Source organism: Notechis scutatus, chromosome 3 (genome assembly GCF_049901735.1).
Source record: "Notechis scutatus isolate UNSWTSFEM ecotype Mainland chromosome 3, rNotScu1.2, whole genome shotgun sequence".
Classification (NCBI taxonomy): Eukaryota; Metazoa; Chordata; class Lepidosauria; order Squamata; family Elapidae; genus Notechis; species Notechis scutatus.
Window position 1 is genome coordinate 162502905 of NC_142011.1, and position 288226 is coordinate 162791130.

The window sequence follows — 288226 nt, forward strand, 5'->3', positions numbered from 1 at the left end:
GCATTTTCTTTCTCTTAGCCTGCCCAGCATTAAAAATCAGAACTATTCAATTAAGCGTTTCACAGTACTAACATCCAACAGCAAAAAAAGGGTCAATGTTCAATATTTTAAGTGGAATTGTTTATTATTTTAGTAAAAAAATAAAGTTTTAAGTCAACTTGAGAAATTTTGCTTTTCTCCCCTGGTAGCGTCATCCTACAGGCCTAAGAGAATAAGGGAAAGATACCTTTTTAATATGTGCAAGCTTCCCAGGATGAAAAAAAAGGCTGTCACTCTTATCTTAAAGAAATCCATAGATCTTCCAAATTGATAAGAGATAGAGCTATAAATTAGGAAGCTTTAGGTGTTGAACAGGCCTATGCTTCTTTGCTAAGTTTGCACAATATATTGTACTTAAGGCACTCAGTTAAAGACCTAGTAACTGCATTTATACAATGTGTGATCATGATTTGTTTTAGTCTGGGCAAGGGCAAGTTGATTATCCATAATGTATACGTATTTGAATATATTATGAAAACCCAGAAAATGGGTTAATTCAGTAACAAGCTAAAACATATTATGCAAAAATAATCCTTAAATTACCTCATGCAATCCTATTGATTTCAATCTTCCATCTGCAGTAGGCACTATAATAATATTGACTTACTTTGCATTCTAGCTTTAAAGATCTCAACTAACAATGCACATGAAATGCTTTCAACTTTGAAACCATTCCACACATGTCAACTATGATTAATTCAAAATCAGTAGTTGGAGCTGCTTTTTTTCAAAAGATAAAAAGTAATTTATTTGAGTCAAGTTCCAGTCCTAGTGACTTTATAAAAAGAAGAGATATCTATAATATCATAGGAGGTGAAACATTGTTAAATTTATTTACACTTGTTGTGGTGAGAGGTATGTTACATACACAAACACACCCCTTATACATCTCTCTCACTCTCCTACTCTCCCCATCTCCCTCTATATATATACTTTTTATTATTATTTTTCTATTCATTTTCTCCAAGTTTAGTTTGTGTTAGTTTTTATTACTATAATCAAAATGTTTGATAAAATTATATTTAAAAATAAAATGCTTTCAAATGTACTCATCTGGCCTGAGAAATCTGGAGCCCCCTTTGTTAAGGAGAAATTTAAAAAATTGAATGGAGGTTATTTTAAACAAGCTATGAAGTGTACTACTTTGCAAAATGCACAAAACAACAACAAAACTGAACATGCTGCTAAAATAGCCAACCCTATGCCATGTAGTTTAGGCATCTTGCTACTTCATTTGTCCTGTGGTCTGTTGAAATAGATAGACAATCAGACAGACAGGGGGGAAGGAGGGGAGAGGGAGAGAGGAATGAGACATAAATATCACATGCATGTATTGTATACAGACAATACATGTATTGTATATTACTGAACATAGCAAGATAAAATTATGAGGTAGTAAATAGATTTTTTTTGCAATGGATTATTTTACATGAAAACATGCAACCCCCCCAAAGATATAGCCTTGCCTATTTGCAAAAAAAGGGCCTTTTACTGTTCTTGGTGTTTACTGATAGAGTTTCCCGTCCAATAGAAAAAAAGTCCCCTCATTATTTACAGTCTGCTGTTAAGCCTATCATGAAATTTGACTGTAAAGGCATTGTTGTTGGCCGGCCTTCCTGCTTCAGCTGGTGCCAGGCACCCTAAGCTACGACTCGCTGATACTGTGAGTAAGCCAATAGATTCCACTTACTCCCTTGGGAGGCTGCTGGCCTTTTCTTCTCCAGGAACATCCCACCTACAATAAAAATTGATAGCTGGAACGAGACATGAAGAGCCATTTAATTACTCCATAATATTTTACTCAGCAAATTCCGAAACTCCGCAAATAATGAATCTTAAGTATTTTCTTACATATAGAATCAGAGCAAAGCTACTCATTAGAGGAGAAATATATAAAATGCATCGAGAAAAATTATGGCAGCCCTTCCCTCTCATTTTTTTTTTCAGAATATGGAATAAAAAGAATAGAAAATTCATGTTCAAAAGAATTTTGTCTAAACCTAGAGAGGTGGAGAGAGACTGTCCCTATCTTGTTTTCAGCTGGTTTGTTTCCCAAGAATATCTAAACTTCATTGTCACATCACTATGTAGATATTTTTTTTTGCCTTTCAACAAATTCAATGCAGTGTAGATATGGAAATAAATGATAATGGCACATCACACATTGTGTTATATTATTCATTACCAATGAAGAGAAAAGGATGTGGGAGCTTTCATTACCAACTATTATTACCGTTTGTATAATTTTGTCATGTGTGTAGAATCCAAAGAAATGTTCAACTAAGTAGTACCTTATTTTTCTCTCTTTCCCTCTCCCACCTCCCTCTCTCCTCCCCCCCCCCATCTCTCTCTTTCACACACACACACACATGAACCACAGAATTTGGACCAACTTTCTTAAACTTGGTATCATCTGGATATTTTTATTGGACCAAATTGAATCAGCAGTGTGTTGGTTTTAATTATTTGCACCCAGAAATACTGTTTCCTGTAAATAGGTAACATTTTAAAACCTATTAATATTATATAGCCTAAAATACCAGTCAGAAAATATTTTTAGAATGCTTTATTTAAACATAAGGCATTTGAGACAATACAATTTTCTATTTACCCCTAGGAACAGCCTATTATGAAATGAAGCAGGCAGTTCAATTAATTGTAGGTAATCTGGGATTGTAATTACTTTTAGGGCAAAAGGGTGTATTCTGAAGAAATGTACATTAGTAACAGGGGCCCTCAATTCTGAAATGGCTTTCATAATGTTCAGTGTAAGCAGAAGAGATGCACAAGTACATAAGGCCTTCTGCCAATGTTAGAAAAACAGGTTGTTTTTTTTGGCAAATAACTGTCTGGTTCTAGTAATGAGCCCATGAAAAACCTATGATAAAGGGTCATGATAGGGGACAGCTGAGTTTTCTTGTATAACTGCTATTGGTATGTCTCTGAAAAGTGTAACACATCAATGGGAATGAATAAAGCTTATGTTTTGAAGACCTATTCCTTACTTTTTTCTTTGTTAATGCTGAAGTGGATTTATGGTGCATAGCCTTCACAATTTGGTGCTAAGCCCTCTGGCACCAGAGAATCTCAACTGTCTCCCTACAAAGCATCCAAATTTTTGAATTTGTGAATAATATAATCCATTATGTTAGGTCCCAGGTTTAAAACTTCTACAATTATATGGGTTTCCATAGGATTTTATTGCCCTGTCAAGGGGCATTTGTAAAGACCATAGCACTGTCCATTATCAACAGAATAGAAGCAAAGATAATTCTAACTGCTGTAAGTCTGTTCATATAAATCCAACTGCACTTCCATAATTGCTTAAGGCCAGTGACTTTCCAGCCTATTAAAATAGAAGGCTCACAATACAGTATATATGTTAGGATTACATTTGTTTGGGATGGTAGATTATGACTGACCAAATTACTTGGCAATATACCAGCGCAAGATGGATGCTACATACAAGAAAATGGGGACAAACTACAAAGCAAGTTTTATGAAGATCACTTGGCCCACTTTATTTTACTCAGACAAGGAAGGTAGGTTATCTCTGGTTATTGAATCTTCCAACATGCATTTATTTGGGTGATAACATGCACACCTAGTTAACAATGAACGGGCAGAATATCCATCTAATATCCTACAAGTTGTCTCATGAACATGAAGACTTGTGGTCTGCTGTTAAATCAAAACTATTCAGGCCCATTTCAAAAGTCAAGATGTTAGATCTGGAGGAGTGGGCGCAATAACGGAGATGAGGCATCTATAGTGACTCAACTCAACTCTTTAATAGTGACTTCAGAACAGAACAACACTAGGAGCAGCAGCAGCCTTTTATAGAGCTGGCTGCTGTCAAGCAACAACCAATGAACTTGAATTAACCGCTCTAAAAGCATCCAATCAGAGACGGCCCGCTGTCAGCCAATCAGGTCAGCCAGAGGCGGCCAATCACGATTCGCTTATCCGCGGGCCAATCAGAAGTGCAGCATTCACGAGCCTGCTGCTGAAGTAAAGCTAGTATGGTTATTGATGAATGAAGTTTGCCTTAGTTACGTAACACAAGATGTTGGCTGTGATTGTGCAAGTAAAACCTTGTTCCTGTTTTGTGCCTCCCCAAAACATTAAAAATGTCCTTTGATTACAATAGCTTGGGCCAGCCAACTGGAATACATCCATGAAACTCTAGTCAAGCATCTAGCAATACCTCATTTTTCTCTAGATTAATATACAATTGTCCAGGATATATAGTGATAAGAAACATAGAATAATAGAGTTGGAAGGGACCTTGGAGATCTTCTAGTCCAACCCACTGGTTGAGCAGGAGATCCTACACCATTTCAGACAAATGGTTGTCCTTGAAAATATCCAGTGTTGGAGCACCCACAACTTCTGGAGGCAAGTTGTTCCACTAGTTGATTGTTGAGTATTCTGTTGGGAAATTTCTCCTTAGTTTTAGGTTGCTTCTCTTCTTGGTTAGTTTCCATCCATTGTTTCTTGTCTTGTCTTTTGTTGCTTTGGAAAGTATGTCAGAAAATATGTCAGAGGCTCCTTTCCCTCTTTTTTAGAAAGGATTATGGAACCATATATAAAAGAGTTTTGCTTTTGGTTTTTTTTTTTAAGTGGAGGGCACTAGCTTGAAAAGTTAATGAAATATTCACACGTATTTTCTCATGTTGTTTGTAGGGTGGAAGGGCAGGAGGTGACAAGATGAAAACAAGAGGCAGTAGGGCCGGTTCTTCTTGGTGATGCTGCAGTTGGTGTGGGGGAATGGAAGCTGGAGGTGTAGCACAAGGCTGAGAAGCTTTGGGACTCATCCAGTTGTAAAGGGATAACTGGGTAGGATAAAGTCCAGAGGAGTAGAGGATGATTTTGATTGGTGTTAGTAATAGGACTAGGGTTAGTGAAGTGGGAGCCGTATAAGACATTTCAGGACAGAGTTCTCCAAACTTCAGAAATTTAAGGCCTGCAGTCCGCGACTCCCAGAAAAGCCTTAATCTCAGCCCATTTAAAAGACAGCATCATCCTTTTTTCACAAGCATGAGATGCTCAGCAGCATTCCACAGCCTGAAGAAATGGTGCTGAGCTTCAGTTTCCAAGTACTGGAGAAGTCCAGCACATCAGGAAGACACCTAGCTGAGGAAAAAGGGCTCGAGGACATTCAACCTTCTTGAGGATGAAAGCTGCCTCTGCAGTCAGTGCCTGTTGACTTTCTCTCCCTGCTACACCAAAAAAAACAAAAAAACAAAAAAAAAAACTGTGGATGAAGCAGAGCCAAGAGTTGGAAATAGAATCTGATGAGTGCCGAGGATGACAATATAGTAAAAGACCTTCAAACACTTAAATCAGCTATTAGTATTTTGAGCAAATCAACAGCAGAATATCAGTGGGCATTTGGTACTATGAATGCTATCTTTCTTCCAGAAACTAAACAGTTTGTCTTTCGGTTTGGGTTTTATCAGTTTGGCTGGCCCTATACTTTGGTTGGAAGATTATGTAAGCAGAAATGTGAAACTTTCATTTATCAAAGCTGTTTGGTTTTTTTTAAAAAAAAGATAAATCTGTAAATATTTCCCTCTTGAAGTATATTTGCAAACCACAGAAGTGGGTAGAAATAATTTATTATAGTAGATAATTAATAGTGATGCAATGTTTGGGTACAGATTTAAATGCAGAAATACACACATACAAACACACACACAGAGAGAGAGAGAGACACACACACACAAATACCAATTTTGTATTCTTAGGATAATTACAATTATTTTTAAAAAAAAGAAAAACGAAAAATAAGCAAGCAGTTAAAAATACTATTAAAACAAACTCAGACTGAAATCTGGCTGAAGTGAAAGCCTTTGCTTTCCCAAAAAGTAGCATTTTTAAAAGTAATGTAGAAGGTTGCTTTCTTCCCATATGCTCTTAGAAAGGAAGGTATTGTTAAATGGATCACTTGAATTTATTTTTGTTGAAAGGCTGAAAAATGCCTTTCTTCTGAGGGTTCAGTTTTCCTGCTGGGAGAACTCCAGTGCAAGGACACAGGCAACTGCTTGGAAGCTGGTTCTTTTTATTTTTCAGGAAGGCGAGAGATAGCAAGAAGTCTGTGTTCCTGGGGCTAGCTCTCTTTGTATGATAAGCACCCTGATTTATATACCTTTTTCTCATTTTGTGTGTGTGCGCTTGTGTTTGTATTTCTTAATGTTTTAAATCCTGTCAGGGGTTGTCTTCATTTCCGCCGGAGGGTAAACTCCATGGGGTGCAGAAGGCAAACTTTGCAGGGTGGTTTGATTGGATTATCAGTTTCGTCCTAATGTTTTCTTATATTTGTTTTGTGGCAATCTCCTGTCTGTCTCCTTTGCAATATATTTTGTGTCTTCTGTCTGTTTGTTTAGCTGATTTGGCATATCTTGTGTTTGTAAGGGTTTTCTTTTCTTGTTTCCTTAGTTTTCTTAATTACTTGGCTTTTGTCTAGGGGGCTTCTTTCAATACCTTTTATTAAATCTCTTTTCCTATGCAAGTTTGTTTTATGGCTGGCCCTTTGGGCTTTTCCTGCTTGGGTGTCACCACTGTCCTCATGAAGTTCCCTTTCCACATTTTAATGCCTTGATATGTTCATTTTACATATAAGCTTATTTACATTTGATAATTTACTATCCTTTAGATAAAATTATGAGAAAAACATGTTATGAATACTGGCTTTTAGTAAGTTGACTATCAGTATTTTAAGATATTTTATAGATGGATGTTATTTCTTTAAACCAGGGGTGTCCAACCTTTCACCTTCCCTGGGCCACATTAGAAGATGAAAATTTGGTTTGGGCCGCACATAATTAAATTAAATAATTAATAAAATAATTAAATTAAATTAAATTAAATTAAATTAAATTAAATTAAATTAAATTAAATTAAATTAATAAAATAATAAAAAAATAAAATTATTATTTATTATTTATTAAAAATTATTTATTTTTATTTTATAATTTTCCGGCCAAATTTTGCGGGGTGGGGGGAGGGGGAAGAAACCTCGCCCGCCTCGCGCCTACCTCTCCTCCTGCAAATGCAGCGGCGGGGGCAGAAGCAGCAGCAGTGGCAGCGGCGGCAGAAGCAGCGGCGGCGGGGGGGCAGAAGCAGCGGCGGCGGCGGGGGCAGAAGCAGCAGCGGCGGTGGCGGCAACAGCAGGAGGTGGCGGGCGGGACTTTTGGGCTGCGGCTGCCAGCCTTTCTCGCCTTGCCCCGCTCGTGCCTACCTCTCCTCCTGCAAATGCAGCAGCAGTGGCGGCGGGGGCAGAAGCAGCGGCGGCGGCGGCAGCGGGGGGGCAGAAGCAGCAGCGGCGGCGGCGGCAACAGCAGGAGGTGGCAGGGCGGGACTTTTGGGCTGCGGCTGCCCGCCTTTTCTGTTGCTTGCCTCGCCCGCCTCGCACCTGCCTCTCCTCCTCCTCCTCCTCGCTGGATCTTTCATGAAGGTTGGGGTGGGCGTTGGGCCGCATTACGAGGCGACCTGGACAAGCCTGCTTTAAACTTTAGAGGCAGCTGGTTGTATTGTTAATATCTCTGTACTTAAAGAAAGAGGTCACCTTTCTTATATTTATTAAATGTATTTTTCTTCATGTGTTCATGTGTTCTATCAATCCCCTTTCCTTTTATATTAGCTTGTATTTTAATGTAGGATGTTGAAAATAAAAACATTACAAGATACATTCATATTACAATGATGCTTCTCAGATGATTGTATTTAAACCAACACTATTATTTTTGACAATCCTGACTACCATATCTTTGGTGCAGACTTTCTGATGATTATTAGATGGCAGCAAAAAGAAAAAGAAAGGTAACACTTTGCTTTCCTTTGGTGTTATTGAGGTTCCACAATCTAGCCATGGACCTCACTCCTGAAAAAAACAAACAATTCTATACTTTAGCTGATGGCCACACATAACCAATCTTCACTGAATAATTCCACAATTTTGCATGCATCTATTTACCTGGGAGAAATCCTGGCTGAATACACAGTGAGAGGCATTTTTATGAAAAGCTGATTCGGTTTTGCATATTGAATAGATATGGATTTTTCCTGTCATACAACTGAATCTACAAGTTAGAGGATGAAAAAACACAGGTGACAATGCAGCACAACTTTTATTGTATTTGTATACATTGTGTTGCCCCAACTCTTCACACTGAAGGAAGTTCTACACAAACAGAGGAAGTGCAGTTGTTTCAGAAAAGGAATTAGCAACTGAATTGCTCCACTATGGGCACTGATGCCTGCTTTAGATAAAACCTGGGAAAAGGCTCTTTATTGTTGCTTGCCTGGGATTTAACTTGTATGTCTGAACTATGCACATATTTCACTGCCTTAGGTGGAGCACCATGAGTCCCTTGCCATGGGGTACTAATGTTTATAGTAACAGGTTAGATTTACTTTATGCCAAAACATTCTTATTTCTCAAGTGACTTAAACAATCTGAACTCCTTCTCCCTCTCCATTGTTATTTTGTCTACCGGATTGGAGGAAGAAGGAAGTGGTAAATTACTAAAGAAAATAGCACTTGTCTTGACAGGACATGTTGCTTTGAACTTGTGTGATACTGACTAATCAATCAGATGAACTGATAAGGATGAATATTTTATTCCACTGGGGCTGAGGATTTGAACTCAGGGATTTTAGCATAAAGAACAAAAAGCAAAAGATGTTTTTAACACACTGAAGTCCAAAGAATATCAGAGAAAAGTACTTTTGACTACAAATTACAAAGCGATGGCTATTTCACTTCAAACATTGTTTTCAAAATAGAATAACTTTACCCTTCAGTGATCTGCAGCAGATTGAAGCATGTGCTACAATGCCAAGAGATAGCATTTGCCAATTCTTACAGGACTGAAAAGTGGATCTTAGACAAGGAAATTCGATATTTCAAGTATGGCAATGTCCAAACCAGCTTCCAAATGTAGCTTAATTTTATTGCAAAATGTGGCTCACCCATTTTATTTTTACACAATAACTAATTCCTTACATATTTCAAAAAAACTAGTCAAAATAATTCTGAAGATATAAAGTTGCCTCACTAAAATTATGTTTTATATGTCATTGTCTGGGTGTCTATAATCTGTTTATTTCATTATTGTGGCTTTTGGTTGGAGTCGGGTGTATTCCTTAATTCTACATACATACATACATACATACATACATACATACATACATACATACATAAAAAGATTCACTGAGATTCCTAGATCAGTGTAGATATTTTTCAACTTCTTAGTCTACTGTTGAAAAAATTTTAATGTTTTTTCTTCTGGTTAACACAGTTAAGTGTTTTATTGTATTGACTTATTAACTAGAGTGTGGATTAGTTGGGGGGGGTGCACGGCCGCCATATACTTTTGTAGCTGAACATTGGGGCATAAACCTTTTAAATAGATAATGCTAGAACAGAGAACAACCTAAAAAGTTACTCTAGTTCAGTAAACCTGTTCTTATTCTATTATACACAGAATGGTTTGGTGGTACATATGACTGGAATCAAGATGTTCATCTTGTTGGAAAGTGCATATTCCAAGCAAACAATTCCTGTATTTCAGCTATTACATTTAATATGGTTGTATAATCTATTTGGCAATGAGCTGGAATATATTTGTTTGCTTGCTTCAACAATATCTGCTCATACTTTAGTTAAACCTGATACAGATTCAGCGCAGACAACTCTGCACCCCTCTTTTCAGTATTATATCAGGTGCTTTGGCTGAGCTAGATACAAGCCATAGATGCCATGCTCTATGCTTCATTGCTTCTATAAAATCATAACCTTTTGTTTTGTAGGGTCTACCATATGTCTGTTTTCTGTTACTTTGGGCTATTTTGATTTAGATTGAAGAATTTGTAAGATTTTGATATTTGTTGCTCTCATGATTGGCAATCCAAGCCAAAGACGTTTAGGCACATAGGTCTTGAGATCAGCACCCATATATGGTGTTATTAAAGGCTCATATCCTGAGCATATCCTGGCTTACTTTGGAGCTAACTTTACTACGTAATTTCTTCCAGTTTGCCTGTGGGCTCTACTTGGGTTACAATAAGATTAGACTTCCAGTGTTATACAGACATTCACATAATATAATTTAACCTACAGTATATTTTATATAGCCAGGGGGAAATTTTCATTTTATTTCATATTATTTAATGGCTAATTTTTATACTAGCTTGTATTTTTAGTCTTTATCTGGACTTATCTAGTCCCTCCCTTCTTTTTTTTCTCTTAACTTAATGGCAGCTATCTAGGTAGGGTTGGTGGGGTGATTGCTACATCGTGAACATACTAACAGAAAGACATGAGGGGATAATTCAGATATGCTCTTATAAATACATTTTTATGAGCATATGCTGATGGGAAAATGCAATTTGTATAGGATATAAGTTGTTGTTAGATTTGTGGAGAGGGAGGACATTGGGGAACTTTTTTTATTTCTAAAATATGTTCCATCTATCACTTGGCTTGTAGTATAGTTTTTGTACATTTCCCAACTTAAAATGGTGAAAAACATGCTGTCAGTTTTCAGCAATCATGGTCAAAGAGAGCTCCAGGAAGTCCACAGTTCAACCTTGAGCTACAAATATTCTCTTTTCAAACAGACTATCAGAATCATACTATTTAATTAAGAGATGAGTTAAGAATGAAATGTATGCATAATAGAATAGCACTATGCTATTTCTATGCAGGTAGTGGAATTTAATACATGTCAGTGGGAATTGTTCCCTGAACGTTTGCACTGAAATGCTGCAAATTATATCAAATAGTCTTTTGATCATCTCAATATTCAGCTAACATAGTGGAGAAGCAATAGACTGGTATATGCATGCATGCAAATATCAGAGAGACAAGTGGTGAACTCAACCTTGACGCCTTATGTGTATTTAATTAATGGGTCCAGATTAATGACTAAAGAGGCTTTCCAGTATGCCTCCTAAGCCATTAGCTTAATTTCCTAAACCAAGGATAAGTAATGATTTTATTTATTTATTGAATTTGTCTTACTGCTGATTTCTGAGGTTTATAACAAAACATAAACCAAAATTAAAATCAGGCTTATTAAAAATTAATACAATGATGGCAAAATGATGGCAACCTGCATTATACTAAGACATATACCAATTGAAAAGAGATTCAGAGAGATTAGATTCTCACTTCTTTCTTTCTTTCTTTCTTTCTTTCTTTCTTTCTTTCTTTCTTTCTTTCTTTCTTTCTTTCTTTCTTTCTTTCTTTCTTTCTTTTTCTTTCTATATTCCTTCCTTCTTTCTTTTCTTTTTTCTTTCCTTAGAAATCATTCATAAATAAAAAGACTCAACTGGGGGTATAATTTAACACAACAGCAAGTTAAAGATCAGTGTAGAAGTTCATTAATCCCATACCTTGAAATCAATAACACTACCATTTTAAGGTAATTGTAACAAAGCCAGAAGAGGGTGCTAGAAGCTTTACTCTGTATTGTACATACACATACAACAGAGTTTGAGAAATTGCCATTTTCAATTGGGGGTTTCATTATAAGGACTATTACTACAGTATGATAATAAGTGATGGATTTTTAATTAATAAGAGCACGCAGAAACGAAGATAAATATTTGAGATAGATTAAAAGAATGGATAGCTCATCAACAAAAATGTATTCTATAAGAATAGTGGTGTTAATTTATTCCCATAAATTCTCTGGTATTCATTACACATGCTGAACTGGGTTTCTAGACATTTTGCAAGAGGAAATGAGTAAAATCCATTTTTCTGGAATTTTTCATCATATCTGGAACCTTTTACCTTTGAGTTAGCAATGAGCAATTTGCTTGCAGCTGAAAGAATCATAGCAGCAATCTGATTCAGTAATTCTTTGTGCAAGAGAATTGAAGAGACTTGGTTAGAAATTATTATGATTCAAGGCTTGTGATTTTACCAGGGGAAAAACCGGCAACTTAAAACTAGCATGGCAGTTTAAATTATTTAACAGCACAGCAGTTTAAATGGATTCCAAAAAATGTGCAAATCTTTTTCCAGTCTTGTACAATTCACAAAGAGAGCATAGTTTTAAAATGCATCTTGTTCATTTGTTTGTTTTGTTAATTTTATAGCAAAATCTTTAGTGTCTTGTATAATTTAGCTTTTAACACAAGCTACAACACAGCCTTTTATGACTAGTCAGGTATTATCTCACTAACTGCAATGGGACTTACTCTCTGGCAGCCTGAAAGACTTTAGCTAACTGATATTAAAAACACTGTTATAAGTGCTAAACAAAACAAACTATAATTTACTTATTTATATAAGTCAGTGAAAAATTATCTTCAACTTGTACAGAGATCTTTGCATAATACATATTCTGATATAGTTCCTGTTGATTAATTGGGACTCCTTATACATATCATTCCTTTATTCTTCAGTTTGTATAATTGCTCCAGCAAGTAGGTGGCAAGTTCATGCAAGTTTTCCATTGCTGGCTATGGAATACAGTAACTCTATAGCAGTTATCAGGAACTGACGGTACATCTGATGACAACATCAGCCGTTACCTTAAAAATACAAGTTGATGCCTATTGATCAACAGAAAGACGCATGAATAAATAGGAGCATTCAGAGACTCAGCCTCTCCTCCCCCTCCCTCCCCCGCCAAACACACAGAATTTGCATGGATAATACTTTCATGCTTCACTTGGTCCCATTCAGCAAGGGAAGTCTGTGCTTGTTCAGACAAGAACAGAGATTGTATATATTCTACAGTGACATAATTGTAAGGAAATACTGCTCTCCGTCTCACAGTTATGTAAGTACAAACATCTTCCACAAAAGAAATAGATAAAAACATACCCCAAACAATAATTCTTCATCATAGAGAATTGACAAGGTTTAATGTAACAACATACTCCTACAGATATAATTTATCAGTCATCTAATACATTAAATTAAGGAGCCAAACAGCTTTAATGTAATTAAGCTTCACAGTTTTTACTGAATTTATTTTTGAAAAACCTGTCTACGGATGGAAATATTGCTCAGGATGGCTCCGATAATGTAGAAAAGGTCTAGCTATGTTTTCACTCGATTCCAAGTTGATACAAATGAGCAGAAATTATGGTCTGCTGAAATGTGTCCAATAGATGCCTGTTTTTTAAGTATAGCGTGTAATTAAAAATACAGTTTTTCTTTCAGAATAATAATGGCTGTCATAGGCTACATGTTTCCATAAATCATCCTGAGATTCAGCTAGAAATATTTTGATTGACGGAGAGCAGTGTAGCATGTTTATTTCAATAACCTTTAAGAGCTTGAAATAATTGCTATCACTTTGCTGGTTCACTATGCCAATGTACTTTAGTTCACTTTCTACATAGGTCATAAATGATATCATTACTACACAAACAATGGATACTGAAAGTACAGCCAGATTTTCTCACTTTAACTGTCACACCTTCCACTTGCCAGCTTTGAGGCAAAACTTTCCTACAACGGCCTTGTGATTTCAATGAAGTGTCATTTGTTATCAACATTTACAGGTACGGATGCGTTCTTAAAGAAAAGGAATACAAGCTAAAATATCATTTGCTGTCCCAAAGGTACTTTTTTCCAAATGGAAACTGGACTTTCTTGGGTTTTTTTCTTTGAAAATATTTTGCTTCTCACCCATAAACTTCTTCCATTCAAACTGAAGAAGCTTCTTGGATGAGAAGTGAAACATTTTCAAAGAAACCCTCTCCCCAAGAAAGACCAGTTGCCTTTCGGAAAAAGCACTTTGGGGACAACCATGACATGGATGATTGAAATTTTCCATATGCGTATCGTTTGCTGCTCAACTCCCAGATGCAAAATGTGTTGGAATATTCTACAGTAATTGTCTTGCATAGATTAAATCTTATTAAAACAAAGCTTACTGTTGTTAAACAACAATATCATCACATTTAAGCAGGCCTAGGTCTCCCTCACTGAAACAGCTGCCAAAGTTTTTTTGGAACAGATCTTCCACTTGTTCCACTGCTGATTTGGGAATGCTATATGTATAACAAGGATGACACCGTGGATGCTGCCAGCTGGAGGAAAAAAAGTTCTCTTCCCCAGAGGCAGATACAAGAGGAGAATTAAAAAATCAAAATGGCAGCTGCAACAAGATCAAAAGCTCTGTATCTTTGTATGCATCAGACATGGAGAAAAGTGAAGATTCAATTTTTTTTTACCTCCCTCTGTTCCTTCTGCTCAAAAAGAAGAGTGGAGCAAAGAGAAGAACAGCTGTGGTATCAGTCAGAGAAGAAACTGCAGCAGGAAACCTAGATATTGACCTTGGGCCAGTCATTCTCTCTCAACCCTAAGAACAGAAGGGCCAAACACCTCTGAAAAACCTCGCCAAGAAAATTTCAGAGACTACTCCAACTTTCATCAGGAGTCAAAAACTAACTTGAAGACACAAAACCTGAGTGGGGGTCTTAGCCACTCTCATCTTCCCTTCTCTCTTGTGAGCCTGATTAATGTCTTAGAAAAGATGCATAGATATACCTATACTAAAACTATATGTAATATAAATTTCAAAAATAAGACAAAGATGACCTCTATCACTAAAAAAAAAAAGAATCCTCCTTCTCCTGCCTAACAAACTAACTTCTTTTATTTGCCACTGAGAACAGAGTATGAACCCAGTTCAATTTATTAAAAATCCATTGAAGAATTGAAAAACAATCATAAAACCTCGAACATTAGGTGAGGATCAACCAGCAGTCTTGTGGCCAGATGTGAAACTCCATATTTTGCCCAAGTACTAGTAGCAGAATAACTTGTGCAATAAATAAATTTGCATTTTATGTGTATAAATGAATGTTACATTCTTTTTACAAAACCATTTACAGTAGTTATAATTAACATTTTCAAATATAAGTCTCCATCCTGATGTTAAAGAATGCAGTACAAATTCTACCAGCACAGACTTGTCACTTATTCTATTAAAACAAAAAAGGGAGCTGAAATTCATTTCAAGTCTTTACATGCTTGCAATGGAAAGTTTGCTGGCAGCTGTTGTCATCATTAACCTTTTGGCTATATTTTTTTCCCCTAAAGTATCTAGCGTCTCATTAATGCTTAACACTTCTTAAATTGGGAGGAGATGTTGGGTGATCTGCCAACCTGAGGCAATAAAGTGCTCTTTTTCCTGCTGTAAATTGTGTTTTATGATTTATGGTAAGCATATATGGAATATTGCCCAACCCAGACTGGATTGGGAAACACTAATGGGCCTTAGCATCTTTCTTTCTTTCTTTCTTTCTTTCTTTCTTTCTTTCTTTCTTTCTTTCTTTCTTTCTTTCTTTCTGTCTGTCTGTCTGTCTGTCTGTCTGTCTGTCTGTCTGTCTTTCTTTCTGTCTTTCTGTCTTTCTTTTCTTTCTCTATTTATCCTAACATTGTATTAATACTAATTGTGAGTGTGAAAGTGGACACAAAGTACAATATTCTCTCTGTTCAGTCTGAAGATCAGCCATATTATGAAATCGAAGAGCCATAGAGTTAAAGTACTGGGCCAGTACTGGGAAAATTTAAGTCTACCTGGAAATGCCCTGGCTGCCTTTGGGTCAGCCATTTTCTCTCAGTCCAACCTACATTACTTCACAAGGTTATGTAGTAAGGACAGAGGATGGTTTCAAAGAAACATCTAAAAAGGACTTGTAACGAGAGATGGTGCAGCTTTCAAATATCTGGACTATCAAACTTTACTGCAAATTGATCCCACTGGTGTTTCGCTGTTGTATTATTTACAAAAATGTCTATGATATAGTATATACCTGTTTAACTGTCAGGGGTTTGGAAGGAAGAAAAAGGAACATACCGTGTTTCTCCAACAATACACCCCCCCCCAATAAGAAGACCCAGCATGTTTTCTAGGCATAAAATGAAATTAAGCTCCTCCCCCCAAATTTAGGCCTATTTTAAAACATGTGAAATTGGGGGGGGAAGGCGGGGGGGAACTTGCACCCCACAGGCAGCTACGCCTCACCATCAGCCGCTCCTAACAGCTGAACATGGCGGAGTGCGGAGGGCTCCCTACACCAAGCGCCTTTGCTGCAGACCCGGGTCAGCAGGCAGGCGGCATCAGCGTGGATGTCCATCGGCAGTGTTTCAGTCACTTCTCAGGCCTCCGTAGCTTCCACAGTTCCCACCGGTGCTGGTGCCTCTTTCGCCAGTGCTGTCTCCAACAACAGCGTCTGAGTCGCTCCCGCTTTTCCCCCATCCCCGTAACAACAGGAAAAAAAGATTTTGAGGTACCTGGGAGCGCTGTGCGCTGCATTTTGATTTAATCCTGAGCGGCTGGGTGGGCATGAGAACAGCCGAGCGAGCGTCTCTGCTGCTGCTACCCGTGGTGCTCCAACCTCAGGCTCTGCAAGTTTCCCAAAGTCCCGGTGCACAGCCCGTTCCTGCATTCCAAGCATGCCCAGGCCGAGCTGCAGCTGTCCCTCTCTCGCCAGCACCGTCTCCAACAACAGCAGCAACGGCGGCGGGAATTGTGGAAGCGTTTCAGCCGCTTTTCGGGTGGGGGAGCTGCCTCTGTAACTTCTACAGTTCCCGCCGCTGCTGCCGCTGTTATTGGAGATGGCGCTGGTGAGAGAGGGACAGCTGCAGCTCAGCCTGGGCGCTTGGAGTGGCTGGTGGCGAGGTGTAGCTGCCTGCGGGGTGGCCTAGGCGAGGGTGTGCAGGGGGGGAAAAAGAAATTAATTCACCCCCGAAAAGACATCCTAGCCATTTTTTCGGGGGTCAAAAAAAAAAAAAAAAGACCCGGCCTTATTATATGAAAAACACGGTAGTAAAGTGTATACTGCACACTAAATCAAACAAAGAACTGACTTTGCAAAATAAAATGTTTCTAAACATTAATCCATACCAACCTTCTTTTTCATAGTATACTCTGCCCTTAGAATTCAACCTGATGATGTAATATTTGTGCATATTGTTGTAAAGATTGCTACACAGAAACAATTTTTATTCTGATTTTTTATTCTTGCATGTGTACTAAAAGAACACAATGAAGTGTACATTTTCTTTCTTTCTTTCTTTTTTTAAAACAATAATTATGACCTCTATGCCATTTGCTTATGTTCCCAAGGATTGTGATTTTTTCCCCACATAAGGAAAAGTTTGCCAGGCAAGTGGTGTGTAGGGGTTTTATAGATCCCCCCTGCACACCTGTGTGTATGATGGTTTGAACTGGATTCATACACGTTTACATTATCTTAGAGGGAAAAAACAAATGAGATATTGTATGCCACGTGTTTAACTTCTCATGTAGTATATACCAAATGAACTGTTAATGTGAATTTTGTTTGTGAATTATGTGAAAAATACTACTTGCTATATTCTGAATACCATGAAATTTTCCCAACTTGATAGCACACAAATAAAAAAAAAATATGTGCACTATATTGAGGAATTTAGCCAACTTCACAATGCAGCATATTTAGCATGCTGTGCAATAGCACATAGTACTTGCTTTGATTGATAAAACAATTTTTACATTTCAAAATTTCAATCTCAGTAATAAAGCAATGACCAAAGGGCTAGGAGAGAAGCAAAGAGCCAAACCCTTTTATGTCACATACCAGATGAAATGACAACAGAACTCGGGCCATTTGTTTGTTCATATTAAGTCTTCTGATTAAGACTTCCTTCTTTCTAGCGCTGATACCACATCAAGCACTTTTCTCTTTCAGCACACAGTGAGTCAACAGAATGGTCAAATTGTTTCAATGCTGGCTAACTAGCTGCCTATCCAGTTTCTTAACATCTTTGGAATTCCATTGTTTGCAGAGTCCTGATAACAATATTATGTATCCATGTCTCAGAAGCTATGAGACAGAGAAAGGGGAAGGAAGAATGAGGAGAAAACCCTACCTCTTAAATCCATTTAGTTATTGCATAGTTAGTTAATTAAATGCATTTTGTTAAAGCTTGTTAAAATGTGAGAGATACATATCAAATATAAATACCAGCAGATCTAAGAGGGTTTCAAGAGCTGTAATGCAAAGTAGGACCTAAACGTCTACTCCTTATGTTGATAGTAAGGAAAGTTTGTACCTCCTCATTACAGTGTAATATTAATTTGTGCCTTCAATAAATTAAATCCTGGAAACTGCCTGGACCAGTCCTTCAGATTTTCAATAGATTTTTTTGGAAGTAGCTTTCCATTGCCTACCTCATAAGTAGAGTAAGTAAATGACTTGCCCAAAGTCAGCCAACTAGTTTTGTATCTAAGGCAGTACTTGAATTCATGGTATCCTAGTTTCTAGCCTGGTCCCTTAACCACTATACCAAATTGGCTCTTCTTCAGTTGGATGACAGGCAGAAAGTCAGAATGTAATATTATAAATATAAGGAAGTCAAGATGAAATGCAGGTTAATTCAGCCATTATACCAACTTTGATTTTTAGTGGGGTTGTACTCAGCCCAAGAGAGCAGATTTAGAACCTGGTAATCCTCTTGGGCTCTCAGCTCATATTCAAGGGCCAAACAGAAGTTATCACCAACAGGGACTAGGCCATCATTCATGCTACACTAAGCTGCTCTTAAAGACCACCACCCAGAAATGTCAGCTACTCCAGAATTAGTGGTATATCCATCATGATACTACTGAATTACCGCATTGCTGTGGTAGCTGTACTGTTTATCAATGTTTCTGAGTGCAATTCAAGATGCTGATCACTACAATTAAAGCTGTTTATGGTCTGCAACACAAATACAAGATGGACAGCTATATAAAGGTTTTAAATAAATAAATATCTAAATATCTATCTGCTCCTCCCAAATAGTTTCTGCTTATTGAGCCCAGATAGCCTAGGAATGTCTGTGGAGGGTTTCTAGAGTTCCTAACCAAGGAGGTGTGATGGCAGGAGGCCTCAGGGTCAGCATTCCCTATGGGAGCAACTTTCCTATGGAATAACCTGTCTCTGAGGCAAGGATGATCCTCTGGAAATAGCCTCTGGAAACTAATAAAAACAAAGATCTTCTAAAGGGGCTTCAGGAATTATTGATGGAGCACTGATGCAAACATTAAGGTATTCTCAAAATTGGGGAGAGAAAAAGGTGCCATTCAAAATAATGGCAGCTTAGACACGGCAATCTCTTAATCTCTTAAGCAAGGCCTTGGTCAATCACATAAGGAATCTCTGAAAAGAAATTCAGACAACTCCTTGATACAGTGGAGTTTATTTTTCATACTTATTTAATCTTCTAAACAGCAAAACTGGGTAGTGAGGAAGTCTGTGTAAATATTGGGTTTGTGGTCATGCACTGCTGTTAGGACTTAATATCTATATTCATATATTCATGTATTACTGCAAATTATAATCTATGACTATTATTATTGTGATTTATTACTGGTTACTACTGTAATTTCATTATGCCTGTAATACTGTCTCTGAGTTGAAAGAAATTGCATGAAAGCAACCAATGTGTTTTTAATTAGACTAAAGCTGCTCTCTTCCAAATCAAGGCCTAATATAATTCATTGGCAATGGCAACTCTAAAAATATGTAGTTAATTTGTTCTTCCATTGCCATGAGTGGAAAGAGCAGAAAATGAACATCATTATTAATTATGTTAATCTGTTTTCATCCCTCCCCACTTTTTTTTAAAGAATCTGACTACAAATTCAGTAAATTCACTAGAGGTTTGTTTTAAGACTTTGGAATTTATCAATAAAGAATATATATTATTAATAAAGAATTCCTTTATTATTTCCTTGAAAGTTATGTTAGGAAGCCCTTCTGAATGTTTCCTTAATTACAGCAGCTACAAACATAAGCTAGTTGATCCTAATTGTTTTAATCTTTTTGAAATAAAGTAGAATTGTCACATTTGAATTACAAAGTATGTTTTAAAATGACCCAAAATAGTCACCATGTCTTCAAGGATAATAACCTTCCCCGGTCTGTCACCTTCTGAAAGTGCTGGAACTAGAATTTCCAGAACTCCCCATTCTAATGACCAAAGTCCATTCCAGTCTATTGAATGCTAGTTGGAGAAAGCTGCTAATAGTGCCCAGATCAACAAAGGTATATAATGGAAAATACATGCTTTGCCTGAAAAAAGTACCAGGTTCAATCTCAGACATGCAAAGACAGAGCTCACAACATTATTTGGAAAGCCCCCACTTAGAGTACGGTACTTGATGGATTCATGATCTGACTCAGAGTAAGGCTGCTTCCTTGTGTTTCAAAAACATATATGAACTTGAAGTATAATGGAACAATTGATTGATGAGGATTGAGGAAAGGATCTGTCTTGTCTTTACTCTGGGTAATGATAAAATATCCCCTCCCACACTTGGCAACTTAGTCACAGAAATAGGAAAATAATTTGATTAAATTATCAAGTCAGCATCAACTCTTATGACCACATAGATAGACCTTCTCTTGGATGATATATCCCCTACTTGGTCCTTCACATCTCCAACAGTGTACCTGTTACCATTATAATTGAATCCATCCATCTTACTACTGATCATCCTCTTATTCTTTCGCTTCCACCTTTCCCCTAGATCTTTGTATAATGTGTTTAAAGTACAATAATTTGACCTATTTATGCCTCAAGTGAGAACTCTGTGGGACATGGTTCATTCAATACAAAACAAACCAACAAATAAGATCCAACAGAACCAAACATTTATAACTGGGACGCAAGTACTCAGGCTTCATTTAGGCCCAAACCAATAAATATGCCCAAATAATATATAAGAGCTCATTGTCTAGCTGAAAACATAATTTGCCTTTCATGGCTTTGTCAGCCAATAATTAGAATTAATAATTAAAATTAAACCTTGACCTTATTTGTGTTCGGGCCGGCAAAAGCAAACTAACTGGAAAAATAATTGCAATTCTTCATAATTTTAGGGCACAATCCACTATAAAACTGAACCCAATACAAGCTCCTTTGTCCCGAGAGTCCTAAAGCTTATTGAAATTACTCTTTTCAATCTGTCTCTGATAAAATGCAGAAAACCCCATACATGATTCTAATATAATATGCAAACTTTCTAATTAGTTAATATCCCATTGGATGGAAAACTGTTGACTAACAGGACAGCACAAATTATGCCAGTGTATTTTTCTGATAGTTCAATGACCAGACAAATTAAAAGCCCAAAATAGTCTTGAGTGGGACAGTTTCATGCAACTGCAGTTTCTATAGCTGTTTATGCAAGTCATTGTGGTTCTTTAGGTCAGCTTTAAAGGGGCAATATTTTATCTATCCCATTGTGGTTTTGGTGGAACAAGATAGTATGATGAGGCTGTTGTTATTAAGCACAGATTAGTCATAATGGCATGATTGTGGAATTGTGGCATTTTAACACTTGTTTTCCTTGGACATCCACTAACAAATTTTGGTGCTATTAGCTACAAGGTTAGAACTACACTAACCTTCCACCCAGTGGTGGAATTCAAAATTTTTTACTACCTGTTCTGTGTGTGTGGCATGGCTTGGTAGGCATAGCAGGGAAAGGATAATGTAAAATCCTCATTCCCTCCCCACCCAACTAACCTGCTTTCCAGCTCCATTCTCCTGTGCAGGGCAACAAAAGAAGACCCAACCAATTAGCTGGGACTCGGGAGGCAGAGAATAGATGGGGGAGGGGCCAGTCAGAGGTGGTATTTGCCAGTTCTCCGAACTACTCAAAATTTCCGCTACCAGTTCTCCAGAACTGGTCAGAATCTGCTGAATACCACCTCTGCTTCCACCATTCCTTTGCAATCCTAGCTAGAGACAGAATTCTCTGTCACAATTTTGGTATTCCCTTCTCCTTCTCCTTCACCTTCATCTAAAGACAATAATTTCTTCTTCCTCAAAAATGCAATCCACAAAGTGCTAGTGGAGGAGTATGAGGAAAAGATCTGAATCAATTGCACTTCTGAAAACCCAGGGTCGGATTAAGATACAGCAAAAGTATCTGTTCAGTTACAAAAAAAAAAACCATCTTTGAGAATATGTAAAGTTTTCACTCATGTTAGAAGAAATTACAGTATATGTACAATGTATACCATCATTTAGCAACTGAGTGCCAGCTGTAAATGATGTTGCATCTTCAGTATCCATAAATAACTCTGCAATGTGCCCATATTACCCCTAATTGTACCACATTTTGTGGGGGCTTACAGTTTGGCATTTAAATTAATGGTACCCAGCACACTTTTGTACAGATTGGAAGAAGAGATAGTTGCAGCTCATGGCCAAACAGACTCTCGCACCCATCTCCTGCAGCTATCTTGGCTCAGGAATGAGATTAGGCAACTCCTTATGATTAACCATAAAGACCACAAAACTGGCACCTACAGGTAACCTAAGGATATGTACAGAAATTAAGTTCTGCTGCCATGATGATCTCTATGTTGCCACAACATGAGCCGATGCTGTGCAATTTGGTGTAGCTAATACCAATCCATTAGGATCCATAAGTGGTTTCAGTGTCAGCATATTGCCCCCAACAATCTGGGTCCTTATTTTACCAACCTTGGAAAGACAGAAGGGTGAATCAACCTTGACCCGGCTGGCAGTGAACCAAGTCAGCCTGCAATACTGTGTATAAGTGCCCACAAGTAGAGTTATATAGGCATATCTATGAACTTATCTATGTGGAAAGATGCCAGATTGGCTAGCCAAATTGCTCTCTCAGTGAGAAAACAAACCAAAGTGTCAGGGGAGATGTGCTTAGGAGAGATGTGTTCCAAAGAAAACAGGGTGAGTGGAAAGGAACCACACATTTATTATAGCTTGGATTATGCTATTTTGCCACTATTGATTGTGCCAGAACATTTGTGGAGATAATGGTACACATTCCATATAAGTGTGGCACTTAATAAAGATTAAAACATGGAAGAAAATAGGGTGAGGGGAGTAGAGGAGGAGGTACTACTCCAAAATACAGTTTTCAGCCACGCACATCAGCTGCCACCAAGCAGTGGCAGAAGTTCTTCCTCTGCACAGTTTGAGGCTAGGGTGCAGAATATTCAAAGTACTTCAACAATGCATATTGTGCTATTAATCTTTGCTTACACAAAAACACATAATGAGGAAATGGAAAGGTATCCAGAAAGACCAGTAGGGAACATGGACCAAACAGCAGAAACCTTGTGTCTTCAACACATGCATAGAAGTCAAATAGATAAGAAACTACATGTCTGTGCATGCTTCCCAATTTTCTATTTCGTATGTATCATAGAATGCCAACATCTAAATTCCTGCCCAATGTCTTTATGCATATACACTATAGAAACTTGTAAACAATCCCACTCTACATATATATAGTCTGGTGCTGGTGAACAAGTAATAGGACAAAAGAGGTTACACTCAACCACAAAGGATTGCTGCTGGCATGACCCTGCTATCATGCATGGGACAAACTATCAGAAGGTACCATGGGAATGTTCCACTTCCATCTGCCATTCTGGACAGGCCAGCTTATATGGTGTCACCATGTCTGAATGCATTCTTGATTGACCCATAATGCATTCATGCATGTGGGAGCTGCAGTGCAGCTCACTCAGAGCCAGTATTTCTGTTCAACCTCTCTTTATGGCAACTTCAGTTATGGCTCCGCAGTTATGGCTCCACTTCCTCATTCCTTCCTTACAGAGTTCGCCATTTGGTCTCTGGCATCCAGACCAGCAATGTTGAGACCAAAGAATAGTATTCCATATTGAGCCTACCATTTAATTATGAAGCATTTGGAGAGGGGCCAGAAGAATCTTTTGCTTAACCTAGCTACTGGACTGCCTAAAGGATTTTTGAAATGTGCCAAACAACAAAGAACTCCATGTGTGGCCTGGATGAAGCATTTTAGGGCCTGGTAGAATTTATACATCATGTCCTCTTCAACTGTGGAAAAATAGTTCAGATGGTGAAGTGCAAGTCTGCGTGAATGATCAAGCTTAGCTTTGGAGCTAAGGAGCAACATCCAGATAAATGATTCTTTGGTAGCCCTAAGTAGAATTCAATCAAGATTCTGTGTCAAGTGTGTGTAACTCATTGCTCAGTAAGGTATCCAAAGATCAGAAAGCTACTACAGTACAATGACCCCACGTAGTCTGTGAACATGGAGAAAACTGCTATCTAATATAGCTCTAATCATGGTCATTAGCTAAGATTCCTGGGACTTCATTCGTTCCTGGGAGATTCTTCAGAGGCCAAACTAAAAGAAGAGAAAAGCATCCCTTGGAACAAGTCAACGTGATCTTGTGCTTCCAGAGGGAAAGAGCGGCCCTACTTCATTAAAGATGACAAGTACTGCAATGCCATTGGGGGCTGTATTGCATTGCTGAAAAATAAAAATGAGGAGTAGAAATCTGCTAGTGGTCAGTATAGGAGGCATCTATAAAGGCAGCTGAATTGCAACATGGGCATCCCATTGCATAAATGTAACTGGCGAGAATAGGTGAACTCTTGTTGTGTTGGTTAGGCCTGGGAAAAGCAACTCAAAGTGAATGAGAACATACTGTTTTTCCTTAAAAACTAGTCAAATTAATTAAATATATAGTCAAACATCAAATGTTAAGCACGTACTTTGGAACTATGGGCAAGGGGACAGTATGAAACTGTAGAAAGATCTTGGATGAGAAAGATTAGGAGAAACCGGTCTTCTGTGCCTCTGTCTCAATGCTTCTCTGCTCCAGGGCATGCTAGTCTTCAATTCTATGCTTCCACACCTGTGCATAACTCCCACTGTACTGAGAGGTCAAAGAAAGGCAATATGAGAAGTTACATCATCAAGGCTGCCAGTACTAACTTCATCTGAAAGTCCATATAGGTTTCTTTCTATGGTTTATTACAATACCTACAAATAATATTCCAATACCTACAAATAATACAGACCAAAATGTGACTGAAGTATCTTTTTTCACTTTGAGTGTCCATTTTGCTGATAAAAATTTAACAATAATTAAAACTCCAAAACTGGGATAACAATTTTAGTCATTACCATTCTCAATCGTGCAGCATGTTTACTGTTTTGAAGGATGAACATCCATCCTGAAGTCATCCAAAAGCTGGCAGGAGGCTTCCAGAGTCATGCTGTTTTGATAAATGAGGGATATAGGGGCAAGACACTTGGGCTAGAAAACGTCCTGGTCCTCCTTGTCTTCCTGTCATTTCACTACGCATAGTCACCTCTGCACATGGTTCTCATATGTTTACCATCTTCTTCTCATTCTCTTTGAAAGGTGATGTTATCACAATGAAAGATGTTTTTCAGTTGGAGAGAACTATTAGTGCACCTGTTTTATTCTTGCATTATCTGCATATAGTATGAACTGCAAATGCTGGGATACATCAATAATCTTTTTAGATTGGGGGACTTCCGGTTGCAAGGCTTCGGCGGCGGCAGGAATCCGCGATCCTGCGGGTCCTGCTGCGCTCGCTGCTCAAGTACCCCCGATCCAATTGGATTTGGGGGTTGTTGCTACCCCGGAGAGGTAGCGGAAGATAGAGGAGACCCGGGCAGGGGTCTGGGGACATCGCAACCCCTTTCCCCAGCCGGCTAGACTCCTTTTTCCTGAGGCGGTGGAGCGGCTGTCAATAATGGCAGCCACAAAGAGATCTTCAACCGGACAAGATTTGTGCAGGAGGAAGAATTAGAAAGAGAACGTTTTTTGGCTGAACCGGGACATTAAGATACATTTAAGCATCCTGGAAATCTGACTCTTTGATTGATACATTTGTTTCCAAAAGAGGTTGTCAAAGTGGCGGGCGAAAGTGTTGAAAGGGAAAGTTCACTCCCCTTCCTTAGGGAGATAGCAAACGGACATTGAAAAACCTGCTTCTTTACAGAAGGTAAAAATAAGCTCTTTGTTATAAGTGGGAAGGGAGAGGACTAAAAAATCTTTAAGAATTTGTTGGAGGAGATGCCTTGAAGGTTAAAAGACCAGAAATTAACTGTAATAAGGCTTTAAAATATATTTTGGGATTTTGCCCCAGGAGGAGAAAGTGCAAAGAGAAGAAGAGGAAATATTTTGTGTCTGTTTGGATTGCTTGATAACTTTGGAACATTTGGAAATTACTTTAAGATTAAAAACATTTGGGTTGTTCTTAAAAAAAAAAGCAGAAGAAGAAAAAGCTTTACAATGGCACTATCTGTGGATGAATTAAAAATGGAATATGAAAAATTAAAGGAAGGAGAACAAGAAGGAAAGGATTCTTTGGGAGCTGTCTTCCACTTTTTAGAAATGGCGATTTCTACTTATCAGCAACTACATGGGGAAGAAGGAGAAGAAGAAGAAGAAGAAGAGGAAGAAGCCATCTTTAATGGACAAAAAAGTTCAACTAAGAAAGAAAATAGGAAGAGGGGAAGGAAAATTGAGAATTTAAGATTTAACAAAACAACCAAAAAAGAGAAAAATAAGGTGAAAAAAAGGTACAATGTTAGAAAGCAACAGAAAAGAGAAATACAACAGAGAGGGGAAGTTAAAAAGACGGAGGTTAGGAGGGGGGGGGCAAAAAGGCCAGACAGGAGAAGAAAGGGAGGGAAAAAGGGGGGAAAAGCCACAAAGGCTTGAAACAAGCTGCAAAAAAGCAGATCTTTTTCAGAGATAAAGGGTAAAGTATAATTAAAGAAAGATTCTGCAAGAGTACATAAGATAGTACTGTAGTATTTGCATTTGAAATAGTGTATTGGAATATTATAAGATTTAATAAAATATTAAAATATTAAAATGTTTAATAATGATAGATTTCAATATTCAATAAAATATTAAAGAGAATGTGTAAAATGATTAATGTTTAGCTATAGTTTAATTTGTTATTGTCTTAATGTTATTATAAATTTACTATTTCATTTTCTTATTTTAAAATAATGTATTAAGCAGAATTAGAATTAGAATGGAAATTATATATTTAACTATATTATAAATTTATTATTCTTTTATTTTAAAATGCAACATGTAGAATGTACTAAGCAGAATCAGAATGGACATTATGTATTATTTTAAGTGTCAATTTAGGGGAAAGATAGAAAGGCGTCACACTTTAAAAGTGACTACAGGGGAAATTTTCTGTTAAAGAGAAGAGATAAATAGATAATTGGAAAAGAACAGACAAAAGATACAAGTATAATGATTTTAAAATAAGATGAAATAAACAAAATATAATTAAGAGAGTGAAAAGAAGGGAGAAGTTATATAGAAAATATAGAATGGTAAATAAGATAAGAATGGTATATAAGGTGAGCATGAATTTGATTTAGGTCTGTAAAAAAAAGATGTAACCCGGGGCTAAGCCACTTTCCAAAAAGAAGTTTTATGTTTTATGTTTTGTGTTTTGGTTAGCTATGTTTGATTGAGAATTAATAAAACCTTGGAGGAATAAAATTAAAGGGAGAAACAATGAGAAATTTGGAAAAGATATGTACAAATGATAATTTGGAATTATGTTGTTTAAAAGAAAGTCCTATTTGTTTGTCAAAATCTACAAGTAGCCTTCAGAAAGGAGGTTTTATGTTTCTATGTCTTATGTTTTGTTGGTCTTTTAAAAATTAATAAAATTTGTTTTTTTAAAAAATAATCTTTTTAGATTGGATACATTTAAATATTTTTTAAAAGGTTTTGCAGTTGTAAATTGAAAATAATAATGAAGATGTACTCCTCATAAACCAGGGGGTGGTGATTCTTATGGGGCTTACTTACTTTAAGCTAGTCATAAAGATTTGTATCTTGAGTTATTCATAACATGGGTTATGAATGTCCAACAACTGATTTAAATTTAAATATTATATAAAGATTTTGCTATTGTTTTTTTCAGCCACTTTGGAAATCCTGAAGTATTTGGAAATCCTGAAAGTATTTATATGTGAAAGATAACTTTAAACTCTAAAATAAAACTAAATATCCAACAGATAACTATGATTCTTCTGCTGTGGTTGCAAAGTGACATAAACATGAATGGGAGTTCAGCATTCATTTGTATATAAAATTAGGCCAACATATAGAGTGTCTTCCTTGAACATGGGGAGGCTATAAATAAAAATAAGTAGGCAAATAATGTATATCAAGCAAATTATATTTTCCTCCTCAATGGCTGAACTCTTGACTTTCAGAATTCAGTAAAGCACTAAAAGGACCTACACAGAACCAATACTATGTTGACAAAATACTCTACTTACATACATCTATTTTTTTTAGCCAGTCATGTTTCAATATATTGTATAAGTAATTTTATATCGTCTCAAGTACATTTTCTGTAGACAAGGCAATGTTATTGACAGGAAAGAAAGTTGAATACTATTCTGGCACCAATCGACGGACTGACTGACTGACTGACTGACAAAAAACACTTGGTCATCCACAAATCATAAACCTGGGCAGTTTACAATGATAAAAATAGTAAAAAAAATATTAAAATTGATACAAAAGAAACCTCTCCACACACATCTACAAAGCTCATATTATAAATCCAGTCTATCCTTGGACACCGGAGGCTGGGGATCATGTTGGGGCAGGATTTGCTTGTTTCTGATCTTGTTAACACCCATTCACTAGTGTGAAATAGGTAGGTGCATAAATGATGTATATAAACAAATACATTTCCTTATGGGGCTTCAGCCACATTATTCTAGTGCTTATGATAAAAGCCAGGTCTTCTTTCTGACACTACTGCATTTGTCCTTGACTTGGGAAGATGTTTCAGAATGAGTTGTTCCTGTGATTGGATCATGTTCCTATGCTCAATGGATCAATCATCTGGAAGGTCTCCATGAAAGAAGCATTAAACATTTTGGGATCTAAGAAAAATTACACTGCCACTATGAACTCACTAGGTCAGCAAGAAAATAATATTTGATTAAAGATTAGATTATTTACAATGTGTATTTAAGGAGATTTTTTGTACGGCTATAAAGCATAATTAATGGAAATATCTATAATAGTAGACTGGAAATTAGGGACAAATGTCTATCCACAGATAATGATGTTTCAAACAGGTTTCATGTCATAGTTTTACATGTAGTTTTTCTGCTTTTCTGGCATAAATGTTCTGTAACAGTTGACACTTAATAAAAAAGCAATTCAGGGACATGTGTGAGGGAATTCATTTTTGACTATTTTTCAGCATGTAATTTCCAATTAGCAAAAAAAATGTAACCTAGTAGACGATTTTGGGCTTTGTGTTCAATATGTAAAAATGCTTTAAACATTCCTCAACATAAATAATCCTTTCTGGTTTGTTTCAAACTATTCATCAGTTACTCCATCTAGATGCATCAAAATGCAGTCTGAAACAATAGGATAATGGTGCATTTGATATGGTTACGGATGCAACACTCCCTCCTTTGGTAAATTATTTTGCTGGAGGCTACATTTTATGTTGGGAGTTGGTGGAGGCGTGACTAATTCACCACTTATGAAGCTTCAGAGTTGAGTTGAGCTGCAGCATGTTGAACTGCCCTTTGATGCCGACTGGTTGAACAGGTTTCTGTTCTACCAAGGAACTGGTTTGACAGGACTGTTATGCCAACAAATTCTGGTATGATTCCATGTTCCAGAGAATGCAAAAACCTGCCCAGCCAGTTAAATGAAAGACATATTAGGTTATCCATTGCACATTGTATATATCTTAGGTGCAACAGAACTCCACTCTGCATTCTGTAGCATGGTCCACTGTGACTTTCTCATCCTATATAAGCTTGATGTTTATCAGCTTAGGGAAGCTTAATATATGTCATTGATGATCAAGAACAGAATCAGACCAACCTGTTTCAGTTTTTAAAAGGTAAGTTTTGAAAGTATCAATTTAATACTATATTACTTCTGAAATTTAATTCTGGATGCTGTACAAATAGGCCACTTATTCTTTGTGTGTTCTTTGGTGAACATATTTTTTCTATATCAGTTTATAGTTATGGCTTACATCAGTTTGTAACTTCATTGAGTGGTTTTTCATCAGACTTCATAACATTTACATTTCAGGCAAAGATGATTATAGAAGCATCTCTAAAATTGGGAAATAGTTTTAAAGATGGATAGCTGAATTGTAGCCTGATCATTGCCTATGTATGCAGTGATCCACTGTTTAAATGTATTTGTTGTGCTGCAATGTAACTCTTTGCAAATTTATTCTGTTCAATTGGTCTTATGCCAAACTGAATAGGCATTACATTGTAGTCATATCTTCTTTCTGTAGGATAGATGGTAACTAAATCAATTTTAAGACAGAAAATTAAAAAAGGAAATGTTACGCATATAAGAGTTGTTTTTCATTGCAACATCAGTTCTTCATGTTTTTAATTAATTTTAATTAATTAATGTATCAGATTATTCTGACAGAAATCCTGACAAATCTTGATTCAGCACAACTTTACAAATTGTCCACTAGAAGGGCAGTTTGTCTTTTGCTAATATAAATAGGGGCTGTATACTGACATTGTGCTCTACAGTAATTTAGGGTATGGATACAGGTAGTGTCATGTAAGAATTAGACATCTTTGAAAACAAAGGCTGTAGAATCTGGTGACTGATTAACTTGCTGAAGCTAAGTAGTATATTGGCTGAGCTGAACAGAAAGGAATGAAGACAGGTTTTGTCATGTCTGTTAGGACAAAATAACTTTTGTTTAACATAAATGTGACTTTTATATTCCTCTTTCAACTGGATTTAAAACAAAAAGAATTATACTTTGGTACTTTCTCTTCCTAAGTGAAGTTGTTGTAATGTGAATTTTAGAAGAAACAATTAAGAATCTTTTTAATTACCAGGTAAGTAAAAAATATCAGTGTCTATTGGGAAATGTTTAATGCTTAACTGTTCAGAATATTCTATGGGATCTTTTCAATAAAAAAAATAAGTATAGCTTTGGTCTCTGCAAATATCCAAGTTGATAAACAGCTATTTTTAATTATTCTTTGAGACAATACCAAATAGCTTTTATTGATTTAGAAGGGAATTGCATAATCATTTTTAAAATATACTAGGCAACATTAGTTAATTTTGAAATATTTTAGACAATGTGGCCTCATCAACTTAAAAGCTATTATTATTCAAAACAGTTTAATTGTTGAGTATAGCAGCTTAACCCTATGCATGTTGACATAGAAATTACTTCTACTGAATACAGTGGCACTCCTTCCAAATACAAATGGATAAGATTGCAACCTTATATGTTAATCCAACTAGAGATTTATCTTATTAAATTTGAACCACATTTATTTTGGGTAAAAGCCAAAGTGAATTAAGTAAGACCTGCTTCTTAGTCTTAATAATGCACAATAGTGCTGCACTACAATGAAAAATTGCAAATAACTGCATGGATTTTAATTGGTCATACTCATGAGTAATTTTAACTGGATTTCATTCTACAAATTTAATGGCATTTTACTACTAAAATAAACAAAAGAAGAAAACTATTGATTTGGGATTAGTTTCCATTTATGAAACAAAAAATTTTCTTCACTTTTCATCCTCCCTGCTCCCCAACTGATTCCTGTCCCAGATCTGCTCTAGAATGATGGAATGAGGTGATTTGGGGATATGTAATGCTGGATAAAGATTAAGAATCTATCTTGTTGATAAAATAGTATCAATCCACATAAAATCCTTTAGCAGTGGAATGGAAGAATATATTCATGGGTTCGAAAAATGTATGATCTTGAATTCGTCAGCTCATTTTCTTCTGCCTCTGAAAAAGGCAACAAAATACCCTGAACAAATTCTCTTACATTGCTCCACAGTGCTGGCTACATGAACTGGTAAAATATTTTTCTGCTCCTGATCTGTACTATAGTATAGATTCCTCTAGTATCTACAGTTCATAGTGCAATTCTGTATATATATTCTGAGAAATAAATCTCATGCACTTCAAAAAAAGCTCACTCACAAGTGAATATAAGGTTTTTCTGTTTGACTGCTATACTTTCCTATACATATATAGAAGGAAGGAATGGTGAGGGCCCCTAGTTGACTGTCAAAGCCAATGCTCATTGCAGTCAGACCAAGAAGGCATTATTTTTTGATTTTTTTCTAACCTTCCTCCTACTTACTACAGTACAAAATAATCAACCCAAATCAACCCAAAACATTTGGTATAGCTGTAGGTCCACGTTTGGGTATGTAAGGAAAAAGAACAGGATTGGGATTTTTGCCAAACCTCAATGCCAGTACATCAATGGATACTTGTGCCAGCTGTATAAATGTCTGTAGATTTCCTTGTCAAATGTGCAGGATTTCCAATTTATACTACAGGCCTCTCAGTCAGCCTTGGGGCAAGCATACAACTACTCCATCTTTCACGCTCCAATATTAAAAAAATAAATATTTGAGTTTTAGATTCAATATTTCTTAGTTATAAAGATGTTTTAAGGCAATCTCTTTGATAAAGCAAAGGGCACTTTGGTAGATTTTGGATAATGATAAATGGCAACAAATTCTGAATCACTGATTTTTTATTTTTTACAACCATATTTTAACACTGATTTTATGCACAGACGGTTTAGAAATTTTAAAATTTAAACACTGACCTTGTATATGATAGGACAAAACATAAATCAAATGAATGGTTGGGATTTTCTGCCTCATCTATCAAAATGCCATCTCAGTATTTGTTCCAATTTGTTACACAGTACAAACATTCAGTAACCAACCTGAGGCAAATTAATTCTGTATTTTGGGCATTATGGAAAACTGTACTGTAACATATGGTATAGGTGTTGTAGCTCAAAAAAGCGAAGTAAGATGTCTAATCTTTCCAAATGGACATCTTACTTTGCTTTTTCGAACTATACCACCTATACCAGCGGTCGCCAACTGGTGAGCCACGGCCCACTGGTGGGCTGTGAGAAAATTTTGGTGGGCCACAGAGAAATCTCACCCCAAGAGCACCCTCCCAAAGCAATTAATCCAGGCTGCGCAGAAACCAGGCATGATATTCCTCTCTGAAAAAAAAATCGGGGCCGGCCAAAAGAGACCCCCCACCGCGCGCCAAAAATTGCTGCCCAGCTCCCTTTTCCTGCCGCTCAGCCGCCTCTGCTCGCACCGCCCGCCCGGGCTCCGCTCGCACCGCCCGCCACTCGCACCGCCCGCCTGGGCTCCGCTCGCACCGCCCGCCGCTCGCACCGCCCGGGCTCCGCTCGCACCGCCCGCCGCTCGCACCGCCCGCCCGGGCTCCGCTCGCCACCGCCTGCCCGCCTGGGCTCCGCTCGCACTGCCCGCCGCTCGCACCGCCCGCCCGGGCTCCGCTCACACCGCCCGCCCGCCCGGGCTCCGCTCGCACCGCCTGCCCGCCCGCCCGGGCTCCGCTCACCGCCCGCCCACCCGGGCTCCGCCGCTGCGCACTGCCCGCCCGGACTCCGCTCGCGGCGATTCCCAAAAAAATCGGAATTCCGATTTTAATCGGAAGAATATCATGTCTGAGAAACACAAGTGCTGCGCCGCTCACATGTTCCATGGGAACCCTCCCCACCCACTCACTCCTTACCCTGTAAACTTGCCTGCTAAATTGCTATTTTTCCTTCTTCCGACCATCATCTGTTCTCTGTGCCGGGAGATTTAGATTAGCTAGGAAGCAGAAAATGGTTGGATTTCTTGCTTTCTAGTCTTTAGATCTTCGGCTCTGCTTTTAAGTATAGCCAAACCTCCCTTAGGACTGAAGGTTTGCTTCCAAGCAAATTCAGTGCAGACTCACGGCAAGCAAATTTGAGAGACTGAGCTAGCCGATGGCAGATAGAATGATTGATCATTGAATGATTCTGTGAGCAACTCAATCTCCCTTCTTTGCCTGATTTTGGGTAAAAGTTGCTCTTTTTTTATAAAAAATTCAGTATTTACATACATGGTGTGTTGCGAGTTAATTTTGTGTTTACTTGCAAGCAAATTTTATGTGACAGACTGAGCTAAACGATGGCAGATATATAGATCTCTGAATGAATCTGTGACCCCTGACTTATACCAATTTGAGTTTTGCCAGAAGAGATATTTTCATATGGGCTTATATTAGTATGCAGTATTTTTCACAATGCCTCAAATATTCTGATACAGAATTTGCTGAACTAAAAGGATATAAGAACATGGTAAGACTCTAAATTCTAAAAGTTAGAACTATGGAAATTAGATTTTTTGACACTTTGTGTGTTAATAACAGGATCCATGTTCAAAAAACCATGACTAATATTTTCCTTGAGGCTTTTCACAAAAAGATATATACTGAATAAACATTTCAGTCATTATACACTTTGTTTTTTTTTGTTCTGATTTCCTAAAGGTTTTCTGCAGTAATCCATGGATTATGCTAATATTTTGCACTAGGATCATTTTCAAATTATTTGAAATTCTTGCCATTTCTTAGAAATCTGTTTGTGTTCTTCAATGAGAATACATTAATGACAAGGTGTCTCTTGAAAGAGAACGTCCAGTCCCTTGTTCTGATAGGAAAGTTAGAATTGTTTTTAATTATTAGCAGTTCAAAAATTACATTCACTAGCAATTCAATATTTACATGATGAGTAGATTCATGTATAGTATAGAAATAATATATCTGAGCTTATTTCATCACATAATCTGAACAGGGTGATAAAAAACTCTTTTTATACCTAGAGTATCTCTGATCTGTCTAATCTAGTACTGCTACTCTAATTGGCAATGTCAATGCAACATCCTGAAGGAACTTCTCATATCCCCAACCCTTTTCTTTTTAACTGGAAATGTCAAAGTTTAATTGAGGCCTTCTGCATGAAGGAAGCATGGACTCTATCACTTAACTGTGAATTCCTTACTAGTTAAACAAATTGGACAATAATACACTGGATTTCTGGAATGCCCTACATCTTTATGACACAAAACAAACAGTAGCTAGCAGTAAGACTAACACAAAATAATTGTCTGAAAAAAATCCAAGGAATGCAGTATTTTCCTGAAATACATATATACAGTGAAATTTCACACAGAAGGCTTTATCACAAGTCTAAATGACTAATGTTTACTTGATTACATCAGTTTTAAAAAACTTTAAAAGAGAAGAGGCCTCAAGGAGCATTCCTAAAGCATAACCTGATTCAAATAGCAATTACATAATACTTACAGGTATAACAATATTTTCTGTTAATACTGTTCAGCAAACCTATTAAGCACTGTAAAGTACACAACTAAAGGCACTAGAAAATGTTCTCATACATGTTGAACATTTCATACAAATAATACATGTTGTATCTGATCATTTGGAAAATGAAGGTTTGAACCCACACTTCTTGGGTTTAGCTATTATGGAAACAGAGACAGAGTATCCATTACAGAAGGCATCTGAATTCCTTTGTAAGAATGACAATTTAGAATGTACATTTGCAGGAAGCAAAAGTCAAGTTAAAAGCTACAAACACATTAGATTTATACTCTGACAGCAGTATAATGTATGTTTTGTATGTCATCTCTTAAACTTATTTCCCTGAGGGAGATCTCTTTTTTAAACATATAAATGATTAATTCCCAAGAGAACAGTGTATTTACAAAAAATAGAGCTGGCTGAACAATCTTGCAACTTAAATGAAATGTTTGTATATACTTGATGCACTATTAAATAAAAACTTTCACTAGGAAACAATTTGTGTAACTTTCTCTTGTGGAAAATTATTCATACAGCCCATTCTTACATCTTATTCTGATAACAATTAGTAAAATAATTACATGAAAATCATCCTAAATCTTTTTAGTATGGTTACTAGTATAAGTGTCATATGATGGATGACACATTTATTAAAAAAATAGATTAGATTTTAGTCCCAATGTATTCATAAATTTACTGAGTGATTTTCATTAGGAAGTAGAGATCTACTTTTATTCAGTTATGGCAATAAAGAAACAACAGGAATACTTCTGGAAATAGTAATGTGTTAAGTTTTGTTTTTTTTAATCCCTACTAAATAGGTCTCCTTGGTAGTAACAAAAAAGTATTGTAATAAAAATAAATGTAAATAAGAAGGCAACATCTAAGTCAGATAAGTCTATTACTATCATCAATGTTTTAAGTATTTTAAAATGTCTTTGAGTTCCTGTCCCTATTTAACCAGCATAACAGTGCTAATTCTTTTCTGTTTTATTGTCTGGTTATGGATTTTATTCCTTCTAGACAAATGACACATGCTGCAGTATATTTCAGTATTGACTTTGAATCCATTAAGAAGTATTCTTTTCATGAGAACTCACTGAGCTAGGTGTAATGTCATCTCATTAACTGTGAACATCAAACAGTTCACAGCATGTTTCATACTTCCCTATTTTGTTTCTACAATAAAAACTTAATGCAACAGATCTCTAACTACAGATAAGCAGATGGCCATTTAAATAGATTCAGATAACTCATTTTGTTTGTATATTCATTTCTGACAAAAAGTAGATGTAACTCTATGGGGGAATATACATGATATCCCTGAATTTGCAGTAATAATATAAATTAATACATTTCTTGAAATCTAAATTTGGGAAAGGATTATTTACTTTTCTACAGTCAAATCTTTAGTGTAACTATTAAGTTTATTCTATGAAAATCGAATCTAAACATGGTACAGTTAGGCCTTGACTTACGACCACAATGGAGCCCCAAATTTCTGTTGCCAAACAAGACATTTGTTAAATGACTTTTGTCACATTTTACGAGTTTTCTTGCCAGTTAAGTGAATCTGGCATTCCCATTGATTTTGCTTGTCCAAAGGTTGCAAAAGAGGATCACATGACTTTGGGACTACAGCAATGGCCATAAGTATGAACCAGTTGCCAACCTTCTGAATTTTGATTGTATGATCCTGGGGATGTTGCAAAAATTGTAAGTGTGAAAAATAATCATAAACCACTTTTTTCAGTGCCATTGTAATGCCGAACGGTCACTAAATGAACTGTTGTAAATTGAGAGCTATCTATAATTGCAATCTGTTGCACATATTTTTAAATAAAACCCTGCAATGAAAGTCAATTTACATATGCAACAAATGTTTACATTTGCAACGCTTTTCAATTTCATTACAGAAATAAAACATTTTTTAAAAATATAGCTTAGAGCAGGGGTGTCAAACACGCGGCTCATAGGCTGGATGCGTCACGCACTGGCCACGCCCACCCCCAGCTTAGCGAAGGGGGGGGGAAGTTGCGATACGTCATATGATGAAAATGTGTCGTGGCAAGTTTGACACTCCTGGCTTAGAGGGACAGAAGCAAAAGACTTGAGGAGAGGTGTGACCAACCAAATTTCACTGACAGTATGGTTTACATATTGTGTATGTAGACCAGAGAAATTATATTGTTTTACATTGTGAGCAAATTGATAAGGTAAACTGTCTTATCAACTTTTTAGGTATCAGAATTCTAGATTTGGGGGCAGTGAATAAAGCCAAATACTGTACTGAAACATAAGATTCGGGATCGGAAAATGAAAGTACTTCTTTAAACGGTATATACTGTGCATAGTAACTTACTACCACTTATAGTTACCAGTTTAAGATGGCTGTAAAATTCATGGGGCATACAGCTACCAATAGCTATTATCTATGGTATCTAGTTAGTAATACAAGTAGTCCTCAACTTACAACCATTCGTTTAAGTCCCCAAAGTTACAGCCCTGAAAAAAGTTATTTACAACCTTGCACTTATAACTGTTAAAGCATCCCAGAGTCATGTGATCAAATTCTGGGTGCTTGGCAACCAGCATAGTTGCAACATCCTGAGATTATAGGATTGTCATTTACTTAACAATTGCATGTTCACTTAACATCTGCAGTGATCTGCTTAACAACCATGGCAAAAAAGTCATAAAATCAGGTACAACTCACTTAACAACTTTTCTCATCTAAATTGTAGTACTAAGTTGAGGACCTGTAATTTTATTGACCAGAAACTGTAGAACATTAGCAGAAGAGGCCCGTTTTGCTCATGTCTCACCAAAAACTTACAGAGAATCTGACCATTCTAGTAAATAAAATTTAAACTAGATAAATCTTTGGTCCAATCCAGCAGTTTATATTGATGGAATAACTAATATATTATATGTAAAAATATCTGAGCATGATAAACTACTGATAAATTATAATTAAAATTAAGAGGCAAGAATAAATATCCCATGTTTCCTTTTTTGCACTGTACCCGCCAAAGTAATGAAGGTAGTGGGTAAATTCTTACAAATTTTCAAAATTTTCTCTAGATTTCAGGTTGATGGATGGAAGAACTCTTGTAGTACAATGAAGGTGTTCTTTATCCTATTCCCAGATGCACTTTGGACATGCCTTAAGGTCTCCTCCACTTGAGACTTTTCAAATAGGCTTATGTTCAGCACTTAGCACATTATTATACTCAAGCCTGAAAACAGCTTATTCTCTTATAGCCTATAGCAAGGAAAACTCATTTTTAGGCAAATTAGAACAGTTCAGTTTTTAAGAACTGACAATTTGATCTTTCTGTTTAATTTCAAGGCTATTAATGCAGCCTAAGCCTTTGAATATATTAGTTACTTGGAACTGATGTGCCGAAGGGCAGAATTAAAGAACAATAGCATCAAAAAGTATGTTTGGAGAGCAGTTAAGCCCAATATTGTACAGTATTCCTTTAGCATGTTTTGTAGCCAGTATTTTTTTGCCAGTAAAACCTACATTCCTCCCCTATTTTATCTCCTCTCTTTCCTTGATAGTTTTCCCTTCTCCTCTATGTTTCTGCACAAAGCAACCACTGCAGAGATTTATTTATTTTGTGGACGATTGATACTACTGGTTTACTAGCCTAGGCCTGATGATGATGATATCCATTTAGTCTTGTCGGACCTTTAGCAATTCTATGGGCCAAGTCTCTCCACACCTTCTGATCTTCCACGACTTCTTTGAGTTAAACAGTCATTTCAGGCCTTTTTCTTTTTTTGGTAAGACAGAAATAACTATCTGATTCTAAAAGCAAGGCCGAATTTGAAGATCTGATGCTGTATTAAAACGCACTAATTCTGCAAACAAAAGGCCTCTAGCGGGCGTTCAGAGCTCAGAGGCTCCCATTTGCTCCTCAGGCTGAAACGGCAGGGACGGGATCGCTTAGGCGAGATGTGCTCCAAAATTTCTCTCCGCAGCCATTCGTGGGCGAGGGGTGGACAGAGAACTCTGCACGCGCCCCGTGACTCGCTCTCCTTTCTTCTTCGCCTCTTCCTCCCGCGGCTCCAATTGAAGGCTGGATTTCTTCCTGACAATGTTGAAAAGAGGGGCGGCGGGGGGGGGGAGAAATCCTCTCCTTTTTCAAGCCGCCAAAACACCCTCCGGCCAGCAGGGGCAGCTCGGCTCTTCCGGAAGCCCCGCGACTCAAACGTTGGTTCTCCCGCCGCAGGCGGCGGGCCAAGAACAAGCAACACCGGGGATTGGAAAAAAAGAAGCATCTTTCTTCGCTCGTCCTCCCGGTCCTGCCGTTGGATGAAAAGAACTAGTGCCGCCAGGTAACCGCGCGCCAGCAGCGCTCTTAGCTGTCTAAAAAACCGCGCGCCTTTTTGGGCAGCCACGAGCGGCCGCTGCCTTCGTCCTTCAGGAAACGGACTCTTTCCTGGCCCCCTTCGCCATTGTTCGCGGTCGCAGGGAGCCCTCCGCACAGGGTTTTTCCCGTCTGAGGCAAAACGCTCCCCCCTCCCCAGCTCCGCTCAGCGCCCACGCACCTCCCTTGCTAAACATCAAAGGGCTCCGCTTCGCCTCTTTCGGGCCGCCCAAACGCAGGTTTTTCCTTTCCGTAGGAAACAGGGTAGTCTAATGTCACCGTTTTCCCTTGGGCCTTTTTGAAAAAGCCGCCCTTTTCAAACTCCGGAGAAAGTCTGCCCTGTCAGGAGGCGTGTCCGCTGTGTCGGGCCGTCTGGCGAAGTCTTTTAACCGCTGCGTGGCGGGCATGAATTGAAGCGAGGCCGCTACGCTTAGAGTTCCCCCTGGAGGCGAAATTACCTCCGTCGGATGTTTATGGAAGGCATCAAATCTTGTGGTGGTAAATGGTCAAAGGAAGATACTACTGGAACAGTCACTTGAGCGTTGGTTGGAGATTCGGCTAAAACGATTCAAGAGTTAACCCTTGCGTGCTTAGCTCGGGTACTGCATTATCAGGACGGACACACCTTTGAGAACAAAGACTGCCTCAGTGGTCAAAGTGAAGACTTTCCCATGTGCTCCCTGGCATGCTGACATTTCTTTCTTTTTGTAATAGGTAACAGTCTGATCTTCCAACCAGCTACTTGCTGGTGAGAAGAGAAGGCAAGGTAATACAGATTGCAGTTTTAGAGCAAAGAACTGCATGTAACCAACAGGTTGCAAGTTGCCCAATCCAATCTTAAGGCATTCAGATCTAGGAAATAATGAGAATTAACCAGTACAAGTATATAAGCATTGGAAAAGCACTGTATATTTTACAGTTGCCTTGAAATTCTACTCTTAATTTATGCTATGCCTCCTGGACATTAGTCACCAGCATACTTTTCTGCATTTAATGTCTCTGTGAGTTCATTATTTTCAGTCTCCTTCACTATTGTGCCTAGCTTTGTATACCACTTAATGTTTTCATCAACAGGTAATCTTTGTTTATCAATCACAATTGGAACTGGCAACTTGGTTGTTAAATAAAACAGTCACTAAGTGAAATCATGACTACGCTTATGATCTTACTTCAGCTTTCCTTTCCTTTACAGACTGCAAAGGTTGTAAATGTGAAGACTGATCACCGTTATAATAGTGATCTGTCTCTAAGCTAGACAATCATTAAACAAGGATGATCTGTAATGCATTTGGAAAGATGTAATCTATAGTTAGAATAATTAATTTCATTACAGCATAATAATTTATAAAATCTCAATTCTCTTATGTTTCTTCTTGCAGCAGCCAATTTTGGCTTTTGTTTATTTTCTCAGGAAAAACTTGTCTTTTGAGGAGAATAAAAAGTCAGCTTCCTGATGGCCTCTGTTATTTTTTTTAAATGATTAATCAAGATCTAAACATAATGATATAGATTGACTACAATAACTGTCATTTAATAACTATATTGTAAATATTGTATCTGTCATTGTAGGAATTCAGTTGTCTGGGGAAAAAACTGCTCCCTAACTGTAATGTGAACTTGAAGAACAACCAATCAAGAATTCAGAAAAAATTGAAAAACTATAAACAGTTAAAATGAGTGCTTCTGGAGGAAATTGTGGAAGTCCCAACTCTACAGAACCTGCAGCTGACTGTTTCAAGGAACTGTGGTCCAAACTGAAAGAATGTCATGATAAAGAAGTCAAAGGTAAGGTTGCTCTGTGTATTTAGTCATTGGCAAATTAATATTGATAGCTCTGGGCTATTTCTAAATGAGCAACAACTGTAAAATAATGTAATTCCTAAACTTGTTTGTTGATTTTAAGAATCCTTACTGAGTTCATGTGATGGGGATTCATATTTTAATATTATACTTAGTTTTTCATTGACTTTTTTGCCCTGTATATTCTATAATATTTGGTGAGATCATATCACAATGGCAGTCAATGTCAATAGGTATGTATTATCATTTCAAGTGAAAGTGTGTTGGTCTTGTTCTAATAACCTTGATTTTTTTTCATATTTTAGTCACAGATATGAAAAACTGATTATAATAGCTCTTAGTGTATTTAGCCTTATATCAATTTACTTTGCTTGAGTTTACCACAAGCTATAAAGCAGATTGAATGCTTTGTAAAGCAATGAAGTACTTTCAACTTTAATCATTTGAATGCAAGTATACAGTACCTAGATTAAGCAAATGGTACACAACATAAATACAGTTGAGTTCCATATACTTTTTCTTTCTTTTTAATCACATTTAGAAAGTAATAATGATGGCTATGAAAATTCCAGTGATAGAGAATTTGATGGATCCAACATCCACAGTATAATCCTGTAATATCTTTTAAATCAGAAGCAAATCCCATTATATTCAGTAGTCAGGCTTACAAAGCCAGAGATGTGCAATGATGATAGAAATTTTAACTAGGATATTCCTGTATGCTTAGAGAACTCCCCAAGTTCCATCTAAGTAGATCAACAAAAGATACTATCAGATTCCAAGAATCAAAGAGAAAAATTGTCCTATTTTATCTAGCTTATTACCATAGAAAAGTACCATGAGATATTAAGAACTTGTTACAGCAATCCACTAGTGAAACTGATATCAATAGCTAAGAAGATTAGGATCAAGGAGACAGAGTAATATCTAAAAGTCTGTCTCATGAAATAATTAAAGCAATCTTAAGATATATGACATAACAACAATTAAAATTTAATTGGTTATAGGTGTCTGCTGAAATATCTGGTTGACATTTGAAGCAATGATTACAAAATTGCTGGTGTGAAATAAAACTATTGTCTTATTTTCAAAACTTTTAATAGCAGGTTTAAAAGAGCCTTATAAAACTTATTGGAATATTGATTACTTCTATAGACCATTAAGTAAATACATTTTTTAGTTTATTCCACAGCTGAGTTTAATAATTCGTGGGATGCTATCAGCAGACTGCATGTTGAGGTATCACCAGTACTGTATAAGATTTGGCTGCCTAAGGAGTATCTCCATGTCATGGAGCCACATAATAGAAAACTAAGTATTAAATTTTAAACATTGGGAAAAAATTAGAATAAACTTTCAAAATAGTTAGGAGCTATAACCGAAAACGTATGTGTACTAAGAAAAAGGTCTCACTTTGGAAGTCTAATGAAGGTTGTAAGTGTGTCAGTGCAAACAGATAAAGTGGCTATTTTTCATGTTCTGTGTTCTATGTAATGCATGACAAATTTAGAATATGATTTTATCAAAAGAACATGCCCAAAGGAATGTTTTTTCAAAAGATGGTGATTGTACAGTAGAACCATATGGTGATATATAAGGCAAACACAGACTTGTTTGGGCTATGTTTCTGAAGTCTGTAAATAAGAATTAAAACTGACTCATGATTTTTAATTTTAGATGTCAGCAAAATATGCTTTGTAAAATAGAAGTCTAATCAGTGAGTTTTGTTTTTTAGTTATGGTTGTTGTATAGAAGCTCCAAAATACCATATTTTATGTCTTTTCTAATTGTTTGATTTTTTAAAAACATGGCTGAGATAAATGTGATCAAGTAGACATTACAATATGCTTAATATTAACTGCTTTGGCTTAAAATACATATTTCTTGGTAAAAATTATATTTTTTCTCTTAGTTTTGATTTGAAACAAGTGAGCCTGATCAAAACAGAATCATTCAGAAAACAAATAAGTACTAATATAGTGAAAGGATTTAAAGCAGGGTCAGGGAACTTTTTACCTTTTACCCCCAAAATTTTTATAAACGCCGACGTTACCCCTTGATTTGAAAGGAAGGAAATCATACACTATTTGAATTCAAAATGTTATTGGATGTATTTAAAATTACTTTGAAAGCTTCAACCGGGGGAGAGTCGAGTTTGGTGGTTTGCTTGCAGGCGTTTCATTATCTGACTAGGTAACATCTGATGTTGTTACCTAGTCGGGTAATAAACGCTCTGCCAGCAAACCACCTAAGTTCAGGAACGCCAATGCCTCCTCATTGCAACCCTGAGCGACAGATAGTCCCTGCAGGACGGCTGAGAAGCCTCGCCTCTCGGCCCTGCCTTCATCAGCCCCATCCCTCAGGTGTCTCCCTCCCTCCCTCAGCCTCATCCCTCAGGTGTCTCCCTCCCTCCCTCAGCCCCATCCCTCAGGTGTCTCCCTCCTCCCTCAGCCCCATCCCTCAGGTGTCTCCCTCCCTCCCTCAGCCCCATCCCTCAGGTGTCTCCCTCCCTCCCTCAGCCCCATCCCTCAGGTGTCTGCCTCGTTCCTCTCTCAGTCGCTCTCTCACTCCTCACCAGCCCAGGAAGAAACTGCTTCAAAGAAGCCGGCAGGGTGGCTTTTCCTGTCGGCGCAGCTTCCCCCAAAGCCCCGCCCCGCCCGCCCGCCGCCAGCGGTTCAATCCAGTGCTCCGTTCTGCCTGCCTGCCTTCGTTTCTGGTAGTTTCGGAGCAGCTTGGCTGAGAAAAAGAGGCGAATAGTTATTATTCTCAGCCGAAGCTGCTCCGAAACTACCAGAAGCGAAGGCAGGCAGGCAGGCAGAATTGATTGGATTGATTGGTGGCGGGTGGGGGTAAACAGGCGCTTCGGAGGAGCTGCGCCGACAGGAAAACCCCCGGCTTCTTTGAAGCAGTTTCTTTCTGGGCTGGTGGAGGAGCGAGAGAGCGACTGAGAGAGAACGAGGCGGGAGGAAGCAAGCTGCTGAGCCAGAGAGCAGGACAGGCTTCCGTTGCTTCCTCCCTCCCCTTCTCTCATTTGTGTCCTTGATTCCCGATCCCAGCAGCATTCACCGGGCGAACAGAATGTCGGAAATAAAATGCCTGGGGGTAATGAGAATGGTCGCGCCAGCGACCGTCCTCATTACCCCAGGATTTTCAGTTTTACCCCATTTGGGGTAATTTACCCCTGTTCCCCGACCACTGATTTAAAGGGACATATTTGATGGGCAAGAAAGCTCCTGTTATTGCTCGAATATCTGACCTTTTTTCATCTCATTTTTGGAGATCAGAATTAAGCACCTAGATGGGAAAATCTTAGGGGAAAGACTTATATAGAAGAACCAATAGGAAAGGATAAGCAACTACTGTACCTTTTTCCCCATCAACCTTAGCAAATCTTTGCACATTATTTACAATCACATAAATCTCTTGAAATGAGTGTAGCTGACTAAACTAAATGCAAGTAGTCCTTGCATACTGTTCGTTCATTGACTGTTCAAAGTTATGACACTGAAAAAGGAGATACACAATTGATCCTCAAAGTTGCAGCTGTTGCAGTGTCCCAGGGGCCGCATAGTTGTGATTTGGACTCTTGGCAACTGGTATGTATGTATGGCGGTTGTGGTGTTGCATGGCCACATGTTTGCCACTTGTGACCTTCATAGTTGGTTTCCAACAATCAAAGTCAATGGGAAAACCAGTAGGAATGTTTAAGTTTCAGTCATTTTAATTTGTTTTCAGCTTGTTGATTATAAAGTGAATATCAAAATTCCAATTAAATCTTTGAAAATTCTTCCAGAAAGATTTCTGGTTTAGATGAAATTGGATCACTTTATTTACAGCATATAAGCACTGTTTATTTAGTGACACTTCAGATTGCTAATATCACATTTCTAAATACTTTCTGGAACAATAACTTGTTTTTATAGGATCTTCATTGTATTACAGATTCATTATTCCTGATAGGTGTTTATAAGGAATAAAATGGAATAATTTTTAATATTTTTTTAATCCAGATACCTAATTGTTATCTGGCCGATTGGCTGATTTGACATGTATGTTTTTTATACTAATATGTTCTTCTGAAGTAGTTTTCAGTCACTTTCCAGTTTATGATTATAATATTCATCTTTAACATGACTGTTGTTTTTTAATTAGAAAAATGAATTTAGAAATATTTACAAATTGTAATTATTTATTGCATTCAGTGATAGCTTATGTTACTAAGCTACTGTATCGAGTCACTTCATATAATCAGGGATAAAATTCTATTTCATTATGATTTCTTGCTATTGCTGAGAACTGAAACAGCTTTGACTATCAAGAATCCATGCCTATACTATTTTCACAAAGAATAATGTCGTGGTCACAACTAAGAGGTAAAAGAAGATGGCGGTTCTAATCTTGCTTCTTTTCTTTCTTATATAGATGTACAATAATTGGTTATAATAATTACAGATTTTTACAAATTATTGTTGAAATTAGCTTAATGGGCTAAGTGTGAGGAAAATCAGTTTTCAGTTGAATAAAGCTGTTTAGTTAGTAGACCTGAAATCTTATACATTTTTACTTAAGGTTATATGTGCATTTTCCTCTCCTTTCTGAAATGAATAAATATACTTATATTCTTTATCTTTTTTAAATGCAAAAAGTCTCTAGCATTGAAGTTCCAATTAGTTAGATTTGACTCATGGAGATTATGTGGACAAATTCTTGCTATGATGATCCGTCTCTGATAATAGTCTAGCTATTTCAAAATCATTCCAAGAATTTATTCAAACTTATCCATCTACCTTCTATGTTGCACTCCTCTTCTATTTTCCGTAACTTTAGCAAGCATAATAATTCTTTATAGTCTATTTTTTCTTTTTCCTATGCCAAGTGGAGATCAGTTTCTGCTTGCTTATCAACACTTCTAAAGAACAGTCAGCTATTATTGTTCCAGGATTTCGTCTGGAGGTCCAAGACATTTTTGTAACCATTTCCAAATCTATAACATAGTACAAAGATAAATTCTTTCCAGACTGCACAGCTATAGATTATCACTAGAAAGACCAATATTTTTAACTATTCTGATCTTTGTTGTCATTATTTAAATTGGCAGTTGCCTTTCTTGATGGGGCAAGGCTCCTCTTAACTTTGCCAGCACACTTTCCCTCTTTGCTACTTTTCAGTCAAGAAACAAATAATGTTGTCAATTCTTTATCATCAGCTGTTAGTTTATTAAGCATACAGGTTGACATTACCCTTGTTTTAGTAGAAAAAACAACCAAGGTAGAAGTTACAGCTAGGTATGATTTTTAACTGTGCCTTCTGTATGGAAAAGAGAGCCTCTGGTATATGTATGTTATGAGAGCCAACTGAATCTATTAGGTAGCACTATCTCTGAAGTCCTATATACTGTGGTTGATTTCATCCTATAGAGGAGTACAGAGTGTATGCCTTCCATGGTGTAAGAGCTTCAATGTCTGACAATTTATTCTGGGACTAAATGTCAGCTATTGACATTTATCATATCATGACATATCATTTGATATATCATTCTTAGCTTGAGTTTGTGATTCTATCCTATAATATTCAGTGACAAATCTTTTACAGGTATCATAACTATCTGGAAAGTTGTAGACTTCTAGAAAAATAATTAGTCTGTAGCTAAAGTTGGAAGAGTATCTTTTCAAATGTTTGTTTTATTTTCTAGTTTACCTTTTAAAAAATAGTTTATTTTATTTTGCTATTATCTGCTCTGATAATTGAATAACTGACATGAAAATCAAACCATAACTAAATAAGTATTTAAATAACATTTTCTTATACTTGCAGAGAGTACATGGGCAATTTTGTTGGCAATTCCAGTTTCTATACCTCTGAATGAAAGATCTTTATCCGATTAGAAAAATTTTAACAAAGAATTAATTGTATCCTATCTTCTTTTCTTAGGATTATTGTCAAAGATCTCTAAACTGAAAGCAGAAAGGTGTCTGTAAGTATCTTGAGTAAAAAAATTTCTTGATTGGATGGTAATAGTTGAGTTGGCCACTTTATTTGTGGCCAATTACTATATATACTATATATATCAGATTGAGATATGTAAATTTTACAAGAAACACCTTTATAACTATTACCTCCTTAATTCCTGAAAGTTGTTGTTCGTATTGTTATACTTTTATCTTGCCTTTTTGATGCATAACTCAAAGCGGCAAACATGCTTAATATTCCTATTTTCCCTACAACAACAGCCCTTAAAGTGGTTGAGTTGAAAGACTGCCAGGCCCAAAATCATCTATCCAACTTTCATGCATAGGGGAGACCTAGAATTCCCAGTCTCCTGGTTTCTAGGCGAGTATCGTAATTACTATACCAATTTAAGTTCGAAATTAAACCCTATTTAATGGGCAGATAGTCCTTAATATACAACAGTTCATTTAATGAGTGTTAGTTACAACACTGAAAAAGTGACTTATGATTGTTTTTCACATTTATGACCATTGCAGCATCCCCATGGTCACGTGATCAGAATTTACATACTTGGGAACTGGTTCATATTTACAATTATTGCTGTGTCCCAAAGTCAAGTGATCACCTTTTGGGATCTTCTGATAAGCAAAGTCAATGGGGAAGTCAGAATCACTTAACAACCAGGTTACTAACTTATCAATTGCAGTAATTCACTTAAAAGCTGAGGCCAAAATGTTGTAAAATGGGGGGAAATCATTCTGTTATTTAATAACAGAAGTTTTGGGCTCAATTGTGGGTGTAAATTGAGGATTACCTGTATGTGGAAATTATTGGGGGTGAAATTTTTATACTGGGAACAATCATTTTTAAAACAATGAGAATATTTCAAGTAAATGTACCTAGGATGCTGCTAATTGTACATAAAAAGATAGCTGAGAGCAGCTTACAAAGCTTATGTATAACCTGCAAAAAAGATGCAGCCGTTTTATTGATCTAAAAAAAGGCATTTCATACTAATGTGAAAAACTGGAGTATGACCTTACTGCATCAGCTGTTGCTATTAGCTTTTAATGTCACTTAAATGTTTTCTTTCTTTTTTGTTGTCATTTTTGCTAGTAAAATTCTTTTTTGCATATGTTTATATTAGATATTGTTTAAGGCTTTGAGAGCTGCCCCAAGATATACAGCACATACAATTTTTTTCTTGTTAGGAACAAACCTGCTCTGTTTCCATAACTGAGAAAATATATCTTAATGCTTAAATATATACTTCTACCACTGTATTTTGATTTCAACCTGTGGTGTGGGGAAAGGCTCTTGAGAGTCCTTTGGACTGCAAGGAGATCAAATCAGTTAATCTTAAAGGAAATAAATCCTGACTGTTCCTTGGAAGGACAGATACTGAAGCTGAAACTTAAATACTTTGGCCACAAAATGGGAAGAGAGGACTCATTGGGAAAAAACGGATGTAGGCAAAAGGAGAAAGGGATGGCAGAGGATGAGATAATTAGATAGTGTCATCAAGACATGGGGATGAGTTTGGGCAAGCTCAGGGAGACACTGGTGGGGGGGGGGGGCTGGTGTGCTATGGCCCATGGTGTCATGGAGAATTGGATATGACTTAGCAACAGCAAATCATTGTGCTTGGTTTGTCCCAGACCGCGTTGTTTCTCTGTTTCTAATGTGTTTCCCCTATTCTATATTACATCTTATCTTATTTTTTTCTAAGCAGCTTATATGCATAGAACACTGGTTCATTAAGGCTAGAAATCTGTTCATGCTTCCCTTGATAGACACACATAATAGAAAAAAAGTATTTTTGCTGTCGTTTTATTCTTCCCTACGGTATTATATAAGAATTTACATTTTTCTTTCATGTGTTATGGATGAAACTTGTTATTTATTACCATTTAAAGCCATCAATTCTGTAAAGCACAGAATTTGTATTCAGTCCAAATGTTAGTACTCATAGCTATTTGTTAACTTTGAAGTAACAGGATTTCTTCTTAATGAAAATACACCTAATCCCACACAATCTTGGTTTAAAAACTAATTTTCCTTTATATACAGGGATGCAACAAGGCTTGATGAGTTCTATACAAAAAACCAGCAGCTTAGAGAACAGCAAAAATCATTGCATGATACTATTACAGTTTTGGAAGATCGGTAAGTAAGAATTCCTTTTTGCTTACAGCATTTGGCAACTTTTTTCTTTAGTACAAGATTACTGAATTTAAAGAAATAGTCTTAAATTATTACTGAATTTATTCAGTAGATAATCAACATTTACCTAGTAGTGTTTCTTTAATTATCTTTATATCTTAATGTTTAACAAAGTAGTAATCACAACTCAGAATTTACAGGAAACAAACAATGGGAGGGATTTCATGCAGTATTTATCGGCATATAATACTTTCCTGAAAAGATTGGATTCTTCATATTTTTTCTCACTTCTTAGTAGGATAATTCTTTTATTCTTTGTAATTTATTCCTTTGTTTTTCTTATGAAGCAAAGTTACCCTTATAGCAAAATATTCTGTCCACATTTGAAAGAAATTTTTAATACAAGTATTTCTTGCTTGTCTTTTCTATCTGTATTTCTGCAGAAATTCAGGAAAAGGCAAGGGGAATAAATGTATACTTCCACCATATATTAAGATTGTAGTGAACCCTCCCGAATCTCTGTTCCTAATATTTATCCCATCTGGTGTCAAACGTCACATCTGTTATGAGTTTCTGTAAGAAGTACAGAACTCAGTACTAGATAGCTGAATTAATCATAACGATGTATCCAGAAAATTTGAGTTTTAGTCTTAATACATTTATGCATATTTTTGTCAGGGGTGTGTAAATAAATTACACTGGATGGAGAATAGGAATGTATTGGGGTGAGGGGGAATAATCCTGTTCTGCCATGTTAGATAGATTTAAAATTGATTGAACAGCAAGAATTCTGACACTGAAACCACATTTTTGCTTCTGACTGCATATGCTTATTAGATATAATTTTAAAAATTAATATCAAACAATAGTTTAAAATTAATGTTCAAGCTGTACTCCTAAAAGTGCATACTAAATTCCATTAGGTGTAACAGGGTTTTTAAACAAAATGCAGAAGATTATTCTACATTTGTTGCTGTAATTGAATGCAGTAAGTCCAAATATACATGAAATGCTACAGACTTCTTTCCTGAGTCCTGTGCTTTACAGCCTTAAATGACCTTGATGAAGGGGTTAAAAGGATAGTGATGATGATGCAGAACTTGGACAACTGGCTAAAGTAAATAAAGAGAAGTTTCAGAAATATACATTTTTATAGTGGTCTGAAATGAACCATACAGTAGTGTGAAATTAAATCTAACATAGGAAGGGGAAGGATGAATGGCATAAGATGGGAGAGATCTGGTTTAGCGGTAGCATGTGTGAAAAAATCAGAGTGCTCTAACAGATCATATACTTAATATAAACTGCTCAAAAAAATAAAGGGAACACAAAAATAAGACATCCTAGATCTGAATGAATGAAATATTCTTATTAAATACTTTGTTCATTACATAGTTGAATGTGCTGGCAACAAAATGGCACAAAAATTATCAATGGAAATCAAATTTAGCAACCTATGGAGGTCTGGATGTGGAGGTACACTCAAAATTAAAGTGGAAAAAAACACTACAGGCTGATCCAACTTTGATGTAATGTCCTTAAAACAAGTCAAAATGAGGCTCAGTAGTGTGTGTGGCCTCCACGTGCCTGTATGACCTCCCTACAATGCCTGGGCATGCTCCTGATGAGGTGGCAGATGGTCTCATGAGGGATCTCCTCCCACACCTGGACTAAAGCATCCCCCAAGTCCTGGACAGTCTGTGGATGGAGCAAGACATGATGTCCCAGATGTGCTCAATTAGATTCAGGTCTGGGGAACGGGCGGGCCAGTCCATAGCATCATTGCCTTCGTCTTGCAGGAACTGCTGACACACTCCAGCCACATGAGGTCTAGCATTGTCTTGCATTAGGAGGAACCCAGGGCCAACTGCACCAGCATATGGTCTCACAAGGGGTCTGAGGATCTCATCTCGGTACCTCATGGCAGTCAGGCTACCTCTGGCGAGCACATGGAGGGCTGTGCGGCCCCCTAAAGAAATGCCACCCTACACCATTACTGACCCACTGCCAAACTGGTCATGCTGGAGGATGTTGCAGGCAGCAGAACATTCTCCACGGCGTCTCCAGACCCTGTCACGTCTGTCACATGTGCTCAGTGTGAACCTGCTTTCATCTGTGAAGAGCACAGGGCGCCAGTGGCGAATTTGCCAGTTTTGGTGTTCTCTGGCAAATGCCAAACGTCCTGCACGTTGTTGGGCTGTAAGCACAACCCCCACCTGTGGACGTCAGGCCCTCATACCACCCTCATGGAGTCTGTTTCTGACCGTTTGAGCAGCCACATGCACATTTGTGGCCCGCTGGAGGTCATTTTGCAGGGCTCTGGCAGTGCTCCTCCTGTCCCTCCTTGCACAAAGGCAGAGGTAGCGGTCCTGATGCTGGGTTGTTGCCCTCCTACGGCCTCCTCCACGTCTCCTGATGTACTGGCCTGTCTCCTGGTAGCGCCTCCATGCTCTGGACACGACGCTGACAGACAGCAAACCTTCTTGCCACAGCTCACATTGATGTGCCATCCTGGATGAGCTGCACTACCTGAGCCACTTGTGTGGGTTGTAGACTCCGTCTCATGCTACCACTAGAGTGAAAGCACTGCCAGCATTCAAAAGTGACCAAACCATCAGCCAGAAAGCATAGGAACTGAGAAGTGGTCTGTGGTCACCACCTGCAGAACCACTCCTTTATTGGGGATGTCTTGCTAACTGCCTATGCTTTCCACCTGTTGTCTATTCCATTTGCACAACAGCATGTGAAATTGATTGTCAATCAATGTTGCTACCTAAGTGGACAGTTTGATTTCACAGAAGTGTGATTGACTTGGAGTTACATTGTGTTGTTTAAGTGTTCCCTTTATTTTTTTGAGCAGTGTAAATCAACACCAATGGAGCTGCTGGAAAGGTAAATGATATGTTGAGATGTATTAACAGGAATATAGAGTTCAGATCACAGGAAGTAATTTTCCCACTATACTGTGCCTTGTTTAGGCTCCACTTGGAATATTATGTTCAATTCAGGACATCACAATTTAAAAATGACTTTTACAAACTGGTGCAAGTTCAGGAGAAGGTCACTGAGATGGCAAGGAAATTGAAAACCATGACCTGTGATGAACAGTTAGGGGGAACTGTGTATGTTTAACCTGAAGGAAAAATGACTAAAGCAAGATATGTGATAGCAGTTTTCAGAAATCTAAAAGGTTGTCATATAAAGGAAGAATTTGATTTGGTCTTTGTCTTCTTTCTCAAGCAGAGCTTGATATGGCACATAAATAGATTCAAGTTAAATATTAGTAAGAACTTCCTGATAGCTAATGCCTGAAGTGGTACAATCATTTTTGATGGAGGTCTTCAAACACAGAATGGATAGATACCTGTCAAAAATGCTTTAGCACATCACATACCAGAGGTTCTCTCACATCCCTATCAACTATGACTCTATAACACTGTTGTTTTTTAATATTTTCTGGTATGTTTTAAATTTTTCCACACACACACACACATACTTTTTTGTTATGGCTTTCGTGAGCCAATATAGTGACCATATTTAGGTAATCATGCTACATTAATAAGTTGAAATACAGATTTTTTTTGCTTTTTTATTTTGCCCTTTTCTTCAGGGTACAAGGAAACAAACCAGAAATCTATAGTAACAAGCTTCTGATTGTTAGAATACTAGCCCATGTTTTGAAACAGTAGTCAGAAACTTCCTGATTTGATCATTGGCAGCACATGCACGACACATAGTAAAGTTAAACTTAGTGTATCATTTGAATCTGCTGCAGGTTTAAGGTGGTGGTTAACGCAGACAGAGAAGTTAAATAACAAAAAGCTCCTAATGTCTAAGCATAAAGTCAATGATAGTAGAACAGGGGTCAGGAACTTTTTTACCTTTTACCCCCAAAAATTTATAAACACCGACGTTACCCCTTGATTTGAAAGGAAGGAAATCATACACTATTTGTATGTAAACCAGTGGTCCCCAACCTTTTTGTGCCAGGGACCAGTTTCACTCAAAACACTTTTTCAAGGGCGGGGGGAGAGGGGAGAGAAAGAGTCGAGTTTGGTGGTTTGCTTGCAGGCGTTTCATTATCTGACTAGGTAACATCTGATGTTGTTACCTAGTCGGGTAATAAAACGTCTGCCAGCAAACCACCAAGGTCAAGGAGCGCCAATGCCTCCTCATTGCAAACCTGAGCGACAGATAGTCCCTGCAGGACGGCTGAGAAGCCTCGCCTCTCGGCCCTGCCTTCATCAGCCCCATCCCTCAGGTGTCTCCCTCCCTCCCTCAGCCTCATCCCTCAGGTGTCTCCCTCCCTCCCTCAGCCCCATCCCTCAGGTGTCTCCCTCCCTCCCTCAGCCCCATCCCTCAGGTGTCTCCCTCCCTCCCTCAGCCCCATCCCTCAGGTGTCTCCCTCCCTCCCTCAGCCCCATCCCTCAGGTGTCTGCCTCGTTCCTCTCTCAGTCGCTCTCTCACTCCTCACCAGCCCAGGAAGAAACTGCTTCAAAGAAGCCGGCAGGGTGGCTTTTCCTGTCGGCGCAGCTTCCCCAAAGCGCCCGTTCACCCCCACCCCGCCGCCCACGGTTCAATCCTCCGTTCTGCCTGCCTGCCTTCATTTCTGGTGGTTTCGGAGCGCAGCTTCTCCGAAGCGCCCGTTCACCCCCGCTTCTTTGAAGCAGTTTCTTCCTAGGCTGGTGGAGGAGCGAGAGAAGCGACTGAGAGAGAACAGGCGGAGAAACGAAGCTGCTGAGCCAGAGAGCAGGACAGGCTTCCGTTGCTTCCTCCCTCCCCTTCTCTCATTTGTGTCCTTGATTCCCGATCCCAGCAGCATTCACCGGCGAACAGAATGTCGGAAATAAAATGCCTGGGGGTAATGAGAACGGTCACGCCAGCGCGACCGTCCTCATTACCCCAGGATTTTCAGTTTTACCCCATTTGGGGTAATTTACCCCTGTTCCCCCGACCACTGTAGTAGAAGGAACAACTGAATTGCTTCTGCCATAGCAACAAGGCCACTCTCCTGAGCACTCTATTTGTATTAGTATGTAAAGATTAATTCCCTGATTGAGCCATTCTGGTGAGTAAGGACTGACTTACCAGCTATCATGAATAGAGAAAAAGACAAAGAGTGATTTGCTTGTTTTTATGCTTGACTCCAAAATAATAGGCCTGCATGTGAATGTACTTTCTACTTGCATAAAAGAAGCAGAGCAACTTTGTGCACTGGAAAATGGCTTCCTTTTTAAATTTTACTGTTAGAATAATGGCTTCTTGCTCTATTATTGGATCAGAAATTTCCATTATTGTAAACTTGCCAGTAGTTCCTTTAAAATACTGCTTATCGCAATCTTTGTTGTACTCTGTTTTGACAAGACTAAAAACAGATCCTTTTAGAACAGTAGCCCCCAACCTTTTGGGCACTAAGGACCAGTTCTTCAGGAAAAAAAAATGTTTTCCATGGATTGGGAGGGCCATGATTTTGCATCCTACCCAGATCCCATGCATGTGCAGATAAAAGCTTTAATCTGTCGCACGGTCTGGTTCCAAATGGACCCAATATCACATGGGTCATTTCACTGTTAGGTTTCTAGATGTCTAATTTTTGATTAAAATTTGTAAAGTCTTGAGACCATAAAATATAATTTAATGTTGTTGCTTTGCTTTCTATACTTAAGGTATTTGTCTTGCTGCAGAATAACATTAGAACTGCTGAAGATAACATTTATATTGAAGGTTATGTCTAAATATGCCATACTGGATCAGATATTGGCTGAGTTGTGAGGACTTTTTTTCAAATAATATCCAGCTATGAATTCTCTGGAAAATATTCAAGAACTGTAAAATAAGAACATATGTGAGAAGAAATGATTTTTCTCTCACCAAATAGTATTTTCTTCACTCAGTGATCAGAAATTGGAATTAGCCCAGAAACATGCTTCAATATTTATAAGTATTTCAGTTACTACTACAAAGCAATTATTGAATGATTACTTGCCAGCAAATCCTGCAGTGTTCAATAAGTCTTAATATCTTGTAAGTATGCTTATGATTTCAGTTTTAATATTTGTACATCCTATTAGCTAAATCTTTATAACTTATCATAAGCCCATCTTTAGAGTGCTCGGACTTATCTAGTACTTTCAAAATTTATATTGAACCAAAAACAGATGGAGAAAATACACCTTCTAATTACATAGGTTAAGGGCAGGATTATGTGATCGTTGTGCAGTAACTGAAGAGCATATGAAGAAGAAACAACAGGAATTTGAAAATATCCGGCAACAGAACCTTAAGTTCATCACTGAACTGAGTGAGTTTTAGCAACCTTTTGTTTTTTTAGTGCTATTGTTTTTGTATTTGGGGATTTGCGTTGCTATTGTCTCTCAATCAGAGGTAACCCCACGGTAGAATTTCTGCATAAAACCATTTATCCAGTTGTAAGATCAATTTAATTTATACCAGTAGAAGAGAATATTTATAGCTCAGGTTTGAACTGTGGGATCTTTGTGCTCTGAGCTTGGTGGTTTTTTTTGCAGACATTTCCGTAGCCAACTAGGGAAACTAGCATTGATGATATTACTGTTGAGTAATGAAACATCTTTTGGAAAAGAACCAAGCTCAGAGAGCACTGAGGACTTCACAATTAACCTGATATACTTCAAAAGAGATATGTGAGGGATTGCACTATTAATGCCATAATTTTTGAGAATTCATGAAATATACTTTAATAAATTTACAAAGTTATTAATATAGTAAGACAAATAACATAGAAAGTTATTTGTTTGAGACAAAATATAAAAAGGTTTTAGTTGATGTTGAATTGAATTACCAAGAACATTTTATTTAGACTTGATCCAGTGGATAGATTTGCTCACATTTCAAATTTGTATTAAGATATAATTTTGTTTTGAATTCTGAACCTGTGTCATGTGAATGCACAACAGTTCCAGTTCTTAACAATTAAGGAATATTCTGATGTGATGAAAAGGTAAAATAAGAAAAAAAATATTGCTAGGCCTTATGATGAATATCATTGATTTACAAATTATAGTATGAAATATTCCATGTACATTAATATGTTAAATCAATTTAGTGTTATCTTAATGATTATATATAGATTTGTGAAAATGATAGAGGAAGATAAAACAGCAAAAAATTATAATGCTTTCATTTTATTTCAGTAAATGAAAGAAACAACTTACAGGATGAAAATAAAAAGATTTCCCAAAAGCTTCAGAAAATGCAGGAAAAAAATGAGTAAGTTTATTTATAACTATAAAAGACAACATTCTCTCAGAAGAAATGAAAGACAACTTGTATATTATACCAAGAAAAATGCATGGATGTAAATTATTACTAGTCAACTTTAGTATGGGCAATTATAAACTGTGTGTCCATGTGCGCTGGAAAATAGACATGTTAATGCCATAACCAAAATGCCATAACTTTATTAATAGGGGCAAGTACTCCCACTCAATACAGCATGAGACATTCATTTTTCTAAATAAAAAAGTTATAATTTGTAAAATAATAAGTACTTCATTTTAAAACCCCCCCCACAAAACCCTTATCTCTGAATGGGGACATGGTGGAGATGGTCATAGCAAAACCAAATGTATTTAGTAGATAATAAGGTTATCTGCAATCCTAAATAAAGTTGGGAAATGGATTCTTAACATTTCTAGTTTTTAACACTTGCATGATTTACAGACTTTAAAATTATCATTTATATGCAAACTTCTGCCATTCTGTTTTTAACTAGTATTTTCTTCCAAGTGTTATCAGTTGCCGTAGTGCTTTTTCCAGATTGTTATTTTGAAGGCTGCAAAGGATGAAACGTTTCTGTTTTCTATGCTTATTGCTGTTGTTTTCTGAAGCCCCTTTCCTGATCATTTCCAGCTAGTACAGACTTTTAAATCTTTCTGATTATTATTTTTTTAATTCATAGTGCTTTCTCATCCTTCTTTCTCAGTAATTTCTCCAGACATAGGAGCTCTCTTCTTCCTTAATTTCAATCCTGTTTTAGTACTCTCCTTCCCCCAATGCAGGTAAGAGCAAAAAAAAAAGAGATATGGAAATAACCATTCAGTGGTTATTTGATAACAGACTTTCATTGATTCAATCTCCAGGAAAATGAGAGAATGAGGGAGGTTGATGTATTTAGCCTTTATTCATATTGTTCTTCTATGGTTTTCTTTAGGGAGCAAGAGAAATATATGGAAGATTTTGTTCCAGGTTCACCAGTTCAGTCACTGTCACTTTCAATGGTTAATCGAATGCGGCGAAAACGAGAAAATAGGCATATCCGGTACACAGAACAAAAGTGCACAGATTTGGAAAAGAAAGAAAGAATCTATGGTATATTTTTTAATAATTAATTCATCCCCTAAAGTAGTTGGGAATAGTTGTCATTTCAAAGATAACAGAACAAAAAATGTTATGCTCCTTTTTTGCCTGTTAAACCAGATCAATTTTTAAACCTCATTTTCAATACTAGCAAACAAAAATATTCAGAATGTAGACATTTGAATATAAGTAATTCAGATAAGCAATATTCAAATGATCCATTTGGTAGTTTAAGCATCTGTTTCATTGAAATAATATAACTATCTTCAAAAACAGTGTGCTACATAAAATAAGTTCTTAATTTTAGCTGCTTTCCTTCTTTAAGCATTACATCACCACCTTGTGGACAGTAGAAGGATTTTAATTTTATGATATCCAAGTTTAAATCAGAATAAAAGAAAATATGGATGATATTATTTAAAAACTTTTACTCATACACATACAAACACAGACAGAGATGGACAGAGAGAGTTATTTAAAACTGATTTTAATTTGAAGTATAGTTATTTAATGAAAAAGCATGTTTTAAATATTTACTTGATTTACTCAAGGAGCAGGTAGCAGTTGTGGCTAGGAGGGCCTTTTCTCAATTTCATGTTGTGTGCCAGTTACAGCCCTTCCTGGATCAGGAGGCCCTTCTCTCATTCACTCATGTCTTGGTCAACTCTCATATGGACTATTGCAATGTGCTTTAAATGGGGCTACTCTTGAAGAGTATCCAGACTGCATATGTAACAGCTCTGCTGTGTGAGCTACTTTGGGTACATGTATTCTTCTGGATTCAATTCAAGATGTTGGTTATCACTTTAAGCCCTTTATGGCATGGGACCAGGTTACCTGAGGAACCATCTTGTCCCAATTGCATTGACCATCCCACCCAGGCAGGCAAGAAAGATATATTATGGGCCCTGTCAGTTAAAAAAATTTGATTGGTGGATTCAAGGAAAAGAATCTTCTCTGCCATTGCCATTGCCTTATGGAATATCGTGTCCCCAGAGGTGAAGTTGGTCTCCACTTTTTTATGCCTTCCAAAAGAGAGTGAAGACCTGGCTCTGCCATCTGGCATTGGGTTCAAGGAGTGGCACAGAACCCCGGGGTTAGCTGGTACTCCACTTTTTTTTAATCTTATTCACTTTTTAGCTTATGTTTTAAACTTCACTCATTTTAATTTTCACTCTGTTTTAATTATGTTTTTAATTATATTTGGACATGGATAGTAAGATGGGCAGTGTGTGAATTTGATAAATAATTTGATAAATATTTGATAAATAATGCAAAAGCTTTTAAGCTAAGTTATTATTCATATAGCTAAAGATAAAAATACAAATTGAAAGTAATGAAAGCAATTCTCTTACTATGTATATAGTTGTAATACAAAGTGAAATTTTTGGAATGTGTTTATTTTTAAACAGTATTAAATTTTTCTTAAATAGCTAAAATATAGTTATGCATTTATCTGAAAATCATTACTTGGACATACATTCATTATTAGAGCTTTTATGTACAATAGTCACCTCTTTGCGTTTTAAAGTACATGGAATTATTTTGGATATTTTAGTTTCCATTCAAATGTGCTTGTTTATAATTTTGTTTTTTAAATATATAATGGGTTTGAAACAGTGGTGGGATTCAAATTTTTTTTACTACCGGTTCTGTGGGTATGGCTTGGTAGGCGTGGCAGGGGAAGGATACTGTAAAATCTCCAGTCAGAGGTGGTATTTGTTGGTCCTCCAAAATACTCAAACTTTCTGCTACCGGTTCTCCAGAACTGGTCAGGACCTGCTGAATACAACCTCTGGTTTGAAATAGTTTAACTTCAGGTTTTTGTTTTTTTTTAAAAAAGCAATAATGGTAAAACCTATGAAAAAGTAAGCCTATCCTATGGTCTAAGTTTTTTTATAACCTTCTGTTCCTGAAAGGATCTGATTAACCATTGACAAAAGCAGAATATTTTATCTAGTTTATTACCATATTTTTCGCTCCATAAGACACACTCCCCCACCCCCAAAAGTGGGTGGAAATGTCTGTGCTGGTCCTTTGGTGAATAGCAGCTGGGCCGCCACAGTGGTGTCCTTTTATAGTGCTGAATCCCACTTCTTCTTTCTGTCATTGCCCGCCTCTTCTGTCTCTTTTCAGCAGTGCAGGGGTCAATAGGCAGAGCTGGCAATGAGTCTGTGGTCCTCTCAGTCTCCGTCTGATATTTTTCTTCTTATTTTCCTCCTCTAAACCTAGGTGAGTCTTATGGTCAGGTGTGTCTTATCGGGTGAAAAATATGGTATATATTCTAAATTTCATTATATATCACTGTACATACCTGCCTAATTTAGACTAACAAGCAAGCTGTTCTTTGGTCAATATCTTTTGTTCAATACCCAGGTCCTCAATCCTTAAATGTTGTCCAATTTTTAGGCTTCAATACTACAGGTACTTCTAAATAAATGCATTTTTCTCTAGTATTCTGGACAGAAAGTGACATTTTTTACAATATAATTTAATGTCTAATCAAAATATGGAAACCAATTAAAATATACAGCTATCTGCATAACTCTGATATCTAAAAGCCAATCAAGACAAAGAGGACCACTTTAATGGAAATCCACAGGTGTTCAAATTGTTGCATAGAATTAATTAATTAATACAAAAGTATTTTGTGGGGATTTTGACTAGGTTGGCTGGTAGTTATGTTCTATTTAAGCATAATGTGAATTGTTTAAAGTATATATTGAATTTGTACTTTATTGAAATTTGAATCAATAAATCCAGTTCTTACTCAGCTATTTTGCTGATTTATTTACATACAAAAACTACTCAAATTCTCTCAGAGAAAATAGATTTGTACATCCAGATCTACTCAGCTTTTATTTGTCAGTTTATTATGTCAACATTAACATTATATATATAGAAGAAAGGCAAGACAGTTAACTAGAAATCAAAACCATTTGAAATCTAAGCATATCAGATATTTTTTTAAGGTTTTCTATAAATAAATATTTAAATATAAATTCTGTATTTTTTTTCTAGAACATGGAAATATTCAATTGTCACCTACTCAAGAGCCTGCTTGTTCTGAAGAAATATTGGTAGCAGATACATGTGATCCACAGTTGTCCCCAGTTTCAAGTAAATATCACCAATTTTAGCATTACTTAATATTTAATAACAATAACAACACTATTATTTAATAACAAAGAATCTTTTAAAGAGATCTCCTATATTATTTTTTTGGTTAGAAAAGAAGCAGATGTTCAAACAGTTAATTCCATAATATTTTTGAAGAAACAGATGGAACTGTAAAGCAATTATATTATATCTTTATGTAAGTTAATTATTCTTAGCTTAGCTTTTTATTTGCTGCAAGCTTGTGTAACTTGGGCATTCAGCTACATAATATTGGAAGCCTTTATTTGCTGGTATAACTTTTAAGATTTTTATCAACAAATTAAAATTAAGTAGATGATTCAAAGCAAATGGGTTAGAAATACATTAATATACTAGGTATATTTAATTATTTATTGAGCCATATGGCTTTGCAAAAATAACTACCGTATTTGCCGGCGTATAAGACGACCCGGCGTATAAGACGACCCCCACCACCACCGGAAACGCCTCCAGAAATCCCGGGGCTGCAGCGGCAGGGCAGAGTGCCAGGGGCCGTGGGAAGAGCAGTAAGGCTGCAGCCTCGGGCGGAGCGAGGCGAGCGGGATGAAGCGGAAGCGACGCAGGGGATCCAGGAAGCCAGAGGCGCCTTCGCTGCGTCCAACAAGCATCCGAAAGCCGGCAGTGGATATACCGGCGTATAAGACGACCCCCCCACTTGGAGGCATGTTTTTCGGGGCAAAAAAGTCATCTTATACGCCGGCAAATACGGTAAAGTGTACAGTAGCCCTGACCAAACTGATGCTTCAGCTGTTGCTGGAATACAATTATTATAATTTGCAGCCAGAAAAAGTATGTTATCGAGAATTTATGACACGTTATTATATCTGCGGGGAATACTAAGTTACAAAATATTGCGACAAAAAATTAATATGCACGTTTTAATATTGATAAATCCAGCCAAAACTATTTTAGTGTAATTAATTTTTGATTAAGAAACGTAAGTTAAAACTTAAAATTTCAGTTTCTATGTATATTGTAAGAAAAAGGTTTATGTTTTTAATAAGTTTTTAAACATTGGAATAGTATTTAGTGGGTTAAGGGTTTTTTTTGACACAGAAAATTTGATATAGATATGTTATAAGGATATACATCTTTGGTTAAGTTGGACGTTTGTAACAGAAATTGTGAATGTAATCTTGATGACGAGGACAAATTAGAGCTACTTAGGCAAGTTTTTCATATGTGCCATGAATTATTTAAAAATAATTTTCTTCAAGATATCCCACCAAGCTTCAAGAAGCAATAAAGAACCTCAGCAAGTTAGTTCATCAGCAAAGCAACATGAAGGGATCAAAAGCCTGAATATTTTCTCCCTGCGTCCTTTTAATCTGTATTTTTCTATTAATTACTGCTTGCATATTTATTTAAGTTCTTTGTTTTTAGCACTTTAGGAGCCAGCTTGGCTGAAAAACAGGAGGTAGCTTTAATAAATACTGATTTCTTTGGTCAGTCACTTAAGGTCAGCTTGGTAATTTTTGCTTAGCAACAAGAGTGATGGCATTGTTATAAAGCTTTTTTATGCTTTTCAGATTCTTCACTTTTCAAGTAGCATTGAAAAACATAATTTGGCAAGGATTCCAATAACAATTATTTTAATGTTTGCTTTTTAATATCTATATAATAAAGGAACTATTTCTGCAATACATAGACACACACATAAATACACAGATGCATATGATGCTGTTCCCTTTCATAGTAAGTAATGTTATTCAAAGGCAGAAAGGAAATAAAAAGAAAGTAAAGCTGTGAGGTAAAAGGAAAGTAAATACAGCTAAATCTAGTTCACTATAACATTGTTTACCTCTTTGTTTCTTTTTACTTTGTTCCTTCAATGTCCATTTTCCCAGGTTACACTTGATACTACTAAGAAATAGTCTATCCCATATTCAGAATTTCTCATAATCTTTCACTAATTTTCCCAGCATTTCATCAAAAACATTCAAATCAATCTTGCTTTTAGATTTAAATCCCTTCCTTTGCCATATGTGCTCATAAATAAGCTTATATGACATATTCGAAATAGCACTTTCTACACAGGTATATCCCAACAATCCCAATTCTCATTCATTCCTGATCTCTGAAAGGTTGAATCATTTTTCTGTACCCTCTTGCTCATTCCTATCATTTCTTTATGGTTCCTAACATAATTTTCTTACTGGATGACATATAATAAGAATTTTGCACAGTTTTCTCAAAAGTCACCCCTGCAGCGTTTATTGTCACCATTCAAACCAATTATCATCAGTCTACAAATTAGTACTTTCATACTCATCCATAATAATTATTATAGCATTCTGTACCATTCTGTTTTAGTATTTTTTCATTCCTAATTAATCTACATATGTCTATACATATGTACTTCCATTCATGTAGTAATATATTCAATTCCATTTCATAGAATAAAACCACTTTGATTCAGAACTTTCATATTTCATATTTCTCATTTTTCTTTTAGTTTCACCAACATTCAACATACTATTTAAAAAAATATTTTTACTTATAAATATATAACCTAAATATAGACTACAAGAAAATTGGAAAAAAAATTGTTGACAGCATTGATAAGACTATTAAATAGCCATACAGTGCAGTACTGCAGGCTATTTCTGCTGACTGTTGGCTGCCTGCAATTTGGTAATTCAAATCTCACCAGGCTCAGGGTTGACTCAGCCTTTCATTCTTCCAAGGTGGGGAAAATGAAGACTCAGATTGTTGGGTGCAATATGCTGACTGTAAACCGCTTAGAGAGGCTGTAAAGCACTATGAAGCGGTATATAAGTCTAAGTGCTATTGCTATACAGGATTTTCAATATTGATATGATATAGATTTTCAGTATCGAGACTATACTACTGTATAGTAGATGATGAAAATAGAGCAAAAATCTTGACCTAATGTACCACAAAAAATAGCAGCTTCCGGTTTATGACAACTAGTTTTGTATGTCAAATGAAAGCAAAGCAGGTTAGAGGCTAAAAGAATAAGTTGAATTTAACACTTGGTATGTCCATTAAAATATGATAATTGCTCTCTACAAGAACTAGTGAAATTAAGATATGCTTATTGCGAAATGCTGACCTCATAATACAGACTACAAGATAACGAGAGAATTTAGCAATGCTCCCTACATGGATTCAAAATCCTAAGTAACCAAAAAGTGATCGTTTCTGAACAAGACTGATTAGCAAAAAAGAATATTTCAGTGTCCAATAGCTTGTAAATGACTTGGTACAAGATTGTACCAATCTAACCAGTAGAATTTTTTCTTCTTCTTTAGATAGGAGATGCAAAACCTAAGTCTTAATTCAGTATACAAAAGATTGAAAAGACCATTACCAAAAATGGAGAAATATTTATCTTGTATTTTTTTTGCTGATTTCCTTTTCCATTGGTACAGGCAAAGAAGTGAAAGAAGAATGTCCCAATTCAGTGCATTTTAATTTGAAGGCAGTTGTTACAGAAACACTTGAATGTGATGAACATGTAAGTACTATTTTTAAGATCTGTCATAAAGTCTATTTGAGAGATTAATTTTCATAGACAAGAGTTTAGTTCCTTTCTTTATTCCATCTAATGACTTACAAAACATACCACTGGTTGTTAAGCCTAATACATAAAGCAATCAGGCATTTGTAATTTATAATGGATGCTTCTGATCTTTTTCCAAAAAGCTAAATAAGATAGATTCTAAAAATTGCAGTCTATCTTACATTTTCGTTATGCCAAATGAAATGATTACATCATTCCTGAATCTGCATAAATTTTTCAAAGAAAATTACAGGAATGTTTGGCCTCAATTTGCTGGAAAGCAAATTACTAGAAATAAGCATGAAGGAATAGATAGAAATCTTTTTGCACTGCTAAATGCATTTCTTTGCTGAATAGATATAACTATTCATTGTTTCACACTGGTTCTTTAGTTATAGTTTTGGAACATAATTCATTTTTTAACAAACATTAACATAGTATAAAAAGTCGTGTGCTCTCACAACTAGGTTTGAGAAGGCTTACTCAATATTTTTTAATACAGGTAGTATTAAACATTATTGGTGGTTCATTCACACAGACTGGTTGCTTCCTACCTCATCATAATTATTTTTGTATAATTATATTGGTCTCTTGGGGACACGGTGGCTCAGTGGCTAAGATGCTGAGCTTGTTGATTGGAAAGGTCAGCAGTTCAGCGGTTCAAATCCGTAGCACCATGTAACGGAGTAAGCTCCCATTACTTGTCCCAGCTTCTGCCAACCTAGCAGTTCGAAAGCATGTAAAGATGCAAGTAGAAAAATAAGAACCATTATGTTGGGAAGGCAACAGCGTTCTGTGCGCCTTCAACATTTAGTCAGGCTGGCCACATGACCACGAAGATGTCTTTGGACAGCACTGGCTCTGGCTTTGTAACCGAGATGAGCACTGCCCCCTAGAGCCAGAAACAACTAGCACATATATGCGAGGGGAATCTTTACCTTTACCTTATATTGGTCCCTTAACTGTTCCCACATTGTACTAAGCCATAATATGGCTCATGTATTTGTGATTTAATTTGACATAAAAACCCATTCTAGAAAATAATAAGGGTTATAATAAGGGTTTATAAGTCAATGAGAATATATTTAGTTTTTCATGTTTTTCTATAGTACTTGGTATTTTAATCTCTCATCATTTTTGTCTACCTTTTTCTAGTCACAAGTATTTTTTTTCTACATTATTTTCAAAATATATGACTAACTGACCCAGCCCTTCAAATGTATTTTAACTCTATGCAGGACAATTCAGTGAGGCAGGCTAGTATTCAAAAGTACTATTCAACAAAAGTTACATTTATGTACTAATTCCTTAGTAATACAAAAATATATTTGCATTTGAAAATTATGATATAAGTATATATTTAAAAACCAAGCAAACAGATAATCCTCAATTTATAACCATTCATTTAGTTATTATTCAAAGTTACAATGGCACTGGAAAAAAAGTGACTTGTGACCATTTTTCATACTTACGACTGTTGCAAGCATCCACATGGCCACGTGATCAAAATTTGGACACTGGCATGTATTTATGGGGGGTTGTAGTGTTCTGGGCTCATGATCATCTTTTGTGACCTTCTGACAAATAAAGCCCATGGGGAAGCCAGTTTCACTTAAAAAAGAGTTCTCTACTCCTCTACTCGTTGTAGAATACCTTATGCCACCAGACTTGAAATTCTAGACCTAGAAAACCTTGAATTACGCTGTCTTCGGTCTGATCTAAATATGGTATATAAAATCATACATTGCAATGTCCTACCTGTCAATGAATACTTCAGCTTCAACCATAACAATACAAAGCACACAATAGATACAAACTCAAAGTTAACCGCACCAAACTTGATTGCAGGAAATACGACTTCAGCAACAGAGTGGTCAATGTCTGGAATACTCTACCTGACTCTGTGGTTTCTTCCCCAAACCCCAAAAACTTTAACCTTAGACTGTCTACTATTGACCTCACCCTTTTCCTAAGAGGTCTGTAGGGGGCATGTATAAGCGCACCAACATGCATACCGTCCCTGTCCTATTGTTTCTTTTATTTTTCTTACATGTACCCATTTCATGTATTCATAACTATGTATATACAGTACTTATACCTATTATCTTGTAAGCGATTGACAAATCTAAATAAAGAAAGAAAGAAAGAAAGAAAATAACTGTCTGTCTTAACAACTGCAGTGATTCACTTAACAACTATGGCAAGACAGATCATAAAATGGGGCAAAAATCACTTAACAACTGTCTTGTTTAGCAATGGAAATTTGGGTCATAAGTTAAGGACTACAAAATACTTGCTTGGGAAGCCAAGGAACAGTTAAGTGTCATATACAGTTCACTCACCTTTTCAGTATTCAAGATTCTATATTACTTTATGTTCCCTTTTCCATCCCACAAATCTCACTGAGAATTTAAATGTTTAGTAAGAACTCTGTACATGTAGATCTGATAATTCTGTGCTTTGTACACTGGTCCCAACCAGTTGGTTGGTTTGGTCTTAAGAGTGTCAATTAATAATAATATTATTTGTTCACTAAGTGAATAAATATAATTGGGATGCATTAGAAAATGATAATGTGCAATATTAGAATTATTTCTGAACTCATATATTTTTATTCCATAGGAACCTTGCAGCAAACCACTTGGAGTTACAAGAAAACAATTGGCTCAAGGGTGCTATAAAAATAATAGTGACAATTTAGAGTGAGTCTTCCTTTTTAAAAAAAGAATGAATTATTAATACTTTAGGATTATATTTGGATATATTCTTATAAATACTTTATTCTATTACATGTGATGTGGATAACTACTAAGAAGATATTGTTCTCAAAGATAATACCTGGTTTTAAAAATTCCTTTCCTATAGAAGATTGCCTGCTACCTACTTATATGTTTTCATAATGTTATGTCTTTAACAGCTTTTTCATGATTCCCTAAGTACCTGAGTCTGCTGCTCAACTCGTGAACTTATTGTATTATTAATTTTAATCCTTTTAATTCTTACTCATAAATGCTCATATATTTCAAAGATTTTAACTTTTAAATTTTTTTGTGGGAACATGGTATAAATAATATATATATCAAAATCACTAAAAGTACTTGCAGGCAGAATCCTGTTTTGCAATTTCTTTTAATCTTATTTATAAAATTTAATTCTGTTCAGATTTTCCGACCCATCTGACGATCCTTCTACACCTACAACATGGGATTCCAACATACCTTCTCCTGTTTTCGGGGCTTCTACCAATATTAAAAGTAGCTTAGTTTTTTCCCCATCTGTTTTAGCAGCCGAGAAAAAATCAAATCTGAAAAACAGATCCATCAACAATTCTTCTCTTTCAAGATCTGAAAAAGTGAGATCAAAATCTGAAGACATTCCTTTTATGAGCCTTGGGACTGAAATAGAAACAGTTCTCAATCAAGCCCCAATTGATAGACAAGTGGCTTTGAAACAGAATTCAGAGGAACCCATAACATGTGTGACCAATACACATCTGGATAAAAGTGACATCATCAAAGGTGGCTTTCCATCACAGAAACTGTTAGGGAACAGATGTTCTAAAAGGAAAAAAAATGATGACAAGAGCAACCATGTAATCCGCTGTGAAAAAGAAAATGCTTTTCCGTCCTATGCAGATGTTTTTCCTATTGCCAGAGATAACACGATTGATAAACCTTTGGATCTGTCCGATCGCTTCTCTGATTTTCCCTGTGAAAAAATAATTGCGGAGAGTTCCAAAATAAAAATGAGGCAGGCAACTCTCCATGGTGTTTTTCAACCTCTAGTGAAAGATTCTTCATCTAAAATCACCAATAGTAATTCTGTAATGAACAAAGATTCACAAGATGATCCCTGCGTACAAGAAGCAATCCTAAAATCTCTTACCAAAATGTCCCCAGTGAAAGAGCATGATATAAAAGAGGAAATTGCTATTTTTTCTAATCCACCTTTGCAAAATGATGACATTATAAAAGTAAGTATGTGATTGAGGCATTTATTTTATAATGCACCATTATCTTAACTCTGAGTTTTTTTGAGAAATTGAATTCATTTCTTCCTATAGAGATTTTGCAAGGTACACAGGAGAGTACTTTTGTTTCTGCATATAGGTTTGATGAACAGAAGATAAATGCTACTGAAAATATGCATAGGCAGATAATAATTCTATGCTAAAAATTACAATGTTCTCAATTGTTTTGGTAGGAGGTTGCTGGTGATCAGGAACCAATATGCAAGAGAATAAGATCGGGACATGGAATAGGTGAACCAGCATCAGTACTTCAGCCAAATCCTTGCAGGATGACAAAAATCACACAATTTGAGCAAGGTATCTTTTTATTAATAACTTTATAAATGAATAGGACTGTCACAGGCTTTGAATCTAACTCCTTTGCTTGTTTCTTTTTTCTTCTGTTCAATTCTGTTCTGATTCTCTGAGACTGCCTGGACAAGTCCCTGCAATTTTCTTGGCAAGGTTTTTCAGAAATGGTTTACCATTGCTCCTTCCTAGGGCTAAGAGAAAGTCACCGGCCCAAGATCACCCACCTGGCTTCATGTCCAAGGCGGGACTAGATCTCCCAGTTTTTAGCCCGATTCCTTAACCACCATACCAAACTGGCTCTCTAGCATTACTCTCTCTGGTATTGTAATGTAATATAATACAATACATACCTCTGGTATTATTGTTGGTAACATCATAACCAAAACATGCTTCCAGCTACAGATATTTTCATGCTATTTTTGTTTCTGGGATCTTCTCTTAATTTACTACTTGCATATTCTCTTGTATAGCTTTTTATGTTTATGACACCTGAAGTCTGTAATTATACAGACTATGATTTGTATTTTATATCGGATTACTGTAGGTATGGAATTTTGTCACTAGAACAGTCATTACACTTAAAACTTCTGTTTTCCTTTCCAGATAAAATATTTTTGGAAAATGTGCAGTGGAGTATAGATCCAGGAGCTGACCTTTCTCAGTACAAAATGGATGTTACTCTGATTGACACAAAAGTAAGGAATTTTACAGTTTTGCATATTGAACTCGCTTGAATAAATTAGACTTTTGATCTATTAAGAATGAAATAAAACAAAACAATTTTTTCTTGAAAGACTAAATAAAAAATGATATACATTTAATTATTGATAATGCAAAGCTTTATAGCTAATCCCTAAACATAACTTTACATTGAAACAGTGCTCTTTATACAATACACATAGAAACCGTTTGTTATTAAAATCTCTAATGGTCTAATTTAATGACCATTCAAAGTTACAATGGACCTCCCAAAAGGGACTTACGACCCAGTTCAAAGTTCCAATAGCCCCCTATGTAGCCATCAGACTGCACTTTGGGCTCTCAGCAACTGGCCCTCATGTATTTGTTTGTTAAATTTCTTGCCACCCATCTCACTAATACAGTGACTCTGGGCGGCTTACAATATAACAGCAAAGTTAAAAAGTGCTAAAAACAATTAAATATAGAATAAAAGATTAAAAGTTAAGAACCAAGTTTATCGGCAGCCTGGAGATGAGAATCTTATCGATCCCGTCAGCCCCTCTCAGGCCAAGTGGCAGAGCTAAGATTTTAGACTCTTCTGGGAGGCCAAGAGTGTGGGGGCAGATCTCACCTCTGATGAGAGAATACCAGAAAAGGCTCTCTTCCCTGGACTCCATCAGTCAAAAATTTTTGGCCAATGGGATCTGCAGTACGCTCTATCTGCTGAAAAAGTTGGGCAGATTAGTCCCATCAGTGTAAGACAGTTCCTCAGGTACTCTGGATCCATGCAATAAAGGGCTTTAAAGATGATTGCCAAAAGCTGGAATTGGACCCAGAAGCAACATGGTAGCCAATGAAGCTTACGTAGTGGTATCACCTGCGCCACTTAAGAGGCCTCCAGAACTGTCCATGCTACTGCATTCTGTGGTTTCCAAATGCTCTTCAAGGCTAGCCCCATGTAGAGGGGGTTGCAGTAATTCAACTGGGAGATGACCACGAGGAACTGTGCGCAGGGTCTCACGATCCAGGAAAGGACACAACTGGCACATGAAGTTACATGTTTGCGGCATTCTGTGGTCCTGTGACCTGATTTAGGTTGTTTTTTGCTAGACAAATGCTTAATGACCATCACAAAAAAAAGTTGTGAGGTTAGGTTAGTCACATGATGAGCCACTTAACTACCAGCATGACTTACAGTTTTAATTCTGGGTTCGATTACAATCATAAGCCAAGGACTACTTGATGATTATCTACCGAGAAAATGATATTCCAACTTCTCATTCAAAATGAGAATAAGAATTCTTTAATATATCTTTTCTGTTCTCACCAAAAATGTTATCATCTTTTTTACTTCCTCATTTACCACTTTGGGCATTATAATCCATTAAAAATGTGAAAAGTTTTGTAGATATATCTTTGGAAACATTGATAGTTTAGAAACTTTCCTTATGAATTTTCATTTATAATCTGCTTGTGATATTTATATAAAAAGATTGAATATAGGAACTCCTTGTTTTAGGGAATTGTATGAAGAATATCTTCATTCTGACATACCAATAGTAATGCCATCCTTAACTTTAAAAAAAATGAAAGTAATACTGTATCCACCAGGTTTTTGGCAGCAAACTTTTGCATATCTGTCTTACCGCTATAGATCACCAATATATATGCAATCTTAATCAGACTCTTGGAGGATTACATTCATGTTAAAAGTACTTTGGCTTTTTAAATGAGAAGAGATACTTCAGAATGTTGTTCAATCAATTGCAGATGGGTACAAACTGAATTGTACATATATATATACACAGTATATATAAACTGAATTGTACATATATATACACAGTATAATTATGTGTATAATTATTTAAGACATAAGCCTAAAGTAGAGAAATTCAAATTTTTACTTAAACTTTATTTGTACAATGAAATTGCCTGAAGTATTTAGTAGTGCAATATTACATTGTTTTTCTGTTTTTTGAATCACCATGAAAATATAATTCCATTCCTGTATCAATTCTAAACAAAATTTACATAATTCTTTCCATTTATAGAAGTGCTCAATGAAGTTTATCTGTTAGAAATTCCAAATCATGCTTATACTTGTTTAAAATATGAAAAACTATATGAATTTCCATGCTTTGGAAAACACAAATGTGACCTGAATATGCAGCTGCTTTGTATGATGCACCTCCAAAAGATTTGGGATGATTAGCGGCTGTTTTTGCAAAATTTTTGACCCCCCCCAGGTCCCTCCCAATTTTTCCTCCCCCCCCCCCCCCCCCCTGTTCTAGAATCTAAAAAGATGATGAATATAATATTTGTTTTTTAAAATGTTGATTTAGATTTATTGAAAATTTATAAAAAATTATAATTGAATTTTAGGAGTGATATTTTAATTTTGTCTATCATACTGGTAGTTATCTTTAATTTTGTTAATTAAAAGGAAGGAATTCAAACTAGAATTGGATCAGAGACCCTGGACATTGACCATACATATATCAGCGATAGTATTCTATTAAGAATGAAAAAACAGAGACAGAAAGAAGTAAATAATCCAGGTAACTTTATTTTTGTTTATATTTTTTATTATTCAAACAGAAGCATTAAGAAGATAAATCATCTTAATGTACCTCTACTTATGTGGATTTATGACACCACTCCATAGATGCATCAAAATAGCATTTTCATAAGGATTGCAGTTAATAGGGAATGATGGTAGTGCACTGTGAAAGGATAAACTAATTGCCCCAAACAAGCTATATTGCTCCTTCTTCTATTTCATTGGAGAGTATCCCATTAAACAGATAAGAAACCAAGAGCAAGTTTAGGTGTGAAGAAGTTGAGCCAGTAAGACTAGCGAAACAAGAAAAGTCCAAAGTAAGCAACTCAGCACCAATCCTAGGAAGAAATGGCAACCTTTGGAGCCACCTTTCAGTGGGCAAGAGTAACTGAGACAGAGCCAAAGGATTGGTGGGGAGTGTGGGGCGGAACCTGACCAAAGAATCTGCAAAGAAGCAACAGAAGCAAACTCACTGCATGCAACAAACCCAGGTGGAGTTCTATAAACTAGTTGTAAGAGCATAAGTGCTGAGTTAGGAGAGATGAGTAACCATGTAACACAAGTATATGGAGTAAAAAGAGTTTTCAAGTAGAGAAGGAATGTGTCTGGCTACAAGTGCTGAAGACATGGGGAAAGCTTGAAGACTGAAGGCAACTCTCTTATATCCAAAATACAAGGAAAAGAAAGTGAGAGCTTCTTCAGAAGGGATTCTTTTGCTGTCTTTAATAACCATATAGATTCAGAGCCTAATCTGTTGAAAAAGTAAAACCAGAAATTGTGCTGGGAAGTTGACAATGTAATGTCTTTGAATAAGGGCATACAGGGTACTCAGGGGTGTTAACCGATTGTTAACATTCTAAGTAGTTCGGAGAACCGGTTGTTAGAAGAAATTACTGGCCTAATCCTGTAAGGAAGGCAGGAAGGAAACATTCTGGTGTTGCTTATAGAAACTGCCTTTCCGTTAATCCTTATTACATTCTTGGCAGGACTAGACTTCCTGTCTCAGGAACTTCCTCAAGTTTTTCCCCCTCCTTTGCTTGTGTGGAGTGACCATTCAAAGTTACAATGGCACTGAAAAAAGTGACTTATATGTTCCGGCTTCTGGTTTGAGCTTCTTCGGCGACAGACCGAAACCTTGTCTCTGCGAGGCTTTGATCCATGCTCGCCGCTGGAGCGCACCGAGCCGGCTGGTTTCAGGGCTAAGCCACCCCATAGAGGTGGTGAAGAAGGGGGAGACTGCCTGCAGGGTTGAGGAGAGCCGCATCTTTCCTCCTCAGCTGGCCATTACTCCCTTTCCCGAAGGCGGTTGTAGCGGTGGTCAGAAATGGCCACCTCAAAGAAGAACTCGACCGGAAAAGAATGTGCAGGAGGAAGATAAGAAGAGAAAATTTTGGTTGACCGGGTCAAACAGCAAAAGCAACAAATAAGGTACCCTGGAATTTAAATTTAATAACATTGTTCCCAAAGAAGATTTTGAAGCTGCGAAGGAGAGAGAGAAGGGAAAGGATTAGTTTTTTTTCTTCTCTTCCTTATACTGACAGCTAAGAGACTTAAGCAAGAAATTGAAAAAAAATCCACTTTGACATTAATAGGCATCTAAGCTGAAAATAAAAGTCAAAGGAATAATAAAGATTTCTGGATATTTAAAAGTTTTTAAAAGCAGGAAAGGAGAAAAAAAGAATAAAAGGGCAGGATCTGGAAAAATGGAGGAGACTGCCTGGAACTAAGGAATGGAACTGTAACTAAAAGGAACTTACAGTGAAATTTCAACAAGATTCCTCAAAGATACATCTTAATTGAAACTTGGTAACAAAATAATAGAACCCCAGGAAGAGAAAGTGGAAAAAAGAAGCAGATAGAAACAGCCTTGGATTATTTGGATTACTTGGTGATTTTTGGTTTTTGCATCTGGATGACTAAAATTAACTGGGTGGTTGTTTAAAGGTCTTTAAAATGGTATCACTCTTAGAAGAACTGAAAATGGAACTTCAAAAATGGAATTTCAATTCTTAGAATTTCAATTCTTAGAAATGGAGATCTGGAACTATGAGAAACAACAAGAAACGCTTGCAGAACAAGAAGATTGGGACAAAGAAGGGACTTCCGGTTTGTCAGCTTCGCGAGCGGCAGGGATTTGCGAAGCTGCGCGATCCCTGCCGCGCTCGCTTTGGGGCTCCGACCCAGACGGGTGCGGAGCTAGGCTGCCCTGCAGGGGCAGCTGAAGGTAGGGGATCCGGAGAGGGGTTTGGGGTGTTGCAGACCCCTCCCCGGCCGGTAGAACCCCTTTTCCCAGGACAGTGCAGCGGCGGTCCCTAATGGCCGCCACAAAGAAGCTGGCAGCCGGGTAAGAATGCGCAGGAGGAAGTGGAGAAAGTGCTTGTGAGGAGAAAGTTTTTCTTGGCTCCTAGGACTCTAAGACATATTTAATAAAATTCCTGAAAAGTATGACTTTCTGAATAATACCTGCCAGAAGAGGAAAAAAGCGGCAGTTTGATGGTGCTGAAAGGATAGCTTTCCCTCTTTTCCTACGGAATAAATAACTGGATATTAAGAAACCTATTTTTTTTTAGGTGAAAATTGGTTTTAAGCGATGAGTGGGAAGAGAGAGGATTAAAAAGAAAATATTTGTATGCTAAGACTTTGTTGGAGGAGATGCCTTAAGGATTTGAAGACTAGAATATACTGCAATAAGATTTTAAACAGATTTGGACTTTCTTTCTCTTTGATTGATATTACCCCAGAAGGAGAAAGTGAGAACTCTGCCTTGGTTTGGACTGACTGATAACTTTGGGACTGCTTTATTTTTTTTATTTTTTTTTGAATATTCTGGTTGTTGTAAGAAGAAAGAAGGGGAAAAGAAAAGAAAAGATTTATAATGGCTTTTTCTGTTGAGGAACTAAGAAAAGAATATGAACAAGCAAAAAAAAATGGTAAAGATGGTGTGGAAGAAGCTTTCCTTTTTTTAGAAATGGCGCTTATTAACTATCAACAAACATTACAACAGATGAAGATAGCAGAGGAACAAGAAAGAAAGGAAGGAGCCATTTTTAATGAATCTCAGAATTTGATCAAGAAAGAAGGAAGAGAGAAAAGAAGAGAACTAAAGGACTTAAGATCTAAAAAAACATTTAAGAAGGGAAAATAAGGTGCAAAATCAATATGATGATAGTAAACAAAAGGGAAAAGGAATACGACAGAGAAGGGAAGCCAGTAAGGCAGAGGCTAGAAGAAGGGGGGGTAGAAAGGTTTGTTGGGAGAAGAAAGAAAGGGAAAAGGTGGAGAAAAGCTACAACGTTTTGAAATTAAATGAAAAAAAGGAATTTTTTATGGATAATGGATAAAGTATAATTTTTTTAAAAAAAAGATTTTGCAAGGTACATAAGATGAGATGGTAGTATTGTAATGGTTTAAGAGTTGATAAGAGATTAAAATGTTAAAATGTTTAATAATGATTGGCTTTAAAATTTAATAATAGGGGAGGTTTAGAATACTGTTTTAATTAAAGAGTTTAATAAGATTATGGTATTGATGTTATTATAAAATTTTTATTATAGTATTTGTTTTTAATATTTGGATTTATTGTCTAATTATGTATTTAATTATTTTGGATGTACTAGTTAGATAGAATGTACCAAGCAAAATCGGATTGGGTATTGGATGTTATCTTAAAGGTTAATTTGATTAACTTAGGGGGGAGATAGAAAGGCATCATACTCTGATTAATGATTTCAGGAGAAACTTATTTTTTTCTTTTTTATAAGGAATGAGACAAAGGGATGATAAAAAATGGACAAAAGATACAAATATAATGATTCAAACTAAGATGATTAATTAAGATAGAATTAAGAAGAGTGAAATATGTGGAGAAGTTAATATAGAAGGCTTAGAATGGTAAATAAAATAAGTAATGATATGTAAGATGAGCATGAATATAATTGAAGTCCATGAAGAGAGAGATACCTGGGTCCAAGTTACTTTCCAAAAAGATTTTTTTTATGTTTTGTGTGTTGTGTGTATATGTTTTTTTTTGGGGGGAGAATTAGTAAAAACTTGCAGAAATATAGAATGAGAATAATGGTAACTAAGTCAGAAAGAAATAGATGAAATAATAATAATGATATTGAATAAGAGTAAAGAGAAGTAAAGAGAAATTGAATAAGAGGTTTTTGTATGTTATATGGAAATGGTTTAAAACAGAATCATAATTTATCTGACTTGTTAAATTTACAATGAAAAAAGGTTTAAACATGTAATGAATAATGATAATTTGTGTGTTTTAAAAATTAATAAAACTTGTTTAAAAAAAAAAGAAGAAGATTGGGACAAAGAAGAAGCCATCTTTAATGATCAAATAATTTTAAGTGGGTGGAAAAAAGAAAAGGGGGGAAAGAGAGTGAAAGGTTTAAGACTAGAAAAAACAACCAAAAAGAAGAAGAATAATTTGAAAGATAAGTATAATATTAGAAAGCAACAGAAGAGGGGATTACAGATGAGAGAGTTAGAAGTAGAGAGACGAGGGGGTAAAAGGGGAGGGAGAAGAAGAGGGGGAAGAAGGCAAGGAAAAGAAGTTGTAAAAGACAGAAACAAGAAATGGAGAAACAGGGAAAAGATAAAAGGATTGTAACCATAAGCTTGTTTAGAGATAATGGGTGAAAATTTAATTGCAAAAGGGATTCTGCAAAGGTACATAAGATAGCATTGTTATATTATAAACAGAAATAATTTTAGAAAATATGATTAAAATGATGGATAAAATATTTACTGTAATGTAGTTGAATGTTTGGTAATAAATAAATGAATTAAAATGATTGAGAGAATTAAATGGGAACATTTTTAATTATTAGTAATGATTTATAAAAATATAAGTGAGAAATATGGGAAAAAAAAGAATTAACTATGGAAAGTTTATAAGTGTTCCCAAGGAAGTATATTTAATTGAAAAGAAATGTTAAAGATGTTAAGATTTTAATGAATATTAATGATAGAATTGAATTGGAATGGAATGTGTGCTTTATTTACATATATATATATATATATATATATAATTTTTTCTTTTTATGAATATAGTGTGTATTTTAAGAATGTACCAAGCAGAATTCGATTGGAAGTTATGTATTATATTGAATGCTATAATCTTAAAGCTATACATTGAAGCTTAAATAAGAGTTTGAATGGATAAAATTAAAGGATATAAAGGTGTCATACAGGTAACTACAGGAAAAAAATTGCTTAATAAGAAAAGATAATGTGAAATTGTAACAGGACAAAAGTATAAATATAATGATTTGAATTGAGATAATTAAAACAAAGTTGAGAAAATTAGAAGAGGGGAAAATCTATGTAGAAAATATAAAACGGTAATAAGATATGGAATAGAATATAAAAATGAGCATGAAATTGAGTTTGGTGTCTGTATGAAGAAGTGATAACCTGGAACCATGCTATTTTCAAAAAAGATGTTTTATTTGTATTTTGTTTTTGTGAAAACCCAAATAAAACTTTCCAAAAAAAAAGTGACTTATGACCATTTTTCACACTTAAAACAGTTGTAGCATCCCCACAGTCATGAGAGGCCAGGCGAGGCAATGCATGCCTCGATGTGAGTGATATTGAGTTGGCCACGTCCAGCCAATAACATGACCACTAAGCCACATCCACAAAACTGGTTGTTAAAAAATTTGAATCCCACTTCTGAGGGTACTCCTTGTTTACCAACCACTCATTCAGTGACTGTTTAAAGCTGTGATGACACTAAAAAAAGTGATACTTATGACTGGTCCTTAAAGTTCTGGCTATTGTACCACTCTTGTGTTCACATGATCTCAATTCAGGTACTTGGCTTGTACTTAAAATGGTTGCATCACCTTATCATTATTTACACCCTTCCCTGCCAGCTTCCCACAGTCAATGGGAAAACCAGCAGGAAAAGTTACCAGTTACTCTGGTAAGAGCTCCCAGCCTCCCTGTACTCACACTGCATCTTCCATTACCTGGACATTCTGCGCTTGCCTAGCACTGCAGCACCCATCTCACCCAGTTTGTGTGCGGCCTACACAGTGCTCCTTCCTTAGGACCCCCACCAGTTCCTGCTTACTGACTCACACAATTTAGGTTACAACAGCAATCAGGACTGCCAGGATTGTCATCACTAAGCAATGTAAGTCACAAGATATTGAATCTTATGATTGCATTGCTTAGCAATAGCAGTCCCAATTGCTATCATAACATACAGGATTACCTGTAAATTCTCTCATGCACTATCAGTACATACGTTAATTTGGATTTTGAAAAAAGGCATTAGCTTTGACAAACTGAGTACCTGTGTATGAGATAGTAATCTGCCCACATTTTCTTTTGCATCTAGTCTGGTGACATTAAATGCATTAAAATATTTTATTTATTCACTGATTTATTTATCACATTTTAAAACTTCCCATCTCCCCCTCAGAGAGACATTTTATATGTTTAATAAAGTAATAGAATTAAATCAATAGTTAAAGCCATCTCTTTAAAACAATGCTAGGAGTCTCTTAGAACTACTATATAACTTTCACCCAACTTTTTAAAGAGGAAAAATCAGATGAGAATGTGTTTATGCCCTACTAAAAAACTATTATCTTTAAATATATTGGGCCTAGATAGTCATGTTTATTGCTAATACTTATTGTTACTTGTATTTGTAGAAGGAGAAAAAAGAGAAAAGGATACCTTAACAGAAATATTTGATCAGACAACTTATGAAGAATATGAATCTTATTTAGAAGATGACAATCTTCCAGAATGTGACCATAAGAATTCTTCTGAGGAAGAAGGAAAAGAAAAAAGCACCATACAAAGTATTTTACTTGTTATTAGAATTAGAATTCACTGTCTGTAGCTGAAGACAAATAATTGCTTTATTTTGAATGCACATAAAAACATTGCTTTAAAAATTTAACTTTGATACTCAGAGAAAATGTATTCGTTGTTACAAATGGTTATAAATCTAGTTTTCTGTAGTCATATTACTTCAGTTACATTTATAATTATATTCTTTCCAATATTGTTTATGGCTTAATCTATATGTTTTCAGGGGAAGGAGACAAGCAAAGTAAAATGAAGCAGAAGAATTTTGTGGAAACATATTTTAAAAGTGGTGAAAGGTATTTATGGAATCAAGTTTCCTCAGGATATAAATATTAGTTACTTTTTTCTGACAGATGATAATATGGCAAAATCAATATAATCAGTTTTGAAAATATTCCTAAAAAGAAATCAAATATAAAATATTTTGAAGGATTATTTTGTAACTTCACACAAATAAAATATCTAAGAAATATTTTTAATTTTGGAATTTCTCTTCCCCAAAGAATATATTCAGTAGTCTGCCCATTTTTGGCTAATATAGGGAAGTCATTCTGATATCAGTAGAATTTTAGTTATTGTAATGATTTATTTTCCTTTTTCCTTTCCATTATTTTTGCTATAGCAAAACAAACAAATAAATATAAAACTGGAAATATATTCAGAAACACTATAACTGCTAGACTGTTGTCATGATTCTGTATTGTGTATATTTATATTTAGGGACAAAATCAAATTTTGACAGCTTGTGCATCTTTTTAGCAACATAAAGTTTATATCCCTGTCTTTCTCTGCTTACACTGCAGAACAAATCTCTTTTTTTATAAATTTTATTAATGAACAACAAACAGAAAAACATTTAAAAACAATGAACGTGGTTTAAACAAAAAATACAAATTTACATATGTACATAAATATTAATCATCGTTAATACAATTACTCCTTTCTTTTTTTAAACCAGTGGTAAAACTTCTCCCAAATTTTGTAATAATCAGATTCAGTCTTATCTTTTAATTCTTGAGTTACTCTATCCATTTAGGCACATGAGCAAATTTTTCTAATTATTTCCATCTCTTCTGGCATATCACTTCTTTTCCATCTTTGGGCAAAAGCTAGTCTCACGGCAGTGGTGACATGAACTATTAGGTATATTATCTCTTTGTTATATTTCCCCACGTTTGTTCCCAATAAAAAAATTTCAGGTCTAAACTCTATTTTAATTTTACACATCTCTTCTAACCAGTTTCTAATTTTCAGCCAATATATTTGGACTTTTTCACATTTCCACCATACATGATAGTATGTTCCAATTTCTTTGTTGCATTTCCAGCATTTAGGAAATAATTTCGGGTACATTTTTGCTAATTTTGATGGTGGGATATGCCATTGGTAAAATATTTTATGTAAACTTTATATGATGCCGCCAAGGTAATTTTCCTGTTCCTGTCCCATAAAATTTGCCAGTCATCCAAATTTATACAATACCCGAAATCTTTCATCCAGGCCAACATCGTTTCTTTGACCTTTTCATCTTCCAATTTACATTCCAATAATACTTTGTAAATTTTTTAAATCAATTTTTCATCCACTCCTAATAATATTTTATCTAATTCTGTTTTACATTTACTAATACCCCATTCTTTCATATCCTTACTATATCTCGACTGTAATTGTAAATAAGCCCATCATTCTATCTCAAATCCTTCAGCTCCTGTCTTGTTTTTAACTCCCCCTTCTCATCTAATATGTAATGACCTGTCCTCATTGCAGTAAATGTGGGTACATTAACACTTCTAATGTAGATAGCCAAGTTGGTATTTCAACATAGAATTGACATTTAGTTTTATTCCATGTGTTTAGTAAGGTCTGCCTAATTTTATGCCTTTGAAAATAACCATGAATTTGGTGTTTGTCCACTGCAGAACAAATCTTGTATTGGATTTTCCTCATATTGAAGTTGTGCGGAAAAAAGAAGAAAGAAGAAAATTAACTGGCCACACTTGTAAAGAATGTGAAATAGTAAGTATACAGTGGGTCTTATGACCACAACTGAGCCCCAAATTTCCATTGCTGAACAAGATAGTTGTTAAGTGAGTTTTGCTTCATTTTACAAATTTTCTTGTCACAGTTAAGTGAATCACCGCAGTTGTAAAATTACTAATATACTTGTTAAGTGAATCTTTGACTTTGCTTGTCTGAAGGTTGCAAAAGGTGATCACATGGCCCCGGAATACTACAACCATCATAAATACATGCCAGTACTGTATCAGTTCTTAGTCATATATTTTGAAAATAATGTAGATAAAACTGACTTGTGACTAGAAGAAGGTAGCCAAAAATTATGAGGGATTAAAACACCATGTCCTATGGAGAAACTCAGAATAACCTGAAGCATGTATTCCAGTAAAGAGAAATCTTGGAAGAGTAAAACTGATTACTGACCCATATTAGATCTTGCAAAACCAAGTATATTCACATTGATTTATAATCCATCAATTCCCCCCAGAATGGGTTTGCATGTCAAATCAAAAATAAATGAGCCACATTATGAGTTGTATAACATGGGAACAGTTAAGGGACCAATATGATAACTATCCCCCCAAAATTATGTGTAAGGTAGGGATCAGCCAGTGTGGATAAACCAACAACCGTGTTCAAATGGAGGTTTTGCTAATTTTTAGAAACATATTACTGAATTTACCATGGAAAATTCTTGTGAGTGTTGTTAATCACAGAAGATTCCTCAACTTTTTCTTTTGATTTCTAGCACCACTGCTATAGTTCCCTTGTTTTCACTTCAAAGTCCCCCTTATGGTCCTTGAGGACTTTCAGAATTGGGCTTATTAAGAGCAAATATTCATCTAATAATTATACCATTTCATTATTGGGAGAGCATTATATATGATAAAATGTATATATTGCTATTCTCGTTTGAGTATATTTGCTTCTATGACTGCCTTAAATAATAAAAGGTAAATTACTTCCATATGAGAGTACCTGAAATTCATTTATTATTATTTTGTACAATTTGTTTTGAGGTTATATATCAGTGCTATATTACACCATGTCTTTCAAAAATTCAGTAATGATTCAATTTTAAATGTTTATTTTATCCATCTTAAAAAATCCACATCAATATTTTTCTGAAATAGAATTTTTAAAATAAGAAACTTATTTTATTTAGCAAACAAGATTGTTGCTAGTGTTTTCTGTTTAATGCGCAACATTATAGCCTATGATGAAGCTTAATTCTGTTCTCTAAAATATGCAGAATCTGCATTCTTGGGTGAGGAAAGGAACAGGACATAAAAGCTTTGAAGGGAGGAGGGGGTTGCCAAGGTTTGTGTGAGAACAGTTTTAATTTCCTGTCCCTGCACAGGCAAGGTTTATCTGTCCAGGAACTTGGTTCTTGTTACATTTTGGCAAGTGATTGTTAGTGCTTAACTGTTATATTGAAAACAGGAACTTTTCCCACCAGTTCATATATGTTAAAAAATATATAAAGCATTTATTTAAAAAAAAAGTTAATAATTTCACAAATGTATGTTGTTATGTTAGCATGTCAGGATACCAAAGTGATAGTGTGAGAGGCAGAAGACTTCTAAATCAAAATAAACAAGACTGGAGATGTTATGCTTAATTGACTTTTGTCTGGATTAGCACTTCTTTTTTGAGTGTTGTTTTCAAAGTTTTAGAAAGAGTTTAGAAAGAAGAAAAGATATGCTACAATATACCATTAAGAATATAAGTATTGCACAGGAAGGTTTCCATTGCTTGGGGATTGCTAATTTGGAAAATATGGTAACTCAAAAGTGCAGGATTCATTTTGTACCTATAATACAGTACAAAACAGAGATTCAGAAATATGCTTATAGGTGTTAAATATTGTTGGGTATCCATGTTTTTAGTGCTAAAATATTCTCCTTCATTTGTTGCTTATTTCTAATTATTGTATCTTAGTATTATGCAGGTTTGCCAGAAGAAGAGAGAAAAAAAAAACTAGCTACCTGTTCTAGACATCGATCTCGTTATATTCCTCCTGAAACACCAGAAAATTTCTGGGAAGTTGGATTCCCTTCCACACAAATGTGTGTTGAAAGAGGTAATTATACAAAACAATACTATAAAAAAATGAAGAATAAGTTTTGTTTTCAGAAGTAATGCAGGAATCTGAATAGAATCAACAAAGGGTGGTTGCTTCTGTTTCTGCTTCTTTCACAGAAAATGGAAGTCACGGAAATGGGTTAACTGAACATCTAGGTAGAAAGCAGAATTTTTCCTATTCCAAAATAACGCCTCCCTTTTAATCTTTAGGGCCTTTAGGGAGGACCAGTGGCATATCCATCAGTTCCATTTTAAGGACCCATTAACAAGTTTCACAAAAAGACAACAGAAGTATAGATAAAAGCGGCATTCAGTGAAATGCAATTCCCCAAACAGTATCCCTGCTAAGTAACATGGCGATCAGACACTACAAACCAAATACCAAACCAAAGAGACTGGGAGAAAGCAGTAAAATTGGGGTGAATAATTTATGAATACAAAGACTTTTCTCAGAATATTTTGGCAAACAGAGAAGCCAACAGCTCCAAGACAGATCAGGAGACCACATGGAATTTTCAGCTGTATGATAAATGAGGCTCCAGGTAGCATCAATTGCAGTGACTGGCAGCCTACAATTAGCTATGCATGGCAGACCAGGAAGCTTCTTGGCATCTTCCTCTCACATCTGAATAAAACAGTGGGCAGCAGCAATTGTGACAACCAGGAAAAGACTTTTGTGTGGCATCCATTGGGTCGACTCTTACACAGGCTAAACACCAGGTAGGCCTTTGGCAGTCATTCTCTGAAGACCAACAAATCATAAGGTTGGAAAGATAGCAGAGCAGTACTCATTTACTCCAGACTAGCATGAGCAGACATATCTCCCTCAGTTTCATTAAAAGAATGCAGCAAGAGAACCAAAGAATTACTGATATACAGTAGCAGTATATCGGAAGAGGGATGTGTGAACTCCAAGAGAGGAGCAAGGGAAATGCATATCTGCATATTTAAGCTCATGTCTTAAAGGTTGCTCAGGTTTTTTTTTGGAAGAACCTGTGAAAGAATAAGCCATCATAAAATCCAGATGATTTAAAGATGTCTAAATACCACAGAAGCAGATTTGTTGCAAATTCAAGTATTTTAAGAGTGGGGGGTCACCATACATAATTATTACATCAGATTTTCCCAGCCCAGGGTTTTCACACATAGTATCTTACTTCAGGCAGCTCCCATCAGCCCTGCACAAAGAATGGATAGAGCAAACATTGAAGCAAACCAAAAAGGAGTAGGGCCTTGGGAAGCAGGGTCACAGCTGTTCCTACCACCATTGTCTGACTTTTGGTAATAGAGACATAGGACCTCCCAGAAGTTGTGACAGGGCCCAAATATCTAAGTGAAGGCATTAAAAAAATAGCCAGAGAACAGAGCTCATTGTAGACTTGTCTGTGGATGTTTTACAAACAGATCCATGACTTGCAGCATGATGGCACAATAAGGGTATGCTCAAGCACTGCGAGGTGATTCACCAATTGAGGAGGGTCCTGTGGTGCCCTTCCCCTTCCTGGGGAATCTATTATGATTAAAAAGAAAGCTTTGCTTACACTGAGGGGATACAGAAGAAAACTGTCATCTTCCCCTCCTTCTGGAGACTACACCCCATCTTTTTCAGGCAAGAAATAGTCAAGGAAGAACCACTGGAAGTCTGGCCATTTCACCACAAATTTAACTCCAATCAGCAATGATAATTCTGTTCTAATTTTACAATGATGATCACTGGCTACCTTTTGAAAATATGTAATCTGAAGGAAGTATTTCCTGCCTGAACATCAGTTCAATTAGAGGCAGGGAGAATAGGGAATCTGATGGACAGAAAGAATATTTTTCTATTTGCCCAAAGGCATTTTGACTGACTCACTCTGTATAATCATGGTGTCTAAGGAGGTCAGTGTATTTTGGTTTTGCCCATTGTTGGTTTTGAATAGGACTTGGTGGACAGGAAATACTACCGGTACATTTTCATTTGTTTCATAGTTTATATATGACATAGCTTATTTGAAACAATTGTAATACATAATAATTGCTACAACAAATGATATTATGCCTACTGATTGCAGTGAATTTTATCCTTAACCTTTTACAGCGTGTTAATAGGATATCACTAATCTTCATTACAGTAATAATAACAATTTTTTATCATTTAGTTTTTTAATATTCACATTCTTTTGGCAATTCTTAATTTAAACCTATTGGTCAAACCAGCATTAGATCCCTACTATAGAGGCACAGCTGAATCAGAAAGTTGATAATTTATTTATAGCAACCTAGTAAATCCTTGTATAGCAATTTCCCCATTTAAAATTCAGTTTTCAATACACCATTTTATTAAATTTCTTAGAAAGTCTACAGAAAATGTGGCACAGAATTTCTATTTGCACATAGAAAGTTATTACATCTCAAAATATGAATCGTCTCAACTAATTAAGAAGCTTATAAATTGATAAATAGCACAACATTCTACTCACTTCATAGCTATGAATAGTGTTTTGCAATAAAAGTTCTGAATGAAAGTCAAAACTCATTTACCCTATTTAGATTAAACTTTTAAAATAAACTAATACAATTTTTATCTGAGAAATTCTTTTAATTAACTTTTATAATCTTAAAGACAATATATTTTTATTTTGTATGTATGAGACTAAAACTTTGACTTAATTTACACATTTATTTTTTGTTTTTCAATATAAAACTATACTATGTAATTGGGTTTTTAATAAATATTTTTATGATTATTCCTTATTGAAATTGGCAGAAATTCATGTCACTACAATTTAATCATGTTTTTTTTTTTTTACCAAAACCATAGTGTAAACGTTTGTTGTCTTTTTTTTTTTTTAGGCTATATAAAAGAAGAGTTTGCTCCCTGTCCACGTCCCAAAAGAAGGCAGCCTTATAACGTGATGTTTTCTCCAAAAGGCAAAGAACAAAAAACATAAGTGGGAAATAATTTTTAAAAGTAGCAATTTTTGTTTCAATTCATATTTATAACTAGTTGAAAGATAAAGAGACCTTCGAATTATCTTGCTGTATTTGAAAACGATAGACTTTAAATGCAACTATTTAATGTAAAGAATATATATATTTGTAGATACATTTTTGTATCTTGACTGATTTTGCACCTTGTGTGTATTTCTGATCTTTGGGAGGTCTACATTTAGTTCCCTGCAATTAAGCTTGGTATAAGTTAGTATAATTTCTTTGGGCCAAGCAAAGTTGCAACTGCTTATTTCAAGTCTAGAATACTTCGATGAACTTTAGATGGAACCTTGTAGGGTGCTTCTATTTTGCACTTGATAATTTAAATAAAGTGTAACCATTTGTTTTTGGTTTTTTGCAATAATTTTTTGAAAAGGTATAATAAAGTGTGCTTTCTTAATTATGACTTTTTACATAAGTTTCATTTATCAAATCTTTTATTCTATGCATGCCTGTCTGGAATCTGTTATAGCTTATAGAGCTTTTTGGCAAGAACCCTTACGTGTGTGTATGACTGCATGGTGCTCCCAGAATCCTTGCAGTTTCTTTTGATTACTACAGCAATTGCATGTTTGTTCTTGAAACTTTTTTGTTTCTACAGAATTTTTCTTTTTTCAAACATATTCTACTTTATCATAATTTATTTACTTTGTATCAGCTGTGCTACATGTAAGGAAATTTAGGATGCAAATCACCTTGAAGATTCAATTTTGCAAATGCTAATTTGTAATGGCAACCCCCCCCCCAAGTCTTGGCCACAATCTTTACCTATTTTGCCTTAGCAAAGAGTACAGACAAGTTTCTTGTTGGCACAGCCAAGCTTTTCTCATCTCTATCCAGAATCCCTAACCTGTTTCTTGGATTCATAGGATCCTCTCAGCTTCAAGCTCATTCAGCATCTTCATCTGCTAAGAATCTCCATTACTCTGCCATTTTACCATCAGCACTGATAAACTACAATCTAAAACAAATGCCCCACTTGATCTGTATCAGATCAATGTTCTGTTTAATTCGCCATTCTGAGCTTCTACATATTTACTTCTGCCAATATTTGCAGTGTTGAATTCACAAATTAGACCATATATTCCTTTGAACCTCCTTCAGAATTTGTCTATCTTTATGAGAGGGCACATCTTCACATCTGAAGAACTTGGTCTGTTTAGAAACCATAGCAGATGTTAAGTCTATTGACTAGAAGGCAAGATATTTCACATATACCCTTTCAAAAATCTCCTAGTCTTCCCATCTCCAGCTTTGGATAGTGGTTTAGTGATTTTTGGTACCATCACCTGCACACAAGAAGATTTTCATAAGTTGTCTTTTGGGCAATTAAAAAGTGAAAATACAAAGGTTGAAATGCATATAATGTCAATTCCTGGCATAGAGATGTGTGACTGAAGAATTGAGCCCTTCCTTCCAATCTCAGACATTAAGATTTTTAATTAAACAAAATATAAAATATCTCCCTTTTAATTTAAAGCATTAAAATTCCAAATTTCAACCCCAAAGGAAATAAACACATAACAACTCAGTAGTCAGCCACTTCCAAATCAGTCAAAAACTCCAAAAGAAATAGAAAACTCTGGTTATACCAAAATATGGTACAATATTGAAAATCATATAAAGTGTGTAAATAGAAATAATTCTCTATGTCTAGTCTGATACATAGATCAGGACTGATAAAACTCAATTCTCTAACTGTACAAAGCAATAAAAAGAACCAGTCTGAGTATAGCACAAAACATAAATCAAGAAGGAAGCCCAACATGTTCATCAAAGGGGGAGGCTAGGGATATTACATATCTGGGCAGACAAAGAGAGGCATAACATATCCACAAACTGGAACTGTTAGTGGTCTGAAAGAAACTTCACAATTCCAAAAAATCCCAGTCCAGACTGCATATACCGGTAGTCTTTTGTTATATCAACAAGAAAGATAACATCTACATTCCCGTTATACCTCTCAATGCAAATTTGCCATTTTGTTTAGTAAATTTCTATTTAACTATTTCTTCCTTTTATGTTCACGTTTTACCTTTTCACAGGTATAAAATCCTCCATTAGATCTATGTCCCAAAATCAGTTTCCTTATTTCATTTAATGCCTTTCCTCCCGCAATACTTCAATCCTGACTGGAAAGTTGTTCGATTCCTTCAATGTTTGGAAAGCACCTGCTTTCGATCTATATCAGTGTTGCATTATTATTAATACAAATTGATGAAAGAGTTGCATGACAAGATTGCATTAAAATAATATAATACAAACTGATTTAAAACTGAATCTAACATTCTGATGGCATAACAGACTAACAGAAGGTTTAACAGATAATCAGAGTTGGAAGGGACCTTGTAGGTCATCTAGTCCAACCCCCTGCCCAAGCGGGAGACCCTACACCATTTCTGACAAATGGCAGTCCAATCTCTTCTTGAAAGTCTTAAGTGATGGTGCTCCCACAACTTCCAAGGGCAAGCTTTTCCATTGGTTGATTGTTCTGTCAGAAAGTTTCTCATTTCCAGGTTAAAACATCAGTGGATGCTTCCTCTTATTTTTTTTTCTTCCTATTCCACATTTAGCCTGCAAGTCCTTCACTGATTGAGCAATTAGTGGTTCATTAAGCACAGAATACAGATACCATGTGCTCACACCTTGGTATTTAGGGTCACAGTATTTCTATTACTCCTCACTTAAAGAGGAGGAGGAGTCAATTTCACCCTCTGTCCTCATCCAATCTGCCTACTAAATCATTTACAATAGCGTACTGGTAACCTGGACTAAAAAATTGACACCAAGAATTACATAAGAAGCACAGGTGTTTCAGCATTGAAAAGTAAGGTACAAATTAAAGTCTACCTTGATTTTCTTTCCAATATACATAGGGAATCAATTTAAATGTGTATTCTGCATATAAAAATGTCATTTCTTCTCATTCACCATCTTGCTTCTAATGCATACTTAATAGTTTACGGCAGGATAGTTGTATGACAGCTATTAAACTTTCACTATGAACTGGGAAAGGTATTCTTATTCACAATTTTCTTATTGCCACTGTTCAGTCCAGCAATCCTAATAAAGGAATAGGCAAAAGCACCAGGATGAAAAGAAACATTTAAAAGCTAAACAAACAATAAATCAATTTTAGTTTGAATAAAAATTTGATTTCCTGCATATCATCATCATCATCATACATGCATGCTTCCCAACTCTCAATGACTTTGCAGAGGCCACAACAATCTAAGAAATTACAATAAAATCAATAAAAGATAATGAAAAAAGATGGCAAACATGACAGACCAGATGGAACGAAGAGAGGGATTTCTCTCTTGCTAAAAATCTGGGTCTTTGTGGATCTTCTAAGCAGCAGCAGAGGGGGCTACTCAGATTTTAGGAAAAAGCTAGTTCCAGAAGGCAGGTGTTGCTACAGAAAAGATATATTTCTGAAGTGCCAATAAATGATATCAAAGGGTCAATCCTGCAGGATCAAATTGGCCAGACAGATGATGCTATTGGAGACTGGTAGTGTCTAAATTTGTGCAGCTTGGTTATAGTCGTGAAGAGCACATTCTTGGGCAACTTGAAAGAACAGATTAGGAATATACTATCATGGAGAAAATCTTTCTATATGGTTGCTAGGAGTAGAAAACAACCTGATAGCACATAATTAGCCTTAGTTTATAGCAGCTAAAACAGAAGCTGAGCTCTCACAACATTAGCTAAAGGTGGTTTATTTATACACTACTAAAACTCATGTCTGTTACTTTTAAATGGGTGAAACATAGTGCAACAATTTTGGAATCAAAGTACCTCAAATGGGCTAATTTATAGAATGCATCCAAAGTCTGGAAGTCATAACTTCCATGGAATTGAAATTTGGCAAATTTTATAAATCATTTTATGACATAAAAATTATAATAAAACATCTTAGGACACAATACAAAATGTCATAAAACATGAGCTGTTTTCAAAGTAGATGCATCTCTGAATCTCTCCCTCCGACTCTTTCCAATGATGACGGTACAGTCGAAGTTCTTCCATTGTTGAAGAAACTGAGGAATCCGCTAAGGAAATATCTTTGAAACAATGACCCAATGGATCACAGGTTGCCTAGTTTGCTAATATAAATAATCACAGGGTATGACTCACTACAAATAGTATTTCCTGGCTGCTTATATGCTATGAAAACCAGTGTAGTATAGAGGTCAAGGTGTTGGGAGTAAGGAGATTCACAACTCCAGATCATTAGTTATGAAACTCACTGGATAAATCAATCTCTAAGCCCAAACTATCTTATGGGATAATAATGAAATAAAATTGGGTTTTATCTCTTCTGAAGGAAAGAAGGGATATATTTTTTTAAAATAAACTGGTTACAAAAATGGTTTAGTATGATGTCTGCTTCAGGGCAAGTTGCAGAATCAAGAAACTGAAATCCAATACTGATACCTGTAATGTTCTGGGCTGTCAGAATATGTCTTGCTAATTGTAGATCAATTCTGCCTTAAGTATAAATTAGAATAAAGTAAACAATTTAAAAGAAGTGTGGATGTGACAGGCCAGAGCCAGTTTTGTAGGATTCTATGGGTGGTTTAGCAACTAGTTAACTAGCTGACTGAGCTTATAATCTTTCCTCAAAACCAAATTCCAATACGAATATTTCTTGTTCAGCAGCTATTCAAAGTTATGACATTGCTGAACAAGAAGGCTTAATATCAGTCCTTGTTGTTGTGGAAGTGGTTCATAGGACACACTCCCTGCAGTCATGTGATCTGTTCCTTGGCAACCAGCTTGCAATTATGTTAGAGGATCACATGGTCACATGATCACTATTTCTGATGTTTAGTGTCACCTTTCTGAGAAGCAAAATGAATAGGAAGTCACAAATGGCAATCACGTCATAAATATGCCAAACTTTTGAATTTTGTTTCCATTGTAACATCGAACTGTTGTAAGTCAAGGACTACCTGTATAAATGGCTAAAATGGTGGCATACTTAAGTTTTATGTTTATGTTTACTAACAGAACTTGATAATTTAATTTCTTTTGTAAGAATATGGAGTTTGATGTTAATGTTTAGCTGATGTAGAAGAAAATTGACAATAATTTTAATAACTGTCTTGTAGGGTAAGCTTTCTATAATCATTTTCATTTTGCCTAATGTAATAGAAAAATCTGTGTTCCAAAGAACAATAAGGCATTCATTCAGTAGTATGTTCTATACAGAGTACTTTTGTCCAAGGTTTCATCAGTTATTTATGTAAGATTTGGATGATGCAACAGGGAGTGTGTATATGAGTGCAGTTCTTGAAAGGCAGACTGCAATCTTGAAGAACAACTATCTTACATGAGCTGTCATGATGACATTTCTAGTTTTGTCATGAAGATTTTTGATATATTTCATACATAATAAGTTGATACATTTCATGCATAAAATAGAAAAACTTTCTAATGATAAGATCTTATAACAGTGGAAGAGCAGCTTGGTTGATAATTGTCCTGCTCCTGGTTCCAATTAAACTCAAACAGCTGCTATAGGAAATAGTAGTTTACTCAAGGCCCAAAAATAACAGCAGATAAGGAATACAGAATCTTTGAAAGAAGATTCTTTAACGGCAGCACACAGAGAATCCAAATCCAGTCCAGAGATCCAAGATCAAGGTCAGAATTTCATGAGCAGAATTTACATACAAGTATCACCCAAAAGCTAAAGGTTAGATAGTTGCTTCCAAGGGATCATGAATCAGGGCTGCCTCTAAACAAGAGATGCATTTGGTGCTTGTCAAGGAACTTCATAGAAATGTCTGTTCCATTTCCTTCTGCTTGCTGGTTGTGGGGGCTGATAGACCTTATATTGTCACCCTCATCTGACTTCTCCAGCTACTCAAATAGTGTCTTTATTTGATTTGTCTCATATGATTGAATTTGTATCTCCTGAGGTCGACATTCCACAAGTCCTGTTGGAACAGCTTCTTCACATTCAGTCACTGTCTGTTTCCTAGGTCATGACAATATAAATGGGGCTGCTATATGAGATTTCATTCCACCAGTCCTTAATTGCATTGGCGCCTAGAGCTAAAGGCAAAATTCAAAACTTAAGTCTCAAAGACTTAAAATCTCCCATAAACATCACTGTTAATCTTTTGGATTAATTTCATCAGCTTAGCCCTACACAGGATTCTTTTCATGGAGTCATCTCATAGTAGAGTTACTGCTATCCCTTCTGTGTCTGTCCATTCGGGTTCCTCGCCCCCACCCCATTTGTGGAATTATCTTCCTGAATAAGAATGGCTGCTTCTGATTCCATTTATACTCATGCAATAGATTATGGTTATTCATCCAGATACATTCTAGATAAAATAACCCCAGCTGTTTTAATGGGCTTTACATTTAAAGATTTGTTTACAGTTGCAATGTATGGCTGTGAAAGCTGGACCATAAGAAAGGCTAAGCGCCTAAGAATTGAGGCCTCTGAACTATGGTGCTGGAGAAGACTCCTGCGAATCTCTTGGACTGCAAGGTGATCAAACCGGTCAGTCCTAGAGAAGATCAACTCTGACTGCTCTTTAGAAGGCCAGAACCTGAAGATGAAACTCAAATACTTTGGCCACCTAATGAGAAGGAAGGACTGTCTCACTGGAGAAGAGCCTAATGCTGGGAAAGATTGAGGGCCAAAGAAGAAGGGGATGACAGAGAATGAGGTGGCTGGATAGAGTCATTGAAGCAGCTGGCGTGAGCTTAAATGGACTCCGGAAGATGGTAGAGGACAGGAAGGCCTGGAGAACGTTGTCCATGGGGTTGCGATGGGTTGGACACAACTCTGCAACTAACAACAACCCATTTAAAGAAATAATGAGAGTATTTAAATATTTCCTTATGGTTATTGTTAACCCCATCAGTGAAGTTTATAAAGGTAATTCAAAGGCTTCTTTGCAGCTTTGCAAATGAAAAATCATGTACTTACGAGCTAGTACCATTTACGCGATGAAATAATTTTCTCCTACTCATTTTTTGATACAAAACTGTCTTACCCTGAAATAGAAGAGCTGTATTTAGATCAAGACCATTTACTGATTGTTAGCATCTCTCCACCTTTTCCACAAAGCTTTTTCTGGAGAAAAAAAGACTGAATGTGATCAACTATGGAATTTTAATGATCAGACAGGCATCTAAAGCAGGGGTCTCCAATCTTGGCAGACTTCAACTCCCAGAACTCCACCAGGCTTAAAGTTGCCAAGGTTAGAGACCCAATCTAAAGAGTGCTTTCTTTTTCAGAGTCAATAGGTTCTATGTATATCTTCTTTCTTAACAAGTTTAGTATTATATTTACCCAGACTTCCTTGCATATTAAGATTTTAGAGCAGCTCAGTTATTAGCTTCATTATTAACCCGAAGCATTATTTTGAATTTCTTAGACAGATATGACACGTAAATGAATAATTTTAAATATGCCAGTTGAGCTACAGATGCATATTATTTTGCTCCTAAGACCACACTATGGAGATGTTATTTCTGATTAAAAAGATTATCAATTTTCAGAATACAAATATGTATTATAATCATGAATATTAAGTATATGCATTTTTATCCAAAAGATATTGTGAAATCATCAAAAACATTAGAAGTGTGGCAAAGCAACAGCAAAGGCTTAACTATTAAGTTCACAAATCATTTCAGGTAGCTATTATTGCTGTTCAGACTCAGCTAGAAACAGTTATAGCTGTGGACTGTTGTGATGGCAACAGAAGCATTTTGGAGAAGTGAGAAACTAATGGACACAAAGCCTGTGGTTATGATGACATGTGGATGAGAAGAATGTACAAAGTCTTGTTAGCAATCAGTAGCTTTATAATAGCTTGTTATCTGAGAGTAAGAATCCATGATCAGCACAAGGCAAAATCAGTAATTTCTCATGAACTGAATCAGTTTTACTGTTTGATTTTATACTGCAGAAATGTTTTTAGAAGACTGGAGGTCAAAGTACAGATAGTTTTTTATGTATGCTAAACACCAAACGCTCACCCTAGATATCTTGAATGTGCAATAGCACAGTATGCATTTTTGTTTAGAACTTAATTCATTACCTAAAAAGCTATCTGCTGGAGTGTGGAGGAGGCAGAAGAGAAGCAAGTGGGAATTTGTAAAGCACACAATAAGCTACCACACATGTGCAGTTTGCCTAGAACTGCCAACATCCTCCCTCAGTCTGAAAGAAATTGAAACATGATTGGTGAGGATGTAAGACAAGTGAAATAAATATTTTATATCGTGAGTTGGTTCTTTTATAACGGACTTAGCATTACATCACCACATATTCTCTTAACCATGCAATAATTTGCCATGTATACCAAAGGCCCGTAATGATAAAGGCATCAAATGATATCTCTATGATCATCTTTTCAAGAGGAATCCACAAGCCCTACAAGAAAATATATGAAGCAGTCTTAGTGAGTCAGATGGCTGGTCTCATTTCCTACCTGCAAAACATGATTTTCTTATTTGCTAAATCAGTATAACGATTGGAAAACAAAAGGGTCAATGTTGGATTTTTCTAACTGCATATAGTACATTATACATCTCATTGATACAACTGGGAGGAAATGCTTGCAAAATAATTTGCTCATTTTCTATTTGAAAATTGTGTTCACTTTTCCTATTTATAAAATGCAAATACAAGGTGTCTTATTACTCTATGGCAGTTGCATTTCTGGAAATTATTTTGAAGTGTGCTATACTTAAGACTAATTTGTTCTACACATTTAATATAAATGGAGGGAAATCAAACTCACAAGTATTCAGAAGTGTTCCATCCTTTTGATCCAAGCCACTTTCCCTGCCTGGGTGCCCTTCATCTGGATTGGGCTTGAAGTTCCCATAATTTCCAGGAACTAATTGCAATCAGAGTTTAAGTGCAACACAACTGAAGGGCTCACAGAGAAACCAGAGTGCATCTGGAGTCTTTAATGGACATATTTTATTCTGAAGATATCCCTCACGAATAACAAGGAAAATAATTTCAAAACCGGGGGTGGGGTGGGGGGAGAACTTCAGTCAGCCTGGTTTCATGGTGAAATCGGGAGTGGAAGACAAGTTTAACTGGCTCAGACGGGAAAAATTAAAACGCGTTATGTTCACAACAACCTGGAAGGTCACAGTTGTTAAAAACCGACCAAGAACCAGAATGGGATCCACCAATTTTTAGATCCCATCAACTTATAGGAGCTGGCCCAATTTATGTAAACGCCTCACGACCATGTGCTGTGCAACACAAGCGGAACTCCACTCTCCTCGCTTCCCCTCCCACTAAGCAGATGCGGGGAGGGGTGGGAGTAAAAGGAAGAAAAAACACTGGGCGAGCTTCCTTAAACCTAGTTTCCTCCTCTTCTTCCTCCTCCTCCTCCTCTCCCTCCCCCACCATTTCTCCTTCCTCCTCCCTCTTTATCCTCCTCCTCCTCCTGGCCCGAGCTTTTGTTTTTCTTCCCAGCTATTTCCCACACGTGATTGCCGTGTTTTTGCGCCGAGCGCACCTATAAATGCTAATAACTTTGGCCAAGGAAAGAAGGCAGGAGCCAGAGGAGGGGAGGAAAGGAAGGGGAGAGGTGGGGGTGCATAACTCGGGCGCTCTATCCATGCAGGCAGCCGGGAGGGAGGGGGAAGACATGCCATGCAAGCCAAAAAAACCCTGCTTCGAGCGGCTGGCGCTCCCTCGCAACGCCCCAGCTTGCTGCTAACCCTCCGCTCGCCGCCGGGGAGGTCGCGCCTGCCGCTCGAAGTCTCATTCTTGGCCGCTCCGAGGGAGGGACAGAGGGTGGACGGGCGGGCGAGCGAGCGCCACAGACAATGGCGGCGGCAGCGGCGGCGGCTCCTCCTGCCGCCGCCGCCGCCGCCACCACCACCTCCACCAGCAGCAGAAGCAGCAGCCCCGGTGGTGCCAGCAGCGGCGACGGCAGCACATTCCACCAGCAGCTGGAGCCTTGTTTAAGGAAGCCGCCGCGCATGGACCCGCGGCGGAGGCAGGCTGCTCTCTCCTTCCTAACGAATATCTCACTGGACGGGCGGCCGGTGTTGCAGGGCGAGGAGGGCGGCGAGGAGAGCGACGTCGGCGCGGCAGCCGCTGCAAAGACTGCTTCTGCTGCAGCCTGCGGTATCAGAAGCAGCACCAACACCAACACCAACACCACCACTCGGATTCGTCGGGGCAACCTGACCGCTTTCCAGCCGCCCGCCCCGCAGCAGTTCGGAGCTTATGCTAGCGCCTGTGGTGGCAGCGGCAGCGACAGCAACGTCAAGCTCATGAGCCCCCTGGGAGCGGCTGGCCAGCCGCAGCAGGGCGAAGACGACGAGCCGGACGAGGACGAAGATGCCTTTGCTAGCGTGCAGGTGCCCATCGCCGCCGCCGCCCTCCCGGCCTCCTCTGGAACTCCGTGTGCAAGGGGTCGCCTCAACTCTTTCACTCAGGGAATCCTGCCGGTCTCCCTCGCCAGAACCGCCCCACAGAACTATTCCTGTCTCGAGCAAGGCCCGGTGGGCGCCAGCGCTTTTGAGCTGCAGAGGTCTAGGTAAGTGGCATCCAGAAGGGCCTCGAATGCGTGTGGGTGTCTACTTTTCTTCAAGGTGGGGTGTGTGTGTGGGAAACACACCAAAGAAAACAAACCAGGTTTAAATCTAACCTTGAAGCTCTTTTGGTAATGTCTGAGATATGGAGACTTGAGTTTTGTGTCAATCTGCACATGCTCAAGGGTATACCTCTCTTTAAGAATATTTAAGGTGTTCCAGGGTTGATTACAGTTAAGCGCTATAGCCAGTTCTCAATTTTGACCGGTTATGTATTTATTACTGCAATTTATATGCCACTTAATTCCAAAAAGGCTTTGAACAACCGCCATGAGAATTGACAGGGTTTGAGGCGTCTCCAAATTGTTTCCACTTACTCTCCATGTGGGTGTACGGGTAGAGGAGTCAAATTTAACACGGTGAGAAGAAAATATGTTCTTCCTGGTCAGAGAAATTTCTGTACTTTGAGGCTTTAACATTTAGCAAAAGGGATTTGAACTGAACAATGAAAATGTGGTGAAAGGGGGTCATATGCAAATATCATGTAAGGGGATTAGGTGTTATGCACTTTTGCACTTATTTGATTTTTCCACCAGTACATATCTGTAAGTAAAATCAGAAGTCTAATGCAATATCCTTGTCCACAGGTGACTTGTTGCACCTGTCGGCTCAGAAGCTAAAATGAGTAGGGGTTGGTTAGTAGGTGGATGAGAGATTTAAGAAATCTCAAAAGGTAAAAAACAAACTAAGGAGAGTTAGAACACCTTAGAAGAATGCAGTGGCAACCCCTTCTGTACTGTAACCAAGAGGATTGCAGTCTCTGTTCATAACTAAGATGCGTATGATGAATTTCAGTAGTGTTTTGAAGACAACTCACCAAATCTTGGCACTAGTCTTGAAATCAGGACTTATGTCATTTTCTTATTGTGAAAGTTTGGGGCAATAATTTCTAAACCTGCTTTTTAGGGTAATGGAGAGGTCGCTTTTTCCCAATTGCATTTCAGCCTCTGAAATTACTACTCAGTACAGGTAATCCTCCACATATAACAGCTGAACCCAAAATTTCTGTTGCTAAGCAAGGCAATTAAGTGTGTTGTGCCCCATTTTATGACCTTTTTGCCACAGTTGTTTAGCGAATCACTGCAGTTAAGTGAATCGTGCAGTCGTTAAGCAAATCTGCGTTTCTCCCTTTGGTTTTGCTTGTTGGAAGCCAGTTGGGAAAGTTACAAATGGCGATCACATGACCCACGCCCCCCCCCCAACAGTGCAACTGTCATAAATACCTGAATTTTGATCAGTTGACCATGAAGTCATAAGTGAAAAATGCTCATAACACTTTTTTTTTCCAGTGCTGCTGTAACATCAGGGGTCATAGGTCACTAAACAAAAGTTTGCAAGTCAAAAACTACCTGCAACATTTAGAATAGCACTTAAATGTTATCAATGCTGATTACATATAGTAATCAAACCATCCAATAAAATGTAAAGCTATTGCTGCACCTTGATCAGTTCATCCTTTTCTGTTCTAGTTGTTAAGTTTAATGACAAATAGCAAAGGGAAGAAATCGGGCTGCTCAACTTTTATTGATGCAAAGAAGTAGCTAGGAAAATTTCATTTACCCTTTTCTCTTTGAATGCTACTTGTAAACTGCCATAGTGGGTTTAGCATATTACATGGGGGGGGGGGGGTGTCAGTAATTTTCATTTTTAATGGCATCATCATTTCATGAAATCATATAGCAAAATTAATGAGAAGCAAATCTCCATTACCTTTCTGAAGTTCAAACTGGTAGACTGCCAGTTAAAATAACAGTCATATCTAAATCTTGCGTGTTTTGGGGGAGTGTTGATCCTAGTATCTGAAATCTTAATCCCTTCATTTATTCTCTGCTGTTATCATGCATTATTTATGAGCAGATGCATCACTTGCACTCTGTTGTTTTTTAGCATTGATCTTTATTTAATGGGGAGCTGCTACAGCCTATTTGTTTAAAGCAGTATTTCTCAACCATGATGGCTGGGGAATTCTGGGAGTTGAAGTCCACATTTCTGCCATGGTTGAGAAACTTGATTTAAACAGTAAACATTCTATTTAAATTGGAAGTAGGCAGGGATGGCCCTGATTGTCTTGATTAAGGACCATTTGGGAATTCTAAGCCTGTTAGCTGGACAAGGGAATCAAGAAAAAAAACTTCAGAAGATTGAGTAAACTTGGAAGTGGAAATGGAACAATGTGAAGAAACTTACACAAATGCCATGTCCAAGAGCTGAATTTATTCAAAGCATCTTTATCTTAACCTGTTTTAAAACATTAAAGAGAGTCTTCTAAGCGGTGAATAAATAAGAGCAACAACCTGTAAATCTTTCCCCCTAACTGCTTTAAACTTGATTTAGATCAGGGGTGTCCAACCTTGGCAACTTTAAGACTTGTGGACTTCAACTCCCAGAATTCCTCAGCCAGCTTTGCTGGCTGAGGAATTCTGGGAGTTGAAGTCCACAAGTCTTAAAGTTGCCAAGGTTGGACACCCCTGATTTAGATCTTAACAAAAATAATTGGCAGAAGACAAGCATTTGGTTGCTGCAGTTGAAACCTCAGGTTTGTATCTGCCCCAGGATATTAAGTAGTCTTGTTGATCTGCTTAGGATAAAAAGAGTGCATGACAGAATCAAGATATATGTTTATAAAGGTAAATGTGTATGTATTTGCTACAATGTGTGATTGCTTGGATAAGAATTTATACATTTATATTAGGTTTCTCTCATTTTTTTCGTCCCTGTTTGCCAGTGTTAACTTCTGATGGCTGCCCAGACAAGTAACTGCAATTTTCTTGGCAACATTTTTAGGAATTGGTTTGCCATTGCTACTATTTCCTTGCCACTACACCAAACTGACTCTTTCTCCCATGGAAAAACATAATTTATTGATGGGAAAATATATCCATGTAAATAATACTACTTCTAAAGGAAAAACATGGGTTTAAAAAACAGGATTAGACATTATTGCCCCAAACTTTCATGGTTGTGACCAGATTCTAGGGGCTAGGCAGTTATTATAATATATCAGTGGTAGGCTATGGGCTGCACAGCATGAAAAAAGTTTAATGAATGTATTGGTTAATGTGAAATAATTGTTATCACAATAATTTTCATCTTTCTTTCAAGAATATAGCATTTACAACAAAACCCCTCTAAGATGAAAGAGAAAGCATGGGATAGTCTTCACCCACCAAAATCATGTTAATAATAGCACATAAGTTTAATTTCCCTAGTCCAAATTTAACATTTATTTGTTATATCCTACTGTTTCCATATTACCAATTCTACCTTGTTTTTGTTTTTCTTTATTTGAAGCATGTCTTTTGGAGCTTAAAGGCTTTAATTATCTCATCCTTTTTCAAACAAAATAGAGTTAAATTCATGCTCATACCAAATTAAAATAAGATTGAATAATTTTTGCTTCATTGTGTTTTGGAACCGAGCCATTGTTTTGGAAAACAAGGTGTATATACTAATCCATAATATGGTTTATTTGTTGGGTATAACATGTTTCGTCAAAACAAGCATTGCATTTTCTTAATCTGGATTTAGCATGTTGTGTAAAGACAGCTAATAAGTCCTTCCAGATTTATTTTGTATATTTATAATAAGGCCCTGGCAGTCATTTGGCATTTAAAAGCCTTGATAATGATTTTATTTATTACTTAAAAGATTTATATTCTCTCCTTGTATGAAATAATCCTCTGGGTTTACCCAGAGATAAACCTTGTACCATTTACCTTGTACCTTTACCATTATACAATGGATGCAATTCACTATTATATGCTGTTTTTTTTCTGCTTCGAATATTTAATTTGAGTCTAGTTTAAGTGTGCTGTTAACTTATGCAGAGTGATATTATGTGACAAGCCAATGTATACTATACCACTAGTTGCTTGCCAAAGATAAAACATTTCCACTGATGGGAAATTGTGATCCAAAATAAGTGAAAAGCACCAGATGAGAGGAAGCAGAATCATGGTGACTTCTCACTATAAAGCTCATCCATCCATTCATCCTTTACTAGCTTTGCAGAAATCGCAGTATATGTGTCTTTTGAATGTTTAATTAGTTGAATCCTACTTCCTCTAGTTATTTTAACTGTATCATTATGATTCTAATTAATTTTATGGAAATATACCATAGAAATAAGCAATTTTTGCCCTTTGAACTACATGATCAACTGAATTAAATGTCAGATGTTTTCCCTTCTGTAAAATATACTACATCAATTAAATGTGAAATAGTATTCAAATTATTAATCCGATGACAGACAGAATATAAAACTCATATATAAATGAGATGTTCTCCATCTCAGTTCTCCTGGGAATTTTCCATGATGCTATGAAATGGTGTTACATATTTTTCAACAAATACCAAACCATATTTTAAAACTATTATTATATTTTCTTTGCTAGTCTAGTTATTATAAGGGGGAATTCATGAGCTTCATGTCCACATTATATCATTGCCATTATATTCATTTTTCTGGTAGTATCTGTTTTACATCCAAATAAGTAGTAGTGTATGTTTTTACAAATTATCTGCTAAATACTAGTTGCAGTAACATAAAATGTACAATTTGACTTGTGAAATCTGGAGGACAACATGTTCTTTTTTAGTGTCTTTATATGCATCATTTTCACTCTGCTTTTCAAAGTAAAGAAACTGAAATGAGCCTTAAGAATAAGAAACTTAAATGCAGTATCTGTGGAAGTTATCTTCTTTGCATCTAATCTTTATTTATTTTCCATGCAGTGTGATGTCATTTTGTGCTGCTTTATTTATGAGCTATCTCATTTTGGTAATAATATACTTGCTGCATTTACTATGATATAATTTCTGACCAAATATGGTTAGAATTCAGCTTCAAAGCATTTTTCCAAAATGAAAAAAAGGATACAATTTAATTATTACTTCACATGAATCTTCCACATTTCTGATTACATATAGAAGAAATTAATTGAATATAGAACAGCTTCTCCACCTGGAAAAAGTCTTCTGGTATAACCAGTTATACCAGTAGAAAGTAGAAATGATGTATTTGTTTATTTTGGCTACTGCATGTTTTCATGTGATATACTTTTAAACTATGGAATAGTTTGTAGATTATAAATTATAGATTGCATAATTTATGTTTGTATGGTATACACATACACCGTACATACCGGTACGTACATACAGACTTATAGATTAGGAACTACTGTTGACTTGAGTGTCTTGTAGTTTCGTTTGTTCAACCAAATTCCAATACATGCAGGGCACAATTCCCTAAAACTAAATGATGTGCCCAGTGGTGGGATTCAAATTATTTTATGTGTGCCTCCTCCATTTTTTGCCTTCCTGGGCCTCAGCATGGGGAATCCTGGCACAGCTGATTGTATGAACAGCTGATTGTTGGGGTGGGGAAGAGAAATATCTTAAGGGGCGAGCGTCGGGTGGGCGGGGTGACCGAGCATTGGTCGGGCAGGGCAAGTGGGCCAGCAGTGACTGGGTGACCGGGTCGGGGGGCATGGCCAGCCAGAACTTAATACCGGTTCGGCAACCCCAAATCCTTGCTACCGGTTTGCTTGAACCGGTGCGAACCGGCTGAATACCACCACTGATGTGGCCTGATTTATTATTTGGTAACTTGATGTAATTATTTTTTGAAGTCTTATCAATGAAGCTGTACTGTATTTGAAGAAACTTAAAAGTAAGTACAACTTTGTCTCTGATTATTAATGTGATTATTAATGTGATTTCAGAAACTTGTTTCGTATCTGCTGCATTTGCTATATTGATCAGATTTGATCAAGGATTTGTGTAGATCACTAATTGTAGATATTGCATAAGGCACCATCTTAGAAGAGACATTGATGTATGAGAGAGATTGGAGAATCCTGTTTTTTGCGGGATCCGCAGTTTTGCATTCTCTATGCTGCATCGAGAGCCAAGGATGGGTTGACTCCTTCCTATGACGTCATTTAGCTGAGTCTGTACTAAGATATAAAAGCCAGCCCCCAGGAGAGACCCCAGCTTTTGACTCAGCTCCCTTCAGTCAGCTGTGTCTCTGAGAGCATTCTGTTAGATCTGCCAGCGATCTTCAGTACTTTTTCCTCGCTTCAAGCAGCTCCCAGGGCAGCTGCTCTTCCAGGACAACAGAACTATTCAACAGAAGGGAGTGCAACTACAGCATGTTTCAGGTGATACTCATGGGCCCCAGCCAAGCCCTCCCAGGGGAGGAGAAGTTATCTATGAGCCTTTCCATCCTCCATCCTGGTCTCCTGAGGCTCTTGCAGTACAATCAGATCCTCAGGATCTAAGCAGATCTGGGCCTTATTTTCAACAGGCTTCTGGGCCCTTCCCTCCAGGCCTCGAACCTCTCCTCAGTCTAGGCCTGAAGCCACCTTCACTCCCACAGCAGCGGGCCTTCGGCCTTCTGACTCTACCTTTGAGCATAGACCAGGAGATATCCAAGATGTTGTCTCATTGGCCATTAGGCAGGGATTGGCTGAAGGCTTCAAGCAAATTCTTCAACCTCTGGAAAGGGTTCAGGCCCTTCTCCCTTCTCAATCTATAAGTTCCTTGCCTCATCACCCTGATTTACACAGGCCCCAGGACCTCGGGGTCCATTCTTCTCTACCAGAATGGGAGGAGGTTGATGAGGAAGGAAGGGCTCCACCATCTGAACACAGTTACTCTTCTCATTCAGAGTGTGAAGAGGGCGAGATTTTTGACCAAAATGTTTCAGAGGAAGAGGATTGACGCCCAGAGCAGACATCCTCTGCATTGGTCTTCAAACCTACTCTCTTCAGGCCATTACTCAGCAAGGCCTTGGTCACTGCCAAGCTGTCGCCAGAGGAAGTGGCTCCCGAGTCACAAGGAAATCCCTCTAGCCAAGGGGATTCGCTTTTCTCCAAGCCTGTAGTGCATGCAGAGGTTTTGCCTTCTCCCATTTTGTTCCTGGACATGGTCAAGGAACAGTGCGCTTCTCCTTCGGCAGGTTCTCGCCCATCTTCTCTGGATAAGCGTTTCTACAATGTCAGCGCAGCTCTGGACAATGCCCTGGCAGTGCCTTCTGTTGACATTCCAGTTCTGGTCTCGTTCTCATCTTCTGGCACTCCCACGGAGCCAGAAGATATCCTGAAACCGGATGATAAACGCTCCGAACAGACCCTCAAGGGCAATCACCAGGCCGCTGCTTGGGCTGTTCGGGCTTCAACAGCAGCATCCTTCTTCACCAGGGCATCCATACGGTGGCTGCGCCAACTCCAGAATAGATTGCCTGCTTCTGATCTTCGGTCTCACCAAGACCTTAATAAGATTATCGCAGCGGCAGAATTCACTACAGATGCCACTCACAATTCTGCCAAATTTGCATCCAAGGCCATGGCATCTTCTGTAGCAGCAAGAAGACTTTTATGGCTCCAAAATTGGCAGGCGGAGTCACGCCAAAAATGGAAGCTGGCTTCACTTCCATTTGCAGGCGATAAGGTCTTTGGTGATGCTCTGGAACCTTATCTCATCGAAACCAGAGATAAACGTAAAATTCTCTCTTCCTCTGGGAAGAAAGCCGACTATCGCCCTGCTCCTTATCGCCCTCCTGCCTTCTGAGCGGAGACCTCATCTCGCTTCCCCCGCTCTCACAGGCCATACTCCCAATGCCAAGACCAACAGGCAGAAGCATCTGGCAGGCAACAACCTTCTCCTGGTAAACCGCCCTTTCAGGGGGGAGGGGGTGGTTCCTTCCGCCGCTCTAAGAAATCACTCATTCTCTCCACCCATCGGAGGTTGCCTAGCCTTCTTTGCCTCCAAATGGGAGGAGTCAATGACAGATGCCTGGGTGCTCAGCACTATTAGGTCAGGATTACAATTGGACTTCCTAACGCCACCCCCCCAAATTTTTTTTGATCTGTCCTGTCTTGGGACATTTCAAGACAAGCCCTCATGAATCAGGCCATTCAGCACCTTCTTGAAATCAGGGCTATTCAACCTGTTCCCCCCTCTCAATGGGGATGTGGGCTTTACTCTCGCCTTTTCATCGTTCCCAAAGCCTCGGGGGTGGCGAGCCATCCTTGATCTAAAATTTCTCAACCAATTTGTAAAATACAGGCGATTTAAAATGCAGACTCTGCATTCTATTTTAGAGAGCATTCAGGAGGGCAACCTCCTCTCTTCCATTGATCTCACTGAGGCTTACCTCCACACCCCAATTTGGCCTCATCATCACCAGTTTCTCTGTTTCTGTTATCAGAATACCCATTACCAGTATTGAGCACTTCCCTTTGGCCTCTCATCGGCTCCAAGGGTCTTCACAAAGGTTCTGGCAGCATTGATGGCATCTCTATGTTCTATTCCAGTGAGGATCCAATGCTACTTGGACGACATTTTGATTCTGTCCTCTTCCATCCGTGCGGCCCATCGGGATCTGCAAATTACCCTGTCATACCTCCAGAGCCACAGATTTTCCATCAACACCAAAAGGAGCCAGCTCTCTCCCACAACCAAATTGCAACACTTGGGAGCAGTCATCGATACCACGTCGTGCCAGGTTTTCCTGTCCCCAGCTCGTGGCAAGAGCCTTGCAGAGATCAGCCAGATCCAGCAACATCAAATTGTCCCCCTGTCACTGCTGTCCAAACTTCTGGGGAAGATGGTCTCCTGTATTGGCATCGTCCCATGGGCTCGGCTCCACTCCTGACCCTTCCAATGGTTCCTGCTTCCCTACCAACGAGCAGGAACCAGCCACTCATCCATCAAGGTCCCACTCCCACCACAAATCCAGAGATCTCTCAATTGGTGGCATTCCCCATCAATCTGGAGGGGACTCCTGTTCAGGGACCCAGACAGGCTAGCGATAACCACCAATGCCAGCCTCCTGGGTTGGGGTTCCCATATGCAGGGCCAGATAGCTCAGGGCGTTTGGTCCAGATCAGAGCAGAACCTTCCCATAAATTGGCTGGAGCTCAGAGCCATTTTCCTGGCTCTCAAGCATTTCAGGCAATCAGTGACCGGCTCTCATGTTCTAGTCCTTACAGACAACATGGCCACAAAGGTTCATATCAACTGGCAAGGGGGGACGAGGTCCAAAGCCCTCATGAGAGAGGCTCTACGGTTGGGGTTATGGGCAGAGAAACACCTGTTGTCGATCTCGGTGGACCACATCTCTGGGGTCGACAACTCCCAGGCCAACTGGCTCAGCAGGAGCCTAGTCGACCAGGCAGAATGGTCCATTCCTCTGTCTCTATTCAGGGATCTTTCCCTCAGATTCGGAACACCGGAGGTGGATCTCTTCTCCACTCCTCAAAACGCCCAAGTCACCAGATTCTTCACCAGGTTTCCTTGCCAGGGAGTGGAGGGAGTGGAGGGGACCAATGCTCTTCGGTGCAGATAGCCCAAGGGTCTCCTCTACACCTTTCCCCCGCTTCCCATCATTCTGGCAGTAATTCGGAAGATGTTGGAGGAACGAGCGGATCTCCTCCTCCTGGCACCCTATTGGCCAAGGAGGCCCTGGTTTGTGGACCTGGTCAACCTATCGGTGGCTTCTCCTTGGAGGATCCCAGCCCATCTAATTTCCCTTCACCAGGGGGCCCTGCCCCACCCAGAGCCCCAGTGGTTCAAGCTGTGTGGCACTTGAGTGGCAGCGGCTAGAGGAGGCTGATCTTCCAGAAAGGGTCATCCTCACTATCCTGGCGTCTCGCAAACCTTCTACAAGGCACATCTATGATGCCACCTGGAAGGCTTTTTCCCGATGGTGCCTCAGGGAGGGTCTTTCTCCTGCTTCAGCCCAGTTGGCAGAAGTTCTTAGCTTCCTTCAGCATGGGCTGGAGAAAGGCTTGGCCCCCAACACCTTATGCAGGCAGGTTGCAGCCCTCTCCTTGGTCCTTTCATGGGGTTCGCTTCCTTCCTTATCCCATCACCCTTCAGTCAGGAGGTTTTTGAAAGGGGCTTCCAACGTGCACCCTCCGGTGGTTCACAGGTATCCTTCCTGGGACCTTCATATGGTCCTTAATGCCCTTACAAAGCCTCCCTTTGAACCCCTTAGAACAGTGTCTTTCCATTTCCTTACTCTGAAGGTAGTGTTCCTTGTTGCCATCACTTCTGTCAGGAGGGTTTCCGAGCTTGCTGCTCTTTCCATCAGACAGGACCTTTGTTGCTTTCACAATGATAGGGTTGTTCTTCGTCTGGACCCTCCTTTATTCCGAAGGTTAACACCTGGTTTCACAGGTCCCAGGACATTGTTTTGCCTGACTTCTGTCCTCTCCCACACCATGACTTAGAGAGGCAGTGGCACACGCTAGATGTAAGAAGGGCTCTTAGAATATACATTAAGCACACTTCCTCCTTCAGGAAGTTGGAAGCCATGTTTGTTTCCTTTTTCCCTTCTCACTTGGGGCACAAGGCCTCTTCTCCTATTAGCAGGTGGGTCAGGTCTTGCATTGAGCAGGCCTACAAAGCTATGGCCCTTCCGGTTCCCCGAGGTCTGACAGCGCACTCTACCAGAAGCGCGGCCACTTCTGCTGCCTGGGCGACCCAAGCATCCTTGGAGGAGATTTGTCGTGCGGCCACGTGGACATCCCCGTCTCCTTTCATCCGACACTACCATCTGGATACCTTTGCCTCGGCAACTGCAGCCTTCGGCAGACGGGTGCTTCAACAAGTGGTTCCACAGTCGATGTGATGAGCCGGATGAGGACCCGCCCGTGGACATGCAAGCTTTGGTATGTCCCATCCTGGGCTCTCGATGCAGCATGGAGGAGAATGGGCATTGGTAGAAGTTCCCGTGAATGCCCTTTCTATCTATGCTGCGAGAGAGCACAGCCCCTCCCTTGATTCGTCCGGAGATGGTAAGACATATTTCAGAGACACCTTTCAGTCTGTCAAGTATCTTCACCAAAGCTGGGGTCTCTCCAGGGGGCTGGCTTTTATATCTTAGTACAGACTCAGCTAAATGGCGTCATAGGAAGGGGTCAATCCATCCTGGGCTCTCTTGCAGCATAGATAGAAAGGGCGTTCATGGTAACTTCTACCAACGCCCATTTCACTGCTACTTTGGTCTGCAACATCAGCATGGCATACACCTATGGCTTGCATATCTTCATTGGAGAATATCTCTTCTAAAATTGCATTAAGAAAATGTTATTGACTATGTAATCAATAAGAATCAACACCAACGTGATGGCACATAGTCGGATCAAAATAGCAAGGGGGATAGCAGCTGCTTATTTGTTAGTAACGGAAAAATCCTTCAAAAATAAGATAGAGGGAAATGGAAGACGTTGCAAGAACTTGAACTCTCACTGCATGATTTTGTTGCAAATTTGGCTTTAAAATTGATCAATATAATTATAAACACACTTGCAGAACTATTTGTATTTTGTTATTCAAATATTAGTGAATCTGTTATGCATTTCTTAATCTTGAGAACTTTAAGATTTATGGACTTCAACTGTGAAAATAAACTTTTATGTGCATGTGCATGTCAATGTGTGCTGACTCACTTTGAGCTGAACTGATTTCTTTCATCAAGCAGTTTCATTAAAACACATCTACCTGCAATTACACAGAATTTATGCACTCGTTCACATTTACGGTGGGCAAAAGGTAACATCTGAATGGGTAAATCTATTTAAACCAGTGTTGCTCATTTCTGTGATCTTCTAAACTTCCTACAATTTTTTTTATTTTCAATTGAAAGAATAACCACTTGGTGATAGATCTATGCCCTCTATTATGAGTAAGGTTTATTGAATAGTCATAAGACCTTATCCCTCTATTATGAATGAAATAATATAGTCACTTTCTGCATTACAGTATGCATAACTTGTTTTTACAAACCTTCCTGAAGCTGCTATAAAACTGTAATTAGAATTCCTTGGCTTTTCTGTTTATGTTAACAGTTTATGTAATTATGTAGTCGATATATTTAACAAAAGTTACCATTTGTGTGGTTTGTGTAGGGATTTTATATCCCCTGCTTTTTCCTGCCCCCCATTCCTAATATTTTATAAAACTGTTACATGTTAAGATCCTAATAAAGGTTTAAAGGTCTCCCTATCCATTTGTTACTAACTCAAGGGGGTACTGCTCATCTCCAATTCTCAGGTGTGTTGTCTGACAGATGCTTCTGTCATCATGTGGCCAGCATAAAAGTATGGAACGTAGTAACAGAACATAGTAATTATCCTGTCACAGCAGTACCCAATTATTTACTTGTATTTGCATGCTTTCAAACTGCTGGGTTTGAAGAAGCTGGGGTGGGGAATGAGAGCTGATGCTAACATATGAATTCATATCAGATCTTGGTGGACAGAAATGGTGGTGGATGGTAATTTGTGTCATAGGACAAAGATTTTCAATTGCTTGACAGTAGCAATAATAGAGCCAAATACGAGCTGGTTCTAGGTAAAAGTTTGAGTAAATAGAAGTAGAATTTTGCATGGAAAAAAGTGGGTTCAAGTTTTGAGAATTCTATTTGTTGTTCCATCCTGAGAAGTGTTCCATTTTGTTTCAACAAAATGGTGGAGGAAGGAGTATTGAAAGGCTTACTTTCTCAGCATTCTATGATTGCTTGATTAGATGGGCAAATTGTGGTTGTGTCTTCAACCCATTGAAAAAGGCAAGGTCAAGAAACTGGCACAGCAAGAATTCCAGGAATATTCCTTATTATTATAGGGTAAACTAAGAGAATCCATAGCCTATGAGGATTTCTTTCTGCCCCATCTTACACTGAATGAAACTAGGGCATGGTTATTTTCAATTTATTTTTCATGCTTTCTCAGGACTGAGTATTCTGAAAGTTCCTCTTAGCAATTCATAGTTTCCTTCCTCATTCCCAAGGCCAAGTCTACATTCCTTCACGCATACCCTTCTTCAGAATTATCTCCCCTCCCAAATGCAAATACCAGCCAAGGAAATGGGCACAGAATCCCTTCTCCCTTTCTCCTGCAGGACAGTAGGAAAGAGGAAGGAATAATGGGTATGTTCTCCACCTTGAACTATTTAGAAAAATTATTAAATGTGGGATATAAATAGATAATAAATAAAATGACAGAAAAAACTAGAGAGATATGGAAGGTACACCCTCCCTTCCTGTTATAAAGCAACCATCAATGGAGGGTCTACTCTGGCATGAAGCAAAGAGTCTTCTTCCTCCTAGGGGTCATTGTCTTTCTATAGCAGTGGCAATTCATAGGGACAAGGCATATTGTGAGATTCAGATGGAATTGTTGGACACCGTATAGTACCTTTGCCTCTTCCCACAACTTCTCATGTTTCATGGGAGCCTGTCCAGTGAATTCTAGATCAGGGGGTCTCCAACCTTGGCCGCTTTAAGAAGTCCCTCAGCCAGCAAAGCTGGCTGAGGAACTCTGGGAGTTGAAGTCCACAAGTCTTAAAGCAGACAAGGTTGGAGACCCCTGTTCTAGAAGGTCCCCTCCTATGTGTAGAACCCAGCATTCATTCTATCTAGTACATCTCCTATCCATTCAGCAAAACAAGAGGGGGGGGGAGAACAGGTGCAGAATGCAAGGGACACGGCTGTTTCTCTTGAACAAAAAGTAACTGGTAAAATATCAGATGAATCATCATTGAAACAGCAGATTTCAGACATAAGGCCTGTGGATTAATTTGATGGATAATAGGAAAAGTGTCAATAAATTTTGAAGTCAGCTTCCTAGAACAGGTTGGTCAGGTACGTTGACTAAATTATTGAGTGTAAAGAAGTCCCTTCCCCAAGAATAAATTGTGAGGGAGAAGTTACCTGGAAGCTTCAGTGCTTTTGAATCTTTCATGGGAACATTGGCTGGCACTGGGGAAAGAAAGTTAAGGAAACATGAAGTCCCAACCCAATGTTTGTGGTAATACCTTCCGGGTGCAGGATGGAATCTAATTGACCAGACTTCTAGGCACAGGCAGTAACTAGATATAATGTGATTAAGATTCAATTTTATTTTGTTGTCTCAAAATCAAGTCTTATTGTTTTCTCCAAATCAGATTTTCTCTAGCACCTACCTACGGTAATTACTATCTTAGATGCACCTAGCCATTTTTCGTTCCTTTTTTAAAGTTTAATCCTTTTTTAAAAAACGTAATGCCATTGGGTATTTTCTTGCCACTATTTTTTAAATAAACTTTAAATACAATTTTAAAAGATATTTTAAGAAGAGACTGGACAACCATTTGTCTGAAATGGTTTAGACTAGTGTCCTGCTTGGGCAGGGGGTTGGTCTAGAAACCTTCCAAGATCCCTTCCAACTCTTATTCTATTACTCTTGGTGCCAGTTAATTTCTGGGGCGGTTATAATCTGAAAATAAGCCTCTGCAAATTGACTACCAGCGCTCACACACACATACGTATATTTGCTGATGTACACTCACACACACATAATCTTCTTTTGGCCTTTCTAAACCTCTGGTTAAAAGATGTTGACAGGAAATATTAGCAAAGAGAATAATGGTTGCAACATCTCAGACCTGTTGTGTGGAATAGATTCAGTTGGAACAATAGACAAGAGTAATCTCTTTTCCATCTTAATGGGTGTTGGCATCAAAATGTCAAATATAAATAAACAAGGGACAGAACTTGTGGCATAACAATGCATGTTTTGGCATTTTGATGAAATGTTGGCTTGGTACGCATACCTTGATGTTATCTCTTATATTACTAGCATATTGTTTTAGGACAAATTATCTTCATTATAATTAAATGAAATAAAAAGTCATTTTATTGTATACCAGAATATATATGGCTTATGTACTAGTGATAAGTATATAAACACTATACTCACTTTTTAAAGAAACTGATTATATTTTGAAAAGCAATTAATGTTCATAGTCTTTCTTTCACACATAATCTTTTTTATCATCTTCCATCATGTTGCATCTTGTTTTTAATATTGTAGCCTAAGTGGAGACACATGATTTATTTGAAATTCTTTTCTCTTTCTATTGATATTTCTGGTCAACTTACTTACAGTTCTGCATCATTTCTTGGACAGGTTTTATAGAATTACTGAAATATATTTTTGGAAGGCCTAAACAATGTAGCTTATTCAGGAACTTGGCTGGGTATTGGCAAAAAAAAAAAAAAAACACAGAAAAAATAAAAGCAGCTCCACTCTGCTGCTTCAGTTTGACCTTTGTATAGTTTTTAAATAATTGCTGAACAATCAACACTTCCCTAAAATAGGCATAGTTTAATTAGGAGTTTGAAGTTACTGTTAGCATCATCTAAAGATGTTTGATTTGTTTGATTAAGCACTCTACAAATCATTAAGTGAAACTAGATATTTATATAGGTGCCCAGATAAAATAAGCAATCTGACAATACTATTCAGTTGCCAGTGTTCAGTTGTGTTTGCTTTTTAAGGACAAGTATGTATAGCACAATTTTTAATACTGTTAAAATTGCAAGTAAAATATTAAATAATTTATTTTACCAAAGGAAATATACTTCTTTCAAATAATTGAGGTCTCATTGGGTTCTACAGAACTGAATGGTCATGATCTCAGTCATGATATGTCAAATGTCCAGATGAAAGAGACTGTTCTTTATAGGCATGTCCTTGTAAATAGTGATGTTTTTGTCCATTCTTTGCTGCAGTGCTTTCATGTCTATCTTGTAAAAATTATTCAAATGATGTTTTTGTAACACATTTTAACGATCTCTTGCCTTTTTGTGTACTACAGAAAACAAGTAATTCTTTATTTCATTCTTCTGCTTAAGGCTGTAGCATGGAATATGTAGTGAGGGGAACACAGGTCAGATGATCTAGATCCCAATGCAATATAAAAGGCAAATGGTTACATCTGAAATTAATTACATGAAAGCTATCACTTGTGGACTAGTTGTGAGTTGTCAACCCACACTCAGAGAAAGTCAGAATTTATAGCTTTAACATATGTAGGCTCAAAGGATGGCGACAAAGACAATATACAGACTTAATGATCTGTGTCAATAGGTTGCAGGAATTTGGGGTGTTCAGGCTGGTGAAAAGAAGACTGAAAGGAGGCATGATATCGATGTTCAAGTACATGAAAGTGTATCAAATGGCAACTATTTTGCATTGCTAAAGAAAATCATAATACGCACAGTAAAAATACTTGTAGTTCAGGCTTTAGATTTTGGCAGTGGTTTGCTCTCCGAGCTTGTTTCCATTTAGTTCCCAAATGTTTCGTTATTAGACTAGGTAACATCATCAGTGAGAATTCTGTTACCTAATCTGGTAATAAAACATTTGGGAATTAATGAAAACAAACTTGGAGAGCAAACCACTACCAAAATAACATGTACAGGTTAGAGCTATCTACATCTTGTTTAAACACAAGGGAAAACTTTCCAATAATAAAATCAGTACTACAGTGGAATTGGCCAATTACGGAGTGATGAGTTCTACAGAGCTCTATTAAGACAGCCACCTCTCAAAGATAGTTTAATTGTTTTCCCTGCACATTGCAGAAGATTGACCTAGATCAGGGGTGTCAAACTCAATTTCATCAGGGCTGTGGTTGACCTTGGGGGGCCGGGCCAGTGTGGTCGACTGGATGAGTGTGACAAACTGAGTGGGCTTGGCCAGCTTGACAACACTCACTGGGTGTAGCTAACTGGGTGGCCGTGACCAGCTTGATGACACTCCCCAAATTGCTGACGTATTTCCCCTTCACATTGGGTAGACCAGGCCGAAGTGATGTGGGGCAGCCCCTTACATTTTCCAGGACAGCTCCATAGACGGATCCAACCACATTGCAGTTTGTGTTCAATACCCCTGACCTAGATAAATTTCACAGTTCTATAATTCTGTAATGTTGGATGCAATTGAATCTTACGTTACATGTTGATTTATTTACTTATTTACATCAATTTTGGGGAGGAAGTAGTGAATATTGGGGAAAATTGATATATTAGAAAAAAGTGAAAGGAGAATGTAAGTAGAAGAGTTGCAAAAATCTAAAGTACAAGTCCTATATAGAAACAACATTGGAAAACGTATTAATGCATAGAGGTATGAAAAATGGCTATAAGGAAATAGGGTGTGGTAATTACAAAGAACAGAAGTAAAAAATTATCTTACCAAATGCCAAAGAAGACTGCCAGGTAGATTAATGAAATAAAAGAGAATAAAGAAAATAAAAAGATGTAAGAATTTAAAAGAAAGAATTGTAAGGAAGCTATTGTATAATGAATATTGAGAGGAAGCATTGTTTCAAAAAATGAAACAAGAAAACAAAGAACATTTAAGAATGCTGGAAGAATTTTTTTAGATTATTGTGTGAATGAAAATAATACATTAAAAACTTGAATTGAAAGAATTACTATATATATTAATGTGTGAGAATATTGTTGGAAAGAGAGCCATGCACACTGAGCATATTGAGAAATAATAAGATTCAAAATGTAAATGGTATATAGCTTGAGAAATATTGTAATATGGATTTATTGACAGTACAAGCAATAATTGAATATTAGATACATTTCACATACAACCAGTTAATAGGATGGTTATCCAAGTTTATACTCAACCAGTGAAGCAGAAGAGGAAGTTGATGGGTTTTATAGTCATATTCAATCTGAAATCATCAGAACCTGCAAGCAGGTTCTGCTGCTTGTGATTGGATACTGAAATGCCAATGTTGGAAAGAGTAAGGACAAAAATATGGTTGAATTGTATGACATAGGAAATAGAAATGAAGCATGATCTCAATTATAAAGGAGGCTCCAACCTTAAATTGGTATGCTAAAGGATACTAATGGACAGATAGTAACCAATTAAAAAATCAAACATGGAAGGAGTATACCCAAACTCTATACAGTAGGAATGTTAGTGTGCAAGATATTTTAGAAGATGTTCCATCATCACAAGAAACTCTAGTAATAGAACATGAATTTAGATCACCTCTTTGGTCATTACTAAGCCAAGTGGCTGCAGGAATTGATATAATATCTACAAATATATAGCATATGGAACAGAAGAATTAGTAAAGAAGTATATCGAAACTATGCCAGCAAATCTGGAGAACAACAAAGTGGCCATAGATTGAAAAAAGCATTCAGTCTCAGAATTGTGCAGGTAATGATTTCTTGTTTCTTCTGTAACATTTTATGGAAACCAGAGTTGGATATGAAAGAAACAAGATAGAAAGTGTAATGATGCTATAGGACTTTGATTTAGGAGAAGGCTCCTGAGATTACCATGGATACTCAAGAAAACAAACAAATGAAACATTTTATTAATTTATTATTTGATCATTTTCTTCTATTAGTTTTATTTTTTATACATGATGTTTTCTATTCCTTTAAGTTGCCTTGAGTCGCCATGTGCAAATAGGAGGCAATATAAAATTTCTAAATAAATAAATTGAACTAATCCACAGTTTTATTTGCTCTCACTGGTACAGATAACTATGCTCAAATTAGCATATTTTGGACTCATTACAAAGATCAAGCTTTACTGAAAATCTGTAATGTTGGGAAAGGTAGAAGGAAAGAGAAGAAGAGGATGACTAGCAGCAAAGTATATTCTTAATTACAGAATATTAATTGGAAGACTTGGAGGAGCAGGTTGGTGACAGATCTCCTTGAAGAAAGATATATGTGATTGCTAGGAATTGACACCCATTTGATGCCATAAAATTGAACTAATGGAATTGTTGTACAGCTTGGTTATTGTTTGTGAAGACTGCAGTTCTACCTGGCAGTTTGTGTGGTGCCATTATTGTTCCCCTATATACAAGGAACATAATAAGAAAGAATGTTAAAATGACACAGAAGTGATGTTTGGAAGAATTCTGATCGAAAGGGTACAAGAAGTTAAAATAAGCAGAAATATCAAGCTTAGGCAGGATGGGTACAAACCAAATTTTTATCTTCTGGAAATATTTAAGAAATGTATGAAAGGGAGGGAGAAAGTTAGCTATGTATTTGTGATTTTGAGATAATTAGTGGCTAGGCTTGGATTATGGGATGTTTTGCTTGAGTAGGGAGTTGAAAGTTGATTGCTGAATGAGATAAGAATTGTATATCATGGAAAGAAAGCATGTGTGAGAGAATAAATAGAAAACTTAGCAAACAACTTTGAGCAAAGATTAAGCCAAAGTTGTATGAATGAGAGAAAATATTTTGTACAGGAATATTGTATTATGTAAAATATTGGGTAAATTTCCTACATTTTAATCATTTTCAAGAACCAGGGTATCCTAGATTGCCTTTCAATAACATTCTCACTTTTCACTAAATTTTTATTAAAAGAAGAGCAGTTAATTTCCAGTTCTGGATGTCTCTCAAAAATACTTCTATAAAGAGCAAATTGGAAATAGCAGCCATATAAAAACTTGAATAATTTATGCAAAAAAATCTGACTGTTGGCATAACATCATCTGCAGTTTATGACATAGCTGAGACTGGCATATTTTATACTTGGTACTTGGGAATAAGCTGCATGTTATGTCTTTGTTGCTTTTCAAATTTAGAATCATTGGAAATTGCAAGGAAGAAACTGGGATTAGATACAGTTTAAATTAAAACACATTTTTTTTAAAAAATGTAAAATTTAATAAGACTTAAAGAAGAGCAAGATTAGCAATGGCTAATTCACTAAAGTTCACTCTTATTTTACTGGGACCATAGGCAAACAAAAGTAACAGGATCTCTGTTAGAGCATACTTTTTAAAAATAATTTATTGATTCCTGAGCATTAGTAAGGAACACTATGCTATTTTTTTCTAACAGCCAGCCTGCTTACATTTTTATAAGATCTGTAACATTCCTGGATATATCTGATTGTAGGACCATTCTAGAATGGTTTATCTCTAAATAATGTCATCTTAGATTTAAAAACATACTATAATTTTATATTAAAATAGGTTGAAATATAACTCTTTTAAAATAGAAGAATTAGGAGTACCAGTTTGAATAAAATATTGTTTTATTAGTACTTTACATCTTTAACAGCATGTCTGCCACTTTATCCTGAGCTGTTGCCATTCCAAACTCTCTCAATTTGCCGAAGTTTCAAAAATTTAATTTCTTTCTTTCTTTTTCTCTTGAGAGACGTCGGCTAATTTCCCAGAGATCTTCATTGGAGACTTTGGAAGACATTGAGGAAAACGCTCCCTTAAGGAGGTGAGTTTTTTTCTGATTTATATTGTATATGTTGTTCTGTCATTCACATATTAAGTAATAGGAATTCAGAGGCAGTTTGTATTCACTGAAGCTAACAGTGATCTGTGCAGTAACTCGAGTGTGAGAACAAAATCCTTCAATGTATGATGTTTTACAAAATCCATTCTGGTCTACTAGGCATATTTTTGTATTCTCAAGCAAGATGATTAAATGGAAAAGCTCAAGGCGGGCATATCTGGGTTCTTAATTGTATGATAAAAGGAATGAGGGCACTAACTATCATTAGTCATGAACTTTAGAGATGTAGTTCATATTCTTTTTCTTCAAAGGAACCTTAGATAAGCTAAATAGTTAATAGCTAATAGTCAGAACAAGCAGTTAATCTTGTTCTGACTATTAGCAAAAAAAAAAAAATCGCAAATATAAACGAGATGTGCTCAGAACCAGTACCAAAGAATGCAAAGGTTGTCACTGGAAACAAAAAGAAAATTAAAAAATGACAGTAGATAAATCTTGTTGGGGTGTATGTTTTGGAGAGGAGGTAAACCAGCTTTCTATCATCACTAACTCCACTTCAGGGAAAGTGAGGGGAAAATGTAAAGTTTTTGGAGAAGATTAAGAGAAAATTAAACTAGGTTTTATTACACAAGAATGGTGCAAAATATTTATGACTTACCAGTATTTCCCACCTCTTGCTTGTGGGAACTGGACTGACTCATGTATTTTCAATCTCATAATCACAAGAGACTCCTAGATCTCTGGAAAAAAGGGATTTTGTGCTCATACAGCCACAGAATCACAAATTGACCACCCATGTTAAAGCAAGAAACGCTACTGTTTGAAGAAGCTGATTTTAGGACAATTGCTTGCTGCAATAAATTTTATCTACTTTGCTGGGATATTATTTGCCCTTTAGCCTTGCAAATGCATGGGTTAACCATATTTAGAAATTGGTGGACTAGAGATATTTAGCCCCATTATATATTTCAGTTTTAGATTGGAAAACAAAAGTTTCAGAATACTTTGCTGTCTCTTTTGGTTTTAATCATCATATTTCATGAGTAGACTTAACCAACTCATTGCTTGTTCATAATTCTAGATAATTTATTAACAACAGTATACTGTATTTGCCGGCGTATAAGATGACTTTTTTGCCCTAAAAAACATGCCTCCAACTGGGGGGTCGTCTTATACGCCGGGTCAATCACGTGGCCAGTCAGGGCTCCTCCCTGCAACCGGAGCCCTGAGGAGACACTTGGCTTCAGGCGCTCCCGTCTTCCCTTTGCTTTGAAGGTAAAGCGAATTATTTTACAAAGCCTCCCCTGCCCGAGAGGGCAGCCCAACCAACGTGGGAAGCTAATTTCCGGGGCCTCTTCCGTTCCTCCCGACCTCCCTACACTGCGCCCTCTGACGCGCCGGTCCTTCAGCCCAGCGACCTTTTCCACCTCAAAGAAAGGCCAGGCGGGGCCGCTCCAGCGAAACAGCCACCACCCTTAGCCCGGCGCGGGAGAACGGGCGAGGTTAGCGCCCGCCAGCCCGTCCTTCCTGCCTTTGGAGGCACCTGCACGGAGCGCCTCCGCGGCTCGGTTTCCCCTACGGCGGGTCCTCCTTTCGTGCGGAGGGCTGCGGGAAGCGCTCCGAGAGGATCTCTCCTCTCTCTCCCGCAAGGTCAACATCTGCGCTGCAGAGGAGAGGGCTGCAGCCGGTTCCTCCTGCTTGCTGAGTGGTGGGAAGCCGCGGCCCGCCCGTGCGAGATTTGGCAGCGAGGCAGGAGGAGGCACGCACACACCGCAGCTCACTTTCCCAGCTCTGCCCAACCCTTATGGCTCTGGCGCGGCCCTGGCAGGATGAGCGGAGGGTCCAGCGGGAGGCGCCGCTGCCCACCAGGGCCGCGCCAGAGCCATAAGGGTTGGGCAGAGCTGGGAAAGTGAGCCGCGGGTGTGTGCGTGCCTCCTCCTGCCCCTCGGCAAAATCTCGCACGGGCGGGCCGCGCTTCCCCACCACTCAGCAAGCAGGAGGAACCGGCTGCAGCCCTCTCCTCTGCAGCGCAGATGTTGACCTTGCGGGGAGAGAGAGGAGAGATCCTCTCGGGCGAGCGCCTTCCCCGCAGCCCTCCGCACGAAAGGAGGACCCGCCGGTAGGGGAAACCGAGCCGCGGAGGCGCTCGGCAGGTGCCTCCAAAGGCAGGAAGGACAGGCTGGCGGGCGCTAACCTCGCCTGCTTCTCCCGCCGGGCTAAGGGTGGTGGCTGTTTCTGCGGCGGCTCCCGCCTGGCCTTTCTTTGAGGTGGAAAAGGTCACTGGGCTGAAGGGACCGGCGCGTCAGAGGCGCGCAGTGTAGGGAGGTCGGGAGGAACGGAAGAGGCCCCGGGAAATTAGCTTCCCCACGTTGGTTGGGCTGCCCTCTCGGGCAGGGGAGGCTTTGTAAAATAGTTCGCTTTACCTTCGAAAGCAAAGGGAAGACGGCGGCAGCAAGGGAGAAGGGAAAGCAACGGTGGAAGGTCTCCCGATATGAAGTGCCCCACCAACGCAGGCAGCACCATATCTGGGCATGCAACAAAAGTACTTCCTAAGAGGCCGGCCTCCGTTCACACCGCCTCCAAGTGGGGGGTCGTCTTATACGGCAAATATATAACAAACTCTATATTTTGAGTGGAAATGTTGGGGGTCGCCTTATACGCCCAGTCGTCTATACGCCAGCAAATACGGTAGTTCTATTACGGTTGAAACCCTATGCTTTACTTCCCTCCAGGGTAAAAATAAATCATTTATTTTTCCTCTTTGCTGTTCTTTATCTAAGAATCCTTAGATGATTTTGTTTTTTTATCACATGGCAGCTAAATCAGTTTAGAAGTTTTTAGTGGACACTTTGTCAAATGCTTTTTAAATGCTCCAAAATATTTATTTATTGATTTATTCAATTAATCCATATGGCCCCCACCCTGAAGGTAATCCAGAAGTCCTTGAAGACTTGGTTAGTTTCTCAAACTTGGGGCTAAGGTATATGTTGAGCCCTGGTTGTTTATTTTTTTCATTACTGCATATTGTATGTTTTCTGGGTATACGTGATTCTTTTTTGGGCTCAGTTTTTTGTTACTTTCTAATTTTTAAATTTAAGACGTCGCAAATGATCCAGAGTCAGGTGGCTTCTATGTTTAATTAACTAAGTAAATTAAAGATATAGTTGCCCAATTTGTATATTGCAACTACAGTGGTTTACATAGGATTAAGGAATACCTCTCAAAAAATATCCCTAAAACCTTGTAAGAGAGAACCTAACATTTGCAGATACCATGTCAATTAGGTTTTCCTTCTAATTAACCCTCTAATTAAGATGTTTTGGCTTCCCTTTTCAAGTTTTTATAAGTCCACATTTTTATAACATGCTTTCCAGGTTCTTTCAAGGGTTTAAGGGGAAAAAGTCTATCCTATTTATTAAAAAAAATGTGTCAAGGACTTCGTAATTAAATACTTATATATTCTCTCCTTACTCCATCTTCAATTTGAAGCCAGCTTTACTAAATCACACTTTGTTCTAATTATCAAAATATAAACCAAGAACATGTGAAGTACTAAGCAGTACTTCTTAACAGGTCTTTTTTGCTCATTTAATCATGTTTTATGTTTCAAAAGCAGTTTTCAGGCTATTTTCTTTTAAAGCACCTATAATTTGTATAGCAAGATAAAAGTGCTGCTTTGCCTCATCTCTTTCTTATGCTAACTTCAGAAGAATAAAAAAACACAAGGAAACGATTTCTACAAAGCCCTCACAGAGGAAGATTGTTCCTATCTGTTACACTCCTGTCAGTTTTTGTTTATTTAGTATAGTATGTCAAATGCTTTGTAACTGAGCAGCATCATGGGAGCATTGTACTATTTTCAGTGAGGTATATTTAACACAGTCTGGAGTAAAGACAGGATTTTGAAACCTATAAAAGGAATTTCAAGTCTTCATTCATAGGGAGTTAATTAAGGCAGTTTCTTTGAATTACTTTGAACGCTTCTTTCTGAGTATTTTTTTTCTCCCAGACTAAGTTACTGTTTATGCAATAAGCTTATTATAAACTGTAAGAGTTTAAACCTGATCATTTGTGCCTTGAGTGGTAAATTCTGGGGTGATTTTATGATCCATTCTATGTTCTATGTCCATTTGTTTGTTTTGTTGGCTGTCCGTAATAGTCTCCAGAGTTTTCTCCAATATCAAAGTTCAAAAGCATCAACGCTCTTCCTATCTTGCTTCTTCAAAGTTCAATTTTCACTTCCACAGAGTATCAAAGAGAAACTTATTACTTGCATAATATTAATCTTTGCAGATATAGACATGCCAGGGCCTCTAAAGATATTTTCCAAACTTTCACTGTTGTTTACCAAAAGTATAGTGTGATTGATTGATTGACGGGTGGATTGAATGATTATGTGCCATCAAAATATTGGCTATTGTCAGCAACCACATAGATTTTCTTTATGACAATCTATCTCTAACATGATGTTTTAACAGTACACCCATCATCACAGGGAGTGAGTCTCTCCATCTTGCTGTTGGTCATCCTATTCTCTTCCTTTCCACCTTTCCCAGCATTATAACCTTTTTTAGAGAACTAGGTCTTTGCATAACGTGTCTAAACTAGAATAATCTGATTGTGATCATTTGGGCTCAAGTCGGAACTGTGGCTTGATTTATTTGATGATCCATTTGTTTACTCTCTGGACTATCCATGACAAAAGCTTCTCCAATACCAAAATTCAAAATGTCAATACTCTTACTATCCTGCAAGTTGTTTCCATAGAATATCACGGGAAATACCATGGCTTACATAATTTTTATCTTTGTAGATAAAGAGATATCCTGGCATCTGAATATCTTTTCCAAGGGCTTCATGGAAAAAAGAATTTGAGGGAAATAGAATTGCATGAAATATAGAAAACAGTTCTTGAAGTGCAATTTGGATTTTTCCCTGGCCAATAATTTTAAAACTATTTTAAATGACTTGTCCATATCACTTGAAAGCAAAAAGCAAAAAATATTAACCCACCCAGAAACTAAGATAATTTATACAATCAAATTTTATTAGCGAAGAAGAGAAATATTTCTAATCTTTTTCCAATGTATTTGTACATATAGAATTTGTGATCTATATCACGAATCTCTTTATTTGTGCAGCAGTTGAGCCAAACACTGGTAAACTATGGCAGGAGCTAATAGAGTTCTGCTTTATGCAGAAAGGGGTTCTTGGGAATATTGCTGTTCCTGGCTGTCTCTGTATGGATATGCATGCACAGTCATTTTACTTTTGTTGGGGAGGGAAAAGAAAACAAGCAAAGTATGCACACACAAACATGTGAAGATGACCCAAAATCTCATTGTTCTAGAATCTAGATGTACATCATAATCAAGAATTGATTTCATTGTCTGAAGATCCCTTAACTAAAAAGCTCTTTTTGACATAAGCTGCCATCTGTGGTAGAGAATATGGATTGTATCTTATTATTTAAAAAGAAATCTATCTTGGGGTTAAAGCTTGTGATTCAGTATGCAGCAGAAGTTTTATTTGATGGTCCAAAACCAAGGTCTAAACTGCTGATTACTGGCTGAAGTAATTTAAAAAGACAGACAAGTGCTAATGCATTAGCTGGGTAGTATCAGGAGCCAGATTGGGGGATGGTTTCTCTGAAGTGAAGAAAAATTGGGGAAATCCTTGAGTTTAATGCCTCTTCTATTTTTTTTTTAGTATTCCTTTGGGGGAGGCTTTAATTATGCAACCTGGCATAGTAACTCTTGCTTTCATTGTTTCAAATTAAAAACAAAAAGAATCACCAGTTTAAAAATTTGAAATGACCACTTCTCTTAGTTACATGTATTTTTCAAAAATACAAAACTGTTATTATGTAACTCCCCACATCATTTTTATGGGCTTAAGTTTATCAATTCATTATTGTTTAAACTGAACTGAAAAGGTCTGCTTTTTCGGTATCCTAAAGAAAAAACACAAATGACAAAATGTACCACTTTCTTAATAGTAAAATATTATTTTATATAGCATGTAACTGCACATTCGTAAGAATAAAATTATCAGTATAATTATTCAAATAAGTGTATAATTGCCAAAAGAAATAGTGTTTAATATTTCATATCATTTATTTAAGGCAATCTTTCCAGTGGGGTTTTGTTCACAGTGGGGTGTCTTTTAATTGGAACCCATTGCAGTTGCCAAGCGCAATAGGAAGATGTTACAAGGAAAGCAAATTAGAATTATGGAAATAAGCATAATTAGCAGTATAAAGTCTCGAGAAGGGATATGCAGTTTATATGTAGTTTTTATATGTATCTTGTGATTGGTTGTGGTTCAAATACATGAATACAGGACTAATATCCATAACAGTGCTAAATTACATATTAAAATGCAGTAGTATTTCTCTTAAACTTTTCTGAAAAACAGAAAAATAGCAGAAATAGTTTCGTTTCTCTAAATAGACAAAAATAAGAGATGCTAACTTAGTTTCTTACAGTTCAGCGGTTTGTAGCTCCATTTGTATAAAAATAAAAATGTGTAAAAATCAACATGAATAATGTTTATTATTGTTTAAATAAAACATATTTAGAAAAACATATTTTATAAAATATAAAAAATTAAGTATTGCATACATTTCAATTATTTATCAAATTTATATAGATACTTATCTTACAAAATGTTACTCTGAGCAGAGTCCTCCCATAAGTCTTATAACTTTTCCCATACCTGCTATTCTCGCTTCCTCAGTTCTTCACCACAGAAAACCCAGAGCATTTTGAGTTAAAGTATTGCCATTCTAAATGTTGACAGGAAAATAACTAATTTTACTTGTCCATTGGATCTTATAAACACTTGTCTCTAATTATTTTAGGTCTGTAATTTCCTGTTCTTAAGATAGGAATATTTATTTTCTATAAAAGACATTTCCTTTTTGTCCTACAAAAATAAACTAATCCATCCAGAAATTAACAATCCTACTTCCAAGAATATTGTTTTTACTAAGCCAATATATATAAATACCAAGAACAGCTTTGGATGGGTGGGTTATTCATTAGTAAGCAACATATTATGTAACTTTTTCTTTAAAAGAAACCAATTTTTGCAGTTGTCTTGGTGTTTAAAATGAATATTATAATTAGTATTCTTTATATCATCATACCTCCTTAAGTATCAAATCTATTCCGTTTCTGAGATCTTGTTGGCAAATGGAAAATAAAAAAGGGAGGCAGAAACAATATTTGGAAGATCTGATGCATCTAGTTATTTATATGAGACAGAATTTCACTCACTCCCAAATATTTGGAAACACGGAAATTATAACACACACTTTAAGATGTATAATCAGAAAACTCTTGTGAGAGAAAAAAATGTTGCGTTCTTTTGTAATCAACTTTCCTAAAGACAGCTACACCATAATCCAAGAAGTTTTATGTTTCGTTTTTAAATACATTGTTTTATTTTTTAAACATACATTTCTCTTTATTTCTACACTTTGTTATTGCTATAAATTCCTTAAATTTAATAGGGAAGAGGTCACTTGAATAATTACCTTCTTGTTTTTATTCTGAGAGATTAAGCTATACAGAAAGAATTTAATTCTTTCAACATCATTATTTTTTAGATGCCGGACTTTGTCAGGCTCACCCAGACCAAAGAACTTTAAGAAGATTCATTTCATCAAGAATATGCGGCAGAATGATACGAGAAGTGGCAGGTATTTTTCAGGAAAAAATGTCATATAATTGGGATAACAAATGAATAGAGGAAATGAGAACAAATTATTTGGGGGGGCATATATAGAACTTGGCTTCTAAATTCAAAACTGTACATTTTCATATGGAAGAACTCTGCAAATCATCAAGCATATTGATGGAGAATTATTTATATATGCTGATCAGCAAGCTGAGCTACATGTTTTAAAAATTGTTGCTGTGCTGTTCCTATGACTTAGAAAGCATGCTTTATCTGTTGTGAAATATGCCTTCTGGAATAACATTGCCTTAGAGATTTTGGCTGCCACGACCCTGCTAATCTTTAAATAATCTTTTGAAACATGGCTTTTTCCCCAAACACCCAGATAGGTTGATTTTGTGCTCATTGTATGTATAATCTACCTTGCTTATTGTACATTATTCGCTTTGTTATATGTAACTCTTATTTAAAGTTAGCTCAATTGTTCTTTAGTTATTGCATTGGTTTTAATAGTGCATTGCCCAGAATCCATGCTGAATGGGTCGACTTAAAGAAATTGAAATTATAAACAATATACATTTTATCTGCCTGTCTATCCAGATGTATTGAAACACAAAATATAACATTTCCAACCATCATAGCCACTCCTGTGTTGGTTGGGAATTTGAGGAACTCTAACCCAATACAACTGCAGAATACTAACCTGAGAGGTAATGGTTTAAAATCTTCTGTATTCCATCCATTGAACAAATGAGCTGGAAAGTTTTATTTGCGGCAAATATCTACAACAGATACTTAGGTCTCTTCATTCAGTTTCACCAACTATAAATGCTAGTTAATTTTTATCAATATAATTTATTTACTGACGGTTGTAGCTGGGCTAATCTCTTCTGTACATGAGCAAGCTTGATTCATAGTAATATGAAGATTAAATCTTTGCATGAAATCAAGCTTACTATTTTGGTAGCCCTAGGCATCTAGCTTATAAGAGATATTTACGGGAGTGAAAGATGATAGGCATCATTATTCTCATAACACTTTGTTAAGATTGTGTGCTCTACAACATAATAAAAAACAGAAGTAATAAAATCCTATATTGTTACAGTTGAACCAGGAAATATAGCAATGGGATTCTTCAACGCCATAGGGAATAGTCAGCAGTTGTCTTGAAGCTTAGTGTTAGATTTCAGTGACTGTGCAATATCAGCTTATTGGAATTGAAGACCATAATCTTTTAAGTATGGAAATGAAATGAGCCTGAATGCATTGTGCCTGGAGTAATTGTGTAAAGAATGTGTGTCTCTTGTTTTGTGCTTAATGTTGTGAAATTGGTAGGATAAATGACCACCTAACTTATTTGATAGTGTACAAATGGATGCTGGGCATGCAAGAGAGAAAGATCTTTACTCCAGTGCTAAAATATCTGAATATTTCTTTTTAGCCACTAACAATCAGCAGTGACTTCCAAATCCTTAGAAATAAGAAATTGTGTTTATGGAATCTGCCTCCTTATTTTATTTGTTGTATTGGCAGTTTGAAAACAGCAGGATAAACTTCTGTACATGACTAATAACTGAAGGTCTGTAGAAGCATTATTTCACGATGAGATTATAGCATTTGTTATATAATAACAAGCCAGGCTGGTTTCTACAAAGAAAGATTCTTTTCCTATCTAGTCCAGCATGGTTGGTTTTAATTGTCAGGGTTTCTTCTTTCCCTATTACTTGGTCTTTTTGATCTCTACCACATTCACAGTGGTGTTTCTACTGTATGTGTCCCTTTAAAGAGCTTTAGATGAAGATTCTTTAAAACCCTTTCCTGTGGTCAACTGCTTCTAATAAGTAAGGCTAGTGGATTTGGATTTCTTTTGTTAACTTCAGTTAGATATTGAACTTTATTATGAGTAAGCATAGTACCATTAAAAAAACTAGAAACAGTAGGTAGCAGAGAGATTCTTACTTTTTACTGTCATCTAATCACTGAACAGGTTTTTGCAGTCCAGATGCAATTATCATAGTCATGAATACCTTAATTAAAAACTATTATGACCAGTCTCTTAATTGCTGTCCTTACATTTTGCTTTATGTTTTTTCCATTCTTCTTGCAATTAAAATATGTAGTTCATGATCAGCAGTACATAGTAATAAATACCAAGTTAACTAAAGGGTGAATGAGAGTTCAGTTTTAATGCTTCATGAAGTTGAAGTCCTATGGATTAAACGAACATTCCTAAAAGATTAGCATCTAACATAGCAGTCATTCTGCGTAGTAATTTACTACAGTGCCACCTGTGTTCTCAATTAGAAACTTTGCACAATTTCATTGCATACTTTGATACTTCATTGCGTAGTTTGAAAAGGCTTTGAATATTAGATGTTGTTGTAAGTTTAATGCCTCTTTTAAATTGCAATGCTTTTATTTTCTGAATGAAAACAAAAATAGTGAAGCCAAATGTTTGATGTTAGATTTGGTTAGCTGTAAAGTGTCTGTACTGTCATCTGCTCAGCAGGATTTACCTATTGTTATATTTATGAACATGGGCAGAAAGAATCATTTATTTCTCAAACATCTCTAGCACAGCATTCTGCTTTTTTTTAAAAAAGATAATCAGCTGTCTCATTAGTAGCTTCCTGTGGATTACTTTGTCAGATATTTAAACATAATGAAAGAGACAAAAATATGGCAAGTGGTTTTGCTGAAAGATTTATGGAGACCTGACCCAGGGCCAGGTCCTTTCTTTCTTATCTTTCTTACCTCCTGCCCAGTCTGTACTTTCATTGTTTCTTAGACATAGCATTTTTAAAGCTCATACTAATAATGTTTTCAGTGTTCTGTTCTGCAGTTGTGCTTGTTTGACATACAGATAATAGACCTCCCTTTCCCCCATTAATGATATGATTAATGCTACACTCTTTTCAAAAGACTGGCTGCCCCTTCCAAAAGGGGTTGATGAGCTGTCCCTTTGTTTTACAAATTCATAATGCCTGGACTTGCATCTGATGTTATTTAAATGAGCAGAAAAAGTTGGATTTTGACATTTGAAAATTCTTTGCCCACAGCAAAATAATAGACAGGCATTGTGATCATGCGGGAGTTAAAGTGTTGTATCAGATCCTGTGAGGGCCAGGTTCATGGTCATCCCCAGCCATAGAAGCCTAGTTGATGATTTGAGCTATCCCTACGGCTAACCTACCTCACAGGGATGTTGCTGTGGGGAAAGGAATGAATGGCATGTAGAGTCCATAGAGCAAAGACAGGAATAGCAAAGTAACATGAAAGAAAAGAATGAGAAGTAGATTTATGAGACCATTCTGCATTGCTGGATATTCTACTCTAGATCATATCCTTTATCTTGTTTGCCTTCTAGAATAGTCCTTATTAGTGGCAGAAGATCCTTCTGTAGCATATTTTCAGTGCTGCCGTATCGGGATTATAGCCATGTTGGGTATGTATACTTTTTCATAGTTTTTTTTCTGAGCATACATTAAGTGTGACTTGCAATATGGATGCCACAGCTGTCATTACAGGAAAAGGATACCCTTAACTTAATTATAATCTCTGCCCAGCTGAAAATTGTTGAAGACCTGCTTGTTCTCCCAGGCCTTGTGGAACTCTGGTTTGGTTTGGTTTGGTTTTATGGGTTTGATTCTTTGTCTTTGGTCTTCTAGTTGTATTTTTTAATTAGTTGGTTTTTAGTTGTAAGACACCAAGAGTCATTTGTGAGTCAGGCAGCCTATAAATTTGAATAAATATATAAAGTTTTTTTTGGTGGAAAAAAAACATCTATAGATATAATTACTTATATCTTATAATTTATAATTATAATCAATACCAGGGAAGATTCTGGAAAAGATAATCAAGCAATGAATCAGCAAATACCTAGAAGCAAACAAAGTAATAACCAAAAGCCAAACATGGGTTTGTTAAAAACAGATCATGCCAGACTAATCTTATTTCATTCTTGGACAAAGTGACAAAATTAGTGGACCAGAGGAATGCTGTCGATATAATTTACTTGGACGTCAGTAAGGCATTTGATAAAGTAGACTATAACCTACTACTTGATAAAAATAGAAAAATGTGGGTTAGACATTATCACCACCAGATGGATGCGTAAATGGCTGACCAACCACACTTCAACATATAGTCTTCAATAGAACTGCATCTACATGGAGGGAAGTATGCAGTGGGGTACTCCAAGGCTCTGTTTTAGATCCAGTACTCTTCAATCTCTTCATCAATGATTTGGACAAGGAGATAGATGGGGAACTCAACAAATTTGCAGAGGACAACAAGCTAGTAGGAATAGCCAACACTTTAGAAGATAGGCTTAAGATACAGAAGGATCTTGACAGACTTGAACATTGGGCACTATCTAACAAAATAAAATTCAGTGGTGAAAAAAGTAAGGTTCTACAATTAGGCAAGAAAAACAAAATGCACAGTTACAGTATATGTGGTACCTTGCTCAATAGCAGTAACTGTGAAGAGGATCTTGGAGTGGACAATCATTTAAATATGAGCCAGCAGTGTGCTGCAGCTGCCAAAAAAGCCAACACAATTCTAGGCTGCATAAACAGAGGGATAGAATCAAGATCACGTGAAGTGTTAATACCACTTTATAGTGTCTTGGTAAGGCCACACTTAGAATACTGCGTCCAGTTTTGGTCGCCATGATGTAAAAAAGATGTAAGAGTGCAGAGAAGAGCAACAAAGATAATTAGGGGACTGGAGGCTAAAACATATAAAGAATGGTTGCTGGAAATGGGTATGTCTAGTTTAATGAAAGGAAGGACTTGGAATGACATGATAGGAGTGTTCCAATATCTCAGGGGTTTGCCACAAAGAAGAGGGAGTCAATCTATTCTACAAAGCACTTGAGGGCAGGACAAGAAGCAATGGGTGGAAACTAATCAAGGAGAGAAGCAACTTAGAACTAAAGAAAAATTTCCTGACAGTTAGAACAATTAATCAGTAGAACAACTTGTCTCCAGAAGTTGTAAATGCGCCAACACTGAAAGTTTTTAAGAAGAGATTGGATAACCATTTGTCTAAAGTGGTGTCGGGTTTCCTGCCTAAGTAGGGGGTTGGACTAGAAGATCTCCAAAGTCCCTTCCAACTCTATTCTATGCTACGCTACACTATGCTATTCTATTTTCTATTCTATTCTACACTTAGCAGCATTTGGAATTTGTCTCCTTAGAAAGGGGCCCATTGTAATCAAACAAGAAATAGTGATGTGGTAAGATTAGAAATGAATTGATTTTGTAACAGGTTCTCTTCTTACTCTTCAGTAGAAGAACATTAAGAACAACAATTCAACAGGGGGTTATATTGCAGTGTAAAAGTAAAAGTATTCTCTATATAAAGCATACTTTAATAAACATGTAAATATAAAACATGTGTTTTTCAGGCATTTATTATTTATTCTTCTAAAACTAAATATGTTGTACCACATAGGATGAATAGAGATTAACAAGAAGTTCAGTCATAGCCTCTGTTTCCTAAGGATTTTGAAGGTAAATTAGTTAGCACTGCAATTTGAGAATAATTGCTCTTTTTTATAAAATGAGGTAGATTAAAAATGAGATAATAAGTCTAATCAGTACTGTGTAACGTGAATGGCTATCATGTGAACGTTGATACAGTTGCTGAAAAGTGCAGCTGGTTCTGTGCTGAGTTAGCATATATCATGTATATGCTGTGGAAAAGGGGACATCAACAGTCTCACCCCACTGGGACTGGCCAGCCCCACCCACGCCAGCAGAGGAAGCGTGCTGTGGGCCCCATCACTGAAGGAATTCCAGTTTGCAGGATCGAGGAGAAGGGCCGTCTCTGCCACGGCTCCTGCCCTTTGGAACAACTTACCCTCTGAGGTAAGATCAGCTCCCACCCTTCTGATCTTCCATAAGGGCCTGAACACCTGGCTCTGCTAGATGGTTTGGAGACCCCATGGGGAAACTTCACATTAGAGGTGGTTGATGACTTGAGAGGCAATCCCACCCAACCCCCACACATCTTGCTTCTTCCACATCTTTTAACTATAATTCTATTTTTCATTGTAATTTCCATTTTTATTATTTTATAAATATTTATCCTTTATTATTTTAATGCTTTTACTGCTGTTAGCTGCCCAGAATTGCTTCAAAATGAGATGGGCAGCAAATAAGTTTAATAAATAAAATAAAAAATAAAGCCAAACATTCATCGATAAGTAAAATAGGTGCAGTTAAAGGTACAGGAACTGGGTACTTGTATGATGCATACTAAAAGGGAAGTTATTCTGATGGCAAATCATCTTCCAGTCAAATTGTAAATTATGTTAACTGCTTCTTTGCATTTAATTGCTAATTGTTACAGTGAAAAAGCTATTAACCAGGAAAGAAAGTGGAAGCTAGTAATTATTTGGACTGAAGATTTTAGAGGGCTAATTTAAGATATCTTTGCTTTAGAAGATTGATCATTAGTGATAATAATCTCTCAAAGCAATTACTAGGGTTAGAACAATGATGTTTCTCCATCCTGGAACAGGAAAGGACATAATGATGTACTTATACAGGCAGTCCTCAGCTTAAGACTGGTCATTTAGCAACTGTTGAAATTACCACAGATCTTGTCAGGGCTTCAAACAGTAATAACCCAGATTCAAGCTTCCAACGACCATCTCCCCACTGTCATGTAATCACATTTTAGGCGCTCGGCAACTGATTCACATTTATAGCTGTTTGCAGTATCCTGTGGTCATGTGATTGCAATTTACAACATTGTTTACATTATGTTTATGTGGCCAACTCATCATGGCCAGCTCACCGCAGGACAGCAATGCTTTATTAATTGTTTCATTCAATTACCTTTACTTATGGTAGCCACATTTTTGTTGAAATTGTAACTCTTGTATTTATGGATTGACTTTTTTATTATATTACTATTGACCATGGTTCTCTTGAAATGAATGTAACGTTTGTATTTGTTGAATTGTCCTGTGGCAAGTTGCCCCACAGTGAGTTGGCTGTGGTGAGTTGGCCATGGGGAGTTTGTCATAGTGAATTGTCCCATTCTGTGCAAGGATAGCTTTCGTGTAATGCTATATCCATGTACATGAGAGAAAAAGAGAAGGGGAACACAAAAATACTGGTTTGTTTTTTAACATGGACTGGTTCACTCTCAGTGCTAATCCGTGTTTTTTAAAACAGTGTTTTTTTCACATCACACTGATGTGTTTCTCTTTAACCTAGAACCTTATTGGTTATTGTTATCTTAAAAATAATACTTTGAAATCACACAACCCATGAAAAATATGAGGTTGAATTTAACTTTAATTAGTACAGTGGTACCTCGTACTTGACTGCTTCAAAAACTTTTTGAATTTGGTACCCTATGTATTTTGACATGAAAATGTTATTCCAGTATTTGTTTGGTATTTGACATGCTGAGGTAGAAAAAGGGGGACGGCCATGGAGAATGGACAGGAAGCCAGCCATGCTGGGAAGGTCACTGATGTAGGAAGTCCTTCCTGGCCAAAAGTCACTTGTGTTTTTTTTTGGCACTCGTTTTTATTACTCATTGCCCTTACCGGAACCAATTAACAATGAGTACCAAAGTACCACTGTATATAAGAGAAATAACATATTTATAAACATGAACTTTCTTGCATAAGTAAAGAGATAAATTGAAAGGTTGAACTGAAAAAAATGCACCAGATTTTCCAACCCTGTATCTAGGTGATGAAATAAAACATATATTTGAACTATTTTATTACCTTGCACTTACATTGCATTTTTTAGCCATCACTGCTATTCCTTCTCCAGTTTATTCTTCAAGCCTTCTCTATTACTAGTCATCAAGACAGAAGACCACATCATACAATATCATATAGGAAATATTCCTTTATGATGAATTGCCCTAACATTATCTTAGTAATAATTCTGACTGCTTGTTTGATGTTGTGGTGTTGTTTGTAATTAGATCGCTGATAATCTGAGTTCATATTATGAAAAAGAAGCTTGATGAAAACAAAACAAACTAAAGAATTTCAGGAACTCTAAAAATATTGGCAATGAGAGGACTGTTAGAATGATGAACCAGGCCTTGACTTTTGACTCAGCAATGTTTATTAAAGCATATTTAACAGCGTTCTGATATATTATTCCTGTTGTAAGCATGTTCCATCTAATGCAATAAAAGTTATAAATACAAATTTGTATCACTGTTTCACAATTAAAATTTTAAAAAAGAAAGCAAAATGGACACTCTTTAACATAACTTATATTTTAGTCAGAATGGAAATAAATGTGATGCAGTTGTCGAGTTCAAATGATACAAAATTAAGAGAAACATTAATATCCAGCAATCTAAGCACCAGGTATTCTATTAGAAACAAGATAGTTTATGCATTTTCCACATAATGAATTTTTCTTTAAGAAGTCACATTTCAGAAAATACTGTATGCCTGGGGAATAAATAAATAAATGATAATAAATTCTTAACTTCTTCCAGATAAGTTGTTACTATCTTGTGATTTCCTTCTCTGTTGTATTTACAAATATTTACTTGGTTACCTTTTTGAGCTTTCAGGGCAGCATTTTTGTGTAATAAGTACAGTTATGAGATATTTCACATGGTTTCAAGTATATGGTTGTTTTAATGTTAATGTTATCTAGAATTCCTACAATGAATGCCAAATAATGTTTGTTTATAGCATAAATTATTGTTTCTAAGCTTTTCCTAAATGAAATAAAAGGGGCAGGGGAAATCTGATATAAAGGAAACTATATATTCAACTAAGAGACATGAAAGTAACACTATGGTTTCCTAAAATAAATTTAGGGGACTAAGGACAAAACATGTGGCATTTTAGTTAAGTGAAATGAATGAGATATGAAATAATTTCAGAAGGGGGACTTTTTTATTAGAAAGTGAAAAGAAGTATTTACTGTTCTCTTGCGTGTGGTTTTTCCTCCAGCAATCATTGCCAGCAATGATTTTATCCCACTAATGATAAAATGGATTAGATTGAGATATATTTTTCAAGTATACCGTAAAATCTGATGATAGTAGAACATGTAGAATGTGATTTTCAAGGGAAGCATCTATCCATGGGCATAGCTAAGAACTCCTCTATGTCAGATACCTAGTAAAGCTGTTTTGTAACACAAAACTAAGGTTAAGGAGGTCTTAATTAACCAAACCCCCCTGCCTTAAAACTTAAAAAGAAATTAAGTTATTTTAATCATATCTCATTCAGGGATTGATTTATGATAAGGTGATGTTTGCTTTATCAGTAAGCTGCCTTTACATATACAAAACAGTAAATCATGATATTTAACCTTATTAAATATATTGATATTTTTTTTTTGCTGCCTATCACATAGCAAATGAGTCTTGGCATTTAACTGGATTGGCACAGAACACAAAACAAAATAAAATAATTCACACTATGGTTTAGCCTGATCTGTGAACCCAATCAATATATGCTCCTTTGGCCATAGATACATAGGTGTCATCAGCCAACAATAATATAGTAGAATGACCATGTGCTTTGATGTCACAGCACAAGCTCTGTTCTTTCATACTTGCATCACAATGTTGCATGAATGTAAGGGGTAGAGTTGGCTTTCTAGTTATTTGTTTCCTTGCCCTTTGTAGATGTCCATGCATAGATATCCCCATTTATTCCAATAGAGGGTAATATTCCTTCAACTAAATGGAAAATATTTGTGAGTAGAACTACATCCACACAGTACAGTTGCTAAATTCATAACAACTTTTAGAAGAGTTCATGGTTATAGTATTGATTTGTAACAGGATTTCTTGGGTTTTTTAAAAGGTTTTTTTCATTTTTACTGTAAAAATCATTTTCTATTTTTAAGTATGTAGTAAGACACTTAATACAAATATTGAAAATATGTAGATATTTTACTGAATCTTTGCTTTTTTTGCATCTTAATCTATAACTTGCAATTACAAAATGTAATCTGTTTAATTCACTAATATTACTATACCTTGTTTGCAAAAACCAAGATAATCAAGATATACTAGCAAAGAGCTGCAAGTGGTTTTATCTGTTTGTTTGTTTGTTTGTTTGTAACTTCATGTTGCCATCTGAGGGTAACAGATGTTGTGAGTGGCAAGTTGTGGATTAACAGATTCTGTATTTCTTCCAACCCTTTCCTGACCTTGATTGAAATTTTACATGAAATTGAAGATATGTTATTGCATTCTTTATCTTCCTCATTTTTCTCTTATACAAAACTATAAAAGTAACAAACAGAATCTTTTTTTAATTCAGCATTTCCACGTAATTCTAAAAACGATATGCATCACTGATTTTATTTCACAGAGATATGAAAACCGAAGGTGGAAGACAGTGTCATTCTACAGCAGGTGTTTGCTTGAAAGATATAGTTGGCCTTGAAGGTGTGGAATTAGGAGCTAATGGAAAGGTATGGGTACTCATTCTTCAAAATATAGTCTCTGAAATCATAAACTACAATTACTATCTTTGGGGAAATGAGTGGCTATTACTAAATAACATTAGATTATTCCGTTCATTTATAAGTTTATGCCAAAATCATTCATCTCCTTCCAGAGAGTAAGCTTCACTACATTTAATTGAATTTACCGCTAACTATCAATATACCTTAGTCAAGTTGAATTGTGAAATAGTATTTTTCTATAAATAGCTTCCAGTTCATCATCTGTGATGTGTTGCCTCAACTTGAATATTTTTTTTCTTTTCTTCTTGATTAGACTGTTTCCTATACCCAGTTTCTCTTTCCAACCAATGCCTTGGGGGTACGGAGAAATACGATAGACTCGACCTCATCCTTTTCACAATTTCGTAATGCAAGCCATCGTAGCCTTTCATTGGGAAGAACTAATAGCACCCAAGGGAGCATTGATACAGGTAGCCTATTAATAGCACATGCACACGTGATCTAATTGGCTATTTATGCAACGATGTGACAAAGCTAACATTGGACACATTCTACAAATCTGCTGCATTGTGCTTTTCCTCTGTTATAGTATGAAATCAAATAATAATATCATCGATGAATTTTGCAAGAGCTGTTGATATGGATGGGATGCCTTGCTTTAGCATATGGCCAAAAGCTAAGGCATTTTGTGACTAAGCAAGTTTTCTCACTGTAGATGCTCACTCAATGCGATACGTAGCTATTTGTAGATCAAACCTTTCACTGACATTATTCAATCTCCAGTAAGTTCATTTTCTACAAACATGATGTGAAAAAATATTATAGTTTTGTTAGCCTCTACCTTGATCTAATAATAGAGCTGATATAAAATTTATAGTTTATCTTTTAGGAAGCTGACTTCCTTTTCTGATGTACATCATGTGATTCTTACATTTCTAGTACCTATTTATCCATCAATCTACTTCAGCTCTTTCCTAAATTGTCATTTGAAACTATATCAGCTTTATACCCTGGCTCACCTGATTTAGTTTTAAATATATATTTCAGATACAAAAATGAAGGCAGACAATATTATATAATTTGATTAACCATTTGACTGCTGTTGCTTTAGGTCTCATGCAGTTGCTTCTTTTATTAATATTCTTCATAGGCAGCGACTTGGGTGATTACACTGAATACAACCCTAACCTTCTAGATGATCCTCAGTGGCCATGTGGAAAACACAAGCGGGTGCTGATATTTCCTTCCTATATGGTGAGTATAATACTCAGTAACATGACAGATTGTTACATTTCAGTTATAATAGTCAGTTATACTTCTGATTTTTAATATGGCTTGATTACTATTATGTCATTATTGTACTGAAATTAGAATAGAACTCGTAGAACTGTATGCACAGTGAAAGAAAACAGTGAAATACTTCTTGATTTTTCTTCATGCTTCAGCAACATCAAGGGTGCCTTAATACATTTTTCATGGAATAGCTCCCGTTTTCCTATATTTCTATTACTCTTGAGATACTGCTGTTCTGTTTATCGGCATCTTGTAATATTTCATCAAAGGGACTGTTTCAACTTCCATTTAGATTTGAGAAAATTCTGCTGCTGCCAAGAGTTATAATTCATCCTTCCTTAAAAGAGAATACAATCAATAATGCTGATATTGAGAGCTGGTCCATGTGATATTCCAGCAAATCATACTGTACAATTACAAGTATCAGAATGGTCAAACAAATGGCAACTTGAAATCTCAACAAACAAATGCTCTGTCTTACGTATTGGCAAAAAAACCCAGAAAATAAAATACAGGCTGAATACTCAAGACCTTGTTGATGAACCAAACTCTATCAAGGACCTTGGAGTACTCATCTCTAATGATCTAAGTGCTAGAGCCCACTGCAACTACATAGCCAAAAAGGCATTAAGAGTTGTTAACCTAGCTTTTTCTCTGGTAATATTACACTACTAACTAGAGCATATAAAATATTTGCTAAACCAATACTCGAATACAGCTCATCAGTCTGGAACCCACATTATGTATCTGATATTAGCACAGTTGAGAAAGTCCAGAAATATTTCAGAAGAAGAGTTCTCCACTCCTTGTTGCAGAATACCTTATGCCACCAGACTTGAAATTCTAGACCTAGAAAAGCTAGAACTACGCCGCCTTCGGTCCAATCTAAGTATGGTATATAAAATCATACATTGCAATGACTTACCTGTCAATGAATACTTCAACTTCAACCATAACAATACAAGAGCAAACAATAGATACAAACTCAAAGTTAATCGCACCAAACTTGATTGCAGGAAATACGACTTCAGCAACAGAGTGGTCAATGTCTGGAATACTCTACCTGACTCTGTGGTTTCTTCCCCAAACCCCAAAAACCTTTAACCTTAGACTGTCTACTATTGACCCCACCCCTTTCCTAAGAGGTCTGTAGCCCCCTACATAAGCACACCAACGTGCCTACCATCCCTGTCCTATTGTTTCTTTTATTGTTCTTATATTTATCCATGTATTCATAACTATGTTTTTACTTATACCTATTATCTTGTAAGCAATTGACAAACCAAATAAATAAATAAATAAATAAAATTGTGATAATAAATCATCCCAGTATAGCTACTCTCAAATTCATTATGAGTAGATCTCTTTGTATAAGCAGTTAGTTATAAAACTAACTTAAATTGTTTGGCTTTCTAGTCCTCAGCCATCAGGAGCAGACTTTGAGGGTGTATGTGTGGAAGAAAACTGCAGGGATGAGGAGAAAGAAAAAATATCTTGCACATTGGATTCTGCTCACTGTATAACAAAAAGAAAATCTGCAACATTGAGGAGAATGCAGTTATTTTAATTGCTACATTTTGCAAGGGTGCTGAACTGAGAGTGGCCCTTGTGTCAGCATGGAACAGTTTGTCCTCTGCGTGCTCAAATCTGGTTTGTAATTAAGCAGTCATTTGTTGGCAGGCTTATGTCACTACAGCTTGGCAGCTGCAGTCTTGTAAACTTGTTCCCTCTCATGGATGAAGACAGACACACACACACATACATACATACATGCATGGGATGGGTCAAAGTAGAATATACAAAATGGTCTGGAATAGTGGTGTAAACCAGCTTTTGTACAGTGTATTCAGACATCCCAATCTTGCACTCTTGTTTTTGTTGTTTTTGTTTCAGTCTGAAAGTAGAATTGTGTTGGCAGTCTAGGGACATAATTAATAAAGATAGGACTAAGAAATTGGCAAAAAAACCCACAAAATTTTAAAATGTGAGGCATTTGGATTTATTCAAAGAAATGTGCCTTGATGGCACTGCATAAGTTTATGGATCATGCTTTGGAAGGGAATTTACATAAAGTATTTCCACTAGTCATACTAAGAATATAGTACTCTGGGATGACAGTGATTTAAAAGGGAAAGGACAAATGCAAACTGTGTTTTCCTTGTCCGCTACTTGTTTCTCAAGGAATATGAATCTCTACATGTGTGGTTTGAGGGGCAGGGAAATAGATTGTAGTTGCAGCTAGCTAACCCAACCTATGTCTAGGTTAAAAACAGATTTTTTTGGCAGGGCTATGTATTTGTCAACCTGTGTACTAAGAAATACATCTGTTTACAGTCTGGCAAAAGGTTATATTCCAGGGTAGTCCATTCCACCCATTCCATTACAAAATAACTTTGTCAGATACATGTGGAAAAATATACTGTAATTTATGTTACCTCCTGAAGTTCCATCCTTCCCTCTTTCCAAATCTACTGTTGTAGGATAAGGATGTTGAGGAAGGACAAATGTTGAAGAAGGACATTTCTTCAGGTTTCTGCAGAAGGAAGAAGAAAATAGAAAGTGTATCAATAAATGACTATGTACAGCATTGGATTTCACCTGAAGTAGCTTTACCTGGCATTACACTATGCAATAGCATTTGAGATGATGAGGTACCCAAGAACTCATCCAGGCAAACAGTCCTGAAAGGCTTCTGCTTGGGAGGAAGTGATGTTTTAAAAAATAATACATTGCATTTCAGACTTCATGCAAGGACAGTGTCACTGAACCATCCATTGACCATTTTAGATGTCACATAAGCTTGAAAAAAGAAGTCGCCACTCTAAAGAATCCCAGCTTTTATGTAATGCAGCTTTTAAAGTAGCATCACTTTATTTCAGGTTTACCTAAAAATAAAGGTAGTGTCTGCAGCCAAATTTCTTGCACCATAGCATGTCTGAATGCTTTGATGTGGATTAATGTGGAAAATGAGAAATAGCTGTGCAGATCCAGAAATTTCTGCACATAACTTGCAATATATGATGCTTGTTTATGTTACAATTTGCAAATGTTTCATCTTTTTCCAGCTTGGAAATTATTGAAAAAAATTGTATAGGGAGATACGTCCAGCATTTGCTTTTGCTTCAGGTTGTTTCCAAATTTGATAGTTACTGGAAAACCTCAGGAGTTATTTAGAATTGCTTTCATAGTCAAGAAATTCTCCATGGTGACTTGTCTCAACAGTGAGTTATAGCAGAAATTCAAAAAGACTTAACTTGTGCTGCAGGGGAGCAACCCATATTTAGTTGTCCATTCCACTGAAGGGGATTAGTCTGCTTGCCGTGTCTGGCTGAACAGTTGAATGTCTGCCAGGATAAATAACTACCAGTTCCAATGGACTCGTGCCAGCTGTTCTACATTTAAGTACTAACAACATATTTCATGTCTTCAAAAGTAAATAGTCTGCCACATTCAACACAGTTTAGGGATGAAAAACTGGACAGGTCATTTGGTATTTTCTTGGCCTCTATATTTTAAAGATTAATAAAATTTACAGCTGTATTCCGAGAAGTTTTATACACTTCAGAACTTCATAAAGAATCTCTGGCAACTCTGTTTTACTCTTTTCTCCAATAACATACAGGCAATAATCAAAGATGTAGTAACTTCCATTATTTTTCAGATTGACTGCAGGGGTGCTGCTGCAACTCTCCCCACCTGCCTCTCCCCCCAGAACTGTATCTTTAGACTACCATGCACAGTGGCACTTGGCAGCCACAGCGCTGGGTCAGAAGGACATAGAAGGGGAGGGGGGATTGGTGGGTGGGGAAATTGCAACATTCCTGCAGTCATAAGTGCAAGTTAACTGCCGAACACCTGAATTTTGATTACATGACTGCAAGAGTGCTGCCATAGCCATAACTTCTGTCATGAATTGTAAGTTCCTTTATTCAACATTATAACTTTGAGCCATTATAAACAAATAGCCTGTATTTTTAACCAATTCAACCACTGGCTGTAATATTACCAAAATTACGCGAGTTTCTTAGCACCTTCATTACAAATACAGACCTAATTGATTTACTTAATAATTCAACAGCAAAACAATACAAAGTATATGTACACTGTGAAATTTATAGCTTAAAAAGCCTACATAGGCAGGAATACTTTCTAGCACATAGAATTTAGTTCGTGGAATCTTCTAGCAAGCTAGCTTAAATGTACTCATTAATATTTTGAAAATTAAAAACAAATCTCTCAATTTCATTACTACTCTATCTTATTTGTATTTATGTAGCAGTAGTAGATAAATAAGGTACTTCTGTATGATGGAATAGGACTTGTAACAGAACAGCAATAAATATTATACATAACTTCTAGTATTTAAAACTATAATTACGGTTGAATTGATAGATTTAGAAATGGATTTAGATGAGAGGTTAGCAATCCATGGTTTGTAGTTCATATGCAACATACCAAGCTCCAAATTGTCAACTTCTTAAACTAGGCTATCTAAACATTGTGAGATAGAAAGATTTCCTGCACAACGCAGTAACACTTTTAATGTTATGAGGTTTTATGCACCATGACTACTGTAGCCTGCCATTTGATTGTTCTGATAAATGTTGTAAAACCCGAATTGTGTAGGTTAGATATAAATTGTGTGTGAACTTTTATATTGTTATTTTTATTTAGGAACTCATTGAGTCTTAAATATTATTAAATGAGTTCCTTCTGGGGTAGAAGTTTTCTCTAAACTATCCAAGATCATGCTACCAAAATATACCAGAAAACTCCTTTTCAATGGCACAGTTGTGAGGGTTTTTTTTTTTCCTGAAAATAAAAATTAAAATAGTTTTGTGAAACCTCTGTTAGGTTTAATGTATCTGTTTTATACTAAACTTTCTCTTCTCCCAAGAATCCATGCCACTTTCATAACAACACTGTTAGTGTTTGGGGATTAACCCCTAGCAGAGTATTGCAGCAGTAGTCAAGCCAGGCAGCCAAACAAGAGTGGAAGGGCCCCAGAGTATACACACACTGAACACACTGTTTGTAGTTTAAATAGTTTTTAATCCATTTAGAGTTTAAAGCATTGTCATTCAGTCCAATAGTCATTCACTATATTTCCATCCAGTAAGACTCACTATTACAGTCCAAGTTAAGAGTCCTTGCAATATCTTTATCAGCCGATAAAGATATCTCCTCCTCCTCGATTGCCTCTCTCCAGAGGAACAAACGCTGGATATTCAACAAGACGTTCAAACAGTAGAACAGTAGAATTACGCAGTAAATCAGCAAACAGTAGCAAACAAGAACAGTTCAGTCACAGGCACTCACAGTCAGTAATCACAGTTAGTCACAGTAAGACACAGTTAGTCGCAGTAAGCTTTCCAGCTTCTAATGCTTCCTTATATTGTAACTTCTAACCGCACCCTTAATCGGCTAATTGCCTGCAGCATTGTGCTTAAAGTGATAAGCACTTAAACCATGATATCTAAGTTTTATATATTTATTCACCCAAACCATATTTGGTATCAATGTTATACCTAACATACTCCCCTTTTGGGTGAAATAAATATATAATACCTTACAATCTAACCCCATATTTTTCACAACTCTCCTGGTGCTTACTGGCACCTTGGGCTTTAGTAAAATTATCAGCTAAATTGTCCTCCGACATACAGTACTCTAGCTGAATCATCTTACTTCTTACAGATTGTCTCACGTTTAGGTATCTTAGATCTGTATGCTTGCTCCTTGTTTTTACTCCAATATCTGTGGCCATTTGAATTGCTGCCTGATTATCTTCATGTATAATTATAGGATAATCCACAGTTATACCTATATCAATTAACATTTGTTTATACATTATTAATTCTGTACATAACAGTGATAAACAGGAGAATTCTGCCTCCATAGTAGACAAACTTATATGCTGTTGTCTTATTGACTTCCAGCCTATTAATGTCTTACCCAGCATTATGGCTGTTCCTGAAGTCGACTTTCTAGTGTCTCTTTCTGATGCAAAGCTAGCATCTGCATAAGCACTCAGAATTAAATCACCCTTTGGTTCTAAATACAATGAATAATTCATTGTCTTTTTAAGATATCTTAATATCCTCTTAGCTGCAATCCAGTGTCTTTCACATGGTGCAGAATTGAATCTAGCCAACTGATTCACGCAGTACGAAATATCTGGTCTAGACCAATTACTAATATAACTCAAACTACCAATTAAAGATTGATAAATCACCTTATCAAACTCCGGGCTTTGTTCATCAGTGTTGCTAAACTCCTGACTCATTGGAGTCTTAGCTGGCTTACAAAGCTCCATCTTGTAATCTTTTAGCAATTTGCTTATCTTATCTTCCTGAGATATCTTAAAACCTTTCCGTGTTTTCTTTATATTTAAACCGAGATACTTCTTTATCTCCCTAATTGCTTGATCTTTATTCTCTTTCCTAATGATGCTATTATTTTATTTGCTTCATCATTAGTTTCAGTAATCAATGCAATGTCATCTGTGAATAGTAATAATAATGATACTTTCCCATTTGTCTCCCTCTTAAACAGACATGGATCGGCTAAACCAGCTTTAAATCCTATATTGTCTAGTTCCTTTACAATATACTGGTTCCATTCATAGCCTGATTGTTTTAGACCATAGAGGCTTTTCTTTAACAACCAACAATCATTATTATCCTTATTTTCACTTTTAATACCAACAGGTTTTTTCATATAAATAGTATGTTTTAATGGGGCGTGCAAGTAAGCAGTTTCCACATCTAAATGGTTAACTATATAGTTTTTACTAGCTGCCCACACTAAAGCTGCCCTCAAGGTTGCTGCCTTAAGACTAGGTGCAAACACCTCATCGTAGTCATTGGCATTCTGCCTAAAACCTTGGGCTACTAACCTTGCCTTATGGATTAAATTACCATCTTTATCTGTTTTTACCTTAAAAATCCATTTGCAGCCAATGGATTTCTTACCTACAGGTAATTTGGCATTTTCATACACTTTCATATCTCTTAATGAATTCAGTTCCTTATTCATTGCTGCATACCAACTTTCTTTTTCCTTAGTAGGATACCTTTTAATTTCTTCAACATAATTAGGAACTTGATTAATCTGGCACACTGTGTTAGCCTGGTACCTATCAGGCGGTCTAGATACACGTGTAGTTCTTCTGGGTATTACAGGGCTTACAGGAGGACTTTGTTGAACTACTACCTGTTCATCTTCCTCATCCTGTTCAGCTATTGATTCTGTTTCTTCCTTTATGGGCACTATTTCATCCTGTATTTGTCTCTTTACTTTATTTTTAAAGTTACAGGGATAACTAATGGGATTTCTATAGGATTCAATAATTACATCTTTATTGGCATCCTGTTCTAATTTCTCCCATCCTTCATGTTCTAGAAATTGGGCACTAGCACTACATAACACTTTAGATGTGCCTTTCTCCCAAAATCTATATGCCCTATGGTTTGCCTGATAACCAACGAAGAAAAATCTTTTAGCTCTATGTTGCCCTTTTTTTTCTGAGTTGTGCAGGAATATGCACCCATGCTGGTGCACCAAATGTGTGCAGGTAACTTAGGTCAGGTTTCCTGCCATGCCACCTGGTAAATGGTATTTCACCTGTTGTTGTATTAACAACGTTGTTCAATATGTTATTAGCACACATTGTAGCCTCCCCACAAAGAATCAGGTAACCCAGAATCAGTTAACATTGTTCTAACCATTGCCTGTAGTGTTTGGCCTCTTCTTTCAATAAAAGCGTTATGTTCTGGTCTGTATGGAGCAGACCTCTTATGCTCTATTCCAGCTACCTTAAGTCTGTTCTGGAATTTGTTATTAATAAATTCCGTACCATTATCTGTCACCAGGGTTATCAGTTGTCGTTTAGACTTTCTTTCAGCAAACCTAAGCCAATTGAAAAAATGTTGATATGTTTCAGTTTTGCTTTTCATTAAATAGCAAAACCCATATCTAGAATAATGGTCCATAATGCTCAGTATATATCTAGCACCCCCATACTGGGTTTCTTTGGACCTATGATGTCTGCAAATACCACTTCTAAAGGTTATTTTGTTTTGAAACCATTTAGCCTATTTGCAGGCAATACTTTGCTCTTATCTTCACAGCAAACATTACAACGCAAATATTTATCACAAGGTTTTAACCTTATTCCTTCAGATAACTCAACTGTACGTTTAGCATTTTAAAATTTACATGCCCCAAACGCCTATGCAATAAATGGATACATTCATTATGAGGTTTTATATTATTAAATACAGTTTGTGCCTCCCTTTCTTACTATTGTCTAAGACATATAATGTTCCATTTAAAGCTGCAGTTACCCTTTTGTTATCTTTTTCAATTATGCAATTATTATCTTTAAAAGTAATTACATAACCTAATTTATCTAATATCCTTACTGAAAGCAAATTAAACTTTAGTTGCAGTACATACAACATTTTTATATCCTGGTTTATGCACGGACAATGTGCAAAACCTTCACCTTTCGCTTTAAGATTCCAGCCGTTGGCAAGAGATATATGTTGAGAACTTGTAGACATTTTTATAAATTTTGTCTTATCTCTTGTGATGCAGTGGGATGCGCCACTGTCAACCACCCATAGATCATTCTTCACATCAGAGTTGTTAAACATGGCTAGTTCAAATGCTTTCTTAGGCTTTTTTATATTCTGGCTTTTTCTCTTTTTGCAGAATCTTGCCAAATGTCCTCTGCCTCCACAATTAAAACACTTTTTAATTGTGTATGCCGTCGAAGATAAATTCTCTTCTTCCAGGTGCTGTACTTTGCTTTGCTGGTTTCTTTCAAGCTTTGAAGATAATTTCTCTTCTTTCTTATCTTCTCTCAGCTCGTCACGCTCACGCCTTCTTCTGGCTTCTTCTAGTAGCCTGCCTGTAATCTCGGTTAATGAGAGGCTTTCTTTTGGCAATACCTCTAACGAAGTCACATAGTCATCATAGCTTTGATCTAATGAAGATAATATTATGTAGACTTGTTGCAGTTCATTAAATATAAGCTCTTTTTCTTGCAATTCTTGAAAAATGCTCTTCATACAGTTTAAATGAACTAACATATCTCCATTCCTCTGAAGATGCTGTTCGAAAAGCTTCCGTGTAAGATTTATATGTGCTCCTACACTGTCCCGAACATAAATCTTCCTGAGGTTCTCCCAGCAGTTTGCAGCATTTTCTTCTCCACGAATATGGACAAGCTGCTGATCACAGAGAGTCAGTCCTATGATGCATAAAGCCTGCTCATTTTTCAGTTTAAAGTCTTGTAACTTTTCGTTATCATCATCATCAGCAGGATCCCAGCTACTCACATCTGGTGGGTTTGCTATAATGTCCCACAAACCTTCTCTGCGTAGAAGTAAACTACATTTCATTGACCATGAAACATAGTTTGTTCCATCCAGCCTGGATATCATGGACAGTTGTGACAAATTTACTTGTGCCATTACTCTTCAGATATTTTGACTATTTTAAACTAATTAAAACAGTTTGTTTTTACAGTAATGTGCAACTCACACCAACTCTCTGCTATATCCTGGTTAGTTAGACTATGCTGCTGGGCCCATAACCAATGTTAGTGTTTGGGGATTAACCCCTAGCAGAGTATTGCAGCAGTAGTCAAGCCAGGCAGCCAAACAAGAGTGGAAGGGCCCCAGAGTATACACACACTGAACACACTGTTTGTAGTTTAAATAGTTTTTAATCCATTTAGAGTTTAAAGCATTGTCATTCAGTCCAATAGTCATTCACTATATTTCCATCCAGTAAGACTCACTATTACAGTCCAAGTTAAGAGTCCTTGCAATATCTTTATCAGCCGATAAAGATATCTCCTCCTCCTCCGGTGCCTCTCTCCAGAGGAACAAACGCTGGATATTCAACAAGACGTTCAAACAGTAGAACAGTAGAATTACGCAGTAAATCAGCAAACAGTAGCAAACAAGAACAGTTCAGTCACAGGCACTCACAGTCAGTAATCACAGTTAGTCACAGTAAGACACAGTTAGTCGCAGTAAGCTTTCCAGCTTCTAATGCTTCCTTATATTGTAACTTCTAACCGCACCCTTAATCGGCTAATTGCCTGCAGCATTGTGCTTAAAGTGATAAGCACTTAAACCATGATATCTAAGTTTTATATATTTATTCACCCAAACCATATTTGGTATCAATGTTATACCTAACAAACACAGTATTATTGATTGAATTTGTATCTATTATGTGCTCTTGTATTGTTATGGTTGAAGCTGAAGTATTCATTGACATTCATTGACATACATTCATTGCAATGTATGATTTTATATACCATACTTAGATCAGACCAAAGACGGCGTAATTCAAGGTTTTCTAGGTCTAGAATTTCAAGTCTGGTGGCATAAGGTATTCTACAACAAGTAGAGGAGTGGAGAATTCTTTTTCTGAAATATTTCTGGACTTTCTCAACTGTGCTAATATCAGATACGTAATGTAGGTTCCAGACTGATGAGCTGTATTCGAGTATTGGTCTAGCAAATGTTTTGTATGCTCTAGTTAGTAGTGTGATATTACCAGAGAAAAAGCTACGTAGGATTAGGTTAACAACTCTGAATGCCTTTTTGGCTATATAGTTACAGTGGGCTCTAGCCCTTAGATCATTTGAGATGAGTACTCCAAGGTCTTTGACAAAGTTTGGATCCTCAACAAGGTCTTGACTATTTAGCTTGTATTTTATTTTCTGACTTTTTTTGCCAATATGTAAGACAGAGCATTTATTTGTTGAGATTTGAAGTTGCCATTTGTTTGACCATTCTGATACATAGCCAAGGTCTTTTTGGAGGGTAGTGGTATTGTCTGTGGTGCTGAATAGCTTTACATCATCAGCGAAGAGAATGCAGTTGCTCTTAATATGATCACAGAGGTCATTAATGTAGAGTATGAAGAGAGTTGGTCCTAGAACACTGCCTTGTGGGACACCACTGTTGACAGGTACAGAATTTGATAGGACACTCCCAATTTTGACCATTTGTTCTCTGTTTGACAGGAATGCTTCTATCCAGTTATGCAGTTGTCCAGAGATACCATAAGATTTTAGTTTTAGGAGTAGTTTGTCATGTACCACTGAATCAAAGGCTTTACAGAAGTCTATGTAGACTGCGTCTATTGTTTTGCCCTGATTGAGTTGTGTAGTCCGTATGTTTTTGCAGTGTAAGAGTTGCAGATTACAGGATAGTTTTTTTTTCAGAAACCAAATCGTTTCTTAGAGTGTAGGTTGTTTGTTTCTAAGTGGAGGATAATGGATTGGTTAATAATTGATTCCATGACTTTACAGGTGATGCAGCATAAGGAGATTGGTCTGTAATTTTCAACTAGGCTGGGGTCTCCCTTTTTGAAGATGGGGATGACCGTGGCTTGTGACCATAGGTTAGGCAAGGAGCTGGTCCTGAAAGATTTTTCAAAGATTATGCTTAGAGGTTCTGCAAAATTTTGTTTGGCATGTCTTTCTGAAGAATTGTTTCCATGAATAAAATTCAGAGTAGCCTACATGCAAATCTATTGCTGTCCTTTGCTTTTTGGTCCAGCCAATTGTGAAAATAATTAGTTATGTGTTTATGTGTTTATGTGTGTGTCCATGCATGATGCATCCACATTTAGACTATTTGTGGATATTGATAAAGAAATCTTGAGCTTATGAAAGCCTATGCAATGATATTTATATTGTTTTTAAAATACCACAAACTATTTTATTGTTCTTTGATGAAACAGATAAGCATTAGAAAATAATTACCATGGTAATTTTTGAAAGAGAGAGGCAGAGATTCTCATCCCAAATGGATATTAAATCTTGTTTGTAATACATTACAGACTACAGTCATTGATTATGTGAAGCCATCGGATCTTAAGAAAGATATGAATGAGACCTTCAAGGAGAAGTTTCCTCACATCAAGTTGACACTCAGTAAAATAAGAAGGTACTAACCCCAGGCAACTAACTACCCTTTGGTATATTAAGTATAGGGAGGTAAAACATTAACAGTAGATTTTCTGAAAAATGACCTTTAAGGACACTAAACAATCAGCTGCTTTCTAGTCAGGATGTTGAGTAAATAAGATAGGAAGCACATGGGCCTAAGTATATATTATTGACTTGCAATGTTTTAATAATTAAACATAAATACTGAAAGGAAAGACTTAAGGGAGGCAGCCAACAAAATAAAAAAATTCCTATTGGATAGTTTAGGGACAGTCAAAAAATTGAGATTCATTAACAGGATCAGTTGATGAAACAATTTATACTAGTTACATTTTATTAATAACTGCTTAGGGATTGACAAATATGTCAGATTTAATTTTCTTTATTGTTCATTTTTCATTTTTCTAAATTTAAGTTCATTCTATCCTTGTTCTACGTGAATTCACAGCTTTTGTTTATTTGTTTTCATGTCTGACAAAAATCCATGTTTTCTTGTGCATGTTTATCCTGAATATTTTTGTCAGCAATTTACTCCAAAATATTTTACAGTACTTTCTGTGCTGTACAGTCTTCATTTTGAATAAGTGAGGATGTAAATAATCTTTTCAGTTGACATGTATAGCCAAGATAATTGACAGATGGTCTTCAGTTGTTTATATCATTATACAAAGACTTTCTACTTTGCATATTTGCGTATATACATGTACATATTCTGTACATATACGTCTTATCTATAAACATCCACAAGTGCATTTGTGTATCCCCCATCCCCCCCACACACTGTAAATAAGTTCCTAACAGAGGAAAACTTATAGAAAAATATTTTCCTTATATACACATGTATAAAAATAGATTACCATGGCTACTTACAGCAATGTATGACCCTTTGCCTCTTTTCAAAACACTTTGCTTAGTTCAGATCTCAGGGAGGAGATCTTTTTTAAGGTTAGGGGCAGGGTAAAAGAGGTAAGAGTGGAAGAAAGAGAATTGCAAAAGTTCAAAAAGAGCATTGCAGGAAACATATAATGTAGCAAGTCAGTTTGTTCTAGAGGTTAAGGTAACAGGCTGGACACTATGAATTCTAGTCCTGGTTTAGATATTGGCTTGGGTGACTGTGGGCCAGTACGTCTCTCTCAGCCCCACACACCTCATACAGTTCTTAAGAAAATAGGAGAAGGAAGGAGTATTAGATATGTTCACTGCCTTGAGTTATTTAGAGAAATAATAAAGTCAGGATATAAATAAATCCATTTCTTGGTTTGTTTTCATTGTTTGTTGACATACAGATCCATCTGTTATTTTTCATTTTAAAAAAACTTCTCACATCCTCCCCTGCCTCATCATCATGTTGATGGTGTTCCTCAGAGGAGTGAAGAATGTTGGGGTGGGGTGCTGATTTTCCTAGCAGGGTCACCCAAGATGTGCAGATAATCTCAGCTGCCCAGTTAAAGCAATTAGATACCAACATTGGGCAGCATTGATCTAGGAAGTTGCCAGAGATAGATGATCACTTTAATTGCAATGGCAAGGGTATTATATCATACTGCATAGTGGACGGCAATGGTAAATCATGTCTGTATTTTTATCAAGAAAATCACATGGATAGAAAAAATAATGTCAATCAGTACTAACATAGATTGAAAAAGAAGCATTCATGGAATACAGTTAGGTAAATACTAATGTACAGATATAATTCTTTAAATAAAAGGAAAACAGAGAAGTGCTTGTAAAACTAATAACACCAAAAGAAGTGGATGAGTTCATAGGTTGGATAGATCTCAAAATGGTTACCACTTTTGATTAGCACTACTCAAGTTTAACTGCTGGTTTCAAGTTTTGATTACTTGGTTACAAGAAAGAATAGCCATTCACCATTTAGATGATAATAACAGCTATAGGAAATTAACTATGTATAGTTGAGGAATTACTGGGACAAGCAAATTGATGCTATCCAAGTTCCAGTTAACCAGCTGGAATAGTTTCAATATATCACATACACATACATACCTCTTTTTTTGTAGTCCATTGATTAAGCTCTCTTACTGTTTTTAAATAAATTTAATGTCTTTTGTATGATGCATTATGTATTTGCAGGACTATAGTCCAAAAACACGATCAAGAGAAAAGAAGACAGTTGTAACTTACATTTGCAAATTATTATTTGCAATTGTCCAGACGTTTAGGAGACTCTTTATAATTTTGCAGTTGCACAGGGGAAAGAATAACAAGAGCACTTCATTGCCTTGGCCCTCACATATTTTTCAAAGAGATTTGCAGCATGCAGCCCAAAAGCTAGGTGTGGCCTTCAGCCCGGAGAGACCAGTGAAACCCTATTCTGGAAGGTAGAATAGGAACAGCAAAAATAAATTTCTGCTTGCCAAATAGCCTTTTTAGTAATTCAGCCCCTTGCTATGTTGGTTTCTTTACCTAGAAAGTTGCCTTGTTCAACACTTTGAAAATACCAGGCATATTATTGTGTAAATACCTATGATTTAAAATATGGACATTTCAATGTTCAGAAATTCAGAAGACATGAATAATTACATGTACTGAGAATAATGTGCAACATAATACTACAAATATTTCAGCTATGTATATTTAGGCAAGTTTTCTAAATTACAGACATTGTTATCTTCAGTTTTCTTTGGCAACATAACATACTTCCTTTCCTCTTTCAGCTTGAAGCGAGAAATGCGCAAATTAGTTCAAGAAGAGTGTGGTTTTGAGGAGCCTACTGTGGCTATGGCCTTTGTCTATTTTGAAAAGCTTGCTCTCAAGGGAAAACTCAACAAGCAAAACAGAAAGCTCTGTGCTGGAGCATGCGTCTTACTAGCTGCCAAAATTGGCAGTGACATCAAAAAGCATGAAGTCAGGCATCTTATAGATGTAAGTATCTCTGGCCACTAATTTTTGCCATAAAAAAGTATTGGGAATGTTTCAGATGAAAGAGTTGAATCTTCTTCTGAGAATAGAATAGAATAGAACAGAACAGAACAGAACAGAACAGAATAGAATAGAATACTTTATTGGCCAAGTGTGATTGGACACACAAGGAATTTATCTTGGTGTAAATACTCTCAGTATACATAAAAGAAAAGATACATTTGTTAAGAATCAAGAATCAACACTTAATGATAGTCATAGGGTACAGTCAGCAATCAAATCATACTAGGAAACAGTCAATATAAATCGTAAGGATACAAGCAACAAAGTTACAGTCCTACAATCACAAGTGGGAGGGGATGGGTGATAAAGAGTGATGAGAAGATTAACAGTAATCATAGTGCAGACTTTGTAATAGTTGAACAATGTTGAGGGAATTATTTGTTTAGCAGAGTGATGGCTTTTGGGGGAAAAACTGTTCTTGTGTCTAGTTTTTTCTGGTGTGCAGTGCTCTATAGTGTCGCTTTGAGGGTAGGAGTTGAAACAGTTTACGTCCGGGATGTGAGGGATCTGTCAATATTTTCACAGCCCTCTTTTTGACTCGTGCAGTATATAGGTCCTCAATTGAAGGCAGGTGGGTAGTAATTGTTTTTCCTGCTGTCCTAATTATCCTCTGAAGTCTTCTTCAGAGGTCATTACATCAAGTATGACATTTGTTTGAAAAATAATTAAAATCATTAGGAAATTCTATTTTCATAATAATAATAATTTATTAAATTTTTATGCTGTTCCACAGCAACTCTGGGCGGTTTACAAAATGTTAAACATAGGGAACAATACAAAACCAAAATAAACACATAGCAAAAGAGCAGGGGTGACAGAGCATACAACAAGGAAAAGAAAGAGTCTTCAAATGACCTCACTAAAAGCCTAGCCAAACAGCCATGTCTTCAGGACCCTTTAAAATACCAGTTGGGTAGGAACTGCTATGGAGAAGGGTCCACCAGTTGGGTAGGAACTTTGAGGGTCCTGGAGGTGGCATTGTTGAATTGATGAACCTGGCATGCACCAACTCTGACTTGATCAAACCGGTTGGGCTATTTTAATGAATAAATAAAATTAGGGGAAGTTATTTTAAGTACTTTCCAAATAATTATCCTAAAATACTAAGCTGTAACTGTTGACTATATTACAGAAACTGGAAGAAAAGTTCCGCTTGAATAGGCGAGAACTGATTGCCTTTGAGTTCCCGGTGTTAGTGGCCTTGGAATTTGCTCTTCATCTACCTGAACACGAAGTGATGCCACATTACAGACGTCTGATCCAGAATTCCTAGCACAAGCTACCCTTCCAAGAAGGGGGAGGGGTTTAAAAACTATTGTCTATTTTGCTCAGAAGAGCAGCAAATTACTACTGAAAATGCAAAAAAGGAAAAAAAATGGGATGCAGAAGCCCCAGTGCCCTTTCTTCTCTTTTCAACGCAGCTTTTCAACCAGATAGTAGGAATAAAGCAGTGAATTCCTTAAGACTTCTCAGGCTAGATGAACTGTTTAGCTACTCAGTGCGAATGTTGAATGAGTTCACATATGAGTGAACAGTGGGTGGAACATTCATATGATACATTGTGGACCAAAAGAGAACTTCACTGGGTTGCCCAAATAATTCATACAAGGAGTATTAGCACCTTTCTTTTACACCTTTTGAAAATTATCCTGTCGACCCATTTGGAACTGGATGCATTTCCTGCTAGAGCTGATGTCTACCTAACGAATGGATCCAAAATCAATGATGGGTTGTGATTATATTGTCACTGTGTCAACAATGTGCCAATCTATTTTTATAACTGTTATTGAAAGTGCACTTTTCCTGGTGGGTGGGTAGACTTTTCAGTTGTGTACAAAATATTGGACAGATTTGGAACCCTGTGGCAGCCTTGAATCATTGCAGTGATATTGTTTACTAAAGACCAGAGGACAACCTTTTTCTGTTTGCTTTATGAAAACTACTGGAAGAGAGACACATGGCTACATTGGAATAAGCTCAGATAGTATTTTGCAATTCCTGATTATTTGATTTCCCTAACACCAACTTTTTTTTCAAGTTCATAGTACTTAAAAAAAGCTACATGTACAAGAAATAAATAACTGGTTTATGTTTTCACCTTTGTATGTGATGCCATTCAGAAATTCAAAACAAAGATGCTATTTTATGAAGATCTTGTTTTAAGCCACATGCATATTTCTAATCACTGCACTTTTCCCTCTTGTGTAGATGGTTAGATTTGCACTTAGTAGTGTTGTTATTTTGTACTCTATGTTAGAGTGCATTCCAAGTTACATTGATGATGCTCTATGTTTAAGCAGTGTTTTATAAAACCAAATTGTACTGCTGAGGGCATATTCGGCAGCAGCCTTGGGCCCTCATAGTAGATGCATCCCTAATGTAAGAAATTTTTATTGTTGAACAATTGTTGTTTTCACTAGAAATGACTGTATAAAATCAAATTTAAATTAGGGGCCATTAAAATTGCCATTTTTTCATACTGCTCTGGAATCTTAAAAACTTTATAAACTGCATGTTCATAAAATACAACATGTAAACTGAAAAAAAAGCAGATTGTCCTAGACCAACTGCTGCAATTTCCATGTATTCTGTTTTCTAAATAAATGTATGTATGCATAGATTCTCTCACACACACAGATCTGCAAGATGACAGACAGCTGGATGTGCTTCATAACATGCTATAGAACAAGCATCAGGTAATTAAATTACTATTTTTATATATAGTTTATGCTCATGTCCCACTTTTTCCAGTGCTGATTTACTTGGTACAGATTATGATTGGCACAATAATTGAAATAAAATCAAGTGTTTATTGTTTGTCATGGAATGCAGATTAATTGAACAACTATTTTATTCTCGTTCCTCTTTTTATCAGTCATTAGTATTAGGATTAACAAGTGGAAATGAAAATAGTACAAGAACAAAAATATGTTTTTTTTATTTTTTTAAATTGAAAAAATGAAACCTAAGGCTTCAGGCTTAACAAAAGTAGACTTTTAATGTATTTGCTTTGATTAATGGGACATTACTACAGTATATGAGAGCTACTACCGTGTTTCTCACATAAGGTCGGGCCTTATTTTTTTTTGAGCCCCGAAAAAACGGCTAGGCCGTCTTTTCGGGGGGTGACTTAATTCCCCCCCTTGCATCCTTGCCAACAGCCGCTCCTAACGGGTGATCATGGCGAAGCACAGAGAGCTCCCTACTCCCACCTTTGCTGCAGACACCTTTGGCACCCACCGCTGTTGCTTTCGCTTCTGCCCATTCCGCTGCCACGTTTGGAGCTGCTGCTTCCGTGTTTGGAGTGCCGCCACCATTTGGAGCTCCAAACGCGGAAGTGGCAGCTCCAAACATGACGGTGGGCGATCTTTTTATTTTGGTCCGCGCGAAGTTCAGAGCGAGCAAGAGAGGGAGACTGCGATGCCTCCATCCGAGATGGCAACCTCACTAGTGGATCACAACGTGGCTGGAAGCCCGAATCGGTGGGATACGATGGCAATCTTTTTGGAGCGAGAGGAAAGGGAGAGAAGAGTTGCGAGGCGTAATTTGTAGGAGGAAGTGGGTGTACCCCACGGCAGGGAGCCCAAGGAAGAAGGGCCGGTAGGCAACGGAGAGCGTCCCGTAGCTCCGGAAGCAGCCTAGAGACGTGCCCGGGAAGAGGCGCAGATGCTGCCTTGTAGTCCCCAAACCAACTGCGTGCACCGCCTTTAGTTATGTGCGCTCCGCTCTCTGGGCATCTCCATGTGATCATGACCCTGTCCTTTCCACCTGGCGCCCTTGCTGCTTTCTGGCTCTTTAGCGACCGGCTTCGCATTTGGAACATGTTCGCGTTTGGAGTTGGTTTGGGGACTACAAGGCAGCATCTGCGCCTCTTTCCTGCCCGCCGGGCGCTCCTAACGGCAAGTCTCCCGCCCTTCCCCCTTATTTTGCATATTTTAAGATAGGCCTAAATTTGGGGGGAGGGGCTTAATTTGATTTTATGCCCCAAAAACATGCTGGGCCTTCCTATTGGTGGAGGCCATATTGTTGGAGAAACACGGTATAAGAGTGGGGTCTGAGCAATGCAGAGTAGAGCAAATCATATTATGTGATTCAGAAACTGATTGATTGATGGATCAATCAATTGATGGAACCTACATTTTACATAACCATGTCATTGATGATTACAGTACTGCTTATGATTGCTTACAACTCTAGCATCTTTTTTACAGAAATACTTACCAAAATTGGTCTCATATACCTTTGCATATTTTTCTTAAGAATGTTGCATTTGTCTTGGTAAATTTCATTCTCTCATTTTCATTCCTCTGTTGTTTTGCATTTTCCTTCTGCCTCCAAGGTTATTACCTAGCTCACTCAAAGTTGTGCCACCTACTTATTTGACAAGTCCAATATAGGAAAATTATCCAGTTGGTTTATTTGTATATCCCTTTTCATTATTAAGAATCAGCTATTTTATTTTTGTACAGTGTAACATTTTTTTCTTGTCAATCTCAATTGTCAGAACTTCTTCCTTTTCTATAACATATTTCTGTTATAGTTTACGGTCTACAATCTATCTGTAGGCACTTTCTATTAAAATTAACATTTGAGTTTATTATTCAAAAATATCCTTTAATATCCAATGTTAAAATATTTTGCTTTGTTCTGTAAATTGAGTTTAAATGTTCTTCTCCCTTAATTATAATGTTTAGTTCTCTCTAGTCTCCAATTTTTAAAAGTTTATATTAGTATGGCTTTAAATTCAAATTGAAATTATTTTCTCATGGGAAAGATTCTTTGTAGTTAATTCCAAAATCTTATTTCTCTGAATCTTTATTCCATTTGCACCTTTGTAAATCCAACTTTTTAAATAATGCATTTTTTATTTAGATATTTCTTTCAAGTTTTTATACGTGAAGTTAAGACTTCATTCACTAAGGACTGAAGGACACTTACCCAGTTTTGTGAAACTTATCCAAAGATTCATCATAATTAATAATTAGGAATTAACAAGAAACTTCCGAAAGTGATTAGTAAGAATTCATTCCACTTTTAATATGATATATAAGCTGTACAATTCAATTGAAAAACAAACTGAAATCTTTCTGAGAAAAAAATAACAATAAAAACTAGAATAATGTGGCTGTGTAAGTGTTCATACCCTCTTGTAAGTAAGAATGTGGCTGTGTCCAGCATTAACCAATCACATTCAAACTTATGTTAAGTAATTCACACCTGCCATCAATTAAAGTGACTGATCAAGCCCCTATAAAGTTGAGCTGTGCAGGTAGGATTTTACTGACATTTACTCAGTTGCCTTGTACAGCAAAAGCCATGGTCTGCATAGCGATCTCATTTTTAGAAGATATCAGTCAGGAGAAGGGTACATTTTTTCTCCCAAGGCATTGAATATAATATGGGAGACAATGAAGACAGTTGTCAACATGTGGACAAAATAGCACAACAGTGACATTTCCAAGAATTGGATGTCTCTCCAAAATTGATGAGAAAACCAAGAAAACTAGTCCAAGCAGCAGCCAAGTGGCCTACAGTAACATTAAAGGAACTGCAGGAAATTCTGGCAAGTATAGATTGTGTACTACACATGACAACAATCTCCTGTATTTTTCATATGTCTGGGCAGTTGGGGGTAGGGTGGCAAGATGGAAGCCTTTTCTTATAAAGAAAACATCCAATCCCAGCTACAGTTTGCAAAAACCTACATGCAAAAACCATGTGGGAAAATGTGTTAGGCTCTGATGAGACGAAGGTTGAACTTTATGACCATAATTCCAAAAATAATTTTTGGTACCAAAAAAAAAAAAAATCACCACTGCACATCACCAAAAGCACACCATACCCATAGTGAAGCATGGTGGCAGCATTATGCTTTGGGGCTGCTTTTCCTCATCTGGAACTGAGCCTTTAGTCAAGGTGGAGGGAATTATGAACAGCTCCAAATATTGATCTATTTTGGCACAAAACATTTAGACCTCTGCTAGAATGCTAAAGATGAAGAGGACTTTCACCTTTCAATAGGACAAGGACCCAAAGAATACCTCCAAATCAACAAAAGAATGGCTTCATCAGAAGATGGGGTTTGGACTGGCCCAGCCAGTCCAACTGGACATGAATCCAGTTGAAAATCTGAGGGCTGACCTGAAGAGGGCCTGTGCACTGGTGGAGAAGCTCTGACAGATTTGGAGCACTTTTGCCATGAAGAATGGGTAAAGACAAAATGTACCATGCTTATAGGCTCCTTCCGTAAAAGACTAAATGGAGTCATAAAATCAAGAGGTGCTTCAACAGAGTATTTTTATGCAACCATGTTATTGTAAATTTGTATTGTTATTTTTCCTCCTAGAAGATTTCAGTTTGTTTTTCAATTGAGTGGTACAATCTATATATTAAAGGTGGAAAGAACTCCGAAGTGATTTATCTTGGTCTGATATGTTTATGTTTCAAATATCTGGCATTTAAATGGGTGTATAAACTGTCTATATCCAGTGTATTCTCAGAGATTTTTTAAGGAATAGTAGATCATCAGTTTCGCAGCAGGGTCTTTCAGAATTAGAACTTCAGCCATGTGAATAAGAGCAGTATGTTTCTTGAAGTTGTTGCAGAACACTTAAGTATCTACATCTCATAATATTATGAAAAAATCCAAAGATCACAATTTTCAAAATCCAAATCTTTTTATTATGAGACACCATCTGTTTTTTTAAATATGAAAGATAATACTTGCCAAGAAAAATCTTTCATAATTAATTAAGGCAGTCCTTATCTTGATTAATGATACAGTCCAAGACAAAGCTGTTCCATCATTGGATTAGGAAACTATTCAGCTTCCCAAAATATTCACTTCTCTTCATTAAAAGGCACTCACAACTGTTCAGTTACATTTTGGATATTTTCTAACGTTCATCTATAGAAAGAGATGCTGGTGTATTCTAAATAATAATAATTATGACTGCTAGCTAATTTTTTAAAATCTTTCATTAAATAGCCTTATCATAAGTATTTACATCAATTGATTTTGCACATAATTTAAACCAAAGTCTCAATATAAGAATTTATTTGAGAAAGTGAAGGAAGTAGTTATGTACAATTTCATAAAGCTGACATTCAAAAACAATTGTTTTTACAAAGATGGGGTATTTAGAAAATACATGAATTTTGAAAGTCCAAAACATGCAATGTAACAGAAACTCATTGGCAAGAATACATTCTCTTAATAAAACTTCTTTTTTTAATATAAATTTTATTTGGGTTTTCGCAAAAAGAAACAATACAAATAAATATAAAATAAAGATAATATGAACTTGAAACAGGACAGACAAAAGTACAAATATAATTATTTGAATTGAGATATGAGATAATTAAAAATAAAGTTGAGAAAATCAAAGGAGGGGAAAAACTATGTAGAAAATGTTAAACAGTAATAAGACATGGAATAGAACACAAAGATGAACATGAAATTGAGTTTGCGTCTGTATGAAGAAGTGACAACCCGTGATCATGTTACTCTCAAAAAAAGATGTTTTATTTGTCTTAATAAAACCTCTTAATGATTTCCACTACATTCTCAATTAAAAAAATAAGCATGTTGAATCAATTTTTGCTTTTGAACTAAATAACAGGTTGTATCTCATAGTAATGAAAATGTCTATAATGTTACATTAAGTTACAAATAATTTAGACCATAGCATAATGCAAAGAACATATTCTTTGCCTGCATACATTTCCAGATATTGCAACAGTAGTTTAATTAGTTTCCATTGGTAGATACTTCACTCTAGATCAGCATGGATTATAGTGGAATGGTATAGAACCTTTAAGGCTTTTTAGTATTCTGAGAGAAGGCAAAGTCCAAAAGTGGATGGGAATATACATGGTATGGTTGAGACAACATTGAATTGACTTTAAGGTTAATTAACTTTGGCATGAATGTTATTATTTATTATCCTGTAATAATGATTCTTGACTATGACCACAGTTGGGACTGTAATCTTGGTTGTTGAGCAAAGTCTACATTGGTCACACTCAAGGCTCTGGTGTGACTAGAGTTTTTAGACTGCATCCTAGGGCTAAAGGGAGTAACACACTAGCTTAATATGAAACTGTTTGGTATATTTATATATACATACCAATTGAATAAGCCTCAGGTTTGAGGGAAAGTAGTGGACTGTTTTTCATCTGGGTAAGGGTGCCTATAGGTCTACAGATGTCTGAGTGTAGAGCAGTGTTCGTCAACCATGGCAAATTGAAGAAATGTGGATTTCAGCTTCTAGAATTCCCCAAAATGCATGATGGCTGGGTAATTCTGGCAGTTGAAGTCCATTTCTCTTCAAGCTGCTAAGGCTAAAAAACTGTAGAGAGGTTTTTTTAACATGTTGATGGGGAGAGACTTTAAACCTTTTACATAGAGGACTCCTATATGAATTCATCAGAATACATGCAGAGTTTATCATATCTGTCAAATGTTTGCCTTCTAGGAAGGAACACAACAATACGCTTTTGCTCATTTAGGAGTCACAGTTCTAGATGCTAGTCAGCTCTGTAGCAAAACAACTTTTTTTATTCTGAATGTGAGATTCAGATTCAGAGACCTGCAAAATCGGATTCTTCTGAAATGTTAATGAGCTGAACATTGTGACTTCTGTTGCTCTTTCTAAATTGATAGATTCTAGCAACAAGATTGCATAAAACTATCATAATATTGGCTGAAATATTTCTTTTTTGGAGGGAACTAGACCAGTGGTTGCCAACCAGTGGGCCATGGACCACTGATGGTCCGTGAGAAAATTTTGGTGCTCCACAGAGAAATGTCACCCCAGAGCACCTCCAAAGCAATTAATCCAGGCGGCGTGGGAACACAAGGCTGCGCTGCCCACATGGCCCATGGGAATACAAGGCTTGCGTCGCTTGCATTGTGAACAACACAAGGTAGTGAGGGAAGGGGGAGGGTGGAAACTTGCCCCATGTGCATGGCCTGGCCACTGGGCTGCTTCTTTTGCTTTTGGCTGCACGCAAGAAAAGCAGCAAAAGTCTGTCTTTCTCTCCCCCAAACTCCACCAGAAATGAGTCTTTGGGACCCTGCAAGGCATCCTCTGCTCCAAGAGACTGCGTCGGCGGGACAAGTCTCACAAAGACTCATTTCTGGTGGAGTTTGGGGGAAGAGAAAGAAAGACTTCTGCTGCTTTCCTTGCATGAAGTCAAAAGTCTCTCTCTCCCCCTGAGAACGGAGCTGGAGACGGTATCCTGCGATCCCAAATAAAGAATGATCGGTAGGAAAACAGGGTGTGGAATTTTCCTGCAGACTGTTTGGGGGATTTTCCCAGGCTCTCTGGTCCGCGGGATTTAAAATTATGAGTTTGGTGGTCCTTAAGGTCCAAAATGGCGACCCCTGATCTAGACTGTATTTTTTTGGTGTGATATTGTTTTTGCTTTGAATAAATAAAGCAAATGATTCAGTCCTTTTGAGGATTTGAAAAATGGAAGTGACATAGATAGTCCTTGACTTGCAATTACTATTGAGTCCAAAATTTCTGCTTGCTAAACAGGACAGTTGTTAAGTGAATCTGACTTCCCCATTGACTTTGCAGGTCAGAAGATTGCAAAAGGTGATCACATGACTTCAGGTCAATGACACTGGGAGTCAGTTGCCAAACACCTGAAGTTTGATCAGGTGACCATGGGATGGTATAAAGTCGTAAGTTGAAAAACGGTCATAAGTCACTTTTTTCAGTGCTGTTGTAACTAAATTGTCACTAAATGAACTGTTGCAAGTTGAAGACTGTGTATCTAAATGCACCTTAAGAAGATCCTTACCCAGATGACTAGCATTTTTGCTAAGCAAAAATGTTTAGGAATAAGAGATTCAACTATTTCCTATGGATTTCATTCAAATGAAGCAACACTGCTGACCGAATTTCGAAACTACAATATCACTATATTTCTTTGTAAGTATGCAGAGTAATAACTAATTACAAAATACAAGTAAGTGTTACAACCCTTATGTATAAATGTTTAGATAGTAATAATTAAACATTTGACTGAAAAAACAGACTAATGCTTAAATATAAGATTCACTTTATTTTTCATTCAATGCAACTAGTGTTTCAGATGTGCTTTTTCTAATTTTTACTCTTATTTTCTACAGAGTCCTTGGCACACAGATTCTGGGATGGGTGGGTTTTTATATTTTTGATTCTCAGATGGTTTCATTTTATAGAGAAAGTAGAACTCAATGTGATGTTCTCACTTTAGTGGAGATTGAATCATATCCTTCTTGCTTACCATTCAATTCTATTAGAATCAACATTTGAATATTCACAATGATTTTTATCTCTACCATGCCAAAAAGTACAAAGGACTCGTGTTGGAGAAGACCTTCCAATGAGTTATTTCTTTTCAAGGTATATTGGAAATTTATTTGCTTTTGCAAAGAGGCTGAAAAATGCCAACCCACAATGTACTTATAGCCCTGTATCCATGGGAACAAAAATTAATTTGGCTAATATGCTTACATTTTACCCAGGCCGAGACAAACTGGAGACAGATGGCTGTGTTCATATATAACATACAAAAGTATAATGTGACTTGGAGTATTGTCTGAACCCAACCAATGTAACTCATTAACAGTTTAACTGGATTAGTGTGTGTGAATCAATGATAGAAGGTGTTGTAGGGAAATAAGCACAAATGATTTTGTGTACCTGAGTTGACACAACTAGTGTTGTGTGGTCAGACAAAGAGGGATAAGTTTTCAAGTGTGCTTATCTTATCAGAGTGGCTGATGATTACTTATTTATGAGTGGTCATTTATAATCTGGTTGGATTTTTCTTGCATCCAATGTTTCCCTCACAGCAAGTTTGTAAAGGCATGCTGGCTGGGGAATTCTGGGAGTTGAAATCTCCACATCTTAAAAGTTGCCACGCGTAAAAACACACAGTGTATTGGCTGCATTCTACACCTGTTCAGTAAAACAAAAGTTTAGCACTATTGCATGTGAGGGTCAGATCATATGAGAGAGTCATTGTATCTGTATCACTGCCCCTCTCCCACAGGAAAGTATGGTACTGATGCCAATGGATCCATTTCCCCCCACACACACACACACACTTGCTGTTGACCATGTGGTGTCAGGAAGAGGATAAGGAAGCAGGAAATAGAGTATGTTGCCTACAGTAGGTAATGTGTACTCCAGGCTGATGAGGAACACAAGTACTGTTTATCTGCAAAACATTCAAGATCAGAATAACTCTAATGCAGGGCTTCATGAAAGGGTATTAGGTCATCTATTCCATTCCGTGATAAAATAAGCAATCATAATCTGAACAGAGTGCTACAATTAGAAGACTGCCGTGAGAAAAAAAAGTAGGAAATGTTTGGATAGTACCAGAGAAGTCCCAGTTTAATGATAAACCTTCATTTTAGCATAATAAAAAAGAATCCCATTTTTATGCATTACTATTAATAGAAGGTATGGCTTAAAAACAGAAACAGGTAGAATTAGTCTTACTCTATCCTGTAGTTGATTCTTGGTTTTATTGTGAATAGGACTTGTTTTTTTTGAGAAAGCCATCATGGGATTGCACTTGTAACTTGCTGTTTGCTTACATGTCTTCATTAATCACTAATTCTTAAACAAAAATTGAGCAGCCCCATTGAAGAATCATCTTCCTCACTTGCCAGTGTTCATGTGCCAGTCCTTTCAATGTAGAGAAGCAAGACTTCGGCAAATCCAGCCAGCAAAAGACTGTTAAGAAAAGATAGCAGAAACTTTGTTAGCAAATATTTGCTAGCACAAACATCAGAAACACACAATTAAGACAGCATAACCCAAAGTCAATAAAGTTAATTCTGAAGTTTTTTCACCCATATTCCACCCATATTCCATCTATAAGACTCATCTCCCAATCCTAATGGTTATGTCCTAGGAAAGGTACCAACAATTGGGAAGGATATAGAGTTCCTTCTCCTGAGACTTACTTCCTCTTAGTCTGCCCTTTCTTCCCAGTTAAGTCCCAGAACGCAGAGCCACTGATTAATTCTCAGGGCATTTTGAAATATTAGTTTGGATCAAAGTATAGGGAGCGTTCAGTCAGTGTTTTTCTCTAGGGATGTTCTGAGAATAACGGTGTGTGCGTGCAGTTCACTGTCAAGACTCTTCAAGGATGCAAGCATGAGAAAAATTTTGCCTTCCAAATGCTGTTGAATTACAAATCTCAGCAAATCTTGGCATCAGTTATGCAGGCTAGTGAAGCCAGAAGGTATAGATCTGGATGACTAGAGCTCCCCAATTCACTGGCTTAATATTTACTCTAAATTGTACAGACGTCTATGATTATTCTGTAATACTTAACCCAAAATGTCTCTTTCATCCATTTATTTTAAAACTGTCATAGTTGTATAATCCTCATAATTTAAATGTAGATAGACCTATGATTAATATGTTTAAGAACATTGTTCTCAGTGGCTTGAACCAACATACCTTGTACGTGAGCTACACCAACTTCTTATCCATAGTGCTGTCAATAAGTAACAAATTCCCTCCCTTGTATTGCTTGCAGAACCAGTAATTTTCTTGAGGGGAGGCAATTTGCTCTCAAGAGAATGGAATTGTGTGGATTAATTGAAATAAATATGTAGTTTATCTTTTCATATTTGTATGGGATAACGATTAAAGTACTGAAGGAGGATCAGAATTCAAATCCATTCACATGTGGATACCAATCATTTTCTCTCAGCCCATTCTACCTCACAGGGTTGTTATGAGGAAATATGAGGGGAAGGAATGCTACATAGGCCACGTTGGACTTCTGGTGAAAAGCAGGGCATAAATCTAGCAAATGCATAAGATATAATTAAGGACATCTTATCCTGCCCTTCCTTCCAAGGAACACTAAAGTTGCAGATCCTTTCTTTAGGTTTACAATAACCTTGTGATATGTGTAGGCTGAGTGGAAGGAAAATCAACTAGTAAGCTTTGTTGCCCTGCAGGTAGGGCACAGTAATTCACCAATCTAAGCTTCTCCTATGTCATCTTTTACTTCTATTTTAATTTTAAAGAGCTTTTATATAAATTAGTTATTCACTAACTGGATTTGGAAGGAAACCTCCACAGCAACTTGGGTGGGTCACTCGAATTTCCTATTGGGTTTCTGTAACACTGCCTGTCATCCAGGGATCCTTATCACACCTGCCACAAAGATACTTCTCAAATTCTGACTTCTCATATTCCGGTTCTGTATATGGTATTTCCTGCCCTGTATTAATGTGTCCAACAGCATAAACTGAACAAAGGATACCAGAGGTTCAAGAGGTTCATCTTTTGTTTCCAGAAAAGTCAGCCCATGCATCATTCATCTTTCGCAAGAGCAACAGATGGCTTTAAGGCTATTCTGCCATTTCTTCCACTCAAAATCAGCAAAATGCTGCCTCTGTTCTGTCTCTTCCAACAATTCTACATTACAGCCTTATATTTTAGTTCCTTGACTTGGTTTACAAAAAGAAAAACCCCAAAGCTGCTTTTGCACTATATCAATAAAACAAATCTTTGTACAATGTATAAGCAGAAAGTCCTTTTTATATTGCAAACTAGCAAAACTTCTGGATTTTGAGAGTATTATACTCTCTTAGACTCTTAATTTAATTTCTTTTGAAAATCATACAGACGCCTTTGTTCCTGAAATATGATTTGTAAGTGGCATTGTATAAACAATACCATTCTTACACCATAACATACTAAAGCCATTATTCATTGTAAGCCATAGATGTGACTTTGGAAAAAACATACTCTTGGAGGTGGGGAGGGGCAATGGTGAGATCAAAGCCCATTAGAAACCTCTTGTACCACTTGTATTCCACTTGGGAATAAGCCTTACTAAAGCTCAGCAAGGCATATTTCTTAATAACAAGATTGTGGAAAAGAAAGCTTTCAGCTTCTATTGACTGAGGTAGAAATTAATGACCCGTCACATGAGGCATCTGAACATAAAGTGATTCCTTCTGCATCAACCCATCCAGTCTTAACAGAATACTTTATTTTGCCCCTTATTATCTCTGGAAAAGGGTTCCACTGGGTATTCATGGTGACTAATCAAAGCTTTTTCTCCCTGGATTTAACCAATTTCCTGTATAAGGTAGCACCTGTTATCTCATTGTGCAGAACTGTATTCCAAAAAGTAATTTTCTGTTGGTGAGGAAGTTCTTTTGTCTTGCCTTTGCTGTTATAACTACTAACAGTTATGGTTTATATCAAGAAAGGTTTTTTTCTTTTTTCAATCTTTGTTTGTTTGTTTTGATGTCTCCAATTCAGTCTTGACTCCTGGCAACTACTTGCAGTTTTGTTGGCAAGAGTTTGGAAGTGGTTTGTGTTGCCTCTTTCTTAAGGCTGAGAGCACGTCACTGGTCCAAGGTCACCTAGCTGGCTTTGTGTCTAAAGGTCAAATGCTCATGGTCTCCAAGTTTCTAGTCTGGTATGTTAACCATTAAACCAAACTGGCTCTCTTTTTCCATACCAGATATAATTTATGTGTTTCAATGGCTAAAAAGCCCTATTAAAATTAATGGGAATTATTCCCATGTAAGCGGAAGTACCCAGATATATCAGTTCATCATTTCAGAGAAGACAAACACCACCACTTTAAACCTACAGCCATTCATTGGAAACCCATTGTGACTCTTATCCTCTGAAGTGTCAGGATAGCTGGTGCAGCAGCAGGAGAAAAGGACAAGTAAAGAGAGAAGACTAGGGAGACGTAGCTCCATCTCTGGAATATGAGGTCAGTGGGTTTTCTTTGCTAAACAGCACAGCTTCCTATTTCCTTTGGCAATCCAGTGGAGGTATATGGCTGGTACTCTTGGTAGTTTTCATGAACCTTATTTGAAAGCAGGACCTTTCATAATGTACAGCATCAGTTCAATACTTCTTTCTCTAGTTTTATAAAATGTTCTTTCACTGTAGCTTAACACTGTGGTTTGGAAAAAATGATTAAAGTCGTAAGAAACTAAGGAATATGGCTTAGAAATTCAAGGACATTTGAAATAATCACAATCTTCTGTGTAAAGTACATACCAGCAGGCAGTTGGTACATTCACTGCAATTTCAAATAAGAATGGAGACAGACCAGCTGTGATAACCTAGAAAGACAATAAGATGGAAAACTAGTTGTTGCAATAATCTCCTTTTAATGAACCCCAAGAACTTACAAAGCTAGGGCAGGGGTGTACTGAGGATGTGGTAAAAAAAGTCGAGATAGCCACTATGGTATAATTGAAGATTAAATGTGGCAGATACCCTGCAGAAACTGCTGAGCCAATGGAAGTGGGGACAATATCTTTATTTCAAAAGGTTTTGTACACACACACACACATTAGCACCTTTTTCATTCCTTGGGCTGGATCATGTGAAAATCACATCTAGTCTAGCATTTTTAGGCATTTGGAGGTTCCCTCAGAAGGTGTCTTTGACTTTAAGATAACCTCAGTCATCTTTTTGAGAAGAGAAAAAAATGAGTCAACAGAAATCTTGTACTGAATGCTCCAATGAACTATAGTGCGTTATTTTTACAGGTAGTCTTCATTTGGACAGGTATCTGAGTCATTAAGCAAAGTGGTCTCTAAATGAAACTGCAGTTATGCTTACAACTTGCCTTCAGTTTTCCTTTGCTTTACAGACCTGTATGGATTGTAATTGTGAGGATTGGTAAACTTATTTTTTCATTAGTGTTATAATTCTGAATTGTCACTAAATAAGGTAGTTGCTAAACTAGGACTGCCTGTATTATGATTCCGAGGAGTGTACCATTTCAAAAGATGAGCCTCAAGTTTAAGAAATGTATTCTAATAATCCAGACAACCACAGGAACCAAGAAACTGCTCACCAGATAACCAAGCAGCAATTCCCCCCACCCCCACAAGCCTGGTGATCTTTGACTGCTGTGATCCCATGCTGTCAGCCCTAATGGAAAATTGAACTGCTACACTTCTGTCCTGACTGTAGTGTGTATATGGTACTGCAGCAAAGCTAGCACAGTATTTGTTTTTGCAACATGCTGAGCCAGTGAGAACTCTAGTTTCAACCCATCTCCCAGTTCCTGCAGTTGAGGCAATAGTTAAGCTTCTTTCCTTCCCCCAACTTCAGTTTAGGATTTTTCTCAGGGCCTTCCATTTCAAGGCAACAAAAAAGAGAAAGCAAGAAGCAGTGGCAAGACCTTTTCTAACCAGCTGTCTGTCAAAGGAAGGACAGAAATACATGACAATTTCACTGTTGTCCCTGTAAAGTAATTCCTGTTGTTGTCCTTCCACTCCTGCTGCAACAACAACAAAAACGGCCTGGCTTAAGCCAGGGGTCCCCAACCACCAGTCCCCGGACCGGTACTGGTCCGTGGATCATTTTTTACTGGGCCGCAAAGCTTGGGCGCCGCCATCTTGTTTTGATGGCGCTTCTGGGTTTTCGGTCGCTTCCGGGTTTTCGGTTGGAAAGTGCTTCCGGGTTTTCAGTTGGAAAGCGGCGTTTGGGTGCTCGCGCCTTAGTTTCGTCGAAGAGGGGGGGCGCGGCTTCGAACGAAGAGCCGTCCCGATGGCAGTGGAGTCTTCCGTTACTCAGGTACCGGTCCGTGGAAGAATAAATAATTGTGAAACCGGTCCCTGGTTCAAAAAAGGTTGGGGGCCACTGGCCAGTGTTTCTCTCCCTCAGCAACTTCATGCTGGGGGGGGGGGGATTCTGGGAATTGAAGTCCATGCATCTTAAAGTCAATGGAAGTGAGAGACACTGATTTCAACGAACATTGTAAAAAGTACCAAATTGCAAAAGTTGACAAGATATCTTTTCACATTCACAATACCAGAAGCTTTAAGTAGGAAAGGTGCTTTTGAAACTGGCCGAGTTCCCATCATGGCAACTATCTGGATTTCATTTCCTTTCAACAAAGGCAAAATGTACATAACCAGTGCTGAAAATGTGTGTGCACATGTTATACATTTCTTTGGTTTCCCTTTTGTGGAAGGATTTTTTAAAACAGTCTCCAGGGCACTGATGGAATGCCATTTTTAAAAATTGTCTGCTTGTAAAGCATCTTGATTCCTGTCCCTTAGGAATGTAATTATATTTTTCAGAGTCTCTGGAATTTGGAATACAAGGGTGAAGGGAGGAAGACTGTCATAGCTTTGCAGCCACAATGTATTGGAGATACACAAAAAGGGGTGGGAGGGCATATGGAAAGAATAACATAAAACATAAACAAAAAATAACAAAAAATAGCAAAAAACTCAGGTCAGAAAATAGAACTAAATGGCCAGAATCTTGAATACTTTACACAGCAATACTGCATTGTTTGAATGTGGTTTATTTCAAGCAGAGGGAGTAAAGGCTACCCACCCATTAGCCATTTTAAGATTTGAATAGCTTCCATCACAGTTGATCACTACATATAAAAATTATAAGAATGGAATTTTTCCCCCACCATCCCATTTTCCTTTTGCATTTCTTTTAAAGTATAGGATTGAAAATAGAGACACTCTTGTGTTTTTCAACACTGATTTGTACACTCAATTTAAATCTAATACACTTTAAAATAATGAGTCAACCAAAATTTGAATTAATATTAGCTTTAAAAAAATAATCTCCAGGGATCATAAAATAAATTATAACTCTGTGTGTGTATTTTTATATTTGCTTTCTAATGCCTTTCTTCACATTTAGATTAATCTATAAGCATGAATTTCTGCAAATTTTCTATCAAGAAAAGAAAAACAATACCAATTGCCAGAGGTTCAAAGTATAACAACTAAATGAGTCCTAGACATTGTAGGCTTTAGCATTCTGATATGATGTGATTTTTGTGTCAATAAACTATAATACATTTTCTCAATAATTAACTTTTGACCTAGTCCCCAAAGTCAGATAGCAAGCAACCTACATTCACTGAACTACCACCAAGGATTATTTCCCTATTGAAATAATTTTCTCTATTCCCTTAACTCAATTACAGAGAATCTAATTTCTATTTTCTCTAGTCTTAATGAAGGGACAGAAAAACATCTGTTTGATTTATGAGGAACTTATTTCCAAATGTATTCCAAGTAAGAAAATGTAATGATTTTGACATATGACAATCGAACTTGCAGATGCTGTTTTCCCACAAAAATTGTTTTTTTTTCTGACAGGTTTCATGTTTTTTTGTGAGCAATCATAGCTCTAATTACCTGCCAAATCCAAAGTGTTTCAAGTCCGTAATACAGTACTATCAATTTCACTGTGGAAAACTCCTAAGGGAAGATTCAGAGTGCAGGCTACAAGTAGGAAAAACATGTAAAATCAAGTGTTCTACTGGCCATGTAAAACTGACTATAACAGGCTAAAACTGGACTGGCAGATAAAATTTGGATTGAAGCTAACATTAAATTTAATACTTAAAATGTATTAAAAATAATAAATTAGGAAATTAAAGTAAGGCACTTTGTCAAGGTGAAAGTAGAGGGGGAAAAGAAATCCTCAATTCTCTTTTCTCCAAGTTACAGGTAGCATGAAAGCATGAAAGGATTGATTTCATTTTTTTAAAAACTCTGTATCAAAGCAAGAATTATGCGTGCATGTTGTATGTGTGCACCAGGTGGTATTCAGCAGGTTCTGACCAGTTCTGGAGAACCGGTAGTGGAAATTTTGAGCAGTTCAGAGAACCGGCAAATACCACTTCTGACTGAAGATTTTACAGTACCCTTCCCTTGCCACACGCACCAAGTCACGCCCACAGAACCGGTAGTAAAAAAATTCTAATCCCACCACTGGTGTGCGTACTTTGCAAACAGAAAATAGACTTAAAGATACCTAGTGGCAACAAGCCTCTGACAAGCCCAATTGCAAAAAACCACATGTGACGTAGTTAGGTGTGAATGAGGAAAGAGTCCACATTAAATCACCATACTAGCACTCAAAGCTTTTACGAAATAAAACATTGACAAATTGATATTATTTAGCAATATTGAAATTACTTGAGAAGATAGTGGCACTTGGAGCAGCATAAGAAAACGATCTGCTTAATTCCATTGTAAAAATGAACACTTCTGTTATTTTTATTTATTTTATATTTGTATAGCCACCCAACTGACAATAAACTGACTTTGGGCAGCTTACAGCACTTGATTTAAAACAAAACCCACAATATTTATATTATGCCTCTATTGATGTGCATTAAAGATATTTATGCTTATTTTCCACTTCCATTTTAAATTCCAGTCTGTTATTGAGATATCAAAAGGGGGGGGCAGTGCTCCTAAGCCCGATTTTTTTTAAAAAGAACAAAATAAACAGCTTTGTTGATCCTGTTCTGTTTGTCCCCACAGCTAATTTTTTAAATTCTGTCACTTTTGCAGTATGTCTGCTGTTTCTCAGATGATGTAATGGAAAAGCAAAAAGGAAGAAAAGGAGGGAATGGGGGTTGTGTTATGTTTCATTTTTCCACAAAAAGATTGGCAATGCTAGCTTTGTGTTGGAGAACTCATTTCTTGCCTAGTTGTTTTTAAGGTTTTCCACTGCAAATCAACAGCTGGTCAATTTCTCCTGAGCCTGGGACCGGCTTAAGATCTTGAGCTCTTCCTTCCCAGAACTGGGACCCTTAACGTGGCATTGGCCCACGTTTTCAAGGTGTTACCAGGCCGGTTTGTCATTTTAGATATTACAGGCAGCTGTATGTGGTAAATACAGTTGGGATAAATTAATTTCAACTTTTTTTGCAGCCCAAGTTTCTGTATCATGTACGTTAAGTCAGCTTGCTCAGCATAATTGTTTTATGTTTAATTTTATTTTGTGTTTCTTCCCTCAGTCAGCTATTTTTTTAACCGATCTGACTACTCCAGGCAGAGTCCTGGCAGTATTAATAATTTCTCCAAAGGACCGCTAACACAGATATGACTGTGTTTTCCTTGCTCTGGCCTATATTTATCCCTTTATCTTCCCTGTCCCATAGCTTCTACCAAATACCTATTTCTTCCCACTAGAATTGTACCAAGAAACATGAAATAAGGACAAATTATCAGATAAAATTTGGAACCAAGGACAAACCTGAAAACCAAGCTATCCTGAAAGAAACTCTAAGCTATTGCACTGAATAAGAATGGAAACTGTACTTGTGACATAATACTATCTAATTTCAGTATATTCTAAATCTGAACATTTGTCTACATTCAATCATCTGGCATATGTGTTTGCAAATTATTCCCAGACCAATTCTTGTTATTATTTTCCCCTTTACTGTCCCCATGAATCATTGTTTAGCTTATACCAAATGACTATAAATAGTGTAAGAGAAAGACTAAATAAAAACCTTGGTTTGCCAAGGTGGGCACAGGAAAGTATTATACGGAGAATAATTCTTAATGATTTTACAGATTCTGGAACTCGCTCATATTGTTTTATTAGGAAATAGAAGTAACATTTGAAATGGTAAAATAGAAGATGCATTACAAATGTAATAATGTTATGATTATGGGTAACTTGGCAATGCTCTATACTTTTCAGCATTTTATACAATCTGATATAACCAGAAAGGAAGAAAAGTTCAGTAGCTCCTGGTTGCTTGGTGTTGGAAAGGACAAGATTGCTATTTCACTGTTTATTATATTTTGATTGCATTTGTCTTCTATTGTAGAATTCATGGCATGAAATGAAGGTTCTTAATAGGATTTCCAAACCAGCTTAGTTTCAGCAAGATCATAATGCCTTCAGATCATGTTCTTAATTAGTGTCTGCAATGATTGACATGGATGAGAATGGCCAGTGTGTGAATGAACTGATTAAATTGCTTGCAACTCTAATTTATCCCAAGGTAAATGAGGCAGTATTAAGACTAGGATGAAATATAGCCTATATTGCACTTACCATATTCTTCCTTAGATTGTTTTTCTATAGGTTTGAATTGCAAAAGCTCATTTTGATAGCTTAAATCTCATGAGAGAAATTGTACTTTTTAATGTATCAGCATTAAAAAAGAAATATAATTATATCAAACACAAGCATTATCGAGATTATTTTGAGGAGTCTGCATCAATTTGAGTGCTGAATAATTAGTGCTGGATGCCTCAGTTATCATGTCATCTCTATGGAAACAAGCAAAAAGCCTACATTTATAGCTGCAACAAGTCCCTTGTACCAATGCCGTCTATATTCGACATCTTCTTCAGGTATTAGCATTAGATGAAAATTGAATCAGTTGGCTTTGGGTATGCCTTAGGACCAATGTTCACTATTATATTCAGAGATCACAGTGACCTTTTCAACACCTAGTTAAATGGAATCAGTTGCTGTTGCCTCTATCTTTTTCTGTTATAATCATGGGGAATATTTATATTTGCATAAATCATTTTTGATTGAAGAAAATTTCAGGCAATCCTTGAACAGGTAGTTTTGTGCCCTGTGTATATTATGTTCACAATAAGCTAGCCTGGATCATGAATGAACAAAAATCCCTTCATTCTCCCACCAGAAAAATAAAAGAAACGGCTAGCCTTCTCCTCTACCACCAATTCTTATGTTATCTCTGTTTATATTTGATCACATTTGCTTAGATGTTTGAGGAAAAAAATCTGAGAGGCATATAAAAGTCATAATGAGGCAAGACTACAAAAAAAAAACAATAGCCAAATATCACTGCATATATCAGCTTTGTGATAACACAGCAGTAAATCTACACGCAGAATACCTTTTACTAAGCTTTATGAATGCTGGCTTGGCAGCAAATTTATGTACATTTTTTTTCTCTTGCATTATTAATGATGCCCAGCATTCTGAGTGGTTGTAGGAAGATGCTTTATACATTTGAGCATTTTATACAATAATATTACATGTAACCAGAAAGAAAGAAAAGCCACATGACAAAAAGTTAAGAGTCAATAGAGGATGAAGTTATAGTAGGACTTGCAATACCCTTTAGTTTCACATGGAAATTAAGTCCTGAAATTAAGTATCAATTAAAGGAAGAGTGCACTGAAAAACCCACTACTCCCATTGGCTGCAGAAGTATGACTGTGATTTCCAATGTAATAATACCATTTACATTGTAGATTTCAAATAAAACCCATTTTTTTGGTTTTGGGGAAAATGCTTAAAGAAGCATATGTTCTGTTCTACTAGACCTCAAAGAATTGCTACAATATTTAAAAAATACATAAAGTATATTTAGGGAAGATCTATATATATCGTTTGATGAAATCTGTGAAGGAGATGGAATTACATAGTGAGAAAAGACTGTCTTCTTTTTATTGTTTTATTGCATATTTATTACATTATAGAAAACAAATAATAGCCAAATACAATGGTATGTGAACAACAGGAACTAGTATATTAACACTAATGACTAAATTAAAGAAAATGCTCACTTAAACTTTTGAGTTATAGAATAGTAATCATCTTACCTTTGCTAAGAAATTCCAAGCTAAATACTGTCCTGAGGAGATGCTGCTTTTAAGTTTCATAGTATATAAAGTCAGAAGAAATCCCAGAAGTCCACTGTGGTGGGTAGTAGAAAAATGTGTTAGTTAAGTTTTTGTGTTCAAATAAGATGCTTAAAAGATAACTTAATGTTTTTTAGAGATAAGCAACAACCCTATGTATCTATCACTTTTCCATCACATATGGAAAGCTTTAAATCAGCATTCTCAACATGGTGTCCTCCAGATGTATTGGATATTATTTCTCACAATTGACCATGGCAGGCACATTAGGGAAAGATGCTTTAAAAATAAAGAATCCCATCAAGGAAGGCAGGATGATGGATTTTCTCCAATTCCTTCTCCCTTTGCAGGATCATTCTAATTCTGGAACAGATTGTGGTGGGAGAAATTAAGCTACAAAAAGAAAATCCAATCAGCAAAAAAAAAACCACTCTTCCTTTTTGCTGGCAGGAGCATCCTAGTGGCAGAACATGCTTAAAGATGCTTCGTTTGGTCAGGACAAACCCTGGGCCAGGATTCTGTAGGTAATACAGTAGTCTGCAAATCTTTAAACCATGGTGCAAATCTTATTCAGATATTCAGTTCACTGGGAGATTTTAGAGAGTCACTATTTTTCAGGAGGCAATTTTTGGAATATTAAAATCATGTCCTCTAAACCAGGGGTTCCCAATCCCCGGTCCATGGCCCGATACCAACCTGAAGCCCACTGAGAACTAGGCCGCGCAAGCAGAGGACGAGTGCATGAAGCTGCCTTTGTGCAAGCAGTGTACACGCATGTGAAACTATCCCCTCGTGCCCCCTCCCACCAATCTGTAGAGCTGGAAAGATTGGGGACTGCTGCTCTAAAGCATCTCTCAGGAAAGATTGGGGACTGCTGCTCTAAAGCATCTCTCAGTGGCAAAAGACCAGAATACAAATGTGATGGTATGCTTCTATACTCAAAATAAAGGTAGTCCTTGAATTACAATCACTTGTTCAGTGTGGAATGGGACAACTCACCACAGCCAACTCACCGTGGTCAATTTGCCATAGCCAATTTGCTATAGCCCATTCTCCACAGCCAACTTGCTGCGGAACAACTTGCGATGGCCAACTCATCTTGGGACAACTTCTTGTGGGATAATTCAACAGTTTAATTATTTAAGATAATTACAATATTATTTTAACTTTTGCCCTTCACATTTGACAACCTTTCTTTAATGATTCTATTTGACTATTTCTTTGATATTGATGTAATTCTTGTCCTATAACGAGTTGTTCCATGGCGAGTTGGCCACGACGAGTTGGCCTATGGTTAGTTGGCCGCAGCAAGTTATCATAGATCATTCAAAATTACAATGGCACCAAATGAGTGAGACGTATAACCTGTCTGCAGAGTTGTGGCTGTCAAATTGTCTCAACGGTCGCATGATTGTGATCCAGACACTTGGCGTCCAGTTCGCAATTTCAACAGTGTAGTGAAGCACAGTCATTTCACAATTTCTGATATTCCCTGGCAGCTTCCCTCAAGCAAAGTCAAGGGGAAAGCTGGCAGGAAGTTGGATATTTCTTCCACTGCTTTTTCAACTGCCTGCACTCCGTCAGGCCTGCTTCTGGCATCCCCTGCAGTACCTGCAGCCCAGCTAAACTCAGAGCCTGCCTGTAGTATTCCTCCCCCCCTCCCCAGCAGCGTTTGTGTACCATTGGCCTGCTTCTCTGTGACTCTGGCTTCTTCCCTCTTAATGACCCACCCAGTCCTACAGCTATTCCAGCACCAGGTCTGCAGGATTGCCATCATTAAGTGATGCAGTCACATAGCATTGCACTTTACTACCTACTGCTTAGCAACAGAAATTCTGGTCCCAGTTGCCATCAGGACTAATAAATCTATTTTTAACTCAAGAGGTAGCTGAAGAATGCCTCAAAAATGTCAGAGCTGGAGAGATCAGCTGAGAAATCTCACTAACATTAAAAAAATGGTTCAGTCTAAGTAAGAATACATTTTAGAAGCATGCTTCAACAAAACTGAATGAAGGGACAAAATGATTTAAAAATTAACATTTACACTGCATCCTGTGGGTAACATTACTTTTGAACAGACACATGTTGGGATTTTGGTCTAATTCACTTGAATTAACTTTTCCTGCATTGATGCCTTTCTTGAGTGCTGCACTATTAATAATCCCCAGCAAAATTTTATGCAGCCTTTTGCTGCAAATAATCCTATAATTTATTCACATTATAATGTTTGGCATATTTTGAAGAAAACATTTGATTAAATTTCAGATTAGTATGATGCATCATTGGGGACCAATAATTGAATGCTTTGGACTATACTTGAGCCTAGAAAAAAAGAAGCACCTTTACCAGTCATCAACAATATAATACTTTGTTTCCCACCAATATCATAAGGTCTGGCTTGTAGTCTGAAAAGCTACCTGGCAAGGCAACTGCTGTGAAAGATGTAAAAGTACAGGAGTGGAAATTCCAAGGAACTGAAGAGATCACCTAAGAAATAAAATCGTATTTTTAGTTGTTGTTTTTTTAAATGGCACCAGTATTTGGTTGCTCTGTTGAAAAATGGACAGAACAGAGGAACACATTATAAAACTGGAACTGAATGGCTTGTTCTTGGTTTTAACATGATTTTTATCACTTCAGTAATTTGCCATTGCTTTTACAACATTTCATTCTCTTTCTCATCAGTCTGAAATCAGGTTGTAAAAAAGGAAGAATGCCATTTAAGGAGTATGTTTCTACTTTAAAAATGTTTGTATTTTCCATAGAAATTCATGAGCAAGACTCCCATTTATAATTATGGCCGTTCAGGGAGTAATTTGTTTTCCACTGACTATATTAATTCTTTTTTGCTCCATATAATGCCATAGGAAATACTTGCAAGCACTGACTATTTCCCTCCATCACCTTGAATTGTTGTAAAGAGAAGAAGAAACTGCAAAGATAGGGAAGAAGAAGATAGCAATTGGATTGCATTTTAGGGTTTCATAAAGGAGGGATACATTGCACAAAAGAGGTGTTCTTCAATATCATTGCATGTTAAATGTATTCTATCTCCTAAAAATCAGAGATTTTTATGCTCTTTGAAGAACACAATAGTCCTTGACATACGACCAGAATTGAGCCCAAAATTTCCAAGCAAGACAGTTGTTAAGTGAATTTTGTCTCATTTTATGTCTTTTCTTGCCCCAATTGTTAAGTGAATCACTGAAGTTGTTAAGTTAGTAACTTAGTTGTTAAGTGAATCTAGGTTCCCCATTGACTTTGCTTGTCAGAAGGCCACAAAGGGGATTATATAACCTCAGGACAATGCAACCATCATAAATACATGGAAGTGTCCACATTTGACCATGGGGATGCAGCAATGGTCATAAACGTGTGAAAAACAGTCATAAATCACATTTTTTCAGTTCCATTGTAATTTTGAACAGTCACTGAATAAATGGTTGTAAGTTGAGTACTACTTGTAATCAGATCCTGCAAGATTTACAAATTTCCATTATCTCCCCCTGAATAGCAGACCAGAAAATGTATTAGTCATTAGTTAAGGAATCAGAATAAGTGTAAGAGTTTATGGAAAAAGGCTGATAAGACAATAGAAGTCAACTTATTTTGCACCTGCCCATGTTCTTCATCTGAGAGAATTGGGGTAAATAAAGCCTTGCCCACTTTTTGTTTTTCTTTTTTTTTAATTGCTGAAACAAGATTTCCAACTCTGTGTATTCTTTAAGATGGCCTGCCTTAATATTTGAGGGAATCTGGGACATGCAGATTCAATAGATCTGGAGGGAAGGCCATGCCACAACAACTACCCTAGCTTGTTTTTGGATAACAGAATATCAGAGTTGGAAGGAACCTTGGAGGTCTAGTCCAACGTTGTTGGCTAAGAGCCATAACAAACTAAACTAACCTAACTTTGTAAACTAAAGACTTGTCTGTTTTTCCCATTTAATCATGTTCAATGCTCTGAAATTGCTGGACATGTCCATGAAGTTTCCTTTTTCAGAAGTGATTTGCCATTGCCTCCTTCTTAAGCCTCAGAGAAAATAGCTAGTCCAAGGTTATCCAGCAGGCTAAGGTAACTGGTCCAAGGTTACCCTTCCACCTAAGGAGGAACTAGAACTCGTAGTTTATTTCACAATCTTTGGAGAGGAGATCAGAATGTAAAAAACTAAATTCTGTGTTATAGTATGCTAGAAGTAAAAGTACCTTACTGGCAAATCTGAATTCTCTCCTTTCTAGACCATCAGTAGAAAGAAAGCTATGCTTTGACTTGAAATTAGATGCAATCACGCACAATTTAATTTTTTTCACATGAAGCTGCGCTGCAGTCATTGGCCTCAGCATCAAACTAATGGTGCCCTCTAATGTGCACATGTTCACAATATCTGCTATTCATGTGCAGCTCCCAAGTCATGTAATATCAGAGCATCTCTGGATGTGACTTCAGGCTATTTTTGGATTAGCTAATTCTTTAAAAGGAATAGCGTCCCGAGTGTGTAAAAATGATTTGTGTGTGTGGTTGAACACACACTCAAACTAAATTCTTAAGTAGCATGCTTAACGAAATAATATATCTGAAAAATGCACATATACATATACTAATAATAATTATTGATATTTTTACCTGTTGGGTGGGATGCAAACACCAACATCACCACACTAGAAATAAAAGATGCAATTATAAATTTTAATATCCAGTAGATAACCTGTTATTTATTACAATACACCTCTTTAATCTAAGACTCCTCCAGAGACCTTTCTCAATTCATCTAAAAATATTCTCAAGATGGCTATAGACTCTTTTGACTATCTTCTGATCCATCTGGGTACGAGAATTCTATAAATACAGCAGCGTTCTATATTTGTGAGTCTAAGATTGCAGATGCCCACTGAAAGACATTTGTTACAAATGTAAGCAGCATTCCTGAATGTTGACACAAAAATATCATTTGTTTAGATCCATGTGATTCTCAGTATAGATTCCATGGAATGTGGCATAATTGCTCTGGGGCAACACTTTATATCACATTCAATTCAAAATGCACTACTTTTTTTATAATCAGCTGAAATTTGTATACGAAAATTACTTTGGTGTTTCCATCAAAATCTAACTAAGTAAAAATAGAACTAAATAAGATGAATGAGCAATATAAATATTATAGGTAATAACTTAATGTTCAACCTAATATTCATAGAGTTATGAAGAGATGGTAAACATTCCATATTTTTTCTTAATCAAAATATAATGTACCTGAATGCATAGTTTATGTATTGTTGTTCAGAGATACTGAGGGGGAAAAAAGAGCCAGTTACTTTAATGTCAGAACTCTGCCAAAACAATATTAATAATTCCTTAAATAATTAGATACACAAACATACACCTTATGGTACTTTTATTTGCTCTCAATTATGAGATTTCTTGAATCTGATTTAGGTGGATCCTTTAATCTAACATGTTAGCTTGATTGTATATTGTGTGACATCTAGGGATGTCTTGGAGATTAAAATGTTTCACCAAAGTAGTTAAATACAACACATAGCTAACAAGAAGTGGCAGAAGTTTAATAAAGCTGATCTTCCCATCATTTCTATGATAAGATGAGAGAAATTGCTGGAGTAGTGTTTTTGGTTCCAGAAAACTACAGATCAGGCTTTCCCACACATTTTTCACACTCTGATCTAAAGCAAGCATTTTTGCCTTCATATTAGAAAATAAGATGTTTAATTGGTCTGTGTTAGGAATTGAAATATATAAACCAGGATAGACATTTAATACTATCTCTTTAAGCAAATGATGTAATTGTAATTGGGTGTGGTCCCTCAAACGGCCATAAGATGGAGCCAGAAACTTGGTTTCCACTGTTGCTAGATGTTGCTAGATGTTCTGATGTTCGATGTTGGTTGGTTTGCATTTTTTCCCTATTGACTGTTGCTGATCGTCATTCTTCTTGGATTGCTGTGAGTCTGTTTACTGAACTGTTTATGATACTGGACTTTGTTATTTGGATTATCCCTAGACTGAAAACTGACTGCTTTAACCGTGTATAACTTGGACTGTTTGTTGGACTTTGATTAACCATTTACTGGAAGTAAAACCTATATTTTCCTATTCAGTGTATCTGTATGCTGGTTGTGTGTTATTCAACATCAGTCTCACTACGCTTCCCTGAGAGCACTCATTCTCCTAACGGGGAATACCTCAACAGTCTGTGGAATTCGAAAAAGATTGACGTTGTTTTCAAGGATTGTCTTCAATCAAAAATATAGCCATCTACAAATTATGTATCTATATTTCAATTACATTTTCAGGGAGTAAACCAATTATTTATGGAGTCCTGTCCTATCTCTGTACTTTCTGTTGCCATTGACTTTGGCTCAAGAGATGGACAATTGATCTGGATAAGCAGAATGCATCTGTTGAAAATGTCCTCCTATTATAAGATGTAAAGAGAAGAGCTTGATGGAGGATGTTCTTTGTGCAGACTCCTCTCTTTTGGAAGAAGGTGTCTCCAGAAGCAAAGGTGACTCCCATGCTCATTACCTGAAGGCAAATATACATTTGGTGTTGTTTTTTTTAATGTCTTTGGGTGGGGATTGGTTGTATGGAGTTAATGAAGTTGGTGTGGTTGTTACTGTTTCCCATCAAACTATATATCAAATATTATGTTTTAAACCTGTATACTGCCTGGAGTCCCTCCGAACAGAGGCAATCGATAAATTTTATACATAAATAAATCTACTAATACCTTCTGTGCTCTAAAGTTTTTTTAATTGCCATAATGAATGATAAGAATCTTCTACTGACCAATATTTCCATTAATTACATCTGTTTCTAATAATGCTATTCTTTCAAACAAGGTTTTTCTAGATATGTTGGGACCAAAAGTAATTTCCAGAATTTTAAATTACTGCTGGATAAGTAAGGTAAAGTAAAGGAGTCCCTGCAGATTTTACTCCAATAGTTGTTGCCAATTTTAAGTGGTGGTGTTCATCTCAATTTCAAGGCCATGGAACCAACGCTGTCCAGAGACGTTTCTGCGGTCACATGAAATCTCGAAGCGCAGTTACCTTCCCACCAAAGTGGTGCCTATTTTTCTACTGGATAGGCTGGCTAAGAAATTCTGAGAATTTTAGTTCCAATACATCTTAAGAATATTAAACTATGGAAAGTTAGCCTATACTTGTAGAAGACAACCATCAATTTCTTCCTTCTGCCTCCTTATTTATCCTTATTTGTCTTATATTAATCATTTAATATAAAAAGCTAAAGAACATATTTTTCTCCTTCTCCAGATCAGGTAGCATTATTTTAAATATTCCATATTCAGAAAAAATATAAATCACCTCAGAGAATTTGGTTTCCACAACTTGTAAAAAACTTTGTAGGCCCCTGTGAAAGAAAAAACATAAAGCGCTAATACATTTTCCATTCTCCGGTACAGCTAGTTTTAAAAAGGGAGACACAGAGCTATGGTTAAAAATGTGTTCACCTGTATAAAAATCCAAACTTTCTACAACATCAAAGCTATTTCTGCTTGGGTTGCATTTTGTATTTATAACAATCATTTTTCCTACCTAATACAGATTAAATTTATTTTCCTAATTCCTAATTTTAAATTTTTTTGCCTATGTGCTGTGATCTCCCACTTGATTCTGTTATTTTATTTTTCCATTTTCACAATGCTGTATAATTCAGTGTAAAGTTGGAGCAAACATGGATCTTTGGAGAGGAGAGGAGTTTTCTATTCTACGATTTTCTATTCCAGGAGAAAGTAACGAAGACCATGCTTATGTAAGCCACCAGATACCATATGGAGTAATGACAGAAAAGTGAGATTCATACCAAAGAGGTGCTAGACGTAGGCCAGAAAGTTGAATATTTGCTAATTTATTAAAAACTTACCAACACATAGTAGGTGAATGAGGGCCCAAAAATAGCCATCTATATCAAACTGCAAAATAAAAGATCAAAGTGCCCTTGTTTCAAAATGTGACTGTTACAGTAAGGAATACTTTATTAATAAAAGCATCTTATGCATCACCTCATCACAGCAACAATCTTCTAGTTTTCATACCCAATTATATAGAAAAAGCAAAACCAGCAAACTCATCTTTGGCCAAGTCTACTAATAAGCAAGTCGAATATATTCCTAAAAGTTAATTCTAAAGAAATTTCAAGCATTAAGAAAAAGGTAGTGAAAAAAACCCTCTTGTCACAGAGACCATATTTTTTTAAGAAAGTGCAAAACTGGTTTTGGCATATTTTAATTGCAGCAAGATGTAAAATGGAGAGGTGCCGAGGAATACTATATTAAAACCCATCCAATTTCTGGGGGGTGAGTTATAAAATACATGATTATACACAGTGAATCAGAAATGAAGAATTTAAAATACACAATGAAAATGATGTTCTGCATATGTTTGAAGTCATTGAACTTATTGTAATATGCAATACTCCTAAAGGGCCACAAATATACACACTTTTTGTAGACTTGCTTTGTTCCGTAGCATATCTGAAATGCAGTGGGCTAACATGCATGCTGACTGGAGAATATTCTGGGGTCGAAGCCCACACATTTTAAACTTGCCAAAGTTGAGATACTCTGTTCTAGGTAAAATACTCCTTAGTTCAAAACCACTTAGTGAAGTTCATTCTCTCATTATTTCAGGCATCTGTTACAAGAGAGTTTGTGCTTTTCATACCAAGTTCAGGATTTCTTTGAAAACAACTAACCTGTGGGTCATTGAACAGAAGCCCTCCTGCAGCCACCAGAAGAATCAGCACTCTGCAATTAAAGATTAAAAGGGTACTTAGCCCCAGACTTTTCAAGAAATTATACGTTTCTATTTCAAACTGTGGTTAAAAATAATATATACTTTTTTATGTTAACGTTTATTCTTTCTTCCAACAAGATCAGAAAGTGCATATGTCATTCCTGCCACAGTTTTTTTTTATTCTCATAATCGTTTGAAACAGTATCTGGTCCAAAATCTCCAGAGAACCTCATGGCTGATCAGAGAGTTGAGTGCTAGTTTATGTTGCTTTTTCAAAAGGCAACTGGACTGTTTTTTTCCCTGAGGAAGAGAATCTCCACAAACATGAGTGCTAATGTATTAATTAAATCAGCCTGGCTTCAATCTTATATTTATCATTGTATATTATTGCTGTTGTTGTTGTTATAACACAGAAGCAAAAGTTGGACTTCGAAGAAACAGGACAGGAATTGATGCCTTTAAACACTTTTGAACTTTTAGTGTTGTGCAGGATTCCTGAGAATAGCGTAGATTGCCAAGGAAACAATTTGACCAAATCAACCTAGAGTTCTTACTTGAGGCACAAATAACCAGAATGAAATAATTGTACCTGGGACGCATTATGCCAAAAGGTTCTAATGCTGGGAAAGATGGATAGAAGGAGAAGTGGAAGACAATCAGCAAGGTGGATGGGTTCAATTACAGTGGCAATAAGTGCACAGAGGTGATGACCTCTTATTTTTTTTCATTTAACGTAACATAACCCTAATTTTAAATTGCTTGATAGATTGACCTGTTTTAAAATGGAATGGCTTTTTTCTGCTCCTCTGACTACCATAGTTCTTGTGTTTTATTTCAATGTCACTTCTAATATTTGTTTTAGAATGATTTTATTGTGTACTGTATGTTTTGTTGTCTGGAGAAAAATTATTTGAAAGACAGCTGAAAAATTATATTTGAAAAAAAAAAAAAAAACAGAATGCCCTGATTGGATATTTAAATTCTATCTTGACAAAGAAATCTTCTTTCTCATCCAGACTCCCTGTTTGCCCCATCTCCTTATCCTCCTGCAATTTATTTTTGAATGAGGTAAAACATATATCAACATATACCAGTACAATGGCGGCATGGGGAAAAAAACTGTCCTAGTGTCTAGTTCCGTGATGGCGAACCTATGCCATATGTGCCGGAAGTGGCAGCCAGAGCCATCTCTCTGGGCATGCCAGCTGTTACCTGTTGCTCTTTCGGGTTCTGGCGTGCACGCATATGCGCACACCGGAAAGCTAAGCTTCCGGTTTCCAGTGCTCCTGGACGCATGCAGCGAGGGCTGCTCTTCTGGTTTCCGGTGTGTATGTGTGTGTGTGTGTGCGCGCGCGCGCGCACGCTCCCATTTCGGCACTCAGTGCTGAAAAGGCTAGCCACCACTGGTCTAGTTGTTCTGGTATGCAATGCCCTTTAGCATCATATTGAGTGAAGAAGTTGAAATAGTTTATGTCCAGGATGTGTGGGATCTGAAGATATTTTCACAGCCCTCTTTCTGCCTTGTGCAGTATACTGGTCTTCAGTGAAAGGTAGGCTGATAGCAATTGTTTTTTCTGCAGGCCTAACTATTAACTGAAGTTTGGTTGCAGTGCCAAACCAGACAGTTATAGAGGTGCAAATGACAGACTCAAATCATTCCTTTGTAGAACTGTATCAGCATCTCCTTGGGCAGTCTGAGCTTTCTCAGTTGGCACAGGAAGAACATTCTTTGTTGTGCTTTTTTAATGATATTTTTGTTGTTAGGTGTCCATTTTAAGTTGAGATATTATAAAGCCTAGAAATTTGAAGGTCTCTACTGTTGACACTGTGTTGCCTAGCATTGTAAGAGGTGGTCGTATTGGAGGGTTTCTCCTAAAGTCTACCATTATTTCTACGGTTTTGAGTGTATTTACTTCAAGATTGTTCCGGTCGCACCACAAGGCTAGTTGTTCAACTTGCCGTCTGTATGCAGATTCGTCATTGTCTTGAATGAGACCAATCACTGTTGTATCATCTACAAACTTCAGTACTTTATCAGAGGGATCTTTTGAGATTCAGTCATTGGTATATATAGAGAAAAGAAGTGGAGAGAGTACACAGCCCTGGGGGCTAGGGGCTGTGCTAATTGCACAGGTATCTGATGTGATTTTGCCTAACTTCACCGGGCTTCCTATCTGTTAGAAAGCTTATGATCCACTTACAAGTAAGGTCAGGCACGGCTAGTTGAACCAGTTTAGTTAGAAGAATATCTAGAATGATAGTATTGAATGTCGAGCTGAAGTCTATAAAAAGGACCCTTGCATTGGTCCTTGGAGATTCAAGATGTTGTAGGATGTAGTGCAGAGACATATTATCAGCAATAGAAAATTAAAGAATAGAAAACTTATTACTAAACCACCCTATCAAATCTTGACAGGTGCAAATGCAAATTGAAGCCCAGTTATAATCCTGAAAAAAGAATGTTCTGAAAATATTTTTAAACAATTGTATTTTTGATTATAAACACTATGTACATTGGTCATAGATTTTAACAGGATTGTGGTTTAACTAAGTAAAATACCACATACATTGCAATTTACATAAGGTAGGTCTCAATTAGCGCAGTTAATGAATTTCACAAAAATGATTGCATTTCAAATTTGCACTATTCAAAGTGATATTTCTATCACTTTGCTATGCTGATTGGGGAATTCTGGAAGTTGAAGTCAACATGTTTTAAAGTTGCCAAGTTTGAAAAATACTGTTCTCATGTACTGTTTTCCATTGAATCATCCTTTTCTCCATTTTGCACACATGAAGTTGAGCAGCATCTAAACTCCAACTTCAATTGCTCAGGTGTTTGCCTCAACTGCACACACATTAATCTTGCATTAACTAAATTTTGAGTTGCATTAAACATGATGTAGTATCAATTTACAATGCACACTAAACTGAGTATTGCATTATTCAAACTCATCACAACCTACCATATAATATATGATGAACACTCCTAACTCTTTATTAAATAAAGGATCAACTGTTCAGGTACTGTCTCTGGGAATTCCATACATTTCCATGTTAGACAAACATTGGAAACTTACCTGCAGAGTTTTAGGGAAGAGTTCTGCTGTTAAGAAAAAAAAATACAATATCAAAAAAAACCTCACATTCAAAACGTGATTAATGAAAGAAAACTTTACCATACATTTAAATGTCACCTGTTTTCTGATGGAATTTCAATTATTGTGATTTCAGTAATATAAGTCCAAACTTATTTTACCTCACAATCAGGAATATGTGCTAAGCTATGAGAGCAACTAGTTCAAAGGTTACAACTTGTTCAAAGATTTCAGGCTGTGTTTCCTTAGCATTGACTCCAATATACTGGATTAGGCATCCAGTTGTCTATAGATCGTATATATCTCTTAAACTTAAAATAATCTCTAGTGATCCTATATATCACAATTCCAAATGCTGGTAGCAAACTTTCTATCAACAGCTACCCAAACAAATGAAAGAGAATGTGTTCCCTCCAAAGATTATATACGCATCCAAAATTGTGGTAATAGAATGCTTAGCAGATGCAAAAGTATTGTATTTAATCTGTTTGCATGTATGAATGTCTGAAATATTTAGCCTAAGAAAATGTAGTTAACAAAGGGACTACAGAAACCTGATATACAGGGGTATAAAGGCTATTTAATTAATTTTCCATACCTTTTTCTGCACTGAGACTTCCACTCCATAAAATATAACATCTGCAGCATTGTGTAAGGTAAGAAAGATAGGAATTGGCTGCCAGGAAAGAAAATGGGACCAACAAAGTTAGCATTGCAGACCCTATAAATCAAGCTGCCATCACTTTCTGCCCATCTGATGGCACTAAAATCAGACATTTGATAGAACCTCTCAGAAGCCTGCCTCCATCTCTGAAAGAGATGGTATTATGACTATGTCAGCAGAGGCATTGATAACCTGAGTCACCGAAAAGGAAGGAGGGAATTGTATACGCAGATTTTTCCTGTTAACTCATTTTCTTATTCCAAAAATGGAATGGAAACATGGGAAGTTTGAAATACTGAATGTCTAGACAAATTAACGTATAAGAAAATCTTTTTGGATACGAAGCCTCTTTGAAGTGTTTTTCAATATTTTGACTCTAGCAAATGTTTTCAATAGACAATTTATTTGTTCTAAGTTAACTGAAGATACAAAAGCATGCTCAGGAATGAGTAAATCTAAGAGATCACCGTTACAAAAGTTTTATTTTAATTACCTGGGAACTTGTAAGAACCAGTATTGGGGAAAAAAATGAACAAGGCACACAGATAACAAGCCTGAAAGAATTAGGAAAAGAAAAAAAAAAACCCAGTTCACAGCTCCACTGCTGGGCTTGTTGCCATATTTGTTGCTGAGAGAGAAGGAAGATCCATGGCTAAGCATGAGTTTTTTGAACTAGAGCACAATGAAAGGAAACACTAGAATAATGCTATCCTAGGAAATCTGACATCAGAATTTACTTTTTTTTCCCTTTTCTGCAGCCAAATTAATATATTTACATACACACACCTTTCACCTCTCTTATGCTATTGGCTCTTCATAGGGCCAAGAGAAATGTTTTTCTGCCAACTATGGCTCCAGATTGCCCAGCTCAGCTAACTTTCACCAGATGTTTATTGTCTTTGATTGTCATTTTTAGTCCTTTTAGTCTTTAGGAAAGGAAATTATGTTGGACCGATGAATTTCAGTTCCCATCTCTCCAAATCCAACATCTGATCAATTCATCTCAGCCAGATGAGGATCCATCTCATTACAAACCTCAATTCTTAGACAAAGGAGAAACAAGCAGGCCAACATATGTCCTTAGGCCCTCTTCTGACAGTATTCTGAATAATATCTGTGGTATTTCAACTGTAGAAATTTCCTTTGTGATTCTCCTCGGTCTGAAACTCAGAATCCTTTTATTGGGGGGGGATAATGAAAGGTTAAAGGAATTAAGAAGAGGGCAGGAATTTGGGCCCAGTCCAATGTTTACCTTCATGTTTACATAACTTGGTACACAATTCTATATGAGTGGTTTGTAACTCAGATGTATGTTTTTACTTAAGACCAAACAGCCAGGTTAAAAAAAAGAAGAATTTGACCAATTCAGTAATGGAATTATTTTCAGTTATTATGTGTATTGTGGTAGCAACCTTTTGGGCACTACTTTATGAATGATATGGGACTGAAGGAAGATCTTTATATTAATCCATGCCACACATATTCAAAAGTTGCAATCAAATTGCACAGATTTTCTGCAGAATTGGAAGTTAGAAATGGAATTACTGACTGTGTACTGCTTGTGCAGTAAGCTTTATTATGACCTCTAGAACTATCTATTAAATTTTCAATGTTCGACATGTGTCTTTAACTATGGTAATATTAATTACTTCAACCTTGTATGACATTTGCAGTAAAACATTAATAAAAAGGCATGCCAAATACTATTTGAATATCTTACCAATCTAGATAATGCCCTGGAACCTGAATAAATAATACCCACAAAAAGTGCAGAAGCTGGAAGCCATGATAATACTTCAGACCTGTAACAAATCATAATAATCATCATCCCTCATTTATATTCATATCAGCAGATTCTATTTATGAACAACCTCAGTGGGTATCCTTTTCTTCCTGAATAAAAATAATTTCAACCAAATAAAAATGCAAGCATCACTTTGATTAGATGAGAACAAAATATGTGAAGTTAAAATAAGTCCAAGTAAGTATGGTATCTGAATACTTTTGTAACACATAGATCTGTGTCTGCATTTTTTGATAACCTTATTATAAGTATATATGTGTGTGTATGCACAAAGCGTGACTGTATTCAAATGGCCTTATTAGTATTGATATCATGTTTTGAAAAGTGCCTTAAAATGTATTTTCAAGAACACTGTAAGCAGTGTATTTATAAAAATACTTTACCTTATAGGTAAAGCAGTGTATTTATTTTATTTTAATAAAATAAAAACATTTGATTGATATTTAATTGTTGACCATACTGAAAGTACGTATGATTTAAATCCAAGGGTGATACATTAATCCAATTTACCTCATTTAGCTGATTTCTACCTGATTTATAATTTAAATTATTCATTAACATATGCTGGACTCTCTTGTTACTCTACATCCAGATAAGGCTAACTATAAATTTGAATATTTATCATCCCTTTTAAGGGCATTGGTCCAGATAAATTTCCTTAGGACCAATCTAGCAACAGTAATAACACAGTTGTTAAAGTCCAATTAGATGACTCCTTAAAATCTTCAGAGTCATCTGAGCTGAGAGAAAAATAAAGCACCAGGCTTGAGATCAAGACCTCATAGAGATCACTGACCACAGTATGAAGTTTTAAGAATCCTTGGCCATATAAGAAGCAATGGAAAAGGGCACAAAAGTTGTTCCCATGATGTAACAACTGAATTCTGTACTGGCAAGAGGGTTGGAAAGAATGTCTACAACTACAGGAAATGCTTTAGCATTTTATGGGCCAAACCATACAATGGTGAAAATCAGAGTCTGCTATAATGACTACATACCGTAGAAGCTGCTCTGGGCTGTATATTTTTAACATGTAAGGAAGAAATATGTAACACTGCACAAGCAGAAAGCATCACTGTATCAGTGACTTGGGGATGACATATCAAAACTGCAGTTCCATTTTTAATTTCTCAGAATGAAACTTGCCAAAAGCTGTTCAATGAAAAAGTCAGAAGCATCAATAAAAAAAATCAGTACTAACAAAAAGGAATTCCAGGCTTCCTTTGTTAATGAGCTTAAAAGCCAAGTTCATTTGGAAACTAATTAAGGTTGCCATATAGGTAGGTGCCTGCCTGTTCATTCAGAGGAACAGAACGGAAAGTTTCAAAGAATATACCTATGTAAAAGCAAACTTTCAGTTCTTGGATATTTCAATTCATGCTACACATTGAAAATAAATTATGAAATATTATAAAATGATCATTTTCAGTGTTATTGCAATTAACACAGAAAAAAATAGTAAGGTAAAAGATAATTAAACTGAAAATTAATTTAAAATTCACAATTCTCCCAATTTCACATTGTAGCTTAGAAACAATTATAAAATTGTGGGTTATAAAAGAATAAACAAAATGTATGAAAAGAATGACAGTATTATAGCAGTAGTCTTTTTTTTTTAAAAAAAAATCCCTGAATATATTGAAAGAAACACCCATCCAAATATAATAATTGCAATTCCAATGAATCAAATATAACATGAACAGAAATAAGAAAGTAAAAGAAATCAAAAGTGCCTCATTCAACCATTCCTCATTCATAATACCCCTAAAGGCAAAGCATGTTTTGAAAAAAGCAAATGGCAAAAATGGTTGAAGACAGGAAATAATTCATTGCTTGAGAACTGTCTCAGTCATTATGTTTGACATTTCTATATTCATTCTTCTTGAATTGGATTATCCAGTTGATAATGAGAGGGACAAGACTGTGAAGGCTGTACTGTATGTTAACTATCAGACAGAAATATAGAAGATAGAATGCTTTATAGTATAAATCTTATAATTTACCTCATATTGATTTTAACATTTTTATTAAATTAATCATTGTTAATGTACTCCTCGTATCTGAATTTGAATGACTGCAGTGAATGCCTAGTGGGAAAGTTTCTAAGCTTAAGAATTAAGACGGGTCGGACACCTCCTGCAGGACCCTGCCAACCAAAATAGGCGACGAGGGAGCCTCACACGCACTCCCCGTGGCCCGTTTTCAGCCTCCAGAGCATCCTGCAGCACTCTGCCAGCCAAAAACAGGCTGCAGGGGACCATGTGAGGCCCCCTTGTGACCCATTTTGAACGGCAGAGGAACCACGCGCTGGTCCTTTGATATTTCCAGGCTGGGCCCGCAGACTAGATCTAAGCACCCCACGAGCCGGATCTGACTTGTGGGCCTTGAGTTTGACACCCCTGGTCTAAGTCATTTATGTAACCATTTAATTGGATTACTGTTATACGCTCTACAGAACATGGAGCTGCCTTTGAAGTCTCTTTAGAATGATGTTAGTAAGCCTGTGCTGAGGAGTCATACAGAGTGCATTACAAAGTATATTAGTTAAAGCATCTATCTCATGTGGAAGATTCACACAACATTTTCAAGGCTGTCTTCAACAACTATTGAAAGTCTACCTTTTACTATCTTTTTTGATAGACAGGATTGCTTTAACACAGAGATAGGAAGTAAATTTTGCCAAGTATCTCTGCTTTGCAAGTACTGGAAGTAATAGCCTACAAAGAATTTCATAGTGCTTTTGATAATCTAATGAAAAACTCCTCTTATGTATTATTTGCATGATTGTTTGTCTTTAGGTTTAATCAAAAGTGATGTTGTTGACTTTTATTGTACACAAAGATCCTCTTCCTTTCAGATCTGTAGAACATAGATGGTATTATTGCTAAACTATGGCATAACAGTCAGTATTTTTCGGCTTAAATTACACTGACATCTAGTGGGGTAAACCCATAGTTCCAAATCTAAAAAATTATAATGAAGAAAACTATGAACAAAATGACTGGGATGTTTTGAAACGTAAGGTAATATCACCATCAAAAGGCATTGTGCAGCTATTCCAAATTGCAATATTTTTGCATGGAGTAAAACATGACAAAACCCAGTGAAAAAACACGAAAAAATTGTAAGAGAAGAACAAGTTGTCTAGGCCTCTCATAAACCCCTAAAATAAGATTGTTAGTTATATCAAGTCTGGAAACATCCAATGTTGTTGCTTCTTTTTTAAAACAGATTGCATTAGATTGTATAAGAATAGAAGTTAAACATCTGCTGCATGAAATTATACTACAATTTAGTGTTTTATTTGCATATAAATAACCACCTACACCACCCATACCTATTTTTGTCAGGTACAACAAAAATAATGCTGATAGGAATCAATATGAATCCCTTACTACCTATAGAATGTTTAAAAATCTGAGTAGCTGGCTGAAAATAGTTTCATATTTCTAAGGTATCCAACATAAATGTATTTATTTAACATTAAATTTGATTTTCCTTTCCCTAGGGAACTTCATCAAATAATAACCCAAACTAATAAATATTGTGAAGAGTTTTTCACTGGAGGGCCTGGAATGTTGCTGACATTCACACAGTGTTGATATGTTTGTTAGTGTTTTTAGGTCTAGATCACATCTGACATTCAAAAGCAGATTTTTATGGAGTTAGTGGTAGAAAAACACTCATGGTACATATATCATGCAACATAATTGACCAGAATAGGAACTATGAATGTCATGAATGTAGGAGATAACTGTGTTAAAAGAGTCAAGATGGCAAGGCCGACATAATCAAACCTCTTTTGTTTTTTGTTTTATTGCACATAAAACATCCCAATAACAAAAGCAAGTTAAAAAAATGTCTTTTAAAAAAAAATTCACTTCAGAATTTTTGTAATATTAAGGGAGGTGGAAAGGGAATACAATCAAAGTATACGATAAAATAATATGTCTCTCAATGGATACTAATCTAAATATTGTACTTCAGAGACTATTAACATTGGTTGGTTTATTTATGCTGCACTTTCACCTATACCTTGAACTCCTGCTGATCTCAACCCAGCCGATTTTCCAGGAAACATGTAACAGAATTCCACCAACAAGTGTCTGCCACCTGTATAACACATGTAAAAAAGTATAAGTTTAAAAAAAAAATGTGATATTTATAAGTTGTAACAGAGGCTTCTGGATTCTGTATAATGTATAGAATGCTAACTTTCAGTTTCTAGCACCAGAGGCTTTGTGTTTTTGTTTTATCTCCGAGTGTGTTGATATTGCCATTCATATTCATATTAGTTTTTTTTCCAATTATTTGGAAGCTTAGGAACAAAGTTATCCATCTAATTCAGTAATGTAGGAGCCCTTACGATGTTAGATAGGAGTCTTACCTAGGTCTGCACTGAGGTATTAGTGGTAGAGTATGGACAAGTTGAATGGAAAGCACATGTTCAATAACAAGAACAAACACTTCAATAACCACTCCTTATCAAACAACATATGTTTGTAAATGACACAGAAGACATTTTTATATTTCTACCACATGTGATGAAAGACTGAGTCCTTTCTTCTGGGAGTATGTAGATTAAATTGAACCATGAAGTTGATACACTGGGTAAGTACTAACAAGAAATAAGCAGTATGAACTAAGAGACTTTAGATACACAATGATAAATATATCTCAAGCCATTTTCATCTCATTTTTGTAAAGAGACACATGAGAAAAAGTCTTGTTTTATTCATTTTGTTAAGGTGCTGGATCTATTTAATTCCCTCTATAGTCAAACTGTTTACATCTTAACTATAAACCAAAAGCTCTGTAACATTAAGAATTGATGGCTTGTTTTTCTTCTTCTTCCCAATTCACATGTTTAACCACAAAGTGGACTTGCTTCATTTGAGCTAAAGTATTATGAAAGGAACCATAGGCTTAGTGAATTGTAGTAAATCTAACAAACAGTGGCTTTTTAATGAACCATAATTAAGCACAGAGCTAGCATATCTGGGCTGCTACTGCTAGATAGTAGTAACAAAGTTAAGAGTTTTCTGTATCTCTGCTGCAATCTAGTGTTGTTCAATTTTTTCAGCCCAGATATGAAACCGTAGCTTAGTATGGTATGCAAACCATGTTTGCACATCACATCTACAGACCAGGATAGTCCTGCTTATTGCTGATCAAAAAAAGTGAAAACAAAGCATGTGTCAGTGTTAAGTTGGATGGGGGCTGACAGCATGCACACATTATTCCCATTTGCTGTTATTACAATATCAGGATATCACATAATGATACAATATAATACAGCCTGGAGGGTCAGCAATCAGGCTTACTGATTGAAAATGTAGTCCAGAAGGTTACTAGGTAAGTGTAACATTGTAAGAGCTCTCCAGGTGAGAAAAAATAGCAATTGCAATACATGCAGTACAAAGATTAGCTTCTCTCTGGTCCAATCCCCATTGATTAAATACTTCTTTTCCGTGTATATATGAAATTATGCTTACCCTTGAAAAAGTGTTGGATAGGTGAATTTCAGGACAGATAAGACATACTGGAAAAATAAGAAAACACAGCTTTATATATTATCTATACACATGCATGGAATATACATTTTACAGAAATCATAGCATACTTTTATGACCCAATGGGCATCACAGGAATGTGGATCAGGGCATTCACACAAAAGAGCTGCCACTGTGAGTATAGACAGTCACAACCTCCAGAAGGTTTTATTTGCCCCTTACCACTTTTATTAGTACTTAAGATGTTGTCGTCCCCCCCATAACTTTATTGAAAATTATATTATACAGATAAAACTAATAGTACAACCTACATAGTACATAAATATATTAAAAAGTAAAACATTAAAAAGTGCAGAAAAAAGAAAGGGGAGGAAAGAAGAAAAATAAGAAAAGGAAACCTCCTCCTTCATCTCCAGCAAATATAGTTGACATTAACAACTTATCACTATCTCTTAAAGTAAAAGCAACACCTCTTCATCTCATACATTATTCCAATTACTATAAATCTATCTCTAAAACTTCATCTCTCCACATTATTCAGCAAGAATCCATTAAGGCTTATCAGAAATAACATAACTATTACAAACTGTCTCTATGAAACTTAATTTGAATCCTTCCTTTCATATTTATCTTCATTTTTATTTAAACATGTACCCCAATTTCCTGTCTTCAATTAAACAAAATCTTTAAGACATCATCCAATCTTAGTTTAAAAAAAACACATTAAACCAATCTGGTATTCTTTCTTCTTTCTCCCAAAAGTCTTTAAATTCCTCGAAGAAAATTCTAATATTCTAACAAATTCTCATGCTTTGTCTCTTCTCTCAAAATTCTTGGCATCTTTGTCAAGTCCCTTTTGTAGTTCCAATGCAGCAACTTTTATTTTTTGTAAATCCAATGTACAAAAGTTATCTACATCATTCTTCTGGTTTATTTGTATACTTTTTAAATATTAAATCATCATCCAGCTTCATTTCTAAATCATTTGTTTCCATTTCTTTCTTGTCAGCTATCATTTTCTAATCCATCTACAAGTCAATTTCAGTTTTATTCAGTGAGGTTTGTTCCTCTTCAGTAACATCTTTTAATTCTCCTGTAGAGGTAAATAACTTTAAAACTTTCATTCATCATGTCCATTCAACAAAAAATATATTTTAAGCTCGTGTCCAATCTTCAAAGTCATATCAATTATTTTGAAGTATAAGAACAATTCTTTCTGTTAACTTCAAAGTTTTAAATCAAGCCCATCTAAGCCCTTAAACTATTTAAAACTTTCTAAAGCCAACATTAATCATCCTTTTGCTGTAAATTCCAAAAATGGTTTGTTACATACATTTATATTTTAGTTAAACTTCTTACTTTTAAAGGATTGAAAAAACTCAACCAAAAATTTCAATAACATTTCCCAGTCTGAATGTTCTCAATCTTTAAAAAATATTTAAAAAACAACCAAAAGCTGAAACAAAATTAAATCCATAGTGATTAAGGGCTGAGCCTCAGTCAAATTTAAAGTTCATACAGGCAACATTAATAGCTATAAGCACAATGAAATCTGGCAACCCCCAGCTAATTGCAAGCCAACTACAAAAAGCAATTCCTGCCAACTGCTCACAAAAAAAAAACCCTAGCTGTCTGGAGTACCTATGAGTAATCTTGCAATTTCTCCTTACTCTGGAGAGATTTCAGCAGGGGTGGGATTCTACAGGTTCGGACCTATTCGCTATAGCCAGTTGTTAACATTCTAAGCAGTTCGGAGAACTGGTTGTTAGAAGAAATTACTGGCCTAATCCTGTAAGGAAGGCAGGAAGGAAACATTCTGGTGTTGCTTACAGAAACTGCCTCTTCGTTAACCCTTTTTACATTCTTGGCAGGACTAGACTTCCTGTCTCTGGAACTTCTTTGGAGTTTTTTCCCCTCCTTTGCTGGTACTTTGCTTGTGTGGAGTGACCATTCAAAGTTACAATGGCACTGAAAAAAGTGACTGTTTTTCACACTTACGACTGTTGCAGCATCCCCGCAGTCATGAGAGGCCAGGCGAGGAGATGCGTGCCTCGATGTGAGTGATATTGAGTTGACCACACCCAGCCAATAACATGACCAAGCCATGTCCACCCAGTCACATGACCACCAAGCCACACCCACCAACTAAGCCATGCCCACAGAACCGGTTGTTTAAAAATTTGAATCCCACCCCTGGATTTCAGCAGACCAAATCCCATATTTGAGGACCATTTTCAACCTATTCTACCCTGTTTCTCCAACAATACGGCCTCCCCCAATAGGAAGTCCCAGCATGTTTTATAGGCATGAAATGAAATTAAGCCCCTCCCCCCAAATTAAGGCCTATATTAAAACATGCGAAATGGGGGGGAATGGTGGGGGGGGGGCTTGCCATTAGGAAGTACTTTTGTTGCACACCCGGATATGGTGCTGCCTGCGTTGACCCCGATACGAAGTGCCCCACCAACGCCAAGGTCAACATCCAAGTTGTCGCCGCCCGCCCGCCCGAAGATGCAAGGGAATTAAGTCACCCCCGAAAAGATGACCTAGCCATTTTTTCGGGGCTCAAAAAAAAATAAGACCCGGCCTTATTATATGAGAAACACGGTAGAAGTGAGACCATGATGGCTCACTGGAAACGCCTCTTTTCTTTCTTTTCTGGATTTTTTCATAGACTTCACTGGTCTATGAAAATACTTATCATTTTTATTAAATAAAAAGATGTTTATGTCAGTTTGGTGTAGTGAATTAGAAATTAGATGATCATTAATTCTGATTCACCCTTAATCACAAAAGTCAGCTGGATGGTTTTAAGCTAGTTACTTTTTCCAGCTTACCTCACTGGATTCTTGCTTTGGGGAAAATAGGAAGTGGGACAATTTATGTATGCCACCTAGACTTGTACAAAATAAAGCCAATATTGAAATCTAATGAATAATTTGTGTCTGAATGATATTATACATACTTAATTTCCTGGGTGTATCCTCACTTTTTTTTAAAACTGTATATTTGAAAATGTAACACTGAGAGCATTCATTACATCATAAAGTGACCGTGGACAAGCCACACTTATTGAAGATGTGGCTTCATGCTCAAAATTAGAAGCCAATAATTAGCTAACACAGTATGTACTAAATGAATACATACATTTCTCTCCCTATCATAGAATATATAAATCGACTTTTGTGAAATGAGAAAATGAGTTATCATCAGTTAAGATACTGTAAAAGCATAATTTTAAAGTAAAGGTCATGGAATGCTGATTCAGTATGAAGAAAAATAAAGGAAAAGATTGAATAATTGGTACATTAACTGACCATGTTGTTTCAGAGTATAGTGAACAAAGCCACATTTTGAGGGAAAAATCATCAATTGTATGCATGCTCCCTTCATTACTATACTATAGACTGGTCATATCAAAATTATCTCCCAGGAGATAACAATGTTAAATTACAAGAAAGTGTGCTGTGATTGAATGTTGGGGTGGGGTGTGGACTCTTTACAAGAACCAAGTTAAATAGTGGAACCAATTATCCACAAATTTTGGCTGGCTTGCTCCCCTTCCCTGAAGATGTTCAGACATTATACAGCCATTTGTTGAGGATTCTTCATTTGAATTCCAGAACTGAATTAGGCATGGCCTCAACTCAATGATTATGAGATTGGTATTAGTTTGTGTGTGTGTGTGTATTTAAGAGATAAGCAAAACATCTGATAAAAAATAGTTTCCTCCTTACTTGAAAATCTGTTGCGTAAATAAAGTTGGATGCTTGAACTTGATATGACTTTTGTATAAGAGAAATATGTTGCCCATTTTCAGCAACTTTGGTCTTATACTTATTCCTATTTTTTCCTAAAAGTTGAGATAAAAGGCTATTTTCATTATCATACCTATATTAACTGATCAATACTTTACCCTATTAACTTCACTTTCCAGGTTCACACTGAACACCGAACTATAAATCAACTATATGAACCTCTTAATATACTAGGCTGAAATGTGGTTGGCTGGTTTATAGTTCAGAGTGTCAGACTCAGCCAGAGTTTACTGGTTTTACTGTATTTATTTCCAAGTTTGTAGTTCAACATATCAAACTCAGCTAGAGACAGTTTTTTCTTTTACTAGGGCATTTGACTTATAGACTGCACTCACTATCTGCAATATTAAGTCCCGTTGAAACTTGGAGAACTTCTCTTCCATGCAAATGGTTCATTTTTACGAATTAATCAGCTGAAATCTTCCTTCACAGACTGTCTGTCCCCTGAAGACGGTGGATTTCCCTTTATTCTCTCCCCCAATTCTCATTGTCAGGCAGGATGCCGGATGGGCTGAATGAAGGACCCGCGGTGCTCAAATACAAAGCGCTACTGAGTCAGACTTCACCAAGCAGGTTTTAATCATGGAGAAACACACATCGGGCAAGCCCCGAACTCCTCTGAAACGTTGGCACACCTAAGCGGACCACCCCATACCCAACCAGAGGAAAAGGGATACATAATGATCAGTTTGTAATACTGTCGTTGGTAGCTCCTTTATCCTCACCTTGTTGGTGAAATAAGAACTCAAGTAGAACAAACAGAAAGCAAGACCAGTGGCAGGTCTCGTGAAAGGCATCAGTCAAAGCATGTCGCCAGGCTTGGAGCAGAGAGTTAAAGCATCTCCGTCCTGCTGCATGTGGCAGCCATAACAGGGACACGTCGCTGCTGCCTTTGCTCCAATGGACGCAAAGAAAAGGAGCCGAGAAACAGCCTTCTTAAAGGGGTAGCGCTCCCTCTAAACAGCATTTCTCAACCTCCTAGATCAGACTAGAGCATACTGGCTGAGGAATTCTGGGAGTTGAAGTCCACGTATCTCATAGTTGCCAAAGTTGAGAAATACTGCTCTAGACTCGAGAGCAGTATTTTGTTCTCAGGACCTCTAAAAGCCAGCTGTCTTAAGCCAATCTCTCTCTCTCTCCCCCTCTCCCTCCCTCCCTCCTCCCCCCCAAATTCTCTCTCTCTTTCCCTCTTCCCCCCCAAATGCACCTCACAGGGTTGTTGTTGTGGGGACAATAGGAAGGAGGAGTATTAGATATATGTTAGCCTTGAATTATTATTATTATTATTATTATTATTATTATTATTATTATTATTATTATTATTATTATTAACAATAACAACAATAATAATAAAGGGTTAGGGTCAAATAAATAAAACTGAGGACACCCAATGTTTGTGGGTTATAACTATTGATACATATTGCATTAGAAATTAAAACAGAGAAGTGTAAACATTTATTTATCTATTTGACTGCAGACTCTCTGATAGTGTCCTGGACGCACAGATGGGGTCTTGAAACCCTCAGAACCGCTTCTCCAGAATAAAGAAAGTGTCTGTAATACACCTGCTTTCAGAAGGGACACAATGAATTTAGATCAAAGGAATAGATTGGCAGAGTATAGCTGACATTGGCCAAAAGGCATACTGTCTTAGAAACTTGTCAGCATAATTTTTATCAATATTTTCAAAATGGAAAATGGGATGTAATAGAATTAGAAAAAACAATGGAAATGACAAGAAAAAGTCTAAGGTCCTACATTTTTTAAAGGCTGAAATAGGACACCAACTGAAAATGCCTGTGATTTGTCCTTTCGCTCACACAAAACCAGCCCATCTTTGAGGAACTTTAAGACATCACTTATTTCTACTTGATATCCATTACAAAGAGAGAGACTTTTGGTTTCCCCAAAGCTACGGCTTTATTATGGCCAATATTTTGATCTATTAAAATTTATTTCATCATGTATGCTTATTATATAATGAATTTAATTTTAAAGTTTCTTCACTGTTTTTGCTGCTTATGGAAACCATGCTCGTCTACTCCTTTATATTATTTTGATAATAAGACACATGTGAGCAGTGCATATTCCAAAACATCTTTTCATTTATACTTTTAATTTGACGTGTTACATTTATGATGCAGGAAAAGGTGAACTGCAATGTCTTTGGGGCCCAAAATTAAAGCAGTGTGAAGAATAGTTTGTGATACTGATCAGCACAATCATACACTAAAAGTCTTTGTTTCATTCATGTTTTATTTGATATCAGTAAAAGAGCTTCTCTGAATCTGTGTACGGAAAGCTAAAAGAAGACAAACACTGGACTGTATTTTTCAACAATGGAAAGGAGGCTAATCAAAACAGGTGGGGGGGAAGCACTAATGGTTGTTCAGCTGGCAACTCAAGTTACTGATTGATGCCCAAAGGTGCTTTTTCAAGAGGCAACTGGACTTTCTGATTTTTGCTTTGAAGATGTTTCGCTTCTTGAATGAGAAGCGAAGCATCTTCAAATAAAGCATCCTTATGCTGCGTCACCTGTAAAGTCATGGAATCAATTATTAACCAATCCATCATCCTCCACTTAGAGACAAACAACCTACTCTCCAATAAACAATTTGGTTTCAGAAAAAAACTATCCTGTAATCTGCAACTCTTACACTGCAAAAACATATGGACGACACAACTCGACCAGGGCAAAGCAATAGACGCAATCTACATAGACTTCTGTAAAGCCTTTGATTCAGTGGTACACGACAAACTACTCCTAAAAATAAAATCCTATGGTATCTCTGGACAACTGAATAACTGGATAGAAGCATTCCTGGCAAACAGACAACAAATGGTCAAAATTGGGAGCGTCCTATCAAATCCAGTACCTGTCAATAGTGGTGTCCCCCAAGGCAGTGTTCTAGGACCAACTCTCTTCATACTCTACATAAATGACCTCTGTGATCATATTAAGAGCAATTGCGTTCTTTTCGCTGATGATGTAAAGCTGTTCAATACCACAGACAATACTGCTACCCTACAAAAAGATCTTGACTATGTATCAGAATGGTCAAACAAATGGCAACTTCAAATCTCAACAAATAAATGCTCTGTCTTACATATTGGCAAAAAAATCAGAAAATAAAATACAAGCTGAATAGTCAAGATCTTGTTGATGACCCAAGCTCTGTAAAGCAGGGGTCCCCAACCGCCGGTCCGCGGAACAAGTCTTACCGGGCCGCTGGTTGCTGGGCACTGCCATCTTTTTTTGATAAAAAGTGCTTCCGGTGAGCTTTTCCGGGTAGAAAGCTCACCGAAGCACTTTTTCATCAAAAAGATGGCGGCGCCAGCGCTCGGTGAGCTTTTCCGCGTGCGGAAGCGCTGGCGCCGCCATCTTTTGATGAAAAAGTGCTTCCGGTGAGGTCACCGGAAGCACTTTTTCATCAAAAAGATGGCGGCGCCCAGTTGATGCCGGTACCGGGCCGCGGCACCCAGCTGATGCCGGTACCGGGCCGCGGCATAAAAAAGGTTGGGGATCACTGCTGTAAAGGACCTTGGAATACTCACCTCTAATGATCTAAGTGCTAGAGCCCACTGCAACTACATAGCCAAAAAGGCATTAAGAGTTGTTAACCTAATCCTACGTAGCTTTTTCGCTGGTAATATCACACTACTAACCAGAGCATACAAAACATTTGCTAGACCAATACTCGAATACAGTTCATCAGTCTGGAACCCACATTACGTATCTGATATTAGCACAATTGAGAAAGTCCAGAAATATTTCACAAGAAGAGTTCTCCACTCCTCTACTCGTTGTAGAATACCTTATGCCACCAGACTTGAAATTCTAGAACTAGAAAACCTTTGAATTACGCCGTCTTCGGTCTGATTTAAGCATGGTATATAAAATCATACATTGCAATGTCCTACCTGTCAATGAATACTTCAGCTTCAACCATAACAACACAAGAGCACACAATAGATACAAACTCAAAGTTAACCGCACCAAACTTGATTGCAGGAAATACGACTTCAGCAATAGAGTGGTCAATGTCTGGAATACTCTACCCGACTCTGTAGTTTCTTCCCCAAACCCCAAAAACTTTAACCTTAGACTGTCTACTATTGACCTCACCCCTTTCCTAAGAGGTCTGTAGGGGGCGTGCATAAGCGCACCAACGTGCCTACCGTCCCTGTCCTATTGTTTCTCTTATTCTTCTTTTATTTTTCTTATATGTACCCATTTCATGTATTCACAACTATGTATACACTTATACTTATTATCTTGTAAACAATTGGCAAATAAAATAAAATAAAATAAAATAAATAAATAAATAAATAAATAAATAAAATAAAAATCAGAAAGTCCAGTTTATAATTTTTATTTGAAGATGTTTCCCTTCTCATTCAAGAAACGAAACATGTTCAAAGCAAAACCCAGAAAAGTCCAGTTGCTTCTTGAAAAAGCACCTTTGCGACAACCATGACCTGGATGACTGAAAATCTCCAGTTACTGATTGATACAAACATCCATTCCATGGTTTAGAGAGTAAGTGTAACACAGCTGTATAAACAAAACTGCTTCTGTGGAGTCTTTGATGCTCTGTGTCTATGACAGGGGTCCCCAAACTTGGCAACTTTAAGACTTGTGGACTTCAATTCCCAGAATTCCTCAGCCAGCATAGCTGCCAAGTTTCGAGAACTCTTATCTAATGAGCTTTGGGTGTCTTTCTTCAAAACAAAAAAACCCCAAAACCCGCTTTTGTTTTGAAGCCACTTTTGCAACCCGATGGACGTTTATTCAGTTGCTTCCTGATCTTGCATCTAATCAAGCTCGGAGACGACTCAAGCCGAAGAAGGACGCTATTTTTTAAGAAAACATTTTCCGAAACGTCAAAGCCTCTTGAAACGATTGCAAGCAACAGGGAGGAGCGAGAGAGGAGGGCGGGATCAATGGCGTCAAGAGGGCGGGGTGGGGGTGGGGGGGAGCGACCTTTTTCCAAAAGAGGAAATAGCTCAGCCGCCGGGCAGGAACTTGGCTTTGGAGCCAATGAACAGCCGCCGCCGACGCTTAGGAGGCGGGACAAACTTCGGGGAAGTTCCTGAAGCCGGAAAGAGATTCATTCCATTAGGAGTTGCTTGTGCTCTCCGCTCGGTTCGGCTGGTTTTTTCCTCTCTTGCGTGCCTTTCGGGTTTGCTTCCTTCTCCGCCCAACATGGACCCCGTTGGTGTCGCTGCTGTCATCCCTGCCGCTGAAGCGAGTCCCAGTCCGGCCTGGCCTCAAAGCAAGGTGCGTGATGCGGGACTTCCCCACATCTGGATTTGGTTGAGGGGGGGGACGGGAACGGCTGTTTTGAACGCGTGGAACGCTGGACGCGAACTGTTCCGCCGGGACGAAACGTTGACGTTCGCAGCCTTCGTGCCTGTGGAGGGGCCGCCGCGTTTCTCCACGGAGTGATTTGGCTCCAAGCCTCAGCCAGCCGAAAACCTTGGCTTTGATTCCCGGGGATGGAGGACCTGAGTCTTTAGGCCCCGCTGGCTTCGGGGTTTCCCTCTCCCTTGTTAGTCCCGTAGAGGAGCCATCTTTTTCTGCCCCTTCGCAGTTGATTAATAACCTGGTATTCAACAGGTGCAACTTAGCTTAGTATAAAGCAGGGGTGTCCAACCTTGGCAACTTTAAGACTTGTGGACTTCAACTCCCAGAATTCCTCAGCCAGCTTTGCTGGCTGAGGAATTCTGGGAGTTGAAGTCCACAAGTCTTAAAGTTGCTAAGGTTGACACCCTGGTATAAAGGTTACCTGTCTTTTTCTGTCACATTTAAGGCTCCCAAAGGCAATAAGGGAAAGGTATATCTTTCATCTTTTACTCTTGGTAATAATAAAAGCATTCACGTCTCAGGGAAGACAAATCCTAAGGCTCCCAGTGGCCACCAGGAAATCTGAGTTGGCCTTATAATTCTGCTTAATTCTGAGCTCATTTGGGGCTTTCTTATCCCAGTGTTTGGGGAAGGGAGGGGGGGAGTAGATTGGATCTAGAATGTCACAGTAATATCTAAAGGACTTGGATTATAATTATCCTCAAGCCTTAACTTCACCTTTACTGTCCCATTACAAAAAATGGAATGGAGAAAGAAAAATGGATGCTGCTTTAAATTGGAGGAAAAGTGGATATAAAGAGAAGAACCCTTTGTATTATTTAGAATTTCATCCCACTACTTCAGTACCTTTCTTTTAAATAAAAATGTAATATTTGAGATAATGGGCTGTTGTATTTTTTTCAAAGAAAAATTAGATTTCTGTCTGATCTTATTCTTTCTTATGCATTCAAGTTTTAAAAAGTTTAAAATTAACAAGCAACAAGAAACTCTTTGTCTCATAAATAAACTTTTGGATGTATTTTATAGATTTTTGGCTGCTAATCATGAAACTAACCTGTAATTTAACTTATTTCATGCTGTTTTATATAAAACTTCTGTTTTTACAATTTCTTAGATATATTTCAAATTTATTATTTTTTGCTTACGTCATAAGATACTTTGTATTGCTCATGCATGTCCAGGCATGCAGTCAGCATATTGCATAACATTTCTGGATCTAGTACAACTTGGGCGTGCCTAGGCATGCTGAGGCTGTATGGATGCTGCCTGGAAATGCTATAAAAGCAGCACATGTGCCATTTTGTTATCAATTTCCGTGTATTTTGATGCAATTGTTTGAAGGCATAGCCTTGTCTATGTACATGTAATTTACATAACAAGCCAGTTATAGACTTGTGAGTACACGTTTAAGCCTTAAAAATCATGACTGCAGTTGTTAAGAAAGCATATAACCTGTATTTTGGTTGTGGGATTGATGATCGAGAGAAGGCCTGAGTTCCTCACATTTCTGCAGCATGTCAGAAACATTATGTATTATTCGTCATTAAAAGTTAATTTCATATTTTGCAAAATCCCAATGTTATACATGCATTCTGAAATTATTAAGTTTTTCAAGAAGCAAAACTTTTGAAAAAAAATGTCCATTGTAATTTATATTCTGAAAAGTAGTGGCAAAATAAATGTTTTTCTTAATTGTCAGGTTTCTTTGTATACGTATGAAATATGTGTGATGGAATCTCTGGTGAGATTCTTACAATATAGTTGATCAACAATAAAATGTCTATTTGGGACTATTCCTGGTGGCTGATACGGTTGCTTGTACCTGGCGTTATATCTTCTGTTGATCAATGCAATATTTTGTCTTTGCAGTGCCCATGGGGACTCCTGAAAACACTACAATATCATGTTCTCTTGTTGATGTCATGAGTGAAGAGCTAGCTAAAGAGCTGCAGTTGGAAGAAGAAAGTGCTGCTTTTCCAAAAAGTAGTATCGTAAGTTGAATAGATTTCCATTTCCATATGGTATTTATATGTAATTGGCACAGTATTTGCAATTTTATATGCTCTGTCTTGTAAGTTTTTAAATCATTGAAATGTCTAAATAAATACAGATCATACATCAATACATACAAAAGCGGTAATAACATCGGTTTCTACTATTTTAGAGTTTTTCCCCCCACTTGTAGCAGAAAGCTTGCAGCTTTCCTTGCTACTACCATAATTGATAGCCTTCTGTAGTCTTATAGCTAGTAAGATTACCACAACTTCACATGTCGTAAGCATTTCTCCAAGGAAGAGGATAAGCTGCTTCCATTCTTTGAAGAAGTTTTATTCCAAATGGAAGGAATGTTATCCGATTATTCACTCACAATTGCATTCTACAGTTGTATCACCTTGTGTTTATTGGAAAAGAGGAAATATTTCTTGTGCCATGGGCATTCATTTGTAATATATAGGGAAGATGGCAACCTGAGTTCTTTCATCTAACACAATTGTTTTCTAAAAGGAAGAAGTAGCTCTTTCTGCTCTCTTAACAAAACCCTGTACAGTGTGAACACTATCACTTCATTCTCTTTAAATAGAGAACAATTTCAAGTAGGGAGAAACATGCAGGGAAAGAGATATCTGCTATTACAATTTATAATTTTCATCAAAGGAAACTCAGTTCTTTACCTCTGCATATGAAAGACCTACTAGAAATGGCCTAATTTTTCCATTGAATGAATATAACTTGATTACCTAGCCATGCAATTTATTTAGCCCATCATTTATTTAATCTTCTGGTAGAGTCAAAGACTTCAAAATGGCTCATTATGGAAAAAGATCTTGTAAATGTAATTGTTTCCTGTATTTGGGGGCAGCTTCACTCTAATAGTCTACCGTGCAGTTCTTTGTAGTTCTTTGTAGTAGTCCAAATGTCATTAATATTTCATTCAGTATAGCAGTATTCCTTCTGCATCAGTTGGGTTATATTCATGCTGTTTGAAATTTAAAGTCTTCACTTAGGGTTACAAAAGAAACTATACTATCCTTTGATTTTGTATTAATGGCTGCTATTCAACAATATAGAAATAACAAATCTGAGCTGGTATTGCTTTGTTGTTCTTAATGTTTTATTTTGTCATATTACACCCAGCATTATTGATAGACCCTTCATTAGTGGAGAGAATGTTGATACTTCCAGTGACCTTATGCTGGCACAGATGCTGCAAATGGAATTTGATAGAGAATATGATGCCCAACTTCGGCGTGAAGAAAAAAAGTTCAACGGCGATAGCAAAGGTTACCTCACATTTGTCATAACTCCTTTGTTAGATTAAAGTTTATTTCTCATTTATCTTTGTCTTAATCTTCAAAAACAAAGGTGGTAGAATTTTTTAAAAATGACATAACATTTGTTTTTACTTCATAAGTGTCCATATCTTTTGAGAATTACCGAAAAGTGCATCCTTTTGATGACAGTGACAGTTCAGAAGATGAGGTTGATTGGCAGGATACTGGCCACGATCCCTACAAAGCAGGTAGTTTGTGGAATCAAAACATTTCAAGGAATCTCATGATTAATGAAGATTTTTAGTTTTCGAAAATAAGGTCTTATTGTGTTGTCTACTTGATTGTTTAATAAAAAGTAAGCAGTGAAGCACCTGTGTTTTATTAATACTAGAATATTTGATTAGTATACATTATAAAGGTATAAATATGACCTTAGCAAAATGTGAATTCTTGAACCACAGGATTTGGTCTACATCTATAGTAAAAGGTAGGAAGGAAAACAGGATAATCCCAGTTTGAATAAATTTAATTTATGAGGAGTATTGGATCGATCAAGCTTCTCAAGAGGAGAGAGCAGTTTTTTAAAGATCTGTGAATGTGCTATGTGTTCCTTAGTAAAATTTATTAACTATTCTGTAGTGTGTAGTAACAAAAATAGCTTCCTTGAATGTGTTCTTATTTAAATAATATAAAGCTGAATCAGACTTTCTCAAGGTGAACAACTGTCTAAGCATAGTGTCATTGGGATTTCAGAGCAAGCAAAACCCAGAAAAGTCCAGTTGCTTCTTGAAAAAGCACCTTTGACCAGATGTCATACTGGTGGTCCAACCATGATTTAGAAATAACCTGGATGACTGAGAATCTCCAGTTACTGATTGATACAAACATCCATTCCATGGTTTAGAGAGTAAGTGTAACACAGCTGTATAAACAAAACTGCTTCTGTGGAGTCTTTGATGCTCTGTGTCTATGACAGGGGTCCCCAAACTTGGCAACTTTAAGACTTGTGGACTTCAATTCCCAGAATTCCTCAGCCAGCATAGCTGCCAAGTTTCGAGAACTCTTATCTAATGAGCTTTGGGTGTCTTTCTTCAAAACAAAAAAACCCCAAAACCCGCTTTTGTTTTGAAGCCACTTTTGCAACCCGATGGACGTTTATTCAGTTGCTTCCTGATCTTGCATCTAATCAAGCTCGGAGACGACTCAAGCCGAAGAAGGACGCTATTTTTTAAGAAAACATTTTCCGAAACGTCAAAGCCTCTTGAAACGATTGCAAGCAACAGGGAGGAGCGAGAGAGGAGGGCGGGATCAATGGCGTCAAGAGGGCGGGGTGGGAGGAGGGAAGCGACCTTTTTCCAAAAGAGGAAATAGCTCAGCCGCCGGGCAGGAACTTGGCTTTGGAGCCAATGAACAGCCGCCGCCGACGCTTAGGAGGCGGGACAAACTTCGGGGAAGTTCCTGAAGCCGGAAAGAGATTCATTCCATTAGGAGTCGCTTGTGCTCTCCGCTCGGTTCGGCTGGTTTTTTCCTCTCTTGCGTGCCTTTCGGGTTTGCTTCCTTCTCCGCCCAACATGGACCCCGTTGGTGTCGCTGCTGTCATCCCTGCCGCTGAAGCGAGTCCCAGTCCGGCCTGGCCTCAAAGCAAGGTGCGTGATGCGGGACTTCCCCACATCTGGATTTGGTTGAGGGGGGGACGGGAACGGCTGTTTTGAACGCGTGGAACGCTGGACGCGAACTGTTCCGCCGGGACGAAACGTTGACGTTCGCAGCCTTCGTGCCTGTGGAGGGGCCGCCGCGTTTCTCCACGGAGTTCTTTGGCTCCAAGCCTCAGCCAGCCGAAAACCTTGGCTTTGATTCCCGGAGATGGAGGACCTGAGTCTTTAGGCCCCGCTGGCTTCGGGGTTTCCCTCTCCCTTGTTAGTCCTGTAGAGGAGCCATCTTTTTCTGCCCCTTCGCAGTTGATTAATAACCTGGTATTCAACAGGTGCAACTTAGCTTAGTATAAAGCAGGGTGTCCAACCTTGGCAACTTTAAGACTTAGTGACTTCAACTCCCAGAATTCCTCAGCCAGCAAAGCTGGCTGAGGAATTCTGGGAGTTGAAGTCCACAAGTCTTAAAGTTGCCAAGGTTGGACACCCCTGGTATAAAGGTTACCTGTCTTTTTCTGTCACATTTAAGGCTCCCAAAGGCAATAAGGGAAAGGTATATCTTTCATCTTTTACTCTTGGTAATAATAAAAGCATTCACGTCTCAGGGAAGACAAATCCTAAGGCTCCCAGTGGCCACCAGGAAATCTGAGTTGGCCTTATAATTCTGCTTAATTCTGAGCTCATTTGGGGCTTTCTTATCCCAGTGTTTGGGGAAGGGAGGGGGAGTGGATTGGATCTAGAATGTCACAGTAATATCTAAAGGACTTGGATTATAATTATCCTCAAGCCTTAACTTCACCTTTAGTGTCCCATTACAAAAAATGGAATGGAGAAAGAAAAATGGATGCTGCTTTAAATTGGAGGAAAAGTGGATATAAAGAGAAGAACCCTTTGTATTATTTAGAATCTCATCCCACTACTTCAGTAACTTTCTTTTAAATAAAAATGTAATATTTGAGATAATGGGCTGTTGTATTTTTTTCAGAGAAAAATTAGATTTCTGTCTAATCTTATTCTTTCTTATGCATTCAAGTTTTAAAAAGTTTAAAATTAACAAGCAACAAGAAACTCTTTGGCTTATAAATAAACTTTTGGGTGTATTTTATAGATTTTTGGCTGCTAATCATGAAACTAACCTGTAATTTAACTTATTTCATGCTGTTTTATATAAATCTTCTGTTTTTACAATTTCTTAGATATATTTCAAATTTATTATTTTTTGTTTGTGTCATAAGATACTTTGTGTTGCTCATGCATGTCCAGGCATGCAGTCAGCATATTGCATAACATTTCTGGATCTAGTACAACTTGGGCATGCCTAGGCATGCTGAGGCTGTATGGATGCTGTCTGTATGGATGCTATAAAAGCAGCACATGTGCCATTTTGTTATCAATTTCCATGTATTTTGATGCAATTGTTTGAAGGCTTAGCATTGTCTATGTACATGTAATTTACATAACAAGCCAATTATAGACTTGTGGTGAGTACACGTTTAAGCCTTAAAAACCATGACTGCAGTTGTTAAGAAAGCATATAACCTGTATTTTGGTTGTGGGATTGATGATTGAGAGAAGGCCTGAATTCCTCCCATTTCTGCAGCATGTCAGAAACATTATGTATTATTCGTCATTAAAAGTTAATTTCATATTTTGCAAAATCCCAATGTTATACATGCATTCTGAAATTATTAAAAGTTTTTCAAGAAGCAAAACTTTTGAAAAAAAATGTCCATTGTAATTTATATTCTGAAAAGTAGTGGCAAAATAAATGTTTTTCTTAATTGTCAGGTTTCTTTGTATACGTATGAAATATGTGTGATGGAATCTCTGGTGAGATTCTTACAATATAGTTGATCAACAATAAAATGTCTATTTGGGACTATTCCTGGTGGCTGATACGGTTGCTTGTACCTGGCGTTATATCTTCTGTTGATCAATGCAATATTTTGTCTTTGCAGTGCCCATGGGGGACTCCTGAAAACACTACAATATCATGTTCTCTTGTTGATGTCATGAGTGAAGAGCTAGCTAAAGAGCTGCAGTTGGAAGAAGAAAGTGCTGCTTTTCCAAAAGTAGTATCGTAAGTTGAATAGATTTCCATTTCCATATGGTATTTATATGTAATTGGCACAGTATTTGCAATTTTATATGCTCTGTCTTGTAAGTTTTTTAAATCATTGAAATGTCTAAATAAATACAGATCATACATCAATACATACAAAAGCGGTAATAACATCGGTTTCTACTATTTTAGAGTTTTTCCCCCCACTTGTAGCAGAAAGCTTGCAGCTTTCCTTGCTACTACCATAATTGTAGCCTTCTGTAGTCTTATAGCTAGTAAGATTACCACAACTTCACATGTCGTAAGCATTTCTCCAAGGAAGAGGATAAGCTGCTTCCATTCTTTGAAGAAGTTTTATTCCAAATGGAAGGAATGTTATCCGATTATTCACTCACAATTGCATTCTACAGTTGTATCACCTTGTGTTTATTGGAAAAGAGGAAATATTTCTTGTGCCATGGGCATTCATTTGTAATATATAGGGAAGATGGCAACCTGAGTTCTTTCATCTAACACAATTGTTTTCTAAAAGGAAGAAGTAGCTCTTTCTGCTCTCTTAACAAAACCCCTGTACAGTGTGAACACTATCACTTCATTCTCTTTAAATAGAGAACAATTTCAAGTAGGGAGAAACATGCAGGGAAAGAGATATCTGCTATTACAATTTATAATTTTCATCAAAGGAAACTCAGTTCTTTACCTCTGCATATGAAAGACCTACTAGAAATGGCCTAATTTTTCCATTGAATGAATATAACTTGATTACCTAGCCATGCAATTTATTTAGCCCATCATTTATTTAATCTTCTGGTAGAGTCAAAGACTTCAAAATGGCTCATTATGGAAAAAGATCTTGTAAATGTAATTGTTTCCTGTATTTGGGGGCAGCTTCACTCTAATAGTCTACCGTGCAGTTCTTTGTAGTTCTTTGTAGTAGTCCAAATGTCATTAATATTTCATTCAGTATAGCAGTATTCCTTCTGCATCAGTTGGGTTATATTCATGCTGTTTGAAATTTAAAGTCTTCACTTAGGGTTACAAAAGAAACTATACTATCCTTTGATTTTGTATTAATGGCTGCTATTCAACAATATAGAAATAACAAATCTGAGCTGGTATTGCTTTGTTGTTCTTAATGTTTTATTTTGTCATATTACACCCAGCATTATTGATAGACCCTTCATTAGTGGAGAGAATGTTGATACTTCCAGTGACCTTATGCTGGCACAGATGCTGCAAATGGAATTTGATAGAGAATATGATGCCCAACTTCGGCGTGAAGAAAAAAAGTTCAACGGCGATAGCAAAGGTTACCTCACATTTGTCATAACTCCTTTGTTAGATTAAAGTTTATTTCTCATTTATCTTTGTCTTAATCTTCAAAAAACAAAGGTGGTAGAATTTTTTAAAAATGACATAACATTTGTTTTTACTTCATAAGTGTCCATATCTTTTGAGAATTACCGAAAAGTGCATCCTTTTGATGACAGTGACAGTTCAGAAGATGAGGTTGATTGGCAGGATACTCGTCACGATCCCTACAAAGCAGGTAGTTTGTGGAATCAAAACATTTCAAGGAATCTCATGATTAATGAAGATTTTTAGTTTTCGGAAATAAGGTCTTATTGTGTTGTCTACTTGATTGTTTAATAAAAAGTAAGCAGTGAAGCACCTGTGTTTTATTAATACTAGAATATTTGATTAGTATACATTATAAAGGTATAAATATGACCTTAGCAAAATGTGAATTCTTGAACCACAGGATTTGGTCTACATCTATAGTAAAAGGTAGGAAGGAAAACAGGGATAATCCCAGTTTGAATAAATTTAATTTATGAGGAGTATTGGATCGATCAAGCTTCTCAAGAGGAGAGAGCAGTTTTTTAAAGATCTGTGAATGTGCTATGTGTTCCTTAGTAAAATTTATTAACTATTCTGTAGTGTGTAGTAACAAAAATAGCTTCCTTGAATGTGTTCTTATTTAAATAATATAAAGCTGAATCAGACTTTCTCAAGGTGAACAACTGTCTAAGCATAGTGTCATTGGGATTTCAGAGCATAGAAGAATGTGTAAACTATGACTAAAGAAATGGTAACATACTACTTGCTTTTGGGATACTATACATTTAAATGTAATGTTCTGCTTATTTATAGATAAACCTACAACTACTCCAAAAAAGGGCTTTATAGGAAAAGGAAAAGATATAACCACCAAGCATGATGAAGTTGTATGTGGACGAAAGAACACAGCACGAATGGAAAACGTAAGTTCTCCTAGACCAGGGATGTCATACTGGTGGTCCACGCAGGCCACAACTCCATGAAGGGGAAAAACATCTTGAAACATCACATGACAGCAGTGTGATGCCGTGAGTTTGACACCTATGTCCTAGACCTAACTATTCTGTTAATGTAGCCATTGTGAAGGGAGTAGTCACCTTTTAATCCCCTTATTTAAGAGAGGCTCTTACAGTGATTTAGAAATATCACTAGTATGAATTCCTCCTTCATAATTAACAAAAAAGAAAAGAAACACAAATTTATATATTAGTTCTTAAAATTAGAAATTAGTTGAGATGTTCTGTTAAAATGTTGGCATGGGTAGAGAATGGTTCTGTTTCAGCAACAGGAATGAAATAAGTTCATTTTTACCCTAATGTAGAGTGGATTAATTAGAATATCAACTAACCACCACAAACTATAAAAAAAAATGGAAAATACAATTTAAAACTTAAGATACATAAGACAATAAATAATTAAAACAAAGAAATTTAGAGATTTAAGTTTTGACATCTTTTCTAATTGTGGAAAGAGTAAGGCTCAATTGCACTTACAAAGTCATGAGCAGTGCAGTGAAGGCAGAGCATGTATATGCATAAGTTTTCTGCGTGTGAAAAATGGATGACTATAAACCAGAATACCTCCAAAAGAACTTCTACTCGTCCCCTTCTTAGTGTGTCTATGGGTTCAAAATCAAGTTGTCCCTTAGACTGTAAGGCTAACATTACACTTGTGTCTTTTTCCAAAATTTAAATTTGGTTTTAAATTTAAAATTGAATAAATAAATGGGGAGCATACCTAGAATTATTTAATCTCAGTAATTTCAGTGATTCAGCTCTGAATATATCAGCATGTAGATTCATTTTTATTTAAAATAATGATGAAAGCTAGTTGCTTATCAATTTACATCTTTGTTTGCAGTTTGCACCAGAATTTCAAGTTGGTGATGGAATTGGTATGGATTTAAAATTATCCAATCATGTCTTCAATGCCTTAAAGCGGCATGCATACTCTGAGGAACGCCGGAGTGCCAGGCTCCATGAGAAAAAGGAACATTCTACTGCTGTGCGTCTTGGTGACTTGATCAAATGAAATAGTTTTATATTTCCCTAGTGACTCTATAATCAAATGAAAGAGTTATCAAATGCTTGGTTTGGTAAAGCAGAGGGTTTACAAATAATTAAGTTTATATGAAGGAACTAAGAATTCAATAATAGAATAGTGGCATTGTTATAGAATCATAAATTTGGTGGTCCCCCAGAGGTCATGGAATCCAACCCTTGTTTAGTACGGGAGCTGCTAAAATATTTTAAACAGATGCTATCCAGCCTCTTAGAAAACCTCCAGTGAAGGGGGAATATGTATCTGGCTATTCTTGCGTTTCTTTATCTCCAGAATTCTTAGCCTCAGACCTTAATGCATTACATGCAGGGTGTTTGCCACTCTTGCTTTTTCTCTAGTTTAATGCACTTCCAGTGCGAGTCTTTGTCATGTACCCATGTGAGTAAAGTAATTAATGTGGGTAACACCATCTGTGTTTGAAGAATAACATCATCTACAGGGTCAGTAGTTTACTTCCAGGATCCTATTCTCTTTTATGTCATTACCCAACTGGAAAGATTGAAGAAAACATTAGTTGCACTCACTCTTTGGAATTCCATTCAAAATCATCTTTGGCATCGTTGCTTGTCTCCACATGTTTTATTAAAAGACATTAGTTATCAGACTGTTTATCAATTCTGGATACAAGCATCTGAAAGACATTTCACTTCCCATGAATTCTCCACATTATAGCTTTGGTTCCTGTTAGTAGGGAATTGCCCACTATCAACACAATTTCTATGATCCTGAGACACTGATCAAAATAGTTTTCATTTTTGGCACTCCTGTAAATTAGAACTTTTTGTTATTTGAACCAGTCAACAAATTTAAGAAAACACATATTTGCAAAATAATTGGCCTGGGTTAATAACAAGATACTCAATTTTTTTATTGTGTAGGAAAAAGCTGTAGATCCTAAAACTCGTCTGCTTCTGTACAAGATGGTCAATTCTGGATTGCTCGATACCATCACTGGATGCATAAGTACAGGAAAAGAGTCTGTGGTGTTCCATGCATATGGAGGAAGGTATATTGTGGTATTGATAATCCCTAAGAATATTTTTTTAGAGCAGTGCAGTATTTTAAATAATAAGTGCAATGGAACTGTCTTGCATCTACCTGCTCCCAGTCCTTTGCATAATGATTGATTAAGGTATATTATGCAATGAAATGTTAACATAGATCCATTATTTATATCTTTAAATTTAGGTTCCAAAGGTACTTTTTCAAGAGGTGAAACGTCTTCAAAGAAAACCAGAAAGTCCAGTTGCCTCTTGAAAAAGCACCCTTGGGACAATATATGACCTGGATGACTGAGAATCTCCATAGACTTTAAATTTAAGTTACCTGTAAAAGTAGCATACAATAATGTAGCAGGTATTACATATTTCAAAGCTATGTGATAGTACAATATTGACATATTTGAATAATACAAATATTCCAGTCATCTGTCTTTTAATTTGCAGCTTTTAAAAAATGAGTTTGTATGACGTATGTCTAAACAGTGCTTTGTTTTTTTTCTAAAGTTTGGATGAAGAAATCAAATCAGTTCCTTCAGAATGTGCTATAAAAGTATTTAAAACTACTCTTAATGAATTTAAGAACCGTGAAAAATATATCAAGGATGACTACAGATTTAGAGAACGTTTCAGCAAACTGAATCCACGAAAAATTATCCGCATGTGGGCTGAAAAAGAAATGCACAACCTAACAAGGTACAGAAGTGTGTGTGTGTGCAGGAATTTTTAGTACTTGATTGGTTTTAGTGTTGTGTCAAATGTTAATTCTATAATACTATGACAGTAACTTTTTAATTCTACGAATATATTTTGGGATTCAGAAATAGTTAGCAATTATGAAACCTAACTGATTATAGCCCATCAATCAATAAATATCAAAAGGTTTTTTTAAAAAAATATGAATTGCTTTTACAAACCGTACTAATTCCTGAATAAAATTAATTACCACAGGGTTTTTCAAATAATATCCCCACCCCCCCAAAAATTGAATTTGTTCCACTCAATCTCAGGCATCGCAGGAAGGAGTTTGGCTGCAATTCTGTTTTGCCTGTACAATTCATATCAGGATTGTATAGGTGGAATGGGAGTCCTGTTGAAACTCACTCTTGGATTTGCTCCTCACTTTGTCTGGGCAAGCCAGTTGCAGGTTGCTCAGAGCAGATTTTTCCAGCGCCTGCACAAATTATATTAACTACCGTATTAGCTATTCCATTTCCTCTTGTTTAAACTCTTGGGGAGTTGGAACTCTCAGTTTGAGAAACCCTGAATTATGTTAAAGATAATGGACTTCATAATTAGACACTCATCAACATACTAATGTTGTTTTTCTTCTTAATAGAATGCAGAAGGCAGGCATTCGTTGTCCACAAGTCGTTAGCCTAAAAAAGCATGTCTTAGTCATGTCTTTCATTGGTCAGGATCAAGTCCCAGCTCCTAAACTAAAAGAAGTAAAACTCAGCAGTGAAGATATGAAAAATGCCTACTATCAAGTTCTTCATGTAAGATCATTGTTATATGAAAATAGATCCAGTGTTACAGAAGCAAGCTTGTGCTTGCAGAGTGATATTTTCCTCCTCCTATTTTATACCTCATGCACGTTCAAGCAAATTTGTTTCTGAGAACCTTCTTAACACTATAGGGCAAGGGTGTTAAACTTGATTTCATTGAGGGCCGCATCAGGGTTGTGTTTGACCTCAGGGGGCCGGTTTAACCTCGGGCTGTGTGGCCAGGGTAAACGTGGCCAGCTCGATGTAACTCATCAAGGATCCATTTTCAGCCGCAACAGCCCCCTGCAGCCCTCTGCCAGCGAAAAGGGAGCTTGGGAGGGCTCTCAAGCTCCTTTTTCACTGGCAGAGGCACCGTGGACCGGTCCTTTGCTGCTTCCAGGACGGGCCCGTGGGCCAGATCTAAGCGCCCTGTGGGCCGGATCCAGCCCCCAGGCCTTAAGTTTGACACCCCTACTGTAGGGCATTTGATGGGAAAGGTGGAATCCATTATATCAGTGGTGTCTCTTTGGCTTATTGATGAATATCACATGTTACAATGTCTTGTCTGTTTTGACTGACATATGTTACAATAATGATGAATAATTGGCACCGATGCAGAATTTGAGGTAAAGCAAGTACTCAATGAACTAGGATAATGAAAAGCATTCAAATGGGAAGCATTCCATCTTACAACACTGCAGCAACATTGTCCACTGGAAGGCCTGGAAGAGCTACTTAAAAAGGTTTCATAGGTTGTGTGCTATACATGAACAGACAGACAGCAGGTCTTCTAGGAATGTTGGCAAAAATGGTTTTGCGCAAACCTGCAGAGACAAATTCTTTCCAAGCAACTACATACCAGACTTTCCAGAGGATGTAGCAGACCCTTCCCAAGGCCTTAGTACTTTATGCAGACATTAAGAGGCCTTGGGAAGGGTCTGCAGCTACCTCAACTGGGCATACATTGTCAGCAAAGGGACAAGTGGCAAAGGTCAGCAAGGTGGAGGTGGCGGTGGCAAAAGCAGAGGAATGCAGGGCCTGAGGTATTGTAAAGGGCCATCAGCTGCCTTGACTGAGCACGCTTCATCAGCATGGGTGAAGAATCAGCTGGAGGTGGTAGACGTGAAAATTGGGAAGCAGAGTAGCAGGGGTGGTAGAGTGTAAGGCAGCAAAAAAAGAAGTGATGATGGGTGGGAAATAGGTGGGGAGTACACATTGAGGCCATAAATACAGATGGGCTGCCAAGCATGGGAAGTTTGATTACATGAACCTGGGGGTGCTTCAGTAGTCATAATTTCGAGGATTTGATATCATTGTAAGTAGCATTTGTTTAGCACTGTCGTACCTTTGAATGGTCAGTGAATGAATGGTCATTAAACAAGGACTACATGTACCAAAGCATTTCTTAGAATGCTCTCAACAGTCCTAGGGTAAACTATGAAATTAAAAATAAGTGATAAAGCTCGTAGCATTGAATGGAAAATAAAGCAACCTTTTCCAATATAATGCTTTTCCAATCACAGATCAGAGAATCATGGAATCACTGAACGTTGAAGGCACTGATTTTGAGAATCTGTTTAGAATTACAGATGTTCTAGCTAGTAGGAGCTGGCTTTGGGAGAAAATAATGAGTAGGGTACTTTTAAATATATCTGTCAGAAATACAGAGTTAAACTAATTGCAAGTCAGTCAAGATTGACTGAGTCAATGTCAACTCTTAACAACCACATAGATTTTTCTAAGATAATGTAATTGGGATGAATATTCCGAGCTTTATTATTTAGCTATATTTTTGTTTTTGAAAAATAGTTTTCTTCAAAATTCTTTCATACCCTCATTCCTCTTTAGAATCCTTGCCTTAGCACCTCAATGGAGCCCAAAATTTCCATGGCTAAGCAAGACAGTTTTAAGTGAGTTTTGCCCCATTTTAGGATCCTTTTTGGCACATTTGTTAAGTGAATCACTGCAGTTATTAAATTGGTTTACATGATTGTAAAGTGAACTTTACATGATTGTAAAGTGAATTTGGCTTCCCCATTGACTTGGCTTGTCAGAAGGTTGTAAAGGGTGATCCCATGACTCCTGGACACTGCAACCATCACATGTCATTTGCCAAACTTTTTTGATCACATGACCATGGAGTGCTGCAATGGTCATAAGTGTGAAAAACGGTCAAGTCACTTTTTTCAGTGCCATTTGTAACTGAAAATTGCAATGAATGGTTTTGAGTCAAAAACTATCTGTATCTGTTATGTCAGATCATTTAAGACATATAATGTGTTGCACTGTACTATATTATCCTATCCTGAATTATAACGTATTATATTTGATTTCTATTGCCACCCATCTCAACAAGTAACCCTGGGTGTTATAAATCATAGAATATAAAAACAAATTAAAATAATTAAAACAACATAATATATACATATAGCACTAAGTAGAACTGTAACCAAGGATGTTAATACAGCCAAGAAACAGGATTGTTTCTTGGCTGTATTGAATTGAAGACAGACAGACAGATGGGGGAGGGAGAGTCATATATATATATATATATATATATATATATATATATATATATATGTATATATGTATATATGTATGTATGTATGTATGTATTGAAATTTTTATTTGTGTTATATTCCAAAAATATTACTTGCTGTTTTCTTCCAGATGATGCAACAGTTATATAAGGAGTGTAATTTAGTGCATGCTGATCTGAGTGAGTACAACATGTTGTGGCATAGAGGACAGGTAAGCTAATTTTAAATGGAAGATGATAATTTGAAATGGACCTTTCAATATTTTTCTTAGCATACTCAAGCTGTAATTTTTTTTGCAGGTCTGGTTAATTGATGTTAGTCAATCTGTGGATCCAAGACATCCTCATGGACTTCAATTCCTGTTCAGAGATTGCAGGAATGTTTCACAAGTAAGATTTCTTCCTATCTCAGTCTCCAATAATCAGACCTATAGAATTGCGTTAGAATAGTTAGTTTATGAAACAAGTTTTCTCAGCAAAAATACCGAGTTATATGCAAAAGTTTTGGAACCCCTGGTCAAATTGTACATTTCAGTTAATCCCTTACTGGTACAAATAGACACAACTTTTGTGTACATAAAATTAAGCACAAGATGTTTCTGAAAATTCGAATCCATACTTATTTTGTTGTTCAGTTTACAGATTTCAGCTAAGAAAATAGTGTATATGGCAAATGCAAAAGTTTGGACACACTTTTATTCTAGTCAGAAGTAAAAGCATCCAAACATTTCTTGTAACCAGCTAAACATATTTCTGTCCTTGCTTTTGGAACTTTTCCCACTCTTCTTGACACAATTTTTTTTTAAAAAAAAATATTCTTAGATCTTCCATACACTGCATGTTTGAAGTATCTGCATAGATTATCAATAGTATTCAAGCCTGGATACCATGAAGGCTATTCCAAAACTTTTATTTCTTGTTAATACTTCATGATTGATTTGGAGATACATTTCAAAACATTGTCCTACTGAAATATCCACTCTCTTTTCAGCTTCAAGCCCTTTCTTACTTGCCATAATTATGTTTTGTAAAATACATGTATTTTTTCTCATTGGGGGTCTAAATGTGAAATTGTCGACGTAGAAACAACTTGCATGTTCGGCTTAAGAACTATTATTGCAAATTCATAAATTCACAAACAATTACATACTAGAAAACTTACATATCTGGGTACCTAATAGATCTTTTTTTTTACTTTTATTAAAAGTTCTTTCAGAAAAGTGGTGTACCTGATGTACTCAATGAGCGAGAACTCTTCAATGCTGTTTCAGAATTAAACATTGCAGCTGAAAATGAGGCAGATTTTTTAGCTCAGGTAAGAGTATTTTGCTTGCTTATTTTTAATAAAGGATGACTTTTCATAAACAAGATTTTATTCTAGGAATATTCTAGGAAGCTCTGTGCTTGTTTAAGAAGAATTTAAAACATGATTTGGAATAATTTAGGAGAAGCAGTAACAGTTTGGAAAGTAATTTCAGACTCAAAGTATTGTGCTGTTATCTGCCTTAGCAATACCAAGCTCTTCTGAAGAAAATAAGATGACAGACCCAATGTCAATAATTCTTATGGCAGGTTTTGGCGTGTTTTTTTGAAGGGATGGTTCCTTATAATAACAACATTCACTTTATTGCAATTTAGTACTTGGTGTTTGAGACATTTGAGGCGATAGGGATGAAAAATACCATTTATATAGTCCTTTAGAAAATCAACAGATGTCAGTAGCTTTTTAATTTAGTAACTTGAATCCAAACATGCTTTATTTAGTAACTTGAATCCAAACATATGCTTTATATGTTAAGTTTAGTACTAACCTCTTATTTAGAACAGAAAATCTTTCCGCCATATCAGAAACTGCTTTACAGACATTTCTGCTTCAATAATAATTGCCATGTAGTGGAGAAGACAGAAGGTTGCTTTTTTGAGAAAGCAAAAAGTTCTAATGGTACAAATAAATTAATTATGTGCTGTTTTTTAAATGCCAACAAAATGTACCTAATTCTTCAGGTGAGAGCATTAGCTGAATTATTAGAGTGCTGAAGCAAGAGTTTCCTAAAGCATAAAATCAAAAAAGTTACAAACCTGTTTTCACATCCAATAGATATTGTCTGGTTTTGCAAGAAGAAAGATGGTAACCCATGATCCTAATAACTGTCACTGAAACAGGAAGTTAATTCAGCAGAATTCAGTTTATGTTTGTGTATTGTATGAACTGTGGTAATGTGATAAAGTATAATCTTCATTTGTAATTTGATAACAAACACTGAAAACGCAACTTCAACAAAACAGTTTCAAATCATGTGGGAGTGCTACATAGTTCTTGATCTTTACATATGTCTTCTTTACAGATTGACACTTTGGAGAAGATTAATGAAGATCACGTAGAAAATCATGGGAAAAAAGCATTTTTATTTACACATGGTGATGGAGACCCACCAACACTTTATAAAGAATAGCACTTTGCATTGATCTTAAATATTTTTTTGGTATCTAAAATTTAGAGCAGTGATTAAAAGTCAACCTGCCAAAGGCAATGGGGTACAGTATGCTCAGATGCTGTAAATGGAACATTCAGGGAATGTACACTGGTGCTTTGATGTATTTTAGAAAAGTCCACAATTAGTCCATTGGAACTTCATTGCATACCTTTGTAACGATGAAAATAATTTCATTTTCTGTTAAGTCAGATTTTCAGTAGCAAAGTATGTGTGATATAAGATTTCAAAACAACGTAATACCTTCAGATTTAAACACAAGTATTACACATATGAAGGTAAGAAAGATAGGTGGTCTTTCCCTTGCCTCCCTTGTTTCTTGTTCTTAAATATTGATATATATTTGAGATACTGAAAATATGTTTCAGGTTTTAGATATACCTGACATTACATTATTATCAAAAGTTTATTATTTTTACAAGGACTTAGCATGGAAAAATTCTTAATATTTAACAAGCGAAACCTATATTAAACTAAAAACAGTTTAAAACTTTTCTATAATTTTTATACACAGTATAAAAAAATTGGCCTGCAATTTGACTTCAAATTTTAGCTATAATATCTTCAGAAAGGTGTTATTAGATAATCAGTAACAAATATTTAATCTTTTATTACTTAAAATAGTGCTTCAGGGGAAGATAGTTCAATATGTTTAAACAAATTGAATTATGTATGAAATAAGTGGAAAATACACAGCTGAGTTGTCTCATATAAACTTTGAGCTCATTGTAGATTTTCAGTGTTTTCAAAGGATTCAGAGAACATTTCATTTAACAGTTCATTTAACATAGTTTCTTACATGTGTAATATGGTATGACATAGTTTGTACAACCACTTAAAAATAAACCAGCAGAACCAAGTCTGTTTTATCACATTTCTCAGAATGCTGCCTACTTCGTATTTATATGCACAGAGACTGAGAGAATGAAATTTGGATTCATTTGTCATAAAAATTGTCCCTATTGGCTACATGTATTAGTGACAGAACTCCCAAGGCCTGCATTTGTGTTTTTTAGAGAAATAATTTCTTTCTTGCAGTGTAATTACACTTAACTAGATGAGAATTTTAGAAGGCCAGTATAAAGTGAGACAATTCACTGATACAGGTTTCTTTTTTAAATGTGTCCTCCTTTATGTTGCAACAAGATAAAGTTGATGTATAACATTTGTATAATGTTATGGGAGTGAAAAATAAAAGACATCAGATCTTGTTCCTGAATTAGCATCTTTTCTTGTTTTGTGCAGTTGTGTTTCAAAATCAATATTTTGCACTGTCCCAAAGGTGCTTTTTCAAGAGGCAACTGGACTTTCTGGTTTTTCTTTGAAGATGTTTTGCTTCTCACCCAAGAAGCTTCTTCAGGTCTGACTGGATGGTGGGGAATGGAAGGATTTATACTCCTTGCAGACAGCTGGACATTTGCATTCTTTTAGCAAGTCGTTAAGGTCACCTGAGGTTTATCTGTTACATCAGGGTGACCTGAGTGGTGCAAATGGGTGTGCAACTTTCTTGGAACTGTTGAAAGGACTGTGTTGTAGATTGGAGATTAGATGATGTTGTATTCCTTCCCCTCTGTTGAGAGAGGGCTGTTCATTTTTGACATAGATGGCCTCTTTAACCCCTCTTTCAAACCAGTGGTCCCCTCTTGTCGAAAATATGGACTTTGCTGCCTTCAAAAGAATGGCCTGTCTTTTAAATGCAGATGGACTGCAGAATCTAGTCCTGATGTGTTTATTCTCCTGTGTTGTGCCATGAGACTCACTAAAAGAATGCAAATGACCAGCTGTCTGCAAGGAGCATAAATCCTTCCATTCCCCATCATCCAGTCAGAACTGAAGAAGCTTCTTGGATAAGAAGTGAAACATCTTCAAAGAAAAATAAGAAAATCCACTTGCCTTTTGAAAAAGCACCTTTGGGACAAGCATGACCTGGATGATTGAGAATCTCCATATAGACAATGTTCTGCAGTATTTTCAGTTTCCCTAAAGCTGTTGTTCGTTTTAGCTATTACTAAACAGGAAAGTAGAATAGGCAAAGTAGCACACTTGGCATTGCCCACAAGGTGAAACATTTGTCAGTACAAGTACAGGTAGTCCTGCAATTATGACCATTCATCCAGCAACCATTCAAAGTTATGACTGCTGAAAAACTGGACTTACAACCAATTCCCATACTTAGAAGTCACAACGTCCCTATATTCAAAATTTGAGCACTTTGCAAACGGCCTTCATTTATGATCATTGCAGTGTACTGCAGTCATATTCTGCCTTCCTGCATGAACTGCCGCCTCTTCAATTTCCCCCTATCTCTCCCCCCCCCAAAAAAAATCTCTGCTTTTTTGGCCATCCTGTACCACACAGCCAAGTTGAAGACGCCACTATGTTTTGTTGCCACCACCCAGCAGACCTTCCCTGTCCTCCATCTTGGCATTCTGTTCCTCCTTGGCATCGCCTAGCCTGGATTTGTTGGTGTCAGCCAGCCTCAAGCCCCACATCACAAGGGCTCTGTTGGCACTGGAGTCAGAGGTAACAGCAAGGGGTGGAGTGACTGCCATTGAAGGTAAACAGCAGTGTCTTCAACTAAGCCATGCTGTGCAGAGTAGACAAAAACTGGTGTGGGAATGGGTGGAGGGAATTAAAGTGGAGGAAGTTCACATGGGAGGAGAATATCCGACCTGATGGCACCGAATTAATCATCGGTCAATCAGTGCCAGAGGAACACACTGTACACATATGCACCTGCTTTAAATCTTTTCAAATTTAATTGTTAAATCAGCAATATATTTTATACTCATTTTTAATTATGCCGTAAGCCGCCCAGCTCGCTTGGTATTGAAATGGGTGGAACATAAATTTAATGACAATATAAATAAATATTCAGTGACATGTTAATTCTACACTTGCTCAGAAAGAAAGAGATCTGCCTCAGATCAAGCTTTAGAACAGGGGTCCCCAAACATGGCAACTTTAAGGCTTGTGGACTTCAACTCCCAGCATTCTCCAGCCAGCATGGCTGGGGAATGCTGGGAGTTGAAGTCCACAAGCCTTAAAGTTGCCAAGTTTGGAGACCCCCCTGCTTTAGAACGTTGGGACTTCAAATGCCAATCTCGACAAGCTCCTCCCTCGTAACTTTAAGGGACCGGTACCTCTCTGATCATGCGCAGGAACGGTATTACCAGGAAGCGGTTGTTCTGTACCGAGGAGAGGAAGAGTCGTGCGTCTACATGACCTCACGCACAAACCGCTTTGTGGCGCCGGGAGCGGGGCGGTGAGAGAAAACAGATCGGCCGGACATCGGGGTGGGGCCGTGGAAGGAGGGGTGCGCGACGTCTTCTCTGCCTGCCGATCGTTCTACTGCTGCCATGGCGACGACCACCAGCGAGGACTATTACTTGGCGCTGTGCGCGCGGCCCGTGCAGTTCGAAAAGGCGAGCCCCGTTAACTGCGTTTTCTTCGACGAGGCCAATAAGCAGGTGAGAGGCTCAGGCCGCGGACGGGGGTGGGGGCGGAGTTCTCTCCCTGCTTCCTCACGCCCCGTCCGCGCGACCTGCCTTCATCCTATCTTTTCCCTTCGGTTGGACCCGAACGCTTCTGTATCTTGGGCGCAGTGATGGCAACAGCGCTTAGACTTATATCCCGCTTCACAGATCCTTTACAGCCCCCTCGAAAGCGGTTTACAGAGTCAGCATATGGCCTCCAGCAATCTGGGGCCTCATTTTACCGACCTTGGAAGGTTGAATCAACCTTGAGCCGGTGGGAATCGAACTGCTGGCAGTGGAGCTAGCCTGCAATATTGCCTTCTAACCATTGCGCTCTTCCCGCTTTTCCAGATCCTAAAGCAAACGTTTATATCTCTTTTGTCACAATGCCGCGTCTGGTTCCCACTCTTCCTGTTCTGTTGAAAAGACTTGCAGTTGCACAGTTGGGCGGAAAAAGGTTTAAATGTTTAAACATCTTCTTAGGAAAAGGTGGCAGAAACCTGCAATTTTGCAACAAATGCGCCCCTTTGCATCCCAGAAGCCTCTGATTCCGAGAAAAGACTTTCGATCTACTTACGGGCAGGGTATCAATACTAATGCCTGGGTTGTGTGGAAAATGAGTGATAAAACACAATATTTTCCTCTAATTTGTACTGTATATAACTTACACACAGTTACAGTACTAGTGGGCAGCTCTTGTATGTGTGCATAGTTATATTTTGTAGATAGATGGTGGGAATCGTTCATTATCAGATTGTTCTCTTTTTAAAAAAAACTTGGAAAAGGGTTCTTGCATCTTTTTACAAATAGGTGTTTCATAGAGAGTTTTAACTGGCAAGTTCTTTAACATCTTAGTTTTAATCACAAAGGTAAAATTCTTGGACTCTGTGGGTTTGATTTTCACCACAATCTGACAATTTTGTAGTAATATGAGAACCAAATTCCAGAGGGTTTTTTCCCCTCATTGGCAGTATCTGAATAGACATCTTTTATTCTGAGTGCTTTCACATGATATGTCCTCATGTACTATTTTGCTGCCTTAAACTGGCTTCATGTGATCTCAAAGAACAGCTGAGAATCTTTATAATTGAAATTTGGTTCTGAACTTTTTTTTCTCCAGTTTTGTGTACATTGTTCTGCACTTTAGCTAGTGTAAAACAGTACAGAACACTTTCCAGGAATAAAAGAGTCTGGAGTCAGATGCAGTTCTCAGCTTCATTTAGTAGAAAGTAAATGGCTTGTTCAGGTTTTGGCAAAAGCCATCCTCCACAAGGAATGGGAAAGCGGAGCAGAGTAGAAATAAGGCAACTTTTTCTGATTTCATTACCATTACTTCTGCCATTTTATCAGTGTATGGCCCTTAGGAATTATGTGTGAGTAACACTTTTTAATCTTGGTTTTAAAAGAAAAGTGTGTTATATAGCCTGTTTATTCTGTTAATATTTAGAACATCTTATGGAAAATAAATTCCATTATTTTGAAGATGAAGATCTTTTAAAGTAGTTCTAGCTTGAAACTCAAACTAGATCTCTCTTTATTTAGGTTTTTGCTGTTCGATCTGGTGGAGCTACTGGGGTAGTAGTCAAAGGCTTGGAAGACCGCAATCCCATCTCATTTAGGTAATATAAATGCATCCTCAATGCTGTTTTCTTTTTTTTGGCAGCTAATTGTATTGTGTTGCAAATTTTTGCAGTATGAAATATACTGTTCAAAGGATATTTCTTTTTTGTAAGTTGTCTTTCACTCTGTATTTTCTTTAACTAGTAACTGACAACAATGATTTTAAAATACACTAAACTCAAGAATATGAATGTAATCACTTTTTATTTTGAGTACATGCATTAGTAAAACTTGATACTGTAAAATACATGAAATTAGAAGTATAGTTGGGGAGAATAATACATCAATCTGCAGTGCCCAATTTATTAGATTCCCTATTTATTAAAATTCGTTTGATAAAGACTGTTCTACAGAGCTATTCTGATTAAAATGAAGAGTTCCCATACAATAGCACTTTGACATCCTACTAGGATTTAGTCTACACGAATGATTGGGTATGCAAGCTCTTCGAATCTAAACTTAATATGCATATCCCTATATCATGCTGATTAAATCCAGCATTGTGGGCACCTCTACACCCAGTGAATATTAGGTAAAAGTTGGGCAGTCAAGCATAGCTTTCTTCCAGTGCATAGCTATGCAGGAATGTAGCGTTAACATACAGACTTTTCTTATTATTGAAAAAAATATAATTGTAGAAGATTTCAAGCATAGACAAAGTCTGTGGTTGTTTTCATTTAAATCCTCACAGATCGTAACAACTTATTTTATTAAAACTGGAACAGTTGGGGGTTGTGACCTCTTATCAAGAGTAGTCAAGGACTGAATCCCATGCATAATTCTCACATTTTTTTTTTATCACATTATCTTTTATTAAATTACTTTTTCAGCCGCAGCTTAAATACTGTTAGCTTGCATAAAGGAATTTGATCATAACTATGTTTCTAGGTAATCATAAGAATGGAAGGATTGATTTAATTTTGATGAATTATATACACAAATATTTCTCCTATTTTTCCCCTTATGAAATCTTCAATTTGAATCAGTCTTGAAATACGGTAGTCATCATTCCATAATGTGGAATTGTCCATCTTCTACGTAGAGCTCATGGGAATGTAGAATAGCTGAACCCAGAGAAACATAATCAGATGCTATAGCATATACTGCAACTTGTTGACATCTTTGCAACTCAACATAATATTTTTCCCGCATGTTATCTCTTGTTTTTGGATTTTGAAATAACTAACATAACAATGTTATCTATATATTACTAAAACGCTTGTCGTCATGACTTTAAATTGGGGAAAATGATGCGTCATAGAGCAACAATTTTTGAACCAACTTATAGAGTCCTGAGGACTCTTTGAACCATCGCATGAGTACTGAGGAAATAAAATCATGCGATCTTCATTTTCTATGTTTCATGGCAGTTTCTTAGCCAGTCTCACAATCTCCCTCTCCCTCATCCAGGAGCAGTCACTTATCTTGCCTCCTGGAAAGGGAAGGGAGAAAGAAGGAAGAAAAGAACTAGGAGAAAAGAAAAGAACCACCGTGCAACCTTCCTGGCCCATGCCATCCCTTATACCTTCCTTGACACATTCAGCACTTCTTGTGCTCCTCTATGCATCCTTCCTGAACTGCCCACATGCCTTCCCTACCTCGTGTGGTATCTCTTCAGCATATCCACACATCTTCATGACATTCCCCCCGCCCCGTGCAATTCCTGACTGGCGTGTCACCTCTCATACAACTTTGTGACCCCCATTCATTCTTCTTGACTCATTCCCCCATAGCACACTTGACATGCAGGTAACTCTTACACATCTCCATGACCCCCAAGCACCTTTCACCCACACTGCCTCCCCACACACTCTACCCACTACCCATATAGCACCTCATGCACCTTGAGCATCCTTTCCGATCTGTGCTGCCCCCACTCCCCTGACTCCTCCACGATCTGTGCAGCATCTTTGATGCACACCTATATATTCTTCCCAACCTATACGGTACTTCATGTGCACTCCACATAGCCTTTCTGACCAGCACCCCTATATACTCCCTTGCTCCCTTCCCCACTGGGCCACTTACCTTCCTTTTGGCCTTGAACTTGCAACTTCTTGCTGGTTTCTCTATTGCAAAGTAAATGGGGAAACCATCAGGAATTCTAGGGAGTGAGGGAAGGAAGTGGAAGGGAAAAGGAAAGGTTCTGATGTTCCCTGTCAGTTTACAACCCTAACCCAATCAGGAAGTCAAAAGTCGCTTTTGCTCCCACTGCTCTTTTGCCTACCTGTGGTGATTCTCTTTTCTCTTTAGGAAAAGAAATATCTCTGAAATGATGACCCAACATGGATATTAGGGATCAGCAATCATTCTTCCCCCTGTTCCTTCAAATAATTTAAACCCGGAGTGTCAAACTCGCAGCCCATGGGCCAGATGCAACACACCCTGGCTACAGCCACCCCTGGTTTAGCGAAGGGGGGATAGTCACGATACATTACAGGACAACGTGACGCCACAAGTTTGACGCCCCTGATTTAAACTAATTTCTGCCAGTCCAGGCCAGCATGGCTGCTGTTGAGATATTTTAGAAATTAATTGGTGACATGTCCTATATCTAAACAGAAATGAATTCTATATTTGTAGAATGGAAGACAAAGGAGAAGTGAAGTGCATCAAGTTTTCTTTGGGCAATAAGATATTGGCTGTTCAGAGAACATTAAAGTGTGTGGTAAGAAATATCTTTCTTAAAATGAAAAGAAGTTTAAAAAAATATTCAAGTACAGTATACTACTTATTATTTGCTTATTATTAAATAAATTATAGATATTAGATATTTGGGCTTTGTTTTTGTTTCTTTTCCACCATTATATTTATTCATATTTATAGTACTGTATGTACATAGTATTATAAACTACTCAGATGTGATTGCTTGAGTTGAATATATAAAATAACATAATAATGTTAAGTAGAATTAGAAATAGCTAGAAAGAAGGTAGGTGAGATAAACTTCATTTATATAGGCAATGCTCCGGCTATAGCTAATAGTAATTATAAACTCATTTGGAGCCAATTCAAAAAGGAATACAACATATTAGAAATATGTGGGACTAGTTCTGACCATGTCTCTAGTCCTTATCAAATAATGCTAGATTGTAGGGTCTCCTTTCCAGAGGGAGAATAATACAAATTGCTACAAATGAAATCAGGAACTGGTAATGATTTTTATGAAAACTATTTCAAAAGCTTTCAATTTACCGATTTAGATTTGCATCTTTGAATTATGTTATATTGCAGTGATGGCTCACCTTTTTGTCATTGTGAGCTGAAAGTGCATGCGTGCACATGCTTGCACCCATAATGCAATGCACGCATGACCCCCGCGCTCCCCCTGCCCCCCTGCGCATGCACACGCATCTCTTGCATGCGCCCTGCACATGCGTGGCAGATATCTGAAGATCAGCTGGCTGGCGGGAGGCGCGTACACATGCACAGTGAAACTGAGCTGGGACGAGGGCTTGTGTGCCAGCAGAGATGGTTTTGCATGACACTTCTGGCACGCATGCCATAGGTTCACCATCACGGTTATATTGTATTAAATGTATTTGCTCATCTATTTTAATCATTAACTTTTTACTTATATAAACTTTCATCCTTTCAATTTCTATTCCACTTGTATTATAGTTCAAAGATAGTTGAGGAAAATGAGATGAAATATTCAAGCAGAAATATGTTTATAGATGTCTATGTATTTATATATTCTTTTGAATAAATTAATAAAGTCTGACATTTTGCAGACTTACGGACTCAAACTAAGGAAAATCCATGTGTTAGATATGCCTATCTCTGTACATGTTGAGCCCACAAATATTTGTAGTTGTTTCTGTTTTTCATGTCATTCCAGGATTTCCTGAACTTTATTCCAGACAGCCCACAATTAGAATACACTCAAGAATGCAAGGTATAATACACGTAACAAAATACTAAACTAAAGCAATTCCTCAGCATATTGAAGCATTCATTATTCTAATAGTGAAACATCTACAATACCATTATATTAGTATTCTGAAAAGTTGTAACTGCAAATCATTAAAACACTTCAGATATTAGTTTCCCTTCCTCCCAGTCAGCGTGCTAGCCTGGGATGGCAATTAAAATTGGTTACTTTGCAATTATAAATATGTATAGTGAAAAGAAAAGGCTTGTTCAAGTAGTTAGAGCAATAATAACATTTCTTAGCTGCATGAATTAAAATCCTACCCATTGTTAAACAATTGCTAACAGAGTGCCTTATGTCCTCATAAGCTTAAGACTGGGTAGTTATAATATGCTTTTCTTGGGGATGCTTTGGGAATTATTCTAGAAGCTGCATCTAGTATAAAAAGCTATAGCTAAGCTGTTAAAGAATGTCCAAAATATATCACACTTGTTCTGAAAGTGCTTTTTTGGGTGCTAATATGCTACATAACAATTCAAGCTGCTTATGTTGATATATAAAATCCTCTACAGGATTGTGTTTTTATTTATGTATCCACTTGATAAGATCTCCAAGTACTGTCTTGAAAGTGCATTTTGCTATATGGCAAACTGAGGCAGGGCATTGTTAAAATTCAATGTGCTGCTTTTTAAATATTTAAAAGGAAAACTAGAAATAGGTTTTAAAAGGACATGTGTAAACTGATTTTACTTTACATGACAGTGTATGCCTATTTCAATTAAACACTGTTTTTTATTAAAGACCAAGAATGCCAATATTTTAGGATTCTGTTGGACAGGCTCTGCAGAGATCGTTTTCGTAACAGATCAGGGAATTGAGTTTTATCAGGTAAGTAAAAATACTTTTTAAAAAAAAAATCTGCTAACTTGTTTAATGGTATTGAGTCGACTTAAAGGATTAAATGGTTTTATAGTTTATTGTGGGTAAGATATATTTGTTTTGATCTTGTGAAATCTATTTAATTTTAATTAACTTGTCATAAACGAACTAGAAATAGCTTCAGTTTTTTCAAGGAAGATATTATAGTCTGAAAATGAACCTTTCTAGCTAAGTAATATTTTAGTAATAAAAATCATTGATATTGCAAAAAATTAGACATATAAGATACTTGCTGTATTAGTCAAAATGTCTCTTTACTACTAAAATTCATGTCTGTTTGAGTGTTTCACCTTCAGTTGACCAAAATTGTAAGGTATAGCACAATAATTATTAAATCAAAGTAACTCAAATAGGCTAACTTACAGAACGTTGGGGTCTTGTGAGTGTGAAATTTGGGGAAATTGTTGCTGCTTCAACAATTCCCAGCTGTCACAGTCAGCTGTGGTCATGTGATCCTTATTCCATGACAGCCTCCCATAAGGCCAGAGGGGAAGCCAGCAGGAACTGTAAAGTTTATTGTGACTGCCACCTTCCCACTAGCAAAGCCTTTGGTTCTGGGAAGGTGACAGGGAAAGTTGGGAATCAAGTACCTAGCAGGGAAGGTTGCAAAGGGCTCATTGTGTTAATTTGTCTGTAGTCACTCAGGAAATCACCAACTGCAGGAGTTTTCAAATTCTGAAATTTTTTAAAACAAATTATTTGATTTTTGCAGTTGTAAACTATATAGCCAGTTTGAAAATATTCAGTATGTAGGTTTGATTGTAACCTTTATATCTTCAGGTATTACCAGAGAAACGAACGTTAAAGCTTTTGAAGAGTCAGAACATTAATGTAAACTGGTTTATGTACTGTCCTGAGAGCTCTGTCATTGTGTTGTCAACAACAGTAGTTGGAAACGTTCTCCAGCCATTCTATTTCAAGGTAAAATAATATTACTGCTGTCAATGCAATTTCCCATGGTTACTTTGCATAATTACCCCAGGGTATTTATGTTTAATATGTAAGAAATACATTTGAAATTGCTGTAGTCCAGTGGTGGCTAACTTTTTGGGCTCCTGTGCCAAAAATTGTGTGCGCGCTTGCACGTTCGCACGTGTGCCAGCACCCAGAAGGCAATGTGCCCCCCCACATCCCCTACACGTGTGCACAATTCTCCCCACCCACCCCTTCCGTCCCCCTTACCTGCACTGCAACTGATTTTCGGCCGATTTGAGGCCTTTTTCGGCCTCCCAAAGGCTTGAGGAAGGCTGCTGCAGGCTTCTACAAGCTTTGTAGGCTGAAATCTAGCCCCGTTTTCATCACTTCCTGTTTTTCCGAAACAACCGGATGTGACGAAACGGGGCTAGATTTCGGCCTACAAAGCTTGTAGAAGCCTACAGAAGCCTTCCTCAAGCCTTTGGGAGGCCGAAAAAGGCCTCAAACCGGCCGAAAATCAGCTGTGAGGCGCACACATGCACAGCGAGGTAAGTTTGCCTTCAGCTCACATGCTGCCACAAATGGCTCTGCGTGCCACTTCTGGCACACGTGCCATAGGTTCGCCATCACGGCTGTAGTCCTTTATGTCCAAAATGCATTTTAAGTAAATATAGTAAGTCAGATACCCAGCTGCACATTAGTTTCACAAATTTTGCATTAGGAAACAAAAATTATAGCATTTGATTTTCAGATGGTTAGTTAAACAGCATTTTAGATGGCCTAAAGCACTGCAAACAAACAAAAATGTATATGGATTTTTTTACATTGTATTTTGCTGGGACATATTACAAAATGGTAAGAAATATAATGAAGTGTGAAAGAGTTACATAGAATTAAAGGCAGTACTTTTCATATAGGGTGGAGCTATGTCAAAGCTGTCAAAGTTTGAAATTGAGTTACCTACAGCAACAAAATCCTCCAAACTTAGCCTTTCTGAAAGAGATATTGCTTTGACTACAATGTAAGTATATTATTGTGGTTCTTTGCCACCTAAGATGTTGTATTTTCCTTGTTCTGAGCAAAAGATCATCTTCTTACTGAAGACATAAGCAACATTTTTGATCAGTAGAATAGACTCCATTTGAAGTCACTTTTGAATCAATTGAGTATAGTAGAGAAGAAATGGGCAAATAAGCAAACAAAACTAAAATTCCCAATCGAGCACCTTATTACACGTGGCATTCTTTTTAAAACTGCTTTGAAAAATCATATAAATTATTTGTAATAATAGCTTGTAACTTAACAGAATGATCTCCATATCACTTTGGGAAGATGACATAAATCCAGCTGTAATTTATTCAGAAAAAATAAAATTCTTTTTGATTTTCTTACAAATTCTTTCACAGGCAAGAGAGCCGTTTTGATCTCACAGCAAATTAGAAGTAGGGAATCCTGCATTTTAGTCTTGCCTTATTAGTGGAAACTGGCTTCCATTTTGGGCCAGTAATTCTCTTTCAAGTCTAAGAAGAAGGCAAGGGCAAACATCAAGAGAGATACATGCAATCTACATTGACCACAGAAAGGAAGATGGTCTCTAAAGTGAGAAACGAGCCAACTTTTTTTCTGAGGGAGTATTTAGGGTAGATCGCTGTAACTATATGAGAAAAAGACACACACACACACCCCGGGGTGGTTTACTGTTTCACAATACATTCACAAGAAATGCCTTTAGTTTCTTACGCTATTTATTACTCTGTTGCATTCTGCCAAAATAGCTTGTCTAGCATGATAGGATTATATAAATGTTATCTGCTCAGAAGTTAAACATGTATTATGTTTCTTTAGATATGGGCAACTTTATGTTCTTTACTTGAGACACCACTCAAGGACTTCAAACAGTACTGGAGCTGAGGTAGTTCTTTATCATTTGCCAAGGTAAATTTGTTGATTCTTATCCTTTTCAGCTTTCATAACAACTATTAAAAAGTGACTACTAAGGTTGCTGATTCACATTCTTTTTCTTTCCCAATTAATGCTACCACAGGGAAGGCTCCTGTAAGAAATTGCATATATTGAAGTTATATAGAACTGGGAAGTTTGCACTGAACGTTGTGGATAGTTTAGTGGTAGTTCATCACCAGGACACTGAGGTACTATTTTTTCTCCGCATTATATTTTGGGTAGCCCAAGACAGCTAATTTAGATTCTATTTCATATTTTAGGGTAGGAAAATAATAATAAATAATAGTATATTATAAATAATATATTATAAATAAAATAAAAATATATTAATAAATATATAATTGAAGTTATACAAAATTTAAGACTGGTGAATAAGATTTGATTGATTGATTGATAATTAGCATTTTCAATTGCCTATATATAATTAGTATAGTTTGGGCCTAGGGTTGTGAGTGGGGGCAATCATTTTCTTAAAGACATATAGTGCGTGTGTGTGTGTGTAAAACCACTCCAAACAACTGTTGTGATACAGGAAATTACTATACTGATTTTGTTGAAGACACATGTTAATATGATAATTGTGTATGGTTAGTTTTGTTTTATCTTGGAAACTGAAAAAGTGGCATCCAAGCAAATCCTGACAAGACTGAGTAGCTGTCTGATTTAGTGCTCATTGGATCCAGGTTAATTTTTTTTTTTTTTTTGGTTTCACTTTTCTAAACAGAAATGTTGTTGTGAAATTTGAAGATCCTCCTGAAGTCACGACTCCTGCACAAGGAATAGGTTGCAGGAGGTCTTTTGCACAACTTCATTTTGTGCATCAATTACACCCCTTCCTGAACCATGAGCAGTTACATGCACATCTCAGAGCACCCATGTTACACTTCTGTGAGCTGTACTGGCTTTATTGTGCTTTCATATGAAATTCAGGGAGCTGATTGTTATCTGTAAAGCCCTGCATGAAATGGAGCTGGGTTATTTATGGGATTTCATCTCCCCATTGTTTTCAATTGTCTCACTACATCCAACAAGAGTAGCATGTTCTGGTCCCTTCAATTAAATTGTCATTATATGGGACTTCAGAGGTGTGCCTTTTCTGGGTAAGTGTCTGCCTCTAGAATACCATACTCCTAAATATCAAATTGCCCCAAACTCTGCTACCTTTTGTAAAGCATTAAATACCAGGATGTGCTCTGGGGCCTGAAGATAGTGAGATTATAGTCTGTTGAAAGGTTTCTTTCTGCTATCTTACTAGGTTCATCCTTGGTTGAAGATTGTTGGTTTTTTTCCCAATAGTATTGTTTTTTATAGATTTAATACGTCAATTGCCCAGACTTGCATTAACAAAATAGGCAAGCATGTAACTTGATTAAATAAATACTTTTGGAATGAGATACCATCTTGGACTTTTAAAGTACATATTCAGGTGATCATAGAGAAGGACTATATTATAATAAATAAAATAACATCACTGGATGCAACTCAAATTTGATTTGCTTAAACAAATACAGCTGGCAGCAAGTATCTGCCATAGCTTTTCTGTAGAGTTAAAGATCTGAGAAATGTTCAGGAACAAAAGGAACATAAACAGAAGGATGTTCTCCATATATATATTTATATTCAATTGAAATTCACTTTTAGGATAGGATCTTTATTATTATTATTATTATTATGCCAAACAGAATAAAAAGAATCATCATGGTTACATCCACCATTTTATTGTTTTCTGTATGGATGCAATTATGCTTGAACACATCTCATAAAGAGATTTTTGGTATTTTTTAGACCTCTATTATATATGACATCAAATTAAAGGGGGAATTTGATGGCACGCTTACACTGCACCAGCTTGTACTTCCACCTCGATCCATACAACCATACCAGATTCCTGTGGCAGGTACAGAATTGCATTTTTCATATTCCCTTGAAAATGCAAATGCTGCATATATCTGTAAGTTTTGAAGGTGGGATTGCTAGGTTTTTGATTAATTAAAAGTTATGTTCCAGTAGTCTTAATATTTCATTTTACAGTATTTCTTGGCATAATAAGTTCATTGTATTTACTAAATATAAACAGGATAAAAAGAAATGAGCAATATTTCATCTAATATATTATTCTGGTCTTGGGAGAAAAAAAGCCTAAAGTTATTGCCTATCATAGCTGTTCTCCTTATATTATTGGACCATGGACCATGTTTTTTATTTTTTAAACATTTAAGTTTAGTGGTTTGAAAAATAAATAGAAATGATTTTGAATAAAGTTGTTCAAGAGTTTGGTTTTGAGATAAAATGGTACTTAGAAGTATGTATGGTTATAGCTCCTTCAGGCAAGTATGGTGTTTCATCTCCAGGAAAAGACTCAACTTGCTTTAAGCACACTGAATGTTGCTACACTTTTTGGAAATTGGTATTTTGATCATGCACCAAATATATCTGCCTTCAAAGAACTGTAGAGCCATAATTGTGAAATCTCTTGTCAGCTTCCCACAGGCATACCTAAGCATGGATAAACCTTAAATTTGCATGGAAGCTAAACCATTTTAATCTACTATTTGCATTCTCCAGAGATTGGGGAATAGGGTTTTATCTTTGTTATAAGCCTTCTTCTAGATTCCATTTGGACCTCTAAATTAGTATGGCTCATTTAATTAAGAAATGAACTATTTATCTTCCTGACAATTATCAATAGTTGTTTCCTGGAAAAAGTGCTAGAATCCTAAAACAGAAATACTTGCATTGAGGGAAAATGTTACATCATGTAAAACAATCTGCATTCATTGAGTATAACATTTATGAAGCTTGAATTTGCACTGTATATAATTCATAAGCTGTAATTAATATTTTAAAAGAAATGTTAAACTTTTGGACAATTAGCTTTTGGTTGTGTCTGCTTTAAATATGACAGTAACCTGTAGGCTAAGGACTTTTAGGTTTAGCATTAAGAGTGCAGTTTGTTGTAAAAAGAGTTATTTCTGACAAACATAACAAATAATTTCCTTTCTAATCCATATAAATCACACCTTTTTTTTATTTGCAGGTCCAGCTTCTGTAACCAATCAGTTTCCAGTTCCCTGTAAACTCTGTATCCTTGAAATAAAAATCAGATCACATTTATTGTGTGGCAACATGATTCTTTTTAAGATCTGAAAGGAGCACAAGTGAGTATCTATGCTAAAATGCTTTAAATCTTTGAGAGGAGTAGAAATAAATAATACAGAAATAATGCACAGTGCTATCCTGAATGGTCCTCACTTTAGCAGACTTTAGATACAGTATAACAAACAAAATCTACTTTTGTGCATTGGATTATCATTTAAGATACAGTATTTTAAAATGCATACAGTACAGATGTTTGTAATTCTATTCAGATTTAACAGATGTTCTTCTTTAATGGATTCACCCCTCCCATCTATTACAATGAGAACTTATTGTGTAATTTTGCAGCCTGTAAAATCCTATTGATCTTTATTTTGAAATTTATTTGTATTCAATGTGATTTATTTTCAAAAATATAGAGGAGTGAAGTCTAATTTACTAGGTCCTTGCTAGCTCTTTGAGTTGCTCCCAGAAGCTTATTGACAATGTACGAGTGTATAGAAAACATTGGAAATCAAGTTTATAGGTAATTTTTCACTTTTAATGTTCTTCTAAGAGGCTTTGGCCACTAGTAGCTTCTTTTCAGCTAGAGACTTCTATGTATTTGAGAAATTTAACACTTGATGAATTGTTGTTTTCTCTCCTCTTAAAAAGCAGACCCTTAAACAATATCTTACTGCTTCTTTGGCATAAAAAAAATTGACAGATAATTTGCTGGGGGCCATCATGTGCTTAAAGAACAAATATCCCTGTTTTCCTTGGATATGTGAAATGTTGTGTGCCTCTTTGAGCTGTTACTCAAAGTGGCTGGCTGCATAAACAATTAAAACTTTTACTGAGGCAAAACCCACTGGACATTGGTAAGAGTTTTGCTTAACATTTAGATTCATCATCCTGGATTGTCTTTCAGCCTGATATTATCATTAGCGCAAGTGAAGGTATGAACTTTCGATATTCATTTTTTAATCAGAGCATCGGAACGTTTGTGTGTTTATAATACAAAGTATTAAATATGCTGCTGTATAAAATAGATTAATTAGATACCTAATGTCCAAATTGTCTGGAGAACACAATGTTGCTTATTATCAGAATGTGGTGATGAAAGAATTTTGGTGAAATACTTCACTACTTATGAAACCTCAGTCTAGTAAATCTCTCTTGAAATGAAGCTTATCGTGGTGCAGTACATCAGTTATGAGAGGAATGTAATCTTTTTTTTTTTTTTACTGTAGGTTATCTCTGGAATCTGCAAATTAAACTTGAACCTACAGTAAATCTTTTGCCAGACAAGGGAAAACTAATGGACTTCCTTCTGCAACGAAAAGACTGCAAGATGGTTATTCTTTCTGTGTGTTCACAAAGTAAGCTTCTGCTTCAGAGAAATCAAAAATTTCTGTGAACTTTTTAAAATAGCCCTGACATAACATGTTTCTTTACAAAGTATAGTATTTTATTAGTATTAATAATAGAATACTATACTTTGTAGTATAGTATAATATTTGCTAAGAGTATTTTATGGCATCTGAAATAATATGCCATATACAGTTTGAATAAAAGCGTATCTTCTTATCTATTTATCTAACTTATCTATTATTATGGTATCAAGTTTGCATTCTGTTATTGCTTCATTCTGTGACTACTTATTTTAGGTGTCCCTTGTGTGTTCTGTTGCAGTGTTAAATGAACCAGAGGGAGGCTCATTGAGTGTAATCGCCACTGTTTTTGACAAGCTCAATCACGAATATAAGAGATACTTAGAAGCAGAACAGGCTTACACTATGGCAAGTTGTGAACATATTCTTTGATTAGCATGAGTTCCTTTTGTCATAAATATATTGATCTAGCTTTTATTAATTAGATCACTATAGTGCTACCAATGTGAAAGCTTCTATGGTGTTCACATAGAAGAGCCTTTTTAAATATTTTGTTCTTGGATGTGGCAGGTACAGTCCACTGATCTGTTCCTGGTTATCATCCTCTACAAAGTGGCTCGCTTTGTTATCATTCAAAAATGTCACTGTTTAAGGTGAAAAAATGCTGTATTATACAAGAATGATTGTGAAGCAAATTCTTTTGCATTGTAACAATATGTAAAATTTAAAATTCCCTTCTGCCAGTAGCCTCCTCACTAACCCCTGATGGAACTGATTACATGACCCTTTGTTGCGGAAGTAATATACATTACTCTTATCATTCAATTGCAGTGCCCCAAAGCATTAACTGTTTAATAGCAAGTCTCGTTATTGCAAAAGCACTTCAAAATGTATTCCATTTTTCATAATACTGTAATAAAACACTTTGAAGTACCAGAATAGATTTTTGGTCACAATTCTTACTTAATCTATACTGGTTTAACAATATTCTAAATTCTAGATACAAAATTATTTTTAAATCTATTGTTTAGTGACCTCTTTCAACTAAAATACATGATTTAATAAAATGTTCTATTCTCCTTTTACAGGCATTGGAAACTGGACAGAGCCGAGGCAATCCACCACCAAAGCGCCCAGTCCGTACACAGGCAGTTATTGATCAGTCAGACATGTATACTTACGTTCTATCAATCTTTACTGAAAAAAAGGTCAGTTAATAGGAGAATTCTGCTTTAATTACTTCACTGTTCATACTAGCACTGTTGATATGATTAATTAAAAGTTTTATAAGATAATTTGCTAAAGCAAATTTGAATTCTGAATAGCACCAAATCATTATTTAAATGCAACTCAGATCCAAATTCTGTAAACTTACTGTCAAATATATTTTTCCAATTCTTTTCTAATAAGGAGGCCCCCCACAAGTTCACTATTGCTGTTATAATGGAGTATATTCGCTCACTCAATCAGTTCCAGATAGGTGTTCAGGTAAGTACTTGAAAGTGTCATAATTTGAAATAGTTTTTGTTAAGAATTTTTTTTTACGCTTAAAGCTATCCAGTATGTTCGGGATTAGTTAAAATCTTGAAACCTCTTCAAAAGGCAGGTACAAAGATCCCTGCATGAGAGAGAAACTATAGGAACAGAGAAGTGATTGTCAAACTAAATACTGAAAGGTTACAACAGGCCGATTGAGGTTAATTTGTTAATGTCAAACTCCAGGAGAATTCCCCCATTTGGTGCTACAAAGAAGAGCATGATCTATTGCATATCAGCAGTATTCTACTAGTTATTTACATAATTGCAATGTATCCAAATTATCTGGATTTAGTTCATTCACTTCCAATCATGTCCAGACAATGGTTTCAGAATGTTGTAACCTCTGTGGAAACAATAGAAATCCACCTGCTGAGAACAGCTTTTATATTGATATGTTGGCTCAAGTCTTTGAATAAACAGCCTATTTTCTGTACATGAAGAAGTGTTTGCAGGATGAGATGAAAGAGAAATCTGACAATCCAACATTGCTCCTCCAGCAAGCACTGGAAGAACTTCAGTTCTGTAGTTCCTAAGGCCAACAAATTCGAAAGGAGAAAAGTTCTGTCAGTTTTGAAGGCCCCAAAGTGGTCTAGGCATGAACCAAGACAGTTGCACTTTCTAATTCATTCCCAGAGAATCAGTTTTTTCCTAACATGGCCAATATTGGGCCCATTTCAAAACAGCCTGAATGATTAAAATGAATCCAAATAATTGGCATAATTTAAGAATACATGGGGATATACTGGAGAATGGAATCAGGCTTAATGTAGATTATATTTTCTATCAAGGAACAATTTCTGAACTATGAAAATTTAAGAAATGCAAATTACTTTTAATTGGCATTTCAGCTTTGAGTCCTAACGCATATAGGTTTTGTCTCAAATAACTCTTGGCAATCATTAGATTAAAAACTCCCACGTTTGCCTAAGTGAGATGCACACTTCTTCATCCTTTGCCACCAGCTCCTCACATGTGTATAATTTTGGAGGCTTAAGCAATGTTTATCTATGGTAAGAGAGTAGCTTTCTAAAATTTTTATGTTGCTTTCATGCCAATAGTTAAGTTAAAGAAGTTAAACAAATTTTATTTATGTATTGTAATTCAGGAGTTCTTTTCTAAAATTTTATGTACAGTATTATGCATGTATTTATTCAGCTAACTTCAGTTGTTGAAAGTGCCCATTTCAAACTTGAAAAGTTTTGAATGTCATAAAACTTTACTGCTTCATAAAAGTGTAATACACATGCAAATGTATTTCAACAAAAAGACCAATTTCTTTTGGATCTACTTAATTAAAATATCTTTCTACTGTATTTTTCTTATAAATTGAGGTTTAGTTAAATGCTTATAAACTTGCTGAGTTACGAATAGTTTCAGCATGGAAATCTCGCTGTTTTCTTGTCTTCTTAGCATTTTCTTTATGAATTGGTAATCAAAACCCTTGTTCAGCACAATTTATTCTACATGCTTCATCAGTTCCTACAGTACCATGTTCTCAGTGATTCAAAGCCTTTGGTGAGTAACCTTGCATAATTTTATTGCATCATATAAAGATTTAAGAATAATGACATGAACGCATCACCTTCTACTGGTACTTTAATGTGCTTTGTTGCTGAGCAAGAATGATTTACCAAGCTGCTTTTTAGTTTAGGAGCAAGTTGTGAAATACTACATACTGACTTATTTCTTATTTTAGGCTTGCTTATTGTTGTCTCTTGAAAGTATTTACCCACCAGCACATCAACTCTCCCTGGATATGTTAAAGGTAAGTAGACAGAGGAAGTGTAAATGTGCCATTTTCTTCCTTTGATTATGGGTAATGATGAGAAGGCAGTTCTAAGTAGAGGTAAAATCTACCAATTGGAATTAATCCAAAGAACTTCATAAGGAATATTTTGGGCTTCGGCAGGGCAACCTCATTGCCTATTTAAAGATGGGTAGAACCACCTTTCACTTCCATTCAAATATGTCGTGCATTGCTGGGACACTAGTAAGAAATTAGAAAGCATTCAAAAGATTCTATCTTATCAAACTCTATATTCTCCATTACATAGTTGGGAATCAGCGGACCAAATTTTTGTCCCAGATCCTATAACTATACTCCCTACCACCTTTGGGAGAACTTGGCTCTTGAAACAGAGAAAATATTAAAGAAAGGAATGCCAATAAAGATCCCACTGGACAACAATCATCCACATTTTCATTTTGGTACCATCATTATAAAAAAAAAAAAAAGCATCTCCTAGTATATAGTTAATGCAACCAGTGCATTCGCATATGTCATTTTGTATGCTCCCTATTGAACAATTCTCTGTCTTTGTGATGTTGGTCAAGTGAAGAATGTTATCCATTATGTCTTCCACTGCTCCATTTACAATGAGATCAGGGCCAAATTATTGATGGTAGGGCTTAAGCCTCAAAAAAACTGAACCATCTTACAAATGTCCCAAAGGTGCTTTTTCAAGAGGCAACTGGACTTCCTGGACTTTTCTTTAAAGATGTTTCACTTTTCATCCAAGAAGCTTTTTCAGCTCAAGAACCAGAAAGTCCAGTTGCCTCTTGAAAAAGCACCTTTGGGACAACCATGAACGGGATGACTGAGAATCTCCATAGGCATCTTACAAATGTATTTCCAACTGTCAGCAATCAAGCTACTACTTTTGCTCTGCTCTTATTTATACTTAGAAATACTTAACTTCTTGATTGTAGCTTTGGCTTTATTTTGCTGTAACTTTAATTCAATTCAATTTTAATTTAATTCAATTATTATTTTGTTTTACAATATTATTTATTTATTATTTGCAGTCAATCTCATTTTGAGACAACTATTTTAAACTATTATATTTTATAGCATGCTAAATGTTATAATTTATGGTTGCAACAATAAACTTATTAATAACTAGTAAATAAAGGAAGGCACTCATGGGAAAGAAGTCATAGGTATGGTCAGCAGCCATTTACTGTCATGATTTGTGCTTTCAGAGACTTTGTACAGCAAATGATGAAATAGTAGAAGTTTTGTTGTCTAAACATCAAGTACTAGCTGCCTTGAGATTTATCAGAGGAATTGGTAGACATGACAGCATTTCTGCTCGTAAATTCCTTGATGCAGCAAAGCAAACGGAAGATGAGATGCTCTTCTATACAATATTCAGGTTTTTTGAGCAGAGAAATCAGCGAATACGTGGAAACCCTAGCTTCACTCCAGGTAAACAGCAATTTGGTAGGCCTATAAAGGTTGGGTCCTGTTTTTAATTTTTATAATATTCAAAGTTCACAGCTAATAATGCTGCCATCTGTTAAGATTGTTTCAAATGTAGAGCTCTGTTATTTTTAATTGGTGCAACAGCATCTTACTAACTTCCTAATTTTTCATCAATAGAGAGAGGTAGTAGTTTTTTAAACAACTATATGCTCCTGCAAAATTAAAATTAATTTTAAAGATAAAAAGCTATTCCAAGAATGGATTAGTAAATTTTACCAAATTGGTATAATTTTTTGGTAAGTAATTCATACATAAACTTACAGAAAGTTGTTACTCCTGCTCAACATTGATCAAAAGATGCATTAGATAATGGGTTTTTGTTTTTAAATAAGTTAAAAAAAGAAACTAGGCCCACTCCAGCAAAGGAAAAGAAAATGAAACATATGCCACTACTATTGCTTTTTCCTCAAATGAAATTTAATTTCTGAAGGCACTGTAGGCACAATTTTGTATATTGAAAACAGTTATGACAAATGGGACCTTTTCAAGCTTAGGAGAAAGATAACAGTTACTAAAACAGTTGGAACATCTGCAATGCAATATCAACATCTGGGAAAATATGCATGATCCTTAATTGGAAGAAAAATTGGTCTTACACTGTTTGAATGCTGATTTCAATACAGCTAGGTGATATGAAATTGTAATTATATATTAACAGTAGGGTTAATAGGTCAGTTGGAGACAGCCCTGCTATAACATTGTAAGAGCTGTAAGTCTTATGTACTTAGAAATAGACATTTAGAACTTATACCTTTACTTAAACTAAAAAGTGCTTTGTCATTTTTATTAATACCACCCAGTAATGAATTTGATAGACAAGAAGAATATTTCTAGTAATTTAATAGAACATCCTTTTAAGATTTTTTTGCAGGTAAAATATCCCCATTTTCCAAATCAGCAAAGGATTATTAATGTTTCCTCATGCATGCAGTTCTACTCTATCAGGGGCCCTTGTGCATTTCTCAGTAACAGCTTTAGCTATCAATAGTATTCAAAAGAAAAATAAATATATCTATTATAATTGCTAACCTCGTATAAGAAAACCAGATATTTAATTCTGTGGAAAGTGCCTCAAAGATAATCTGCAAAATTTTTCCCTCAATGTTCTTGATTATGCATAAAATCTACTTTTCCTCATATTATTATACAAAGGTCATAGCATAAGCTATGTTATACAATGTATTGTAGCCTATATGCATCTCCTTTACCCATTTGATTTCTGTTTTTATACAACTGTTTTGTAATTCAGCTTCCCAGTTTCAAAATTGGAGCATGAGTAATAAAGAGTGAAGCAGAGGTAGTTCCTGAGGTTGAAAAAATTTAAAAATATTGATAATATACTTTAGTGTGATTCCTTAAGATGTCAAAACTAACACTGATTATGTTTTCTGTCCTTTTCTTGTAGGAGAACACTGTGAAGAACATGTCACATTTTTTAAGCAGGTTTTTGGAGACCAAGCATTAATGAAGCCTGCCACTTTCTGACATAGTAAAACTGTTCTAATATAAGGATGTATAAAGTTAATTTATTGCATTTATGTACTTTTACTTTTGAGCTACAAAAGATCTATTTTATAATAAAGTATATATACAGACCTTTTGGCAAATATTAAAAATATTACAACATTTTGACAGATGGCTTATTTTTCTTCTAAAAATAAAGCCAAAAATTGCATTGACTTGCATTAAAAAATTGTCAGTGGTTCAGCAATCTAATCTCATACCTATCACTTTAAGTGTTACCAGGAATCTATTTCTATTGCAAAACAGTTTCCTTTTCAGGAACAAAAACTACAATAAATTTTTTCTCATTAATGTTTCTAGTTTAAGTATCGTAATACTAATAAATAACTGATTTTGATATAATTCTTCCTGAATCCAGCTGTTCAGAATTACTCTTTTTCTTCCAGTTATGCAGAAAATTAATGAATCCCAGTACTATTTTACAGTTGTGAGATGGTAATCATAGAAACTTGCTACAATTTATAAGTCTTCAGTCAGAATTCAGAGTCCACTGACCACTTTGTTTAAAATGGCTAGAACAGGAGTTTTTCTTTTTCTGTACCTTTGTACCTTTCTTGTGCTGCACGAACTTTAGCTTTATTTATTGAGGGCCCTATAGAGGAAAAAGAAAAATATTGATTTTTCCTTCTATATTTATTAGTTCAGTAATGCTAGATTATGAAACATGAACACTTGTGATGCAAAAACATGGAATATAACAGCGATGGCTAACCTTTTCAGCACCAAATTCCCAAAGTGCGCACCTCCCCAAAATGCAATGTGTGCGTGCACCCCATGCATGCGGCTCACCCCCTTTGCATGTGTGTGTGACCCCCCATGCCCCCGTCTGCCCTTTCCCCATGCATGTGCGTGTAAGACCCCCAGGCATGCGTGCACGCCCACCCCCGCGTATGCACAGCAGAGACCCAAAAACCAATTGGCCGGCGGGAGATGCATGCGCAGGAGAGCTGAGCTGGGGCAACGGCTTGCGTGCCCAGAGAGGGCTCTGCGTGCCACCTCTGGCACACGTGCCATAGGTTTGCCATCATGGAAATATGTTTGAGCATCTTACATAGAAATCAAGTGACATTTTTAAGTCATTTTAACATGATTATAATTAAAACCCATTCTACTCCTTGATACCACAAACTCCTTGATAACACAAACCATGGTTTAGCAGAATATGGGCTAAGTTCATGTATAGCAGGGGTTCCCAATCCCCGGGCCATGGCCCATGTGCAGAACTGGGCTGCACAAGTGGCGGGCAAATGTGCTCATGCACACAGCTCCACTTGCATGAGCAGTTCATGTGCGAAGCTGCAGTAGAATGAGCAGTTGGTGCCTGTAGCTGCCATTCCTGCCAATGGAGCTACACATGTGAGTACGCTTGTCTGCTGTTTGTGCAGAATCATCCTATCATCTACTGCTGCTAGTCCACAAAGCCACAAAGGTTGAGGCCTGCTGATGTATAGCACAATGCTGTAATTTGTAGAATAAAATAGTGTGGCCCTCGTGCTCATGTTAAGACATGATCATAGTTTATAAACCAGGCACAAATACAAGCCAAAAACATATTAATCTATTAATCTAGCATGATGCATAAATCCTGCTACAAGCAAAGGTAGTTTTTCCTTCTACAGCAAGAAATTTCCACATTTGCTCCAACTAGGAATTTTTGGTATGCTATTGTGGCATGACAATAAGGCTAAGCCATCTAACCCCCCCCCCCCCAAATCCCAGACAAATAAAAACAGTACATATTATGCCTTAACATGAGAAACAAATTTTTGTTTCAGTCTCATTAAGCATAGTTGGTATGCATGTGCCCAAGTGATCTATTTTGCTAAACCAGTTTGTTTATTATGTTAAATAAAGATACCACAATGTTAAATGTAGCCTCTGTGGCATATAGGTCACTATATCTGAAAGCAAATTCCAATTTTGTCTTACCTATGTAGCTAAGTAGTACAGGAAGAAATATTAGACCATGGGTTGCTCCAAGAAGCACCATGGCTAAATACATCCTGAAGTAGAAGATCTGGAAAATCTGAGATTTGGAAAAAGCAAGCACCACTATTCCTCCAAATTTTGTAAGTGTAATACCACTGAAAACCTATTAAAATTAAAAAAAAAAAAAGTAATGAATCAGGTCAGAATTATTTTATTTTTACATGATTTTTTAAATTATCGGCATCATCAATAACTGAAATGCATCAGCATCCTGTCTCCTCCATGGTTAGCAAACAAGCTTCTACTTTCCTCTTGTCAATTAGGTTGGTGAGAACCAGTTCATTGGTTTTCGAAATAAAAATGTACAATCTGCACGAAGTTACTTAATGAAAGAGAGAAGCTCATTGTGTTCTTCCTTTTCCCAGTGTTCCTATTCTAGATGACTGTTCTCATACAACAAAAACAGTGATCTGTAATTAGGATGGATATTTTTAAGCAGGGGAACCTTATCTTCCCCTCTCTCCACTACAATCTTGCCAAGGTTCAGTAGTAAAGGAAGAGACAAGCAATGGAATGGTATATGCACCTAAAGTGTGGTGTATCCTTGATCTGTAGTCCTTAGGGTTAAAGTGGTTATCTACCTCAAGCTTTTAGTTATAATTACAAACTGCAGGAAGAAATGAACTTTGCCACTACGCAGATGTACAATGTAGATTGCATCTATATGCTGACACATTGGTTGCATACAGGCCATGATCTGTTCAGACAATTGGGCCCAGTTCCTGTGGCTTCTATTGCCTGACAAACAGGATACAAAATACTACTTACGCTGCTCCCCATTTGGGATAGTGCTTCCTCAGCACGCTCAACTCTTGTTGCTTTTGTACTAATTGCGAATGCTCTTGTCACATGGCTACAAAACTCAACGGAGATGCCACAACTCTGCAAAGGAAATAACAGATATTAGGATATTCTACTGTTTTATAAAGCATAAGGCATTCAAATAAGTGGCAATTAAATACTAATAGTTAGAATATTGTTATACCATATATTAAAAATAACACAAAAAGGAAAAGAAGCAGGAAAGTAAATCTGCTGCAATAAATGCAATAATAAATGCAGCAAGTCAATTATATGCCAAGTGCCTCTTTATCAGCTTCTAGATGTCCATCAGCAGATTGGCATTTGTAGAAAAACCCACAGCTTAGAAATAATCAAGATATGAAAATATAAAATATCACAATAGGCTATAAAAAGTGTAGACACTGATATTAAAATGCCAGGTTTCTGTGATGTAAGTGAAGTGATTTGTCTTGGTTTGATTTGTGCTTCTTCCTCTTATCACTGGGTGTTGAGGGAAGTCTGATTTTTTTACATCTCAATAAACTGGCATTGTAACAAGTATATTTAGACCTTTTAAAATAATTGAATATTGTTTTACCTCTAAATATATCTCTTCAAGTGAAGAGACATCAAATCTTGATTCCCAAAAGTTACAAATCTTTAAAAAAGAATTACTGGGAAAGAGAAAATTCCTGTGAATAAAACTTGGGAGATATCAAAATATCACTGATTGGTAGGCAGGAAACCATGTGTTATAGAGTAAAATGGGAAAAGAGAGCAAATCTGTCTTTTTTTTTTTTTGAAATTTTCAATGCCAAATTGGTAAAGATCGCAGCAAACAGTTTCCAAGTTTAAATTCAAAACAACTTACAGAATTGATGAATAATTTTATTTCATATAATTTTTTGTTGTTGGTAGCTGTGCATATTATCTGGCTAAATCATCTGGCTGAGTATGGATACCAAGTCTAAGACAAACCTTGTCATTCTAAAAACACCCAAGATTTTCATATAGAAACAAAAAGGGTAATACTTCTTTTTACAAGGAATGCTGTGTTTCAAGCCCGGCATGTATTCTTTTGAGCTTTTAAATCCATCTTTAAGGCTATACATTGTATAGAGTCTAAGCAGCTTGGTTTTACACCAAATCTTTTTAAACAGACTAGGATTAAAGTGTAGGTAAACTTACCATTACAAGGTTTACTAAGGAAACTGCATTTAAGCTGATACCCCAGAGCCACATCACTCCAAACATGTTGACCAGTATCATAGCAATAGTGAAGGAAACAATAACAGCACTCCATACATCAAAACCAAGCAGTACCATAGATACTATGAATATTGATCCAAGGGAAATGCCAAGATTAAAGATGGTGTCATCCACAATTGTTAAATATTGTTCATAAAAAACATAGAATAAGCTATGAAGAGAAAGATAAGTAAAGTTAACAAATTTACAAACTACAGCTTTCCACTTAGCATCTTCTAAAAAAGTCACTTTCCACTTTTCAAAAATTGGACAAGAATGAAAGACTCTTGAATAAATTTGTCCAACCCTAATCACAATGTTCTGTTCCAATTTTCCAAACCTAAAGATAGACTTCTAATACAAACATTTGAAATTTTATTTTTTTTAAAAGAGCAAAAAGCATAAAGTACCATTGTACAGGTGTTTGTAGTTAAACACATCCCCATTTATTGTTATGAGAGCTTGTTTTGTGTAATAAAGGTACCAAGCTAGAGTTCTAGTCCTGCCTTTGGCACAAAGTCAGCTGGGTGACTTTGGGCCAGTCACACACTAAGCCCTAGAAAGGAAGCAATGGCAAACAACTTCTGAAAAATCTTGCTATGAAAACTGCAGAGACTAGTTCAGGAGTCAAAAACTGACTCAAAACACATGCACACATAAAAAGGACAATCATTAAATTCACCCAGTTTCAACCCAAATAAAGGGGTTTAAAGAGAGATCATTCTTTGATCTCAGAAAGAAGAAATCACTCTATGTTGCGCGACAACCTTTTTATCTTCCTGCTTTCTTCCTGTATTCTTGTATTTGCTTTGAACATATTGTTCCCATTGTTGCTATAACTTAAGTTTATCGACCTTGCTGCTGGCTGTGCCCTTCCACCTTTTTCAGCATAGCTTTCTCCAGATTAAAATTACTTAATGTCTACTGATGATGGCAGTAAAAACAACAATTGTGCTTTTTTATCATTTTTGTTTTTTTCCACTAAAAGAGCATCAAAAATGATGTTTCTCTACCACTAATGTGGCAAAAAAATAATTTTATTATTTTAGAAGAAAAGACAAATACTAAAAATTCCATACTGTATTTTGCAGACTGACAAAAACTGGGTAGTTTTAAGATTTTTTTTTCATTTCTGACTAGATTCATGAATCGAAGCCACAAAACTTCAGTCAATCAAACATTTAGGAATTAATCAGAACAAAGTGGAACACTTTGAATGTAATTCTAATTAGTATTATTACTTTAATTATTTGCAAACTGTTCTATCTCTGCACAGGCTTATTAATATTTTCCTGTTTCAAAATACATACTTTGCACAGAAAAAAAAATCAGAAAACTATTGCCATCACTTCATAATCAAAATTTGCACTAGCTTTCAAGTGGCCTAGGCGAATCATGCACAGAGGGCAAAAAAGAAAAATAGAAATGGTGGCCCAGAACAAACAAGTAGAAAGAGCCAAAACAAAATTTAATTTTGATTAAATGAAATTATATTAGCTGTTATAACAATCAATTATAATTTGTTCCCATTTGTTTAAAAATTTCCCCCTTTACAATTTAATGGCAACTTCTGAAGAAGCTCAGGGTACCATTCAAGGATTGGATTCTAGTGGCATATATTGTATAATCTAATTCTAATTCTTAGCGAGCAAGTTGTGGGATAATTTTCTGCCCATAAAGGAATTACTGTACCTGTAAGGAAAAACTTCAGCATTGTTTTCTTTGTGGACCATGGCTTCAGTAATATTGTTTGCTATAATCCGTGCTTTTTTCAATGCATCAATAAAGTCTGCTGAGGTGTTTAGCACCGTATGGTAAGTCATGAAGTAAGTGGCTCCAATTTCAGAAGAGTTGGGTATAAAGTTGACTGCAGAACTATATGCAGCATGTCCTCTGAAAAAAAGAGAGTACAGTTGGCATACATCCCAAAAGCTGCTGCCTTCTTTCAGATCAACTAACAGGCATTTCAGTTTGCATCTATTATCTTATTAGGAGATGCTACAGATCAATACTTGCTAAAAGTACACAACACAAAGCAATAGAATGATGATTTGCAGCATGGATGTATTCGGGAGAATAAAGTATTTTAACAATGAAGTAAATATCTTGCTGGTAAATATAATTTCAAGAAGATAGGAATTAAAGAGTGCTGCAAGCATAGCATGATGTTTCTTACTTTAAGAAAAGGACAATATTAAATTTGGGAGCCCAGAGGTCCATTAGGAATACCAGACACATTTAGAATTATTTAGGAAATGCCATGGGGATTTTCAAAATATCTGCTATAAGGATGTCAGTCATGAAAGCCTTTCCAAATGGGAAAATAAGGTTTTGCACTGCAACCTTTTTTGTTTCCTCAGGATGCTATCCCAAGGATGGGAAAAACACAGTTGATATTTGCCATTGAGTAGGCTTGGCCAAATTTTAGGACTAATTTTTGTATGGATCAAAAAGGCTTATAAAGATAGGGCACTATTGCATCTCTTTAAAAAAAAAATCACTGTTCAAGGAAATCAGAGCAATTTTTCTTATATTTGTAGGTTTTAAGGAGCGCATAAATGCCTGGGAACAAAATTATGGCTGAAAAGGCCCCATGTATAACATAGTATCACCAGCCACCATCCCAGGCAAGATACAAATTGCAATACAGGCAACTTTGCTCTCTTCAATTTTCATTTGCTTTTACCTTTTTAATGGATAAACACTATACTACCGAGCACATTTGTAAATGAACTACTGGATTATGAAGATCCACTATTTTTAATTTTCTATTCCTTCTATGTGGTATTCTAAGCCCTAAATGCCTTAGATTGGTTCTTTGTTCAATGCCAAGAATTTTCCAATTTTTAAAATGAGAAATACTACAGGGTACAGGCAGACACATTGGAGTTTCAGTTTATACTACTAAATCAAAGAAAAATATAAAACCATATACTATATTGTTTTACTGAACATTTTAAGGTGGCAAAGCCATTCAATTTTACCCCTTCAGTTTAATACCAATACAAAATCAAATGCAAAATCCACCTACCATTAACTTAATGTTTAATTCACTTGCCAATATGAATATTATGGGATTGCATATTAAATGGTTTGATAAAATAATAATTTAATGCATCCTGACTTATTATTTGATTATGTATTCTATTTTTTTCCAGATATTGAATCAGACTAAATAGTCTATAGTCTCTTAGATCATATTTTTTGAAGATAGCACCATTTGTGCTAAGGCATCAACTGTAGCATTTTATCTGTTCTGATCTCTAAATTGTTTCAGGCAATTTATATTGTTTTGACCAAACCATTAACTATTTTATTTGATACCATAAAATAAATTAATCTGGTCCTGAAGATTTCACCCCATACAAGAACAGTGCATAATCCTTAACTATGTTGTTACAAAGTTTAAACTACAATACTGTTCCTGTGCATTTCATTTTACAATTACAGTGAATATTCTCTATAGAGAGAAAAATAAAATTGGCTAGCTTCGCCTTTACTTTTTACTTGTTAGTATTTTCCCTTCCTCCTTCTACATGGAAGTTATATCCTTCAATTGCTGTGTTTCAATTATGGCAATAATTATGCTAAGATTAAATTATATTTGTTAAGCAATATTTGCCTACCAAAATATAAAATTAAAGTTCAGCTTTATTTTGCATTTTTTGTGCTGTGAGCATTTGTTATATAGACAAAGAAAGCCAGTATTTTATGACTCAATGTCCTTCCAAACATACCCCTTGCCACATTTTGGATTAGGATTATCTGAGAGGAACATAGGGAGAAATTTCATGAAGTCTTCACCCTCAGGTCTCTGTTTTCCTTCTTTAGTCAGTGGCCGGCAGCGCACACACGATGGATTGACAACTGTGTAAATGTTATTGGAAAATATTCATAAATTTAACATTTGTCTTCATTCATGTACAATTAATTTGCTTCAGATTCAATTAATTCATTAAGCTTTGAAATTCAGCTGTACCTGAAGCATTGCAGAATGCTCCAGTGGTGTTATAAGTTCTGCAACAAGAAGATTGTGGCTTGATCCAGTCAAAGTAGTCATCAATCCAGGAAGAAGGTGTATAGCCAATTCTTGTACTAAATATGAAAATGGTACCATCATTTGTCAAACATTTTCATGTACATTCTATACAAACTGCATACACACACACACACACACACACACAGAGTCAATGCAGATACTGTAAGTTTTTAAAAATATACAGGTAGTCCTTGACTTACAACAGGTTATTTAGTGACTGTTCAAATTTACAATTGCACTGGAAAAGTGACTTACCACCATTGCCGCATCCCCATGGTCATGTGATCAAAATTCAGAGGCTTGGCAACTGACTCATAGTTATGACAGTTGCAGTGCCCCATGGTCATGTGATCTCCTTTTGCGAACTTTTGACAGGCAGTCAATGGGGAAGCCAGATTCACTTAATAACCAGGTTACTAACAACTGCAGTGATTCACTTAACAACTGTGACAAGAAAAGTCATAAAATGGGGCAAAATTCATTTAACAAAGGCCACATTTGTTAGGTGAATCACGGTAGTTGTTAAATTAATAACAAGGTTGTTAAGTGACTCTGGCCTCCCCATTGGTTTTGTTTGTCAGAAGGTCGCAAAATATGATCACATGACCACAGGACACTGCAAACCATCATAAATATCAATTAGATGTCAAGTAACTGAATGTAAATCACATGACCATGGGAATGCTGCAACGGTCAAAAGTATGAAAAATGGTCACTTTTTTCAGTGGCACTGTAACTTCGAACTGTCATTAAACGAACTGTTGTAAGTTGAGGTCTACCTGAATTCGAATTGAATTGACAAGCTTGAAAACACCAGAGGGGGGTTCCTTCAATCCTTAGTGAAAGAAGTTAATGAAAGGAGAACAACATTTGACTTACTAATACAGAATGAAGCAAAATATTTTAATACTGAACATACTATTTTGGAACAATAGACCCAGAAGTTAATTTTAAGAGTGTCTGCCTCTATAGATAGAGTGTGAGTTTAAAAGTTGCTGTGGAAGAGGAACAGGTTTCATTGGGCAAGACGGACACTGATTTGAAAATGGATTTAAAAATAACAGGCTACAAGAATGATATGGAAAATGATGCTATGTTGGATATAGCAACTTAACAATTCAAAAGAAAATACAAATAATAAATCAAGAGTGTGACCTGGAAATTTTTCCTATATTGGACAGGCTGGTTAACCATGAATCTAAATAAAAGTTTGTTCCTATTCTAACAGAACATTATTTGCAATAGAAAATCTTTAAGGAAAAAGGAAAATGAATACCTACTAGCTGCTAATCTCTGCTGCTTTAAACACCTGCTGTACCAGAGAATTGTTGTCACATCCCACTCCTCCACAGACCATATTTTGCCCTTCTGGCGTTGTATAATTATGCCCTTCTTTCACCACAAAATATACTGGAGGACCTGCATGCAGGTATTTGCCCAGATCGTTGAAGTAGACTATCAAATAGGAATCCTTATTTTAAAAGAAAGAGAGAGAGAACACAAAAGATAGGAGAATAAAATAAGAAACTCTCCACAATCTTGGTGGCGCAGTGATTAGAAATGCAGTACTGCAGGCTACTTCTGCTGACTACCCGCATATCTAGTATCTGTTTCTTATATGCACAAATGGGGAGCTGTCATTCTCAGAAAATTCTCAGGAAATTTTTAGTATTTAGTATAAAAAGAGTAGTGGTATAAGAAATTGAAAAACTTACATCAGGCATTGATAATCTCTGGTCCAGGCCAATCTCAACTTTGTTGACAACTGCTATGCTGAATGATAACACACCCACAAATATGGATATCTGAAATACAGTAAAATCTTCTTTGTCTCACATATAGAATTTATCTAAAACCTGTTCAATATTTTGATTTACATATTTGAAATCTATTTGAAAGTGTTGCTAGAAAATATACTGTAGCTCTTCCATTTAAAGCTTAAAACAGTGTCATGGTAAACTAGCAATAAGGTGGAAGAAATATTTAACATGTTCCTGTTACAGTGTAAATGTAAGTAAAATTAACATTAATATGTTCAGACTACTGAAATGATTTTTATTATTCTGAAAACCAGTCAAAGAACACAAATATGCATAAAATTAAATATATTTCTACCATTTTAAAAAAATCTCATGATTGCATTTAGATTAGCTAGAGTTTAGATATTTTAAATCAAAAGGAAGTTTAGCTGCAACAATGAGGGTGTACGTACAATAATTGGTCTCATCCAATCTTTAAGAAGAAATGGAGAATAAATGTTTTTGAAAAACTGAAACAACATGCTTTTAGAGTGATGGAAACTACTGATTTCTTCACGACCTTTGATACAGCACAAGACATCACATCGATTATTCTGGAATATAAAATGCCAAAATGAATGTGCAGCTAAAATAATGCTGATCCAAATATGAAAAGAGTTTATAATGAACTTACCTCTTGGCGCTTAACATCCAAGCCCAAGAGACTTACAAAGCAGGTTATCTGCAGAAGGAAATCAATAAAGACTGCTACAGCAGCAAAGAGAGAGAATGTACGAACTGCAGGCATAGTCGACAAGCTCCCTAAAAGAGAAAAATAAAACAGATATACGTCATACTAACTCAATGCAAAAAAATATATTCAAACATCTATATACCCCTTCCCATAAAATACCATGAAGCAATTTGCCTACCCAATTTTTGAAAAAGTTAATTAATGTAAAACACTGTCATTAAAAAGAAAAGAAAATACTAATCAGTTCATCAATAAGAAAAGACTGGATTAAAATAATGCTTCCACATTTTATCAAGAATTTGGCAGTTTATATTTCACCAATTTTGGCATTCTCCTCAAATTTATTTTACTGTTTATTTCACTGTGGAGCTGCTGTTGAATTTCAAGGATTTGTAAATAATGGCTTTATCTCTTCTACTTTTTTTAAAATACTGGTCATGGAGTAAGAGAAAACAATTAATTCCAAAATCCTAACTACAAAAACAAATTAAAAATCTTACCTAAGAAAAAAGCCACTGTCTCTGAAAATGAGGAAAGAAACATGCTAGGAGCCACCTCTCCAAGAATTCGACCAATCTGCTTATCTAAGGTTTCATCTTGAAGCCGTTCATCTCTCTGAAATAATAATTCACTCATTAAATCAAATTGTGTCTTGGATCTATGATACAAATTGTTTCAGTTAAGAAAATGTAGAAATATGCCTCCTTGCTAAGGTGCAAAGGCTCCAGGCTATCCATTTATTTTTTGAAAGTTTAGTAATATATTTTGTATCTATATGGTCATTCAGATCTACATCAACACTCATATGCATGCACATACTTGTAAAAACTCTCAGAAATTCTAAATATTCTTCTTTAAAATACCGTAAAAATCCAAATGAACAGCAGTATATCACTGGTCACAGTTTCTCCAACCTAAATATTGGTTTCCCTTCTGAGAACAGGCAATCATCTTTTTCATTGCTGTAGCAATTATCCTATTTCCTGTCTAGATGAAATTTAGTAAATGAGACCAAATTAATCCCCCTTTTTTAGTCTAGTTGAAAGGGATGCTTTGTCAACATGGCTATCCTTATAGAATGATTAAACCCCTTCCTCCCTGGGATGTATGGTGTGTGTTTTTCCCCCCCTAAAAGACTTCTCCTTGTTGTATGTCTGTGCATACATGAGGAAATGCTTTTTCTGGAACTATCAGAATTAAGCAACTGCGTATACACATATGCAGAGCTATGCAAGCATATGTATATTTAAAAAATGCCTTTCAAATACTTGCCATGTTTGCTATGAATCATGGCCACGAAACCTTTCCTCCCATAACAGACCCCACTGGTGACCATTCCATACAAGGGAGCTTGCAGGCATGGGAGAAGGGTCAGCAGGCACACTCTTGTACCATGCTGAAGAGCAGGTTATTTCCCACAGAGATCAAATAAAGCCTGCAAACATAGTATTCTCCTTACTTCCCAGAAACTGATATTCAGTGCCACCCAAAGAGTATTTAAAAGGTTAGTGTATTATCATTCTTAACACATTATTGCAAAAAGCCAAACTCTATTAATTACAATGGAACCACAATAGAGTTCCAGCTCCATGGCCACAGGCTTTGAGGCCATGGTTCATCAGCAGGCTCACATTGTCAGAAAAGGTCCAAAGTTTTCTCTATTTCCAGATAACTTGTAAAAATCTTCCATTCAAACCTTGGAAGAACTACTACCAACAGGGTGAGCTAGATAGAACATCGTTTTGGCTTGTATTTCTTATCTGAGCCAGAGAAAGAATCATAGGCTAAACACACCACTAATTTATTCTAACAAAATGATGCAATATGCAAATATCATCTCATTATACATATTAACAAATTATATTAACAAAAATACCTGAAATGTCTGAACAATAATGAAAATGTTGTCCACTCCAACAGCCAACACCAAAAAGGGAATGACTTCAATAACAATTAGTGTTAGAGGGACTCCAAAATAGCTGAAGATACCCAAAGAACATGCAACTGAACTCAGCACTATCAGGATGCCTGCAATGCCCAATGAGATCTTTGAATCCACCTAGTAAATAAAAGATAACATACATTGAAAGCCTTTTTAAAATTCTGTTTTTACAATATAATTACAGTTTAATACAGGGGTGGGCTGCTGGGGGTTCGGGACAGTCCCTAGCTAAAATTCTGTGCAGTTCAGAGAACCCCAAATCCCACTCCTGGCTGGCCCCGCCCACCCACCTCGCCCACCCCAGGAGTCCCCACGCAGCCTATTTTGGATGCAGGTAAGTGCAGGGCGTGCACGGAAGTTCAGGGAGGGTAAAAAACGGGCCTTCTGGAAGTTCAGGAAGGCCAGAAATGGGCCTGCTTCCGGCATCCAGAGAGCCTCCGGAGAGGCCATTTTCGCCCTCCCAGAGGCTCAAAGCCCCTGGAGCCTGGAGAGGGCAAAAACACCCCCCCGTGGTACAAAAGGCCTACTAGGCCAGACCCACCATTGCCACGCCCATCCAGCAACCGAGCAGAGGACCCTTTGCTAAACTTTTTGACGCCCATCCCTGGTTTAATAGTTTGATTGTCAAACCAGCTGTACTTTATTATTTGAGCCAAAACAAGCATGTGTATTTCATTCAAAGAAATATAAAGTGAATAAGCAACACTAGGAACATCAATTTCTAATCCAGGAAATATGTAATATACATACATATCTCTTTTACTTATTTAGGTAAATTATTGTTATGAAACATGTTATCTTCAGTACTTTTAGATAACATACAGTACTGTATTGTATAAAGTAATTAGGGAGCTCCCCATGTGTATCTCCATAAATTTTAAGAGAAAAACTATTTAAAAAGTTGATAAATAAATTAGCTAATTTCCAGAAGACTGTAGGGATATTTTACAGCACATATGGGTGTGGACTTTCCTGACACTGTATGTTACCCACCTACCTTACTATTTAGCTGTTACAGAGATAAATATTCAAAATACTGTAAAAGGATAAAATACAAATAGAAGTAAACATTAAGGTGCTAAAATTTTAACTAAACTTGCAAGACATTGAACTCTGTATTTAATTTCAATAGTTAAAAAGATACATACCAAGAATCTATCAACACTCTTAATATGCCCAAGAGCTATGGAAATGTACACAAACATGACTGCATAGCTAATTACAACTGTGCAAACATCACTGTTGCTTTCTCGATTTATTTCATCTTCAATACTACGTTCGGCAGAGAAGGAAATTATTAAATCTGGGTTGTCATAGTTTTTCACAAAATTGAGAAACCTGAAAAACAGACAAGAGTGTCAATAATTTTTAAGAAAGCTAGACTAACCAATCTCTATTAAACACAATCTTAGAGCAAAATGTGCACAAATTATTTCAATATTTTACTGTTAAATTGTACCCTGCATTGCCAATATATGCTATTTTTGGTGTAAGTTTCTACATTTCTTATGTTTAAACGTAACATGTTTTTCACATATTTAAAATTTAAACTATCCTTGACCTACTCAATTAAGATTTTAAAAGTGAAATCTATTGATTACAAGTTTAAAGCAGGGGTTTGTATAATTCCTATACTGAAAGAACTGAAAAGTTATTAATATAAAACTTTTATTTCTGAACAAATATTCAGATAAATAAGTATTCACATTATAAAAACATGAAGTGGCTGCTTTATTTTTGAGCACTTAAAACATTGTAAAGCTATTATTATTGATAATAAAGTTCTAAAGTTCTTAATAGTTCTAGAATTACTAAGCAAGAAGAGTTTACTGAACTTCAGTTTGAAAAGTTTACAAAGATTATGTCAGATAAGCCTAATTTAGAAAAAAAACTTACTCCTTTTCCCAAGCCAAAACTTTCATCATCTTTTCTGTGTCATTATAGTAATTCATGACAGGAAATGTGATCACAAGTGCTGTGGCATTATTATAATTTTCATCTAAATATTTAATAAAAGAATAAAGTAGATGAGGAACTATTTCAAAGATATACACATACACACATAAAATACAAAATAAGGGTACCAGTTCAATTATCAAGCTCTTCATTGCTACACACATACTTGTTTAAAAAGAAGCTGCCTTACTTGTAAAACTAGGAGCAAAATAGCATTTTTATTCATAACCAGCACATTTCATTCTCTATAGCCAAGCGGTAATTTGTTAGTTATAATATTCCACACATTGTAACACAACATGCTAGCAAATAAATATCAGCAGCAATGTGCATATCTGCAATATAGGGACGGTATAATTTGGACTGTCTAAAAAGAAAGTGGATTTACAGACCTGCTTATTTCAGCAATAAAACCAACAAGTATATCACACTTACTATCATATCCTCCCATCACCAGCCATGGGAAGACAGGACCACCAAATGTCCCCAAGCAAGGTTGGTGAAGGAGGGTTGTGTCATTCAGAGATGCTGGAGCCCTATCAAATTTGGACACAATGTGATCAGAATTTGTAAGCTGGTATTTCTTACGCTAATATTCCAGTAATTGCACTGACTCATAAAGACCTGGCTTTTCAGAAGACCTTTAGACTACACAAATTTTAGAAATATATAGTCAATCAAAAAAAGCCACTTATTTAAATTTAGAAATTATTGAACAATATTTTTTCAAGTACAAACTTTCAAAATAAGCCTTAATTTGAAAAAGTTTAAGCCACAGTAGTTCACTTTTCAAATTCATATTTAGATAATTTGTATTATCTGAGAGCTACAATAATACATTGAGAAGTATTCTGGCTTGGTTAGTATTAAGATTGAATTCATTAATTATGCTAACTTATTTGTTTAGCTTTGGGTGGATATTTATTTATTTAAAGGTTTATAAGGCTACCCAATTCGTGTGTTACAAGTCTGGGCAGCATACAACATAGACAAACGATAAATTGAAAGAAAAAAAAAGCAAAGAAAATTATTTACCGAACAAACAAAAATATTATTCAAACTATGGTTTGAATACTATGTCATCGATGAGCCCTCAAGGCAGTTAACCAAGTATAACAGTATAAAAGAAAGAAAATCAGCCTAATAGAATTTTAAAGTTGCAAAAGTATGTAATCAAGAAACGGATGGTATTTTTGACTGGGCCTACCTGACACAGTATAAGAAGTGAGTGTGGAAGTCGGCATAGATATAGTATCCATCAGTAATGTTAGCATCTAGTGCAGAATGACTGTTCTGGTAGTAGTTGAGAACACTCAGAATAGTACAGTTGTTGTTGTACGGAGTAAGAGGTGCCAGGCAAAAGTCCTTCAACATTACAGTTTCATTTTGATAAGATGCAGTTATGCTTTCAATACCATTTTGCAAATCTAGTATCTGCAAATATGAGAAAATAAAAAAAAATGTACTACTTAGTATACCAATGGGACAGAATCTTTTCTCTCTGTATCTTTAAGATATGATAGATGAAGTTAATAGTAATCAACATTTTAATTAAAAGCAAGATATCAAGCACGAGTCAAAATAACTTCAGCAAATTCTGAAAACAGTAATTTTCTTTCAAAATCAGAATCAATTTAACTTGCAAAAATACAATATTAAATACAGTATCATAGTATTGAAAAAGGTGTGTGTTTCTCTGTGCTTTAAGTGAACATAAAATTTAGTGAGTTTTCTAGCAAAAAAGTGTATGTGTGTGTGTGTGTGTGTGTGTGTGTGCGCGTGCTTGTGTGTGTGAGAATGTAATTTATTGAGCTTTCTAGCAAAAAAAGTATGCTTTAATTAAAAGCATTTTTCTTGAAATCTTATAATTTCCCCTCTCCCACTGATCCTATTCCTTAATTTGAAAGCTAATCTATGGCCCATTTTAGTTTTTATGCCTTTTATTTTCCACAAGCAATCTCACCCCAAAATCTATCAGCTTTTACTCTATCATAGTACAGTCAAAAAATAATAATCAGCATTTGCATAACTCATTCAATAGAATCCAACCTAAATGTTCACTAGAAATTCTGCTGATCAAACAGAATATGCATTTAACTTGTACCTACACTAATTGAACATCAACATATTAGTTCCTATATTACCTGATGCAAGATATGTTTTGTAAGTGGAGGTCCAAAAGGAATATCTGGTCCTGGAAAATATGGTTTAAAGATCTCTGGAGTAGTATTCACTGCCTGAATAATGAGTTGTTCAGTACGGAAGAAAGGTCCAAAATTAGTATCAAAGTATTCCTTTTCTCTCCGAGCTTGACTATTTGGGGCTGACCACAGATCTACAGGATTTGTAGTTATTTTGAGAAATGCCAAGCCTGAGGAACACATGGCAATGATAACCAAGGAGAACAGAAGAACAGGTCGTGGGTTCCGAACACAAAAAGCTCCCCATGACGCAAATGTAACTCTTAAAACATTCTCAAATTTCTCACCAAATCTTTCACACCAAGTAGCTTCTCCTGCAATGACACAATCACAAATATCAAACAACATACAACTGCACAAAAAAAATTAATCAGGCATGTATTTAATGTCCTGTTATTTTTGAAACTATAAATTGTTGGTATCAAATTATTCTTTTTTTACTGTAAAGAAAATCACAATAGAAGTATTTGATTTGACACAATCAGAATGAATAATTAAGATTTCTGTGTCCAACATAGTTTTAAGAAAATTTGAATGTTTTCAATGTCAGATTTTGAGTGGTGGGAAAAAGAACTATGTTAAAAAATGTTATGTGTAAAAAGGATGTGATAGGGCTGCCATGTGACAATAGAATTAATGCTGTGAGACTGGAGACAATATAAATAATTAGGGTATAGGCTTTTACACTGGTAAAGTGGAGTTGGAAAGAAGGAAGCAATTTTACCCTCTAATTATTTGTCACTGATAGCAAATAAATTATAATGAAATCCAAAACAGTTCAGACCATCATGTCCCATAATAAAGCATGCAATATTAACAAATTAACATTCGTGGCTGTTATTTCTAAAAGAAAGCACAAATATTGGTTCTAGAACTTACCAGTATTTTGATGTGAGTTAACGGAATATGCAATATTGCCATCAATGGGTGTATATTCAGAAACAAAATATTTCTTCCTGTAAATTATATAAACACAGACAATGTAGCACAAATAAGCATTTTTACATTAATTTATGTCATACTGTAGATCAGGGGTGTCAAACTCGATTTGAGGACCACATCAAGGTTGTGTTTGACCTCGGAGGGCCGGGGGGGCGTGGCTGGGATGAGCGTGGCCAGCTCGATGTCACTCGTATCGGGGGCACCTGTAGTGGCCTGGTAGGCTGGGGGATCTGTTTTTATTGGCAGAGAGCTGCAGGAGTCTATCACGGCTGAAAACGGGGCCTGGGGGGGCTGTGCGTGGCCCCTCTGAGCTTCGTTTTCACTGGCAGAAGACTGCATTAGGCTGTCGCGGCTGAACAGAGAGCCTTGGGAGGGGGTGCACAGCCCTCCCAAGCTACATTTTCACTGGCAGAGGTACTGCAGGCCAGTCCTTCACTGTTTCCAGGGGCCAGATCTAAACACCCTATGGGCCGGGATCCAGCCCGCAGGCCTTGAGTTAGACATCCCTGCTGTAGATAAACTATTGGATATTTGACCAAGTATAATTGTATAAAAAGTATATCAAGCTTAAATTACAATGTGTACATGAAAAGTAATTGTATATTTCAACAAGAGACTTGAAAATAAGAGACATGTCTCCAAATCAACCATGAAGTAATAAGAGGAAATACAGTTTTGGAAATGTTCCTCATAGTCCACAGATGTTCCTCACAGTCCACTGACTTGAATATTACTGAAACCTGGGGCAGTCAAGGAAATCTAAGAATATTTTTCAGCAAAAATATTCTGAAATGAAGAGTGGGGAAGAGACAATCCAGCTGGAGGATAACTGAGAAGGTCTTCATCTGCCTTTCTTTCTTGTTTTTCTGAAGTGCCTCCTTTTTAGATGACTTGGTATTAAAAACCGTTAAGATATATCGTGATGAGAAACTAACATAGACAGCTTTTCAAAACATCAGTTTGTAACTAAACTGATTGTTACATGCTGTATTTAGTAAGGCCATTCAACCCTACCATCTTCCTTTTTCAGCAAGCAATTGGAAGGAAAAATCTAAATTGTGTTCTAAACTCAGCCCATTTTCTGATGGCTCCGTAGTTCAGAATCACTAGTAATACAGCTGGAAACATACCACTGATTTATCCACACTGAGCAAGGCCAACGTTTGTGTAAATCAATGCTAATAAAAAGAGATCTCAATGTAACATAACTGTTTACAGTATAAGAACTCTTTCCCTCATCCGATAAGATTTTGCCATCTGTTAATAGATTAAGTGGTCAAATATGTAACATTTTGATTTGATTTTATTTACTTTTCAGATTTAGAAGATGCCTATTTCTATATTTTACATTATATTTCATATTAGGGAATATGAAACATTAATGTCTATTTAACTGAGAAACCATTAGTGAGGAACAGAAGTATTTCTAAAAGTGATACTAAACAGTGAGTAAGATAATTGATTGAATTGAAGTATATAAACAGTTTTGGAATGTTTTCAATGTAAAGTGCTTTAACTGGCTATTTACCTATAACACCAGACACCACAAACCACTGCAAAGAAAATAAGAAGAAATGCTGTGTAGGAGATCCACATAATAACACACATGGCATCCAAACCAAGCAAAAGCCAAGGGGCAGGAGGAGGTGGTGGTTCTGGTTTTGGGCCACAGACAATGGAACAATCTTGACAACTACAAGGTCCTGTGATATCATCCGCAGATTCATTGCAGCCTTTGGTAGCATTGGTCATAGGAATCATCCCATGGATAGGTACATCTAACAAAGAAGATAACATTTATGAAACAAGAATACAGCATTAGCTGTGTAGATATAATATGTTGCTCTTTAAATTAACATATAAAAATATTTTTATAGTTTGTCAAATTCAATTTTGTGTCATTAAAAATTAATAATTCAATATACCATGCATAAGCCTCAAGATTCATATATTTAAAAATGAAATAAAGTGATATAAAAGACAATAAACAAGTCCTAAGAATTTAGTTATTTTATGAAGATATTAGCAGGCTAGTATTTCTGTTTAATTAAAGGGTAAAGATAAATGTTCAAATTCAAGTGGAATATAACTGCACCTATACTAAAATGTTCCAAATGACATCATCCAACTATTTATATCACTATAAAACTTCAGCATCTACTAGATTGCACAAAAACTAAAAGTATATTAAAATGTCCATATTTCCTACCTGAAAATATTGGAATTATGTTGAAGGGAGTCTGGCCATTGTCTTTGCTAAACAGATACTGAATCCAATTGGTTGCATTACAGTCTTTAAATTCTTTCCCACACAACAGACCTAATGCCTTAATATTGCTTGATGGAGCCTCCACATCTTTGCAGGCATTATACATATCTGGAAGTACAATTTTAACACAAAAATTACAAGTTGATACACTAAATTATAAAAAGAGGATTTATTATATTGAGTCAACAGCAGTAATCGAGTGGTCATCTCCACTTGACCACGTCATTTCTAAAATATATTAAATATTACTCAAGATGAACCTAGAAAATGAATACATTATCGAGTATATGGTAAAATGGGCAAAATTTTTGGGTATAATGCTAGACAAATGGGAGAAGGTATGGACGAATGGACTAAAATTTACATTAAATTACAGCTTGAAATAAAACTTTTATAAAATGATGTACCATTGTACTTGACCCCAGAAAATGTATAAAGTAATTTCTGATATGTGCTAAAAATGTAGTAAAAATCCAGATTCACTTTTTAATCATATGGGGTAGTCTTGCAAATATGTGAAAACATACTGGTAAAACGTATGGCAATGCAAAAAGTATTTAAAGTACAAATATTAATGAAATTTGAAGCTTTTCTTTTAGGTATAATGGACAAGCCAATTGAAAAACAATTTGGGGTGCTAGTCCTTCACATGGTGACTGCTGTGAGGATTGTACTTGTCAAACACTGGGGAAGGGAGGGATTCAGACTGTTGAAGAATGTATTTTGAAATTGACAAATAGTGGAGATGGCGAAATTAACTGCTTTGATTAGAGATAAAGGACAAGACAGCTTTATAGGAGGCTGGAAACCATTTGTGGACTTTCTACGCGCTAAATATAACAGATGGTTAATAGAGGGGGATTTGAAGATTAGTGTAATGTTTAACTTTAGCTCAACCTGTTGACTGCTTTTTCTTCTTTGTTGTGTGTGTGTGTGTGTGTGTGTGTGTGTAGGGGAAGAATTTACTGCTTTTTCTTTTCTTTCAGCACCCAGCCAAGGATGCATCCTACATATTAAATGTTAAATTTAATGGATCACTTTATCCTCTTTTTTTGCACACTATTTTTTTCTTTTTTGTTGTTGTTAGGGTTGAGTGTATGGTTTTATTTTGTTTCATTTTGTTTGTTTTACTGTTTTGTATTTTATCTTTTATGATAAACTAATAAATAATATTAAAAAAAACAATAGCAATAAAGCAACCCAGAGATTGCATTAAGACAGCTGATTTTTGACATTTCAAGCTTAACCAGTTTGACAATCCTCTCGCTCTTTTCTTCACCTCCCACACCATGTCTCTCTACACATCCCTTGATGAACTAAAAACAATTGTAGTTTCAATTGTTTCAATGACTTTTTCGCAATACTGAATGCTGAAAAACAGAATTGTGCAGAGATATTATATGAGACTTATGACCATAATGGAGCCAAAAAAATTTGTTGCTAAGTGAGAGTTAAGTGAATTTGGCCTCATTTTACAACTTTTTTTGGCACAGCTGTTAAACAGTGAATCCCTGCAGTTGTTAAATTAGTAACACAACTGTGAAATGAATCTGGCTTCCCTTCTGACTTTGTTTGTCAGAAGATTGCAAAAGATGGATCATATTACCCCAGGACATGACAACTGTCATAAATATGAGTCAGTTACCAAGCATCTGAATTTTGATAATGTGTTCATGGGGATGCTACAATGGTTGTTAAGTGTGAAAAACGGTTGCGTCACTTTTTTCAATGCCATTGTAACTTCAAATGGTCACTAAACAAACTATTGTAAATCTAGGACTACCTGTATACAGCTAGTTAACCACTAGTTCGGTGTTTGTTGGAAATTATGAATTGAATAAGGTGTGGTTACCACTAGTCCTCAAAGTTTTGGCCATCCTATTACTCCCATAGTATCATTGCAATCAGTGCACTTGGCAAGCAGCTCACATTAACAACAGTTGCATCATTCTATAGTCACATAGTTGTTTGCAGTTTGCAACCCTCCCTGCCACTTTTCTATAGCAAAGTCAACAGGAAGCCAGCAAGGAAGGTAGTAAATTGTTCAGATAAATTGTTCCCCACCTGCTCAACATCTCTTTCTCTAGCCACTCGTGCATATTTCCCCACCCAGTAAATAACTTGATTTAAAACCAGCAACTTCCCAATTGCATTGGGGCTGATGCAAAGAACAAAACAATTAGTTTAATAGCCAAGATTAAGGTACATTTTTCTTTATCTGAATTATAAATGTGCTTACACATAAATGCACAGATAAATTTATAAAATTACAGAATTCTTTATAAATCTAGACAATGAAAAAAATTAACTGTACTATATTATTTATATTTTCTTACCATTAGCAAATTTTTGTCCAATATAATATTGCACCTCTACGATGTTGGTTTTATTTTCTTTTGTAACTGGATCAGAATATGGCTTTGTTTGAGTAACATTCAGAAATTCAGATTGATGAGGGCTACAGGTTATCTCACAAAACAGATTTATTAAATTATGAAAGCATGACGGGCACCTGAAGAGAGGTAATACTGATGTTGTAGTATGTGTTAATAAAATAAAGCTCACATATATTCTCTCTTGAGAAGAAAGTAATATTATTGTACAAATGTTTAAATTTAAATTAATAATAAACTTCTGGAATGTGTAATTTCAAAAATTAATAAATCTTATAGCTATAATTTACCGAAAGCCTACAAATATTTCATATGTGAATAATATCAAGGTAATACAATAAAATACTAGACTTAAGTACGTATATTTGTCCATATGCATTAATTACTATTTATTCATGCAGATTAATCTCACATAACAGTGAAGATATATACAGCCTATGGTCTCAGAGGCTATTTTATGGTATTTCTATGCATAGTGAAACCAAAATACATTCTTGCGCAATATAATTCAATGTGAAAAAGTAATCAAAAACACATCTGTTACATAACCACTTCATGTAATTCAGTTTATTGGAAGTGATTTAATATTAAGGGTAAGAAGTCTGTTATCATCAACACTTTCTAAAACAGTTAAAGACCAAAATAATATTGAGTTTTTAAGAGGCATTCCTTTGTGTTTCCTTATGAACAGAATGCCTAATTAATCTCCCACAGTTTATTTAAAATAATCTATACAATCTCTCTATATCTCCACATACCTGGAAAGAAACTGTAAAGGTAGTTCCAGGTTATTTTTCAAAGTCTGAAGTTGCTGTACGTCACAGCAAAGGCTAACATTCTCAAAGAAAAAACCTGGACAGAGTTCCTTAAGAAAAAAAATGAATATTTAAAGAAATATTGCTAAAATGACAAAACAATGATTTCAACAACAGTGGGTATTAAAAGTCGATATACAGTATATATACTCGTTAAAATGTCAAGTTTTGGAGATGTAAAAAAATCAGACCAAGATTAATAACTTCAGAATTTTTTACATCTCGAATATAACATGTAAGTTGTACAATTCAATTGAAAAACAAACTGAAATATTTTAGAGGGGAAAAATAACAATAAAAAACTTACAATAGTGTGGTTGCATAAATATGACGTGGCTGTTTTCAGTAGTAACTAATCACATTTAAACTGATGTTAAACAGTTGTCAATACACACTTGCCAATAATTAAACTAATTAAAGTTCAAATTTATCTTGGTCTGATTGTTTTACATCTCAAAAACTTGGCATTTTAATCAGGTTGTGTAGACTTTTTATATCCACTGTATTTCCAGCTTACAATATGGAAATACAACAGTCATCATTATTTTACAAATAGAACTGTTAAGGCATAAGATAGTCTACCTATGTAGGTAAATCAGAATATCTGATGCTATTTGGCACAAATATGCCTGCAGATAAGTCCCTTGGCATTTGCTACGGAAATATGCCAACCTTTCTATCTCACCTATTGGGGGAGGAGGGTGGTTTTTTTTTAACAAACTTTTTGCAAAGTGGTACAAATAACTATGTGATAAACCTGATAAAATCACTTGGTGGGCTTCAGTGGATGATGAGAAGGAACATCACTCATTTGTCTTAAGATAACTGCATTTGACTGAGCATTCACAATATAATTCCAGATGTCCTGATGGGTAGTCCTCAAGTTGTGAGAGCAACTGGGGCTGCTGGGACTACCGCTGCTACGGTTGTAAAATGTGATGTCACATGATATGACAGATGTAATTTGAGAACTATTTGTAAATATAGTTTTTAGTATCATTGTAACTTCGAATAGTCACTGAATGAATGAATAGTAAGCCAAGGATTATCTGTACTAGTCCTAGAATATTTCTTATTCTCAAAGATAGAATGATACATTCTTAAGACTAAGTTCTGAAACTACATAACACCAAGCACAGAGAACTAATTTAAATAATCAAGACCATGGTTTATTATTAGCCTATCTGCATGCTGATTACTTGTACTAAGGAACATTTAAACATTTTAATTAGGAAAGCATAAGCAAATATTTTACCTCATTTCCGAAAGATTTATTTTTAAGAATCCTTTAATAAAAATGTAATTAATCAAAGACATACCTGCACTAAATCATACCCATCCTTTGGTAGTGGTATTGCTGAACCATTATATTGACAATTATATCTTTTGTCTCCAGAAGAAATGTCACATTCGCCGTACCATATGCAAGAGTCTGAGAATGCCTACAGATAAGGAGAAAAGAATAATGAAGAAATTGATGCATATTAATTGGTCAAGAAGCAGATCTACAAAAAAAGTAATATGGTGGATTATTTCATAAATGAAAATACAAAGCTAAATTGACTAAACAGCGGATATAAGAAAGCTATTTCTATTTAGTCTATGTATTTCTATTATTTAGTGTAATAGGGTTCCAATATGCTACATCACAGAATGCTTGGGAAAATTCTCTGAGTTTCAAAATCAGACAACTATATGGCATTAGGAACATGGAACAAATACTGCATATTTAACTTCTGCACCAATATTTAACACAAAAAGGATCTCAAACTGAAATCACCTTGAGGAATACCTGAGGAGAAGCCATTTTGTATACTGATACAAAAGCCTCCAGTGAATCAAAAATGAAGAAAAAAGTATTGTTGTATACCATTGAACTCAAATGTATTTTAAAAATACTTTATAGGACAACTTTCCTATATTTTTCATCGTTTCTCTGTTTCTACTTGATTTATAGTAATGTATGCAATTGTAGACAGGGTCGACATAACATTAAAGGTAGATATCTGATGGATGACTCTTGTATGAAGAACCTGGTGCTGGCCAAATCCTACCATTGCTTCCTGTTTTTATTTGTTTAACCTGCTTTTTTTCAATACAGGAGGTCAAAGTGGGGTAAAAGTGCTCTTTTCTCCCCATTTTTCCCCATAACAAAAAGCTTTAAATGGGATTTTTCTTCTACCTGGCCAATCTATTAGAATAGAGCTGGAAGAGCCCTTGGAGATCTTCTGGTTCAACCTCTTGGTCAAGCATGAGACCCTATACCATTCAGACAAGTGACTGTCCAGTGTCTTCTTAAAAACTTCCAGTGATGAAGCACCCACAACTGTTCCACTGGTTAATTGTCCTGTTAGGAAGTTTCTCCTTAATTCTAGGGTGCTTATCTACTTGATTAATTTCCATCCATTATTTCTTGTCCTGCCCTCTGGTGCTTTGGAAAATAAGTTTGGAAAATACCTGATGGAGTCTCATAGACTGAAGAAACAAAGATTATTATAGCCTGGACTGGGGTATGTTTCCCTTGCACTAATCCTCCTTGCTATGACCTTAAGGCAAGAGATCAGGACTCCCTAAGAGATGGCTGCACTTCTAACTTGGCACTGAGATGCCATCACAATTAAGCCTGTAATCCTTTTCATTCCTTTTCAATCCTTTTCATTACAGCTCTAGAATGAAATGCAGACTTTGTGTCTGTGTGGTTGACTGATGGCTCCCCACAACTTACAGCAGGGATTGAAGTATAGTTACAACTGAGCCTGCTCTCCACATGGTCAAAGGCATGTTTCCCATTCTAGAGTTACAACAAGGAGGAACTACAGCCGAGACAGCAGCAAATATCCCTTGGGATTGTCCTACCTGATGACAAAAGTTTGCGCCGCTTATTTGTCAGCTTAAAAAAGATCAGCAAGCTGCATACTTTCAGTTATTGCCTTCCAAGATTGGTACGGTCAATTTGATGTCATGGTTAAGGCATCAGGATAGTAACCAGGAGACTATGAGTTTTGGTCCTACATAAGGCACAAAGCCAGCTGGGTGACTTTGGGCCAGTTATTTTCCCTCAGCCTGAGGAAGGAGGCAATGGCAAACCATTTCTGGAAAAAACTTGCCAAGAAAACTGCAGGGACTTGTCCAGGCAATGTCTAAATATCGGGCATGACCGAACAGAAGAAAAAAAAAGCACCAGCTGCATCAAAAGAGCCAGTTTGGTCCAATGGTTAAGACTCCACACTAAAAACCAGGAGCATTCTATAGAGTTCAGCTTTAGGCATGAAAAACTGACTGGATGACTTTGGACCAGTCACACACTCTCTCAGCCAACTCACCTCATAGGTTGTTGTTGTATGAAAAGTAGAAGAAGGAAGGAATATTAATTAGCTGGCTTGAGTTATTTATATATTTTAAAAAGGTGGGATGAAAAAAGCTTTTAAAAATGAGCTGGATACCTACATAGCCTGTGGGTTGTGAGTTTGAAATCTCAGATAAATAATACAAAGTATGTGGTAGAAAGCCCACAAGAGAAAAGGTGCTTTCCAGTTATAGCATAAAACATCAAATGTGTATCTGCAAGTTGGACGTAAGTTACAGATTTGTACTTAAAATAGTGAGCTCTTGATTTTCAGTAAACAAATTAAACTAAGATAGGAAACTTTAGGAAATGCCACTGACGTAGAAAAAGGAGACTTTCAGGGATGCGATTGCTACATATACTTAGTAGTTAGTTTTCTTGCAATTAAGGGCAACCAAGATCTTGGAAAAGACATCATTTAAAAGAAAATCAAGTGTTACTGAAGGAGAGATCCAGATATTATTCATGTACCAAGGATATTGCTCTGGAGGTAGAAAACTTTCAATTGGAAATGATTCAGACATTGGAAATACAAAGAGATTGGTATGTGGCAGGCGTATAGACCCCATGGTGATTTGCTTTTCTACTACAATTTAGATAAAGCTCTAGGTAATGCTGGAGGGTCGGCAACAACTGTGCTCCATGTTATCACCAATGAAACTAAAATGTCCTAAAAAAAAATGGCCACCCTGGAAGCCAAATTCTGGTTGTCAGTGATAATGAAATTCACAACTGACAAACTAGCCTGTTCAGAAATGCTACCTGTTCAAATGGAAAGCCACCAAACAATTAAAGCACATGGATGCAATGCATGGAATAGAACCAAACAAAGGGATTTAGATTTATAAGGCAGTGAGAATTTTGTGGGAATATCAAGTATGTACCAATAGATTCAGGTCCATTGAAATCCAAATAGAACCAGACAGCTAAAGCAAATTGAGGTCATGAGAAAAGATATCCTTATATTACCCATTAACAGAATTAGAGCTCTGGCTTTCTTAAACAATCACTAAACTCAACTCTATGGAAGTGAAGGCCATCTCTCCTATTCAAGTTTCTCATAAAACTTCCCTGTTCCTATGATTATTTTAGTTGTGAATCCCAAAAGTTTGCCTTCTTTTTAAATAGTGCTGGCTGGAATGCAGCTGCTTTCAAAGAGATCAGGTTCTCAAGTGCTGCCTAGGATTGAGCTCTTGGCTAAGGAATATGTCTCTCTCCATTAGCTAGTTCTGGATCAATGACTCTGCTATTGCCCTTTCTTCAAACCACATGATGCAACAGCTGTCCACAACCAAACAAATACCCCTCCTTTAGCCAGAAAAAAAACACAGCATATTTTCAACTTGAGTACCCTTGGTTTCCTTCCCCAAACTCAGTGGTTCCCTTCCAAAAAAAAAAATCTTTTTGCTTTTTGTTCATTTGTTCTGGTTTCAACCTCTCAGCTTTATCTCCTCTTTCTAAACATACTGGAGACACTTAAACTACTTTTTAAGGGAGTTGGATAAATACGAGGAACGTCCTGTATTTAAAACACCCTGCTATTGCATAACTGGAGAGAAAAAAGTACCATGCAAAGATTTATCAAAGGAAGACATCTTATAAATATCACATTAAGTTATTGCTTGATAACAGTATTTTGCCCAATGGGAGGGGAGGAAAAAGCTATCATGAACCTGTTTTCCTTGTCTTAGCATGCCAGAGAACTGGGCTCTTTAAGTAGAAACAACAAGCTAAGGGAAAATTGCAAAATCTAAAAAGCTGATAAAGAGATTACGCTCATCACTGAAACTTTAACTCAGCATCTAGGCAGCCAATACTCTTTGAACCTTGGGTCTCTTTCCTCAGCAAAAATGCGTACTGGTATTTGAAAGTGTGTTTAAGGATTGCACTAATCATGGGCATTTCTTGGAAAGCATGGCAGATTGAAGATAGTTCAGCTGTCATAGGGCCAACCACCATAAGTGAAAACTGTATGAATCAGCTCCTTGGAACTCTTCTTGGAAGAAGAAAAGGAAAATGATCACAAGTTTGTTTCCTTGTAAAAGAGATTATAAATTAGCAATCTCCAGCAGATTTCATGTGTAGCCCTCCTGTCAGACTCCAAGTTCACTAGGAGACCATCAGCTCTGAATATGCATCGCAGCCAGTCAGCTGGCCATGTCACCTTATCTCTACTGCTGCCAGATCTGTATTTCTGCTTGTGTGCTGGCCGATGGCTTTGGAATGACTCAGCAGAGATGAGGATGGATTCTGCAACAACTGCAGGACTGCAATATGGAGTCTGAAGTGACTGCAGGGCTGGAATGGCTCTTTTCATATATTGATGTGGTGCATATTGTGAAAGGGGGTTGGGGCACATATAGGTGGTAATTAAGCCTTAGTGTCATGCCCCTGGTGGAGACTGACTCTGAGGGGGAGGAGGAACAGCCAACGGAGTGGAAGTGTGGCTCCAGAGGTGGTGGAGGAGACTGGGAGAGGCTGGCTGAGCAGTCAGAGGAGGACCAGGCCCATCCCCTATCCATCCTAGGGCACGCAGGGAGGAGAGGATCAGGGAAAAACATGGTCTACTTGGGAGGAGAGGGCCATGATCCTCTTCATGGGTTGCAGGTGTGAGATCTGCATAAGAGTTTGGACCTGCATGCTAACAAACGCTGGAGACAAATTAGTGTTTTATTCCTGGATGAGGTTTATCTTGGTTGGCGTCCTTCCAACGGACTATACCTGGTTATCTTCCTGAAGTTTGTAATTATTTATCCTGGTCTGTCGTGGAATTTTCTTCAGTGCGGTTTTTGCTTCGTTATCTGTTCTTTGAATTTGAACTGTATTTCTTTCATTTGGAATGTTATTTTGAAAATAGTTTAATCTTCAACTGTGAACAATTAAACAGTGAAGCCAAGTTGAAGACATCAAAGGACCTTTATTTACATTTTGGTTTTTGTTATATTTTTGATACACTCCAGGTCATCACACTTAGGTTAAAACATGATAAAGGTGGCACCAGGTGGGGATCAGTTAGTAAGGGTCGGAATAGGGTAGGATAGACATGTTATAGGGTTAATAGCATTTAGGGATAATGGGTTAGGCGTAGCCAGAACTACGTATAAGCCTGGGTGTGGTGGGGTGTGTCTCATGATAATGGTGATAAAAGGAAAGGGAGCAAACTCAAACCCAACTCTAACCTTGCCTGGCTTTTAGCCTTTCTTGTCAGAGAAGAGTGTTTGTTGTTTGCTGAGCTAATGAATACACCACCATTGCACTATGAAGAAGCTGGAGTTTGTATTCATTTCAGGACAAATCTTCAGTACTCAAGGACTGGCTGAGACCTCTGAGCTGTATTTTCACTGTCAGAGGCTTTCAGGCGGCAGTGGTAGCTGAAAACTGAGCTCAGGAGCCCATTTTTGCTGGCAGAAGCACCACAGACCGGTCCTTTGCTGCCAGATCTAAGTATCCCGCCCCCCGGGCTGGATCTGGGCCCCGGGACTTGAGTTTCACACCCCTGGTCTAGATGGACTTGAAATAATATTTCCTCTGAGAGATGTTAAGCAGATGATAAGAAAGTACTTTGAAAAGCCTTCTTATCTTGGGTTTTCAAAAAGAATGGTTAAACTGATCAAGCTGTTCCTGGGAAAAAAAAACCAAAGAGAAAATGATAAGGTATCAACTTGTGGGACACTATTTGACAGGATTAAAAATAAAAAGTAAACAAAAGGAATTCAAAGTGGACTTAGTTGATCAAGATCAATATATATGTTGTGGTTTCTGATACCTTTTAATGGAATTTTTTTGACCAGGATTGTACAAACACCTGTTTAAAAATGCCCAGTTTATCTTTGGAATGACTGGTTTACCATTCCTATTACAGGTAATCCTCAACTTACAACCATTTGTTTAGTGCTATTTGAAGTTACAATGGCACTGAAAAACGTGACTACAGCAGTTTCTCACATTATGACTCTTACAGTAGCCCCATGATCATATGATCAAAATTCAGGCACTTGGCAACCCACACATATTTATGATGGTTGCAGTGTCCTGAAGTCATGTGTGACCACCATTTGCAACCTTCCAAGGTAAATGTGGGAAGCCAGATTTACTTAACAACTACATGGTTCATTTAACAACTGCAGTGATTTACCATGACAAAAAAAAACAAACCATAAAATTGTATATGACTCACTAAACACCTGTCTTGCTTAGTGATAGAAATTCTGGTTTCAGTTGTGGTTGTAACTTGAAGACTACCTATATACACAGTCAACTTCATTGGTATCTTACAGAGATCACTTATATCACTGAGTATTAGCTCCCTTGTTTACTATTTCACCATTATATCTGCAAAGTATCCAAGGAGGAAAAATTATACTAATATACTGTATGATGTAAGGTTATATTTTATATAAAGACATTCTGATTTGATCCCCCTTTTGAAAAAAACATCTTTAATTTCTGAATATAAGTTTTATAACAATAAACCAGCAATCTATTCTGTGGTTTTCCACTGGATATCTGAAAAGTGTGGAAGGGTTGGTTTTTCCATATGTCTTCTTTTGAATCATTTTAATTAGTTCATTTCCCCCCCAGAAATGCTCCTATTTAAATGCCACTATTGTAGAACATGCGGTTATCAAATATTCTAGGACTAGTCAAAGCCAGATATTCCCGTGCCCTGCAGCCAGGATGCTAACCAAAATTGCGAATGTACACAAAACCTACTTAGAATTTAATTTGTATTTCTTTGGGTCTTCATGTCTTTATCATGTTTGCAAAGGCAGTGTTCAACTGACTATGGCTCATCTCACAAAAGATAAGCAAGGTCAAACTTTGTTAGTACACACATGAGAAAACATCAAGAAATGCCAGCACTATAGAGGCTTAACAGTCAAAGAAAAGAACATAGGAAGGGCCCTCCCAAATGGATCAAGCAGTTAAAAATGGCAGCTGGATGTTTGCACTTTCAGACTTGCAAGATTGTTAATATAGTCTCAGAATATAGTGGAGTGATTTCATCTATTCATGTTTCTTCTCTGGCTTAGTTGGGAGGGATGATAGATTAGTTTCAGGAATCAGCAATTCAAGGTTGACAAATCAGAAATTTTGACATAATGTATACTTCACTATTTTTAAAGTAGAAAATAAGACTGTGCCTACTCATCTTTCAGGGATAAGTAGATGTTGTCGTAAATTTGGTTTAGTCTTCCTTTTGAATAAATACAAGTAAATGCTTGGCAAATTATTTAACTACATATTTGTTAACATATTCATATTCAACCATCCATTGGGGTAGTTGGTAGATTAATAATAGACCCCACCCCCTCCCCTTCTGAACCTACTTCCTCCCTCCCCATCTTTTAGCTAGGTTGATTATCTGGATTTTTATAGTATTATATTAAATTCATTGGGTTTTGTAAGGTTTTATCTTTTAATATTTAGGCCTCCCAGAGTTGGTAAGATGGGCAACTAATTTTACAAATAAATAAATGTCAAAATCATGTCTTTAGCCTTCTGAAAGACCAGCAGGGTTAGAATCAGTCTAACCTTGGGGGAACAATGTTCCAAAGGGCAGGTTTTGTGGCAAAATAGATTCTCTTCTAGGGTCCATCATATGACATTCCTTGATAGATGGACCCATAACATGCCTCTTTTGCTGAACCTGTTGGGACAACTAGATTTAACCAGGAAGAGGTGGCCCTTCAAAGAAACTGGATGCTTGCTATTTAGAACTTTATAGGTCATAACCATATCTTGAATTGAACCCCAAAGCTACCTGACAACCAATGCAGCTTGCAGAGCAGAGGTGCAATGTGAGGTGATCAAGAAGTGCATTTCTGGATGATGTTCAAGGACAGCCCCATCTAGAATATGTGATAGAATCCATCCCTGGTGACAACGGTACAAGTGACAGGGATTAGAGCCTCCCACTGGCACACAATATGAAGTTGTTCAAAGGTCCTCCTAGCTACACTGGCACCTGCTCATCAAGCAGAAGAACCCCAGGATAGTACACAGGGTCTGTCTGGAACAATCCAACCTCATCCAGCATCAAAATAATTGTGTCAGACTAAGCTCAAGAACAATGTAAAACAATTCATCCAGAGTTCAGTTCTTTATCTGCTTACACACAATAGACAGAATCTTGCCAGACTAAACTCTTATTACTCTCACTCTAATGGATATAACTGGGAGATTCTAGGAAGTGGCTATCCTTACTCTCTTCCTCTTCCTCTTATCAAGCTCCAGGTTATGCTGCCTCTTGTCTCATCCCTCTTTTTGGAATGTGTCCCCTCCTTCCTGGAAAACTAAAGCTTCATTGTAGTCCATTACATCAGCTCCCCCCTGTAGGAACTATCTCTGACATTCTGGAATCTGAGGCCCTCAAACCTCCAAACCATTCAGTCTTGCTAGAGTTGAGCTGAAGTCTGTTGAAGTCTGCTAAATACAGCCTTAAAAATGAAGTATATGAGTCTAGTGTTATACAACATGTCCCAGTAAAAGAAGTGCAAGTTTATATATGAAGACAAGCAGCATGGACGTGCATCACTTCCTCCCAAGTTTAAAGAACCATGATAATTCTGACGATGGTAAGAAATTATGCATGCAAAATAGTTAAAAATCAAAATGCAGATAGGTAAAAGAAACAATGGAGATAGTACTCTTTAACGACAGCAAATTGTACCAGAATTTCCATCTCTACGACATATAGTTGTAAATGTTGATATCATGATGATATAGGACTGCACTGCTTTGTGATGGCAATTCTACCAATTCCTAGTCAGTGTTGTTAAGTGAGGACCACAAGTGTCATTAAACAAGGAACTCGCATGATTGCGACTTCTGACTTTCTGCCGTATTCCCAATTGACTTTAATTCTGTGAAACCAGCAGAGAAGGCCATAAATCATGACCGCATAACCTCAGGATGCTACAATGGTCTGAAATCTGGGCTGGATGCCTAATGCTCAGATCATGATGCAGAATGTCAAGGACTGACTGTAACTATTACTTGTTCAGCACAAGTTCAAACATTTACTGAACAAAGGCTAATTAAATAAGATCTATCTGTATGTCTTTTCTCAAGGCCATTGTATCAAAATTTACTACGCACAATTATCATCTTATTACAACTGAGATGTTAAAAAGTAGGCCTAGGCTCTAAAATACGAGTCCCAAGTATCTATTGAGCCATTTCCCCAAATGCACTGACCACAGAAAATTCCTTCACCCACTCTGCAGCTTGCATTACATGTACATTGGTGAAAATATTTTTAGTAATGTCCCTTTACAAAGAAATCCCACAAAATAGTTCATATAAAAAGCAGAAGAGGTAGGTGGAGAAAACTGTGCAGAACAAGGTATCTTTGATTCAAAACAATACTAGTTTGCTCACTGAAAATAATGGCCAAATATCCATTGAGTCCATACAATCATGAATATACCTCTCATATGCACTACTCTTTCAGTAAAAGGAATTTTCCATTAAATATTGCCAGTTCCATAAAAGCATTTAGTTACTGTCTGTTCCAGTTGTTCCTCCTTTTCCTCTCCATGAATATGTAGAAAATCTGTTTTACTCCTTTACAGATTACAAGCATAGTTTGTAATAGAAGAACTCCTAGAAATCAACTTTACTCATGTGGGATTACCTCTTAGAAATGAACCACATAAAGAACTTTAAAGTTTCACCCAGCATGGAACTAATGATGAGAAAAAAACTGCATCTTTAACTGTAACATCTATACTCCAGCTTGAAGTCCATAAACTGGGTTGAAACAGTCCTCTCATTCTTAATCATTTTGAATTCATTATGGATACATAACAGGAAAGGATCCTCTATAACTAAATTTTATCATCACTGAAATAATTTGCTTTTTATTGGAAATTTTCCTCTTAAATCATATCCTTTCCTTACCTTGCATGTCCCATCTTCCTTAATACTGGGATGAGCTAAGTAATCTGCAGAGAGACATATGCTAATAACCAACTTCTGGAAATTAATCACTGATCATTGACCAAATGAATACGTTAATGTACTAAATTAGAGGAAGATGAAAAAGGCAAAATTAAATATATTCCAAATCACTCCAACAGAATAGTCTACTGCTATCTTCCAGCAGGTGAACATCTCTTCCAGAAGCAGGAAAATGGGAGAACGCTCTTACCTACACAGAGTACCTTCATTATCGGCCCATATAATTCTGAAGTATAACAAAAGGGAAAAGATTATGGATTATGCCTGTAACAAATTGAAAAGGCTTTTCTGAGGACTGTGTAATCTGAGGGAAATAAGCAGTTAAATATGGAATATAAATAAATCAAATTTTTGAAGAAAAAATATCTGTAAATATTTGGCTCTGCAACCAAACAAGACAGACACAGACTTCAATGGATAATTAGAACTGCAGAAAAAAACCAGTTGCTATCAACCTGCCTTCCACTGAGGCCCTTTATCCTGCACAAGTCAAAAAGAGGATCATGAAAATATCTACAGTCCCCTCACATCCTGGACATAAATTGTTTCAATTTCTACTCTCAAAACCGCACTACAGGGCACTGCACACCAGAACAACTAGACACAAGGACAGTTTTTCCCTGAATGCCATCACTCTGCTAAACAACTAATTCCCACAACACTGTCAACTTATTTACTAAGACAATATTACTATTATTCCTCTCATCCTTCCTAGTACCTATCTCTTCCCACTTATGACTATAACCGTGTTGCTTGTATCTTTACAATTTATACTGTTTTATTTGTTTCCGAGTAAGATTTGATTGCTTAGTAACCTATGACTATCACTAAGTGTTGTATCTTATGATTCTTGATTAATGTATTTTTCCCCTTTATGTACACTGAGAGCATATGCATCAAAGACAAATTCCTTGTGTGCCCAATCACACTTGGCCAATAAAGAATTCAATTCTACTCTACTCTGCACCTTAAACTAAAATTATTGTTGCTAGAATGCCCAAACCAAATATAGGTAGTCCTCAACTTACAAAAGTTCATTTAGTACCATTCAAAGTTACAACAGCATTGAAAAATATGATTTATGAGCATTTTTCATCATTACATGATGTGATCAAAGTTCAGATGCTTGGCAACTGGTTCATATTTATGAACTTTGCAGCAACTCCATGTTCATGTGATCACCTTTTGCAACCTTCTGACAAGGTAAATCAATGGGGAAGCCATCACTTAATCAGATTACTAATTTATGAATGTCACTTAACAATTGTGGCAAGAAAAGTCATAAAACAAGCGAAACAAATATTTTAACAGAAATTTTGGGCTCAATTGTGGTTGTAAGTCAACAACTACCTGTGGAAAACTAGCCATTGGGCATTTAACTCGAGACAAAATGCAGAAGATACACGGTGTTCAAATTCTCATAAATACAAAATACATTGGAATATCACAGAAAGTTCATCCTAAGCACTAGTGTAGTAAACCTGATATTGGTTTTAAAATAAATACGGACAGTATCAGACCATCTACCTTCCTACTTAGGTGCTTTTCCAAGTGACATCTTGGAAGTTCCCCAAATGACTTCCCATGTTTATATGATGGAAGAATATTGTTCTTAAATAGTTGGATATTTACAATTCATTCATTTATCTGTTGCATTTTTAAACTATTTTTAATCTCTATGGGAGATTCAGTATCTCATATTGTGAACACTTCAATACCTTTTAAAAATGGAAGTGAATACAATGAGTCTATTGTCACTTTTAAAAAGTCAACTGTCAATAGTAAACAGTCTCTGCTATATAAGCCAAGTTAAAGCTGCTATGTATATGATGCCATGTACACTGCTGAATTATGTAAGTAATCAATTACAGTAAGCTGCTACTTCAATAAGCCACAAATCGCTACAGTTTCAATTGCTTTCCAACTCAATATATAACTGCTAATTTCCACATCTATAGCATCTCACATCCTCTGTTTTGCAGATCACTACAACCAGCCATAATTAAAACTCTCATAAAACAGCATCACTCTTTTTAACCCTATCCCTCGGAATCAAGCTAGCAGCATTTGTTTTTGATTCAGTTCCTTAATCCCCAAGTTATTTTTATCTGCCCAATTTCCGCTTCTGAGCCATTGCCGAGACAACAATCCTTAAAGCCAGGACCATCTTCAAGAATTGCCACTCCGAAAAGGATTCCTCAAACCAAATGCTCTATATAGGCGTTCACCCGGGAAAGGGCGCGACTCCAATAAGCGGGGGAGTTGAACAAGTCTTGTTCAATGTATATTGGAGCAAACACTTAAGACGTTTGGAATATTCTCAGCCATTAAGAGCCAGGCCTTTTGCCAAAGCCTGCTTTATAAAGGACCAGGAGTCATAGCTGCAGGCATGTCCACCTCATCTACTTGCCTCCCCAGCAGATGGGGTCATTCCTTCTCCCGCCCAACAGGGTCGGTGCAGAATGAGGTTTTTTTGGGAGGGGGGATGTCCAACCCATCATGGGGCACAGGCTTCACCCCCCGCTTAAAACAAGCCCAAGCCACTTTTGCCCTCCTTCCGTCAGGCTCCAAAGATTATTCCCGGACCCGCACCTGCACCCGTCTCCAGATTGGCCCTTTCTCACGCAACCCTCCGCTCGCTTTGCTCGCTCGCATACTTACCCCGCTGGGCAGAAGGACCAGTAGAAAGACGAGAGAGACGGCCGGGCCGCAGAGCTTCCCACAGCTGTGACCCCGTCGCGTAAACTGATCGCGCATCTCCGAAGAAACTCCTGCAGTCCCCACCTCACTCGCTTTTGCCGGCAGCTTTAAGAATCCCCGGCGAGGCTATGCCGATTAGTCGGAAGGAAGTACGCCTGAGAAGCCGGAAGAACCGTCCCCTCGCCTCTGGGTTTTCTACGTGGAGGCGTTGCTGGTCGTAAGGAAAGCCTCCTGAGGGGTGGCACCGAGACGACTTTTCCCCTCCTCTCCTCCGGAGTGGAAGCTGGCAGCCGGGGGCGGTCGGCTCCGCCTTCCTCAGAGAGTCGCCCGGCCTTGCCTCGTGAGGTTGACGCTTTCTGGTTATCACGCCACCGGCACGCGCTGCCCTTCGTCCCTGCCCACAAACACGCCCAGTTCTTCGGGCACTGCTTAGTGTTCGGTTTCCCGAGCTCAGTCCTGTGGGTGTAGCTGCTCAAAAGTAAGTCCGACGGACTTCTGGCTGCTTAGGTTAGAATAGAAGGAATGAGCTGGAAGGGATCTTGGAGGTCTTCTAGTCCAGCAGGAGAACCTATACCAGGATTGCACCTTCGCTTCGCAGCCGGTTACTTCAACTTGACGGGTCTTGGTATTTTACACCCCCCCCCCGTGCATAATTGAATTCCAAATGGCATTTGCTCAAATGTTTCTGCCTTTTTTCTCTCTCTCTCAGAAGGCACTTCCCTTTTATTTTAAGTCTTGTTAGGGTTGCTATAAAAATATGCTGAAATGGAAAGCCGCAATACCAAGTGGCAGCGATACGTATTTCCGTTCAAAATATAAAATCAGTAAATATCAAGTATTTTCATTAACTCGGCAGCCAGGAAATATGCTGCCTCCTTAGTACTTGGTGGAGCAGCCAGGAAGGCCTTGCAAAAGGTATTCAAATATCCAAGTACTTGTGTATCTGCAATGATCAAAATTGTGCAAGCCGTGGGTTCCCTGTGGCACTGTATGGAAGTGAAAGGTAGACTGATGTGGAAAACATTTTTCAACTTTGAGGTTGGAAAAACTCCGGAGAATATCGTGCATGGCCAAGAAAACAATTCATTGGACCATCAAAGAGACCAACTCACATTTTTCACTTGAATTATCCACATTATCAGGGTTAAATCAGTCATTTCCATTTAAAAAATTAAAATATACAAAATAAATTGTGCGTGTGATTAAACTTCTCAAGGGGACAATTCTAAATTGGGATTGCCAGGTGGCTCCCTTAAAAGTAATGTCTTTTAGTTTAGCAAAACTGAGTTGGAATCTACGTTTCATGTTATGGTAGCAATTTGAGTGAATTATATGAAAACAAGTAAAGCTTTGTGAGATTTTCAGGGAGAAGCAATTGTTGTGAAAGCTTGTTTGTCATGTGATGTGTCTAGTCAGCAGACCCATATGAATCTAGCTCATCTAAATTTAGTCACAAGTCTTTTAACAAGTGGCAGATTTGTTCTAAAAAGCCTTGGTTAAAAAGTACCATTTCTTGACATGGTTGCATATTTTTATATACTGTTAGTTTTCTTTGTTGTACAGAGATGCATGTACAGTATTTGTAAGTACATTTTAACATTTCATAAGCAAAATTAAATAAAAATATGTAACATTTACAATAATTTGTAATCTACAGGCAAATCCCACAATCACTTGGAATTCTACAGAGAAATAACTTCATATAAAAGTAGCTGCATCTGAAGCTTTTTATTATTTGCTTCAGTAGTTTGCTTTATTTGCTTCCTCACAAAAAAACATTTGTGAGGAAAAGTATATTTCTAATATGAAGGATTCATTTTGGTTAAACCTACAAGTAGTTTCTATATACAGTATTTTCCAAAAGTTTTGGTAAACGCTAGGTCTGGCTTGCAAAAATTCTGACAATTCCTAGATGGCTCCAAAGAGTTAATGTTTTCTTTATCTTTTTCTTTAAGTTTGTATTAACATTCATGAGATTTTTAACAAAAGACAAAGCTTCTATCTTGTGCATTTTTTTATAGAAGTTGAATTCAGTTAGTTTCAGTGCAGAGTTTTTTCTAGATAAGTATGCATGTGGCCCAAACTGCACGTTCCTGTTCTTAATAGATTTTAGGCAGCCCCATTTTATGATAGTTTATCAGATGTGTGACAGATTTTACTGGGGTTGCAGAGCAGATGAAATTTTGTCTAATATGTAGTTTGTGTACATACTGCTGACGTATAGTGGCATGATTAGTGTTGTAATTGTTAGTAGTGGATAACAGAAGTTTCTAATCTGAAACTGTCATCTGACTCAGAATGAATAAACAGGATTCAGCACCTATGGCAACCAAAAGTATTTCGCAATTTTCAGAGGCATTTGCTGATAGATACATGAATTGCTCAGAGGAAAATCGTTATTTCACATATAGTCATTAGTTGTCAAGAATATAAATAAAATAAATAATACTTAAAACTTCAGGGCTATAGCAAACCTATAGACTTTCCACTCCAATCCATTAACAAGATTCCCAAATCTTCTGTTTTGAAATATTCAATAGGATAGAATAGGCTTACAATATTTTGATATAGATAATTGTAGCTATGAGACTATTGAAAACTTGCATGAACCAGAATGTTACAGACATTGTGAAAATCTATTTTTCTTGTTTCGTTGAAAAAACTTATATGTCAATTTTGTACTTTTTTCATGATATCCAATATATCCATCTGCCTGCAATTTTAAAGGAGAGGCCAAATATTTTCTTTCAAGCAAATCTGTTTATAATTAGTTACGCTGGGACACTGCAGCAGATAACAACCAGGATATTGTAGTTAAGTATTTGTGAATAGATATGTCAGCTTGTGGTTTAAAAAGGCAACCTGAAGGAATCAAGCTAGCAGCATTTGTTTTTGATTCAGTTCCTTAATCCCCAAGTTATTTTTATCTGCCCAATTTCTGCTTCTGTGGCATTGCCGAGACAACAATTCTTAAAGCCAGAACCATCTTCAAGAATTGTCCCTGAAAAAACTGATCATTTTTTGCACTTCCCACTATTGTAGCATCCCCATGGTCACATGATTTACTATTCAGATGCTTGGTAACTGACTCATATTATGGCGGCCGCAGTGGCCTAAGGTCATGTGATCAACTTTTGCAATCTTCTGACAAAGTAAATGGCGAAGCCAGTTTTAATGAACAACCGTGTTACTAATTTAACAACTGCATTGATCCACTTAACAAATGTGACAAGAAAAGTCGTAAAATGGTGCAAAACTTGCTTAACAAATTTCTCATTTAATATAAAGTTTGGGCTCAATTGCGGTCATAAGTTGAGGACTACCTGTATGCCCTCATATTTTGTGTCCCTTTTAAAAACATACTTTTATAATAAATAGGATGATTGCATGCTACAAACCACTAGCATCATTATAGTAATGTCTTTGGGATCTGTAAGTGTTTCACTGGGATGGTGGGTGTATCTGGAAAATATTTTGTCTTCTGGTTAAAATATTGGTATGGGGTTGAGGTATCAGCAGGCCAAGTAGAAAATATAGTGGAAGTCTTGATATGGTATCTGGAATCCTGAGGGGTTTAATAGAAATAGACAGGTTCAGTTATAGAAAGATAGGGAATATATTGATTCAAAAGTTATCAATTCCAGGACAGATTCATCATTGCCTATTTTTTTCTCTGGGTTAAACATAATCAAAATCTCCAACTATTCCCCTTACATGTTTCTTATCTTGATTGCTCTTTTTTTTGGGTACACTCTATTTGTCAATGTATTTCTTAAATGCGCGATGCTCAGAACAGAACATAATATTCCAGGTCTTGCTTAATAATGCAAACTAGATAATTCTGACTTGTCTTGAGCTTGGGTGTGGGTGTAGCCCTGGACTGCATTTATTTTCTTTAATTATTTCTTTCTTTGCAGCTGCATTGCATTTTTGGTTTATGTGATCCACCAAGATACCCATAACATTTTTAATGTACAATTATCCTATATGACTCATCTAATCCTGATGAGTTTGATTTTTTTTCCTGCCCAAACATAAGACCTTGCATTTGTACTTCCTGAATTCATCTTGCTAGTTTCTATCCATTGATTCATCTTGGCTAATGCTTTCTGAATCTTGATACTGTCCTTTGAATCTGCCCTCTCTATTACTGATAATCACATTTCTAAACTTCATCCAAAGTTATTCTCCTAAATACAGAACTGACTTTAAAATAGACACAAAATTATTTTCAAAGTGGATGATATAAATTTTATGTCCAGCAGCTATATATAATACTATTCAGTGGAACCTTGGGTTGTGACCGTAATCTGTTCCAGGACTACAGTCACGGCCCGATTTGGTCATGACTGGAAAACCATCTGTGCATGCCCAGACAACAAAAACAAAAAACAAAATGGCACCAAAGGGGAAATTGCCACAGCAGGGGAAATCACTGCGGCAATTTTCGGGTTTGCTTGGTCACCACCCAAAGATCTGTTTGCGACCAGAAGCAAAACTGTTTTGAAAATTCTGGTTGTCGCCTGAACAGAAGCGTTTGCGACTCGAGATTCCACTGTAATGAGAATTATACTGACGATTCCTTGTGCTGATAGATATTTCATCAGTTATGAACATAGCTGTAAACATGAAAGGAAGACTGCATACTAATAGTTATTTTTGGTTTGCTATTGCAATTATCAGACACAAAAGGACTTTATAAAGCACAATTTATACACGTCAATGATCCTAATTGGTATTGTATATATTCAGTAAGACCAATGACCTATAAACTGATCTTCATTCAGTGGCATGCCACCAACACACAAAGGCTCATAAATACTAAAAATTAATGCATTGTTTTATAATATATGTATTTCATGGCTAATATATGTTGCGAGGATGAAGATATGGAAGATCAGTACTTGTTTATTTGTTCACTATTTTTAGTACTTATGCTCAGTGATGCAGTCTTTGGCACTAATAATTTTCCTTGAGCTTAATGATCTTAAAGGGAAAAGGATTCTTCAGATCAGCGGTCGCCAACCGGTGGGCCGTGGCCCACTGGTAGGCCATGGCAAAATTTTGGTGGGCCGCAGCATGCTGAGGCGGGGAGGTGGGGCAATCCTGCAGTCTCCCTACCAAACCCATGTCATGGCTGCTGCATCCTGTCTCAGTGCATTGAGGAGGCCTAGCAGCAGCGGGAAGAGTGCAAATATCCTGAGCTGGAAGCAGCTACCCTCAGGTGAAGATGTTGCAAGGGTGAGGCTCGACCCCATCTTCCTCCTTGCCAGAACATGCTCAGCGGGAAAGAGGCAGCTTGTTGGGGGCCAGAGAGGCGGTGAGCGCTTTGAGTGTGAGCACTTCTGGTGAGGAGGAAGAGAAGCTCCTTGGGGGGGTGGGTGGAGGAGATTGCGCCCTCCCCTCACAGGCCAGGAAACACCAGGGAATGACACAATCTCCCATACCCCTGCCCTCAAGAGCTCTTCCTACTCGCCAGAAGCGCTCACACGCTCAGCGGGAAGGAGACTTGTCAGGGGCCAGAGGGGTGGTGAGCGCTTTGCGCGTGAGTGCTTCTGACGAGGAGGAAGAGAAGCTTCTGGGGTGGGGTCGAGCCTCCCCTTTGCAACATCTTCCCCTGAGGGCATTGCTGGCAGCCTCTCAACCTCGTCAATGAGTGGAGGTAAGAGGCAGGAGGCGACACAAATTCAGAGGTTCCTTTCCCCTCACCCCATCCCCCTCACAGGCCAGGCCTATGCCACGATCTCCCACGCGTATGAGTCCATCCACCACCAGTATCACACTGTTGCCCCACCTTCCCGACAGCCATCTGGTCTTTAGCACGTGGCTCGTCAGCACAGAGTAGAGGTTGCCCGCTGTGCTGAACCGTGCATGCCCACCCCGCCACTCTTCCCGGCAGCGACCCCTCTCTGCTTGGACTCTGGGTTTGTGACTGGCATGCCTTAACTGGGACTGGGATGACTTCGCCTCGCCCGCGGGATTGCCAAGTAGCAGCTTTCAGCTCCTTTCTCCACATGCCAAGTCTTACCATGGGGAAAGAGAGCAGCTGGGGTATAAGTGTAGCTGCTCAGTTGGTTCGTAATAGCCCTACCCGGAGAAGGAGGTGCTGGAGGAGGCAGTAGTGAAGAAGCAAGCCAGGTGTTAAACCCGGGGTGGGGGGGAGGCTTCCAGGTGGAGGGAGGCTTCCAGCCCGGTCCTCCTTCCCTCCTCCAACTCCAGGCAGCCACACCTGGCAAAGGACGGAGAGGTTTCCTCTGACTTGGGGGAGATATGAAATGACAGGAGACCAGATTTGGGGAGGGGGTCTCTGCTTTTCTTATTTTTTTTGTTATAATTAAATAAGTATTTTATATATATATATATATATATATATATATATATATATATATATATATATATAACACACACACACACACACACACACACACACACAATCTATATATATATATATAAAATTTTAAATAGTACATTTATATTTAATATAAAATATAAATTTATATTAAATATATTATCTTTTTAAAAAAATTCATATTAGTGGTCCTCTGGATTTAAAAGTATGAGTTTGGTGGTCCCTGAGGTCCAAAAGGTTGGCGACCCCTGCTTTAGATAGCAGTACTTAATTCGCTCACAACACAGTCATCTATGTATTTACTCAGAAGAAAGTGTTCCACATAGAAGGATCGTTTGGAAAATATTCTCATTATGCTGAGCAGGGCCCGAGATATTTGCCCCAAAAATCTACCCTTGAACTTTGCCATGTTTATCTAGCACAGCAATTTAGTGGTTGAGAACACTTAAACAGTATATTACAATGTATAAGTAATATTCTAAGTTGAGCCAAATGGTTTTGGAAAATTAAATCAAATAAATTATAAAAAAGAAAGATTACTGTTTAATATACAGGTGGATGTAAAATTGTCATGTATTAGGAACTATGTTACTAATATAGTTTGCTTTATTTTAGGAGCAGACAGTATAAAAATATGTATGTCTGTCTGATAGGATACATACTTATGAGTAGACCCACTGAAATAAATGGAATTTAAAATCACTCAAAATTACTTCAATGTACCGTGTTTCTCCAACAATACGGCCTCCACCAATAGGAAGCCCCAGCATGATTTATTGGCATAAAATCAAATTAAGCCCTCCCCCAAATTAAGGCCCATATTAAACATGCGAAATGGGGGGAATGGCGGGGGGCCTTGCCGTTTGGAAGTACTTTGTTGCATGCCCGGATATGGTG

At 36.7% G+C, this 288226-nt stretch overlaps 6 protein-coding genes and 1 long non-coding RNA gene across 18 annotated transcripts; 4 read left to right on the top strand and 3 right to left on the bottom strand.

Moving 5' to 3' along the window:
• Positions 1-29489: 29489 nt before the first annotated feature.
• On the top strand, positions 29490-86262 carry RBBP8 (RB binding protein 8, endonuclease). 6 transcript variants are annotated; one of them, XM_087961625.1, is made up of 20 exons: positions 29490-29788; positions 36707-36817; positions 41050-41265; positions 47212-47254; positions 49300-49395; positions 55581-55693; positions 56565-56640; positions 57584-57741; positions 60751-60849; positions 64284-64369; positions 67037-67116; positions 67577-68387; positions 68618-68741; positions 69339-69430; positions 71860-71974; positions 78660-78812; positions 79049-79118; positions 80742-80838; positions 82780-82921; positions 85759-86262. In XM_087961625.1, the coding sequence occupies exons 3-20, from the start codon at positions 41154-41156 to the stop codon at positions 85854-85856; spliced, it is 2565 nt and encodes an 854-aa protein (XP_087817751.1). In that variant the 5' UTR covers positions 29490-29788; positions 36707-36817; positions 41050-41153; the 3' UTR covers positions 85857-86262. The 6 variants fall into 6 exon arrangements, with proteins under 6 accessions (XP_087817751.1, XP_026526103.1, XP_087817750.1 ...); XM_026670318.2 differs by lacking the exon at positions 36707-36817; XM_087961624.1 differs by lacking the exons at positions 29490-29788; positions 36707-36817 and adding an exon at positions 30567-30770.
• Positions 86263-91420: 5158 nt separating this feature from the next.
• Positions 91421-95244, bottom strand: LOC148131451 (uncharacterized). Of its 2 annotated transcripts, none has more exons than XR_015748878.1 (3): positions 94677-95244; positions 92919-92998; positions 91421-91962 (listed from the first exon to the last, which is right to left on the bottom strand). It is a non-coding gene; the product is annotated as an uncharacterized LOC148131451 (long non-coding RNA). The 2 variants fall into 2 exon arrangements; XR_015748877.1 differs by having other exon boundaries at positions 92852-92998.
• CABLES1 (Cdk5 and Abl enzyme substrate 1) lies at positions 94847-153764 on the top strand. Of its 3 annotated transcripts, XM_026670322.2 has the most exons (10): positions 94847-96446; positions 116507-116578; positions 124209-124301; positions 127647-127724; positions 134619-134721; positions 135029-135185; positions 135866-135969; positions 147883-147989; positions 150670-150877; positions 152070-153764. In XM_026670322.2, exons 1-10 carry the CDS (start codon positions 95728-95730, stop codon positions 152208-152210), a joined length of 1782 nt encoding a protein of 593 aa, XP_026526107.2. In that variant the 5' UTR covers positions 94847-95727; the 3' UTR covers positions 152211-153764. The 3 variants fall into 3 exon arrangements, with proteins under 3 accessions (XP_026526107.2, XP_026526108.2, XP_087817754.1); XM_026670323.2 differs by lacking the exon at positions 127647-127724; XM_087961628.1 differs by lacking the exons at positions 116507-116578; positions 124209-124301; positions 127647-127724.
• A 3831-nt stretch (positions 153765-157595) lies between these two features.
• On the bottom strand, positions 157596-197932 carry SLC35D4 (solute carrier family 35 member D4). Of its 3 annotated transcripts, none has more exons than XM_026670326.2 (15): positions 197773-197932; positions 193212-193258; positions 191752-191829; positions 187633-187714; positions 185847-185924; positions 185231-185253; positions 182110-182161; positions 181279-181327; positions 180720-180765; positions 178627-178662; positions 178000-178034; positions 175793-175862; positions 173337-173430; positions 166003-166067; positions 157596-162681 (listed from the first exon to the last, which is right to left on the bottom strand). In XM_026670326.2, exons 1-15 carry the CDS (start codon positions 197842-197844, stop codon positions 162621-162623), a joined length of 888 nt encoding a protein of 295 aa, XP_026526111.1. In that variant the 5' UTR covers positions 197845-197932; the 3' UTR covers positions 157596-162620. The 3 variants fall into 3 exon arrangements, with proteins under 3 accessions (XP_026526111.1, XP_026526110.1, XP_026526112.1); XM_026670325.2 differs by having other exon boundaries at positions 185231-185256; XM_026670327.2 differs by lacking the exons at positions 157596-162681; positions 166003-166067 and adding an exon at positions 169096-171671 and having other exon boundaries at positions 185231-185256.
• A 9185-nt stretch (positions 197933-207117) lies between these two features.
• Positions 207118-221535, top strand: RIOK3 (RIO kinase 3). Its single transcript, XM_087961629.1, has 13 exons — positions 207118-207333; positions 209295-209416; positions 210562-210707; positions 210840-210947; positions 211553-211662; positions 212600-212743; positions 213679-213806; positions 214306-214494; positions 215138-215297; positions 217956-218036; positions 218125-218214; positions 219032-219139; positions 220170-221535. Exons 1-13 carry the CDS (start codon positions 207259-207261, stop codon positions 220275-220277), a joined length of 1569 nt encoding a protein of 522 aa, XP_087817755.1. The 5' UTR covers positions 207118-207258; the 3' UTR covers positions 220278-221535.
• Positions 221536-223352: 1817 nt separating this feature from the next.
• Positions 223353-244007, top strand: RMC1 (regulator of MON1-CCZ1). Of its 2 annotated transcripts, XM_026670333.2 has the most exons (20): positions 223353-223786; positions 225335-225411; positions 227996-228080; positions 229254-229310; positions 230088-230174; positions 231006-231146; positions 232058-232161; positions 232986-233075; positions 233185-233290; positions 234888-234999; positions 236140-236184; positions 237083-237136; positions 237431-237559; positions 237873-237979; positions 238660-238779; positions 238982-239059; positions 240521-240625; positions 240807-240875; positions 242093-242318; positions 243781-244007. In XM_026670333.2, the coding sequence occupies exons 1-20, from the start codon at positions 223676-223678 to the stop codon at positions 243858-243860; spliced, it is 1983 nt and encodes a 660-aa protein (XP_026526118.1). In that variant the 5' UTR covers positions 223353-223675; the 3' UTR covers positions 243861-244007. The 2 variants fall into 2 exon arrangements, with proteins under 2 accessions (XP_026526118.1, XP_087817756.1); XM_087961630.1 differs by lacking the exon at positions 240807-240875 and having other exon boundaries at positions 223466-223786.
• NPC1 (NPC intracellular cholesterol transporter 1) lies at positions 242782-281297 on the bottom strand. The gene is made up of 25 exons (XM_026670329.2): positions 280942-281297; positions 268289-268411; positions 266913-267019; positions 266098-266273; positions 263702-263869; positions 263021-263270; positions 261430-261506; positions 260494-260864; positions 259557-259783; positions 258785-258885; positions 258290-258392; positions 257542-257731; positions 256328-256510; positions 254952-255066; positions 254392-254519; positions 254171-254311; positions 253674-253763; positions 253239-253429; positions 251899-252014; positions 251657-251786; positions 249612-249812; positions 247860-248091; positions 246657-246770; positions 245829-245991; positions 242782-244491 (listed from the first exon to the last, which is right to left on the bottom strand). Exons 1-25 carry the CDS (start codon positions 281035-281037, stop codon positions 244412-244414), a joined length of 3873 nt encoding a protein of 1290 aa, XP_026526114.2. The 5' UTR covers positions 281038-281297; the 3' UTR covers positions 242782-244411.
• Between the last annotated feature and the right edge of the window lie 6929 nt (positions 281298-288226).

Coding starts and splice junctions, on each gene's coding strand:
- RBBP8 (XM_087961625.1), top strand. CDS start 41,154: ATGAGTGCTTCTGGAGGAAATTGTGGAAGTCCCAACTCTACAGAACCT. Junction 67,117..67,576: donor AATAATAGTGACAATTTAGA/GTGAGTCTTCCT, acceptor AATTCTGTTCAG/ATTTTCCGACCCATCTGACG. Junction 71,975..78,659: donor GAAAGAAGTAAATAATCCAG/GTAACTTTATTT, acceptor TTGTATTTGTAG/AAGGAGAAAAAAGAGAAAAG.
- CABLES1 (XM_026670322.2), top strand. CDS start 95,728: ATGGCGGCGGCAGCGGCGGCGGCTCCTCCTGCCGCCGCCGCCGCCGCC. Junction 135,186..135,865: donor CCAAGGGAGCATTGATACAG/GTAGCCTATTAA, acceptor TATTCTTCATAG/GCAGCGACTTGGGTGATTAC. Junction 147,990..150,669: donor ACACTCAGTAAAATAAGAAG/GTACTAACCCCA, acceptor TTCCTCTTTCAG/CTTGAAGCGAGAAATGCGCA.
- SLC35D4 (XM_026670325.2), bottom strand. CDS start 197,844: ATGCCTTTCACGAGACCTGCCACTGGTCTTGCTTTCTGTTTGTTCTAC. Junction 185,925..187,632: donor CCAGGGCATTATCTAGATTG/GTAAGATATTCA, acceptor CTTTCCTGGCAG/CCAATTCCTATCTTTCTTAC. Junction 178,663..180,719: donor TGGAAACCAAATTCTCTGAG/GTGATTTATATT, acceptor TTTCCCCCTCAG/TATCTCTGAACAACAATACA.
- RIOK3 (XM_087961629.1), top strand. CDS start 207,259: ATGGACCCCGTTGGTGTCGCTGCTGTCATCCCTGCCGCTGAAGCGAGT. Junction 210,948..211,552: donor TCACGATCCCTACAAAGCAG/GTAGTTTGTGGA, acceptor GCTTATTTATAG/ATAAACCTACAACTACTCCA. Junction 213,807..214,305: donor TTCCATGCATATGGAGGAAG/GTATATTGTGGT, acceptor TTTTTTCTAAAG/TTTGGATGAAGAAATCAAAT.
- RMC1 (XM_026670333.2), top strand. CDS start 223,676: ATGGCGACGACCACCAGCGAGGACTATTACTTGGCGCTGTGCGCGCGG. Junction 223,787..225,334: donor TCGACGAGGCCAATAAGCAG/GTGAGAGGCTCA, acceptor CTCTTTATTTAG/GTTTTTGCTGTTCGATCTGG. Junction 233,291..234,887: donor TTCATCACCAGGACACTGAG/GTACTATTTTTT, acceptor GGTATTTTTTAG/ACCTCTATTATATATGACAT.
- NPC1 (XM_026670329.2), bottom strand. CDS start 281,037: ATGCGCGATCAGTTTACGCGACGGGGTCACAGCTGTGGGAAGCTCTGC. Junction 259,784..260,493: donor CAAAACATATCTTGCATCAG/GTAATATAGGAA, acceptor TCATATTTGCAG/ATACTAGATTTGCAAAATGG. Junction 256,511..257,541: donor AGAGTGTTGATAGATTCTTG/GTATGTATCTTT, acceptor TTTATTTACTAG/GTGGATTCAAAGATCTCATT.